Raw genomic sequence first — 225,445 nt, forward strand, 5'->3', positions numbered from 1 at the left:
CCCCCCCCCCCCACCCACCCACACACACACACACACACACACACACACACACACGCCTCAGACTCCCTACTCTCAATCTGGCTACTAGGCTGATAGAGGAAACCCAGTCTATTTCACTGCCCAAGAGCCCTGCACCACTAGTTAAGGAGAATGGGGCCAGTCTGGTGGGGCCAGCTTTGTGTGGATAATTCCCCTTTCCTGGATCCAGCGACTCTACTCAAGTCTATGCCCGTTGTTATCTTTCAAGCAGTGGATGAGCCAGCAGCAGGGGCTTCTAACTTCAGCTTTTGTGGTTCTCCTAACGGTCAGATCTAATCCCATGTTCTCCTTTTCTGTGGAGATGCAAACAGGCAAGTCCAGCTTTACCGACGAACATTTAATTCAGCACCTATTGGTGTTCAACACTGTAAATGAGACATTATACATTGCTTCTTCCCTCAAGGAGTCACAGCCTAGTTAGAGATAAGACTGAGAGAATTAGGGGACACAGAGTCTACTCCTGAATGTTGAAGACCCAGAAACAGAGGTCTCTGATGGATTCACTGTCCGAGTCCCCTAGGGTGGTGTAGCCTCTTCCAGGTGTACAAACCTTGGTTTGGACACTCCAAGCAGAGGCCCCCTGCCTGCCTTTCCATACTTTTCTTCTGCAACTCATTTTATATTCCACAAACATGTACTGAATACTTCCTATGTGCCAGGCACCGTGCTGGCCACTGCAGGTGATCCCACATGGTGGGAGGATAGAGTGTGGGTGGGGAAGGTGGTGAGAGATGAGGCAGGGTCCAGATCATGAAAGTCATCATAAGCAGAGCCACGAACTTTGGGCTTTTTCCTGGTGGAAATGGAGAGCCACTCCCCAGCTTGCACTTGAAGCTACAGCTTAGTGTTTCCCACATGCACAGAACTTCCCCATTTCCATGTCTGGGATTATGCTGCTGCCACTACCTGGATGCCAACTTCTCCCACTTCTCCCCCTTTTTTTCACTTAATTCCACTGATTTTCAGAGGCATTGTCCATGTGTCACAGGATGCCACGTACCTACAGCACCTGTGATAACCCCTTTGGTGACACTCATTGCCTGTAGGGAAATGAGCTGACCATGTTTCTTTTTTTAAAAAATTGAAGTAGGGGCTGCCCTGGTGGCGCAGTGGTTGAGAGTCCGCCTGCTGATGCAGGGGACACGGGTTCATGCCCCGGTCCAGGAAGATCCCACATGCCGCAGAGTGGCTGGGCCCGTGAGCCACGGCCACTGAGCCTGCGCGTCCGGAGCCTGTGCTCCACAACGGAAGAGGCCACAACAGTGAGAGGCCCGCGTATCGCAAAAAAAAAAAAAAAAAATTGAAGTAGAATTGATTTACAATGTATTATTTCTGGCGTACAGCAGAGTGATATATATATTCAGTTATATATACATACATATATTCTTTTTCAGGTTCTTTTCCGTTATAGGTTATTACAAGATATTGAATATAGTTCCCTGTGCTATACAGTAGGACGTTGTTGTTTATCTATTTTAAAAATAGTGGTTCATATCTGCTAATCCCAAGCTCCTAATTTATCCCTCCCCTCCTCTTTCCCCTTTGGTTACCATAAGTTTGTTTTCTATGTCTGTGAGTCTGTTTCTGTTTTGTAAATAAGTTCATTTGTGTCACTTTTTAGATTCCACATATAAGAGATATGATATTCGTCTGACTTCACTTAGTATGGTAATCTCTAGGTCCATCCATGTTGCTGCAAATGGCATTATTTCATTCTTTTTATGGCTGAGTAATATTCCATTGTATATATGTACCACATCTTCTTTATCCATTCATCTGTCAGTGGACATTTAGGCTACTCCATGTCTTGGCTACTGTAAATAGTGCTGCAATGAACATTGGGGTGCATGTATCTTTTTGAATTATGGTTTTCTCCAGATATATGTCCAGCAGTGGGATTGCTGGATCACATGGTAACTCTAGTTTTAGTTTTTTAAGGAACCTCCATACTATTTTCCATAGTGGCTGCACCAATTTACATTCCCACCAACAGTGTAGGAAGGTTCCCTTTTCTCCACACCCTCTCCTTTATCATTTGTAAACTTTTTAATGATGGCCATTCTGACCAGTGTGAGGTGATACCCCATTGTAGTTTTGATTTGCATTTCTCTAATAATTAGTGATTTTGAGCAACGTTTCACGTGCCTATTGGCCATCTGTATGTCTTGTTTGGAGAAATGTCTATTTAGGTCTTCTGCCATTTTTTGATTTTTAAATTTTTTTTGAGTTCTATGAGCTGATTGTATATCTTGGATATTAAGCCCTTGTTGATTGCATCATTTGCAAATACTTTCTCCCAGTCCCTAGGTTGTCTTTTTGTTTTGTTTATGGTTTCCTTTGCTGTGCAAAAGCTTATAAGTTTGAGTAAGTCCCATTTATTTTTGCTTTTATTTCTATTGCCTTGGGAGAGTGACGTAAGAAAACACTGCTACGATTTATGTCAGAGAATGTTTTGCCTATGTTCTCTTCTAGTTTCATGGTGTCATGTCTTATATTTAAGTATTTAAGCCATTTTGTGTTCTTTTTGTGCATATGGTGAGGGTGTGTTCTATCTTTGTTGATTTGCGTGTAGCTAGCTGTCCAGCTTTCCCAACACCATTTGCTGAAGAGACTACCCTTTCTCCTTTCTCCATTGTATTCTTGCCTCCTTTGTTGAAGATTAATTGACCATAGGTGTGTGGGTTTATTTCTGGGCTCTCTACTCTGTTCCATTGATCCATATGTCTGTTTTTGTGCCAATACCATGCTGTTTTGATTGCTGTAGCTTTGTAGTATTGTCTGAAGTTTGGAAGGGTTATGTCTCCAGCTTTGTTCTTTTTTCTTAGGATTGCTATGGCAATTCTCGGTCTGCTGACCACGTATCTTGTCTCCAATCAGATGCTTAGCTCCATGTCTAATAAATGTCTATATCCCCTGCTCTTTCAACATATGGACCTGGTGCAAAACAGTTGCTTGATTAAAAAAAAAAAGTTACTGAACTATTGAATTAATAATGGTGGACAGACCCAGCAATACCCTAAAGCTATAGAAGCATCAGGGAGAAGAGACTGGAAATTGAGAGGGAAGACTAAATCAGGGACAGCTCCAGAGGACACGTGAAGCTGTTCTCACTTAATCTACAGAGGTACAGTCTGGTCTCTCAGCTCTGCCCGAGTCACCCATTGCTCCTGATCCATGTAAAACACTTTGAACAGGGACAGGCACACACCATGCAACCGATAGATGTTAGTTCTTCTTATTAGCAGAGGTCTTCAATCCTGTCACCAACTCTTTTCCCAGTTCTAGAAATAAATTAAGAGTTGTATTCTGTTTCTGGACCCTGATTCAAAAGCTTGACTGCTTAAGAATGTGAGTTCTAGCCTGGAAAGTGAGGAGTTTGCCCTATGAGAGCATTTAATACAAATATTTGAGGAAAAGTTTGTCCTTCTGTTTTTTGCTTTGGTGGATTTCTTTCATTCTGTCTTACAAGTCACTAACTCTCTCTTCAGCTGTGTCTAGTCTGTTTAACCTATCCATTGAGATTTTTATTTCGATAATATTTTTCACTTGTAGGAGTCCTATGTGGTTCTTTTTCACCATATCTACCTGCTCGTGTTTCTTTCTTTTTTTGGCTGCCTTGGGTCTTCGTTGTTGTGCGTGGGCTTTCTTTAGTTGCAGCGAGTGGGGGCTACTCTTTGTTGTGGTGCGTGGGCTTCTCATTGCAGTGGCTTCTCTTGTTGTGGAGCACGGGCTCTAGGCATGCAGGCTTCAGTAGTTGCAGCACGCGGGCTCAGTAGTTGCAGCATGCAGGCCCTAGAGCATGCGGGCTTCAGTAGTTGTGTCTCGAGTACAGGCTCAATAGTTGGGGCACACGGGCTTAGTTGCTCAGCGGCATGTGGGATCTTCCTGGACCAGGGATTGAACCCGTGTCCCCTGCATTGGCAGGTGGATTCTTAACCACTGTGGCCCCAGGGAAGTCCCTAACCTGCTCATGTTCCATAATCTCTGTTATGTGGATGATAGTCTTTTAACTACTTGAACATTTTCAGCATTCTTACTTTTCAAATTGCTCTATTATTTCTTGTACATTAGGAATGAATTCTGTTGTTGGGCATGTGAACTCTTTGACCCCATAACACTGGAATTCCCCAGTTCTGTCTTTAAATCTGTGCTCTTGTCTATATTCTCTCATGTCCTTAGTGATCTCATCCAGTCTCATGGGTTCAAATACTATCCCCATGCCTGTGACATCCAAATTTGTATCTCCAGCATAGATATCCTCTGTTAACCCTAATTTATCCAACTGTCTACCCAATATCTTCACATAGTCTGTACAAAACTGAATTCCTTAATCTTCCCCACAAAACTCTTGTCTAACTTTGGTCTTCCCATCTGAGTTAATAGCAACTCCCTCCTTCTAACTGCTAAGGTCAAAAAATCCTAGAGTAATCCTGACTCCTGTTAAAACAGGTCAGATCATGTTATTTCTCTGCTTAAAACCAGTGACTTGCAGTGACATATAAAGCCCCACAACAAAAATAAACAAAACAAACACCCAAAAAGCTACACAATCTGGTTCACCTCTCTGGCTTCATCTCCTATTATTCTTCCTCTTGCTTACACCTCTTCAGCCAAAGTGGCCTCCTGTGTTTTGAAACTTTCAGTATGCTTCTGCCTTAGGGCATCTACCTTTGCTGTTCCATAATGCCATGTAAATAAAACCATATAGTACATAGCCTTTGGAGTCTGACTTCTTTCATTTACCATATGGAGGAAAAGGAAAAACTATAGAAAGAACAGATCAGAGGTGGCCAAGTGTTAAGGATGGTGGGTTTTTTTTTGCAGTACGCGGGCCTCTCACCGCTGCGGCCTCTCCCGCCGCGGAGCACAGGCTCCGGACGCGCAGGCCCAGCGGCCATGGCCCACGTGCCCAGCCGCTCCGCGGCATGTGGGATCCTCCCGGACCGGGGCACGAACCCACGTCCCCTGCATCGGCAGGCAGACTCCCAACCACTGCGCCACCAGGGAAGCCCTAAGGGTGGTGTTTGACTACAAAGGAGCAGAGTGAGGGAGTCTTTTGGGGGTGATGAAAGTTTTTTACCTTGATTGTTGTGGTGGCTGTATGACTCTATGCATTTGTCAACATTCACAGAACTGTACACTGAAGAATGAATTTCACTGTATGTAAATTTTTAAAAAAGCAAAACAAAATCACAGAAAACGGTTGCAAGTTTCAGGAAAAACTAAATGCAACATTGTGGAGGGGTGGGGAAGCAGGAAATACAATCAGACACACACAAGGATTCTCAGTGAAAAGAGGTTCACTTTATCCAGCAATGAATGAGCTGCTTCTCAAAATACATCTGATATAAAACTGTTTGAAATTAGCTGGACTCTAGCTGCATAAAAGACAGAAGGAGAGCTGACAGGCATGTCTGACTGCTCACCTGCTTCTAAGAAATTACAGTCTCTGCTAGAACCAAATGCTCCAGGTTTAGTGACCCAGTATTTGAGATGACTGGTGTCTGATAATGTTCTAGGAAACCCTGTGTTCAGTGAAGTCCTGTCCCAAAGGGAATGCTCAGTTTCACACTGGTACAACTCTCACCAAAGCTCCACGAAGCTTACTTCGACGAACTTTAGGATCAGTGCTCACCGGAGGGCTGACTTTGTGGTTTAGATTATTCTTCCTTTCCCAGGAAGGTCAATTATCAACTCTGAACATCTGCTGACTGCATCTTTCCTGGTCAAATGTATTGTGTTAAAGAAGTTCATCAACCATAAAACCTAGTGATGGATTGTTTCTCCCCACACCTTGCTGTGGTGGAAAGAAAGAAAGAAAGACAAAGACAACCTAGGACTTGAGAAGATCTGACCCAGACTTATAGTTAGGCCTCAGAGCTGTCCAAATGAGCCTGGTTCTATAAAGAACCACACCACAGACCTATTCTCATAAACAACTTTTATTTTTGTCCTCAGTATGTGCCCTTGAAGACTCCCAAATGCCTGGAGTTTCTGACTCTCCTTGGACCAGAGGCGTAAGCATTGTACGGAACACTCCACCTTGGCTCTTCACTCTCCTGAGGGGCTAAGTCTGAAGGCCTCAGAGAGAGGGAGCTGACACTCATGCCTCATCCCAAGATGGGTAACACAGTGAACAAAGAATTAGTAAAACATAGACTCAGTCTGTAGAGGGCTTCAAATATACATATTCTATATATATAAACCTGTTATATAGGATTTCAACTTATTGGTTTCCTTGTAATTTGTAATTAAAGTACAAATGATATCGATGTTGTACACTGCTGATTTCCCCTTCTCAGCCCCCCTCCCTCCCCAACATAAATAACGTCACAAAGGTCTGGTGATCCTAAGAGTTTTTGTTGTAAATATTTTGTTTTTAAAATCATTTCCCCTTCCTCCCCCGCAAACTACCTGTGAGAGTTTGGATCGGAGCAGCATGGAACGGACAAGGCTGGGGGCAGCATGGAGATCTAGTGGGGAGAGCGCGGAACATTGCTTCTCACTGAGTGGCACCAGATGGGCTTCTGCATTTCCACTGACAACAGAGGCTACGACGGGAAGCAGAGAATGTGCGATGCGGTTTCGCCCTCCTCCGAATTGGAGGAGGCTGGCTGGACCACTGAGAAAAGCCCTAAAGGCATCGAGGTTTTGGAGACAGAGCACAGCTCCAGAAATGTCTTGGCTCAGTATTTACACAATATCTTTAGGCTGCATTTTCCTTTTAAGAAATTTATGTTTCTGAGGTTGGCTGGGGGAAAGAAGGAACTTAAAAACCAAAACAAACCAATTCCCACATACGTAAAAGTCCTGTTATATGTCTTACTCAGTTATTGTCATAAACATCATTAAAAGGAGATACTGACAATGATTGGTTTCTTATTCCTTTTCTGAAGAGCATGAGAAAAGAGAGACAGGAGAGAAGGGAGGAGTGAGCTAAGGAGAGCGCCGGCCCTTCTTCAGAATTAAGTGACACTGGATGGTCTGGATTCGGTTCTTGGCCGGGACAAACTCGGGCTGCAGCTTCAGTGTAGATTCGTACCACACCAGTGCTTTTTCAAACTCTTCCTGTGAGGGGCAGAGGGACAAAAGTCAGAGGGGTACTACCACCAGACTAAATATATATGGTGACTTCTTTTTCTGTGAAAAGCACATCTGTGGTAGTGACGATCCTGCAGTATTTTCTCAGTGGATCTAAATCTCTGAGGAAAACTCTAAGGTCTGGAGGAAACAACTACCTCCATCCCCAAGGTATGAAATAATAACAAAGAAAATTATGGCAGAGCCCAAGAACCAGAGGGAAAGGGGAGATCAAGTTTATAGAGGTTTGGCCCAACAACAGGAGTAACTGTGGTGGCAACAGTAAGAACCAACATTACTGAGTACCTGCTGCGTGCCAGGCACAGTGCTAGGTGCTTTATGGAATCCCTTCCTTTAATCCTCACAGAAACCTCTAGAACTATGTCTGGCAAAAGCTTACTATGCATCTGCCTGAACGTTCTACTGTTAACTGGAAAGATGGAAGTCATGTCAGGCATCTCAACTAGACTTGGAAATCCTGAAACAGTTTCTCATTCTCCCCAACACTTGAAAATACGAACATGGTTTGGAAATGATCACTGCCATAGTGAGGGCGTTAATCTTTTACTTAGACTAATACTCTCAAAGAAGAGCCCAAATCTACTGCTTAAATGGCTCCTTCTGGCCAAATGAGAGCAGAATTCCTCATTCACAGCAGCACATTTTGCATTTACTGGGGATGAAAATAGATTCTTCAATTTTAAGAAGCAGAGAGGGAAATCTGCACATGCAGCCAGACCTACCTGTGGCCAAGATGATATTTCCTGCCTTGGCGGTCATGGGTAACACATAAAACTTGCAGCCTGAAGCTGCTCATCCTATTACCCTTTACTGAGGGTACCATGGGAAGAGCCCCATGTGGGACCCCAAGCTTTGGACGTTAAGTGCATGGCACAATTCTTGTTAAATTCGGCTATGACAGCTTCTGGGGGACCCCTGGGACTTTAAGTTCTGAAATTGGTCCTTGTTCTGAACAAGATGGCTTTGCCATTTTATCTGTAAATGGCATCCCATGAAACTAGTGGCATTCCATCATTCATCAAAGCTTTGGTGAGCACCTACTATGTGCCAAACCCTGTGAAGTGCTAGGAACAGGGAGATGAAGAGGAGTCTCTTTCTAAGGAGCTCCTGGTCTAGGGGGAGAGACTAATACTTGAAACAGAAATTATAAAACAAGGTGAAAGTACAAGAGAAATCTGCACAGGGCATCGTGAGTGCAACCATAGGGACCTAGCCCAACCTTACAGTAAGAAAGCACGAGAGTGTGTCCATCCATGTGGAGGGTTAGGTAAGGTTTTCTGGAACAGGTGACGTCTCTAGAAAACTGCAGGTAAATCTGACTCTATTACTGTTAAAAACTTAAGGTACAGAACTACATAGTTGCAAATACGTGGATGAATTTCCTGTATTATTTTAAAAACCCACAAACCCCTTACCTATAAAATATACCTTTGGTGGGGAGCTAACAATTTTAGATGCAAAACTTACAGGAAACTGGAGGACACTGACACAGTCAAAGAGGGTTTGAAATCAAAGAAGATGTGCCCGAGAGAAGGTGGCAGAGCTGGTGTGCTCCGCTCACAGGCCAACCTCACCATCGCCACGTAGACGTTGCCCAGTGTGAAGTGGTTCACAGCAAAGTGTGGCGCGATTTCCACTGCCATGGTGGCCACGATGACGGCGTCGTTCCAGAGCTTGGCGTTGTGCAGGATGTTGGCTAGGCTAATGAGGGGTACGTCCTGGGGGAGGAAGGAGAAGGCGAGAAGGGAAGAGCTTTCATTCTCGGCTCTGGTGATCGTAAGTAATGTGGTCAGCGTTTCCTGGTGAATGGCAGAGCCGTGCAACTCAGCGCGGGAGGCTGCCGTTTGCTACGGGTCTGTGATAGGGAAGGAGCGCGTACCAGCCTACCCATGCAGTACTTCTTTCATTGAGTGAGACTTGCCTCCAAAAACAAACAAACACGTCAGCTGCGTAAAAACCTGCTGAGTGCGGTTGTTGGCTTCCATCCTGGTGCAAGCTCCTGGTTGCGCTGCAGCTTGGTAAGGGAAGTCGGTGGCCCGATGCTCTGCACAGCCCACACTCTGGGGCATGCCGTCACAGAGCCAAGGGGTTTTCTGCCAGGACCGCTGCACTGCCTGAGGCAGGGGCTGGCAAGCTGTGGCCCACAGGCCAGTCCAGCCTGCTGCCTGCTTTCGTAACTTTTTATTGGACCACACCATTCCCATTCCCTTAGGTATTTCTGTGGCTGTTTTCACGCTATCATGGCAGAACTGAGTGGCTGCAACAGAGCCTGTCTGGCCTCAGACCCTAAATTTGTACCACCTGGCCCTTTACAGAAAAAGTTCCCTGACCCCTGATCCAGAGTCTTCGCCCTTCCCTATCACCTAGCAGTACAGAGCACAGAATGATGGGTTGATCAAGTAAAAGTATTATTATCACAAATATTTATTAATATCACAAATATTTATTCCCTTTAAATGTGTTACCTGAGCAACTGCTATCTATATTGCATTGTTCTAACATCACTGGGTTCTTCTATAGGAGATACAGAAGAAACAGAAAAAATGACCCATCTTTGTCCTTGCTGGACACCCACAGAGTGCATGTCATTAATAGGGTCACAGAGGTTTAAGAATTTGCCTAAGATCACAAACCTAGTGAGAGGCAGAGCTGCATTTAGAACTCGGCAATGCCTGCGCCTGATATAATGTTTTACAGTGATCTTGAAGCCCTTCCTTGATGTTCCATCTTGTTGAGGTAGGGAAGGCACAATAGTGGGTGTAATTCACAGGCTTGTGGTGGCACAAGTGGGGTCATAAGTTTTTCCGCCCTATCTTAGCCTTTTGCCATTTTCTTATAGGCTGAGCATGAGGAAGGTTGTTGAAACCTCAGAATAAACCACTGGGCAAAGGAAAGGACTGAGAGATGGAAATTCCCACCTCTGAGTTCCACTCACCTTCATTTGGTGTGGAGCATAGTGCAGGGCTTGGCGTAGGCAGTCAATCGCCTTCTTTCCTTGGCCTTTCACTCTCCAGTAGAGGGCTGCCATGCTGGAAAGGACCCAGGACGTCTGGTTCTACAAAGGAATGGTCAGCTAAGGCTGATGCTGCTTAAATAACACACTAATTTACCACCAACATTAAGAACAGTAACACAAGTGACACAAGTTAATGACCATTTAACTGAGCACTTACCTGGTCCTGGCGGTCTGCTATACACTCATGTTCATCCTCTTATTAATCCTAACAGCAACCCCATAAGCTTGATTCTACTATTACAGTCTTTTTATAGATAAGAAAACTGTGATCCAAAGAGGTTAAATATCTTGTCCAAATGCACTCAATTACTAAGTAGCAGAACTATATTTCATGCCCATGTTCTTTTATATTTAAATTCACTTAGCTTTTTGAACAGGTAATTCATTCACGTTTCAAAAACCAGAAATTATATAAAGTTATACAATGAAAAACCTCCCTGCCATCCTTGTCACTATTATATACAAGTAAACACTATTTTTAGTTTCTTAGGTAACCTTCTAGGATTTCTTTATGCTTTATCTAAGCAAATACGAATACAGACTTATCTCTCCTGCTTTATAAGCCTATTACTTATATAAAAGCTAACATTCATCTGCACTTTGCTTTTTTCACTGAACAGTACACCTTAGAGCTCTTTCTACATCAGTGTGTAGAAAGCCTCTTCATTCCTTTGTTATCAGCTGCATAGTATTTCATTGTTTGGAAGTACTATTATTTATTCAACTAGGTCCTTATTAATGAATATTCCTCTCTCCTCCAATTCTTCACTATTAAAAACAATGCTACAAACATGACTTTGTATAGGTGTACTTTTGTGTCTGTGCAGCGCATCTGTAGGATACATTTCCAGTGTGGACATGCTATATCAAGGGGATACACATGTTAGTTTGATAGAAATTACCACACTGCCTTCCACAGGACCCTAGCAATTTAATATCCCACCAGAAATATACACATGTCCCTGTTTCTTTATTGCCTCACCAAGGAGTCTTATTAAACTCTGGGATCTTTGATAGGTGAAAATGCGGTTTAAATCTACATTTCCCTTCTTATGAATGGAGCTGACCATCCTTTCATGTTTGACAGCCTTTTGTATTTCTTTTCTGTGAACGACCTGTTCTTATATTGTTAATTTTTCTGTGAGGTCTTTGGCTTATCTATATGAGAAAGCTCTTTAGGTATAAGGGAGATTAGTCCCTTGCCTGTATATGAATTACAGATACATTCCCCCAGGCTTCTCAAGTCTGCCTTTGGACTTATGGTGCTTTGTGTGATATAAAGGTTTTAATTTCTGCATAGTTCAGTTCATTAATCTATTTCTGATGGCTTCTGGATTTTCAGTTAGGAAGGTCTTGTTTACTCCAAGGTTATTAAGAATTTTTACCATGTTTTTTTCCCCAGAACATCTGTAGTTTCATTGTTCACATTTTAACCTTTGATCCACTTAAAATTTAACTTGCTGTAAAGTAAAAGATATGGCTCCAATTTAATTTTTTTTCCCAGATGGCTACTAAGTTGTCTCAATAATAGTTAATGAGTAATTCCTCTCTCCCCCACTGTGATGCTACCTTTATCATATACAAAACTTTAGTACTTAATTTAGGTCGAATATTGGGTTAATTTAGGTTTAATTTTGCATTTTCCTGTCTATTTCATTCTGATGGGTGGTCTCTAACTCCCAGCCATTACAGATGAGGCAATCAGAAAACTTACCCTGCTTCCTATCTTCTTTCTGTCTTCCAATCTATTTTTTTGGTAATTTTATCATTTTTCATTGTCAGGGCACATAGCATTTATATTCTGTTCTATCACCCAATTTCCTGCCTTTGTTGTTGTATTGGTTCTACAGTTAAATATAGTCCTTGATCACTGACATTACTTTTGTGCAGCTTCCCTAGTCATCTCCTGGTTGGCTGAAGTTTATCTTCTAGTAGTTTTCTTAAGAAGGGCTGATGGGAAAATTATTCTCTGAGATTGTTGTTATGGGCTGAACTATGTCCCCCCAAATTCATATGTTGAAGTCTCAAATCTCTAGTTCCTCAGAATGTAACTATTTAGAAATAAAGTATTTAAAGGGCTGATTAAGTTAAAATGAGGCCATTATTGTGGGGCCCTAATCTAATATAACTGGATTTATGTGAAGGATTTATAGAAGAGGAAGAGATATATCAGGGTCGTGTGTGCAGAGGGATGAAGGCGAGAGGTGCCAACAGGGTGGCCAACTGCAAACCTAGGAGCGAGGCCTCAGAGGAAAACAACCCTGCTGGCACCTGGATCCCCGACTTGTAGCCTCCAGAACTGTGAGAAAATAAATTTCTATTGTTTAAGCCACGCCGTCTATAGTATTTTGTTATGGCACCCCTAGCAAACAAATACAATCATATAAGTTCAGAACTTTCTGTCTCTAGCCTTTATGCCTGAAGCATAGCTGGCTGGATATAAAACCATGGCTCATTCTTTCTTTCCTTGAACAATTTGCTGGTATTGCTCCATTGCCTCTTGGTTTGAATGGGGGCTGCACAGAAATCTGAAGCTAGCCTGATGTGTTCCTCCTTCTTTATGACTTGATTCTTCTGACTGGCTTCCCAAAAGGATCCTTTTTGTAAGAAAATAAAATTACCTTTCTTTAATGCCAACATCTGACACATACTGAAGAACATATTTATATATATACACATACAACAAATATGTAATTATATAAAATATACATGTATGCTGTAAAGCATAAAATAATGAATATTCCAGAAACCGCTACCCTACTAAAGAATGAACCTGCTTCTCCTGTATGTTCTTAACACTATGCCATCCTCTTGTCTTTTCTCCAGAGGCACACGCTATCCCAAGTGTTGTGTTTATTATTCCATTGCCTTTTTTTTTTTTTTTTTTGCGGTACGCGGGCCTCTCACTGCTGTGGCCTCTCCCGTTGCGGAGCACAGGCTCCAGATGCGCAGGCCCAGCGGCCATGGCTCACGGGCCCAGCCGCTCCGCGGCATGTGGGATCTTCCCGGACAGGGGCACGAACCCGCGTCCCCTGCATCGGCAGGCGGACTCTCAACCACTGCGCCACCAGGGAAGCCCTCCATTGCTCTTTTTAAACACCGTTCTATCACTTACACACACATATTTGCTCCAACAATACAATACTTGTTTACTTCTTCCTGTGCATTATAAACATGGTGTAATCAGTCTTCTGGGACTTGGTGTTTTTATTCGGCCCTCTAAGATTCATCCATGTTGCTGTATGTAGTTTCAGTTCATTAAATTTCCTTGCTGCACAATTAAATGTCCATTAAGTGAATATACTATAACGTATTTATACATTTTCTGTAAATGGGAGGGTTTGAGTTATTCCCTGTTTTTTTTTTTTTTTAAACATCTATTTAGCTTTATTATTATTATTTTTTTTTTGGCAGTACGCGGGCCTCTCACTATTGTGGCCTCTCCCGTTGCAGAGCACAGGCTCTGGACGCGCAGGCTCAGCGGCCATGGCTCACAGGCCCAGCTGCTCCACGGCATGTGGGATCTTCCCGGACTGGGGCACGAACCCGTGTCCTCTGCATTGGCAGGCAGACTCTCAACCAATGCGCCACCAGGGAAGCCCCGAGTTATTCCCTGTTTTTAAGTTAGCTTCCCGTTGCCAATAGATGTACAAAGAGGTTCGCTAGTCTAGATACCTAGGAGTGGAACTGCTGGGTCAGAGGATGCGCAAATGTCCAACATAACAAGAGAAAGCCAAATTGCTTCCTAAAGGTGTTATGACAAGTTTCAGTGCTATCAGAAATGTTTAAAAGTGCCTCTTGCTCTATATCCTTTCTAACTCTTGGTATTATTAGTAGGGATAAAACAGCATCTTACTGTAGCCTTTATTTGCATTTCCTGATTATTAGTGAGATTGAGAATTGTTTCTTGTGTTTATTGGTCATACATATCTTTTTTCTGTGAAATGTCTTTTAATATCTTTTATACATTTTTCTATTTTATTATCTATTTTCTCATCACTTTATTTACATGCTCTGCATATTAATCCTTGTAGGTTAAATGTGTTAAATGGATTTTCTCTCACTCTGGCTACTTTAATTTAAAAAATGTCTTTAATTAAAAACTTTTAACCTTTAATATACTTGAACTTAATAACGTTCTCTTCTCTAGCTTATGCTTGTATATCTTCTTTACGAAATCTTTTTGTACTTCAAGGCCAGAGAGATCATCACCCACAGTTTATTTTAATTTTTAAAGTTTTGTTTTTGATACTTGAGTCCTTAATTCACATGGAGTTCATTTTTTGTGTATGATGTGAGGTGAGGATTGAAATTAACTAATTGCCCCAGCAAGCTTTCTGAATAGTCCCCCGTCTCCCCATTGATCTTCCACAGCTCTGTGTACACTAGAGACTTTCTGGGCTTCCTATTTAGTCCCCCTCATTACTTTTGCTTATTCCTTGAGCAAATGGCATAATGTCTTGTAATTTTTCATAAAAGTAAGGCAATTCTCACAAACTATTCTTCTTTTCAAGAGTGTTATGTCTGTTCTTTACCCTTCCATATTAATGTAAAGATCTGCTTTTTAAGTGCCATAAAAAAAACCCTGTTGTTATTTTGATTACAATAGGATTGACTCTATAAATCTAATTGGGGAAAACTGACATGTTTATGGTGTGTGTCTTCTTATCCATGAACATTACATATCTTTGTTTATTTAGGTCTTTTAAAATGTCTTTCAATAAAGTTTTATCACTTTCTGCACCTAAGTCTCACGACTTTTTTGTTAGATTTAGTTCTGGGAACTTTATATTTTTGTAACAAAGTAAATACATGTTAAAAATTATGTTTTCTAATATTTATTGCTGCTGTATAGAAATGCAACTTATATTTATTTATTGACTTTACAGGCAGCCACCTCGATAGAAACATTGTTATTTCTAAATATTTGTAGATTCTTTTAGGTTTGCTATGTAGATAAGCACATCATTTCTGAATAACATCTTTTTTCTTCCTAATACTTATGCCATTACTTTCTTTTTCTTGGTTTACTATACTTGTTAGGACTTTTAGTACAATGCTGAAAAGAAGTGGTGGTGGTGGGCATTCTTCTTCCTGATTTCAAAGAATTATTTTAAATATTTCCCCCATTAACAATTATCTTTGATGACGATGTTTTGTTGATTCTTCTCATCAGATTAAGGAAATACTTTTCTATTCTCAATTTGCATTAGGTTTATATCATGAATGTACTGAATTTTATCAGATGCAATCTACTAAAATGATTTCATAATTTTTCTCCTTTAATTTGGCTGATGAAATTTAAGATTTTCCTAAAGTTAGACTGTTTACATTTGTATTTCTGGGATAAACCCAACTGGTCAAGGTCCATCTTATATATATATATATACATATATATATATATAAAATAAGATATAAAAAATTCAAAATTACAGCTGTAGATTTCAACATACCTCTCAATAATTGATAGAAGTAGACAAAAAAATCGGTAAATATAAAGAATATATAGAGAGTATTATCAACCAACTTGACTTAAATGACATTTCTAGAACAGTCTAACAACAGCAGAAGATGCATTCTTTTCTGGTGCTTATGGAACATTTATCAAGACAGATCATATTCTGGGGCATAAAACAAGTCTGAATAAGTTTAAAATAATTCAAATCATACAAAGTATACTGATTTACCACAGTGTACTTAAATTAGAAATCAAGTAAAGCAAGACATCTGGAAAAATACCCAATAGTTTGAAACCACATAACACACTTCTAAATAATTTATGGGTCAAAGAGGAGATTAGAAGGAAAATGATAAATCATTTTAAACTGAATGAAAATGAAAATATGACAAATAAAACATGTGATATGCAGCTGACACAGAATTTAGAGGGAACTTTTAGCACTAAACCCCTACATTAGAAAAGCAAGGGATCAAATTAGTAACCTAAACTTCCATACTGAGAAACTAAAAAAACAAACAAAAAACGTGTCAAATTAAATCCTAAGCAAGCAGAATACAGGAGGTAACAAAGATAAGAGCAGATACCAATGAAAGAGAAAACAGAAAAACAATAGAGGAAAATCCATGGATCCAAAAACTCATTCTTTGGGAAGCTCAATAAAAACTGATAAACTTTTATTAGTCATTGTGACCGGGGGGGAAAAAAAGAGAAAAGATACAAAGTCCCAAGATAAGAATTGAGAAGGTACATTACTACAAATCCTACAGATATTAATGGAATGATAAGGAACTATTATGAACAACTTTATGCCAATAAATTCAATGACTTAGGTAAAGTAGACAAATTAAAGACACAAGTAACAAAGCTCACTCAAGAAGAAAGGGCTTCCCTGGTGGTGCAGTGGTTCAGCATTCGCCTGCCGATGCAGGGGACACGGGTTTGTGCCCCGGTCTGGAAAGATCCCACATGCCACGGAGCGGCTGGGCCCGTGAGCCATGGCCGCTGAGCCTGCGCGTCCGGAGCCTGTGCTCCGCAACGGGAGAGGCCACAACAGTGAGAGGCCCGTGTACCACAAAAAAAAAAAAAAAAAAAAAAAAAAGGAAGAAAGACAATTTGAATACTCTCATTAAAGAAATTGAGTTTATAGTTAAAAATCTCTCACAAAGAAAACTCCCTGTTCAGATGGCCTCAAAGGTGAATTTTCTATCAAACATTTAAGGAAGATATAATACCAATCCTCTACAATCTTTTCCAGAAAAATAAGGGTAGGGAACACTTCCCAACACATTACACACAGTCATTATTATCCTGATACCAAAACTAGACAAAATATTACAAGAAAATCACAGACTAATATACTTATGAATATAAATTCAGACAGACTGAATGGCTTATCAGCGGTAGAGAAAGGTGTGTGTGTTGGTTTGTCAATTTCTCATTAAATCAATCATTTTCTGCTTTATATATTTTGAGGTTATTTTTATTGCATATGTGTAAGGTTAGAAGCAGTATATATTGTTTTTCTGGTGAATTAAAGCTTTATCATTATGTGCTCATTCTCTCTGACCCTAATAATTTTTTCTGCTTTGAAATATATATTTCCAGGTAATTAATACAACTATAGCTACTTCCTTTTGATAGTATAGTCCTTTTTGATTAGTATTTTCCCATTAACATTTCTACTATGCTTTAGGTATGACTTAAAAACATGTAGCTCCTTTAAAAAGTTTCCAATTTGACATTATTGTGACTGTTATATTACAGATTTGTTTAAAGACTGTTTATCATATTTCTTGGTTTCTTTTTATCCTGATTCTTGAATACATTTTTTCCTCTTTTTTTTTTTTTTTCCCTTTTTTTGGTTTTTTTTTTTTTTTTTTTTTTGGTCCTCCTGTTCTTACTTCATTATTTTACCCTCAGAGGTTTGGGAATTGCACATTTTTTTTAAAGGTTACCCTTAAATCTCTACTTAATGTTTAACTTAACAAAGTCCAAGTAATATATTAACTCACTCCTCCTGAACACTAAAAGGGCATTTGAATACCTTAACTATCATCATCCCACTCTCAAATGTACATTTCTCCAGTATTTTGGTTTAGCCACTCCTGAGACTGAACCAGAAAAAGATAGAAAACATAAACAGACCAATCACAAGCACTGAAATTAAGACTGTGATTAAAACTCTTCCAACAAACAAAAGCCTAGGACCAGATGTCTTCAAAGGCAAATTCTATCAAACACTTAGAGAAGAGCTAACAACTATCCTTCTCAAACTCTTCCAAAATATAGCAGAGGGAGGAACACTCCCAAACTCATTCTAGGAGGCCACCATCACCCTGATACCAAAAGCAGACAAAGATATCACAAAGAAAGAAAACTACAGGCCAATATCACTGATGAACACAGATGCAAAAATCCTCAACAAAATACTAGCAAACAGAATCCAGCAGCACATTAAAAGGATCACACACCATGATCAAGTGGGGTTTACCCCAGAAATGCAAGGATTCTTCAATGTACGCAAATCAATCAATGTGATACACCATATTAACAAATTGAAATATAAAAACCATATGATCATCTCAATAGATGCAGAAAAAGCTTTTGACAAAATTCAACACCGATTTATGATAAAAACTCTCCAGAAAGTAGACATAGAGGGAACTTACCTCAACATAATAAAGGCCATATATGACAAACCAACAGCCAACAAGGTTCTCAATGGTGAAAAACGGAAACCATTTCCTCTAAGATCAGGAAAAACAAAAGGTTGTCCACTCTCACCACTATTATTCAACACAGTTTTGGAAGTTTTAACCACAGCAATGAGAGAAGAAAAAGAAATAAAAGGAATCCAAATTGGAAAAGAAGTAAAAGTGTCACTGTTTGCAGATGACATGATACTATACATAGAGAATCCTAAAGATGCTACCAGAAAACTACTAGAGCTAATCGATGAATTTGGTAAAGTAGCAGGATACAAAATTAATGCACAGAAATCTCTGGCATTCCTATACTCTAATGATGAAAAACCTAAGTGTCCATCAACAGATGAATGGATAAAGAAGATGTGGCACATATATACAATGGAATATAACTCAGGCATAAAAGGAAACGAAATTGAGTTATTTGTAGTGAGGTGGATGGACCTAGAGTCTGTCATACAGAGTGAAGTAAGTCAGAAAGAGAAAAACAAATACCATATGCTAACACATATATATAGAATCTAAAAAAAAAAAAGGTTCTGAAGAACCTAGGGACAGGACAGGAATAAAGCCACAGACGTATAGAATGGACTGGAGGACACGGGGAGGGGGAAGGGTAAGCTGGGACAAAGTGAGAAAGTGGCATGGACATATACACACTACCAAATGTAAAATAGACAGCTAGTGGGAAGCAGCCACATAGCACAGGGAGATCAGCTCGGTGCTTTGTGACCACCTAGCAGGGTGGGATAGGGAAGGTGGGAGGGAGACACAAGACGGGGGAGATATGGGAATATATGTATATGTATAGCTGATACACTTTGTTATAAAGCAGAAACTAACACACCATTGTAAAGCAATTATACTCCAATAAAGATGTTAAAAAAATAAAACATTAACAATAAATAAGTTTTAAAAACACACAAATTGTTTTCTACAGACAGTGTTTGTTTGGGTTTGTATACCTGTATACTTTTATTTGCTTAGTGAATCTTCCTTTGTCTCAGACAATCCTTCTCTAGCTATCATATAGAAAAGTTCCTTTAGGATGGGGCTCTTGGTAAACTTTTTCCAGTTCTTTATCTTTAAGTGCCTTTATTCTTCCCTCCTTTTAGGGTGCAGAATTCTAGCAGGCCCAGTATACTTCCAAAACTGTCATCTGGCTTAGATAGCTGCTATGAAAAACAGGCTGTCATTTGAGTCATCTCTTCTCTATAGGTGGATCTGTCCTTTCTGTCCCCATGAGGGCAGAGATCTAGGTCTAAAGTTTTCTTCACTGATTGATGCCAAGCACCTGAAAAGTATTTGGCACAATACTTTGCTACATATTTGTTGAAAGAATGAATAAATGAATGAAAGGCTGCTGTCATATTTCTTAAGCTATTTTCTCTCAGATGCAAATCCAAAATTCTATAATCTGCTTTGTGATACTGTGGCTGGAACTCTGCAAACCACATTTCTCCTTTGCTAGCTGGCTTCTTGTTAGGTTCTGCAAACATATGTGCTAGGGGATTGGAAGGTAAGAGGGAAAGGGACTTTTTCTGCCCGTTTGCATGCTGCTCCTGTCACTGTCATTGTGGCAACAGCACTTTGTGGGCAGCACTCTGGTCTCCAGCTTCTTCCAGCACTCCCAGACCCAGCAGCCAGCCCATGTTCCCTCCTCAGAAGCAGGAAGTCTAGCTCGCTCAGAGCTCTCTCCTGTGGACTCTAGATTTTGAAAATCTCAAATGCTTACCTTCTCATTCCCTACAATTAATATCTCTGGTTTACCTGTTTCCTTTTTTCTTTTTCAGCCCTCCACCACAAGGTACTGTCATGCCTCAGAGATACTGCGGGTTCAGTTACAAACTACCACAATAAAGGGAATATTGCAATAAAGTGAGTCACACCAACTTTTTGGTTTCCCAGTGCATATAAAAGTTATGTTTACACTATACTGTAGTCTGTCAAGTGTGCAATAATAGCATTATGTCTAAAAAACAATGTACATATCTTTATTAAAAATACTTTCTTGCTAAAAAATGCTAACAATCACCTGAGTCTTCAGTGAGTGGCAGTAGTAACGTCAAAGATCACTGGCTACAGAATCACCATAACACAAATGATAATAATGAAAAAGTTCGAAATATTGTGAGAATTACCAAAATGTGACACAAAGAGACGAAGTGAGCAAATACTACTGGAAAAATGGCGCCAACAGACGTGCTCAAGACAGGGTTGCTGCAAACCTTCAATTTGCAAACAATGCAGCATCTGCCAAACGCAATAAAGTGAAGTACAATAAAACTAGGTATGCCTGTAATCGATTCTCTAAATTCAATGTGCTCTTCTGAAATACCTAGTGTTGTTTCTGTTTTCCTGACAGTACCCTGACTGAAACAGATGCTTTTAAGATATCTTTGTCTTTGTTATAATGTATCTTGGCGTGGATTTCTTTTTATTTACCCAGCTTGGGATACATGGTACTTCCTGAATCTGTTGATTCCTTTACCTCCTTGTCTCTATAATACTCCAGGTAATTTTTTACACAAAGCTTGCAATTCACTAATTATTTAACTGTGTCTGAATCTATCTAACTCATCCACGGGGTATCTGACTTAATTACTTAAAGAAATATATTTTTAGTTTAAGACATATCAATTAAAAAAATTTACCTACTCATTTTCTATGTCATTTCTTTGCTCACTTTTGTGGTTACATCTCTAAGGTATTTTATAATGAAAAATTTCAAATACATATACAAATAAAGGGAACAGTATAATGAACCCCATGTGCTCATCACCTAGATTCAACATTTATCAACAACTCATGGCCAATCCTATTTCATCTAAACCCTCATCCATGCTGATCTGAAGCAAATCCCAGACTCTCTATAATTTCACAAGTAAGTTTTTCAGTGTTACCTCTAAAAGATACAACCTCATGTTTAAAAGATAAACTTGAAAAACTTTGGCCTAAAATATTGAAAATCATTCTTTAATACCATCAAGTATTCGTCTGGTGTGCCTATTTCCCCCAACTGTCTTATAAAACTTTGCTTTGCTTTTACAGTTTTAATCATAATCTAACTAAAGTTCATACATTGCAAATGGCTAATGTATTCCTTAAGTCTCTTTTGATCTCTAGAGTCCACCACCTAATTTTTAAAATTTATTTCTGTACTAGAAATACAGGGTATTTATCCTGTAGTTTCACACTGACTGGACTCTGCTTACTGCATCCTCAGGAACCATCTGACATGTTCCTCTGTCCCCTGTATTTCCCGCAAGTTGGTAGTTAGGGGCTTGACTGGATTCAGGATTGACTTTTTTGGGGAGGAGTGGGGGCAAAACTATTTCATAGGTGGTAGTGAGAACTTCCAAGAGTACACACATACTGTCTCTCTATTTGTGATGGTAGCAGCCAGTGGTAATCACTGCCATAACTTAATTAGGGGCTGCAATGATCATTCCTAGTTTATTAGTTGGAATACTCCTATAAAGAGACTTTTCTCATCAATTATTTATCCTGACGTACTGTCCATTTAGAAAGGAAGGATACATGTTTATTACCATCTTCGTCTTTCCTAGAAGGTCATTTTTAAAAATTGTAGTATAGAGGTCAACCCTTCAACCCTTTACTCTGTGGTAAACTGCACAAAGGTTTTGGCAAGGATATATGAGATCAAGATCCATTCCATATGGGAACAGAGTCAAGGAAGGACACTCGAATTAAATAAATAAATCAAGCCTAAAGCCTGGAAAGGAGGCAGAGTCAAGACGGCGGACTAGGAGGATGAGGAATTTGTGTCTCCGCACAACTAGGGCACCTACCAGGCACTGGTGGGGGACCATGGACACCTAAAGGGACGGGAGGAACCCCCAGCGACCGGGTAGAAAGTGGGGTGTGGGGGAGGGAGGGGGGAGAAGAACTGGAGGCGGGACAGGACTGGCACCCCTGAAGGGTGGCTGGGGGAGGGGAAGTGATCCTACACCCGAAGGGGCAAACTGGGGGACAACTGGGAGGACAGAGAACCAGAAGGGAGAGTGGCCAGGTTTCCCCTGCCCACGTGGGCGCCCGGGAGCCTGCTGAGATCCGGGCCTGATCCTCTGCCCACCGAGGCCCCCTCCAGCCATGCGGGTCCTGAGGGAGTGGGAGGGAGGGAAGGGGGAGCAAAAGTAAAGGCTGGATCTATGGGACCGGCCTCCCTGAGGGGCGGCTGGGGTAGGGGAGGACTTCCTACACCCAGCGGGACCCACCCACGGTTAGGGGTCCAGTGGGGATGGGGGAGACCCTGGGGGAGACGGCGGGGGGCGGGGCACAGAGGAATGGAGAGGAACGCAGCCAGCACTTTTCCCTGTCCGCTTAAGCACCAGAGAGCCTATTGGGCTCTGGGGCCTAATCCTCTGCCCTTGGAGTCTCCCTCCTGCCACGCAGAGCCCAAGCCCCACCCCTACACCCAGGGCCCTACCTTTATAGTGGGAGACCACCTCCAACCGTGCTGGGCGAAAACCCCACCCATACACCCTCACCCAGGGAGTTACCTCCAAACTCTGGAACTCCATACTCCAGAGGCACCCCTTTGGACGTGCTGCCTCTGCTTCTGGGCAGGTCCTAAGCAGAGGTTCCGCCCCACACTTGAATGTCGACTCCCCCCACCCCCACACACTTAGGGCCTGCCCCCGAGGCCTTTTCTGCCTGCGAGGGTCCTGAACCAGGTGTGGGTCCTGGACCAGGCCTTGTCCCATGCTCAAACATCACCTGCACCCCCACCCCCCTGCATAGGTGTCGCCCCACCCTAAACCTGGCCCCTGCGTAAGTTCCACCTCCACCTAAACTCTCGCCACCACAGACAAGGCTTTTCTGTTTTCCTCTTGGGTTTCTGTTTTACCTTGTTGTTGAGTGGCAGGACAAATTTAAAATGATGAAAGGGAAAAAGCTACAATCAAGATTACTCTACGCTACAAGGATCTCATTCAGATTCGATGGAGAAATCAAAAGCTTTACAGACAAGCAAAAGCTACAAGAATTCAACACCACCAAACCAGCTCTACAACAAATGCAAAAGGAACTTCTCTAAGTGGGAAACACAAGAGAAGAAAAAGACCCATAAAAACAAACTCAATTAAGAAAATGATAATAGGAACATACATATCAATAATCACCTTGAAGGTAAATAGATTAAATGCTCCAACCAAAAAGACAAAGACTGGCTGAATGGACACAAAAACAAGACCCATATATATGCTGTCTATAAGAAACCCACTTCAGAACTAGGGACATATACAGACTGAAAGTGAGGGGATGGAAATAAATATTCCGCGCAAATGGCAATCACAAGAAAGCTGGAGTAGCAATTCTCATATTAGATAAAATGGACTTTAAAATAAAGACAGTTACAAAAGAAAAGGAAGGACACTACATAATGATCAAGGGATCAATCCAAGAAGAAAACATTAACTATCATAAATATTTATGCACCAACATGGGAGCACCTCAATACATAAGACAAATGCTAACAGCTATGAAAGGAGAAATCAACAGTAACACAATAATAGTGGGGGACTTTAACAGCCCACTTACACCAACAGATAATCCAGAGACAAAATAAATAAGGAAACATAAGCTTTAAATGACACAATAGACCAAATCAACTTAATTGATATTTTTAGGACATTCCACCCAAAGCAGAAGAATACACTTTCTTCTCAAGTGCACATGGAACATTCTCCAGAATAGATCACATCTTGGGTCACAAATCAAGTCTTGGAGGACTTCCCTGGTGGCACAGTGGTTAAGAATCTGCCTGCCAATGCAGGGGACACGGGTTCCAGCCCTGGTCCAGGAAGATCCCACATGCTGCAGAGCAACTAAGCCCGTGCACCACAACTACTGAGCCTGTGGTCTTGAGCCTGAGAGTCACAACTACTGAGCCTGCATGCCACAATTACTGAAGCCCACGTGCCTAGAGACCCATGCTCTGCAACAACAGAAGCCACTGCAGTGAGAAGCCCGCGCACCGCAACAAAGAGTAGCCCCCGCTCACTGCAACTAGAGAAAGCCCACACACAGCAACGAAGACCCAACGCAGCCAAAAATAAATATAAATAAAATAATAAATGTATATAAAAAAACAAATCAAGCCTTGGAAAATTTAAGAAAACTGAAATCGTTTCAAGCATCTTCCGACCACAATGCTATGAGATTAGAAATCAGTTACAGGAAAAAACAGTAAAAAACACAAACACATGGAGGCTAAACAGTGCACTGCTAAATAACCAAGAGATCACTGAAGAAATCAAAGAGGAAATAAAAAAATACCTAGAAACAAATGACAACGAAAATACCAGGATCCAAAACCTGTGGGATGCAGCAAATCAGTTCTAAGAGGGAAGTTTATAGCAATACAATCCTACCTCAAGAAACAAGACAAATCTCAAATAAACAATCTAAACTTACACTTAAACTAGAAAAAGAAGAAGAAAGAAAACCCAAAGTTAGTAGAAGGAAAGAAATCATAAAGATCAGAGCAGAAATAAATAGAAACAAAGAAAGATGTTAAAAAAAAGATGTTAAAAATCTTCCAAAAAATAAAAGTCCAGGACCAGATGGCTTCACAGGTGAATTCTATCAAACATTTAGCGAAGAGTTAACATCTATCCTTCTTAAACTCTTCCAAAATTGGAGAGGGAGGAACACACCCAAACTTGTTCTACAAGGCCACCATCACCCTGACACTAAACCAGACAAAGATATCACAAAAAAAGAAAATTATAGACCAATATCACTAATGAACATAGATGCAAAAAGAAAGAAATCATAAAGATCAGAGCAGAAATAAATAGAAACAAAGAAAGATGTTAAAAAAAAGATGTTAAAAATCTTCCAAAAAATAAAAGTCCAGGACCAGATGGCTTCACAGGTGAATTCTATCAAACATTTAGCGAAGAGTTAACATCTATCCTTCTTAAACTCTTCCAAAATTGGAGAGGGAGGAACACACCCAAACTTGTTCTACAAGGCCACCATCACCCTGACACTAAACCAGACAAAGATATCACAAAAAAAGAAAATTATAGACCAATATCACTAATGAACATAGATGCAAAAATCCTCAACAAAATACTAGCAAACAGAATCCAACAATGCATTAAAAGGATCATACACCATGATCAAGTGGGATTTATCCCAGGGATGCTAGGATTCTTCAATATACGTAAAACAATCAGTGTGACACACCATATTAACAAACTGAAAAATAAAAAACATATGATCATCTCAATAGGTGAGGAAAAAGCTTTTGACAAAATTCAACACCCATTTATGATAAAAACGCTCCAGAAAGTGGGCACCAAGGGAAACTACCTCAACATAATAAAAGCCATATATGACCAACCCACAGCAAACACCACTCTCAATGGTGAAAAACTGAATGCGTTTCCTCTAAGGTCAGGAACAAGATAAGGATGTCCACTCTCGTCACTATTACTCAACAGAGTATTGGAAGTCCTAGCCACATCAATCAGAGAAGAAAAAGAAATAAAAGGAATACAAATTGGGAAAGAAGAAGTAAAACTGTCACTCTTTGCAGATGACATGATACTATACATAGAGAATCCTAAAGATGCCACCAGAAAACTACTGGAACTAATCAACGAATTTGGTAAGGTTGCAGGATACAAAATTAATGCACTGAAATCCCTTGCATTCCTATACACTAACAACGAAAGATCAGAAAGAGAAATTAAGGAAACAATCCCATTTACCATCGCAACAAAAAGAATAAAACACCTAGGAATAAACCTACCTAAAGAGGCAAAAGACCTGTACTCAGAAAACTATAAAACACTGATGAAATAAATCAAAGATAACATAAACAGATGGAGAGATATACCATGCTCCTGGATTAGAAGAATCAATATTGTGTAAATGACTATACTACCCAAAGCAATCTACAGGTTCAATGCAATCCCTATCTAATTACCAATGGCATTTTTCACAGAACTAGAACAAGAAATTTTACAATTTGTATGGAGACGGAAAAGACCCCAAATAGCCAATCTTAGGAAATGAAAATAGAGCTGGAGGAATCATGCTCCCTGATTTCAGACTATACTACAAAGCTACAGTTATCAAGGCAGTATGGTACTGGCACAAAAATAGAAATATAGATCAATGGAACAGGATAGAAAGCCCAGAGATAAACCCACGCACATAGGGTCACCTTATCCTTAACAAAGGAGGCAAAAATATACAACAGAGAAAAGATAGTCTCTTCAATAAGTGGTGCTGGGAAAACTGGAGAGCTACATGTAAAAGAATGAAATTAGAACACACCCTACCACCATATCCAAAAATGAAGTAAATGGATTAAAGATCTAAATGTAAGGTCAGACACCATAAAACTCTTAGAGGAAAACACAGGGAGAACACTCTGTGACATACATTACATCAAGATCCTTTTTGACCCACCTCCTATAGTAAGGGAAATAAAAAACAAAAATAAACAAATGGGACTTAATGAAACTTAAAAGCATTCGGTGCTTTTTGATGAGCTAGAGGGATGGGATAGGGAGGGTGGGAGGGAGGCGATATAGGGATATATGTATACGTATAGCTGATTCACTCTGTTGTACAGTAGAAACTAACACAACTTTGTAAAGCATTTATACTCCAATAAAGATGTGAAAAAAAAAACACTACAGAAAAAAGCTGACAGTTTTTAATAGAGCTGTTATGGTCATATTCCATGGGTTTCCTCATGGTTCAACTTGCTGCAATGTAGTAAAAATCAGTTAAGACATAAAATTAAAGCATTATTTCCCAGAAAAAGAAAAAAAAAATTGAAGTACAGTTGATTTACAATGTTATATTAGTGTCAGATATACAACATAGTGATTAGATGTTTTTACAGATCACACTCTATTTAAAGTTATTGGGGGACTTCCCTGGTGGCGCAATGGTTAAGAATTCGCCTGCCAACGCAGGGGACATGGGTTTGAGCCCTGGTCCAGGAAGATCCCACATGCCACAGAGCAACTAAGCCCGTGCGCCACAACTACTGAGGCTGAGGTCCAGAGCCCACGAGCCACAACTACTGAGCTCGCGTGCCACAACTACCGAAGCCTGCGTGCCTAGAGCCTGTGCTCCGTAACGAGAAGCCACCACAGTGAGAAGCCTGCGCACCGCAATGAAGAGCAGCTCTCACTTGCCGCAACTAGAGAAAGCCCGCACAGCAACGAAGACCCAGCACAGCCATAAATAAATAAATAAATAAACATAAAAAGAAATATAGTTATTCAGTTGGCCAAAATGTGTGTTCAGTTTTTTCCGTAGATGGCTTTAGCAGCACTTAGTTGCCTTTAACCTCATTCGAAACAATTTTGTTAGACTGTGTTGTGACAGCTGTCATATCAGCGTGCATTTTTAAAAAAACTTATCAAAATTGGTGAATTTTTGTGTAGCCATTTTAATACTGAAGATGGAAGAAAAAAGCAACATTTCTGGCCTATTATGCTTTTTTAAAAATAAATTTATTTATTTATTACTTATTTATTTTTGTCTGCATTGGGTCTTTGTTGCTGCGTGTGGGCTTTTCTCTAGTTGTGGCAAGCGGGGGCTACTCTTCCTTGCGATGCGTGGGCTTCTCATTGCGGTGGCTTCTCTTGTTGTGGGGCACGGGCCCTAGTGTGCATGGGCTTCAGTAAGTTGTGGCACGCAGGCTCCGTAGTGGTGGCTCGCAGGCTCTAGAGCGCAGGCTCAGTAGTTGTGGCGCAGAGGCTTAGCTGCACCACGGCATGTGGGATCTTCCCAGACCAGGGTTCGAACCCGTGTCCCCTGCATTGGCAGGGGGATTCTTAACCACTGCAACACCAGGAAAGTCCCAATGATGCTTTATTATTTCCAGAAAGGTAAAAATGCAACTGAAATGCAAAAAAAGATTTGTGCAGTGTATGGAGAAGGTGCTGGGACTGACTGAACGTGTCAGAAGTGGTTTGCGAACTTTTGTGCTGGAGATTTTTCGCTGGACGATGCTCCACTGTTGTGTAGACCAGTTGAAGTTATAGCGATCAAATTGAGACATTAATTGAGAAAAATCAAAGTTATCATACAGGAGATAGCCGATAAACTCAAAATATCCAAATCAAGTGCTGAAAATCATTTGCACCAGCTTGGTTATTTAATCGCTTTGATGTTTGGGTTCCACGTAAGTTAAGCGCAAAAAACCTTCTTGACCATGCAATTCTCTACTTAAACGTAACAAAAACATTCTGTTTTTAAAACAAATTGTGACGGGTGATGAAAAGTGGATACTGTACAATAATGTGGAATGGAAGAGATCGTGGGGCAAATGAAATGTACCACCACCAACCACACCAAAGGCCGGTCTTCATCCAAAGAAGGTGATGTTGTGTATATGGTGGGATTGGAAGGGAGTCCTTTATTATGAGTTCCTTCCGAAAAACCATACGATTAATTCCAACAAGTACTGCTCCCAATTAGACCAACTGAAAGAAGCACCTGATGAAAAGCGACCAAAATTAGTCAACAGAAAATGCATAATCTCCCATCAGGATACCGCAAGACCGTATGTTTCCTTGATGACCAGGCAAAAACTGTTACAGCTTGGCTGGGAAGTTCTGATTCATCCGCTGTATTCACCAGACATTGCACATTCGGACTCCCATTTATTTTGGTCTTTACAAAATTCTCTTAGTGAAAAAAATTTCAATTCCCTGGAAGACTGTAAAAGGTACCTGGAACAGTTCTTTGCTCAAAAAGATAAACAGTTTTGGGAAGATGGAATTATGAAGTTGCCTGAAAAATGGCAGAAGGTAGTGGAACAAAAGGGTGAATATGTTGTTCAATAAAGTTCTTGGTGAAAATGAAAAATGTGTCTTTTATTTGTACTTAAAAAACGAAGGAACTTTTTGGCCAACCCAATATTATAAAATATTGGCTATATTCCTTGTGCTGTACATTAAAATGTCGTATCTTATTTATTTTATACCTAGTAGTCTGTACCTCTTAATCCCCTTCCTCGTGCTGCCCCTCTGCCCACCCCTCACCTCCCTGGTAACCACTAGTTGGTTCTTTGTATCTATGCAACTGCTTCTGTTTTGTTATATTCATTCACTTATTTTTTTAGATTCCACATATAAGTGAAAACATGCAGTATTTGTCTTTCTCTGATTTATGACACTAAGTATAATACCCTCCAAGTCCATCCATGTTGTTGCAAATGGCAAAATTTCATTCTTTTTTATGACCGAGTAATATTCCATCGTGTGTGTGTGTGTGTGTGTGTGTGTGTGTGTGTGTGTTTGTGTGTCTTCTTTAACCATTCATCTGTTGATAGACACTTAGGTTGCTTCCACATCTTGAATTAGTGTTTCCATTTTCTTTGGATATATACCCAGGAGTAGAATTGCTGGATCATATGGTAGTTCTATTTCTAATTTTTTGAGGAACCTCTATAATGTTTTCCATGACAGCTGTGCCAATTTACATTCCCACCAACAGTGAACTAGGGTTTCCCCTTTCTCCACATCCTTGCCAACACTTATTTGTTAACTTTTTGTAGATAGCCTGGTGTGAGGTGATAGCTCATTGTGGTTCTGATTTGTATTTCCCTGATGATTAATGATGTTGAGCATCTTTACATATGCCTGTTGGCCATTTGTATGTCTTCTTTGGAAAAATGCCTATTCAGATCTTCTGCCCATTTTTAAATAAGGTTATTTGTTTTTCTAATATTGAGTTGAATGAGCTTTTTATAAATTTTGGATATTAACCCCTTATCAGACATATCATTTGCAAATACATTTTCCCATTCAGTAGGTTGCCTTTTTGTTTTGTTGATGGTTTCCTTTGTTGTGCAAAAGTTTTAAAGTATATTTAGGCCTCATTTGTTTAGTTTTGCTTTTGTTTTCCTTGCCTGAGAAGACAGATCCAAAAATATATTGCTAAGAATTATGTCATAGACTATACTGCCTGTGTTTTCTTCTAGGAGTTTTATGGTTTCCAATTTTCCACTTAGATCTTTAATCAATTGAGTTATTTTTATATATGATGTGATAATATGTTCTAATTTCATTCTTTTCATGTAGCTGTCCAGTTTTCCCAACACCACTTACTGAAGAGACTGTCTTTTCCCCATTGTATATATCTGCCTCCTTTGTCATAAATTGACAATATGTGTGTGGGTTTATTTCCAGGCTCTCTATTCTATTCCATTGATCTATGTGTCTGTTTTTGTGCCAGTACCATACTGTTTTGATGACTATAGCTTTGTAGTGTAGTCTGAAGTCAGGGAACATGATACCTCCAGCTTTGCTCTTTTTTCTCAAGATTCCTTTGGCAATTTGGGGTCTTTTGTGGTTCCATACAAAATTTAGAACTATTTGTTCTAGGTCTGTGAAAAATGTCATGGATATTTTGATAAGGGTTACACTAAATCTCTAGATTGCTTTAAGTAGTATAGACATTTTAACAATATTAATTCTTCCAAACCATGAACATGGGATATCTTTCCATTTATTTGTATCATCTTCAATTTTGTTCATCAGCATCTTATAGTTTTCAGAGTATAGGTCTTTCATTTCCTTGGTTAAAATTATTATTTTATTATTTTTGATGCAACTGTTTCCTTGCTTCCTCTTTCTGATAGTTACTAGTGTATAGAAAAGCAACAGATTTCTGTATATTAATCTTGTATCCTGCAACTTTACTGAATTCATTCGTTAGTTCTAATAGTTTTTTGGTGGAGACTTCAGGGTTTTCTATATGTAGTATCATGTCATCTGCAGATAGTGACCATTTTACTTCATCCTTTCCAATTTGGATGCCTTTTCTGTCTCTTGTCTGATTGCTATGGCCAGGTCTCCTAATACTACGTTAAATAGAAATGGTGAGAGTGGACATCCTTGTCTTATTCCAATTTTAAATGAAAAGCTTTCAGTTTTTCACCACTGAGTATGATGTTAGCTGGGTTTGTCATAAATGGCCTTTATTATGTTGAGATCTGTTCCCTCTATACCAACTTTGTTGAGAATATTTATCATGAATGGGTGCTGAATTTTGTTAAATGCATTTTCTGCATCTATTGAGATGATTGTGTGATTTTTATCCTTTGTTTTGTTAATGTGGTGTATCACATTGATTGATTTGCAGATACTGAACGATTCTTACATCTCTGGAATAAATCTCACTTGATCACAGATAGTTTCTGGACTTGCTAATATTTCATTGAGGTTCTTTGCATTTGTATTCATCACAGATATTAGCCTGTAATTTTCTTTTTCTTTGTAGTATCTTTGTCTGATTTGGGTATCAGGATAATGATGGTCCCACAGAATGAATTTGGGAATACTGCCTTCTCTTCAAGTTTTTCTCATAGTTTGAGAGGGGTAAGTATTAACTTTTCTTTATATGTTTGGTAGAATTCCCCTGTGAAGCCATCCAGTCCTGGACTTCTGTTTGTTGGGCGTTTTTTGATTATTGATTTAATTTTAATAAAAGTATCTGGTCTGTTCAGATTATCTATTTCTTCCAGATTCAGTCTTAGAAGATTGTATGTTTCTGGAAATTTATCCATTTCTTATAGTTTGTCCAATTTGTTGGCATATAACTGTTCATAGTATTCTCTTATGACTGTATTTCTGTGATATGTTTCAATTTCTCCTCTTTCATTTCTTTAAAAAATATTTATTTATTTATTTGGCTGTGCCAGGTCTTTAGTTGTGGCATGTGGGATCTTTATTTACAGCATGCAGAATCTTTAGTTGCAGCATGCAAACTCTTAGTCACGGCATATGGGATCTAGTTCCCCGACCAGGGATCGCATCCAGGCCCCCTACACTGAGAGTGTGGAGTCTTAGCCACTGGACCACCAGAGAGGTCCCTTTCCTCTTTCATTTCTTATTTTATTTGGGTCCTCTCTCTTTCATTCTTAATGAGCCTGACTAAAGTCTTATCAATTCTGTTTATCTTTTCAAAAAACCAGCTCTTGGTTTCACTGATCTTTTCTACTGTTTTGTTTTGTCTTGTTTGGTCTCTATTTTACTTCCTTTCATATCTTTACTATTTCCTAACTTCTTCTAAGTTTAAGCTTTATTTTTCTTTTTCTAATTCCTTTAGGGGGTAGGTTAGGTTATTTGAGATTTTTCTTGTTACTTAAGGTATGCCTGAATTGCTACCAACTTCCCTCTTAGAACTGTTTTTGCTGTGCCCTATAGATTTTGGAAAGTTTTTTGTTTTCATTAGTCTCAAGGTATTTTCTGATTTTGTCTTTGACTTTTTCATTGACGCATTGGTTTTTAAGCATCATGTTGTTTAGTCTCCACGTGTTTGTGTTCTTCCCATTTTTCTTTTGTAACTGATCTCTAGTTTCATACTGTTGTGGTCGGAAAAGATGCCTGATGTAATTTCTGTCCTCTTAAATTTATTGGGAGTTGTTTTGCGGCCTAGCATGTGATCTATCTGAAAAGAACGTGTATTCTGCTGTTTTTGGATGGAACGTCCTGTAGACATCTATTAAGGCCAAGTGGTCTAACATGTCATTTAAGACCACTGTTTCCTTATTGATTTTCTGTCTGGATGATTTGTCCACTGATGTAACTGGGGTATTAAAGTCCCCTACTATTATTGTATTACTGTCAACCTTTAGGTCTTTTAATATTTGCTTTATATATTTAAGTGCTCCTGTATTAGGTGCATATATGTTTATTAATGCTATATCCTCTTCTTGTGTTGATCCTTTTATCATTATATAATGCCCTTCTTTGTCTTTTATTACAGACTTTGTTTTAAAGTGGAAAACAGTATCTAAAGATCACAATCTGGGTACTAAGGGTACCTACTAATAGTGGGCTAGTCATAGATTCTAGTCTTTTCAGTAAAATAAAGCTAGGAGATGTGTAAATATATCAATAAAATAGTTCAAGAATTCTTACTAATACTTCCAATTCAAGACTAGAGATGTTTACTTATCATCATTCTCACATCTCTATGTCCTTTCACCCATACTCAAAATTCCAGTTTTCAACATCACCAACAAAATTACTCATTTATTTTGCAATACATACACCTACAATCTCAAAAGAATAACATCAATATTATTAATACAATAGTATTACTGAAAACAGTATAAGGTTTTCTTTTGTTCTTAGGGTAAATTCCATTAGGGATGTACAGCCAAATAACTGTGTTTTAAAGTCACTTGGAATTCTTCCTCTTGATGTGGTTATACTACCAATGGAGTGCAAAGTTAGGCTCATTTAATTTTACTTTTAATTAGGAATTCTCTTATTTAAAAATTCTTTGTAATTATGCAAAATATTTATTTGGTTCCAAAGTCAAACAACAACAACAAAAAAAACCAATGTAGATTCAAGGAAATCTAGCTTCATTCTGTGCCTTTTCTATCCTATTTCTGTCTTCCTTCCATGGGACACCATTTACATTTTTTTTTTCAAATTTAGTCTTTCATTTTAAAATATCTGTTTCTCTCTACATATAATTCCCCTCCCCACAAGTTGCTATTTTAAAGAGATAAAGAGTAACCTAAGACATAATATTTTTCTACTGTTCTTTTTTTTATTTGCTATATCCTGGAGATTACTCCATATAAGTTTATAGAGATGGTCCTCATTCATTTTGACAGCTTCAGAAGTCTCCATTGTGTGGATGTTCACACACAATGAGCAGCCACATGGGACTTTTTATTCAATCAACCCCCTACTACTGGGCGTTTGGATTGTTTTAGTTTACTATTACAAATCAGGCTATAATCAACAGCCTTATTCACAGGTATTTTTGTCAGGTAATTTTTTTTGCCATTGTATTTACAGGAAAGATTCCTAAAAGCAGGATTGCTGGCTGGATGGGTAAATGAATGTATAATTTTGCTAGATATTGTCAATTCTCTCTCCATAGAGATTATTCCATTTTGCATTTCTACCAGCAGTGTATGACACTGCCAGTTTTCCCATGGTCTCACCAAGGGTATCCTATCCTTTCAAACTTCTAAATTTTTGCCAATGATATGGGCAGGAAATATCTCAGTGTAATTTTGTTCTTTTTTTTAGCTTTTTGAGGTAGAAGCACAGATCACTACGTTTCAGTCATTTTTTTTTAAACTAACATACCCATTTAGGGCTATAAACTTCCCTCAAGCATTGCTTTAGTTGCATCCCATAAGTTTTGATATGCCAAATCTTTCCTGTCATTCATTTCAAAATATTTTCTAATTTTGCTTTCTTCACTGAACACTGAGTCATTCAGAGGTGTAGTATAATCTCATCAAAATCATTGGGAATTTTCTATCCTTTTTTTTCTTATTTTTTTTCTAGGTTAATTCCACCATCGTCAGAAAGTAAACTCTAAATTGCTTCAGTGGTTTAATATTTAATTGAGGTTTAATTTATGATTCAGCTTATGATCAATACAGTAAATGTTCCATATGCATTTTAAAAATAAGAATATCCTCACAGTTGAATGTGGCATTATATAAATATCAGTTATGTCAAGTTTATTAGTAAGATCTTCTATATCTTAATTTTTTGTCTGCTTAGTTCTATCACCTATTAAGAGGTATGTTAAAGTCTATTTTGGTTGTGGATTCATCTATTTCTCCTTTTACATGTCAATGTTTAATGCTTGTCTATATAATGTGAAACTATGGCATTGGTTCCATATAGATTTACAACTTTCAATATCCTGGTGGACTGACCACTTTATCATTATGAATTGTCTTTATCTGTAGTAATGCTTCTTGCCTTAAATTCCACATTGTCTGTTATTAGTATAGTTACACCAGGTTCTTTTGATTAATGTTTGTATGATATATCTTTTTTCCATCAGTTTAATTTCGACTGTTTTGTATCTTATATTAAGATGTGCTACTTTAAACAGCACATAATTGGGTTCAAGATTTTAACCTAGTCTGATAATGTTAGCACTCTAATTGGGGTACCTAGTCCTTTTATATTTATTGTGATTACTGATATATTGGGTTTATCACTATCATCTTACCATTTGTATTCTATTTCACCCACCTGTTTTATAATCCTTTGTCTTCCTTGCCTCCTTTATGAATTAATCAAATGTTTTTTATTATTCCATTTTCCCTTAATTATACTTTAACTGTTCTTTTAGTGGTTAGCCTAAAAGTATAACATGCATCTTTGAATTATTACAGACAAAAAATATAAATTATTACTTTAATTTTATTACTTTCCTGAAATGTTAAAGCCTAACACTTTGTCTATGTGTATTCCTGGGAAATTAATCTCATGTTAACTTTTCAGCTAAGTTGCCCTGGAAACATAATAAAGGTAGAATGTCACCCACATTACTAGGCAACATTGTTTATGGTAAAGATGATCTGACTGTAAACTGCTAGTGGACTGTGATGATCTGGTAGGAAGCCACAGCTCTGAGCTTTCCCCAGTGTGATGTTTCTTGTCCCTTGTTGGAACTCCTGGGCTCTAGGTCCATAGGACTGGTAAAGAGGCACTGGTTCTTACATGGAACTTGAGACTTCCAGGCCAGGGTGGTTCCCACACTCATCCATGTGGTCTTGAGCCCTTATCCCTGAGCTATCAACTGGGTGGTTGGAGCAGAGAACAGTCCCCAAGACTGCTGCCAGAGAGCTATGGGGACTCCTGGAGAAATACATGAAAAGCTTCCCTGCTGGCCTGCTGTATGTCCTGTTCTATATCCTCCTCAGTGAAGGCAAGAAAGGTGCCCTACTGAGGTGTGCAAGTATGAAATATCTATCGAGCTGGTCTTAAAACCACAAACAGTGGGCACTGCAGAGCAGCAGTAGCAATGAAACAGACTTTCATATCCTTGGTTCAATATGGCCAAGGCACCAGGACACAAAGGGAATGGAGAGGAAGATGCTGATTAGACTGAAGCCTCAGTGGGGGCCAACTTTCCCACAGTCTGATGGCAGAAGCTCGACACTGTGTGACAGGGGATAAAGCTTCCCCTTGTAGGAATGGATGAAAGCTGGAGACAAACTTATGCCGAGAGAAAATGCCCCACTGTCCATGAAATAGAGCTGACCAGAAACCTAGTTACAAATGGGCTGACTGGCAAGAATGATATTGCCTTGGTGTAGTTGATGCATTTGAGCCAAAGTAGGCACTGATGCCTGACAGGGGGCAGGGAGGAGACAAGCACATGAGCTTAAGACTCCATGTTTGTAACTAGGTCTGGATCAGAAAAGGAGGCGGAGCAGCTTGGTTCTGACCCAAGTTGGGTTGGCTGTAGGTCTAACCAGCACAAAGTAGTGCCCACAAGCCACCACCTGAAGACCTGGGGAGACAAAAATGGGAGAACTATTTCTGCACTAGCCCACAAGGTCACACAGGACAACATGGCAACCTGGCATACAAACCGGCTGCGGGGTCAATGGTGGCAGCATGGTGTCCATCTGGGGCCAGAGGTGAGACCTCTGCAGAGGCTACCACGTGTGGAGAGTAACCTCAGCTGCAACCTGGGCAGCTTACTGAGGGTTCTGATAGTGCATAATGATTTAACCCTAAAATGGAGCCTGACCAATGTCATCTGCTGACACTTACTGATAATTATGGTAATGCAAACTAAAAACTCCCTAAAGAGACAACTACAGATGGGCTCTTCAAGAAATAATAAAGGATAACGACTGAGTATTTTAAAAGTTGGAGCAGAGAGGATATGGAGATCCTTGTTCTTTTCTGAAAGGTAAATGGGAAAGGGGTGCTTCTGCTTTGTTATCACTGCCATTTTCTAAGTGTGGTCCTCAGATCAGAAGCATCACTCAGTATCAGCTGTGAACTTACTAGAAATGCAAATTCTCAAGCCCGGCCCTAGACCTACTAAATCTGTAAGTCCTGTCATAGAAGCCTAGCAATCTGTTTTAACAAGTCCTCCAGGTGATTGTGGTGTACCCTAAAGTCTGAGAACTACTGTACTAAAGTTAATAACTCAAGGTCATGGAGGTCAGTCTGTGAGCCTACAATGGAAACTGATGTTGGATTACCTTCTAGCCCTATTTCCCTGAAGACCTAATAAAGGGGGAATGTTAGCTGTCACTAGGCAAGACAACTTACAGTAAAAATGGCCTTGGATGGTAAACTGTATCTGGACTGATAAGACTGGGAAAAAACTATAAACACCAGGTAGGAAGCTTGGAGCCTCTAAGTGCCATGGTTCTTGTAGCTAGCCGTGTCCCTTTCTAGCACTCTATGCCCATGTGGCTATTACAAAAGATACTGGTTCTCATATGGAACTTGGAGCATCTAAGCCAGGGTAGTTCCCACACTTAATCATTTGATTTGTTCCCGAGCATGTGAACAGGCACTTGGCAGGAAAGAAGGGTGGGCAGAAAATGGTCCCTGGCCTAAGTGAGTGCTCATTCTGGAGGTATATGACTGATGCTGCTGTGGTGTCCTAGCCCCTTATCCTTCTGGGTGAAGCCCACTCTAAGTGAGGCCAATTACATGAGTGTGAAATGTCTAATTGGACCTGAGACCATCTACAGTGATCAGTGCAATTCCTTTCTGCCTTTTGTGTTGCTGTTGTCATGACCTGTAACCTCAGAAGACACTACTTATTATTTTGTACTGTCATACTCATTTACATATACTCTAATATTTTCTCTTTCTGTTGCTCTTCACTCTTTCTTGTATTTCTGAGTTTCTACCTGGAATAGTTTTCCTTCTGCCTGAAAAAATCCCTTTAGTCATTTTTAATGCAAGTCTGTTGATAACATATATCTTTCAGTTTCTTGTGGTCTAAAACCGTTATCTAAACTTCATTTAAAAAAAATCAAGGTATAATTTAAATAGAGAAACGCTCAGACCTTAGGTATAACATTCCGTTTTGACTATTGCTTAAAGACACAGAAAACTCCCAACACTCCAGAAAGTCCTTTCAAGTTGCTTCCCAGTCAACCGCTTCCCCCCACAAAGCAATCACTGTTCTGATTTCTAACACCATAGGTTAGTTTTGCCTGTTCTAGAATTTCATATAGTTGAGATCATGCACTATACACTTTTTTTGTGTCCAACGACTTTTATTAGCAATAATATTTTTGAGATTCATCAATATGGATATAGGGTCCTTCTTGCAGAATAGTATCCAGTGTATAAATATAACACTGTTTATCCCTTCTTCTACTGATGGGCATCTTACTGTTTCCAGATTTTTGGATGTTACGAATAAATCTGCTGTGAACATTTTTTAACAAGTATTTTGTGGACATAGTTTTCATGTCTCTTTGATAAATACCTAGCAGTAAAATTACTGGGTCATATATGCTTAACTTTTTAATAGACTACCAGACTGTCTTCCAAAATGACTGTACCATTTTATACTCTCACCAGCAATGTATCAGAGTTCTGGTTTCTCCATATCATCTTGAACATCTGTATCATCAATCTTTTTCATTTTAGCCCTTCTAACTCTCATAATATTTCTTGCTTCAAAGTTTTTTTTTTAAAAAGAGTGTAGCCATATCTGCCTTTTTTATTGTTTGCATGGTATATTATTTTCCATCTTTGTACTTTCAACCCTTCTGTATCCTAATATTTGAAGAATTTCTCTTATAAGCAGCATATAGTTGGATTTTTAAAAAATCCATTCTATACAAAATGCTTAAATTATAAATCTTTTTTGTAGTTAACTACTGATATACTTTATTTACTATTTTACTATTTGTGTTCTATTTTTATGTGACTCTACCTTTCTCGATTTTCTTTGGATTAATCAAATGTTTCACGTTACTCCATTTTCTTTCCACTGAATTATATTGTAAAACCATTTTTAGTAGTTAGCCTAGAGCTTAAAACATACATTCTTACTTATTACAGTCCAATGCAAATTATTTCTTTTACTACTTGGCTGATACCAATTAAACCTTAGAACTTTTAAACTCCATTTATTTCCCTCCCATCGTTTATGTTACTGTTACCATGAATTTTAGTTATATATAAAGGTGAAGCTCCTCAGGGCAGTACAGTTATCATTTTGTACAATTACTCTTCATTTATATTTTCTTTCCAGTGTTCTTCTTTCCCTCTGGCATGTCCATATTTCTAGCTGGGATTGTTTTTCTGAAGAACTCCCTTTAATTTTTATTTCAGTGCAGGCCTACTGATGCCTAAGTCTCTGAATTTTTTTTTTTTTTTTTTGTGGTACACGGGCCTCTCACTATTGGGGCCTCTCCCGTCGCGGAGTACAGGCTCCGGACGTGCAGGCTCAGCGGCCATGGCTCATGGGCCCAGCCGCTCCGCGGCATGTGGGACCTTCCCGGACCGGGGCACAAACCCGTGTCCCCTGCATCGGCAGGCGGACTCTCAACCACTGCGCCACCAGGGAAGCCCTAAGTCTCTGAATTTTATTGGTTTAAAAACATCTTTACTTCACCTTAATTTCTGAACAGTATTTTTGCTGTATAGAATTTTAGGCTTGCAGTTTTCTTCTTTAGTACTTTAAAGATATCATTACATTGGCTTCTAGTTTCCATCATTTCCACTGAGAAGCTGTCAGTTTTATTGTTGCTCCTTTTAAAGGCACCGCGGTAGATAAAAGATAGGCCGTGGTCTTTGCACTGCCAGCAGGCGGAGGATACTTCCCCTGTCCTGGGACTTTGCTTTGACAGATAGAAGGGGTGAAAGTGGTGCTGTTCCACCTCTGTGCATGGACTCTAAGCTTCTGCTTTCACCCTCTTGGAGCCCTGAGCCACCAGGTAAAAAGGTCCAGCTTCTCTGCTAGAGAGAATACTTGGAGAGAGACGATATCCAACTGTGTCCCAGCTATTCCAATTGCTCCAGCCTTCTTTGGCGGCCAGCCCCACTTAGGTCTCCACATGTCTATAGTTGCATGAATGATTCCAAGTCAGATCAGAAGACGGTCCAGCTCAGGTTGTAGAATCTTGAGCAAATAATAGTTTTGTTTTAAGCCAGTAAATCCTGGCATGATTTATTAGGCAAAAAGATAACTGGAAATAGTATTTGGCATCAGGAATGGAGTGTGGCCGCAACAGAAACTTAAAGCATGTGACATAAGTCTGGGGAACGGGTTGAGGACACTTGACGAAGGAGCAGCAACGAGACCATTAATGAAGGTTGGAAGAGCACTGGGGATACTGCTACTGGACCCTGGAGAAGCGGCATTATAATCTATTGGCAAAACAAATAGTGAGGCTGTATCTTGGAATATAGGAAAATACCTAACAAAGCTGTGGGTCTGGCCAGGAAGACCTCTAGGAAGAGCGCTAAAAGTGACAAATGGTTTTTAAAAAATCACCTATAATTTTTTTAGGTATTGAAAGAGAGAGGAGACCTAAACAAGGAACTATGCAGTTTTCAAGCAGAATTTAGAGAAAATGCTTCCAACCTGGGACTTGCAGGGTTAGAAAATGAAACTTTCTCAATTGTCAGCTTCTCTAGTCAGCACAAGATTTTGACAAAAAGTCAAATCCAGGTGCTACCAGTAAAACTATGGCCTCAGGATTAAGATCAAATCAAAAGCACGGCAGTAAGACACTTTGTTACTATCACCTCAGAAAGATCTGAGTCTAGATTTAAGCCTCAGAGACTCTCCGTTAGACCAAAGGTGTCTAAGAATCTTAAAGGTATTGCCCTGGACTCATGTTCAAAGGAGACAGGGGCCTTCTTGAAGAGATCTGTGGGTGTGGTTTTTGTCTGATGGGACGGCTTATAATTTGAAAGTCCACAAAGCTTTTCTAAGAAGTTGTGCCAAGGATAGAGACAGGCAGCAAGCTGAGTAAGCTATTCAGTTACAAATACAGGACACTCCTAAGGAAAAGGAAAGACAGCTCAGAGAGAAGAGCTGAAAGCTGAGAAACAGATTAGGAAACCAACCCCAAGGAACCAAAACAGGCCCTGTTCAAGGAATATATCCTTGGGCTTCTCTGGTGGCGCAGTGGTTAAGAATCTGCCTGCCAATGCAGGGGACACAGGTTAGAGCCCTGGTCTGGGAAGATCCCACATGCCGCGCAGCAACTAAGCCCGTGTGCCATAACTACTGAGCCTGCGCTCTAGAGCCCGCGAGTCACAACTACTGAAGCCTGCGTGCCTAGAGCCCGTGCTCTGCAACAAGAGAAGCCACCGCAGTGAGAAGCCCGCGCACCGCAATGAAGAGTAGCCCCCGCTTGCTGCAACTAGAGAAAACCTCTCACAGCAACGAAGACCCAGGGCAGCAATAAATAAATTAATTAATTAATTAAAAAGGAATATATCCTACCCTGGAATTGGGGGAACCGGTGACACGTGGCCAGATGAATTTCAGAATTCCCATGGAATAGTGATTGCTGAGCGCCTTCCACTTCCTCTCTTTTAAACTGATGCGATTATCCTATCCCTACCTACTAGAAGTGGAGTCGACCCTTTTAACCACTGTTTTATGTTACCTCGTCAATATCATTATAATAAGAAAGCGGAGAGATTCTTAACCATAAAATAATTGAATTAAAATTTAAAAACTTCCTCTTCACACATATCACACAGAGGCAGGTGAACAGTCTTAGAGACTCTCAATTGTATTTTCTGTATGAAAATATAGTTTTGCAAATATTTTTCATGATTTCAAAGAAAAAAAGATATTTCAAGATGTGATTCCCACCCACCATCCAAAATACCAAATATTCTTTATCACCGAAAAAGGAACACCTGACTTATTTCCCATACCTAGATTCCATAGTTCACAGTGCATCACCTGAATATATCCACGCTGGACTAAAAAAGAGAAAACTGACCATGTAAAGTTTAAGCACAGAAGGTCAACAAAGCAGCAAAAAAGAATACTAACCAATTGATGGAAAAAGTAATGGAAAAGTGATTGAAACATTTCACGTCATCCCTTCGGTACCAAGTATTAAGTAACTAACAGAACAGGTCAGAGCCACATAGTGGCAAACAATCGGGAAAAGTCAGAAAGTGGGCAATAGTTTAGAGCTTTCCTACAGAGTGACTTACCTTTTCCAAAACTTTGGCAATTCGGGTGCCAATTTGTTCAAGTGACTGTTGTGGATATTGGTCTTTGCCAAGATTTTGCAATACCTGGTACAGGGAAAAAGATGGTAGATTAGAGGAATGAAAATGAGGTGAGGTCTGGTGACACTGCTGACGCTGAGTTGGGCACTGTACCACAGGTGCAGACTGCTTCTCTGGGGTACCTGCTGTGGTCCTGTTGGTAAAGCATTTTGTGGAAGATACACTGAAGGCCATTTTACCATCCCCTCAGCCTTCTCTCACTTAACAAAAATTACGGACATGTAAAACACATTCATTATAGTACTACAGAATATAGAGTAAATAAAATAAAAAGCACTTGTAATCCTGTCACCCAGACACAACCACTGTTGATATCGCTTATGTATCTTTCAGATATTTTTCTATGTACACATATATTATTTCTCTCACAGACTGTATACCATGGGATCACATTGTAAACTATTACCTACATTTTCACATAATATATTCTAAAAGTTTCTTCATGCCAATACAAATATTTCTACTACATCTTTCTTAATGGCTCTTATTGTATACTATCTCACATCTATACCAAAACTTATTTAACAAATCCTCTACTTATTTAACATGCCTCTACTGTGGCATGTTTTCCAATCATTCTTCTACGTATATGCTGGGTCTGTCCTCTTTCCCTTCCTTCTTAAGACTGTCAATAGGAGGATTAACTGCCCCAAATATTTCTCACGAAGAGCCTCTGTCTGATGGCAAGCGGAATGCTCCCCACCTCAAGGAATAAATCAGAATTAAAATTTCCTGGTCATAAAAAGAAGCATAAGCTCAGTCACAGGGCCTGAAAGAAATTAGGCTTGGCCTAAGCCACCTAGATGACAGCCATCTGAAAATAGGCAAAAAAATATGGCCTGGCTGCTTGTGCTTTCTGCTAGCAGTTGCATCATGACTGTGGGGCTAAAAACTACAGAGAGGCTGAATAAAGCCAAGCACTCACCTCTGTTAACTGGCTCTCGCCCGTGTAATGTAGGCTGGCTCGGTTGGAAACCCCCTGCAAGTGGTCCAGGGTGTGCATGCTCGTGGGGAGATTGCCATTGCAAACAGGTTCCATCGCTGGCTGCTGTATTGGAGTGGCAAAGTCTATGTGTTCTGTGATGCTGAAAAATGGAGAGGACCACCTTAGCCATGGAAAAATTGAGTGGGTGGGGAGAAAGAGTATTAATAATCAGCTGACCATAACTTCAACATATTATTAGAAGTGTCTGGAACCACAGAATCTCACAATGGAAGAGACTTCAGAAGTTATTTAGTCTGAGCTCTCATTTTACAGGTACAAGGACTCCAGTGCCTGGTAATGACCATCTGTTGAATGTATGAATAGATATCGTACCCTGGGTCAAAGCAGCAGTGTTGGGATCTGAGCCTTGAACTCAGTATTTTCTCAGTCTCCTCAAGCTGCCTCCTTTCTATGCACCGTGACGTCTGATTTCCTTACTGCTGCTGGGCCACTTTTTCTCACTGGGGAGGTTTTAAACCAGGTGGGTTTTCTTCTAGGACTTCTTCTTCCAGGGTACAGATAGTGATAAATACCCACAGGTGGTTCCTATCTTTTACTTTCCCTCTATGCACAGAAGTACACTTGTCCCCACAGAAAAAGTTACCTAAAGTTTAGACAGTAAATATTATACAGATCCAGCTATTCACTGTATCTATGTATAAGATACAAGTACTTCCCTTCATGGTTCCAAAGGGGTCATTTTCCTGCTATAGACAGGCTAAACGTTATACCCTATCATATATATATATATCATATATACTGATGTGGCAAATTGGCACTGCCAAATTTTGTTATAGCTACTTAAAAAGTTGAACACATATTATGCAAACATTCATTCATTCACTATTTATTCACAGCCTATTACATGTCAGATATCAGGGTTATAATAATTAACAAAACATACCCAGTTCCCACAGTTATGATGCTCATAGTCCTGTGATAGTTGCTTATTACAGAAGTGATGAATTGTAAAAGATAAAAACACAGTGCGATGTCAGTTTACTACAGGAGGGTGTATATTTCCTCCATGCTGATGGAGGAAGGAGGTGGTTAATGAAGGACTTCCTGCGGAAGAGATTTATGTGGAGACCAGAAGGAGGAGTATGAATTAACCAGGAAGGGAGAAGGTGCTGAGAACACCGGCACAGGCAAAGGAGATACTACATGTGAAGGGAGGGAGGGGGGAGGGCAGAGCTGAAGATGGAAAGACACGCAGGGAGCAAATCATGAAGGGCTCTGTGGGCCACTGTGAACAGCGATATTTATAAGTTATTAGAGTATTTTAAGAATTATTTGACTTATATTTGAGGAATAATGCTGAGTACTGTGGACAGAATGGACTGAAGGGATGCAAGAATGAATAAACCAAAAGGACCAGCTAGGAGGCTACTGAATGAATCTAAGTGGAGATGACGGTACTCTGGTTTAAGGAGGCTGCAATGGGGATGAAGAAAAGCAGGTGGTTTTGAAAAATATTCAGAAGTTCTGGGAGTAGAGCAGTCTGACTAGGAGTGACTGTAAAATAAGAAGGTTTAGTGGTGAATCTTGGGGAACTCCAATGCTTAAAAGGTAGAAAAGGGGCCAAAAAAAGAGACTGAGCATCCAAGGAGGAAAAAGCAGCTATAAGACAGGCAACCTTGCTTGCCTGTGTCCCGGTAGGTGCTTGTAAATCTGGATTTGCTCTGGCTCCCTTTGTAAGCACACCATGTCAGGGAGGTTTTGTGCTTTGATTGAGAGAGATCCAGTCTTTAATTCAAACTAAGTAAGTTAGCTGTGACTTCTAGATAGCTTAGAAAGTATGGGTGAAGGCACTGAGAAGGGGGCACATCGACTGTTTCAGTACAATGGGCTGAGTCCAACTGTGATATCCTCTGAACCACCAACCCTAGAGAGGACGACTCTTCTAGTAGCTCTTGACAAAGAAGGGCAGCCATGAGGTCAGCGGGGGCCCAGTGGGATCACTGGTCACAAATGCCATGAAGGAGGGAGAGGTTTAAGATACTCACTCAATATTTTTTGAAGAAACTGCAAGCCAGGTACTCACGATGGCCGTCAGCTCTACCCAGCGGAGTTTGAGGCACTCGTCCGGGCTGGGCCATCCCAGACTCTGGTAGTCACGCTTTTTTCCTGGAAGGAAAGTATGTCATCAATCGACACGACTGCAGAGGAACAGAATGTATAGTGTCTTATGCCCTGGTGACTACTTCATACAGATTGGTGTATTAGAGGTGCCAGTCACTCTTCTAGTCTAGAATTTCTACCACCTAGAGAACTAACTAAAATCTTGTCATTCACAGCTATGGGAATAACAATCATCTTTGAGTAAAGCCTTGTTTTCAAAGACAGATGATGAAGTAAAAATAAATGTGCCCTTCACTGGATTTAAGACTGACATAAGGGTCAAAATACTGTTCAATGTTAGCATTTTACCAAACTTAATTTTTACCTTTCTATTACTTTCTATTCAAAATCAATACATTTTGATTTTATAGAGACAACTCTAAGTCAGGAGAAACATATATCTCTAAAGCAGCGTTTCTTAAGCTGGTACTACTGACATTGTGAGAGCTGTCCTGTGCACTGGAGGATGTTTGGCAGCATCCCTGGCCTCTACCCAACAGATGTCAGCAGCACCCTCCCTGACATATGACAACCCAAAATGCCTCCAGATACTGTCAAATGTTCCCTGGGAGGGCGACGTCACTCCTGGTAGAGAACCCCTGCTGTAAAGAAAAGCAGTAGGTTAGAGAATAATGATGATAATGAAAGGTTATCATTTATTTCCAGAGCACTTACCATTGTTCAGGTCCTGTGCTAAGGGCTTTATATCTGTAACCTCATGAGGCAGATTTTAATCCTCTTTTCTCAGATGAAAAAACAGAGGCTCAGAGAAATCAAGTGACTTGCCCAGGGTCACCTGCCTACTAGGTGGCAGAAATGGGATTCAGATCCAGGTCTGTTTGACTCTAACGTGCACATTCCCAGTCATGCTATTTAAGGCTTTACTGGGCTTTGAAAGCTCTGTTTATGGTACCCTTCAAAGGTACTACCTTTTGGGTGTAGGCCCTTTACTTAAATCAAGTCCCCAAGAAAAGAGCAGAATTAAGTCCTATCTAGGAAGGATTCTTCTGTAGAAATTCGACTGGAATGGACAGGAAGGAGAACTTTGGTTCTGTATAGCTCTTTTTATACTGTAGGAATTTACCAATGATAGAAAACTGTTTAAGACACAGGCAGGGCTTTAGATTTAGATTTTAATAGAATAGAAAAAAACAGTTTGGAAGAGTTTCAAATGAACCCTGTTTAAATGAATAAGTTAAAGAGTTGAACCATAGGTTTCACACTAAGGATTATTTTTCTTTTATGTTTAAGAAATTCACTTGAAAAATGTTTATTGAGCATCTGTTATAAGAGACTGGGAACTGTGTTAAGACACTAGGGATACAGAGAGGAATAATAAAAGGGCCTGCCCTTGAGCTCACAGTCTACTGAGGAAGGTAAACAAACAAATTATTAGAACACAATAGGGTTAAGTGCTAGAGTGAAGGTACAGAACAGCTGCATAGAGGAGACAGCAACTAATGCTGCCTGAAGGTACCAAGGAAGAGATGGCATTGGAGTTTGAAGTGTAAAGATGAGTGACATTTTAGCACCGTTGAGTGGCAGAAGGGCATTCCAGGCAGAGGGAACAGCATGTGCAAAGACAAGGAGGTAAAACAAGAGCAGGGTTGGTTCAGAGAATGGTACTGAAGGGGAGAGAAAGGCTGGGCTGTAAACAGTCTTGTGTACCACACTAGAAAGTTTGGCCTTTATGCTGCAGGCACTGGGGAGTCTTTGAGCGTACCACTCTCCACCTTGTTCACAAGGATATCATAAGACACTCTGTTAAATGCTTTGCTTTAATCTAGTTACATTATGTCTATGACACTTTCCTGGCCTTCCAGTCTACTAGCCCTCACCAAAGTAGGAAATGAAATTAGTTATGCATTATTAATTTTATTAATTCTTAGAAAATCTACAATGGCCCTTAATGATCCCTACTCTTCCCCCATGGGCTCACAAAGTACTGGTTTAATAATTTGCTTTAGAACTTTGTCAGAATTTATCACAAACTCCTTATCACTTGGTAGTGGACAGAATCCATACTTATTTGAAAATTGGGATACTGAACCTCTCCAGTCTTCTCTTGCTTCAGAACTTTTCACTTTAGTGACAGTGACGCTTTAGTTCCATGATCTCATTTGCAAGTATATTCAGTGCCCTACACAGGCCCACCTCCTTGAATCCATTTAAAATTGTCTACGTGCTCTCCTATCATCTCAATCACCCTGAGCTTTAATTTTCACTTTTACAAGAAATTTTTAGTTTTTGTTTGTTAAAGTAATATAGGCTTATTATAAAATATTTAGAAAACGGAAAAGAATGTAGAAGAAAACAGAAAATCACCTGCAGCCCTATGAGCACCCAGAGATGATAATTTATGACATTTTAGAGTATTCTCTCCTACACTCGTTTCTATGTGCTTGTTTATTTTAGCATATTTCATCAAATCTAAGATGTCATCAACTGTAAGGTACACATTATTTTACATGATTTAAGAAAGAAAAATGTTGCCAATTATTAGTTAAGATACTATCAATTGTAAGATGATCTCAATTTCAGAGATACTGAAATGTGAAAAAAAAAGTAGTCAAAATATAGTATATTTACTGTTTTACAAAAATTGAAGTATTCTCTATATATGCTATTCTATAAACTGCGTTTGTTCACCTACTAAAGTATAAACATCTTGGCTGCACAGTCATGGCAAGAACGTGCTGTCATTTATTTAGGCAACTATCATCATTTAGGTATTTTTCAAATTTTTATTATGATAAGCAGCACGATGATCAATCTCTGTACTTCTATCTTTCACACTTGTAAGATAATTTATTTAGGGTAAGTTACTAGAAGTAGAACTGCTGGCATTTAAAAAAATTTTCTGATACATCTAGTCAAACTATCCCAAAATTCACTTTATTAACTCTCACTGTGTATTACACAAATAATTTGACAAGCAAAACTGGCAGATCACATTTTATGTTTGCACTCCCTTGACTGCTAGTGAGGCTGAACATTTTATCACGTTTAGTGGCTGTGTGTGTGTGTGTGTGAGTGTGTGTGTGAGTGTGTGTATGTGGTGAATTGCCTATGTACTCTGTACATATTTTATTGAAATGCTGTATTTTTTTCTATCAATTTGTAGGTGTTCTTTAAATGATGTTGATATCCTTTGCTTATCATATATTCTGTAAATATATATAAACATTCTGCAAAAATACTGTTTCAGTCCTTTGTCTTTCTATTTTGTAGTGTTTTCTGATGCCAGAATTATTTTATTTTTCTTCTTCTCTCTGCTTTAGAAAGTCCTTTTTCACCTTAAAAGTATATAAATATCCATTTGCATTTTCCTCTTTTTATGTTTTTATTACATTTACTACTTAATCCATTGGAAGTTTCATTGCTATAATCATGTTTTATAGTTTGAGTATCTTTTTCCTTGCTACTGCAGACGGACCTACTAGAGGAAGTGTTGCTTTCTTTCCATAACATGTTAGCACATGCTCTTTTTCTTAAACAGTAAAGCTACTTCATACTTTCAACTCTAGTCATGACAAAGTATCCTTTTTGGTGTCCTTAGTACTTTTCTCAAATCACAGATCATTCTGGGATTTAGCCAAGTTGACCTCATTCTTTACATTTTATTATGTGTCCTTTGCTTTCAGCTTTGGTAAATACAACTTAAATAAGACACATTTTCATGAACTTACCTTGAATTTTTGAAGTCTAAGACAGTGAAAATATCCTTTTAAAAAAGGAGACTTCTTTTAAAAAAAGAAATTCTATCACCACTATTTCACTGTTGGAAAAGAAAGTCAACTGGACTCATGGCAATGGCCCGGAACCTGGAGTCCAAAGATAGACTTCGGGACAACTATGAACCCTGAAAGTACATGCCAAATTTTGATGTAAATGCATTTTTTTTTTCTGGGGAATAGTTCCAAAGCATTTATCCAATACTTAAAGAGACATCTGACAAACAAAATGTTACTAAATAGTTAATACTTATTGAGTCCTATGTGCCCAGTTCATTTAAAACACTTTACATGTATAAACTCATATAATACTCACAACCACCCTATAAGACAGATGCAATTATCGCCATTTTATAGATAAGGAAAATGAGGCACAGAGAACTAAATGGCAAAACTGGTGTGTGAAACCAGGGAGTCTGTCTCAAACTTACAGTTTTACATATTAAACTAGACTGTTAGGAATTAATAGGATATTTAAGTTCAAGATGGTAAGACTGTAAGTCAAATGGCCAATGGTAAAAAAAAACCAAGTATATATCAAACAAAACTTTATATCGATGACTGATTTCTTGCTCACTTGGTTCAATTACGTTCACATCTGATTTACTTCAAGCTGCAAACACACCCTTTGTGAGAACTAAGACAGTGAAATCTGAAAGAAGAAACTGGCATATTAAATATTCAAATTTACCTTGTGGCCCAGGAGATGCCACCTTTGGGCCAGTGATCTCCAGGTTTGCTTGGTTACGATGTACATTTTCTGCCTGATTCGATTCTACCTTTTTCCCAGGAGTTTTCTTATGATCTCCTTTGGGTTTCTTTACACGTTTGACTTGGAATGTGATCTGGGAAACGAAAACATGTTAGGGACAAATGAGACCAGTTATCACTTCTGTCCATGGCTGTGGGTATTGGTGGCTTTAAGAATAATCAGTCTTGTGCTAGGGTTAAGTTCTTTCCTTCAGTTTAATTCTTAAAGATCTAGATGAAAAATGTTTAGTGAAATAAATAAAATAACCTAGACTTGAAGGGTATAGAGGAAACTGAAAAGTAAGATGTCTGAACTGGGCTGTTCCCAAGTCTGCAGGCTTTGAGTGTGGTTTCACACCCATCCCACTTCCTTTGCCTCCTGGAAGAGCCAGCGATACCTAAGTAACATGAAATGCTTCTGGCAGTACAATTCCCATGTGAAGGCTGACTGGAACGTGGAGTAAAGTAGAGCCACTCACCCAATAGAAACCGTTACACTTTGCAAACTAGGAGCACCTCCCATACCCCCAAAGACCTGGGCTACAATTTGATAAGAATTGAGTTAGCAAACACTTACCCACTCTGTTGCTTCATCATCTTCACTTCTGCAGTCTCCATAGCAAGAGCTTCTGGCCACTCCATCCTGGGGGCCTTTCTTCAGTACTCGTATCCCCTGTAAGTCCAGACGCCGTCCTTTCATCTCTAGTGCTCCCCCAAAGCCTTCCAGAGGCCATGCCTGTTGAAATTCATCCACCAAAGCTAAAATCTCTTCTGACACTTTTGTTTCATCTGAATTCTCCATCTCATCAGAACCATTGCTTTCCTCAACCACTGTACCTGCAATTCAAGTGCCAGCATGTTATTAAAAATTACAATCATTCAAGTACTTGAGGGACTCCAACCATGCTGAGAAAAGTTCTGGCTCTGTTTAGAGGCACTTCTATAGTCCATCTTCATAAAAATACCATTCAACATCTTCAAAATTCATAATATAATATCATCTTTGTCATCTAGCTTTTGTAAAAAACCTGGCTGAGCACAATGGGCAGCAGCTAGATGGCAGGAGGTCATAGATTATGTCACTAGTGAGCATGAAGATGGCCATTTTATTTTTTAAATTATTTTTAAAATAAATTTATTTATTTATTTGGGCTGTGTTGGGTCTTCATTGCTGCACGCAGGCTTTCTCTAGTTGTAGCGAGCAGGGGCTACTCTCCGTTGTGGTGTGTGGGCTTCTTGTTGAGGTGGCTTTCCTTGTTGCAGAGCACAGGCTCTAGGTGCGCGGCCTTCAGTAGTTGTGGCACATGGGCTCAGTAGTTGTGGCTCGTGGGCTCTAGAGTGCAGGCTCAGTAGTTGTGGCGCATGGGCTTAGCTGCTCCGCAGCATGTGGGGTCTTCCCGGACCAGGGCTTGCACCCATGTCCCCTGCGTTGGCAGGCAGATTCTTAACCAATGCGCCACCAGGGAAGTCCTGAAGATGGCTATTTTATATGGGTATTTTTTAGGGAAAAAAACCCAACTTGCTCTAGACATGAGACAGAGATGGCAAAGATGAAGTTTATTATGAAATATTATTTACTTAATATATATACAGGATTCTTCAAGCTTTATTCAAATAGCATATGAAATATCATAGCTGTTCAGACCGTACAGTCTGCCTTAACTGAACAATGATTTGTTTAGTGGACAATTATCCTAATTCCACACGAAGGCTCCCATTTTCACTAATGGCTAATATAAGAAATAGCAATATACTAGTGTAATTTTTTTCTAAAATGGTTATCAAGATATTTATTACGTTGCTCATGTTTCTTATATAAAGACCCTCATGGATGTTTCTCAGTGCAATGGCCTAGTAAAAATTCTCTCTCGAGAAGTCAGTATGTTTCCATTATTATACACTGCAGGTTACACAACCTTACAAGTTCCTCTCTATGCTTACCTAGAAAGCTTAAGACAAAATTAGTCTAAGTTTCTTAATAGAATGCCTTCCTTTCTTAAAAAAATTCTTTACTATTTAACTTTTGCTATTTTGAATTAATGGCTCAATCTTATATTGTGTGTTCTGTGAAAGTTATCTTCAATCCTTTTTGGAAGTGTACAGGGTACAAAAATGAACAACAAAATGGAATGCCTCCTTTTGTAATATGTACCCACTGGACAACCTGAGAGCTTGGGGTTGATTGTTCACAAAATGCCAGTCTGCGTTATCTCAATAATCTTCAATTGGTAATTCTGGCTCGTTCAGTGATTTAGAACATGGCATTAATAAGGCCAACGTCAGGAATCTCATAACCATATCACCAGACCTATAGCCATAGTGAGTAACCCATTTTAGAAATGCATAGTTTTAGTTTCTGAGAAGGCTTGGGGTAAGAAAGATGGCTGATTACCATGGCTAAAAACAAAGCTTTGAGCCCCTCTCACAGAAGGTCTGCAGCGTCACCCTTAGCTCTCTGGTGGCATCTCTTATCTCCTATCCCACTTTCTATTCCAGAATGTGGGAAGGTCATTGCCAGGCTGAGAGTACTGCAAGAAATCTCTTGTCGTTCTTGAAAACGCTATAGGGCTCTTCCGTTTGTTAACAGGTGACTACAAAATGTACTGCTGCCCTTTCAAGTAAGTTTCTTTTAGGTTTTCTGAGCCAATCTGCTAGATTCTATTGCTTAACATTGTCATTAATGTTCTGAAACAAGAATAAAGTAAAACAGGGGTTTGTAAAGTCTTTTTCTTTAGGGTATTTGGATAAAAATGTTTGGTTACTTGCCAAAATTATGTGGCCAGTAGTATAAGTAGGCTGGACAAAGAGTTTTTATTTTTAGTTTGTATCTTGTTTGCTACTATATTCCAAATGTCCAACATTGCACCTGGCACACAGCAGGCACAAGTAGCTGTAGAATCAATTAATGGGAACTCAGGAATACTTTGCTTTGTGAGATCCTTGAGGATCTGCTGTTCCTCTTTCTGCCCTGTCCTGCTGGAAATTCAAGACTTTTTAAACTCTAAAAAGTGTCATCTGTTAAAGTACTGTCAACCCAGAGGAACAGTAAGCAAACAGAAAGGCAGGCACCATGTTTTCAGCATAGTGTCTGGCATACTACGTGACTTACAAACGTCTCAGTAGCTAATCCCGGAAAGCAGCTGAAAAGGATTGCTATAGGGATCCCAAAAAGGAACTTAATTAGAATTGCCTGGCAACAGAGCTACCTCTAAGTACTCCTCATGTTATTTTAGCTTCTTCTCCTTATTTCTCCTATGGCCATGGGGTTCCTTGCACCTGGTCCTGAGACAGAAGAGGATTTTTGATAGATTTGGCCATAGCCAAGAATACGGGTTTAAAGAAAAGTGGCTTTTGGTCAAAGGTGGACAGCCGGTAACTAATTCCCCAGTGTATAGTTAGAGCTGCATAGGGATACTGTTTGTGGAAGCCTTATTTCCATTCAGTAACTACTACTATCTAGAAAGCATTCATGTTTTTTAGTTGCAAAATGTTCTGCAAGCCCAGGTCCCAAAGGTTGATTGATACTTCCCCGTGCCCTTACCATATGGTAATAGATATCATTATCAAAAAGTTCTTAGAGAAGGGGCCTTTCATTGATGAAAATCAGTATTCAATTGAGAAACTATGGAACTTGCTGTGGTCTGCTGCGGCTGGCAGCCATTCGGCCTTTTCCAAGGCTGCTGGGGTTGGGGTGATAGCAATTCTTAGAGAACACCACCAAATAAAGGTGAGGAATGGGGATCTCATAAATGTGCTACGAGTGAGAAAACATAAACCAATCTTTATTTATTTAGACCCTATTACATGCCCATCTCCATGCTGGGAGCAAAAGGAATCTGGTCCCAAGGAATTAAAAATAATCAAGCTGGAGACACAAAAATATACATCAATACATTAAACAATGAGAGAACAATTACATTAAATTTTTTTTTTTCTAAAGGAAAAACACAATTGAATGTGGTCACAAAATGCTTCTTACAGGAGAGTAGACTACCTGAGGCAGGATTCAGACAGAATAGAGGTTCAGGGAGGGCACTCCCCGAGTGATGAAACTAAAAAAGGTATGTATATACTCACATACCCATATACACCCATATAGATACAGGCATAAGGAAGGTATATGTGAAGGCGCTACTAATTTTAAATTAACTAGAACAAAAAACATATACAGAGTATATCAGCCAGTAAGATATTTGGGGAAAGTGGGTGACACTGAGAGTATCTGGGAAAGTCAGGAAGAAGATTCATTGTAAAGGGAGCCTCTAGTATGTTAAGCAAAGAATAACAAGATGAGAGCCACAATATTTATAACGGTTAGATTAGTAAATCAGCTGGTGATTTAGGAGTTAGGGGGTGGAGGACAGAAGGAAGACAGAACATAGGACAATTATAAAGGTGCTTCAACAGTCTCTATAGGAGTTATATAAAGAGAAGGTGACAGGCTGGGGGTAAATGGGAGATTTTAGAAAGGGAGGGAAAGAGGCATGAAGAAATTTCAATGAAGAAAAATTAATAGAATTTGGTAATTATATGGATATAATGGCAAACAGAATAAATCCAAAGATGATGTCAAGATTTTTTTACTATGTGAAATTTTAGCATCGGTGAATATGAAAACATAATGTTATTTACAAAGATGATGGAACTGGTAGAGGACAATAGGATAGTGTTGGGATTTCAGAAGCTTATTCATTCATTAATTCATTTAAACACCTGTTGTTATGTGCTTAAGAATATGCTGAGGGCTCAGGATATAACAACCCATGGAGCTATGGTCTAGGCTAGAATGGATGGAGGAACATATCTCCAAACATTGTCCAATAAGCAGCTGGAAATACAGAAGTCAGGTCTGGAGAAAGGTCTGGACTAGAGAGGGATCTCAGAAGATTTTAAGTTATACTTGAAGTAGGAAGAAAAAGTAAATATTAGACTGCTGCTTGCGGGGCAGATGCTATGATGAAAACTGGAAACAGAGAGACTGAGACCCATATCTTTATTTTTTCTTTATCTTCTTCAACATGTACCATTTTCAAACTGGAAAAAGGAGAATAAATATTGTGAAGTGAAGAGACTGAGCACCCGCAGTGAGGCTTGTATGAGTTCATGTTTTTTCACTTTGATGAATCTTATCTCAGCGTACTGGGAAAACTCACAGCTGAGTCTGTGAGGTAATCTGGCAAGAATCACAGGGACAAGGAGAAGTGTTGAGAGATGGAGAGAAGCGTATGTAGTTCTGATTAGAAAAAGAAAAAAACAAACCAAAAACAGAGAGAAAAAAGAAAGAAAAAAAAAAAAAGGAAGAAAAAAAGAAGTCCAGGGCTTCCCTGGTGGCGCAGTGGTTGAGAGTCCGCCTGCCGATGCAGGGGACATGGGTTCGTGCCCTGGTCTGGGAAGATCCCACATGCCGTGGAGTGGCTGGGCCCGTGAGCCATGGCCGCTGAGCCTGCGCGCCCAGAGCCTGTGCTCCACAATAGGAGAGGCCACAACAGTGAGAGGCCCGCGTACCGCAAAAAAAAAAAGGAGTCCACTGTAACTTTGCAACATTCCAGACACACCTGGAAATTCATGGTCTGGGTACCACAGTTTAAGAGATTTTCAAAGTGGACCATATTCATAGAAAAGTGACTTGGTTAAAGTACTCAAAACCATGTTAAATGAAGAAGGACTGAAGAAATCAAGGGTGATCCCGTAGTAGGAAGAGTAGCTGATATACTGCACGCATGTGCGCGCGCACACACACACACACACACACACACACACACACACACAATCAGACTTGAAAAATATTTTGCTGGAAAGATTAAAAAAAAAATTCCAGAGTGAGTACTTCAAGGATGCTGAAGGGACTAAAAACTATAATAAAGAGAAATTATTGAAGAAAGTGCGGACATTTAGCTAAAAGAAACAAAAACATGGCGGGTGGGTAGACAGGAGCAACACTCATCTTCAAATGTCTAAGGAAATGTGACATTAGCGAGAGGCAAGACTTTGTTAGCCTCAGGGCGCAGGACTAGAAACGAGAAGTCACATTTTAGCTCAATATTAGGAAAGACTTATGAATGGTCAGAACTGGAATGGGCTACCCAGGGAGAGCCTGAGCTGCCCATGCCTGGAGGAGAAGCAGAAGCCAGACTATGCTGGGAACACTACTGAGAGGGAGAGGACCCTCAGAAGGTGATTTAAAAAGGTGACTGTGTTTGATAAGAAGCAGTATTAATAATCTCGGAAGAGAGGTTTCAAGAAGAGTTTTAGGGAGTAGAGTCTGAAAAGATAAGTGCTACGTTCAAAATGAAATAGATCGAGAATAAACAGAGGTAAAGGTCACACCTTCAAAGAAATGACCAGCAAGACAAAATCCTTCCTTCAAAGTTTGGACTCAAAACATCTCCTCCAGAAAGTCTTACATGATTAATATCCATTTACTATTAGACTGTGGTTTCTGAAGGCAAGCAGGCATATTCTACCTTTAAGGATATGTTCCTTTGTCTCACAAAATAGAAAGTATACTATGGAATTAGACGAAGTTGGTTTCAAATTAGGACTCCACCACCATAGGACCTTGGGCAATTCTGCCTGGAGTTCTAGTGCCTTCTCTGCAGCAACATGGATAGACGTGGAGGGCATTATGCTAAGTGAAATAAGTCAGACAGAAAAGGCAAATATTGTATGATATCAGTTATATATGGAATCTAAAAAATATAACAAATTAGTGAATATAACAAAAAAGAAGCAGACTCACAGATATAGAGAACATACCAGAGGTTACCAGTGGGGAGAGGGAAGGAGGGAGGGGCAATATAGGAGTAGGGGATTAAGAGGTACAAACTATTAAGTATAAAATAAGCTACAAGGATATATTGTACAACACGGAGAATGGCCAATATTTTATAACAACTATAAATGGAGGATAACCTTTAAGAATCACTATATCGTACATCTGTAACATGTAACATTGTACAGCAACTGCACTTCAATTAAAAAAAGGCAGTTGGGCTTCCCTGGTGGCGCAGTGGTTGAGAGTCCGCCTGCCGATGCAGGGGACATGGGTTCGTGCCCCGGTCTGGGAGGATCCCACATGCCGCGGAGCAGCTGGGCCTGTGAGCCGTGGCCGCTGAGCCTGCGCGTCCGGAGCCTGTGCTCCGCAATGGGAGAGGCCACAACAGTGAGAGGCCCGCGTACCGCAAAAAAAAAAAAAAAAAAGGCAGTTATCTCTTCTTTGAAGTCAGAGTATAAACCTGTGGACTGAAGACTTAATGCATAAACAATGGCATAAAATTTCAAGCCAGTAATCAGAAGGCACAAAAGGCTTAGATTAAATTACTCAGACTAAGGTAGGCAGGGAAATGATTCACTTCTGAGAAGAAAACAACAATCATGAGTTTTCATTTGCACCAGTGGTGCTCTTCCTTCTTTTATCTGGGTTAGGATAGTTAAGAGAAGACTGAGAATTTGGAGAAAATAACCTAGAAAAGCAAATAGGGAATTGTTCCTGTAATAACTCTTGAGCAAAGATGTCAGGGCCCCCTTTACTGACGTTCATTGAGCAGATACTGTGTGTATGTATTTGTGAGGACTTTAGCTCACAAGCAGCCTCTAGGTCGGGAAGCAGCAGAGTCACACCTGTGTTTGCATTGATAGAAATGAACATTTCCTGAGTTCCATCTGTGTGCTAGTCCATCTCTGTACTGGTAGAAATGTTTCCCTAAGTTATTTCATTTAAATATTCAAGAGCACTCTGAGGCTTTTTTTTTTTTTTGAGGTAAGGAAGGCTCAGCTTGCCCAAGATTTAACAACTAAGTAGGTGGTGGAGCCAGGACATGATAACAATATCTCTGACTACAAAACCTACGCTCCACAGATCAGGTTTCTGGGGCAGAAATTCTGGAGTATATGATGAGCTATTAAAGCAGTGGTTTTTAAAATGTTAATCAGCTACACGATTTTCACCAATCCTTAGCAAAGTGAGAAGCAAAACAAGAACATATATCTAAAATTATAATACACACACACAACTTATGTCCATCCAGATACACACTCGTTGGTGTAAAGTTGCCAACTGTCCATTTTTGAGAAAGACTGACCTTTATTCTAAGATTGCCTTTGTACTTTTTTGATATTAAAATGTTGTTTTATAAAATAATGGTAATAGCAGATGCTGGTTTTCTTTAAAAATGACCTTACAAATTAAAAAATAAAGTTCTAATCTATCAAACCCCTATTTCTTTTTTAAAAAATTTTACTTTATTTTTTTATACAGCAGGTTCTTATTAGTTATCCATTTTACACATATTAGTGTATTTATGTCAATCCCAATCGTCCAATTCATCACACCACCACCACCAACCCCCGCCAATTTCCCCTCTTAGTGTCCATACGTTTGTTCTCTACATCTGTGTCTCTATTTCTGCCTTGCAAACTGGTTCATCTGTACCATTTTTCTAGGTTCCACATATATATGTTAGATACGATATTTGTTTTTCTCTTTCTGACTTACTTCACTCTGTATGACAGTCTCTAGATCCATCCATATCTCTGCAAATGACCCAATTTCGTTCCTTTTTGTGGCTGAGTAATATTCCATTGTATATATGTACCACATCTTCTTTATCCATTCGTCTGTCGATGGGCATTCAGGTTGCTTCCATGACCTGGCTATTGAAAATGGTGCTGCAATGAACATTGCGGTGCATGTGTCTTTGTGAATTATGGTTTTCTCAGGGTATATGCCCAGTAGTGGGATTCCTGGGTCATATGGTAAATCTATTTTTAGTTTTTTAAGGGATCTCCATACTGTTCTACATAGTGGCTATATCAATTTACATTCCCACCAACAGTGCAAGTGGGTTCCCTTTTCTTCGCACCCTCTCCAGAATTTGCTGTTTGTAGATTTTCTGATGCCCATTCTAACTGGTGTGAGGTGATACCTCATTGTAGTTTTGATTTCTATTTCTCTAATAATTAGTGATGCTGAGCAGTTCTTCATGTGCTTCTTGGCCATCTGTATGTCTTCTTTGGAGAAACGTCTATTTACGTCTTCTGCCCATTTTTTGATTGGGTTGTTTGTTTTTTTAATATTGAGCTGCATGAGCTGTTTATATATTTTGGAGATTAATCCTTTGTCCGTTGCTTCATTTGCAAATATATTCTCCCATTCTGAGGGCTGTCTTTTTGTCTTGTTTGTAGTTTCCTTTGCTTTGCAAAAGCTTTTAAGTATCATTAGGTCCCATTTGTTTATTTTTATTTCCATTACTCTAGGGGGTGGATCAAAAAAGATCTTGCTGTGATTTATGTCAAAGCGTGTTCTTCCTATGTTTACCTCTAAGAGTTTTATAGTGTCTGGTCTTACATTTAGGTCTCTAATCCATTTTGAGTTTATTTTTGTGTATGGTGTTAGGGAGTGTTCTAATTTTATTCTTTTACATGTAGCTGTCCAGTTTTCCCAGAACCACTTATTGAGACTCTTTTCTCCACTGTATATCCTTGCCTCCTTTGTCATAGATTAGTTGATCATAGGTGCGTGGACTTATCTCTGGGCTTTCTATCCTGTTCCATTGATCTATATTTCTGTTTTTGTGCCAGTACCATATTGTCTTGATTACTTTAGCTTTGTAGTATATAGTCTGAAGTCAGGGAGTCTGATTCCTCCCGCCTCAGTGTTCTCCCTCAAGACTGCTTTGGCTATTCGGGGTCTTTTGTGTCTCCCTCTAGTTCTGTAAAAAATGCCATTGGTAATTTGACAGGGATTGCATTGAATCTGTAGCTTGCTTTGGGTAGTATAGTCATTTTCACAATATTGATTCTGCCAATCCAAGAACATGGTATATCTCTCCATCTGTTTGTATCATCTTTAATTTCTTTCATCAGTGTCTTATAGTTTTTTGCATACAGGTCTTTTGTCTCCCTAAGTAGGTTTATTCCTAGGTATTTTATACTTTGTGTTGCAATGGTAAATGGGAGTGTTTCCTTAATTTATCTTTCAGATTTTTCATCATTAGTGTATAGGAATGCAAGATATTTCTGTGCATTTTGTATCCTGCAACTTTACCAAATTCATTTATTAGCTCTAGTAGTTTTCTGGTGGCATCTTTCAGATTCTCTATGTATATAGTATCATGTCATCTGCAAACAGTGACAATTTATATTCCTCTTATTTCTGTTTCTTCTCTGAATGCCGTGGCTAGGACTTCCAAAACTATGCTGAAAAATAGTGGCGAGAGTGGACATCCTTGTCTTGTCCCTGATCCAGAGGAAATGGTTTCACTTTTTCACCAATGAGAATGATGTTTGCTGTGGGTTTGTCATATATGGCCTTTATTATCTTGAGGTAGGTTCCCTCTATGCCCACTTTCTGGCGAGTTTTTATCATAAATGGGTGTTGAATTTTGTCTAAAGCCTTTTCTGCATCTATTGAGATGGTCACATGGTTTTTATTCTTCAATTTGTTAATATGGTGTATCACACTGATTGATTTGCATATATTGAAGAATCCTTGCATCCCTGGAGTAAACCCCACCTGATCATGGTGTATGATCCTTTTAATGAGTTGTTGGATTTTGTTTGCTAGTATTTTGTTGGGTGATATTGGTCTGTAATTTTCTTTTTTGGTAGTATCTCTGTCTGATTTTGGTATCAGGGTGATGGTGGCCTCACAGAATGTGTTTGGGAGTGTTCCTTCCTCTGCAATTTTTTGGAACAGTTTGAGAAGGATGGGTGTTAGCTCTTCTCTAAATGTTTGATAGAATTCACCTGTGAAGCCATCTGGTCCTGGACTTTTGTTTGTTGGAAGATTTTTTAATCACAGTTTCAATTTCATTACTTGTGACTGGTCTCTTCATATTTTCTATTTCTTCCTGGTTCTGTCTTGGAAGGTTATATCTTTCTAAGAATTTTTCCATCTCTTCCAGGTTGTCAATTTTATTGGCATAGAGTTGCTTGTAGTAGTAGTCTCTTAGGATGGTTTGTATTTCTGTGGTGTCTGTTGTAACTTCTCCTTTTTCTTTTCTAATTTTATTGATTTGAGTCCTCTCCCTGTTTTTTGATGAGTCTGGCTAATGGCTTATCAATTCTGTTTATCTTCTCGAAGAACCAGCTTTTAGTTTTATTGATCTTTGCTATTGTTTTCTTTGTTTCTATTTCATTTATTTCTACTCTGATCTTTATGATTTCTTTCCTTCTACTAGGTTTTGGTTTTGTTTGTTCTTCTTTCTCTAGTTCCTTTAGGTGTAAGGTTAGATTGTTTATTTGAGATTTTTCTTGTTTCTTGAGGTAGGCTTATATTGCTATAAACTTCCCTCTTAGAACTGCTTTTGCTGCATCCCATAGGTCAAACCCCTATTTCTGAGAACCACAGGCAAATGACACACAGTGTATGGAAGCTGAAGGCCTGAGGATGAGTTTTAGTTATACATCACCTACTAAAGATGTTAGGCAAGGTACCTAACTACTCTGAGTCTCAATTTTCTCAGCTACAAGATGGGGTTAATATCTATTTCACAAGGTTAATACACATTCATAACTTTGTAAGGTATAAAGTACCACAAAAGGTAGTGATTATCATAATAATTTATGGTTACTGGAGCGGGCTTAACTATTTGTATTTCTTTAAAATTTCCTACAAAAATAGAGTTTTTAAAAATTCTTTAATGTCTGTGCTTGACTTTTATTATACCATACTCTTTATATTAAAAAACAGAGTCTTTCTGACTCCTAACCACATACCATGACTGTGGTCCCTGTGGACTTGTCAGTATCCCAGAATTTACACACAGGAAAAAAAAAAAAAAAAGTTAGTAGCTAAGAGTAAAACTAGTAAGAGTCATCATTATACTATAATTAAATTAGCAATGTGAAAAGGAATGCACCCTAAGAGACAATTTGCATAATGTTGAAGGGACTTGGCAAACACCTAGCCCTAGCCAGGGCAACCATTCAGTGTTCCCAGTATGGGGATGGAATGGAACTACGTGGGAAACATGAAACTAAAGAAACTTAAACACTAGGTTATCTGCCTCAAGCAATGATGTATTTGGAAAACGAAGAGACAAAGAATAAGATTTTGGTTGGGTTTTATTCTGAATTGTCGTAGGAAAAGACTCTAATTTGGTAGTCATGAGTATTCCACTCATTAAGGAGTTGTATTGGAATAGGAAGTTTCTGTAAACTGAAAAAAATACCCCAGGACTTCCCTGGTGGTCCAGTGGTTAAGACTCCATGCTTCCACTGCAGGGGCCATGGGTCTGATCCTTGGTCGAGGAGCTAAGATCCCGCATGCCCTGTGGCGTGGCCAAAAAAAAAAAAACCAAACCAAAAAACCCCAAAACCCCTTAACATTACTCAGTATCAACCTCCCTTATGATGTTCATTTGGTTGTATGGGTACCTGATGTCAGTAAGAGACATGAGGCTGCCAGGCACTAGAGAGGAGTAGACCCACTGTGAATGAACAAAGTGGCCACCTGGTTTAAAAGTCAATTTCTTTTGAGTTGGTAAATGGAAAATTAATTTCCTTAAAGCCCAATGATTTCTGGTAGAACTGATGAAACTAATTCCCTAAACCTGCAAAAGTGAAGGTCACAACTTCCTCCTTTGAGGTCTAGCTTGCTTCTCTTAGACATTGTTTTTCATACACAATACCACTTAGAAGGAAACACAAAATTCTGTAATTGCTAAATATGTTAATCCAATCTACACAGGAGGGCCAAGGACACATTTCATTACTCTAACAAATATTTACTATACACAGGAATATAACGTTATAAAGGACACAATATATAAGAAGCTCACAGTCTGATGCAACGTAAGACATACAAGCAATTAATATTGTATAAAATATGCCTTGACAAAAAGTAGGAACAAGATAGCAAATGGAGCAACTAAATGTTTGGAGACCTTTGTGAATGCTTCACAGAGGAGATGACATTTGAGCTGGATCTTGGAGATGCATGGGAGTTGTCTATAAAAAGCACAGAACATGCAGGGGTCCTTCTCAGCCTATGCAAAGACACGGAGGCTCAAAGCAGCATGGCACGTGAGGGAAATAGTGAAAGGTCTGTACTTCCTGCTATGCAGAGTACTAGTAGATGGTACAGTTCAGCTGGAGACAGAATCAAGGGCTAAACTGCCTCATATCCCACATTAAGACATTTGGACTCTTCCGATAGGTAACAGCTACTGAAAACTTTAAATGTAGGCAACTTACCAGATCAGGTCTGATTTCAGAAACAACTCTTTGGACACACAAGAAAGTGGTAACAGGGGTTGTTTCTGCTTTGTAAATTGTATACCAATTTCTATGTATTATCTCTCTTTTTCTCCCCTACACACATACACACCCCCTGCCTCTCTCGCACTCTCCATACATAGACTGAAGTAAAGGACTAGATATAGCGAAGCCAATCGTGAACCTACTACAACAGCCCTGGCAGAAATGAAGAAAGTCTAAATTCAGACAGTGCCACAAAGAACAGATTAGATGAAGAGATGATATATTTAACAGGTCTTAGGGATTGACTGGACACAGTGATGACTGGATGAGTTGTGCCATTAACAGGGAGCAGGAATATAGGAACTAGAAACAGTTCAGGAAGTAGGGCAAAATGAGGACAAGTTCAATTTTAGACATGTTAAGTTTGAAATGGCTGTGGCACGTCCAGATAAAGAGACCACTAAAAAGGTAGAAATAAGATCTGGAGTCACAAAGAATGTCTTAGCTGAAAATACAGATTTAGAGTCATTGGTATACTCCAAAGTATCTGAAACACCAAGAGATAACACATGCAGGACTAAGAAAAGAAGACCAAGGTTAAGATCCTGGGTAAAAAAAATAAAGGGCAAAGTAAAGAATAAGTGAATGAAATTGAAAAAAGATATTCTGAGGACAAGGAAAAAAACCAAGAACAAGTGATATCCCAGAAGCCAAGAGGAGAAGAAGGAGAAAGTTTCAAGCGAGGAGTCGTGCACAGTTCCAAAGGCAGAAAAGAGGTTAAGCAGGATGAGTACTTAAAAGAAGTCATTGGGCTTCCCTGGTGGCGCAGTGGTTGAGAGTCCGCCTGCCGATGCAGGGGACATGGGTTCGTGCCCCCATCCAGGAAGATCCCACATGCCGGCTAGGCCTGTGAGCCATGGCTGCTGAGCCTGCGCGTCTGGAGCCTGTGCTCCGCAATGGGAGAGGCCATGACAGTGAGAGGCCCGCGTACCGCAAAAAAACAAACAAAAGATAGAAGTCACTCATTTTGGCAATTATAAATTGATAATCTTAAAACTTTTTAGAACAGCATAGCTCAAAATGTGGTCATAAAATGGAATTTTAGGAAAGGGCCTGGTAGGCATGCCCGTTATTTCAAATCTTTAAATTTTATTGGGTTAGTATAAATACAACTTGCTTTTTTTTTCAATGACTTACTCAATAGACTAATGACATTAAGAAGAAAGACTCGTACATAAATCAAATTTGTTCTAGCAAATGAAGATGCTGAGGTGGAGAAAACAGAAAGAAGTGTGCAGAGCATTTTCACTTTATAGCTTGCCTTCTGCCTCCCAATCTTGAGGGTCACCTTCATGATCTACAATATAGTAAGTGACTGTTAAAAGAAAGAACAAACGCTTGAGAGTAGAGAAAGCCTAAGCTTCAAGTCTGAGAGTTGATTTTACTCCAGAAGCACAGCTCAGGTCAAATCAACTTACTTTCAAGTCTAAGGACATCTGAGTCCCTCCCTGAATTCTCAACAGAGAGCACAGGGTCTTCCTCTGTTCCTGTCTCAGAGGGCTCTTCTTCAGCAGCATCCAGTGACTGTGAGTTGTCAAAATATTTCTGTTTGTCATGGCTGTTGTCCAGGGTTTTCGCATGACAATTACCTCAATGACAAGAGACACAGATAGAGCACATTAGAAACCTCTCTTGTGTAGTCCCATAGCTCAAGGTCCCCAACTATCAAGAAGAGCAAAAAGGTGACTGTCGGTTTTTCTCCAGCAGAACATGCACAAATCAGTGAGGTGGAGTGCCCAAAGGCAGACCATAATTGTGATTCAAGATTTTGCACTGAAGTTCAAGTTTCACCTGTTAGGCTATTTTAAGTATTTGGGGAAAAAACTATAACAACAAAGATCAAGTCCCAAGATCTCCTTCCATTCATAATGAATGACTGTGAAACACTTCTCTGAAAGTCAGAAACATCATAAAAAAGTGGTTTTCCTTCTATTTGCCTTTTGAAGGTGAGAAATAACAGATTAGTACCTGAATAAGTCTGGAGATAGATGAATTATAGCTGAAAAATATACCATTCTTGCATCATAGTTTAAAATGAAAGATATACCAAAAGGTAAAGGATTATAAATTAAAAACCAAGGACTTAGAGGGGGATAGTGGTGGCAGAGAATCCACATTTAAGACTGTCAGATCACACAGGTGCCTATTTTTTTTTGAAAAACAAGTTCTGATCATGTAATAAAGATTTACCTAAGCATAAAATGTCACATCTTGAATGTAATCATAGCACTCTGTGATACCTTCTGATATGTATAGTGAGCATGACCTTTTGCTACAGTTTTGGCCAGGAGTCGAAGAGCTTCGACCTTATTAGGGATTGTATGTTAACAGGGGTAAAGAGCCACTATCCAGCTCCACCTGATGGACATTCTCTGGGTAGGAGAATGTGTTACTAGGCTGTTGTGTATGCTGTAGTGGGAATCTGGCTGGCTGAACAGGTCTCCTCATGTTCCATGTGCGTTGCTACTGAAAGTGCATGGTCAGTGGAAGCCTACATGCATATTATAGGACAATTCTCTGGGTAAGAGTGTAAAAGTAACTTTCCTCCTTTATCAGAACGTCCAAACATTCTCTACAAGTTTTTTTATTTTTTAAGAGAATGTTGCCCCAAAGAGATATATGTACCCAATCAGGCTGTCTCTGCGGCAATGGAAATACAAGAAGTCTCTTTCTGGATCTGATGACTCCCTTTCAGATTCCACAATTTTGGAAAGCATTTCTCGGGCCATTTTCCTTATTGTGCCAAGAAAACATAATGGACTCAAAACCTTTCCCAACTTCCTAGGTGAGAGAAAGGGGACTGCCTACTTAGGGATTCACTTCCCATTTTCCAGTTCTAGACTACCACACATCTGAGGCTACCATTTTCCAGTTCTACACTATCACACATCTGAGGCTACCATTTTCAACAAGGCTATGTCAGAAGCTTTAGCTCTCAAGAAGCTTACAAGACAATGAATGCAAGACAACAAACAATAATGAGGTAGTCTACTGTGCCAAGTAAGTGCTTCAGAGAATAAGCTTTGTGTAGGTAGAACTTGAATTTTGAAGAATACGTAGGATTTAAAAAAAAAGAACTTCAAAAGGGGGAATTACAAGGAAGGGAATCAATATTTATTGAGTACTTCTGTATTTTTTCTTCCACTTACTCCTCAAAAACACCTTGTGAAATATTATTAATTTCACAGATAAGGAAACTGATTATCAGTGAAACTAAGTAACTTGCCTATGGTCAAACAATAAGTAAGTGGTAGATCTGGGATTTGAATTAATTCTATTTTACCACAAAGCTTCTTGGCTTTCCCCTAGTCAATACTACCTCTTTAGCAGAGAAAGTAGAGAAGGTGGCATTCTCGGCAGGGAGGAATAATGTGTTGGGCAAAGCAATAGGAACAGGAATTCTCATTTGTGTTTGGGAGACAATGAGAAGTACGATTTGATAGAGACGGAAGGTGTGGAGTGTGTGGGCCCTGGAGGGCTAAGAAAAGAAGCCATGAGCCATGGTAGTTGCTTTCTTTCTCCAGATTCTCCTGAGAGGACAGACAGAGGTTGCAGATTTGCCTCTAATTCTGTCTTCACCACCTAGTACATGCCATTAAGTACGGGGAAACCAAGCATAAGAGCATTAAAATAAAACAGAGCAATGACAACAACTACTCTACACACCCGACTGACTAAAATTCACTATGAAGAACAGCATGCTTTTCAGAGGCAATTCTTAATTGGGAAATAAATAAGCATAACTCTTAAAAGCAGAGAGGAAAAAAAGATGACAATGATACTGTTAATTTTAAACATGTTTTCCTAGTGAATATTCTCTCTGCCTTCAGCTTTGGTGAATTTGCCTCTAAAGCATTTTTTATCTTGACACAGGTCAAGTAAAGCAAAAAGATAAACCTTTAACACTGGAACCCAGTGAAATTCTAGCTGTGTTTCCTGCAGTTGATTTCCTCCTCCAACCTTTGCCATCTCTTATTTTTCTCTCCCACCCTCTTTCTATATAAAAATTTAATTGGTTTCATCTTTTAAAATGTCTGCAATATTTTAAAACGCTTCATAGGTAATTTATAAGATATGATGTGCATAAGATCCGGAAGCTAAAATTAGTCCTCTTGCATGACCTCAAGCCCAGACACCCTCTTGAAGCAAGCCTTCTGCATTCTAAGAATGTCCTGCCCTCCAACTCAGGAAATTGGGGCCAATACCTCTGAGGGAGAGGGCAGGAAAGGGGATCAGGGAGAACTGGGGGAATTAAAGGAAGCATAAGAAGTTTATGTTAGGATATTCCTTGGAAATAGACAGGGTCAAAATGATCATGTAAAAACTACATGCTTTAAAATGAGAACTATTAATATGAATTTTCTTAGGCTGACAGTTAAAAAGAGACTGGTTTAGCATTCTGGTGTGATTTCCATGATTATCTAGGCTAATCATAGAAAGTCATACTGCCTAATTTTTGAATTACTCCTTCCAGTTGCCTGAGGGAGAACTGAAGAATTTCAGAAAAAATAAGTTTCTATTCTTTGGACTATAGTATAGGTCCAGGGCTTCCCTGGTGGCGCAGTGGTTGAGAGTCCGCCTGCCGATGCAGGGGACACGGGTTCGTGCCCCGGTCCGGGAAGATCCCACATGCCACGGAGCGGCTGGGCCCGTGAGCCATGGCCACTGAGCCTGCACGTCGGAGCCTGTGCTCCGCAACGGGAGAGGCCACAACAGTGAGAGGCCCGCGTACCGCAAAAAAAAAAAAAAAGCACGTATAGTATAGGTCTACTCTAGCTCAAAGGGGAACTAAAAAAAAAGTTGCCTATGTAGAAAAATATTGCTTGTCTTCCCAGCAAAGGCAGAGATGATGTTCTTATTAAAGAAACACAAGAAAATGGAGAAGGAAAAATGGAAAGACACCTAAAAAGTAAAAAGTCACCTTCCGTGCATAAGGGTATTATTTTTTGTTAATGCAAAAATGAGGAGATTCTATGGCTTGGACTAACCTTGAGAGGTATGTTTTTGTTGTTGTTATTGTTTTTGGAACTACAGGATTTAAATGAAATGCTTTAGACAACAAGGTTCCAGGTGAAAATGGAAACACTTTTCTCTGCTTAATGCTCTATACTTGCTTGCAAAGCATTTAGCAATTCAAATCCTGGCAGTCTGATTTTTCTTAGAAGTAAGAGAGTACAAGGCAAAACCAACTGAGCATGAAACTCCAAAGAGGGTATTTCTGATTCTGGAACTGCTATGAGATCTTAGACATATCAACATCCTTTTCTGTGGTTAGAGTATTGACTGCATAAGTTGGGTTATTAATATTAACCTCCCCTACAAGGGTGTTCTGGAAAACAACTAAATATTTAATATACCTTGTCAAAGCATAAGTCTCCTAAGGGAGAAAGGCACAATTATTCTGTGGCTAAACAGATTTTCAGAGTAAACTAAGTTCCCAGGAACTCCTACCATGACTAAGGTTAAAGAAATCTCCTATCTTCTCATATAAATCCTGTTTACAAAGGTCCTAGAAGAATATTTGTTTTCTAACTGGAGTTGGGTAACCACTTACTTGTTAAAAAGAATTATTCTCTTCTTTTTTTAAGAATTCTTCTCTTCTGAATCTCATAAGTTGGTAAGAAATTCCTGGTTGGGTTAGGAATCCTTTAGGGTTAGTTATAAGAAAGAAATGCCACAAAATTGAGAGGCCTCAGAGCTTTGTAAGAGCCAAGCAACTAATTTCATATTTATTTCTCTAGTAGGGTATGTATCTTTTAGGAAAAATAGCAATATAAATTGTGAAGTGAACAAAAGTGTATCTTTCAGTTGTGCACCATTGTTATGCAAGATTGCTTTAAATTATTACGAGGAAACTTTAACTGTGGGTGGCATGTGGGGCCTGGTACTACACAGAGAAATAGGTATACGTGAAGCAGTAAGAAACCTCACTGGGAACAGATTCCTTTATGATTTCCACCTCCACCGGCTGTGACAAAGTCTTGTAGACCTTGTTCTAAGAGGAGCATTCCATGGTATGAATTCAAATTCTGCCTTAGCTGCAGCCTTACCATATGAACCTTGGCAAATTAATTCCCTTCTCTGTGTCTAGGTTCTTTATCTGAAATGGAGAGAGAAGCTACTGTCCTACAGTAAGAGGAGCTGTAGGAAACACTACTGCTGAAACCACTGTGAACATAAGCATACAGAACTCCTTGAATCTAGGTGAACCTAGGTTGCTGATGGCTGCAACTGAGACAAGGGAAACTGCCTCACTTCCTCTGTCCTGTGCTGTCCTCCACTTAGACGAGAGAAATCATTTTGACGGAAGTAACGGCTCAGACTTGTTCTCATTCAGCAATTACTGCTGAATGGAATTCTTTGCAGGAGGTTTAAAAGTAATGGTTATGTACTGGCTGACCTTAAAAGTACGGCAATGCCAGATAGAAAACACCATATTAGAGACTTGAAATCAGCAACCTCAGGATTATACAGGTATTCCCTCATGGTGAGGTGAATGAGTCACAAGTGAGCTTAAAAAGGAAAAACTAAGAAAGAAAAGTGTGTGACCTCAAAAGAAAAGAGAGCGGGAGAGAGAGAGAGAGAGAGATTGATTCCCTTTTACTACATATTCTAGAGTTAAATTCTATCCTGGGTAACACTCTCTTCACACATGGTGGGGGAACGTGATTTGCCCAAGAGTTCAGAGGTGCATTGGTTTCTATAGACCTGTACTCCCTGCCTTCTTTTAGAGAAGAAAAAAGAGAACCGCCAATAAATCTGGCCTCTTTGTCTTGCCATGTGGCCATCACTTAAGTGACTAAAGCACAGGGAGCAAAGTCAGCACCAGTTGAGACACAGACACCATGACATGGAGACTGCGGAAGACATGACTCCAGTGATGGAATTCAAGCTCTCCACAGCTGTAACTTCCTCCAGAAATGTGAAAGATCAGGCTAGATGTCTAAACAAGAGAATTTAAACATTTACTGGAAGTTTACTAGGAAAGATTTTCCCATGTAGAAACAATATTGAGAAAGAAAGAAAATTAACTGCCATAGCTGCCGCCTTGAATATTTTGTTATTATTGTTATTATTAACTCTAAATCTCTGTCTTCAGCCTAGGGAAATTTGTTTCAAGCAAGAATGTTGGGGAAACAAATCCAACAGATGCTCACACTTACTGATTTACCCATAAATGTCAGTTTTTCAATGAGGGTCAACAAGGACATTTGTAACTTTCATTAAAAACAGTGCAGACAGGAGAAAATACAGGCTATCTATTAGATGTGTCATCTTCTAGTGGACACAACATGTGCCTTCAAATGAGATAATTCCTTTTCTATTCCCCCTCCTATTGTGCGGAAGCTGCAGACCTCAAAAGAAGGTCTATATCTATATATGTATGTTGAGTGGGGGTCTGGTATAAAGCATTCTGGATAAACAGTGGGTGGGTATGAATTAATTACCCTCTATTACTAGCTATTTTCAGTAGTTCAAACCTGAAATGCCATTAGCTAATTTGCAGTTTAAGTACATTCTATGGGCTAAATATTGGGAGGATGGTGTGGAATGCATAGTGGGCCACGGTATGAAGATGAAAACAAGGATTGGTCCCTGCTCTCAATGAGCTAGAGAAGTCCTGTAGGAGAGTAGTGTCTTGTACACAAGTAACTGTAATGGCAAGTCACAGGAGCTGAAGGAGAGGCACAGGTGGCATGACTGGCTATGCATTACTTATAATTAAGGGATCAGTAAGGCATATAGCAGAAGTGGGCCTTGAAGGATGGGCAAGATTAGAATTTTTATGTGGGGGGAGGGCAGGAGGCAGGGTTATGGGGAAGAGCTACTGAAAACAATATAAGCCGACACAAGGAACCAGGAAAGCAGGGTGTATGTGGTAAAGAAAACAAGTATTCCACAATAGCATCATCATATGTCATCATGGTTTGGTATAATTTCCATTGACTTTGCAAAAGACAGAATGATATGAAAGTCCTTATGTGGTCAGTGAGCTTAAATTAAGCATGTCTATTCGCATCAACCACATATTCTTGCAGTGAGTTGGCTTCATTCAATTCTTAATACCTAGAATAAGCCTATACACAGAGGGCTGGGATGAGGGAACAGGGGAGGGCTTAGATTTCCTAGCTACTCACCACCTCTGGAGTTTATATTTACCTCTCCTTTCTGTTGCTGCAAGTGACTGGTCACCTGCTGATGTCAAGGAAAAAAATCTGGTAGAAAAATCAATAGATTTAACTCTGCTCCCCCTCCTCAAGCTATAAATGGAGGCCCAGAGATATGCATAATGGGGAAGGGACCTTCCATCAGAAGCATTTACTGCCATTAGGCTTGCGCTTTTTCCAAAATGCAATTTCCTAATGCAAGGCCAAGGCTAATAAAACGTCAAAGGCTACTTGGTCTTTTTTACTCCTCAGACTAAGTGGATTATAGGAACAGTATCTTTAAATGAGAACACAAGAGCCTAGTTATTCCATGATTGTTAAGGACTTGAGCCCAGTAATATCTCATAGGACTTAGATATGAGGACAAAGAGGGTTAGGCGTTGTCCTTTACACTGGTTTGGGTAATAAGTATGATATTTAAACAAAGGTTAACAAAAAAGCCCACTGAAGTCCCTCTACCACAGAACGCTTTGAGCAAGGCCTTGTGGCTTTCAGTAAGAAAGTTCCCTAGCTGCCTGATATCAGACCCACTTTAGGGGTTTGGGATCAAGACAGGAACTTTGATTTGAGTATATCTACCTAAATCTAAGTACATATTATCAGTGCACTAAATCAAGTGAAAAGCATAGAAAAATAAATGATAGTATCATACTGTTTCCTTTTGCTTTATATGACCAAAGTTGCCTGGAGGCATTCACCTCAGCGGCCACTTTGCACGTAATAAATAACACGGTTTCTTGCTCTCTCCCAGTTTTTAACATTTATGGTACTTAGGCAGTGTACGGTGAGGGAGGTGGTGAATTGTTTTGTTCATGTTAGGTTTTCCTCTAGCTGTATTTCACATCATCAAGGGAAATTGGCTATATTACTACAGGTATACCAGGACTCAGAAGACTTGATCAACACCACATACCCTATCAGCTGCTACTGACCTCTAGTTCCTTCTCCTGAAATTTGATATGCTTGTTTTATTATTTTTTTAAATAATTATCATTTTAGATATTTGTGATTTGACTGGGTTATTAAGTAATGCCTGACAGCTAAAGCAGTTTAAACTGCTTTCAGAGTGGCAAATTTTGAGTGGCAAATTTAGATTTGTTGTTATATCAATAAAAATAAACTAAATGAGAAGAGAAATCCGAAGCTGTGTTCTGTTCAACAGCTATGAAATATGATTTAAATTTCTCCTGTATTTTCAAGATCCTAACTAAATAAACTTTGGTGGTTAAGAAAAAGTAACAGACTCCTGAGATTTTCTTGGTCAAAGATCACAATAGTTTAGTATGAAATAAATCCGACTATTGTAACAACCAACACTGAAAGAAAAAAGGGGGGGAAAACCCAAAACCAGCATATACACGGACACATAGATACATGCCAGGTATCCTCAGTCATATGTATTTTAAATCTCACCAATGCTCTTTTCTACTGATTATCAGGCTCAACTGCTTTATTTCCATCAGCCCATGGAACTGAGTTTAAAAAAAAAAATCATTCAATGATTAAATTTGTAAAGGGGTTGAAATACTTGGTGCTCACTGTTTTTTGTTTTTCTTTAATAAATTTATTTATTTTACTTATTTATTTTTGGCTAAGTTGGGTCTTCATTGCTGCGTGCGGGCTTTTAGTTGCGGCGAGCAGGGGCTACTCTTTCGTTGAGGTGCGTGGGCTTCTCATCGCGGTGGCTTCTCTTGTTGCAGAGCATGGGCTCTAAGGGTGTGGGCTTCAGTAGTTGTGGCACACGGGCTCAGTAGTTGTGGATCACTGACTCTAGAGCGCAGGCTCAGTAGTTGTGGTGCATAGGCTTATTTGCTCTGGGGCATGTGGGATCGTCCTGGACCTGGGATCAAACCCGTGTCCCCTGCATTGGCAGGCGGATTTTAACCACTGCACCACCAGGGAAGCCCCTATTTTTTTGGTTTGTTTTCTGTTTATTTTGGCCGCACCTTGCAGCTTGTGGGATTTTAGATCCCTGACCAGGGACTGAAGCTGGGCCCATGGCAGTGAAAGCACCGCGTCCTAACCACTGGACTGCCAGGGAACTGCCGGTACTCACTGTTTCAAACAAGAACTCCAAAACTGGGAATTCATTTCAACTAGTTGGTTTGCAGTGCACGTAAAGAATTTTCTGAGGCATAGGTCACTTAAAAAAGAGCCCACTCTAATGTAGCATGGATTTGTGTGTGTGTGTGTGTGTGTGTGTGTGTGTGTATGTGTGTGTGTGAGAGAGAGAGAGAGAGAGAGAAAGAGACCAAGAGAGAGGGAGAGAGAGAGGGAGGGAGGAGGGAGGAGGGAGGGAGGAAGAGAGAGTTCTGCCAATTAGAATAATCTTTCTGAATGGGGAGGAGTCATGCAAATGCTTGCTATATGAGATAGCAAAGCTTAACATCACAAACTGAAATATCTCCAAAAACATCTGCAACAATGAATGGAAACTGAAGATGTAAAAAGATAGCATCCAATGAACTTGCCTAACTTACTACACACAAAGTATTTATAACTAGAAGTTAGCCCCCTTCAGTTCCTATCAGGAGACATGTACTACTGCAGTGACAAACCATATTAAAAATATCTTGCTCAATAATTAGTGGGGGCTAGATAAAACAGACCCCATCTTGCTCATCCTTCATTTTTCTTGCTGGTGTGTACAATCACTGGGACCTCAGTGATGTGAATGCAGGAAACCACAGTAAGTTCCTGATGCAGAATGGCGCCTATACACAAAGAAAGATGTCTCAGTATAACTTTCCAACCCTATCTGTAGGTAAGGGTTCACAAAGTATGATTAACGATGCCTTCCAGTTGGTGTCCCCGCACTACATACAGAGCATAAAGGAAGCAGAACCATGATCTTAATTTACAAACTCAAAAGTATAACTCACTTCCTATTGGAGACTCAAGATAGTAACCCTAACACTGGCAAAGACCATTCACACACCTCAAGTGTTAAGCTCTGTAACTCAGATTATAAATTTGCAACTTCTTCTTTTTAAGGTAATGAACAAAAGAATTCCATAACTGAGTAACAAGCTGCAGTGCTAACCTCCTAGCTGACTTCAAGAAGTGCTACTCAAATATCTAGAGTGACTGCTTAGTTGCTGCCCTTGGACACAGTCCTCTTGGAGCATCACAACCAAGCTGAAGTGACTCAGTTCCAAGAGTCCCAGAGACAGAATAAAACCACTTGCTCTGTGTGTATTACATGCTGGGCCTAATAAATGCCTTACTTCTTCACTCAGCTGCCAAATTTTTCTACTATTTTATTCCAAACACAAATTACTTTTTCATGTTTCTAATAAGTGAATTTTTAAAAAATCTTCCTTATTTGTGTCCTATTATATATTATCTACAGAATGATTCCTGGTATCATTAACTATTTACTTTAAAGTTATTTTAGTTACACAGTGACAGGATGAAACAAAAGTTATATAGTTTAGAATCTATGCCAGTAACTCTAAAAGTAATTCAACTATACATAGAGAGCTCACTTTAATATTTCTATTTTCCTAAAATTTATTCTTGTTTTAGTATAGATATTTCCCCATCTTACAGAAAATACTTTTGATAAAATGAGGTCACCAAATGATTTTCTAAACTGTTAAACCCAGAGCTTCCCACACTATTCATTCGTCCACTACTGTCGTGATTTTCCCATAGGTACCAGTACCATTATTTATGCAATGTTCTTCTTTAAATGGAGTCACTGTTTAATCTTACATTAATTTATGTTAAAAGGGAAAATCAGTACCACTTTTCATGAATTACAGGTTTGATGTGCTCGTTATTTATTTCTTCTAATGCCCATTAGAATAAGCCACAAATACTAAAATCAAAAAATGTTACTCTAAGTACCACCTAAAAGCTCGTGTGCCTCTGGTGATATCTGTACCCTACTTTAGGAACCAATATAGGACACGCTACTGTTGATTTCTTTTTCCTTCTCAAACTCTCTGTTCTTCTGACCTTCAAGACCCAGCTCCCTCTTGGTTCTCCCAGTACCTCTCTTTACTCACTTTCACTGCCTCTGCTCCTTAAATGCTAGTATTTTCTAAGATTCCATTCTAGGACTTTTCTTCTCACCCTGAACAATCTGAGGGAACCAGTGGCATCTCTGTATGAACATGTCTATCACTGAACTTATTTTCCAGCCACACATGAAGGCATAGATAATTTCTTTTCCATATTCCTTCTCTAAATTAATGACATTGACATGATCCAGTTACCAAAATTAGAAACTTCTCTAGTCAATTCACCTTCTGAGTCCATTGTTTTCAGCCCTTCCTCTCTCATTGTATTTCTAACCTCCTCTGCCCCTCTTCACACTCATCTGACAACTGGCCTCTTACTTCACTGAGAAGTAATCAAAAGTCGCACCAACATACCTACATCTATACCTATAAATTGTACCTTCTCCTATTCAAGGACAACCTCTACACTACACTTGTGCCTTGGAGCCCATCCCCTTCTGTTTACTCAAGAGTTTTGCTTCTACAATTTTTTCTGCATCTTCAATTTCTTCCTCTTTACTGGATATTTCCTACAGGAACACACTGCAATACCTCTTATTTTTAGAACAATAAAGCCAAAACCAAATATCTTCAATCCCACATTCCCCCACAACTACAATCCCATTTTTCTGCTCCTCACTACAGCAAAACTCCTTGAAAGAGCTGCTGGCCATCTCCACTTCACCTACTTCACAAGCCATTTAATACAAACTTTTAGAGGACTGCCAACAATCTCCATGTTCAGAAATCCGATGCTTTATTCTCTGTCCTCATACAACTCAAGCTCTTAGGATATATCCACATAGCGTAAGAATAACGATATAACTGACCACTCCTTGGAACACTTTCTTCGCTTGGCTTCTGGAACAGAACACTTGCCTGGTTTCCCTACTGTCTTACTGGCTACTCCTGTAATGTTCTTCCTCTTCCCAATCACTAAATGTTGGCTGGAATGCCCTAGTAATTAATCGCTGACCTCTTTTCTTTTTATACTAATCACTGAGGTAAGTTCATCCAATTTTGTGATTTTAAAAGACATTCATATGTCCATGGTTCACAAATTTTCATCTCTAGCCTGGGGCTCTTCCTTGACCATAATGACATTCATATATACCCAACTGCCTACCCAATACCATCACTTAAACATTTAGAAGGCAACTGAAACTTGTTTAAAACCAAACTTGTTTTTCTCCCTAAATCTGTTCCTTCCTCAGACTTTATCTCATTAAATAGCACCACAGGTTATTAAAAATCTCATTAAATAGCACCTAGTTGATTAGGTCCCATATTTAGGAGTCACCCTGACCCCTGCTTCTTTCATTTCCCATACTTCCTCTGGTAGTGTCTTGCTGGTTCCACCTTCAAAAATATACCCCAAATATGATGATCACTTCTCCCCTTCTCCCCTCTCACCCCACTGGTCCAAGGCAACATCATCCGTCACCTACATTTTGTGTGTGTGTGTGTGTGTGTGTGTGTGTGTTATGCGGGCCTCTCACTGTTGTGGCCTCTCCCGTTGCGGAGCACAGGCTCCAGACGCGCAGGCTCAGCAGCCATGGCTCACGGGCCCAGCCGCTCCGCAGCATGTGGGATCTTCCCGGACCGGGGCACGAACCCGTGTCCCCTGCTTCGGCAGGGGACAACCACTGTGCCACCAGGGAAGCCCCACCTACATTTTTGCAACAGCATCCTAACTGGTCTTCCTGCTTGTGCCATTACCTGACTACAATCTATCTTCAACACAGCAGCCAGAAGAATCCTGTTAAAATGTAAATCAGATCATTTTCCTCTAATGCTCAAAACCTTCCAAATCATACATCTTTCTCTTAGAATAAAAGCCCAAATTATTAGAATGGTCTGCAAGGCAGTAAAGATGCGGTTCTACCCTCCTCCCGTTCGTCTCTGCTTTCATTTCCTCCAACACCACCAAACCACAGAAAAGCTCTCCTTGCATAAGCTTTTGCAACAACTATTTTCTCTGCCTGAAATGCTCTTATGCTGTATGTCTGCATGGTCCAACCCTTTACCTCCTTCAAATCTTTGCTCAAGTGTCACTTTCTCAATGGGGCCTCCCTTAACAATCCAATTTAAATATCACACCAACCCTCCTGCTCTATTTATTTTTCCCCAGAGCACTTATTTGCCAACATACTAAATAACTTTTTTCATATGTTTATCATCTGCTCTGTTTCTCTTTACTAGAATGGAGCTCCGTAAGACTTGGAGTTTTTTGCTTGCTTGTTTGGTTTCTAGTTCCTAGAATAGTAGACATTAGTTGAATAAATGAATGAATAAATAAGCCATACTCAGGTCCCTTTGCTTGAAAGAAAACAAATACTCTATTGCTTTAGAAGGTTATATCCACTCTCAAATTTCATTTTTCTTAAATATTATTTGGCCAGGTTAACAATCTATAATGACTGGAGGACAACTGTAGAAAGATCTTATGTAGGGGCCAACAGGCTCATTCCTCAAAAGAAAACAATTTTTTTTGCATGCTGGACAAAAAATTCATGTTAAAAACCAAGAAGTATTTATATACATATTAAATGTCTTTCGGAGGCTGAAGTATAAAACCACTGGTTAACAAAACCTGCCTAAATGTCTTAACTTCTTATGAAAACAAAAGGTAACCATTTTGCTCATGAAACCAAAATGCTGGGAATCCCAAAAGACAAATATTACCTACTGAGCGAATATTACAAGTATGGCTACCAGACCTTCTGTGTAAAATCCGATGCTTTACAGCACTCTAATGATGCAAAATACAGAAGAGATCAAAGTGACACGCTAAACTGAAAGGGACCATTTTAGGTGTGCTTTTAGGGTTTATTATGACTGTCCCCCATAATATAGTTCAGAGGCATGTTTTATAGAGGGATGTATGTATCTCTTTTGAGGGATGATATACGAAGTGCAGTGATTATACTACTTTCATAAAATGACTCAAGAATCTACAAATATGAATTCTTTCAGTCTTGGCAGTGGAATAGTTTATGGCTTGAGAATAAAAGAATTACGCATGAGAGCCACACTGGCCTTAGAAGACAGAGGACTCAGATTTCAGTCTCTGTGCTACCAATGACTGACTCTGTGACTTGAGTAAATCATAACTTTTGCTTCTAGATTCATAAAAAAGGCACTTTTCTTATCCCTTCTCTCACCGTCATATAGATGCTTATCAAAGGATTGTTTGTTAACCAAACAATTAAAGCCCTTTAAGTAAAGAAGTATAAAAATTTATACATATTACATATAGAGAGGTACATCTAGCTTTGTTGCAGGATGCACCTGCACCTACAGGATTCTGAGCCTGTAAAAAGTTAACCAGTTTTCATTCTTCCAACAAAAATAAATGGAGGTAAGCTAACTAGTAGCATATTAAAAATGCTATAAAAACTGTGTCTTTCAGACTGTATTTTCTTTCTTTCTTTTTGTTTTTGCGGTACATGGGCCTCTCACTACTGTGGCCTCTCCCACTGCGGAGCACAGGCTCTGGATGCACAGGCTCAGCGGCCATGGCTCACGGGCCCAGCCACTCCGCGGCACGTGGGATCCTCCCAGACCGGGGCACGAACCCGCGTCCCCTGCATTGGCAGGCGGACTCTCAACCACTGCGCCACCAGGGAAGCCCTCTTTCTTTTTTTGTAAAACAGATATCTTCACTAATTCTCATCAAGAATGTGATAAAGCAGGTCCTTAACTGCAGGTAGAATGTGTTGGATATTCCACAGGAGGGCAGCAAAATGCAGGATTTCTTTTCCTTCAAAATCTGAACTCCATGTAAAATTGCTTTAAGCTACAAGTTATAAATCTACAGAAATTTGGGTGGAAGAACACAGACTAAAACCACAGGCAAGAAACAAGTTATAAAACGAGATAAGATTTAGGTAAATAGTACGTAGATGCTATAAATACAGAAACATTATAAAGACAACACAGGGGCTTCCCTGGTGGCGCAGTGGTTGGGAGTCCGCCTGCCGATGCAGGGGACACGGGTTCATGCCCCGGTCCGGGAGGATCCCACTTGCCACGGAGCAGCTGGGCCCATGAGACATGGCCGCTGAGCCTGCGCATCTGGAGCCTGTGCTCCGCAGCGGGAGAGGCCACAGCAGTGAGAGGCCCGCGTACCGCAAACAACAACAACAAAAAAAAAAACAAAAAAAAGACAACACAGAATAATTCTTCTGCACATTGGAACATATTAAAGCTCATGTATGTGATTTGGAAATTCTATTTTTTTCTATGGTGGTGAAAGCTTTGAAATACACTTTATAGAGAAATGTATATAAAATTCTAACCATACCTAGTCATTAAAGTCTGAGTTCTGTATAACATTTATTCATAATTTCTAAAGATCTGGGCCAATAATTTTAAGTGGGTAGGTGTCTCAGCGGATTAAGAAAAGACCAATGTTCAGCGATTGTGGGGCTGATGCTTAATTATCCTCAGTTAATAACAATGCCATTGTTAGCAGCATACCTACACGCATGTAATGAAGTCTAACGAATATAACCTTCCGTTGGTCTTATGTTTTCTAATGTAAGAAAAGTAATACTGAGTGAAGAATACTAAAAGTAAAATTACGCACATCAGAGACATAATAATGGAACAATGTATATTGCTTAAGTAGTAGAAAGCATCTTTTTTAGATGTAACTTTTTAATTTTCAAATCAGTGAAACTGAAGAATGAAAGTATGTAGAAAATACTCTTAAGTAATAAACACTTGGAAAATCCACTATCATGAATATTACAGATTTAATATCCACGTTTTGCTTATTATAAATTATTTTCCATTTTTCATCATTAGAGAATATAATCATTATTGCTTCATGAAATTCCATTTTCTGTGACACCTTGTTATTTTCAATTTTAAAAAAGTCCTTTTTTAGCGTTGAGCACTCAAGAGACCTTACTTATACTCAAAAGCATTGTAAGTTTATTTAAAAGGTTCCATTTTACTTTAAAAAAGGCCAAGTATGTTGTTATTGAAAAATGAGTTTGTTCAAGTGGCCAATTCAGTTCTATTTAAGTTGAATTGTAAAATAACAAGTCAATAAATGTGGACAAAAAGTATGTATTTAAAAACTGCCAAAATAAAATGTTTAATCAAAACTGGAAGCACTAGCTTCTCTTTCACAGTCAACTTGAGAGCTGGCAATTAAAAAATCTATTATGTTTTCCTTCCCAGCATCCTTGAAACTGTAATGCTGATATAAAAATACCTATAAAAGAAAAGAATTTATTAAGTACTATTCAAAGGAGAGAGACAGATGATGATAAGCAGTTTCTGTAAGAACAAATGCAACTAATAAATGGCAGTAAATAAGAGGATTATCTAGATTAATCAAAGTTTGGGAAAACTGTCAGATAAATGATTCTGCACTAATTGACACATTTTTAGCTATAAAGTCTTTCAAGTAAGAAAAGTTTGTGAGCATAATGATTATGTACTTCTAAGCTGAATGAATCAGTATTCAAAGCTAAATACGTTACCTGTGCATATACTCCAAGAAACATAAACTAAAAATCTGTGTGAAAAATTTCCAAGATTATATATGAAAAGCAATACTTACTGATGTTAAAAGACTACTGATAATTTTGCTATTCAGTTCATACTACCCAAGACGTTATACTATATTACAGTTGCTATAAAAACAGTGTCTAATGTGGATCTTTAAAGAAAATAATTTAGGGAAGATTAACAATAGTGGTCAGAAAACTTGTTTTTAAAATGTTTTCCAAGAGTATTTAACTATTTTTGATCTTGAAAAGCTTACCTGAAAAGCTTTTAAATTGGTAGCTTTTCAAACAGGCTTTCATAAGAGAATTTTTTAGGTTGGAAAAAGGGTGTATAAGGGCAGCTTAAATCTTGTCCAAAAAAACCCAATTACAATATTAATTCCTTAAAATATCACTCAGCCATAAAAAAGGAACAAAATTGGGTCATTTGTAGAGATGTGGATGGACCTAGAGACTGTCATACAGAGTGAAGTAAGTCAGAAAGAGAAAAACAAATATCGCATATTAATGTATATATGGTGGAATCTGAAAAATTGGTATAGACAATCTTATTTACAAAGCAGAAATAGAGACACAGACATCGAGAACAAATGTATGGATACCAAGGGGGAAAGGGGGCACTGGGATGAACTGGGAGATTGGGACTGACATATATACACTATTGATACTGTGTATAAAATAGATAACTAATGAGAACCTACTGTATAGCATAGGGAACTCAACTCAATGCTCTGTGGTGACCTAAATGTGAAGGAAATCCAAAAAAGAGGGTACATATGTATATGTATAGCTCATTCACTTTGCTGTACAGCAGAAACTAACACAACACTGTAAAGCAACTATACTCCAATAAAAATTAAAAAAAAAAAAAAGACCCTCTGGACACCAAAGGCTGGGGTGTGCTCCCTTGGTTGGCAATACTCCACATGTACTGTCACACATCATAGCTGGGAGGACGTAATGTTGTCCATGACTCCATGGGAAGAGGACAACTGGAGGTTCTGTATTTGTACCCTTCAAGGACTCTGCCTTGGCTGATTTTAACTAGTATCTTTTCCCTGTAATAAACTGTAACTATGAGTATTACAAAAAAAATATGAATTCCTTGATTATTGGAAATAGAATCACAAGCCTTGCTTCTTGAAACCTTTCTAAAGTCATAATAAAAACTTTAGAAAGATATGTCAAACAAGATAACTTATGAAGCTTCTTTCAATATTGCAAAAATGAAAAAGTAAAGGGCAGAGAGAATCATCTGAAGGTACAGAAATGCTAATCATTACTCAGAGGTTTTGTCTCCTTTTTCATCAACCGTTTAGTAAAGCTCAGAGATAACTGGAGTAAATGCAACTGTTAGGTTTTAAAATGTAAGAAGTTCATGGTTTTGACAGAGGTGTCTGCTTCTTTCAAGTTTCAGCTTTTCAAAGCTCAAACTCAGCAAAACAACTGTCAATAAATAGGATTACTGTGGAAACAAGTAATGCAAAAACACTGTTAAAGAAAAATTTAATACTGAAATTAGTTCAGTATTATCAATGAGTTTTTAAACCTAGAAAATGCATATATTTCCATTAGGGGTAACTATTTATTTAGGAGTTAGCAGACGTTGGATTCTTTTCTAAACTAATTAATTACAATGTAAAAAGGGATAATGTTTTTTGTTTGTTTTTTTATACTGCAGGTTCTTATTAGTCATCAATTTTATACACATCAGTGTATACATGTCAATCCCAATCACCCAATTCAGCAAACCACCATCACCACCCCACCACACTTTTCCCCCCTTGGTGTCCATATGTTTGTTCTCTACATCTATGTCTCAACTTCTGCCCTGCAAACTGGCTCATCTGTACCATTTTTCTAGGTTCCACATACATGTGTTAATATACGATATTTGTTTTTCTCTTTCTGACTTACTTAACTCTGTATGACAGTCTTTAGATACATCCATGTCTCAGCAAATGACCCACTTCCATTCCTTTTTATGGCTGAGTAATAATATTCCATTGTATATATGTACCAAAATTTCTTTATCCATTTGTCTGTTGATGGGTATTTAGGTTGCTTCCATGACCTGGCTATTGTAAACAGTGCTGCAACGAACACTGGGGTGCATGTGTCTTTTTGAATTATGGTTTTCTCTGGGTATATGCCCAGTAGTGGGATTGCTGGATCATATGGTAAATCTATTTTTAGTTTTTGAAGGACCCTCCATACTGTTCTCCATAGTGGCTGTATTAATTTACATTCCCACCAACAGTGCAAGAGGGTTCCCTTTTCTCCACATCCTCTCCAGCATTTGTTGTAAGTAGATTTTCTGATGATGCCCATTCTAACTGGTGTGAGGTGATACCTCATTATAGTTGTGATTTGCATTTCTCTAATAATTAGTGATGTTGAAGAGCTTTTCATGTGCTTCTTGGCCATCTGTCTTCTTTGGAGAAATGTCTACTTAGGTCTTCTGCCCATTTTTGGATTGGGTTGTTTGTTTCTTTAATATTGAGCTGCATGACTGTTTATATATGCTGGAGATTAATCCTTTATCTGTTGATTTGTTTGCAAATGTTTTGTCCTATCCTGAGTGTTCTCTTTTCGTCTTGTTTAAAGTTTCCTTTGCTGTGCAAAAGCTCTGAAGTTTCATTAGGTCCCATTTGTTTATTTTTGTTTTTATTTCCATTACTCTAGGAGGTGGATCAAAAAGATCTTGCTGTGATTTATGTCAAGAGTGTTCTTCCTATGTTTCCTCTAAGAGTTTTATAGTGATGGACTTTTGTTTGTTGGAAGATTTTTAATCACAGTTTCAGTTTCAATGCTTGTGATTGGTCTGTTCATATTTTCTGTTTCTTCCTGGTTCAGTCTTGGAAGGTTGCGCTTTTCTAAGAATTTGTCCATTTCTTCCAGGTTGTCCATTTTATTGGCACAGAGTTGCTTGTATTAATCTCTCATGACTCTTTGTATTTCTGCAGTGTCAGCTGTTACTTCTCCTTTTTCATATCTAATTCTATTGATTTGAGTCTTCTCCCTTTTTTTCTTGATGAGTCTGGCTAATGGTTTATCAATTTTATCTTCTCAAAGAACCAGCTTTTAGTTTTATTGTTCTTTGTTATTGTTTTCTTTGTTTCTATTTCATTTATTTCTGCTCTGATCTTTATGATTTCTTTCCTTCTGCTAACCCTGGGTTTTGTTTGTTCTTCTTCCTCTAGTTGCTTTAGGTGTAATGTTAGATTGTTTACTTGAGATTTTTCTTGTTTCTTGAGGTAGGCTTGTATTGCTATAAACTTCCCTCTTAGAACTGCTTTTGCTGCATCCCATAGGTTTTGGATCGTCATGTTTTCATTGTCATTTGTCTCTAGGTATTTTTAAATTTCCTCTTTGATTTCTTTAGTGATCTCTTGGTTATTTAGTAACGTATTGTTTAGCTTCCATGTGTTTGTGTTTTTTACGTTTTTTTCCCTGTAATTCATTTCTAATCTCATAGCGTTATGGTCCGAAAAGATGCTTGATAAGATTTCAATATTCTTAAATTTACTGACGTTGGATTCTTTTCTAAACTAATTAATTACAATGTAAAAAGGGCTAATGTTTTTTCATTAAAAAAAGTTTTTTTAAATGAGCTCTCTGAAAGAACCAAATATGGTATTCCCTCTTCCCAAGTCAAATTATTTTCTTTTATAGTTATTGTATCAGATTCAATAATATTCTTGGGGACTTCCCTGGTGGCGCAGTGGTTATGAGTCTGCCTGCCAATGCTGGGGACATGGGTTCTAGCCCTTGTCCGGGAAGATCCCACATGCCACAGAGCAACTAAGCATGCAAGCCACAACTACTGAAGCCCGCGTGCCTAGAGCCCGTGCTGTGCAACAAGAGAAGCCACCGTAATGAGAAGCCCACACTCTGCAATGAAGAGTAGCCCCCACTCGCCGCAACTAGAGAAAGCCTGTGCGCAGCAATGAAGACCCAATGCGGCCAAAAAATTTTAAATTATTAAAAAAAAGAAGTGAGCAGAAAAAAAAACAGCAATTAAAAAAATATTCTTGGAATAACCTGGCCTATCAGATACTACAATTTTGAGAAAGATCTGTTTCAAGTTAATAGTTCCCTGGGCTAGTTGAGATTATGTTCCAGGGGAAAAAGAGCTTAAGACAACTGAATTTCCTCTCTCAACATCAGTGACATAAAATAACAATGAATTTCAAGAAACTAAAATACTAAGCAAAAGCATGTAAAACAAATACAAGAGAAAAGGCTTTTAGAAAAGGATCACTATATACATACAAAACCCTTCTTCCCAATAACAGAAAAGAGGAGAAGTGAGGGAGATGATAGTCAGTAAAGAAAATAAGAAATTCTATTAATATAAACAGCTCATTGAAAAAAAATGAAATCCTGTTTATAAGGCTGTCCTTAGATATAACCTACAAAACTTTAAAGACCACAACATATTTTCTAGTATTATGTAAGAAGATAAAGATCCTTAACCTTTAGAGTCATATTCTGTATTCATTATGAATTTCTAATGGCTTACTTTTACATAACACACGCCGCAACTAGAGAAAGCCTGTGCGCAGCAATGAAGACCCAATGCGGCCAAAAAATTTTAAATTATTAAAAAAAAGAAGTGAGCAGAAAAAAAAACAGCAATTAAAAAAATATTCTTGGAATAACCTGGCCTATCAGATACTACAATTTTGAGAAAGATCTGTTTCAAGTTAATAGTTCCCTGGGCTAGTTGAGATTATGTTCCAGGGGAAAAAGAGCTTAAGACAACTGAATTTCCTCTCTCAACATCAGTGACATAAAATAACAATGAATTTCAAGAAACTAAAATACTAAGCAAAAGCATGTAAAACAAATACAAGAGAAAAGGCTTTTAGAAAAGGATCACTATATACATACAAAACCCTTCTTCCCAATAACAGAAAAGAGGAGAAGTGAGGGAGATGATAGTCAGTAAAGAAAATAAGAAATTCTATTAATATAAACAGCTCATTGAAAAAAAATGAAATCCTGTTTATAAGGCTGTCCTTAGATATAACCTACAAAACTTTAAAGACCACAACATATTTTCTAGTATTATGTAAGAAGATAAAGATCCTTAACCTTTAGAGTCATATTCTGTATTCATTATGAATTTCTAATGGCTTACTTTTACATAACACCTACTCTGTGACAATAATCTCATTTAATCCTCCCAAAAAGTATATGAAATTTTACTGTCTTTCATTTTATAGATTAGGACACAAATTACTTTAATGGGAACAGAAAGACAGTAATGGCAAAGCCAGGACTCAAACATGAATCTGTATGACTCTAGAACTAGCCACCCCACTATACTGCCTTGCTAAAAAAACACTGTTAGGCCTTCAGCATTCATGTACGAATTCTAGTTTAGATGCTGCTCAACAAAGATCTACAACTGAGCTATAGAGTCTGAGAGATTTTTCGTTTCTTCACTAAAAAAAGGGCTCTGATATTTAAAATGACTTCCTGCCTTCCATTAAAATCCTAAGGCAGTCTGGTATAGTGAATCAGTTTGGGTGCCAAATCTAGTAATTACTGATGTCTTTTAGACAAGTCACTTAATGAAGTGTGTATCACTTTTTTTCTTCTTCTAAATACCTGAAGTGAAGGAGCTGAGCTAGTCCTCTGGTTGAATATTATAATCTAATTTGAACATTAAACACAGCATCTACTGTGTGCTCTACAAAAGCAAGGTACTGAGGATTCACATGTATATAAACTGAACCACTTATAATTCAAGTTAAACTCATTTTTTTTCTTCCAGTGAAGGTTAAATAATAATCAAATATCGTGGAACTACTATATTCAATATCCTATGATAAACCATAAATAAGAAAATATAAAAAAAGAATGTATTCCTTATATTCAATGTGCTCATACAATGTTTTCCTTTAAAAGCTAAAAATAAAATTACCATATGACCCAGCAATCCCACTACTGGGCATATACCCAGAGAAAACCATAATTCAAAAAGACACATGCACCCCAATGCTCACTGCAGCACTATTTACAATAGCCAGGTCATGGAAGCAACCTAAATGCCCACCAACAGACGAATGGATAAAGAAGATGTGGAACATATATAAAATGGAATATTACTCAGCCATAAAAAGGAACGAAATTGGGTCATTTGTAGAGACATGGATGGATCTAGAGACTGTCATACAGAGTGAAGTAAGCCAGAAAGAGAAAAACAAATATCGTATATTAACTCATATATGTGGCATCTAGAAAAATGGTATAGATGAACCAGTTTGCAGGGCAGAAATTGAGCCACAGATGTAGAGAACAAACGTATGGACACCAATGAGGGAAAGTGATGGGGGGTGGGGTGGGGGTGAGGATGTGATGAATTGGGTGATTGGGATTGACATGTATACACTGATGTGTATAAAATTGATGACTAACAAGAACCTGCTGTATAAAAAAATAAAAATTCAAAGAATGTATAAATATGTATAACTGAATCACTTTGCTGTACAGCAGAAATTAATACAACATTGTAAATCAACTATACGTCAATAAAAAAATATTGAAGAAAAAATATCATGGAACTCTTAGAAATTTACAATAGTTGAGACATTAACTCAAGTAGCTCTGACCCAGGTGGACACACTGCTGCACATGTGTGTATGTATACACATATGTACACATGCATGGTGCCTGTGGGAGGAAGCGGAAGAATGCAAAGTAGATAGCCGCTTCACGTTGGACGACTGCCTGAAAGGTGCGGTGAAGGTCCACACCACCTCCACTCAAAGACAAGGGGCTGTACTTCGGTGAATGAGGATAGAAACACTGCTTCAAATCTCATTACACCGTTTGAATTTGTGGCAGAAAAAAATATCTTTTACCATAAATATCAGTTGTTGTAGAACATCAGAGATTTGGGGGAGAGAAAAAAATCTCACAGCTTATCAATCCCAGTCGAATACACTTTGATCAGTCTTTCTCAAACTAGGGCTCTGGGAGAGAATTAAGCCTAATGCTCCAAGGCATGTACACCACAAGTTATTAATTAATTTCTTTCCTATGTATCTAGAATTACACTGGTTATGTAAAAACCTTTGAAAAATAAAATCATTTCCTGTGTTCTGTTGATCAAAACAGGAATCCTGATTGAACTCATTATTTTGCCAGCATTTAACAGCTGCTTACCACTGCAAACAGAAGAGGTGATGTTGTACAGAAAAGGATAAAACTGCATACAGCGAATCAACTTCAGGCTGTTTTCACACTCTGGGCATTTGGTAGTTAATTTCAAAGCCTGTCTAAAGGCCTCAAGTGCCCCACTGATATTCTTCAGAGCAAGGTAAGCATTTCCCAGGCTCAAAAAGGTCAGGGGCTGAAAAGAAAGAAAAAAAAAATCAGAAAATGTTAATGAATTAATATTTTCTGAGAGTTACAAAACCTTTACAGTATATGTCTTTTGGCTTTTTTTAGGTTACCTCATAAAAGTTACCCCAACTGTCCATTTTATTTACATCAGCTAAACTGTTTAATATAAATTTATTTTTTACCTTTTTACTAAGATAAAAAATACATAAAGTATGTAACATGCACTAGTCTTAAGCGTACAGCTCAATGAGTTTTTATGTATGTATATACCCCTGTAACCACCATTCATCTAAAGATACAAAACATTTGGAACATTTCTGGTGCCCCAAGAGGTTCCCCTGGGCAACCCAACCCCAACCCCAGAGGTAACCACTTGATGTGATGTTGTGACTATCACCATAGATCAGCTCTGCCTTGCCTGTTCTTGAACTCCATATAAATGGAATCAAACAGCATGTTCTCTTACGTGTATAATATGTACCCTTTTGTACCTGCTTTCACTCAACACAACATCTAATATTCAAGAAACCAGATGTTTTTTGTGTACTATTTGTTCATTCTTCTTAAAAAAAATTGATGTGTAATGTTTCATCATGTGAATACACCACAATTTATTCATCCATTCTCCTACTGATAGGGAGTTTTTGGATTGTTTGCAGTTTTGGGTTACTATAAATAAAGCTACTATGAACAGTCATGTAAATGTCTTTTGATAGACATATACACTCATTTTCCTTGGGTATACACTTAGTGGTGGTTCTTAAGGTAGGCATACATTTAGTTTTATGAGATACAACGAAACCATTTCCCATTGGACATACAGACTTGCACTCCTACCAACAACTGTGAGAATTCACTGACTTGTTATTGTCAGTTTTTTAAATTTAGCTGTTTTAGTGAGATGCTTAAGTGGCACCTCACTGTGATTTTAATGTGCATTTCCTTGATTAGTAATAATGTTGAATATTTTTTCATGTGCTTACTGGCCCTTTGGGTACCCTTATTGCTGAAGTGCTGTTGTTTTCCCCATTAAAAAAAAAATTGGGTTGCCTTTTTCTTATTGATTTGAAGGAGTTCTTTATATATATACTAGACATGAGACCTTTGCTGGAAATATTTATTGCAAATATCTTCTCCAAGTCTGTTGTCTGCCTTTTTATTCTCTTAATGGTATCTTCTTATAAACAGAAATTCTTAATTTTAATGAAGTTCAGTTATATATTTTTTTCTTTTATAGTTAGTGCTTTTTGAAATCTTTGCCAGCTATAAGGTAACAAAGACTTCCTCCTATATTTTTATCAAGAAGCTTTATTGTTTTATCTTTCACATTTTGGTACATGATCCACCTCAAATTAATCTTGTGTATGATATGGAGTAGGAGTCAGGGTTCATTTCTTTTTCCATAGGGGATATCCAAGTACTCCATTACTACCTACTGAAAAACCAAAAGCTCCCACACACACTGAACTAGTGTGCCTTTGTCATAAATCAGGTGACCATATATGCAGGGGCCTATTTTTAATTTCTCTATTGTGTTCCATTGATATATTTAAGTATCTTTGTGCCAGTACCATACTGATTTAATTACAGTTAAATCTTGAAATCTGGTAATATAAACCTTCCAACTCTGTTTTTTTCTTCCCCTCACACCCCAATTTTTGAGCTATTCTAGATCCATTTTTATGTAGATTTTTGACTCTCCTTATCAATTTACACACACATATACATGCAATTGCTGGGAGTTTGGGATCGAATTGAATCTATAAATCAATCTGAAGAGAACTTACATCTTAACAATATTGAATCTTTCAATCCATGGACATGATGTATATCACCATTTATTTAGGTTTTCTTTCTCTTAGCAATGTTTTGTAATCACGATAGAAATCTTGTGCATCTTCCTTTAGATTTACTTCTAGATATCTGATTTTTTGTATGCTATTGTAAATAGTCTTAAAATTCTATTTTCCAATTGTTTGTTGAAACTTTGTTTTTATACGCAGCCCAAAGTATTCAGTTTAGGTCATTTTAGCAGAAATATACCTATGCTTAGTATTTGCTGCATACAAACCATTTATTCTACAAACCATCTATTTACTTTATCATTAAAAATATTTTTAAAGATCTAAGAATGTTTTATTCTCAAATTGCACAGTATATCCCCGTGAAAAGCAATTATCCCCTATAATTTATCAGCTACTTGCTTTTGATTCAGGCTGTTAGGTCATCAGAAATATCTCACTATAACCAAACCAAGGTGTACAAAATATTCCAGATTAAAGAGGCCTAACCTAGGTAGTGCTCAGGTTACATTTAAAGCATTACTTAGTGGTTCACACTAAGATATACAATTAAATTCCATACATAGATTTCAAAAATGTCTTTATATTTTCCATAAGGAAACGAAGTATCATAATTATCCCTATGACTAGAATGATAGTTGTGCAAATATCTTGTATTGAGACGAACTGGTTAGCATTTTGGAAAAAAAGAATAATTTTCGTGAATTCATTCTGAAAATAATTACTGAGTGTTTACCATGTTTCAAATACTGGTTTTGACACTGGGGATAGAGCAGAAAATAAGAAAGATAAATCCTTGCCTTAGTGGATCTTATAGTCTCGTGTCACACAATTGTGAGTAAAATGTGATGGAGGACAGCAGGGAAGAGACATAAATAGTACTAAGCATAGGGAAGAGAGTGCCATTACAAACAGAGTAGTAAGGGAAAGACTCCCTGAGAAGTTAGTATTTGTAAAAGATTTTAAGGAGATGAGGAGCAAGCTATGAAGAATCTTAGTGGGATGAAGCATTCCAAGCAAAGAGAATAGAAAATGCAAAGGTCCTGAGGAGGGAGCACAGCTAGCATGTTCAAGGAACTGCAAGGCGGCAAGTGAGGCTAGAATAGAATGACCAAAGGAACGATCTCATGGAGATAAGGTGAGAAAAGTAACAAGGTCATGTAGGACCTTCTACATCATTATAAATTCTTGTTTCTTACTGTGAGTTACATGGAGAGTCACCGCAGAGATTTGAACAAATAACAACATCTGACATTAAAAAAAAAATTACTAACTTTGTTTCTTGTATTTTTTCAATGTAGAAGATAATTTTTCAACTCTGGCTATGGGATGGAGAGAATTTAGGTGAAAGGAGAGGGGAAGCGGCTCCCTTTAAGCAATACTCTACAGCTTCCTAAAGCTAAGGAACAGCATGTAAGTTTAGCATATGTTGAGCACTACTGAGATTCTATTTATTCATAATGCAATTTCTTTCTTTTTTTTTTTGGCTGCGCTGCGTGGCACGTGGGATCTTAGTTCCCTAACCAGGGATTGAACCCGTGCCCCTGCAATGGAAGTGTGGAGTCTTAACCACTGGACCAACAGGGAAGTCCCTGACAACATCTGACTTTTAATAAGAATTTCATTGACTGCTGTACTGTGAATAGAGTGTAGGGTGACAAAGGCAAAAGCCAAGAAGCTAGTTAGGAGGCTATTGAAATAATCTAGATAAAAGACAATGATGGTGCGGATAAGATAGCAGTGGAGATGATGGTAAATAGTGAAATGCTGGGTATATTTTAAAAACAGAATCAGCAAGATTACTTAACAGATTGAATCTGCCCTGAGAGAAGGAGACAGGTACGAAGGATGGCTCTAAGTTTTTGTCCTGAGATACTGGCTTTACTGTTTCCTGAAATGGGAAAGACTGAGAACAAATTAGAACAATGTTAAGGAGCTTAGTTTTGGCCTGTAGTTTTAGACCGTGTTTTAGACATTCAAGTGGAGGTGTCATGTTAGCTACTGGATAAAGGAGTCTGGAGTTCAGAGCAAAGGTGATAAGTGACTCAATAAGGAAAGTGTAGTCTTCTTGAGATATGGTCCTGGAACAATCAGATATCCGTTTGGATATGAACTTTGATGAATGAACTTTGATCCCTACCTCACATTGCAAAGAAAATTTAACTTGAAACGGATCATAGGCCTAAATGTGAAACCTGAAACTGTAAAACATCTAGAAGACAACATAGGAAAAGACCTTTGTATATCTGAGAGTCAACTATTTAAAGACAAACCAGAGAAAACAAAATAGAACTATTTTTTTTCAGACTTCTTATGAGGACACCTTAAATCTAACAATAGAAATCAAAAGGGAAAAGATGGAAAATTAAGGTAAGTTTTAAAAGCTAAGATAAAAAGGCAAAGAGAGAAAATATTTTTAACATATGATAGATGGAGTTAAAGACTTTATTGTATAAAGAGTTCATGTAAAATTAAAAAAAAAACAAATTCTAACAAAATGAGCAAAATGCCTACATAAACTTTTACTTTAAAAATACAATAAAATAGGGGACTTTCCTGGTGGCACAGTGGTTAAGAATCCACCTGCCAATGCAGGGGACATGGGTTTGAGCCCTGGACTGGGAAGATCCCACATGCCATGGAGCAACCAAGCCCGTGCGCCACAACTACTGAGCCTGCGCTCCAGAGCCTGCGAGCCAAAACTACTGAGCCCACACGCTGCAACTACTGAAGCCCATGTGCCTAGAGCCTGTGCTCCGCAACAAGAGAAGCCACTGCAGTGAGAAGCCCGCGCACAGCAACGAAGACCCAACGCAGCCAGAAACACAAACAAACAAACAATAAACAATAAAACAGGGACTTCCCTGGTGGTCCAGTGGTTAAGGCTTTGAGCTCCCAATGCAGAAAGCCCGGGTTCAATCCCTGGTCAGGGAACTAGATCCCACATGCCGCAACTAAGAGCCTGCATGCCGCAACTAAAGATCTCACATGCCCCACCTAAAAAGTAAAAAATAAAAAGATCCCGCATGCTGCAACTAAAAAAAAAATCCCACATGCTGCGAAGATCCTGTGTGCCGCAACTAAGACCTGGCGTAGCCAAATAAATAAATAAACATTTTTAAAAAATACAATATCCTTAAAATAAGATAAAGAAATTTATGTTACAACAGAGAAATGAAATTTTTTAAAGTAAACCTATTTTACAAATGTTAATACAGAAGCAGTGTGACTTGACTATAAAGGTGTGAACTCTAATGGTCACTCTCCCTGAGTTCAAATCCAAGCTCTATGACTTTCTGTAAATCCCTTTGGCATTCTTTTTCTATCAAATGGGTAAATCTTATCTCAGAGGGTTGTTTTGAGGATTAAATGAGTTATTACATGTAAAGTGCTTGGTATGATGCCTGGCTCTAGTAAACAATCAATAAAAGTTAGCAGATACTTCAACTGATTCTGGTGATAATACAAGCAAAATGAATATTTATAGATCTTGATTATGGCAATATATATTGGCCCAAATCTTTTTGTGGATTGTTTGGTATTTTGTATCAAAGCCATCAAAATATTCATTCTCTTACTGACTTAGTAATTTCACTGCTACTAGCAGTCTTTCCTAAGAAAATTATCTGGAAAACAGAAAAGGTCGCATCCAGAAAATCATTACTGATATTAGCAACCTAAACATCCAGCAACAGAGGAGTAAGTTCTAACATATCAATTCATCAAACCTTTATACAACCATTTAAATTGATGGCTATAAAAACTAGGTAGTAAAAATTTTTTTTAATGTAAGTTTTAAAGATCACCAGTACAGTAAAGTTGCAACACTATGAAATATTTACATAGAAGGAAAGCTTATAAGGAAATATTTCCAAATGTTGACAGCTGGGGGTAGGGTCTGATTAAGGTGTATTTTGGGGTATCTACCCTGATTCACTGATTTGTATTTTTATTCTTGTTGCAGTACTACAGTATTTAGCTAAAATTTTAGTATAATTTTCAAATATGAAAAGGCATGGCTTCCCCGGTGGCGCAGTGGTTGAGAGTCCGCCTGCCGATGCAGGGGACCTGGGTTCGTGCCCCGGTCCGGGAAGATCCCACATGCCACGGAGCAGCTAGGCCCGTGAGCCATGGCCATTGAGCCTGCGCATCTGGAGAGGCCACAACAGTGAGAGGCCCGTGTACCGCAAAAAAAAAAAAAGAAAAGGCAGCTAATCTCTAAAGGAGCTTTTTTTTTTTCTTTTCCAGAAGAAAACTGCCTAATTGCCTTGGCTGGTGGCAGAAAAAACTGAACCATGAGAAGTATCAAGGGAATACAGCTGTGCTGAACCTTCCATTTGGGTGTTCATTTTATCACATCTCATATAGACCATCTGTTCTACTATAGCCACACCTGGCACACAGTAAACATTTAATTAATATTTGATGTACTTCTCTAGCAACTTGGCCTGTTGTATAACAGTGATTATAAAGTTTTACTTAAAATCTAGTTGTGACTTGGTGTATTTCAAAGGAAACTCTTAACAGGCAACATTCTCTTCTAGTACTGAAAAAATCAGTTTTGGGACACCTCGAATAAACCTAGGCCATTCATGCACACTTCTAAAAGTTTCTTTGCATATAAAACTCAGAAACATTTAGATGCTAAGTATAAAAGCAATTTAACTGTACATTTATTATAACTGCATTCATCAAACCTAAGATGTCATCAATTATAACATGCATCCTTATTTCAGAGATGTTAAAATATGAAAAAAAAAAGTAAGTGGTACTTTAGAAACAATGAAATAAAGTATTTAACTACAAAGCAGTGACACAACTCCATGGATTGCATGTGGGAGGTTCAGGGCATGAATATCAACCTACTTATCTAATCAAAACAACCTTTAAACTGTGCTCTGGCTTGGTTGGTATAAAGGTATCTATAAATTAAAGCTATAAAACAGTATAACATTATGCAATGTGCATGCTGTAATGAGCAGGATAAAGTGAGAAGCAGATGTTTCAGACATAAAGATGTGGCAGTATATTTTTAGCAGCTATGTCATTCTTATGTAAATGTAAGTTTCTAAAAAAATAACTGTATAATTTATAAACTTCATTCATTTAAAATAGATGAACACATCAAAAATAAAACAAAGCCCTCTTACAATATGCAAATTCTACTAAAAAATAAAACGAGTTTTTTTATGCCCTCTCTATAAAAACACATATTATACTCTGAATTTGAGTTATCACTACTTAGTATATATTGCTACAAAGAAACATAAAACCTCACCTCAGAGCTATTGATGGCCAAAGCTTGAAGCAGCAGTTTAGTGGCATCAAGATGAAGGCCATAGTGAATCAAAAGGTTGGCCAAGTTCACAAGAGGAACATCCTGGTATTGAAGCGGAGCCAAATTCAAAGCCCTCTGAAGACAAGCAATAGCAAAGGTGCTATTTCCTACTGCTCTCCAGTAGAGTCCAGCTTCATTGAGTATCAGCCAGACAGGAGCATTTGGCTGAAAAACCCCAAATACTTCAGTTAATACAAGAATACAGCACTCATTCTAAAAAGGATTTTTTAATACATGCATTTTAACTTTTAATTACAATTACTAAGCATTTAAATTTCAGATATCTGAAGTAGGCAACTTACCTTGTTAATAGCATGAAATAAGAAAGACCCAATTTCTTCTTCTGGGATAGTATAGTTATTAATACGGGAAAGCAAAATCTGAAAACATCAAAAGGAAGATTGAATCAATTGAAAATAACAGGGAAGACATTTGAAAAGAATTTCTATAGACAACAGTCTTGAGCTCCTCAGGAACAGCTAACTTGAAGAGATATTTATAATTATATACATAACGTGCAGTCATTGACATTACAACAGGTGTGTTACCCTGCTCATGTATGCCTTAGTTTCCTTTAATTAAAGAAAGTTAAAAGACACATACACCACATACATATTAAAGTGATCTATCATTCCCCCATTCAAGTCAACCTAAGTGTCCAGAACCAAATGAGAAATTATTCAGAGAGCAAAGCATGCAACACCTGATGCAATGAAAATCTGCTACCATTCCTAACTGGAAAAGCACCAGATCCTCAATTAATCTACTTTATATTCTTGCAGCATTTATATAACTGTGAGCAACTCTAAGTTAGGGATCATGGTCTATTTTTCTTTGTATTCCTAGCACTCCAAACTGTGCCTGGAACATAATGTTTTTTGCCTCAATAAATGCTGAATGTAAGTAGTAACTGCTCATAGTTTTAAAATTAAGTTAAAAAAAGGTCATGGTGATGGTCTGTTTTCTCTGTAAAAAGTAAATTTTTTCATTTGTACCTATAGAATGGTAACTAATATAGGATTTATATTCAGTAATAAAACATTCCTAGTTATACATAGCTAATAGGAACTAAAGAAAACAGCGTAACAAAACATATTTATAATGTTTGCAAAGTAGTTATCGAATTCATACAAATTCCTAAGGACCTCATATGAGCACAAAGCAGGGTTGATAAGGCCAAGGAAAGAGAATCTTCAAGCTTTCAATTTATACAAACTTCTGGAAGCTTGGAGAATGTAAAGCTAAACTGCAGTGGTCAGAATGGCCTCCCCTAGGTAAACAGAGTTCTGTGTTACTCATCTTTGCAGCCCTCTTAGAGGAACACTGCTTGGGTGGTCTATGTATACAGCAACCCAGGGGAACACTTTACTGGCATTCCTTCAATAGCATGACTGACTTCTTAATTATTTCACCAAATCTTTAACTCCATCTTTCAGTTTTATAAACTTAAAGCTCAACAACTGCCTTCTATCAAATTTTTGCTCCACCTATGAGGCTTGTGAAGTCAACCAGAATGGACGGCAATAAACACCAGCCTAAGTGAGCCTTACTTTTCGTGCATGGTCATCTGGCATTTTGGCTTTCAGATCCATGCGGACCTCTAATTCTTTGACTAAGTAGGACAGAGTCTGGCTTTTTCTGATGTCAGTTATGGAACAGTCAGGGGTTTGGGCCTCTTCTTCTGAAGCATAATCATCACTGTTGAGTTCGTGGATCCTGGCACAAGAAAAAGGAACAAAATTCATATTTTCAAAGTTTGGGTGACTTCAAAATAAAGACTTAACCTTTCAAGTCCAAGGCTGGTGCTCTCAAAGAACCGCCAGATGATAATCATGCAGAATCAAGTGCTTTGCCAAATCCATCAGCACTTGCCTGAGTCCTTTGTTTTCCGGAGGCAGAAAATACGTTGGCAATTCCCCGCCAACAGGGACTCTAGGATAGCTTTCTGCACAATCTGCTCTTTTAGGCCACAGAATATGCTGTTTGTCCTAATAAAAAAGAAAGTTTCTCATAAATTTCTTCAGATTCAATGCTTCAATATGCTAAATGAACTTTTAAAAGAACATAAATATACTAGGATAACCGAAAAACAGTTTAGTATTATAAGATATAGATCTTGTGATAGACTCTATAATGTTCCTTCTACTGCAGATTATTAGTCTAAGTCAGTAATTCTACCTGCTTTACCACAGGCTCATTCAGGGTTGGGCCGGCCTAACTCAGCCGAGCCACTAAGACACAAGGAGAGGTCTGCCTGGGGCTTCCAAGAAAGAAAAGCCAGTCTTAGTCTCTTATGCCCCATAGGAGCAAAAACCATGTTGCTCCAGCTACTGCTGGCTGTCGTCTCAGTACCATGAGGAAGACAGGCTTTAGGATGGAACCAATACAGTGGATGGCAAATTAAAGAAAAGGAAAGAAATGGGTCACTGGGCCACTGAATCAACCAAAGCCAAAGTTTGCTCTATCTTTGGATTTCCCATAATATGAGGTGAATTTTCTTTCGTTTAAGTCAATTTGAGGTGGAGTTTGTGACTTTTACCTGGAAGCATACATGCACTTAAAAAATTGGCACAGAAAACTATTTTTCCCTTAACTAAGACTTTTCTTTGCCAATGCTGAAGTTTAACAATTATTATTTTATTTGTAAAATTTCATCTTTCTAAATATAAATAACACGTACCAGAGGTTTACTAAACTTATAGCCTGAAGCTTTCAAACTTGGGAATTTATATTAGACATAATTAAATAATAAGTCGCCGTATTAATTTTGTTAGAATAAAAACACAATTAAATTCTGAAAATTTAATGTTGAATAAAAAATACATGGTTTCTGTCTTCATATGTTGGTATCCCCATTGGCTAACACACAATTATTTCTTAGGTAGGTTAGAAATACATATTTATTTACTTGTTTATTATCTGTATCTTCTGCTAGAATGTGAGCTCCAGCAGAGCAAGGAACTTGTGTACTATATTCATAGTATCAGCCTGGTATACAGTTGGAAGCTCAATAAAAGAATGCTGATTAAATAAGTGAAGTACATACAAGCACACACTTAGGTCAAGTTTAGAAACTTGTGAGGGTTGGTGATTATACTCAGAGCTTTGAACGGAAATCAGGGTGTCCATCTGCCCCACCTGACTGCCAAGAACTCAAGACAGACCCTGTCTTACCACCTAACAGAATGCCTTCCATTTAATATAAGCTTAACAAATGCTTGCTGAACTAAGCTGAACAGTGACTGGGGCCATATTAATCAGTGGGGTTGAGGGCCACTGCTTTAAGAAATCTTGTCTGTTAGAGAAAACTCCTTAATCATCCTCTACTAACTTACCCTATATGCATCAGAGTCCCTGCCCCAGATCCAGAGAACAGAATGGGCTATGGGAGAAGACTTGACCAAATCACTGATATCACTCTGATTTGCTTGAACATCGAAGTTCACAGACATCATACTGGAGGTTGATGAATCCTCACCAAACTAGAGAATGAAAAGAAAAGTTCAATCAAATTGAAAGCAGAAAAGGAGTTGTAAATAAGATTTAACTCAACCCAAAAATGTTAATGGATACTCAAAATTAGAAGAAAATCACAAAGTAGGTCAGTTAAAAGGCAATCAGATCTTTAATTTTCAGAACTATGCCCCAACAGTATTCTCTCACAGATAATGCATAGCTAGCAACTTTCAATCAACTATGTCATTGATGTGTGAGAAAACCAGTGTGGGTTGTTTTCCTGTCCCACTACTTCCTTTCTATGATTTAGTCTCTTATAGGTTTAGTGATTAGCTGATTTAGATGTTTGATTCATTATTCCTCTCCCTTACCTAGACTAAAATGATCACTATTCTATAAAATTAGTGTGCTTAAGGGTTCTTAAGAGTTTAATATAGCTATCATTTAGGCATTAAAAACCACTGGACAGTCAATTTCAAATATGTATAGCCTTCAATGGTGAAAAATTAAAACAATTTCCTCTAAGATCAGGAACAAGACAAGGTTGCCCACTCTCACCACTCTTATTCAACATAGTTTTGGAAGTTTTAGCCACAGCAATCAGAGGAGAAAAAGAAATAAAAGGAATACAAATTGGAAAAGAAGTAAAACTGTCACTGTTTGCAGATGACATGATACTATACATACAGAATCCTAAAGATGCTACCAGAAAACTACTAGAGCTAATCAATGAATTTGGTAAAGTAGCAGAATACAAAATTAATTCACAGAAATCTCTTGCATTCCTATACACTAACAATGAAAAATCTGAAAGAGAAATTAAGGAGACACTCTCATTTACCATTACAACAAAAAAGAATAAAATACCTAGGAAAAAATCTACCTAAGGAGACAAAAGACCTGTATGCAGAAAACTATAAGACACTGATGAAAGAAATTAAAGACAATACAAACAGATGAAGAGGTATACCATGTTCTTGGATTGGAAGAATCAACACTGTGAAAATGACTATACTACCCAAAGCAATCTACAGATTCAATGCAATACCTATCCAACTACCAATGGCATTTTTCACAGAATTAGAACAGAAAATTTTACAATTTGTATGGAAACACAAAAGACCCAGAATAGCCAAAGAAATCTTAAGAAAGAAAAACGGAGCTGGAGGAATCAGGCTCCCTGACTAGACTATAATACAAAGCTACAGTAATCAAGATAGTATGGTACTGGCCCCAAAACAGAACTATAGGTCATGGAACAGGATAGAAAGCCCAGAGATAAACCACACACATATCGTCACCTTATCTTTGATAAAGGAGGCAAGAATATACGATGGAGAAAAGACAGCCTCTTCAGTAAATGGTGCTGGAAAAACTGGACAGCTACATGTAAAAGAATGAAATTAGAACACTTCCTAACACATACACAAAAATAAACTCAATATGGATTAAAGACCTAAATGTAAGGCCAGACACTATAAAACTCTTAGAGGAAAACATAGGTGGAACACTCTGTGACATAAATCCCAGCAAGATCCTTTTTGACCCACCTCCTAGAGAAACGGAAATAAAAATGAAAATAAACAAATGGGACCTAATGGAACTTAAAAAGTTTTTGCACAGCAAAGGAAACCATAAACAAAATGAAAAGGCAACCCTCAGAATGGGAGAAAATATTTGCAAATGACAAAGGATTAATCTCCGAAATATATAAGCAGCACATGCAGCTCAATATCAAAAAAACAAACAGCCCAATCCAAAAATGGGTGGAAGACCTAAATAGACATTTCTCCAAAGAAGACATACAGATTGCCAACAAACACGTGAAAGGATGCTCCACATCACTAATCATTACAGCAATGCAAATCAAAACCACAATGAGGTATCACTTCACACTAGTCAGAATGGCCATCATCAAAAATCTACAAACAATAAATGCTGGTCGCAAGAGGGAAAACATATGGGAACATATGTATATGTATAGCTGATTCACTTTGTTATAAAGCAGAAACTAACACACCATTGTAAAGCAATTATACCCCAATAAAGATGTTTTAAAAAAATAAATAATAATAATAATAAAAAAAGAATAAAAACAGAATAAAAAAGAGCAAAGAAAAAAAAAATGCTGGAGAGGGTATGGAGAAAAGGGAACCCTCTTGCACTGTTGGTGGGAATGTAAATTGGTACAGCCACTATGGAGAACAGTATGGAGGTTCCTTAGAAAACTACAAATAGAACTACCATATGACCCAGCAATCCCACTACTGGGCATATACCCTGAGAAAACCAAAATTCAAAAAGAACTATCTATAATAGCCAGGACATGGAAGCAACCTAAGTGTCCATCAACAGATGAACGGATAAAGAAGATGTGGCTCATATATTCAATGGAATATTACTCAGTCATAAAAAGAAATGAAATTGATTTATTTGTAGTGAGGTAAATGGATTTAGAGTCTGCCATACAGAGTGAAGTAAGTCAGAAAGATAAAAACAAATACTGTATGCTAACACATATATATGGAATCAAAAAAAAAAAGGTTCTGATGAACCTAGGGGCAGGACAGGAATAAAGACGTAAACAAAGAGAATGGACTTGAGGACACAGGGTGGGGGGAAGGGTAAGCTGGAACAAAGTGAGAGAGTGGCATGGACATATATACACTACCAAATGTAAAATAGATAGCTAGTGGGAAGCAGCTGCATTGCACAGGAAGATCAGCTCAGTGCTTTGTGACCACCTGCGGGGGGGATAGGCAGGGTGGGAGGGAGATGTAAGAGGGAGGGGATATGGGGACATATGTATACATATAGCTGATTCACTTTGTTATACAGCAGAAACACAACATTGTAAAGTAATTATACTCCAATAAAGATGTTAAAAAAAATATATGTATAGCCTACCTCCAAACCAAGGTACAACAATATTTGATATTCTCACAAGATACCATATAGTTCCTGTGTATTTCTGAAACCTTGTTAGATAAGAGAATGGGACTAGGATGGGATGGAGTAGGAAAGAGATGAGAAAAAGCAATGCATATGATGAATTTGTAGCTCTATGCCTTTAATAACAGGAACAGATTCTTTCACTATATAGCGGTGATGAAATTTATGGATATATAATGTTGGAAGCTACACTCGCACATGGCAGTCTTCCAAATGGTCTGTCTTGAGACCATTATGATATCTAAAATTTACACTGGGTTTCAGTATATTTCATTTCTAAATATTCCCTTTTTCCCCTTAAAATGCTTGGATTTAAGACAGGGAGCTAGAGTCCCAGAGAGTGTAAGTCTGTTCTTCCTTTACTACTCTTGAAAACCAAACATGGGATATTGCTAGGAGCTGGCTCACAAAAATCATAGGAAGCTTTTGGTCTCTAGTATTACTTCTCCTCCTAAATGGCCTCTTAATTTTTATTTCTTACTCTTTCCCAATGTAGTCTGGGTTTTTCTAAATTAAACAGTTCTAATTTTCCATGGTTTGTCTTCCTACAGAAGTTTTCCTGATCTCTTATTTTAACTGCTTATTGCTAGAAATTTCTGTATCTATGATTAAGGAACATGATGGGTTTTCTATGGGACAGGATAAATGTTATTTTATTTCCAGTATCCTTTTGGATGAAATACTGTGTTTGATTGTGTTTACTGTCTGTATCAGCATCAGTTACATGCTATCTGGTATCATTATATTTATGTATTATTTCTTCCCAACTAGATAGGCTAGGATTTTATGTATGTGTATGACTGTGTGTATATGTGTATGTACCTGTGTGGACATATACAGAGACAGAAAGAAAGAAAAAACATGCACACAGCAATGTGGTTAATAAACGTTTTTTTGTAGATGATCATTTTGATGACGTTTTTGGTTGAAGCAACATAACTGGACTGATGACTTCAGGAAAGAGCATGGCTACTCTTTCCCAAATTTTAAATTATAGGTCTTACTAAAGTAAGTTAAAAGGGGAGGTAAAGGCTTTAATTCTAGCTCTCTTGGTAAAGAAGAAAAGAATTAAACACATATGAAAAGAAAATACAGCCAGTACTTTGGGAAACAAAAATGTCATTCATGGAGTAACTGAGTACTCTCTATAAAATCTGACTTCATAAACATAACAGATACTCAACACCTTAAATGACGGTCACACATTTTAGAGATCAATTATATAAGGAATTAAGGGGGGGGAAGTGATATTACTCTTAGATATGTGCAAGTTTATAAGAACTAGAAGAGACTAAGAAAAAGACCTGAACATAGTCCACATTTTCAAAGATATCACCACGATGGTAGCGCACAGGTTGGTCCCACTGGCAATGTAAACTATGTTGCTGGTTGACCAGACGGCATATCTGATGATTTCCTGGAGTAAGAAAGGAAATTTAAATTGATGAAAAAGATCAGCAATGCCAACATGATTTTCTTAGTCTAAGTCATGTACTATCAACCCTGTACTCTTCAGAGCCTGGCAGACTACTTACAGAGGGGATACTTATCCAGGGGAAATCTCATTAACGGTTAATTAAATTAAATCATTCTAAAGAAGCCTGTTTCTCCACCTATAAAACAAATGGGCTCCATTAAATAATCACTGAGGTTCCTGCTGGCAATTGCATTCTATGATTGTAAAATCTATTGATTAAATTGTTTTAAGACTTTGCCCATCTCTCTGGAGAGAATTTGCTTTATATACTTCATGACTCTTTTTCAAATATATAAATATATATATATAAGCGCTCTGGTTGCACTTCAGTACAGATTGAGCAACAAATAATCCCAAGGACTGAACATACTCTTTACACTCAAAATAGCAAAGAAGGGCTTCCCTGGTGGCGCAGTGGTTGAGAGTCCACCTGCCGATGCAAGGGATATGGGTTCGTGCCCCAGTCCGGGAAGATCCCACATGCCGCGGAGCGGCTAGGCCCGTGACCCATGGCCACTGAGCCTGCGCGTCTGGAGCCTGTGCTCCGCAACGGGAGAGGCCACAAGAGTGAGAGGTCCGCGTACCGCAAAAAAAAAAAGCAAAGAAAACTTGTCAGGTGGATTGTAAAATGGACTGTAAACGTTCACAGCTAAGGGTCAAAGATCAAGAGGCTGTACAGACCAATATATTTACCAAGGGAGAAGGATGTAATATAAGGGATGCTATTCATTTATCCTTTGGTGTCAAGTTGTCATATCTGCTCCCACAGGGTTTAATCAGAAATGAAACATTCTGGATACAATCAAATCACTGATATCCTGTCAACCCAAGTTCCTTTAGACCAGTGGTTCTACTTTGGGGTCACAGACTGTAAAAGATTTAATAAGAGCTACATACCATTTTACCAGGGGAAAAAAATGTGCATATACACAATACTGTGTATAATTTTGGGGAGGATTTCAGAACCCCCGAAGTATTCCATTGATTACTTTCCTATCTGAGACAAAGTCTAGTCTAAAATCTTACTTCTAAAATAAAACATTTGTTTTTAATGGGGCAAAATAAAAGAGGAGAACATTTAGCCTTATTGCCACTGTTGGCTGAAAAGTGTGGATGTTTTGATTCTAGGGTGTGTCTAGCTTGCGTTAAATTGGTGTAGGGCCATGTTACAGTGTGTTTTCAGACTAGCAACAACAGGCATCAAATAGGAGCTTGTTAGAATAACAGAATCTCAGGCCCCAACCCAGACCTACTGAATCAGAATCTCCATTTTTTTTTTTTTTTTTTTTTGCGGTACGTGGGCCTCTCACTGCTGTGGCCTCTCCCGTTGCAGAGCACAGGCTCCGGACGCGCAGGCTCAGCGGCCATGGCTCACGGGCCCAGCCGCTCCGCGGCATGTGGGATCCTCCCAGACCGGGGCACGAACCCGCGTCCCCTGCATTGGCAGGCGGACTCTCAACCACTGTGCCACCAGGGAAGCCCCAGAATCTCCATTTTAACAAGAGATTGATATGCATACCAAAGTTAGAGAAGCATCAATGTAGGCCATAGAGGACAAACAAACTGTTAAGACTCTTAGGATACAAAAGATTTGGTTTTTACTTTAAAATTTGGTTTTTAGTTTAAAATTTTGGGATTTTTTTTTTTATTAAAAAAAAGTTAGAAGGATCAAACCAGCTCCTCAGGCCTGCTGGTATACCCGTAGTAACGATTTCATTTTAAGACTGAGAGAAGTCATAAGCACAATTTTATACTGCTTTATGGCTACATGGAAGTTATGAAAGTAAAGCACACTGGAAGTGAATTTCCTAACCTGTCTTCAATTACTTGGAATCAGTACTTACCTAATTGTGCCTCTTTTGCCATCTGTGTCTCATGGATGATATTTCTTAAGATTTGCTCTTCCTGAATCAGCTTATGTTTTTCTAGGATCTCCTGCTGTCTCAGGTAGTGGTCATGTTGCTTTTGATATTCTTTCAACTCATTCAGTGTTCGCTGGAGGGATCTTAACATTTTTTAATAACAGGAAAAGGTTACAGAGCTTTAAAATTATGGATTTTTAAACCCACTTAAATATATAGATTTTCTGGTTCTCAGCAAAAATTGCTAGATTTTGACTTTTAACATACAATCATTGTATCACAAGTTCAAGAACAATGGGGCTAAATAAATACTATTGTTTTATTAAAATTTGGGGGAAAAAAGATGGATGTGAAATTCTTCCCATAAACACAACAATTAATGACATTAAAAAGTGTATTAGACTCTTCAGGTGCCAGAAAAGATACATAGCAATAAATACTACTATAAAGCTTTATACATTTAACAAGTCTATTTCCCTCCACAAAGATTGTCAGTTCCATGGACATTCAAAGCCTTTCTAGAATCTTCCTTTTCACCTTTTCCTTTGATTCTACCTAAAGACAAGGTTAAGAGAAGAGGCCACGATGCCTTGCTCTTGCACTGTAGCTTCTTGGTTTACAGATTTTGGGAAAAAAACCCACAGAAACTGCTTATAAAGGAATATTCCCTACCACCTGGTATCAATAAATCAGCTGCTTGATTATATTTAGTCACAAAAATCTTATTGCCTATTATACTGTTAACATATGGAGGTTTAATAGCTGCATAGATTGTATAAGAAGAGCATAATATTGGAAGAAACTCAGCCAGGGCAAGTTCTGATCAGGTATAACAAAGCCAGGCATAAACAAGCTGTCACTCTTTCCTTTTTACTACATTAGGCTTTTAAACAGATTGGAAAATAGGCAAAAGTTTAATGAAATCCAAATCCTCACTTAATTCTATAATAATCAAAGTACACTCAAAACATTAAGGCTAATTCTGTAAGAGATGAACAATTCACTTCTGAGTTATGTCAAGTTCCTTTACTGGCCCTATTATTTACAGAATTAAATACAGGCTATTTTTTAAGTATACTACAAGGATCAAGTACAACAGAATTCCATTACTGTACAACTTACACAAATCTGATTAAAATGTGGGCCAAATAATCTCTCTCAACATCACTTAACCAACATAACAATAGCCCAACCTTAGAAGTCAAAGAAGAGAAAGCTCAAATGTAGCATGAGCAAGTGATTTTACTGACAGTGTATTCTATGGAAATAAAAATGTAATCAACAGAATTACTGAGCATCTGGCAGCACCCCCTCCTCCATCTGACTTCATACAAGTAACTGATTATCAATATTGTTAAGATTTAGATGACGGCATTTACTGTAAATATTCTCTAGTTCCTGGAATCCTTTATACAACCACTGACTTGTGCTAAACCTCCTGATTGGAGAAAAAGGACAGGACTAGCATTAGTGAAAAGGTGTTTTTCTTAATTCTAATGAACAAATTAACACTGATATCACCCTACACAAGTCTAACCTAAGGTTCTACAGTGTTGGTGCTTCAGTAATTTTTTCTCCTAGTTACCTATGTTGAGCTTCCAGTTTCTGCTCGAGTTTTTGCTGACACAGGACAGCATGCTTCCTCTTTATAGCTTGCTCAAACCCAGGTTTAGCCTGTAAAGCATGGTCATAACAGAGCACTGAGTGGTTATACTCCCCAAGCATCTGAAGAGACAAAAACAAACACACACACATACACAAACAAAGGGGGGGAAATGGTTAGCCTGGTTGTATCCGTCCAAATCCCCTTATGATTTAGGAGATCACACTAAATCTCATACAGTGAATATTATTTCGATCAGTAGTCAAATCTCCATAACATGAAGCAATGCTATACAGGACGGTTCAACTGGAAGTACTGCTATTTTAAGAAGAGTATGCTAAAGGAAAATAATATTCGTATCAATTTGATTATTTTCTTTTTTGTGAAGAGGCTAAAACACTTATGATTCATTATTGCTATGAAGTTTTTTTCCCTTAATTTCTTCCTTTCTATCCCCTTGTTTGGACCAAAAGAAGGGAAAAGGGTATTTTTTATTGGAAGAAAAGAAAGAAAGAAAGAAAACAGCAACTGGATTGGTTCATGTAAAAAAAAGTTGTATTTACTGCATATATATTTCCTAAAGTGTAATAGCTAGTGAAGAAGTCACTGTCGTCCAGAGCTGCGTGGACCACGACAGCAGCATCAGCAGAGAAGTGTGCTCTGTGCAGAACATTCGCCAAGTTGACCAGGGCAATGTCTTTATTGTGCCTAAAAGAGAAGGGAAGATGTAATTAGATGTCAGGAAAGAAGCATGTGCTCCACAATTGCCTATAACTACCTGACAAGGGCAAATTACATTCAAAGTTATTGAGCTTAGGAAAATAACTTTGAGTTTACTTACAGATGGGGAAAACAATTTAAGAAAATCCTAATGTTTAATTGTACATAATTGACGGTGCTTACTCAATCTGATAACTATAAATTTTGCCACAAAAATAAGGTCTGGCAGAGAGTTTATGCTTTTAAAATGTATTTAGGGCTTATATTTGCTTTAAGAATAATTTAATTTCTGATAGTTCCTCCAACCAATTTCCCTAGTTTCAAGTCTCAAGTGAATCAGAGGGCATCTACATTATATATTTTTCCTTAACAGAAATCAGAAGTATGTTATGCCATCATCACTTTGAACTCTTCGACATCTAACATTTTTGTGATGGGACTAATTGCAACAGGGAGGGAGGAGAATGCAAGTACAACACAATGCTTCCTCTTCTTGTTTTTTATGTATTTTAACAGTCCTGAGTTACATGGAAAATCAGGAGGTCCAGAAGAGGAGGAATCCTACCTGGATGAGAAGTGAAGGGCTCGCATGGCACATTCCACTACTTGATACGGCTCATTCTTTATTCTCCAGTAAAATGAAGCCATGTTATATAGTACCCACGAGGAAGAGTTCTAGAAATTAAACAAATAAAATGACAACCAAATATAACTCAAGATAGTTTCTTCAATTCAGAATGTTCAAAATGAGCACCTTTACACTCTGTCTGGTCTGAAACTGATGAAGAAAATCAAGACTTATTACAGTAGCGACAAAGCAGAGGACAAAGTACAAATAAACTATCCCTGTCAAGACAGCATTCTGATCATTAGTTGATCAGGTGTATTAAGGTGTGATCTAAACAGAGGGACTGTCCAACCCCAGGCTATCTTCCAAAGGGGAAGTAAAGCCAAAAAATCCCACCAAGTGGTCACAACTTGGGCCCTGTTTCAGGACTTTAGAAGTCAGGATCTAACCTACTTAGAAATGCTAGTTGTTCTAACATGAAATTCCTGAAATTAACATATTGCAAAGTTTCCTATTTATTTAACATCTGAATGAAGGTATGTATGTAAACAAATGAAAGGCTTATGCTTTTGTGAAAGGTAAACTTTTGTCATTTCCTCGTGTGTGTTCAGAAACTAATTCAGACCTTTACACTGCTAAAAGGTAAGTCTTTAGTATGTAGTAATAAGTGCATTATTTAGTCAAATTAAACAGAAGTTCAGATAGGTTTTCTTCTTTTGTGGCTTGGATTTTTTGTCCCCTAACATATACTAAATTTCAACCACATAGAGGTCATAAGACTAAACTGAATCATGTCAAAAACTCAATGTAAGTTTAAACCCAAGAAAGAAATATCAAATTCAGCATGGAAAAAAAGTCATAAAGTTTAAGATAAAATGGGAAAAACATATGACAGCCAACACTTAATGTGTAGCTACCTCATAAAAAATCTAAACAGAGAAACCAAAAGAACAAGGGCCAAAAACATGGACAATTCAAAAATATGAAACAATGACTACTTAGCAGGCGAAAAGATATAAAACTTAACAACAACAACAAAGGAAATAAAGCGCTACAAGTTTTCCTTTTAAAAATTGGCAAAGGTTAGAAAGAATGCCAGTATTCACTATTGGCTACAGTGTATACTAACTTCCGATACTAAGTGTAGAAATATTAGGTTAGTACAGCATCGCTGGGGGACAATTTGACAATATGTATTTGAAAAGCCTTAAAAATGTGATTATCCTTTCATCCAAAAATTTCACTAAAAAAAATTATCCTATGAGACTAAAGTTTTAACTATATAGATATGTAAAAATAAAACTCCAAAAATATATAAAACAGCAATTATCTCTGACTTTTTAAATTATAATTTTTAATTTCCTTTTACATTTTTATATAGTCTTTTTTTTTTTTTTACAAGGACCAATTATTTTATTTTAAAAAGTTATCTTTAAGACTAAAACTAGTATGGGATTCCCTGGTGGTGCAGCGGATAAGACACTGAGGTCCCAATGCAGGGGGTCTGGGTTCGATCCCTGGTCAGGGAACTAGATCCCACATGCATGCCGTAACTAAGACTTTGTATGCCACAATTAAGAAGCCCTGGAGTCACAACTAAGGAGCCCTGGGGCCGCAACTAAGGAGCCCACCTGCTGCAACTAAGACCTGGCACAACCAAATAAATAAATATTAAGAAAAAAGATTAAAACTAGTATAATTCTTTACTAATCATCCTTAAGTATTCTATCTTCAAGGAAAAAATATGATTCTTGAGTGCTGCAAAGAAAGATTTTAGCACTAAGTGTAGCTGGTTACGGAATACTGTATTCTTTCACACTTGACTTATGATTTAGGCTTCAGTCGCCTTTTTAGTAGCCTTTTGAGAAAGTTTTCCTTTAAATCAACAAATGATTTTTAATCTCTTATTTTTAAACCTTATATTGTGAATTGGGACAAAAAGATCAATTAAAAATTCTACATGATCCACCTGCCAATGCAGGGGGCACGGGTTCGACCCGTGGTCTGGGAAGATCCCACATGCTTCAGAGCAACTAAGCCCATGTGCCACAACAACTGAGCATGCACTCTAGAGCCTGCAAGCTACAACTACTGAAGCCTGCGTGCCTAGAGCCTGTGTTCCACAACAAAGAGAAGCCACTGCAATAAGAAGCCCAGGCGCTGCACTGAAGAGTAGCTCCCACTCGCCGCAACTAGAGAAAGCGCACACGCAGCAACGAAGACCCAACACAGCCAAAATAAATAAATAAATAAGTAATTTTATTTTTAAAAATACATATATAAAAATTAAAAATTCTACATGAACTACTAAAAGCATCATCATAAGCAGAATACTCTACTTATCATAGTATATTCAAAGAGAAAAATAAATCTTTAAATAAAAATCTATAAGATTTCTTGCCCCTGGACAAGGGATCAAACCTGTGTCCCCTGCCTTGGAAGGTGGATTCTTAAGTACTGCACCACCAGGGAAGTCCCTAGATTAATTTAAAGAGAGGGCAGACAGCAGAAGCAAGAAGAACTACAATTCTGTAGCCTGTGGAAGGAAAACCACATTCACAGAAGGATAGACAGAATGAAAAGACAGAGGACTTTGTACCATATGAAGGAACAAGATAAAACCATAGAAAAAAAACTAAATGAAGTGGAGATAGGCAACCTTCCAGAAAAAGAATTCAGAATAATGATAGTGAAAATGATCGAGGATCTCTAAAAAGAATGGAGGCAAAGATCGAGAAGATGCAAGAAATTTTTAACGAAGACTACAAGAATTAAAGAAGAAACACCTAGAAGAATTAAAGAACAAACAAACAGAAATGAACAATACAATAACTGAAATGAAAAATACACTAGAAGATATCAATAGCAGAATAACTGAGGCAGAAGAACGGAGGAGTGACCTGGAAGACAGAATGGTGGAATTCACTGCTGCGGAACAGAATAAAGAAAAAAGAATGAAAAGAAATGAAGAGAGCCTAAGAGATCTTGGGGACAACATTAAACGCAACAACTCGCATTATAGGGGTCTCAGAAGGAGAAGAGAGAAAGAACCGAGAAAATATCTGAAGAGATTATAGTTGAAAACTTCCCTAACATGGAAAAAGAAATAGACACCCAAGTCCAGGAAGCACAGAGAGCCCCAGACAGGTTAAACCCAAGGAAAAACACACCGGGACACACGGTAATCAAACTAACAAAATTTAAAGACAAAGAAAAATTATTGAAAGCCACAAGGGAGAAATGACAAATAACATACAAAGGAACTCCTGTAAGGTTAACAGCTGATTTCTCAGGAGAAACTCTACAAGCCAGAAGGGAGTGCCATTACTTATTTAAAGTGATGAAAGGGAAGAACCTAAAACCAAGGTTACTCTCGCCAGCAAGGATCTCATTCAGATTCAACGGAGAAATGAAAAGCTCTACAGACAAGGAGAAGCTACGAGAATTCAACACCAACAAACCAGCTCAACAACAAACACTAAAGGAACTTCTCTAAGTGGGAAACACAAGAGAAGAAAAGGACATACAAAAACAAACCCATAACAATTAAGAAAATGGTAACAGGAACAATCATATTGATAATTACCTTAAACGTGAATGGATTAAATGCTCCAATCAAAAGACACAGGCTCGCTTAACGGATACAAAAACAAGACCCATATATATGCTGTCTACAAGAGACCCATGTCAGACCTAGGGACACATACAGACTGAAAGTGAGGGGATAGAAAAAGATATTCCATGCAAATGGAAATCAAAAGAAAGCTGGAGTAGCAATACTCATATCAGGTAAAAGAGACTTTAAAAAAAAGATTGTCACAAGAGACAAGGAAGGACACTACATAAGATCAAGGGATCAATCCAAGAAGAAGATATAACAATTATAAATATATATGCACCCAACACGGTAGCACCTCAATACATAAGGCAACTGCTAACAGCTATAAAAAAGGAAATCGACAGTAACACAATAATAGTGGGGGATTTTAAAACCTCACTTACACCAATGGACAGATCAACCAGACAAAAAGTTAATAAGGAAACACAAGCTTTAAATGACACAATGGAACAGATATATTTAATTGATATTTACAGGACTTTCCATCCAAAAACAGCAGATTACACTTTCTTCTCAAGTGCACATGGAACATTCTCCAGGATAGATCACATCTTGGGTCACAAATCAAGCCTCGGTAAATTTAAGAAAATTGAAATCATATCAAGCATCTTTTCTGACAACAACGCTATGAGATTAGAAATCAGTTACAGGGGAAAAAAACGTAAAAAACACAAACAAATGGAAGCTAAACAATACGTTACTAAATAACCAAGAGATCACTGAAGAAATCAAAGAGGAAACCAAAAAATACCTAAAGACAAGTGACAATGAAAGCACGAAGATCCAAAATCTATGGGATGCAGCAAAAGCAGTTCTAAGAGGGAAGTTTATAGCTATACAAGCCTACCTCAAGAAACAAGAAAAATCTCAAACAAAAAATCTAACCTTACACCCAAAGGAACTAGAGAAAGAAGAACAAACAAAACCAAAAGCTAGTAGAAGGAAAGAAATCATAAAGATCAGAGCAGAAATAAATGAAATAGAAACAAAGGAAACAATAGCAAAGATCAATAAAACTAAAAGCTGGTTCTTTCAGAAGATAAACAAAATTGATAAGCCATTACCCAGACTCATTAAGAAAAATCGGGAGAGGACTCAAATCAATAAAATTAGAAACGATAAAAGAGAAGTTACAACAGACACCACAGAAATGCAAACCATCCTAAGAGACTACTACAAGCAACTCTATGCCAATAAAATGGACAACCTGGAAGAAATGGACAAATTCTTAGAAAGGTATAACCTTCCAAGACTGAACCAGGAAGAAACAGAAAATATGAAGAGACCAGTCACAAGTAATGAAATTGAAACTGTGATTAAAAATCTTCCAACAAACAAAAGACCAGGACCAGATGGCTTCACAGGTGAATTCTATGAAACATTTAGAGAAGACCTAACACCCATCCTTCTCAAACTCTTCCAAAAAATTGCAGAGGAAGGGACACTCCCAAACACATTCTATGAGGCCACCATCACCCTGATACCAAAATCAGACAGAGATACTACCAAAAAAGAAACTTACAGACCAATATCACTGATGAATATAGATGTAAAAATCCTCAACAAAATACTAGCAAACAGAATCCAACAACACATTAAAAGCATCATACACCATGATCAAGTGGGATTTATCCCAGGGATGCAAGGATTCTTCAATATATGCAAATCAATCAATGTGATACACTATATTAACAAATTGAAGAACAAGAACCATATGATCATATTAATAGATGCAGAAAAAGCTTATGACAAAATTCAGCACCCATTTATCATAAAAACTCTCCAGAAAGTGGGCACAAAGGGAACCTACCTCAACATAATAAAGGCCATATACGACAAACCCACAGCAAACATCATTCTCAATGGTGAAAAACTGAAAGCATTTCCTCTAAGCTCAGGAACAAGACATGGATGTCCACTCTCGCCACTATTATTCAACATAGTTTTGGAAGTCCTAGCCATGGCAATCAGAGAAGAAAAAGAAATAAATGGAATACAAATTGGGAATGAAGTAAAACTGTCATTGTTTGCAGATGACATGATACTATACATAGAGAATCCTAAAGATGCCACCAGAAAACTACTAGAGCTAATCAATGAACTTGGTAAATTTGCAGGATACATAATTAATGCACAGAAATCTCTTGCATTCCTATACACTAACAACAAAAGATCAGAAAGAGGAATTAAGGAAACAATTCCAATCACCACTGCAAGAAAAAGAATAAAATACCCAGGACTAAACCTACCTAAGGAGGTAAAAGAACTGTACTCAGAAAACTATAAGACACTGATGAAAGAAATCAACGATGACACAAACAGATGGAGAGATATACCATGGTCTTGAATTGGAAGACTCAATATTGTGAATATGACTATACTACCCAAAGCAACCTACAGATTCAATGCAATCCCTATCAAATTACCAGTGGTATTTTTTTACAGAACTAGAAAAAAAAACTCTTAAAATTTATATGGAGGAACAAAAGACCCTGAATAGCCAAAGCAGTCTTGAGGGAAAAAAATGGAGCTGGAGGAATCAGACTCTCTGACTAGAGACAATACTACAAGGCTACAGTAATCAAGATAATATGGTATTGGTACAAAATTAGAAATATAGATCAATGGAACAGGATAGAATGCCCAGAGATAAACCCATACACCTATGGTCAACTAATCATCCCTAGAGACGTGGATGGATCTAGAGACTATCATACAGAGTGAAGTAAGTCAGAAAGAGAAAAACAAATATCATATATTAACGCATATATGTGGAACCTAGAAAAATGGTACAGATGAACCGGTTTGCAGGGCAGAAACTGAAACACAGATGTGAAGAACAAACATATGGACACCCAGGGGGGAAAGCAGTGGCGGGGGTGGGGGTGTGATGAACTGGGTGATTGGGATTGACATGTATACACTGATGTGTATAAAATTGATGACTAATAAGGATCTGCTGTATAAAAAAATAAAATTAAGTTAAAAAAAAAAGAAAGATTGTAAAGGGCTTCAAGAGGTCATATTGTCCATCACCCTACCTCAGCTATGGTGTACATACTTTAACAGAATTAGAAATTTAAGATGACCTCCTTTATACCTGACCAATCTGTTAATTTTTTTTAACACACTGACTCCTATTTTCAATTGATGTTTGATTTGTATTATATTCACTACTTTTCAATTTTTCTCTCTTATTGGTTTAGATAACTTTAAAAAAATCTACACAAACACAGCCATTTTATTATGTTAAACGTCTTAATGTTTTGATTTCCAACTGTCATCAGCAAAGTTTTAATATATTTCACAGACAAAAAACTAAAAAACAAAAAGATACATGCACCCCAATGTTCACTGCAGCACTATTTACAGTAATCAGTTCACAGAAGCAACCTAAATGCCCATCAACAGATGAATGGATAAAGAAGATGTGGTACATATATACAATGGAATATTACTCAGCCATAAAATGAACGAAATTGGGTCATTTGTAGAGACGTGGATGGATCTAGAGACTGTCATATAGAGTGACGTAAGTCAGAAAGAGAAAAACAAGTATCATATATTAATTAACGCATATATGTGGCACCTAGAAAAATGGTACACGTGAACCGGTTTGCAGGGCTGAAACAGAGACACAGACGTAGAGAACAAACATATGTACACCAAGGGGGGAAAGTGGCGGTGGGGGTGGTGGTGTGATGAATTGGGAGATTGGGATTGACATGTATACACTAATACGTATAAAACAGATAACTAATAAGAACCTGCTGTATAAATAAAATAAAATTCAAAATAAAAAAAGATTTCTCATAAAATCTCCACTCTAATCTATAAATGTTCAAATGTCACTATTAATTATTCTCTCTCTTTTGAACACATTTTTTCCCTTGGCTCTTAGGATATCACATCCTTCTGGACATCCTTTGGATCTTTTCTGCTGGTCCTTCACCCTCTGCTTGATAGATAATGTAGGAGGACCCAGGACTTCTTCTCAAACTTTACTCTTCTCCAGATGACCATATGTAATCCCACGGCTACAAATACTCCCTACTTAACAATTATTCTCTATCTACATACCCAGCTCTGACCTCTACTGGAATTCCAGACTCATATAGGTATTTCAGATTTAACTTGACCAAAATAGAACTCTATCTCATCTTCTCTCACCCCAACCCTGCTCCTCCAAGTTGCTCAAGCCAAAAATTAAGGAATTACCCTTGATTCCTCTTTTTCTCTCATTCCCCATATCTAATTAATCAGCTTCTAAACTTCTAAACATTTCCTGAAATAGTTTAACTTCCTCCATTTCCACTACCAATCCTTCTAGTCCAAACCATCTTCATCTCTCTCTTGAGTTACTGCACTAGCCTTCTAATGGTCTATTTCGAATTTTGGCCTCCTTTAGTCCTTTCTCCATATAAGTTTGAGAGTGTACCTTAAAAAGTACTAATTAAATTATGTTACTCTTCTGCTCCAGCTTCTCAGCACACTTGTACTAAAATTCAAAGTCCTAACTTTGGCTTTCAGAGCCCCACATAGCCTGGCCCTGGCCTACTTCTTTGGCTTCATTCCCTATCATCCTCCCTTTTGCTCACCAAGCTCCAGCCATACTGACCTGAATTTAATTACATAACACTTGTTATATACTGAATGTGTCTCTTACCATTCATATATGGACGCCTTAACCCTCAATGTGACTATATGTGAAGATAGGGTGATAGGTGATAGGTGATATCACCTGAAGAGGTGATAAAGGTTAAAAATCCAATAGGAAAAAAAAAAAATCCAATAGGGCCAGTCCCCTTATAAGAGGAAGATTTATCTCTCTATCTCTCCCTCCCTCCCTCCCCATGTACACACTGAGAAGAAGCCATGTGAGGACACACTCACCAGGAACCAAATCAGCCAGCAACATGATCTTGGACTTTCCAGCCTCCAGACTGTGACAAATAGATTTCTGTTGTTTAAGTCACACAGTCTGTGGTATTTTGTGACGGCAGCCTGAGCTAACTAATATACTACCAAGCTCATTAAGGCTTCAGGGCCTTTGTTCATTCTTCAGCCTAGAATGTTCTTCCTTGATCTTTGACTTTCGGTTCCTTCTTGTCATTCAAGTATCAGCTTAAATTTCATCTTTCCAGAGAGGATAACCCCAACTGCTCAACCTAAAGAAGCCACTCAATTACCCTCTACTTTAATTTTCTATAGAGCATTTACCACGATGATCTACTTTCAACTAACAATTCTCTGAACGACATCTTAAATCCCAGGCCAGTTTTTCCTTATTACTTATCAATTCTGGGGATGCAATATTTTACATTACCTTCAGAAAAACAATATGAAGAAGGTAACTTAGCTACAAAAATAATCCTATAATATATAATGCATTTGAATAAACATATAAATATATATTTGAGTAAACTGTATATAAATGTTACAATTACACATTTTACTTAGTACCACTATAATAGTGCTTAGAAACTAGCCTGCATTTTACAAATCTCCTTAGGCACAGAGAAGAGCAAAAACTATTTTCTAAATTCCCATATGTTATCCTGAATGATACCTTTAAATTCTTGGGTCCTGTTATATAATTCCCCATTTCATTGTTTTAAAGTAGATGTTCCCTTAAAATTACATGAAGATTTTATTGTTAGTGGTGATTCTTTTACCTGTTCAGAGAACAGTGATAATCTATGTTATTTCCTGTGTGTAGACATATATCAAAGACACTAATGTTAATGTTCTTTCACACTCAAAATATATAATCTAGCTTATAAGCCCTGTTGCTTATATTAGTTTATAATTTGTTTTTTCGTGAATTAGTTTAAATAAAACTTTTCAGCATCTTGTCCTGGTAAAGGGGACTGGATTATCAATGCTTCTCTCTAACTTTGAACTATACAGTTTATATTACTGTAATCATGGTTTAAAATCACTCTCTAGACAAAAACAAGCTAGGTAGGTATTTTCTGAGAGAAAAATATCTTCTGTTCACACAGGGCCTCCGGGCTCTTTAAGTCATTTACGACTTACCTTCTGTAGGCCTTCATGAATGAGGTGACCTATGTCATCTATACTCCTTCCTAACCGTTTAGATAGATATGTGAAGATTGGATCTTCTTTAGGTAGTAGAGGTGCAGAAAGATTAACTCTCTCTTGTACACCCTGAAGAGAAGAAAAAATAGAAAAAAACAGAAAAAGGAGATTATAAGACAATAGAAATCACAAGTAATTTGGTATCTTATGGCATTTAATTTGAAGGAATTTTAAGAAATAGGAGATGTTTGTTAAATTATAAAGCTGTTTGGAAGAAGAGAAGAAAGAAAAAGAGTATGTATAAGCAAGAGATTAAAGAAAAAAATGAAAACAAACAAAACCCCCCAAATTTCTCTACTTACTCGCAAGTGCTGAAAAGCATGTATACTATATGGAAGTTCTAGAATTTTAGTACAATCAGGCTGCTCAGGGTCTGGAGGGACAGGAGATTCTGTGTCTATATAATCTTCAGGGCTAAAATATCAAGAGGCAAGAAGTAATGAATGAATGAAAAGTGAAGATATGTCCAATTTTTCCCTAATTAAATCATATTCTCAAAGCATCTCACTTTACAACCAATATTAGTCAACATGCATACTTTTTTCATAGAGCTATTGTTAGAGCAAAATTTTCTGAGAGCTCAACTTAAAGGAGTTATATCAAGAGTTAGGGAGGGCCCGGGGTTCGATCCCTGGTCAGGGAACAAGATCCCACATGCATGCCGCAACTAAAAGATCCTGCACGCTGGAACAAAGATCCCGTGTGCCACAACTAAGACCCAGAGCAGTCAAATAAATTAAAAAAAAAAAAAATGGTTAGGGAGAAAGTAGGTAAGTCACAAACCGTTAAGACTGTGGACTCTGGACTTCCCCGGTGGCACAGTGGTTAAGAATCTGCCTGCCAGTGCAGAGGACATGGGTTCGAGCCCTGGTCCAGGAAGATCCCACATGCCGTGGAGCAACTAAGCCTGTGCGCCACAACTACTGAGCCTGTGCTCTAGAACTTGTGAGCCACAACTACTGAAGCCCGCATGCCTAGAGCCTGTGCTCCGCAACAAGAAGCCCGCGCACTGCAATGAAGAGTAGCCCCCGCTCGCCGCAACTAGAGAAAGCCCACGCACAGCAATGAAGACCCAACGCAGCCAAAAACAAACAAATTAATTTTAGAAAAAGACTGTGGACTTTTCAAAAGCTAATATAACACTGCTTAACTCTTTCTAGAAATGTTAAACCAGTTTACACTTCTATATAGTCTTTCTACATTTTTACCAGTTATTGATTTTTAAACATTTTTTTCAATTTGAGAGAAGAAAAATATGTCTTAGTATGCACTTATCTGATCATTACTGAGAAATATTTTTTCCACGTGTTTATTGGCCATTTACATTTTTTATCATAAATTGTTCAATTTTCTACTGTGGTATTAAATACTTTTAATTGATTTGTAAGAATTCTGTACATACTACACATTTTGAACTTTCAAATTTCAATAAACAGTGATTGAAGCTTTTTCTCATTAAAGAAATAATTTCTAATTGATTCGAGTAAGGTCTGTTCAGGAAGACGTACTTTATTTTTAGAAAGAGAATTTCTTTACCTGATATCTTTGCTCTCCAAAGTTATGTATGTGCCATCATACAGATCTAGGTCCCCTAAGGGTACCTTGGCTTTGATGCAGTCTGGATCCTCTTTATTATGTCTCTGTTCCAGTCCTGTATCTCTGTCCTCATTCTCTTCTATATGAATTTTTTGAGCAACTAACTGCTTCTGTTGAGAAGAAAATAAGAACACAAAAGGATTTTTCTAATATTTCAACCTAGATACCATGTAAGAGAAAGAAGAATTTAATGTGTTGAACAAGTCAGAGAAATCAAAATATGCCCTGGGTTACGTTAGTTGACATAAATAAGCTTCTCGAAACAGGTGTCCATATACAGAAAGTAACAGAACATGACATTTATGATACTGGCACATGAGTGCCTTATGATATGGTCTCTGACTATTATAAAGCTACATCTATCAACTTAACTGGCACAGAATAGCTCAGCAATTAGAAGTACCTTGAATTATCCAAACACATCATATTTCAGTCCTTGAAGACAGCTAGCGCATTGACAGTGCTACCTAAAGTAACTAGTGTTCCAGGGGAATTCCTGCCACTGACATTTTTTTTCCAAACATACAGAGGAATTAAGTTAACAGCCATGTTTCCACCACCCTATCTATCTTAACATTTGGCCATACTCCAGATTTTTCTACAAGAAAAACAAAATAGTTGAAGCCCCTCTTAACTGCCTTTGAGATCCCTCTCTCACTTCCAAAAGTTACCACTATCCTGGGAATGCCCTCGTGGTCCAGTGGTTAGGACTTGGAGCTTTCACTTCCATGGCCTGGGTCCAATCCCTGGTTGGGGAACTAAGATACCACAAGCTGTGCGGTGCAGCCAAGAGAATAAATAAATAAATAAAAGAACAAAAGCTACCACTATCCTGAATGTTTTATGCATCATTTTCATGTATATTTTTATAAAATATTACTATATTGCCCTACTTTTCTTAAAATATTACTTTATATATATATTTACAGCTATATCTCCAAAATCAACATACAGCATTGCTTTGCAAATTTTGAAATTTTATATAAATACTATCATACTGTATGTATAATTCTACAACTTTCTTTTTTTTTTAACTTAATATTATGTTTTTGACATTTATTTACATTGGTCGGTAAAGCTCTAAATTTTTCATTCTACTGGATGTATAAAAATGTATTTATTTGGGGCTTCCCTGGGGGTGCAGTGGTTGAGAGTCCGCCTGCCGATGCAGGGGACACGGGTTCATGCCCCGGTACAGGAGGATCCCACATGCCGCGGAGCGGCTAGTCCGGTGAGCCATGGCTGCTGAGCCTGCACGTCCGGAGCCCGTGCTCCGCAACAGGAGAGGCCACAACAGTGAGAGGCCTGCATACCTCAAAGAAAAAAAAAAAAAAAAGTATTTATTTTCCTGTAAACCATTAGGTTGCTTCTTTTTAAATATTTTTTGGTATTAAATGTGCTATGGTATTCTTATAAAACTGTCATTGTGTAAGAGTTCCAGTAGGAGAAAAATACGGGGCTGTATGGGATACATTTTCAGTTTATTTAGTCACTGTCAATCTGCTCTTCAAAGTGGTTATAAAAACTAGAATTCTACCAACAGATTAGGATAATATCCATCTCCCCATGAACTTACCAACATTTGGTTTTGTCCTACTTTTTTAAAAAATATTTTTAATTTTTTTTAGACAGCAAGTTTTTTTTTTAACATCTTTATTGGTGTATAATTGCTTTACAATGGTGTGTTAGTTTCTGCTTTATAAAGGTTTTTATTTCCATTAATCAAGGAGGTGGATCAATAAAGATCTTGCTGTGATTTCTGTCAAAGAGTGTTCTTCCTATGTTTACCTCTAAGAGTTTTATAGTGTCTGGTCTTACACTTAGGTATCGAATGCATTTTGAGTTTATTTTTTTGTATGGTGTTAGGGATTGGGTAGTATAGTCATTTTCACAGTATTGATTCTTCCAATCCAAGAACATGATATATCTCTCCATCTGTTGGTATCATCTTTAATTTCTTTCATGAGTGTCTTACAGTTTTCTGCATAGAGGTCTTTTGTCTCCCTAGGTAGGTTTATTCATCGGTATTTTATTCTCTTTGTTGCAATGGTAAATGGGAGCATTTCCTTAATTTCTCTTTCAGATTTTTCATCATTAGTGTATAGGAATGCAAGAGATTTCTGTGCATTAATTTTGTATCCTGCAACTTTACCAAATTCATTGATTAGCTCTAGTAGCTTTCTGGTGGCATCTTTAGGATTCTCTATGTATAGTATCATGTCATCTGCAAACAGTGACACTTTTATTTATTCTTTTCCAATTTGTATTCCATTTATTTCTTTTTCTTGTCTGATTGCCGTGGCTAGGACTTCCATGACTATGCTGAATAATTGTGGTGAAAATGGACATCCTTGTCTTGTTCCTGATCTTAGAGGAAATGCTTTCAGTTTTTCACCATTGAGAATGATGTTTCCTGTGGGTTTGTCATCTATGGCCTTCATTATGTTGAAGTAGGTTCCCTCTGTGTCCACTTTCTGGAGAGTTTTTATCATAAATGGGTGTTGAATTTTGTCAAAAGCTTTTTCTGTGTCTACTGAGATGATCATATGGTTCTTATTCTTCAATTTGTTAATATGGTATATCACATTGATTGATTTGCATATATTGAGAGTTGCCTGATGTATTGAGGTGGTCCTATGTTGGGTGCATATATATTTATAATTGTAATATGTTCTTAGATTGATCCCTTGATCATTATGTAGTATCCTTCCTTATCTCTTGTAACATTATTTTAAAGTCTACTTTACCTGATATGAGTATTGCTACTCCAGCTTTCTTTTGATTTCCATGTGCATAGAATATCTTTTTCCATCCACTCACTTTCAGTCTGTATGTGTCCCTAGGTCTGAAGTGGGTCTCTTATAGACAGCATATATACGGGTCTTATTTTGTATCCATTCAGCAAGCCTGTGTCTTTTGGTTGGAGCATTTAATCCTTTCACGTTTAAGGTAATTATCAATATGTCTGTTCCTATGACCATTTTCTTAATTGTTTCCGTTTTTTTGGAGGTCCTTTTCTTCTCTTGTGTTTCCCACTTAGAGAAGTTCCTTTAGCATTTGTTGTAGAGCTGGTTTGGTGGTGCTGAACTGTCTTAGCTTTTGCTTGTCTGTAAAGCTTCTGATTTCTCCATCGAATATGAATGAGATCCTCGCTAGGTAATCTTGGTTGTAGTTTCTTCCCTTTCATCACTTTAAGTATATTGTGCCACTCCCTTCTGGCTTGTAGACTTTCTGCTGAGAAATCAGCTGTTAATCTTATGGGAGTTCCCTTGTATGTTATTTGTCGTTTTTGCCTTGCTGCTTTCAATAATTTTTCTTTGTCTTTAATTTTTGCCAATTTGATTACTATGTGTCTCAGCGTGTTTCTCCTTGGGTTTATCCTGTATGGAATTCGCTGCGCTTCCTGCACTTGGGTGGCTATTTCCTTTCCCATGTTAGGGAAGTTTTCGACTGTAATCTCTTCAAATATTTTCTCTGGTCCTTTCTCCCTCTCTTCTCCTTCTGGCACCACTATAATGTGAATGTTGTTGCGTTTAATGTTGTCCCAGAGGTCTCTTAGGCTGTCTGCTTTTCTTTTCATTCTTTTTTCTTTATTCTGTTCCACAGCAGTGAATTCCACCATTTTGTCTTCCAGGTCACTTATCTGTTCTTCTGCCTCAGTTATTCTGCTATTGATTCTTCTAATGTAGTATTCGTTTCAGTTATTGTATTTTTCATCTATGTCTGTTTGTTCTTTAATTTTTCTAGGTCTTTGTTAAACATTTCTTGCATCTTCTCGCTTTGCCTCCATTCTTTTCCCAAGGTCCTGGGTCATCTTTACTATCATTATTCTGAATTCTTTTTCTAGAAGTTTGCCTATCTCCACCTCTTTTAGTTGTTTTTCTGGGGTTTTATCTTGTTCCTTCATCTGGTACACAGCCCTCAGCCTTTTCATCTTGTCCATCTTTTTGTGAATGTGGTTTTTGTTCCACAGGCTGCAGGACTGTAATTCTTCTTGCTTCTGCTGTCTGCCCTCTGTGTCCTACTTTTAAATTTATGTCAATCTCATGGGTATGAAATGTTATCCTGTTATAATTATTGGGGTAGACTGTATTACTATTTAACAAATTTGTGCCCCTCCTTACAAGAGAATTCTACATCACTGTTCTGCTAGACTCCAATGTGACCAATATGACTTCCTTTGGTCAATGTAACATGAGAAGCATCATCTGAGCCTTCCAGAGGGAAGCATTTTTAGAGCCACTGTATGCTTCACCATGTTCTTTCTTTTCCCTCAGGTACTAAGAATGGCAATATCCAGGCTGTTGTAGGTATATTTCTCATATGTACTATACAGCTAAACTAAATAAGAAATCCAATCTGATATTCCACGTTTTGATCAGTTTGTTTAATCTGTTTATATTTATTGTGATGGCTGATCTTATGGATTTATTTTCACCATATTATTTTGCACTTTCTGTTTATCTTACTTTTTCTTTGCTGCTTTTTTCTCATTTCCTGCCTGATACACTTTTTTTTTTTTTGCGGTATGCGGGCCTCTCACCGTTGTGGCCTCTCCCGTTGCGGAGCACAGGCTCCAGACACACAGGCTCAGTGGCCATGGCTCATGGGCCTAGCCGCTCCGCGGCATGTGGGATCTTCCCAGACCAGGGCACGAACCCGTGTCCCCTGCATCGGCAGGTGGACTCTCAACAACTGTGCCACCAGGGAAGCCCCGATACAGTTTTGATATACTTTCTACATTCCCTCCCCTCCTCCTGTATCTTCTCTTTGTTTGTAGGTTTGAAAACTATAGATTGCATTTCCATTATTTTGGTTACTGTCCTTACTCTTTTTTTGGTTAAGTTTTTCATCAGTAAATATTTCAGTATGATTCTGAAAGATTCTCTTTTTAAAAAAATAATACCACAACACCATTATCACACGCAAAAAATAGTAATTCCTTAATATTACATATACAGTCTGTGTTCATTCCCAACTGTTTCTTCCCTCTTTATTTTAAAATACAATTTGTTTGAGTCAAAATTCAGTAAGGTACACACACACTGCAATTGGTTGATTTGTCTTTTAAGTCTCTTTTAATCTTCCGGTTACCCCTCTATTTCATTTTTTTAATCCCTGTAATTTATTTGAGAAAGAAATTGGGTCACTTATCCTGTAGAGTTTATTACTCTATAAGATTTTACTGACCGCATCCCACAGGTTTAACATGTTCCTCTGTCCTCTGTATTTCCTGAATACTGACACCAGGATCCAGGGGTTCTTAACTTTTTCATGTCATGGACTTCTTTGGCAGTCTGATGAAGCCTACAAACCCTTTCTTAGAATAATCTTTTAAATACACAGAATATATAAAATGACAAAAAAGACCAATTATAGTGAAAAGCAAATTATACTGTGGTTTGATTAGATTTATATTTATTTTGGCAAGACTTCTGAAAGGTGGCGATATTCTTAAATTTTCAATATGTATACCTATACATTTTCCAACAGGATTTTAATTTATTCAGTTATTTTTGCCTCCTGAACATAACAAAAGAGTTAATATGCTTTAAGTAATCATTGAGCATGCCCTAACCCACCTACAGACTGGTAATTTTATTTAGTTTTACCTTTTAAACACAGAAAATAAATAAATAAATTTAGCAACTTTTTCATCAATGTTTTTACTCACCATTACACATCCTATGCACTTCCACTGGATTTACTTTTCTTCTTGCAGAAGTACATCTTTAATTTTTTTCTTTTTAAGTAAGGGTCTGTGGTTAGTAAACTGTCTGTGTATGTCAGAAAACTGCTTTGTCCTCACTCTTGAATGATGGTTTAAGAGAATATAAAATATTATATTTAAAAGAATACAAAATTCTAGACTTAACACTTTGATGCTATTCCTCCACTGTCTTCTGGTATCTAAGAAGTCATCCAGTTGTCACTACTTTGTAGACAAACTGTATTACCTAGTCTCATGGCTTTATGTCTATGTCAAGGCATAACAAATTTATCTCTCTAGCTCAGACCTTTACCCAGGAGTCCACACTAGAAGAACCAACTCCTCACTCAGTGTCTCCACTTAGATGCCTAATAGGTATCTCAAACTTAATATACCAAAGCTAAACTCCTCCCCAGTCTACACCTCCTTCAGTCTTCTATATCTCAGCTAACACCAACTCCATCCAACATCAGTCGCTCAGGTCAAAAATCCTGGAATCAACCTTCACCCCTTCTCCCTATCTGTCTGTCTCTTCCCAGCTACTCCATGATCATCTCCTGTGTCTAACAGTTTTGTAGTTGCTTCCAGGTTCTATCCAGATCCCAAGCCCAAAATCACATCACATAATTTTAGTTTAGTTTCTACTCCAAAGTAATATTCTATCCTGAAATGGTGTTCAGTAAATTGAAGATGCAATTATTGAACCACTGGATGGTTTGGTTTGTTTTTTGGTCATTAGGTTTTGTTTTTTCTTCCTGCTTTTTTTTTTTTTTCCACCAGACTCTTTTCAAGCTCCATCCTAGTCTTCGAGCAGTAGTGAATTTGGTTATCTTCCTTTATCTTGCACAAAATATTGTCATTTCCTTTATTCCATAGAAATGAACAACCAGACACCAGAGCCTGTTCCTGGCCTTAGAGACCAGCAGGTTTACAGTTTCAGCTACATTCTCAACTTAGTGTTTTGTTCTGTTTCTGGTCTATGGAGATATTTATGTTGTGTTTAGGCCTGACTATATTTTATTTTGATTTCTGTTTTGTTTTTTATCTGTCATTGCTATGTATATGAAGCAGAAGTAAAAACTAAGTACTAAGTATAGACTCATTACACTACCTTAACCAAAAATTGGTGGAGTCAATATTTTTCATTTGCATTTTCAATGACTTGGTAAATGGCATTTTCCCCCTACACATACTCTAATTTAAGTCTCCTTTCTTTATATTAAATAATACTGCCGCTTAGAGAGATAACAATAAACATATATAATGGTGTCTATGCATCTGAAAATAAAAACTACTTTCTGCACCACTGCATCTTTCTGAACACTGTGTTTAAGCTTCCAAGCATGAAGCCCAATAAATATATCTATTGTCTTTTTCCTAGTATTCATAAAAATCAACATTTCCAAATTTATAAGTGACAAAACTGGTAGGAACAAGGTGAGATACTATTTAAAAAATGGTGAGTTGTTCAAGTTTTATAAATATTCCTAAAGTGCTACTACCTATACACAGCTGGTTAGTATGTGCTAAAAGCTCCTCCTTCTTAATTTACAGAAATTTTAAAAATATACAATTATAACTACTGCTGTTGATAGATGTACCAGTTTGAATTTATGTAAGTGAAATTCAGAACTTTTACATTAACTAGAAAATGAATGGCTACCTGGTTTTTTTACCTTTGGTTTAAGCCAAGAGATAAGGCATTTGCCTCTGGTTCTGCCATAACTTGTTTTGTGAAAATCAGGCAATTCACTGTCTTTAGGTCTAATTGTTTCCTTGCTTCTAAAATGAAGATGACCTTTATTTATTTATTTTTTTTTTTTGAAGATGACCTTTATGATTCCTTCTAGCGCTCAAAGACTCTGACTTTTATTATTCCCAATAATTATCTAAATCTTATTTTGCAAATTGGGTTACTTTTTCTGCAACTTAAAGTTTCCTTAAAATTTGGATTCAATTTACACTGTAACTTTTAAGAACAGGTTTTATGAGAGAAAAAAGAAACTATTTTTTAAATAGTTAATACTCTTCGCTACTATGAAAAATCAGTTTATGAAAATCAATGATAGAAACAAAAAGGTCAGGTTTTATTAGCACTAATAAATATCAAGTTTTCAAGGTGTGAGAAACGAATTTGAAAAAGAACAGCTATATGTATATGTATAACTGAATCACTGTGCTGTACACCTGAAACTAACACAACATTGTTAATCAACTATACTCCAATATAAAATAAAAATGAAAAAAAAGTTTTCAAGATGCAAATTGATGAATGCTCTTCACCTCAATCATAAGAACACAAAATACTAAGACACTAGTTTTTTACTACCTGGGAATTAACAAAATTATATTTTTATGAGGTATTCAAACCATTCTTCCTTTTGATATTTTACCCAAATTCTCCTTCCAAGAATATCCTGAGATAATGCCTTTTCATACTTGATGGTAAAATTTATACATGGAAACTTTGTTCAAGGATATAGTGAGTCAAGAACGAGGCATAAAAGAGAAAAACAAATATCATATATTAACACATACATGTGGAATCTAGAAAAATGGTTCAGTTGAACCGGTTTACAAGGAAGAAATAGAGACAGATGTAGAGAACAAACGTATGGACACCAAGGGGGGAAGTGGGGCGGAGGGGGGTTGGTGGTGGTGGGATGAATTGGGCGATTGGGATTGACATGTATACGTTCATATGTATAAAATAGATAACTAATAAGAACCTGCTGTATTAAAAAAATAAACAAAAGGTAATCATAAAAAAATAAAACAAAAACGAGACATAAAAACCAGGCTCTGGTAGTCTGTTTCTCTTACTATTGCTCAAATGGCATTCTGATTTAAAAAAAAAAAAGGACAACCTAAAAGTTGAATATTCCTGTAAAAGTCAGAAGATTTAAGAAATAGCATGCTTTACTTGTTCTTTGAACACAACAGCTCCTGTGAAATGCAACAAGTATCAGCTGCATATGACATGTCCAGTTGCCTCACCTCCAGTTCTTTGAGGTAGTTAACTGTTGTTTCTTGTCTCATTAATATGACTAAGTCATGGGGATGCTTCAAGTTCATCGGTGAATCCACCTGCAAGCAAGCAAACAATAGATAAATAAAGCTCAGATTTCATTAATGTTTGTTTGGATATGCCTTAAATTATTGTTCGATCACCATTATAATCAGTGTTAGGTACTAAGTAAACTCAAGGGGTATTTCAAAAGTGATGACATGTAAATTTCGGCAAAGAGAATGAGAGGTTCAATAGCTGTCCCTTGAACTCCAACTTGAAAGAGCAAGCTTTCAAAGTGAATATTCTGATTTGACTAGTCATGTAAGAAATATTCAAGAAGAGAAGTATTTGGAAATGAATGATAAAGTAAATTCCTTAAAATATATTTTATACCTATACTAATAAAAATAGATTGCTTTGTCTTGATAGCACATTCCATATCTGAACAGGTCTGGCGGCAATAAAAAGAAAAATACGAAAAGCATCTATTTTGCAGGCTATTTGCAGAAGCCGTAAATCAGAGATAATATAAAATAAGCTTGAGACTTACAGTTTACAATTCTTGTTTCTGAATCATAAACAAGCAACTATGTTGTTGAATATGTAGGAAAAATGAACCCTCATATGCTGGTAGCAGGCTTATAAACTTACTATTTGGAGGGTTCTTTGACAACATATATCAAAATTTTAAAAGTACATACCCTTTGACCTAGGAATATAAATTCTAGGAAACTATCCTATGGGCATTCTTTAAATGGGCAAAGATATATACAAGGCTGCTCACTATATTACCTTTAGCTGCAAAAAACAAATAAACAAAAGACCCAACAAACCAAAGTCCAGCAATGAGGGAACAGAGAAAGCCACTGTCCAGTGGAATGGGATACAGAAAAATGAGATCTACTATCATGGAAAGATGTTCACAATGTATAATTTACTAAAAGTAATGAAGAATAATATGTATGCTATACTTTTTTTAAGAAATTACATTTTTATAGATATAGACGTATACATGTCTGTATATGCACAAAACTAAGTTGGTTTACAGTGATTTCTTTGGGGAAGTGGGATTAAGAAGAGAGGTACATTCGTATCTTTTACTTTATACACTTGTATTTATTTATTTATTTATTTATTTATTTTGTGGTACGCAGGCCTCTCACTTTTGTGGCCTCTCGCATTGTGGAGCACAGGCTCCGGACGCGCAGGCTCAGCGGCCAAGGCCCACAGGCCCAGCCGCTCTGCGGCACGTGGGATCCTCCCGGACCGGGGCACGAACCCATGTCCCCTGCACTGGCAGGCGGACTCTCAACCACTGCGCCACCAGGGAAGCCCTATACACTTGTATATTTTTAAATTGTCTATAATACACACATAATATGTTTATAATAAGGAAAAAACAACACATAGACACACACGGGGTTTTTTGAATTTCAAGAAAATCTAAGACAGTGGCCTTGGAGTCTAAGAGATGAAATGAAGATCCTGCTATCCCTTAGTGTTAGACTGTCAAATTATAAACTAGCTCTTCAAGAAGTTCTACTTTGAGAAGAAACTACTGGGTTGGCCAAAAAGTTCATTCGGGGTTTTCCATAACATCTCTAAGAATCTTTCTATAATCTCTAAGAACTTGACATCAGCTCAATTAATTTTAGAACTAGCTTTTTAAGTGCAAAAGATAGCCTTGCTTAGACCTTGGTGAATGCAAGCCTATTTAAAAAACAAAAATTTAAAAAGAGGGAATGGGAATTCCCTGGTGGTCCAGTGGGTAGGACTTGGTGCTTTCACTTCCAGGGTGAGGGTTCAATCCCTGGTTGGGGAACTAAGATCCCACAAGCTGTGCGGCATGGCCAAGAGAATAAGTAAATAAATATTTAAAAAGAGGGAATAAAAACAACATGAAATAAGTTCAATGGTTGCTTTAATAATATGCACAATAACACTGGGCGATGTTGGGTGACTGCATATAAAACTCATCTGTCTTTCCTCATTCTATCATCTCAGAGATGCCACAAGAAAAAGAGATGCTAGTCTGGACTAACTTCCACTCATACTTTCATTGCAATTGTCTGAACTACATAATCATCATTATGCAGTTATGGATAATTACAATCTCCCGTGGTCTCTCTTTAATGACAAAATCCCTTCAGTGCTTCCCCTGGCCTTCCTGCTATACTGGAATTAACATTAAAACTGCAGTCTGAACTTAAAAGGCACTAAAAATATAATAGCAAGGCCTATACTTGACCACTTGAGCTGTGAATCTCCTCTATCAAACAGTCAAACCTGGCAAAGGCCTACAAGCAAAACGCTAGGTGTTTCTCAATGAGATGTGGAAGCTTTTGCTTCTCTTTTCATTGTATCTCAGACATCGAGAGGTAGTGATTTAATACATCTCTCTTTATTTATTTATTTATTTATTAATTATTATTTTTTGCGGTACGCGGGCCTCTCACCATTGTGGCCTCTCCCGTTGCAGAGCACAGGCTCCTAGCTGCTGCGCAGCATGTGGGATGTTCGCGGACCAGGGCACGAACCCGTGTCCCCTGCATCGGCAGGCAGACTCTCAACCACTGCGCCACCAGGGAAGCCCCATCTCTCTATACTTAAATGAAGCTTTTAGAAAAAAATTGGGGGAGGGAGAAGGAATGTGGGAGTATGACATTGCCATTCCAAAATACCCAACCAGTCTGATTACCTAACATTTGGAGAACTGCAAGAGGAATGACAGAATGAGACAAATGAAGATTTACACTAGATAAATACTTAATCTTAGCTTTAGATTAAAAAGATACTACATAACCAGCATGGGTCTGGCCCATATTCAGTTGTGAGGAAGTACTTTTCATTTCCTTGAAGCATTTAGTTCAACAAAGATACAGTAGCTAGAGAAGGTATAAAGATAAAATTATTAGCAGAAGGAAGGGATTCCACTGACAGTTTAACAGCTGTGTTTCTCTTTTTGACTTGGCAGCAAATGGCATAGATCTCTGCCAGATTAGGGTTGGTTGCAGAAGATTTATAGCCTGACACATATTTTTATTGAGATATTTTCAAGTTCTTAAATTGCAAGACTTTATGCTAATTATCTTTGGCAAACGCCAATCAGCTTGAATTTCTCTCCTTTCAAATACCTCTCCTCCTTAGAAGATTACGAAAGATGTCTGACATGTCTGCTAAGATGTTTGACAACTCTGTAAATACTACAACATCCATTCAACTAATAAAAATTTATTAAGTCTCTATGAACCAGGCGCACTAGGAGTCCATATCTGGAGTGTATGTACTCCTATTTTATATACAATGTGAGAAGGAATGGTAATATCCCTTCAAAACCTTTAGCATTAAGAAGTGGCTGCTGTAAGTCCAAGGGCAAAGAGTGATAGAAATTACAGAGAGGTAGGTTAAAAATGATATAATGCATATACAAGATCTCAAAGCACTTTATGGCTTTTTCACAAAGGACAAACAAACTTCCATTGCTGTACAGCACAATAAATGGTGCTTATAATGATCTGAATAAAAAAGAAAAAGTGAAATTATTTTCAATTTCCTGTACTTAAGGAGAGAAAGCATGAAATACATTTTAGAGCAAAATTTAAACTGCAGGGGAAAACTGATCATGTATTTGGAAATTAGCTATAATGGAATTCAACTATTCAAAATGATTCATTTTCTTAAGACTCCCAGGTAAACAAAGTTTCACTGTTATCATAGCAATTTATTTTAATAAAGAAAATGGCAAATTATGTAAGACAATTCAATTTTATTTTCCTTTTAATATATTATATAAGCACATGTACCCAATTGTATATAACAGTAAATATCTTACTCATATCAAGTTCATTTTCATATGCTGTCATCTCTAACCAAGATATTGGTAGTTCCTGCACTTCTAATCTGGAGTTCTACCTCTGTGAATTCAGTAAAATCACATGGTAATGGATGGAAATGTCACTATATAAAGGTAATGACTTCCCTGCCAAGTTAAACAAAGGCTGAACAAATTAAATTTAAAAAGCCAAACTAGGGAATTCCCTGGCAGTCCAGAGGTTAAGACTCTGAGCTTTCATTGCCGAGGGCATGGGTTCAATCCCTGGTCGGGGAACTAACATCCCACGAGACACACGGTGCGGCCAAAAAACCCACACCAAATATAAAATAATCAATCTAACGAAATACATATTTTTTGAGTTCTACAAAATCAATCACTTTCCACTGGTCCTTCATAGTAAGAAACTGAACTTTTCTATTGTAACATTAGTTCTACCCTTCATTTGCAACTTATTCTTCACATATGATGAATATTTTTATCTGTTATTTTAAAAAAATGGTATCCAAATGAGTACATGAAAGCACTGTTAAGGGGGAACTCACTCTATTCCCATCAGCAATTTGAAACTGATTAATGAAATGTTATATTATGCCATAATCATTAAAAAAGAATTTCCCTTAGCTTGAAAATGTGATGGAATATTTAAATCTTTTATTCAGAGTTTTAGTTTATTTAAATATTGAGACAATACGATGGAAAACATAAATAAAAATATTCAAAGCAACCAAGGTTTCACCTCTACCTTAAACGACCCCACTTAGTATTTACAGTTTTTCCTATCCAGTACCTGCAATCTCCTTCTTGTGGCAAAATACCTGCTTTGCTTGGCTGGAAGCAACCTTCCCCACATGGGAAGCCTGATCAGTGGATTGCTTCCCCTTGGTATCTTGGTGATTGTTTCTGAGAAGGGACATTAACCAAGTAGCTTATACTAAAGAGTCCCTAATCGAGAACTTTTGTTTGAGCGACTGGGGAATAGCCATCCTGTACCCACAGTGGGCCTGAGAATGGGGTAAAAGAAGTAAACAAATGAAGACAGAGAAAAACCTATCCTGGTTATACTGTTTGAGCCCTGTATCAAGCTGTATCTGTAGCACTTAGAATTTGTCCAGAGGGGAGGAGCAGTGCCTGGACCCTGCGCTCACTGAGCGCCCTCCAAGGAAACCTACACAATCCACTGGACCAACCTTAGCCACTGGGGAAAGACACCAAAAACAACGGGAACTACGAACCTGCAGTCTGTAAAAAGGAGACCCCCAAAAAAGTAAGATAAGCAAAATGAAAAGACAGAAAAGCACACAGCAGATGAAGGAGCAAGGTAAAAACCCAAACTCCAGGATAGAACATATCTTGGGTCACAAATCTAGCCTTGGTAAATTTAAGAAAATTGAAATCGTATCAAGTATCTTTTCTGACCAGAAGGCTATGAGACTAGCTAGATATCAATTACAGGAAAAGATCTGTAAAAAATACAAACACATGGAGGCTAAACAATACACTACTTAATAACGAAGTGATCACTGAAGAAACCAAAGAGGAAAGCAAAAAATACCCAGAAACAAATGACAATGGAGACACGACAACCCAAAACCTATGGGATGCAGCAAAAGCAGTTCTAAGAGGGAAGTTTATAGAAATACAATCCTACCTTAAGAAACAGGAAACATCTCAAATAAACAACCTAACCTGCACCTAAAGCAATTAGAGAAAGAAGAACAAAAAAAACACCCAAAGTTAGCAGAAGGAAAAAAATCGTAATGATCAGATCAGAAATAAATGAAAAAGAAATGAAGGAAACGATAGCAAAGATCAATAAAACTAAAAGATGGTTGTTTGAGAAGATAAACAAAATTGACAAACCATTAGCCAGACTCATCAAGAAAAAACGGGAGAAGACTCAAATCAATAGTATTAGAAATGAAAAAGAAGAAGTAACAAATGACACTGCAGAAATACAAAGGATCATGAGAGATTAATACAAGCAACTCTATGCCAATAAAATGGACAACCTGGAAGAAATGGACAAATTCTTAGAAATGCACAATCGGCCAAGACTGAACCAGGAAGAAACAGAAAATACGAATATACCAATCACAAGCACTGAAATTGAAACTGTGATTAAAAATCTTCCAACAAACAAAAGCCCAGGACCAGATGGCTCCACAAGCGAATTCTATCAAACCTTTAAAGAGCTAACACCTATGCTTCTCAAACTCTTCCAAAATATAGCAGAGGGAGGAACACTCCCAAACTCATTCTACGAGGCCACCATTACTGTGATATCAAAACCAGACAAAGATGTCACAAACAAAGAAATCTACAGGCCAATATCACTGATGAACATAGATGCTCCTATGGGCACCTTATCTTTGATAAAGGAGGCAAGAATATCCAGCGGAGAAAAGACAGCTTCTTCAATAAGTGGTGCTGGGAAAACTGGACAGCTACATGTAAAAGTATGAAATTAGAACACTCCCTAACACCATACACAAAAATAAACTCAAAATGGATTAAAGACCTAAATGTAAGGCCAGAAACTATCAAACTCTTAGAGGAAAACATAGGCAGAACACTCTATGACATAAATCACAGCAAGATCCTTTTTGACCCACCTCCTAGAGAAATGGAAATAAAAATAAAAATAAACAAATGAGACCTAATGAAACTTCAAAGCTTTTGCACAGCAAAGGAAACCATAAACAAGACCAAAAGACAACACTCAGAATGGGAGAAAATAATTGCAAATGAAGCAACTGACAAAGGATTAATCTCCAAAATTTAAAGCAGCTCAATAACAAAGAACCCATTCCAAAAATGGACAGAAGACCTAAACAGACATTTCTCCAAAGAAGATATACAGATTGCCAACAAACACATGAAAGAATGCTCAACATCATTAATCATCAGAGAAATGCAAATCAAAACTACAATGAGATATCATCCTCACACCAGTCAGAATGGCCATCACCAAAACATCTAGAAACAATAAATGCTGGAGAAGGTGTGGCGAAAAGGGAACACTCTTGCAGTGTTGGTGGGAATGTAAATTGATACAGCCACTATGGAGAACAGTATGGAGGTTCCTTAAAAAACTACAAACAGAACTACCATACGACCCAGCAATCCCACTACTGGGCATATACCCTGAGAAAACCATAATTCAAAAAGAGTCATGTACCAAAACGTTCGTTGCAGCTCTATTTACAATAGCCAGGACATGGAAGCAACCTAAGTGTCCATCAACAGATGAACGGATAAAGATGTAGCACATGTATACAATGGAATATTACTCAGCCGTAAAAAGAAACAAAATTGAGTTTTTTGTAGTTATTTGTAGTGAGTCTGTCATACAGAGTGAAGTAAGTCAGAAAGAGAAAAACAAATACCGTATGCTAACACATCTATATGGAATCTAAAATAATAATAAAAAAAAAGGTCATAAAGAACCTAGGGGTAAGATGGGAATAAAGACACAGACCTACTAGAGCATGGAACTGAGGATATGGGGAGGGGGAAGAGTAAGCTGTGACAAAGTGACAGAGTGGCATGGACATATGTACAGTACCAAACATAAAATAGATAGCTAGTGAGAAGTAGCCGCATAGCACAGGGAGATCAGCTAGGTGGTTTGTGACCACCTAGAGGGGTGGGATAGGGAGGGTGGGAGGGAGGGAGACACAAGAGGGCAGAGATATGGGAACATATGTATATGTATAACTGATTCACTTTGTTATAAAGCAGAAACAAACACACCGTTGTAAAGCAATTATACTCCAATAAAGATGTTAAAAAAAAAAAAAGAATTTGTCCAAACATTCCAATGAAAATTTTCAAAACTGAAAGTCTTAATGCTATTGATAAACCACTGCCTAATTTTCTTGAGGTCTCCTGTCTAGGGTATCTTCTTTTTTTTAATTAATTCATTAATTGAATAATTTATTTTTTGGCTGTGTCGGGTCTTAGTTGTGGCACGCAGGCTCCAGAGCGTGTGGACTCTGTAGTTGCAGCTCGTGGGCTTAGTTGCCCCATGGCATTATGGGATCTTAGTTCCCTGACAAGGATCGAACTGGCATCCCCTGCATTGCAAGATGGATTTTTAACCACTGGACCACCAGGGAAGTCCCTGCTTAGGGTATCTTCTTATGCTTTTGGCTCTTTTATGAGCCTCTGTACCTTTGCACATGCTAATTCTTCTACTTGGAATGCATTTCTCTTCTTATGCTTTTGATGAAAGCCAAATGACTTGGCTCAAATGACATTTCTTTTCTGAAACCATCCTTCTCTTGAGCTCCCATAGTATTTTATACATATTTCAGTATTAGCATTTATTACAGTGTTTAATTATTGTATGGCTATCTTTCCAAAAAAAAAATTGGGGGCTTCCCTGGTGGTGCAGATGTTGAGAGTCCGCCTGCCGATGCAGGGGACACGGGTTCGTGCCCCGGTCTGGGACGATCCCACATGCCGCGGAGCAGCTGGGCCCGTGAGCCATGGTTGCTGAGCCTGCACGTCCAGAGCCTGTGCTCCGCAATGGGAGAGGCCACAACAGTGAGAGTCCCATGTACCGGAAAAAAAAAAAAATTTTTTTTTTTTTTGTATTCTTCTTTCTACCCTCAGTACTTAATGTGCTTTCAGGTACACAAAACATTGATGATTGTTTGATGAAAGTGTCTGATATCACATTGTTAGATTCTCTATCTCCTAAGGCATTATGGCTCACTAGTGACTATCTGGAAAGGAGGTAAAGAGGTTAAGCCACCAGGAATCAGGAAAAAATAAGTCCTTGACAGGACTATGACCAGCTGTGTGACCTTAAGCAAATCACCTTCCCTGTCAGGGCTTCTGTTTCCTCATCTATAAACTGAGGGCACCCAACCCAAGGACTTCTAAAAATTCCTTATACTTTTCAAATCCTACCTCTATAAAAGATTTAACACTATTATAAAAGTATCACTTTTAACCAGCCTAACCTATGACACTGAAGTAATGTGATATTCAAATGAATGAATTTATCACTCTTTCAATTTGCCCATATAAACCTGTACTCACTTTAGGCAAGGGACTATTTCCAAAGCTACAGTTAAAAGCTTCTTTTAAACAATCTGTCAAATTAAACCAAGGCTCCAATTAGCAGTGGCTACTTATTTCTGAGAGTTAAATTGTTCATTGTATCATAGACAAAGTTAGCCCTCTCTGTCCTTTCATTGCTTAATTCTAAGAAAGTTCAACTTAAAAATAAGCTTTTCTGATTTACAAGCTAAATATATGTTACTATAAAAACAAACACATTATAGACAATATAAAGAAGAAAGTTAAATTACTTGAAATCTCACTTTCAGATATATCTGCTGTCATATACATATATCATGTTAGGATAACTTCTCTGTATTTATCAATATATACGTATATAGCTATGTAGATAAATATTTTTATAAAAATCAGATAATATATCTACTGTGTTGTATCCTTCCCCTCTCCATTCTTCCCTAAATTTTATCAGCCTTATTTCCCAGTAAATACAGATTTACATGATCATATTTAGTAGGTAATATTATATTAAAGTCATTTACCCAGGTCCCTACTAAAATTTATGCTCTTTTTAACAATATTGTGATGAATATCCTTACACTTAATTTTTTTGACAGCTGTCAAATTATTTCCTTCCCAGAACAAGAACTGTTAGGTTAAAGGGACTGCGCTTTTTTAAATTTATATTTTTTACTAGCTTTTCTCCAGAATAGTTGAATCAACTGAAATTCCTAACAACAATCACTGAGTTTCTATACAGTCTTAGGAACACAGAAAAGCGTGAATATATTTTAATCTCTTTGTTGGTCATATATATTTCTTCTTTTGTGTACTTTTTTTTTTTTTTTTTTTTTTTTTTTGCGGAATGCGGGGCCTCTCACTGTTGTGGCCTCTCCCGTTGCGGAGCACAGGCTCCGGACGCGCAGGCTCAGCGGCCATGGCTCACGGGCCCAGCTGCTCCGCGGCATGTGGGATCTTCCCGGACCGGGGCACGAACCCGTGTCCCCTGCATCGGCAGGCGGACTCTCAACCACTGCGCCACCAGGGAAGACCTCTTTTGTGTACTTATAAGAAAATCTTTCTCTTTTTAAATCCATCTGACAGTTTATACATCATATTTTATGAATGGTGGTTTCTAGTTGGTGGGACTCCAGATGATTATTCTCTTCTGGTTTGTGTTTTCTGACTTCTTCTGCAGCGAACGTACACTTAAATTTACAAAGTATTTTTTTTTAAGTGCTATGAACAGGTCACCTTGTTAAAATGAAACTTTAGAGTGCTATGCAACATGCTTTATTGTATTTAAAAACAAATAAACAAACTGACAAGTATAAGCTCAGATCTGAGAAACAATCCTGCAGCTTTTCCTTATATACTCATAGAGAAAAAAATTCCTCTCACAGATACGGGTCCAGGCAAACACTCAAAAAGGCAACATCTATTGTATTTCCTTGTTCCTTTCTCACCTCAAATTTTTACCCTTATCGCAAATCTAGTTCACTGCCATTTTCAAATGATTGTCTAAGGAGCCCTTACCTTTGTGACCCCTGTCAGCCTAATACAGTGGCAAGCAAGATGAGTTTTACAGGGACAGAATGAGAGGGGCAGAAAAGTCTGTGGCCTTGACTTCGCATGCAACTCTCTTCAGGATTCAAGTCTAACTATCATGGACTTGCACCTTCTTCCAGGTTTAGAGAAGTGTTAAGTTCACAAAATACCAGTTGAGCCTCAGCTCTTACGAGGAACTTAGGTTGCTGGCTGTAATAACTGCCAAAACTTTAATATGTAACATAAACAGACCTTTTACTAGAAAAATTTAATTGTATCAGATCAATAAAACACTATTGTTATGAACTGTCAAGATTTGGAAATATTTTTATTAAAGATGACTTTTTCACTCTTAGAGCACTTGTATAGTATTTTAGTGAAAAGTTAAAAACCAGTCTCAATTTTATAGAATACCAAGTTACCAAACTAAAATTAAACTTTAAATAAACAAAAATGTTGAATCCTGACCATCACATGAATTTTTAATGTCCTTATATATTTTCTAAAGTTACCCTCAATTAGATTTTACTTTCTCATTTTCAGTTCTTGGAAGACGTAGTTGTAAATACTTAAACTCACATAAAATAATCCAGGAATCTGAAGTGTATTATATAGCTATAATCTAGATTTGAACACATACAGTGTTGCAGCCAATTTTATTAGAACATTCATGTCAAATAATCACCATTTCCCCAACTGATTAGCAAATAAGTAACCATTTTCAACATGAATAACTAAGGAACAAGTTCTTATAAAAGTGTTATCAGTCTACATTTTATGATTTATGTTGCCAAGAAATATACAAATAACATAATGAATAAAGCAAACAGTTTACAACTTTACAAGGAAAGAAAATGAAACAGGACACCAGAGTCATGAATATTTCTCATTTGTGTACTTATGATATTCTTGTAAACATACACAGAAAAAATGTAGCTGTACAGTTAGAGTGGATTTATATGTAACTCAGAAGTAATTCTCATTCCAGCAGCAAATACTGAACACAGAACAATGGCCCGACAAAGATGTCTATGTCCTAAACTCCAGAACATGTGAATATGTTAGGTTACATGGCAAAAGGGAATTAGGTAGCTAGAGACTGGACCTTTGGGAAGTAAACAGATTTAGATGAGGTCATGAGGTTGGGGCCCTCCTGATGGGATTGGTGCTCCTGTAAGATACCAGAAGATACCAGAGAGCTTGCTTTCTCTTTTTCTCTACCATGTGAGGACACAGCAAGATGCAGTTGTCTGCAAGCCAAAAAGAGAGCCCTCACTAGAACCCGACCATGCTGGCTGGCACTCTGATCTTGTATTTCCAGCCTCCAGAACTGTGAGAAAATAAACATCGGTTCTTTAAATCACCAGTTTACGGCATTTTGTTACGGCAGCCCAAGCTAAGACAGATTTGTCAATCAAATGTTGGAAAAGGAACACTAAAATCAGTGCCAGGAACTAAACCTTAGTAACTTTATCATTATTCAGATGATGGCAAACTCAACAGCCAGTAAATTACTCTGCTATTTCATACTGGAAATCGCTGCTCTACAAGAGACAACTGAATAAAGTTCAACTTGATTAGTCATCAAAACACTGGTAGTATCAACTGTGGGGGAAAAGAAATCAGCTTGACTAATCTCTTTTATTGCAGTCCCAACAAGTGTGAAATAAATGTTAATGACCAAGGTTTAATTTTTTCTATGAAGATAAAAAAACTTAACTGAAGGTTCCTTTCTGTTCATATTTCTACTGATGATCACAACACTGTTTAGCTAAGGGCAATGGATGGAATAGAGGTCTTTTACTAGAATTGGATTATGAAAAATTTTTTGCACATTCCAAGCAATGCTGAGCATTTTCAAACACTCCTGATGCAGTCCTTTAGGAGAACAATTTAGTAAATCTAAGAAAATTAAATATATGCATTTTTAGAAACAGGAAATTCCAATTCAAAGAATTCATCTTACAGATACACTCAATATAGGCATAGAAGCATGCAAAGATGAATGTATTAGCTCGTTTACTCTCTGCAACAATGTTTGCGACAGCAAAAACAGAGAAACAATCTAAATGTCTGCCACTAGGGAACTGGTTAAATAAACTACAGAACACCCATACAACCCAATACTATGCAATCTTAAGGGAGAAGAGGGTAGCTTTCTTATTTCTGATATGGACAGATGTCTAAGTTTTATGAAGTGGATAGAAGATAATGGTGAGACAAAATGTTTCCAGTTGTGCGTTTAAAAATAAAGAACTATGGAGGCTTCCCTGGTGGCGCAGTGGCTGAGAGTCCGCCTGCCGATGCAGGGGACACGGGTTCGTGCCCCGGTCCGGGAAGATCCCACATGCCGCGGAGCGGCTGGGCCCGTGAGCCATGGTCGCTGAGCCTGCGCGTCCGGAGCTTGTGCTCCACAACGCGAGAGGCCACAACAGTAAGAGGCTTGCGTACCGCAAAAAAAAATAAAATAAAGAACTATGTATTTACAAATGCATAGAAACTTTTGGGAAGAATACACAAATAATTCTAGTTGTTTCCAGGAAGAAGGACTGTGGGTAGTTATGAAACTTTCACTTTTCATTTTATAGCATACTAAATAGTGTGAAAATTTTTTTCAACAATTATCATATAGTTTATAGTCTAATTCAATTTTAAAATTAAAAAAACATTTTTAAAAGAAAAAGTTTAATTTTTGATGAGTATTTGTTTTACAAATAAAACTACAGAAATATTTTTCTTTATGTAAGTAGCAATGCTTAGCACTGCAGAGAAGAGAACAGGGTTCAGAATCAGACCTGAGCTTGAGTTCACACTCTGCCACTTCCTACTTGCATGGCTTGGGCAAGGAGTTTAACTACATTCTGCCCAAATTTATTTGATAGAAGATCAATACCCACATCTTACTGAGTCTGTATGATGACCAAATGAGATAATGAACATGAAAACACTGGATAAAGTGTTCAGTGAATTACAGACATTAAATTGTTTTTATTACAATAAAAGTTACCTGTTGATATCCTAAATTAGAGTCACTTCCAAGTATGACTGTATAAAACACAAACTCTACTAAGGCAGGGACTATATCTCCCTCACAGCTGTATTTCAAGTACCTAACACAGAAAGCATCCAAGTATGTACTGAATGAGTGAGCTAAGCTTACCCAATGCAGTAATAGGCACACAAAAAGCACTCAGCAAATACTTGCTCTAATAAAAACGTTCCTGACTCCATTTGACCACTTTTGTCATGTGTTGATACTATCCTCTTGGGTTCTACTAAAGATTAATTAACCATCTCAACTCCCCACCAAGCAATTAGACTGAAGGTGGAAAGGCCTGACCTTTGGAGGCAGGACCTCTTGCCAGTCACCTGATTTCAATTGAAATAACGAAGTTCCTCAGAGGGAAAATGAAGACTGAAAACGTTAGTTAAAAATACATAAATGAGTTCTTTTCAAAAGTTAGACTCATGGGACTTCCCTGGTGGCACAGTGGTTAAGAATCTGCCTGCCAGCTCTATTTACAATAGCCCAGAGATGGAAACAACCTAAGTGCCCATCATCGGATGAATGGATAAAGAAGATGTAGCACATATATACAATGGAATATTACTCAGCCTTAAAAAGAAACGAAATCGAGCTGTTCGTAATGAGATGGATAGACCTAGAGTCTGTCATACAGAGTGAAGTAAGTCAGAAAGAAAAAGACAAATACCGTATGCTGACACATATATATGGAATTTAAGAAAAAAAAAATGTCATGAAGAACCTAGGGAACGCACCACAACGAAGAGTAGCCCCCGCACGCAGCAACGAAGACCCAACGCAGCCAAAAATAAAATAAATAAAATAAATTTATTTAAAAAAAAGTTAGACTCATTACTAACTGACTTTACTACTGACTAAAAAAATATGGGAAGCACAACAGTGTGAATTCCTAATAGTATGTCTTGAAAGCAAAATATAAAGTGACAACCTAAATTTGTACAATATTCAATTAATTTAAATAAGGTCACAATCTCAAATATGAGTTCTTTGAACATACCATAAAAGGTACGCTGTAGAGGTAAAATATCCAAAATAGCCTTTAGGAAAGTAGATTATCTTAGGCACCATTTCACAACTCTGGTTAGAGACACCATGTTCTTAGAGAAGTCTTAGGCTGTGTAGACCTTTTATTGGTAACAGGGAGAATGAATGAATTAGCTTGCCCCCTTTAAAGTAAATGCACCTCCCTCCTGCAGACTATTAAAACAATGGTGGGGGCTTCCCTGGTGGCACAGTGGTTAAGAATCCACCTGCCAATGCAGAAGACACAGGTTCGAGCCCTGGTCCAGGAAGATCCCACATGCTGCGGAGCAACTAAGCCCGTGCGCCACAACTACTGAGCCTGCACTCTAGAGCCTGCAAGCCACAACTACTGAGCTCACGTGCCACAACTACTGAAGCACCCGCGCCCTAGAGCCCGTGCTCTGCAATAAGAGAAGCGACTGCAATGAGAAGCCTGTGCACCGCAATGAAGAGTAGGCCCTGCTCACCGCAACTAGAGAAAGCCCCTGTGCAGCAACGAAGACCCAACGCAGCCAAAAATAAATAAGTTAATTTTAAAAAACAAAGACAAAAACAAAAAAACAACGGTGGCCCTTCAGTATGCTGATATGAGATACAAGAGCGAATACAGGAGTAATTACTGCTTGCACACACAGACATTCATATACTCTCTCACTTATTCAGTATTTACTGAGTGTACATCATGTGTCAGGCACTGTTTTAGGCACTAGGGTTACTTCACTGAACAAAACAAAGTTGTTGCCTTCATAAGCTTATGTTCTTGTAGAAAGACAGGCAATAAAGTATACCTTACAATACAGTGCCAGTAATAAATAATATGAAGAAAAATAGAGTGAGAAGACAGAGTGATGGAAAGAGATGCTGTTTTAGACAGCTTGGTCAGAAAATGGGTGACATGAGAACAGAGGCCTGAAAGAAGAGAAGGGCTGAGCCATGCTGATGTCTGCAAAAAAGTGCTTCAGGCAGACGAAGGAGCAAAAGCAAAGGTCTTGGTGAACCAAAAACAAGTGAACTTGGTGCTTTAAAAACCACCCAAAGGCGAGTATGGCTGAAACACAGCACACAAGAAGGAAAGTAGTATCAGCGCAGAGAGGTGGCCAGGAGCCAGGTCCCAGATCCTGCAGGGCCTTACAGGCCATGGTGAAAACTAGGTTTTATTATTTAAGTGTGATGGGAAACCACTGAAGGTTTTCTGATACTCTTTGCTTCCCTTCCCCCAAGACCCCTCAAGGAGTGGCATGACCAAAACTTATGTTTTTTAAAAGACTGCTTTGGCTAATCTGGGGAGAACAGACCCTATGGAGCAAACGTAAAAGCAAAGAGACCAGTTAGGGGGCTACTGCATAGGTTCAGGACAGAGATGAAGATAGTCTGGACCAGGGTTGTAATAGTACAGGCGGAAAGACATGGCGGGATTCAGAATACATTTTGGAAATTAAGTTGACAGGTTGCTGAGAGACTGGGTATGAGATGTGAGAGAAGGAAGAGTCAAGGAAGATACCAAGATTTGGGGCCTGAAAAACTTGGTAACAGGTGTGGTGGAGTGGGAAATCAAGAGTCAGTTTAGCACATGATGTATTCGTGGTGTCTATTAGGCAGATAGGTGGAGAGGCTGAGTAGGCAGTTGGATATATGAATCTAGAGTTCAGGGAGAGACTGCAGATTTATATATTTTATGCCATGAAACTGCATAAGATTGTCTGGTGTACAGAGGGAAGAAAAGGGGCACACCAATATTTAAGACTCACGAATCAAAAAGGAATTCAGCAGAAGAGAATGAGAGGCAGGGGATTTAGAAGGAAAACCAGGAGTATATGTTCAGGAAGTCATGTAAAAAAATAGTTCAATAGAGTATGAAGACAAATGCTGGGCTGCTAAGAGGTTAAGTAAGATGACTGAGAACTGAGCATTGAATGCAGCAATGTGGAAGGCCCAGGGTATCTTGACAAGAGTTGTGGGGATGCAGGACTGATTGCAATGGGTTTAAAATAGACCTATATGAAGAGAGGAAGGAGAGTCTGTGAGCACAGACAACTCTGCTGAGGTGTCTGGCTATAAAAGAGCCATAGGGTAGAGGAATTCCTTTCACTCTTGCCATCATGGAGCACAGCTGAGATGCAGGCACTGCTCACACCCAGCTCCCTACATTTCTGAGTGCAAAGCTGTTCTAATTTTTGACCCGACCTGCTGGCAAGCCCTCTTATTCCTGACTGTCAGAGCGCCTTCTGTTCACTTCCACCAGAGCTGCTTCTAAACTGCAACAACTGCTGAAGCCCACAGCTGATCCTAATCCCTCCTCAACAGTGCAGCTGCCAGCTCCCACCTACCTTGCCTCAGCCCTTTCCGATCCTTTTTCTGTTTTTCTTGTTTATCATTTTCCTGTCTCTTCTCCATACATTTGATGTCTGAGCAAGAGCTGACCTTTAGATATATAATGTCAGCAGCGACAGGATGACTTCCCTGGCAGGCACAACCTGATCACAACAGAGAGGCAAGAGTAATCTCTGAAATTATGGCTGTCCCCTGTGTACAGCATGGTTTCTGAAGGCCTCAGGGCTGACTCACTGATGGCTTACTCGGAGATTGAAAGATCTCCTGGAAGGTCTGAGGGTTCCTTTAGGCTAGTCCCTGATGACAACCACACTGGTGAGTATCGTAAGGCTTCATTCAGACAATGGTAAATTCCTAAAAGGTATCAATAGGAATCATTTCTCATACTTCCTTATATCATCCATTCAACAGATATTACTGTAGCCTATGTGATTAAGCAATGTGAGAGATGTTGGAGTTGCAGAGAAGATGGACACAGCTGCTCCCTTCATAGAGCATAAAGTAGTCTAGTAGGGTATTTACATAAGTAAACAGACACAACATGGTATGGCAAATGTTTTCATAAGGGAATGCAGGATGCTCTGAAGGCACATTGAAAGAACAGCTTATTCAAATCTGTGCATCACAGAAGCTTCCCTGAGAAAGTGATGTTTAAGTTATGAAGAGTATGAGTTAGCCAGATTAAGATGTTTGGGGGGAAGAACATGTACAAAGGCCCAGAAATAAGTGCGAACAGAGCATATTTGGTGACACTGACAAAAGTTAAATATGACTAAGTATATTACGTGTGTACATTCTGAGGTGAGAGTGGGGCACTCAAGAATGAGCAGAGACAGACTAGAGAGAAGGAAGGGCCAGATCTCAAGACATGTTAATGAATTTGGACTATATTCTGGGATCTGTACCAATCTGTTAAAGGTAGTTTTTCCTGGGGAGTAAGAATGGGTAGAGGTAGGAGGACCTCATTTTATTACTTCAAATACTACCATAGTGTTAGGTATTTATTTTTACAGTGCCACGCATCACTTTTGTAATTCAAATTTTTTAATTAAACAAAAAAACACAGAAGGTTTTAAAAGATTACTCTGCACTGTGGAAAAAATGGACTAGAAGTAGGACAAGACTAGAAGCAGGGAGTGCAGTTAAGAAGCTACGGCAATTAATTAGGTGGTTGGAATTATGAGTAATGGTAGTGGCTACGGAAAGAAGCAAGATATAATTAGAAAGTAAAACTGAAAGCTGTTGGTAAGGAACAGGGAGAAATTAAAAAGGACAACCAGATTTCTGATGTGGACCAACAGGCAGACGATGCATAGTGGTGTCTTTAAGTTTGGGAAAACAGGGCATGACATAGGTATAGGTGTAAAACTGAGTTTAGATTTGGTCATATTAAGCTTGAAGTACCTAGAGGACATTCACATGGAGTTAAAAGTTAACACGGAAGTCTTGAATTTTTAACTCTGGAGAAAAAAAACTGAGTTGTAGAAAGAAATGTAGATATTCCCAGCATACATATGGTAACTTAAGTTTTGGGAAAGGATGACATTTCCCAGGTATACAAAGAGAGTAAAAAGAGAAGCCTGCAACAAAGGCTGGAGGAAGAGCAAGATCTAAAACTGAATTTCTCATAATGATCTGTGACCCATCTGCATCACACTCTCCTGAGGAGTTTGATAAAAATGTGGAAACCTTGGATCCACCATCAACCTACTGAATCACTCTCAGTGACCTGGGAATCTGAATTTTAAGCAGGCACCCCAGATTATTTTTGTGCAAAGTTTGAGAACCACTGATCTAGAAGATAAGCGGAGGTGGAAGAGCCAAAACAAAAAACAAAAAGACCCAGAAGGTTAAGAAGGAGCTGTGCTCTGCTCACCCCTAAAGAAAAATGAGAATTCTGTGTCACAGTAGCCAGTGGAAAAGAACATACCCTTCAAAGCACTGTGGGTTGGTGAAAAGGAAGCCATCAATAGATATCTGTTCAATAAATAATTGGGAAAAGTATTTAAAGTTATAATTTATCTCTGTATATTTCCAAACTCCTATTACTACTCTACCATATAAACAAACTTAATACCTGGGTAATTTATAAGAAGAAAAATAATAGTGGGAAATATCTTAAAAAATGGGTTGAATGAGAATCACTTTTGATGTCAACGTCTAGTATAAACTGCAGGTGCCTAGCTACTGAATAACCAATATGACCTCCAGGTCCAAGCAAATCCCTTAAGTGTATAAACATAGAAACATGCTCTATGTCAAAAGATGGGTTCAGTTTTGAAAAGCACCAAAATGAAGCTGTCAGCTTCACAGTACAATATGGATGCTCTCTCCCAGATTAACCAAATCACTTAACATGAGACCAAAATTAAACCACTCCTTCACTTGTAAGCTGTTAAAAATCAACAAATAAAGATTTAGCCAGTTTGTCCAACTAAATATGATAGCTGTTCCCTAGGTCATAGTTGCTGAAATGGTTGCTTAGCAAACAGTTTTTGCCAAGTTTGCTAAGCTTCAGAACATTAGTTTTGTGAGAAATCTCATTTGTTCTGAGCAGTTAAACGGATCTGTACTCCGAAGACATCTGCTTGACAGGAGGCAAAATGATTAAGTGACCCCCAAATTAATTCATACCTATTTGGGACCCTCCCCCATCCACCCACCTCCAATTTAAAGTTATCACAAAACATTCTGCAAAGGTAAAGCAAACTGGAAAAGAGAAGACATCTACTTCATTTGGTTTTGTTTTTCTTTCTGTTCCTTCCTTTGTAGGTGTTATGCAGATAAAAAAAAAGCACTTCAACCTTAGTATAAAGTGCTGGCTTACACATTACTGCAGATAAATACATTTTTACTTATTGTTACCACTAAATGCCATTCATTAGTTGTGTCTTTGGGTGACCTTCTCTCCTATGAGTCGCACCATATATTCTTTAAGAATTTTTTCCAAATCTAAGATGCCATGGTTCTAAGATTGGAGGAGAGGGAAACAGCAGCAAAGAAAATAAATAATATAATGTTATGAGAGAGTTGATAATCTAAATTTTCAAGATTTAGACCTAACTAACATTTCAAGAGTTCATCTGTTAGCTGGTAAGCTGTAACATGAAGCGTACATTTTTCCAAAGAAATGATGTGACAGATAGGTTCTTAGGCTAATTCACAAAAGTTTATTTAACCTTCAGTGCAAGAGAACTGCTAGGCACTTGTGATTAAAATAGAAAACAGGTGTTGCCACAAGAGTAGTTAAGCAAAAACAATGTCAAAATGAAACAAACAAAAATTTATCTTGAAGTCAAACAAAAGATCTAGTTACTGTAGATCTTCCTAGCAACTAGATTATAAAAGCTCATACCTCAAGTCCATGGACTCCAAGTTAAGGACTCTTGCTTAAATAAGGTGAGAGGATCTTACTAGTTTTCAGGTACAGGGACATTAGGGGTTCAGAAGTATGCCAAAGCCCAAAGCTGGGAGACCGGCACAGAGCTGGAGAGGAGAAAGAGAGGAGGGGCTTTTCTTAGACGTCCTCTGACTGCAGTGGGAAATGAACTTAGTGACTGGAGCATTCTCTTCACATCCCAGCTCCAGTATTCCCTGTACAACACTCCTGGGAGTTCAGTGGCAGCTCAGTAAAACACAGAGCTTAAAAACACGGATGGCATGCTTCCTGGACAGAGTGGGGACTGTGGAAAGGAACAAGTCCCTGAGTCGCCATGCCAAGTATTGGACATCTACTACTGCCAGAAGCAGCTCAGCTTGGACTGCGAGGAGGCTGCCTGGAGCAATGTCTACTTCCCTGCTCTGACTGAAAGGCCCATTTCAACCCCCCAAAGATCTACGGCTTCCAATATACATGCATGTTCACAAGTCTGCAGTCTGTAACTTGTGGGTGCCTATCTTTATCATCTGCTAAGGCTTGAAATAGAAAAGCCAAACGAATGTTCTCTTCTTCTGGGAAGGATTGCTTACTGTACTTAAAACTTTAACTATTATGAGGGAAAATGTCCCTATCTAAGTCTGTATTTTGGGCAATTCAGATTCTTAATTCATAAGTACTTACCCACATTCACTCTGGAAAACAATGATCTATTACACTTAATTTGGATAGGTTTAAATATCAAGTGAAGGACGTCCCTGGTGGCGTAGTGGTTAAGAATCCGCCTGCCAATGCAGGGAACATGGGTTCGAGCCCTGGTCCAGGAAGATCCCACATACCATAGAGCAACTAGTCTGTGTGCCGTAACTACTGGGCCTACGCTCTAGAGCCCATGAGCCACAACCACTGACCCCACGCGCCACAACTACCGAAGCCCAAGTGCCTGGAGTCCGTGCTCCATAACGAGCAGCCACCACAATAAGAAGCCCATGCACCACAACAAAGAGCAGCCCCCGCTCACCACACTAAAGAAAGCCCCCACGCAGCAACGAAGACCCAGCGCAGCCAAAAATAAATTAATTAATTAAGATAAAAGTTAAAAAAACTAAATTAAAATAGAGTTTCAAAAGGTATTTTCTAAGACCTGCTATTTCAGTTTGCCCTTAACCCTTTCCCTAATATTAGGCAACTTTAAAAATGAAATTGGGGGATTTCCCTAGTGGCGCAGTGGTTAAGAATCTGCCTGCCATTGTAGGCGACACGGGTTTGAGCCCTGGTCTGGGAAGATCCCACATGCCGCGGAGCAACCAAGCCCGTGCGCCACAACTACTGAAGCCCGCGTGTGTAGAGCCCATGCTCTGCAACAAGAGAAGCCACTGCAATGAGAAGCCCACACACCCCAACGAAGAGTAGCCCCTGCTCAACACAACTAGAGAAAGCCCGCGCGCAGCAACGAAGACCCAATTAGCCAAAAATAAATAAATAAACGTATAAAATAAAAAAAAATTTTAAAGATGAAATCAGGGAGCTCCCTGGTGGCCTAGTGATTACGATTCCGGGCTCTCACTGCCATGGCCCAGGTTCAATCCCTGGTCAGGGAACTGAGATCCTGCAAGCCATGCAGCACAGACAAAAAAATGAAATACTTCTGTTCTCACTCAGATGTTAAAACTAAACACAAGGAGCAAGGGATTTGGTACGCCTGGTAAGACACAGTACATATACTAAATTTTACTTTATTTTTTTGATGTGGACCATTTTTTAAGTCTTTATTGAATTTGTTACAATATTGCTTCTGTTTTATGTTTTGGTTTTTTGGCGGTGAGGCATGTGGAATCTTAGCTCCCTGACCAGGGATAGAACCCGCTCCCCATGCATTGGACAGCAAAGGTCTAACCACTGGACCCCCAGGGAAGTTCCTATACTAAATTTGAATTAGTTATGTTTCTGAAAGTATGAATAGATCTGCAGTACACCCAAATCCACATACTAAAGAGACCTTTCAATTCTTTAATAAGTATATCCAAATGTGATAATTAAGCACAATGTAAATTGAGGTTTGGATTCTGCCTGCAGTCAAATTACTGCCAGGAAGGGCTGCATGGGTAATGTATGCAGAGCTATCAGAGTGGAACTCAGAAGCTGACTGTGAGGTCCAACTCTCTTACTTTATTTACATGTGCTTTTCCCCTCGGATTAAATCCAACTTCCCTCCCCTGGACTCTTGTTACACTGTGGTCACCAACTTTATTTCTTCTGGTATAAAATTTTGTAGTTGCCTGGACTTTACACTGTAAATGTTATGTAGCAAAGTACTGGAAAATTCACCAAAGAGGATCACTAAAAAGGCATGTAGTAAAGAAATCTTGCTTTCCTAACTCTAAGCCTAACTACCTACTGTAGGAGTGACTTGGAAGAGATCCAGAAGATTCTATAGATTTCTCCCTTTCTCTAGCAAGTTTTTAGTAACCCCTACCTTTCCCCCACCAAAACATATGTACGCAATGTGCAACAAGAAGGAATGTGTTAAAAAACAAAAACCAAATCAGATTCTACCTTCCCTTTGCAATGTTCAGCATATAAATACATTTCTACCAGCTTTCTACCACTTTTCAGATGGGCTACTTTCTCAGCTGAGTAGCTGGACATCAAAATGAGAAGAAGTCAATGTCAGGGAATATAAATAGCTGTGACCCAAAACAATACTGCAAAAGAGCCAATAGAAGAAGGGCTCCCCAAAATGCAGCAGGACTTAACGCCACATCTCCCTTCATAAGGGCCTCAGGGAAAACCATCATCTGGAGAGAGAAGGACAGAAGCAACTAGGATTCACACAAGATTTCCAATCTTCTGTTAGAGGTGAATTTGTAAGTGTTGTCTAGGGTTTCTGAAACACACATGCATATTTTAAATCTCAGCTGGTATGGCCATGAAAAGGAAATTTTTTTCTAATATAACTTAGGTATAGAGAAATGCCACCCCACAGAGTCAGTCTTTTCTCAGATATACACTGAAAACCACTCACCAAAACCAACGCTGACTTTTAAATTGCTTTACTCATTCATTATATTTAAGACAAAATTTGCCATCACATGGTGAATCTAAATGTGAACCTCACTTTACACAAAGGTAAGCCTAGCATTGTGTTCCTATCACCATTCATTACATACAACCCAGCACTTTCACAGAACAATGGTTAATACATTTCAGATCGGTGGGCTAAATTAAATTGCATGGGGCACACAGATCACTTTCTAAATGTTTGCTGGACTTTATAGGCTTGTTCTCAGGTGTTGGAAGTCATTAAGTTTATCAAGTTTCTGTAGCAGAATACACACTCACGCATTCTTTAGGCATCAGCAGCATTCACAAAATACAGGCCATCAGAAAGTTATGTAAGAAAAGCAGCCTCTCCTCTGAGGAATTAATTCAACCTGACAAGAATCCGGGAAATCGCATATCCTCCCTGAGGGGCTGGGTCACAGGAACTAGGTAAAGAAACAATGCAAAGAACACTGGGATACTAGGGCGGTTGACTGCTGAAAAGATGCAGGCAACGCCACCAGAGGCATCCTCAAGCATTCCTTCGCAAAGAGAGTGTGCGTGTTGTGTCTAATGAGCCCCTGCTGACCTGGGTAACGGTACCAGCTGAAACCACCACAGCTTGACACGAACGCAAGCATGTGGGACAGGAGACTGGGGGAAGTAGCATTAGGTGACACACTGCCTAGGGGTGCCGAAGCTGTCACCTCCCTAGGACTCGCGCACACCCGGGCGCTGCCACCTGCTTTCTACTTCCTCGGGGAGGGCTGGTGACGCGTGGGCCAGAGAGGCACCAGAGGAGGGATAATGAATCCGGATTTTAAAGCTAGGGAACCAGATCATGTCCCCAGGACCCGAACTCCCGGGGAGAGTCGCCCGGCCCCAGGCATGGAAGCCTGAGAACTTGCAGGCAGCCGAGCCCAGGTCCAGGACACAAGTGGGAAGGGGACCGGTCCGAGGGCGGTGTCGCCCACACCGCGACACCGGGACCGTGGGACTGCAGGCTGGGGGCGGGGCCGCGCGGAGCCAAACAGCCAGGGGCCGGGCCGGGCCGGGGAATCCCCCCCCGGGCGAGGGCGGGCGCGGGCGGAAAGGGACACCCTGGCCGCTACCTGCTGCTGGATCTTCCCGTCCTCCGTGACGACCCAGTGCGTGGTGGCGAAGGCCCCTCGAGCTGCCACACTCAGCAAGGCGGAAAGGCTGAGGAACCAGCCTGGACTGGAGCACGGCGGCAGCTCGCACCGTCCGCGAACCCCTACTGCCGCCGCCATCTTGCCCCCCCTAGCCCGGGCGCTCACACCGGAAGCGGAAATGGACCCCCGCCGTTCGCCATCTTGGGGAGGTCGACGCTGGAGGAGGAGGAGGAGCCGAGGGGGCGCTGCCCGCTGACTACCGGCTTCCTCGGCCTCGGGCTCGGTTTAGGCGGCGGGGAAGCGCGGCCTCTGACGCTGGCCCAATTTGGCTTCAGGTCGGAGACCGCTTTCTTACTATTGTTTTCCTGTGCGCGATACGATCTCGGAGCGTGGGAACCAGAGGGAGAGAAAAGTAGTGTTCCAGTTGGAGCCTAAGCCAAAATGAGAGGGCTCAGAGTATATACATATAACTCTTCGGTTTAAAAAAATTTTTTTATTTCTGATTGTGTCAAGTGGTTGGAAAATAAAAGGTGTGCTTTCGAAACATCTAAGGGAAGGGATAGGTTCTCTTTTATTCTTAAAACCTCACAATAGGGGGAGCTTCAGAATTGGAAGTGTTGTTAGTCTAGGGCAGCGCCGTCCAGTAGAAACGTAACGCGAGCCGTGAACCACAATTTAAAAAAAAAATGAAATAACATCTTATTTAACCCATTATATACAGTATATTATTAGTTCAGTGTGAAATCTATTAGATTATTATTAACATATCTAATTATTATTAGAAATTACTGAGATATTTATTTTTGTACCAAGTTTTCGAAATCCGTATGCATTTTACGCTTATAGCTCATCTAAATTCGGACTAGCCAGATTTCAGGGGCTAAATAGCCACGTGTGGCTAGTGGCTACCTTACTGAACATCATAGGTCTAAATCTGGAGACCAGAAGCATTGGCATCACCTGGGAGCTTATTAAAAAAGCACATTCTTGGGCTTCCCTGGTGGCGCAGTGGTTGAGAATCCGCCTGCCGCCGCTGCAGGGGACACGGGTTCGCGCCCCGGTCCGGGAGGATCCTACATGCTGCGGAGCGGCTGGGCCCATGAGCCACGGCCGCTGGGCCTGCGTGTCCCGAGCCTGTGCTCCGCAGCGGGAGAGGCCACAACAGTGAGAGGCCGGCGTACCGCAAAAAAAAAAAAAAGCACATTCTTGGCTCTTCTGTCTCTTCCCATCAGATTCTACCTTTTAACAAGAGCCCGGGTGACTGGTATGTACATTAAAGTTTGAGAAGCACTTCCTTCTAGTGCATCAACACGCAGGCCAAGCAGACTAGCCTGGCTTCTAGGTTCTAGCTAGCTATGTCGTTTTAGGTGTGTCAGGGCTGCCTTCTAGCTATATGTGTCATTTTATGTTTAGATTCATTATGCTTTGGGGTTTTTTCTTTGGGAAAAGGAAGATGAGAATTATGCCTGACCACTTCCCTACTCAGGTGTATTGCAAGAAAACAAATAATTGCCAAGTGTTTAAACATCACTTCACGCTATGGAAGCCGTTACCACAGTACTGGCTTTTTATGTCTTCTTAGAGCAGCTTTTCTTAGGAGTACTGAAGTGATGAGCATTACTTTCATTAAAAATGTATGGCTTACCTGCTTTTTTTCCCTGATACTCTGCTAGACCCTGGGTATGAAAATCTGACCACTGAGCAGTGTGCAGTCTGGTGGGATACTGGCAAGGTAACAATTTACATATAGGATATTGGGGGTGTGTAAGGGCTCATGTGTAGAAGAGACAGACCAACCAAGTGAAAGTCTTAGAGCAAAGGTGCTGTTTTAGGCAGAATAAGCGCTAAGCATGAAAAGGTGAAATTGGTGGCAAATTGTAAAGGTTTCTTGTATGTTCTCAGCGTCTTATTTTTAGGCATAGAAGTAAACCCTGCTTGTGTATAAAGCTACTAAATAATGACAGTCACCATCATCTAACATTGGTTGAGTGTTTAATACATACTGGGCACTGTACACACATAGTTCTAATTAATCTTCACTAACTTACCAGGCGTAGGCTAGTTAAGTAGTTTGGCCAAGATCATACAGCTAATAAGCAGCAGAACGCAGATCTGCATTCAGGTCTACCTAACTTTAGAGCCTGAGCATGGATGAAGGATGGTGAGGAGTTTGAAAGAAGCTCCAGCATCACCTCTCTTGGCCATCAGCAATTTCTTTGACATGCACAAGTTAACTTGCAAAGGGGCGGAATAGTGACTTCTATAGCTTTAACGTACCGCCCACCTTCATTTTCCTTAAGTGATAACCCTTGTCCTTTGGGATCCTGTGTTAGTTTTCTGTTGCTATGTAACAAATTACCACAAAATTTGGCAGCTTAACGTAGTTATGAGCTCAGTTTCCATGGGTCAAGAGTCTGGCATGGCGTGTGTGGGTTCTCTGCTCAGTGTCTCACATGGCTTATACCAAGGTTGCAATCTCACCTGAGGCTCAGGAGCTTTTCCCAAATGCTTTCAAGTTTTTACAGAGCTCAGTTCTTTGCCGTTATAGGACCGAGGTCCCAGTTTTCTTGCTGGCTACTGACTGTCCTCATTCTCAACTCCTAGGTCACCCACCATGCTTTGCCACGTGGCTTTCTCAGCATGGCAGTTGTTTCTTCAAGGCAAGCAGGGAAGTGTCTCCATCACTTATATCTCTGACTTCTTCCATCTCTGACCTCTAGGCCCAGATTTAAAGCATGCATGTGATTAGATAAGGTCTACCTGGATAACCTCTCTTGAGTAGCCCCATATGAACTGATGACTAACCTTAGTGACATCTGCAAAAATTCCCTTTGCCATATAACATAAAACTGAGGAATGATATCATATTCACGCATTTTCCCCACTTTCAAGGGAGAAGATTTTATGAGGGCAAGGATCATTGGGGGGTCATCTTAGAATCCTGCCTGCCACAGACCCTGACTGCCTAGTTCCACACTTCTAGTCTTACTGAACCATGTTGTAAGCATCACACAGTAACACTTAGAAGTGCTCTTGCTCATCCTGTTCCTTGCCTAAAATCCCTCTCTTGCTCTTTTAAAATATATTATTTAAGGTATAGCTTAAATCCCAGATTGTAAAAAAAATCTGTCAACTTCTATTTGCCTCCTCTGAATTCTGTAACACTAATATGACAATTAATACCATGTTGCTTTGTGATATTACTTTGTACATTTTGAACAGCTAAACTCCTGAGTAGCTCTTTGTTTAACTAGTTAGACTGTTAGCATCTGAGGGCAGGAAGCATTTCCTATACTAATGTATTTTTATCTTCCATAAAGCGTCCATACTTAAGTGGTTAGTTTGTTTAGTATTTTATACCCCCAAAAGGTAGCTTTCCCATTTTATGTGAATAAAACAATGAAAACTTCTAATCCAAATAAAATTGTTGCTACCAATTTTCTACATCCAAATAGATCACCTGTTACCCTTCTTTTATTCTATTGTTCTAAGACCTGATATTTTTTCCATTTTAAGTACATATTTTCTCTTCATGCTTACATAAAACCTGTAGAAATATAAGATGGTAGTTACCAAAATTGCTGATAATCTCTAAACTGTGACTCAATTCTTAGTTGAACAAATGATAGGAAAACCCATAACTGCATGTAATTTGGTCTTTCAGCATAAAGTATTTTAGCACATAGGTCCTTTAATTTATCACTATCATTACAAATTAGAGATTTTTTTTGAAGTTGGGAATTGGACAATGATAAAATGATCTTTCTGGATTATTAATTTCCTCTCTTGGGCCACTTTATCTGAATGTTGTGAAGGATCTCTACACTGTTTATTTATTAGAGAAAATACTTAAGATATAAATATTCCTGAGAGAGTTAACACCCTGGTTTAAATTCTGTTAAATGATTATCTTTTGCTTCATAGTAAACCAACGTAAATCTTTGTGGCTTAAATTTTAAGCTTTAAACCATGATTTATTATCTATTTTTTGGCTGGACTCGGCTGGTGGTTCTGCCCCTCCTGCTGTTAGCTGGGGTCACTCATAAGGCTTCATACAGCTGGGACCCTGGCTGGGTTTGGAATGTTCCCAAATGGCTTCACTCATGCCTAGTGATTACCTGGAGTGGCTGAAATGGCTAGGGGTGGCTGGGCCTCTCTCTCTCAGTCCCAGTAGGTAGTTACAGAGGTTTCTTACCTGGTGGCTCAGGGCTCCAAAAGAGTGAAAGTAGAAGCCGTCAGGCTCCTTGAGGGCCAGGCCCAGAAAAGTGTCACTTCTGCATTCTGTTGACCAAAGAAAGTAACAAGCCTGGCCCAGATTTAAGGGGAAATGGAAACACTCATCTTGATAAGTGAAGCAGCGTGTTTGATTGGGAATAGAAGGAATTATTGGCAGCCTGCTACATCTAGTTAATTCCTTCAGTGATTTTGAACTGGTGGAGGTTGAAAGGGTGGATAGGGAGGGAGGCTGGTTATGGCAGGAGGGGCTATCCAGGTGTATCTCCCCAGCAGCCATACACAAAGTGAAGAGGGTTTTCAAAGAAGAGACAGGGGATACCTAAATAGTAATTTCATTAGAAATTATGAAACGTAGTAATTTCATTTAGAAATAGTTCGCCAGCAGTTTGGCAGTCTGAAGCATGAGGACTACTTTGGAGGAGACCAAGTGTCAAATCAGCCCAGGATTCTAACTCACAGTGACACTAGGGCTGCTCTGAGGATAACATGATGGTCAGCCTCAAAAGACTTTTCCTGATACAGACTTACCAGCCATTAATTTATCCAAATCTTTGCAGCTGTTAATACATTTGGGGGCAACAGTTTCTATGGAGTAATTGTATTGTGACTGTTCAGTCTCTAAGTAGCTACAGGTCATACCCGCCCCACCCCTAGCTTTTACTCCCTCACATACACCCAACTTTCAGTATCCTGATTTTATGATTAAATCCAAGTTCATTCTATTCAAACCTTTTAGTGCGTTTGTGCTTTTTGATCTTATCCATCACTTTATAGCATACCAAGTTTTAGTTTTTCCTTCTAGAAATACCATTCCTTCATCTTTTATTTGCTCTTCTTGTTTCCTATTCTTACGTATTTCTTGAAGAATACAAACTGGAACTGTATGTAGTCGTCTGTCTAGGCTTTGTCTCAGATCTTGTTTCTCTTATCAACTCTTGATGATGACCAGAATTTTACTTGATTTTCTTATTGGTGGCTATATTTAGTTTTAAACGTACAACTTCTAGGAATAAATCTACAGTTTCTTAGGATTTTGATAAATTAGATTTCATTTGTTTTAGTTTCCATCACACTTGCTAGAATTAAATCCCACTTGCTGTTTTCTACCCATCAGAACTGATTTGAGTTCCTCCTATGGTTTCCAAAATGGGGAGGAAGGATAGTGAGCTGAAGGAGCATCCTGTACATGGTCCTGCGCCCAGCATGGGCGGAAAGGCTTCCCAGGGAGAGTGAAATCTAGTTTGACCTGAAGAAGGAATGTTAGTCTGATGAATGGGAGAGGGAGAGTCAGGGAACAAAGATTTTCCAGACAGAGGAAACATGCCCCAGGATCAGAAAGTGCATGTGCCCTTTGAGTTACTGAAAGTAGTTCCTCGAAGGTGAGTTCAGGAGTTCTGGGGTCGAGATTAGGAACCTAAGCACTTTGAGAACTCGTTCTTTAGCACAGCCTGGTATTAAAGCCAAGGGTTCTGCACGTTTTGTTGCCTCCATTTCAAATGCCTTTCCTTGAGATCTTCACTAGGCTGGCTCCAAATCATCATCCAGGACTCAGCTCAAATGAATTCCTCAGAGACTTTTTCTAACCATTCTATGTGAGCTCTTACAAATTATCACCTTAGAATGCTTCAGTGTCCTCCTGACACTACTCTCTGAAATCAGCTTATTACGTAGCCTCTGCATAATAGAATGTAAACTCCATGGGAGTTTGCCTGTCTTGTTTACCACTATATCCTCAGCATAAAACACTGCCTTCTACTTATTATTTATTGAAAGCTTACTATGTACTAAGCATTGTTTTAGATGTATGGGATTATCAATGAATAAAATGCAAAAATCCTTACCTTTGTGGCATTTTAGCCATGTTACACTCTACCAGGGGGAGACACTAAAAATATGGTAAATTATTGGGTTGGCCAAAAGGCTCGTCCATTTTTTCCCATAAGATGGCTCTAGTAGCACTTAGTTGTCTTTAACTTCATTCGAAACAATTTTGTTAGATTGTATGTGACAGCTGTCATGTCAGCATTTAAAAAAAGACTTATCAAAATTGGTGAATTTTTGTGTAGCCATTTTAATATTGAAGTTGGAAGAAAAAAAGCAACATTTTTGGCGTATCATGCTTTATTATGTCAATAAAGGAAAAAATGCAACCGAAACGCAAACAAAGATTCGTGCAGTGTATGGAGAAGGTGCTGTGACTGATCGAACGTGTCACAAGTGGTTTCCGACGTTTCTTGCTGGAGATTTCTCGCTGGACGGTGCTCCGTGGTCAGGTAGACCAGTTACAGTTGATAGCGATCAAATCGAGACATTAATTGAGAACAATTAACGTTAAACCATGCAGGAGATAGCTGACATACTCAAAAAATCCAAATCAAGTGTTGAAAATCATTTGCACCAGCTTGGTTACGTAAATCGCTTTGATGTTTGGATTCCACATAAGCAAAACCTTCTGGACCGTATTTCCGCATGTGATTCTCTACTGAAACGTAATGAAAATGTTCCGTTTTTAAAACAAACTGTGATGGGCAATGATAAGTGGATACTGTACAATAATGTGGAACGAAAGAGATCGTGGGGCAAGCGAAATAAACCACCACCAACCACACCAAAGGCCGGTCTTCATCCAAAGGTGATGTTGTGTATATGGTGGGATTGGGAGTCCTCTATTATGAGCTCCTTCTGGAAAACCAAGTGATTAATTCCAACAAGTACTGCTCCCAATTAGACCAACTGAAAGCAGCACCTGACAAAAAGCATCCAGAGCTAGTCAACAGAAAACGCATAAACTTCCATCAGGATAACGTAAGTCTGCATGTTTCTTTGATGACCAGGCAAAAACTGTTACAGCTTGGCTGGGAAGTTCTGATTCGTCCACTGTATTCACCAGACATTGCACGTTCGGCTTTCCACTTATTTCGGTCTTTACAAAATTCTCTTAATGGAAAAAATTTCAATTCCCTGGAAGGCTGTATAAGGCACCTGGAACAATTCTTTGTTTCAAAAAGATAAGTTTGGGAAAGATGGAATTATGAAGTTGCCTGAAAAATGGCAGAAGGTAGTGGAATAAAAGGGTGAATACGTAGTTCAATAAAGTTCTTGGTGAAAATGAAAAATGCCTTTTATTTTTACTTAAAAACTGAAAGCAATTTTTGGCTAACCCAATATACAGTATAATTAGGATAGTATGTTAGAAGTTGGCAAATGCTCCAGAGAACATTGAGTAGGTTAAGTGGGTTCTGGAGTCTTGGCAGGGTAGAAAGGGGCATTGCGGTATTAAACAGGATTCCTTGAGAAAGTGATCTGTGAGGAATCGAAGGGGTGGAGTCAGACAGGCAGATATGTGGCTAGAAGGAACAGCCAGTGCAGATTCTAAGGTAGGAGTGTGTCTTTGCCTAGCTGCATGAAGCTGACTGACTGGGGCAGAGCAGCAGCTGAGGTCAGAAATTTTTAAGCCATGGCAGTGTTTTTGATTTTTATTCTAAAACGAGGAGTCATTGAACAGCTTTAAGTAGAAGAGTGTATGTTTCTTTGCTGCTGTGTTTAGAACAGGCTATAGTCAAGTGTAATAGCTGGGAGATCAATCAGGAGGCTATTATGAAACTCCAGGCAGGAAAGGATGGACATAGACATTTGGCAGTCCTCAGCATGTAGATGATATTACAGACATAGGACTGGATGTGATCACCAAGAGAATTTAGGTAACTTTTTCTGATCCATCCTTGGTACTACTTCAGGAAAACAAATAAAGGCTGGGAGTCAAAATAAGAAGTTGCTTTACATAATAACTTGAGGGAAGAAATTATTTCATAATGATTTGGCAAGTATCTGATGTTTTGCTTTGACAGAAAGAACCAAATCCTTTCTTCAGAAGCGTATTAGCTTCTAAAAATAAATCCAAAAGGTTGAAAATGAAAGATAACTTGTAATACTGAACCCTTGAAAGCAGAGCAGTATTTTTTCCATCTTTATATTTTCATGGTCTAACACACTGTTTGGTACATGAGAAGCAATGAATAGATGTTTAATGAATATCCAAGAATCTGAAGTTATAATCGTAACACAAGACACAAAACAAAATTACAAAAGGAAATTTATTTCAAAAGCATAAGGGAACATTTACATTTGAACAAGGGGATATACAGGTGTCTTGCAAAAGAAAAAAAAATTCGTGGCATGAAGTTTTTCGTTCAAAGTTTTGAAGCAGAAATAACCTAAGTTGTGCACTATTGCCTTAGGAAAGGGAAGGGGAACAATGAGGTGGTAAAGGAAGAAACACAGTCAACTTAATATCAAACTTTAGAAAGTAAAGTCACTTCTGCTCAGCTTTGAGTTTACAAACATTAAAAAGAAAAAGAGGAAAAATTACACTTAATGTTCAAATTTATATAACTGTCCCAAAACAGCATCTATACTTGAAATGGCTTTAGGCCACTGGCTGATCTGCCGTTGAGGTCCAGGCTACCTGGTCACAGTTTTCAAATGGAAATTCCATGTTCCTGTGTCTGCTCAGATTCCAAGGGAGCTTAGGTTCAGCTCACTGTCTTTTGGAATGTTTAGAGATTATTGCCACCACTCCATAGTCAAGCTGACCAACTTCCTTTGCTCACTTGTATCATTCTAGTCTTCAAAAAATATTTTCCCCATACACATGTGCAGTAATTCTAACAAAGGGGTTTTGCCTATACCCCCAGTATAGAGGTAACAGTAATGAAGACACCTGTATTGGAATCACAAACTATGCCTCAAAAAAAATGTCAAACTACTAGAAAATGTCACTCAGGCATTGGATTTGAATAGCAAACTTGGGGAGGGAAGATTAACTGTGGAACAAAAATATATGAAACATTCAAATGCAGAGCAAAGGGCCTATGCTACTAAAAATGCCCATGACATTAAACACTCCACAAACCCCCCATCTGTTGTTTTAACCTAAAGACTCTATTGACTAACTTATACAATAATTTTGATTAATAACCTGAGAAGTTAAAATCTTGAAAGTGGCAAAAGCAAACTGAGAGAGCATCCCTTACTTACTGGTATACCATGTTACCAAGTCACTTTTTCTGGGCTGCCCTGGTTATCAAATCCCCAAATTCTAAATTATTCTATCTCATCCTGTAGAAACCTATATGTACATCAGATTCAATATTCTGGCTGTATTTCTCCAACAGGGATCTCCAAATTTATCTTTGAAAATGCAGCCTTTGTTTATTTTTAGTTTTAAATAACAATAATCATGTAAGTGCAACTGACTCAAAAGCCCTCACTACTGGAAGGAAAACCTAGATAACAAGTTAATAATGGATTCAGCCTCAAAAGGATAATCACCGTGTCAAAGACTACCCGTTCCTGGAATTTTAAAAAATGACTTATGTTGTGTAGTCAACTTTCGCAGCATGCATATATATATATATATACACACACACACACACACATACACAGATATATGCTCATGTATGTATGTATATTATACATACACATTTCTATGCAAATAGTAAGATCCCATATTCAAAAACTTATATCACAACATATGGAGAAGAGTTAAGTAAGCAGTGCAAAGCAACTTACTTCCTCCTAAAAATGTAATGTCATTTCTACATTTTAAGAAAGCTGGTAAGTATTTTGCTTTACTGACAGAAGCCAGGAATGCTGCACCATTGCCTAGCGGCTTTATTAAATAACAATGAAAATAAAATGTTAAGACTGACCATTACTCTTCTCCATATGTTGGCTGGGGGCAAGACAGAGAGGACAGGAAAGTCAGTAACCTTTCAGAACTGATGATCTTTACCAGTTATCAGAACTAGACTGAATTTTATTACATTTTAGATTTGAATAGCTCTCAATAACAAATTATCAAGATGTTTAAAAGATTCACAATATCAAGTCTGAATAATGGTGATATTGCAAAAACAAGTCAAGATTGCAGACAAAGCATCCAAAAATATCGCTGTGGTTTTACCTTGGACACAACCATGGTGTGTTACAAAAGTAGATCATACATACAAAGGTATAAAGAACATTAAGTTTTTAGCTGAAGGCAGCAGTCTTTTTAAAGGGACATCCCCGGCAATCCAATGAGTAGAGTAGTAGAATTTAAGTATATTAAGCTCAAGACAATGCTGAAGACTGTGACTTCTCATTCAGTAGAGTCTTCCCCGACTACGATTTCCTCGTGCTCCCCAACCTCGGCCACCTCTACTTCCCCTGAAGGCTCCTCTCTGCTCTACGAAAAAGCGAACAAGGGTTTAGGTCTTGTTCAGGACTTCACGGGACAGCACACACAGAAGTAATGTAGCTCGCAGCTCTGAATGTAGCAGTAGGCTCTATACAAACAGCATCGGTATTCTGCTAGTCCATCTACAAATTCAATCTTCACATAAAACCAGGGCATCATATACGCCAAAGCACATATCACAAGGTGCCTACATTCACAGTAGGTACTCAATTAAATGTATCCCATTAATAAAGATATTTCAAGGTGACAATGTTATAACTACATTGTTAGTTCTTTATTTTGGGGTCTATCACTACCAAAGATAATTAACAAAACTAGAATAATTTCTATACTTAATACGGAATTAAAGCCACTGGCCTTCAAAAGTTAGTGCCATATATGTAAAATATCTTAGATTATCAATGATCAATTCTGAAAAATCAGGCTAGAATGAAAAATGTACCTTTCAAATGCAACAAACAGGCAATTTGTTTTGCTCACCATATTTCAAAATAATGTTGATACAAATTCCGACGGCTTTCCTCACTGCTTTTTCAGCTATGTATGAGCTGCTCAGAGTGCTGCCAAAAAGGTGTTATGTATATATTACAGTGTTTGGGTTACTGATGTAAATTAAGGGTATCTTTTGCTGAAAAATCAAGTTACTTGTGTCATATGGTAGATTGAGTCCTTGATTTATTGGTCAGTCTGTTTTACAGCTCCAGAGAAATATTCCTCAAAGGAGTCTTTCCAGGGAAGAAAACTGATTGAAGTTATCAGCAAGGCAGGACTTTTCATCATGTATGTTAGTCTCAAACTTCTAATTCTGGAGATAGAATCTCCTCATTGGAACTTTTCAAACTTCCTCATTGCAGCAATCTTGTTAGGAGCAATAAAAAGAATCTGGTGTTGCCATTTTTGATCCATAATACTGGAGGCTTGAAAAATTCCTATCAAGTCAGTGTTGCAATCCATTTTTTGCCATTATGGCTAGAAATATAGTTACTGTATTTGGGTGATGTTTTGATTTCTTCCTTTTTTTTTTCCCTCCAGAAACTCTTGAGTTAGAAAACTAACTAGACCTTTCCCCAGCTTAGCCAACATTTACCTGTGTAACAGAACAGAATCTGATTCAAAGTCACCTCTCATGTCATGACACATTTTTCTAAGTTGATTGGTATGCAAACTGTTTAAACGAAACCATCGTGAGCCAACGCGTTCAGAAAATCAGAGGTCGTCTGTGGGTAAGATACTCCCAGTGATAGATGCAATGACTGTGGTGCATTCTGGGAGCATAGCAACCTTAATACAGCAACTTCTTGATGCTGTAACTCCTGCATTTTTGACTGTTTAAGACTTGGCTTTACCCGTGCAGATGTCTGCATATTTTCCCCCTATCATACTCATTATATAACCTTCATTTCTCAGTTTACATCGACACACTTAACAAATCAACACCCCCTATAAGCTAACAGACTACTAAAATCTACCCTTTCAATTGTTTTTCAATCAATTTTAATATGAAGAACTCAGTTACCCTCAATTGTTCAGTATATCTAATAATTATGTTAAATACATAGTATGAAGGTATTATTTGCTGTGATTATCTTTTCTACATTGGCTATTTCTTTCTGATCTGCAACCGAGGCAGCCATTTCTACAGTACAGGGAGTCACCAAACTTTCTTTTTTCTTCATCCTGAGGGACTATTCTGCACTTTAATGATCTTTTCAATGGTTTCAAGCTTACTAGCACTGCTTACAGTTAAAATTATACTTTAAAAATTATTTTTATATTCTAAAAAGGTAAAAGTTGAAGGATACAAGTCACAAAATGTAGAATTAGTACTTGTGGGTTACCAGGGAACTCTGTTCTGCATGAAGGAAAACTAAACATAGGTATATGTTTGCAAATAATTTGACTGAAAACGCACCAGGAAGCTGAACTAAGTTACGGCAACAAACGCCATTTGATAAAGCAAATAACAGAGACATTGGTTAGTAAAGTGATAAACTTGGATAAGGAAAAAAGTCTAAGTATGCCTACATGGACTCAAAGAACAATCACAAACTCTGGCTCCTTCTCTGCAGTGAACAAGTTCAGACCCATGACACTGGCACAATCTATTTTCTTTGCAGTAGACTTGTTCACTGTAATAAGAGCGATATTAGTATTATCTGGTTCCCTATAACACAAGAGGAGTAAATTTCCCAACCCTTCAGTGTGTATGACTCTTCAAAAACAAAACAAAAAAACCCCCCATGCAACCAAGTCTTCCTTGGAAAAATAAAATTGAGCTTGGCTGATATAGAAAAGTGGAATTATGATGTTTTAGCCAAATGTGGGTAATAAAATCTATGTATTAAAGACTCAAGAACACAAAACATTTTTTCCCTCCAACTTTGAGACAACTCTGACATCCCAGGAAAAAAAGTCCAACAGTTTCTCCTTCTTCCTGACCCACTGTCAGTTCCCTAAGGAAAGGACATAAAAAAGGTAGAAAAAATTTGAGGTAGATTGGTCCACCAATTCTCATCTATAGTACCAAGAACGGTTTTCAACCGAATGGGTGAGAGAAATCCAGGGAAACTCTCTGAATTGTTACTATGAGAATACTTACAATCTGACACATTCAACTCCCCAAAATAAAAGTACTAGCAGAAATTTTGTTCCTACTTTCCAATAAGAACAATCATAGTTTAGTTTGCTTTGTAATTCAATTTATGACAAGCACTCCAATTACAAGGTTCACCCCTATAGGAATATTAAAGTACAAGAATACCAGACACAAAAGACAACAGTTTTGTCTGTCTTGCCATTCTGTTACTTTGAGGACTACGGAACAACTCAAGTTGTGACTCCTGGATTTTTTTTTTCTTGGCTGCACTGTGCAGCTTGTGGGATCTTAGTTCCCTGACCAGGGATCGAACCCCCCGGCAGTGAAAGTGTGGAATCCTAACCACTGGACTGCCAGGGAATTCCCTGGATATTTGTCCTGAGTAAAACTGCTTATTTTTTTTCACATTGATAATTTTTAAAAAATCACATACAACCTAAGGCTTTGCATTTTCCACATCTCTTTTCCACATGCATCACATCATCTGATTCTCCCTATCAGGCAGGTAATGAATTTCACAGGGCAGAATGCTTACGGAAATTCAGAGTAACTGACTTGCCTAAGTGAAAATAAATACAATTTAATTCCCTATGTATTGCCATACCTCTTGATTACTTTCATCTATATCCAATGAAGATAGTATCTGAGAGAATAGTTGATTTTAAGAATGGTTTTGATAAACACCACATTAAATCATACAAATGACAGAGGACAATATTTCGTGCAATGAAGTAACAGAATCGTTTCCATTTAAAAAATGCTTTTGCAAATATTTTTTGAAGTTTTTAAGCTCTATGCTATCCCTTTATTTCAGGTAGGAAAAGAAGCTAAGAGATGCACATTTACTTATTATTATATAAGTAAAAGAGTTCAGTGATCTTTTCTACACTAAAGTTGCCTCAAAGAGCCTGAATGGAGTAGAAGGGTTCATTTCACAATCTAAAATTGCCTTTCTATAATCTGTTTGCTCAGATATTAGAAGAATTTAGCTATCATAGGAGGAATTTACTTAACGTCACAATCATCTCACCCTGGAAACAATTATAGAGAGCATATTCTTCAGAATGTACTTTTTTGGGAATAATTACTGCAGAATCAATTCTGCTTGGTAACCAAGACCAATCACAAGCATGTTTGGTTTTGAATATTAAACTTGGTCTTCTTAAGCAAGATTAAGGATCTGAGTCAGTGAAATTTTTGTCCATTTTTCTTTATAAGCCAGTGAGACAAATTCACTTCTGATTCAACAGTCCTGGGAGAGACTGGACTAGTGGGAAGCTCTCCTTGCACTAATGTCTAAAGTTGAAAGGAGGACTGCACTCTGGGCAGTGGGGGAGACTGCAACAGGACACATCTTCTTTGCTAGATGATGCTTTAACATCTCACTCTACCTTCTAGAACTTCTCCTTTTGAAGTAGTGCAGAAGACGGGAGGACAAGCAGTAGGCTGACGAGGGCCAAGAAGGATCATTAATACCACATCTGCCAAGAATGGAAGCTATATACATTCTTGAGGGAGAATGCACAAAATGCCTTGCCTTGAAGCTAAAACAGGGAAAACCAGGAATAGATGGTTCATGCCATCTTCCTTCCTTTTTTTTTCTGTTGGCTCCTCTGAATACAAGAGGCACATTTTTCAGGTTCTCAGTGTTACATGCTCAATTCAGTGAGCCCACAAGGGAGGAGTCAGAAAGGAATGGGTTAAGTTGTTTCCCCAACAGTTCAGGTTCCCCAAACTAACTCGAAAAGTCACCTGAAAGAACTATGATAGTCTATTTAATTAGTAATTAAAATCAAGTACAACACAATTTCTGCCTAATCTCTCATATTGCTTGTACCCAAACGGAAACGCTCACCATAATTAAAGTTGCCCAAATTGCTGCTATATTTCCCACTAGGAGGATTATAAATCTGCCTGGCATCCCTTTTTGGTCCTGCTGAAGATTTCTTGGGTGGTGAGCCTGAAGTTGTATCTTCATTGGCTCTCTTTTGCCTATAATGGTAGGAAGAACAGCAATTAAAAAAAATTCTTTTATACCAGAGGCTATCAATATATTTATTATATCTGTTATAAAAGACATCCAAAAGATGACAGTCACATCAGAAAAAAGGAAATAACATTCTGATGTCATCAAATTAACTGTGCTTTAGTTATGCAGACATTGTCAGAGGGGCATTTACAAGGCTTTACAACAATCTGAAATATGTAGCTTCACAGATTATACACAAGTGACTCATTTTATAAAACTTGTCAGGAAAGTCTTATTAAGTTACAGCAATACGGACAAAGGCTTGAAAATTCCAGAGTTGTATTCTACCAGTTTATTTTATAAATACTAGATTAGATTTTATATTTTAAGTCATGCTTTTAATAATCATAGTTTAACATCTTATTAAGAAACATTTAACTAATAACATACCATTTTGTACAGGAAATGTAAAATCTGAATTCAGATTTTTTCATATTTGTAAATCAAATATTAGAACACTTTAATCCCTTTAAATATGTTTCTTACCCAATTTCAACCTTCTGTACAGGTTTCCAGGATAATGTTACTGTGCTCTTATAAGAAGGAGGAATGTGGAAGAGATCCTGAAGAGACAAAATCAGAGATTTCTAATGTGTTTGGTGGTGTGGGGAGTGGTGGTAAGGGTAGGAAACAGGGAGACACATTTTAATTTTAGGACGGGAAACTAATTTATCCTTCTTGCTTTTGTGCTGATGACTAAAATAATAACCTAAAAAATAAACTGCAAGAGAAAAGTAAACAAGGACAATTTTGTTTACAAATTACATCTACTACTTCAATGTTATTTTGCACACATCACTTAAGAAACTGCAGCTAACTTTTTTCAAATGTCATTTCAAGTTATAGGACAAAAATATCAATATTTATCAACTTTAATCAAATCCACAAGTAGCTTCTTTGGCACAGGAGCAGTCACTGACGTGCTTTAAGGAAGGCACAATGGTGCACTCTGCGTGTGCTTCTGCAGGTTTTTAAGTGGTTCAAAACTAGAACAAAACTAAAGGTCTGGCTAATCATGTTTTTCTTCCCCTCAAATATCTATATATTACCAATAAGGAAAAAACCCACAAGATTTAAGTACTAAATTATTAATATAAGGTAATGCAAATATTTGCTGAATTTAAATGTTAACATAATCTAGAACTGAAATAATCTAACCTCATAATACCCTCAAAACTATGAATGAATTTCTAAATATATTTATTCTTGGTATTTTACCTAAATACCAGTTTTACTCTAATTTTTATATACAGGCAGTTTTATATACAGGCAAAATCTGATAAAAGCAAACTAAGTTTCTTTCACAGTTAAAATGAATATGTGAATAAAAATCACCTCCTACTATATAAAACTTAAGTCCAGGGTACCAGATAAATGCAGGGAATTAGCCAATATAAAGTCCTTTGAAACAAAAATGCTTGAGGTTTCTAGCTGGAGTGATTTAGCATATAATAATGTTATTTATTAAGAAAGTGTCAACAGGAAGAAGAAGGGGGAAGTCTTCAATTTTAAACATGTTAAATCTCAGGTGACAATGGGAAACTGGAATATAGTTTGTGGATTCACTGAAATAGAAGTGAAGGTAAGTTTTGGAATTAGATGCGTCTGGTTTGGTGGGAACTAAAGATTGCAAGCAGATGCCATGGATGGACCAAAGCACACCAGTTTTTCTTGTGATTTCTCTAAAACAAAGAATTATGTCATATTAAAAAATATTTCAGAATTTTTTGGTCAGGTACCCTACACATTGGTTGCTGACCCTATTCATCATTCTTCCCCATGCAACTTCCTAGTGCAGTCATCTTTAAATCACTATGGTTTCCTGAACAGGAAACTGTCTCATCTCCATGTGTTGGGTCATAGTATTTGCTAAGTTTAAAATGCTCTTAACATCATAGTATATCTTCAACTTTGACTTATAGCATCAGTTCAAATCTCACATTTTAATGTATTAATCCACCATTTGAAATTATTTATATTTAAGATTTGAAATAAATGGTGGCTATGATAAAACTTTTCTTTGAGATGTGAGTCAGTATTCTTACCTCTTCTGTTTTTAATGCCTTTTCACTTTTCCTGTTGGCAATGATACTCATCCCTCAATGTCTCACTGTTTTCTCTGAAAAGCTTCCCTTTCTCTTCTGACAAAAAGTAAGTATTCCATGGGATTTTTACCAGATTAGTTTTAAGGCATATCACTAGCCCTGATTTTGTTGCTGTTAAGCTTTGTGCTATAAGTGTTACAAATATTTCTTTCTCCCATCTGGCTACAATACTATCAACTTATAACAGTACTGTTAACTTACAGTATCAAATGATGGCTACTTTGTTGTGATTCCTTTTTTGTTCTCTCAGGTTATTAGTTTTTTGTTTAGGCTAACAGATACTTGGGGAGGGTAAACAGAACCGAAGAATATTTATGGCTTAATGGTAAGTATAGAAAACTCTCAATTTATTACATAGACAAGTTAACAGAAAAGACCGCAGGACAACATTTCATGTGCCACATAAGACTGTTCATTCTTAGTGTAAGCAAAGCAGGGTTTTATTGGTCATTCAAAAGGACCCGACAGTATTAAGACTACAAGAACTTAAGTCAGTGAAATTTCTGAGTCTAAATGTATCTGCTCCAATGCTCTGGGTCAGAAAAACTCTGCATGCCTCCCTTTGTTTGCAGTATCTTCTGCAATAACTTTTAAATAAATAAAACAATGTATTATTCTATAATAGCTACAAAAACATCACTCGGTGTTATAAAAGGCATAAAGCTTTAAAAGGCCAAACGTCTGGAATGTAATGGCATCTCTCCTTAACCAGTACCATTGCAGACATAAAGACATACGGAAAACCTCTTGCACTAACTTTCTAGCTGGCTGGGATGACTTGATAAGAAAGGAAGACTTACCTTGATTAAAACATTGATATTATTTGTTATTTTCAATGCAACAACTTTAATCTTGTTCTGCAAAAGGAAAACAAAATTAAATTAAAATGCCAATAACTTTCATGATGTATATTTCATTCCCGTATAGAACTTGAATAATTCCACTTCTCTTTCAGAATCATTTCTACAGTTAGAGAATTCCTTGGTTTATATTTACTGATAATGCTCAGTCCTATTTCTTGACTCTAAAACAAGTGTAGAGATGGCAAAGAAAGCAAATAATCTTTATCTTCCCTTGACAGGTTAGAAGTGTTATATCTACAATTTACTTGAAAAACGAGTAGGGGACAGATCACGGGCACATAGCAGTTGTTTTAAAAAATATCAGTTTATGTTACAGGAAGACACAATGAAAACTTAAAATATTTCATTAGGACCAAGATGAAGATTGATCAAAATAGATGAGATCAGAGAAAACCAAAAATCCCAACATAAACACATATAGTTTGGTATAGAATTGGCAGTTTAATATTTTTTTCTAATGTAAACTAATATTTGGGCTTCAAAAAGGTGAAATTAAAAATATCACAATTGCTAATTAAATATTTAAACAAAATATGCTGCTAATGAGACCCTAGTGAAAGACTGGTATGCATCAACATTTGATAACATTGTTCACAAACATTGGAAACATTCAAGACATTTCAACAATGATAGTTTCCTATATAACTTAGCATATAACTAAATATGTAGTCTTCTAACATTGTATCTTCAACTTAGAGTTGTATCATCCTTCAAATAAAGTCGAATGTTACATTTCAATATATGAATTCAGTCTGAATTTGTAATAAATGGTGGCTATTATAAAAATTTCCCAACAAGATGTAACTGAGTATTCTTACCTCTTCTGTTTTTAAGGCCTCGCCTGTTTTACCCTGGAGAGCCAAGCGAAGTTGTCTGATATACACCTGCAGGCCCCGTGCAAAGTACTGCAGCCTAAATGAAGAAGGTATTTGCTAATTAAGAAATCATCACTTCAACTTTGCTTTTATACCTCAACTGTGTTTTTAAATTCAAAGAATACTACAGCTAAATGGCCTTTACCAATAAAGAGTAAATTTTGAGGGGGACTTTCTTTTAATTATCAACGTATGATCATAAGAGATACACAAATAAGTAAAATAAAAGCAGTTTTTCTTCGTCAAAAATTGGAATAGATCCACACTCAACCTGGCAAGGGAAACACTCCTGGCACTGTGCTAAGGAAGCTTGTTATGTTAACCTGCAAGGTATGTGTCTAAATTAGAAACAACCAGGAGCCAGGGACTAGAATCAGGTGGCCTGGGTTCTTCTCTTCCATTAGCCAAATGAAGGTCAAGTGACACAGACAAGTCACTTAATCTCTATGTTTACCTGCTAAGGAGGGACAGTGTTTGACCCATTTGCACCTAAGGGTCCAGTTTAAAACTAAAACAAAACTGCAGATTTTGCGAAGGATGTTGAGTAATCTCTTTTTCAAATTTGTTCCCAGGTAATATGTGAAGAAAGGTGGTACCGTAACTCCATCCTGCCGACTTCTAGGAACTCTACTTAACAACGTGGCATCACTGTTTTTTTCACTTTCAGAGTAATTTCCTAAGATGCCTGCTTCTGGTCAAACGTTTCACCAAGTATTAAACCTCTGCCTTACCAAAGCACAGAGGACAATAACAGATGATACAGTGGCCAAGCATCTCAAAACTTAAGGTGTGAATTTGTTCATGCAATGATTTAATACAAAGTATCTTCAGGAAAACGACTTATATTGATTTCTCCCGTGCTGCTCCCCCAGCTGCACTGTAAGATAGTAAGAGCAGATACAGTTTACTGAATACCCACTATGTGCCAGGCATTGTGCTTAAAGCTTTTCATCCATTGTCTCATTTAATTCTCACAACTCTATAAGGCAGGTACTATTATCAATAAATTTAACAGCTGAGGACAATTTGGGGTGTTAGAGAGGTTAGGGAACCTGCCCAAGATCATGAAGCAAGTAGGGAGAGCCAGAGTCCATTTTTGAAAAAGGTCATCTTCTCCCATGCATTTGCTATGCCACAATAGTTGTATGTTTATATACACTCCTGTTTTGTAGATCTTCCATTCTTTTGCACCACAGTAAGGCAGGGTAGGGAAAAAGCTCTTATAAAATGAAAACAAAATCTAGGGAGCTTCAAGATAGCTTTCACCTTTGTCAAAGACTGGCCACTTCAACCATACATCACCTTATTTTGAAATCTTTGAGCTTTTCTGCATTCAGCTTGGCTGTTAAGAAATCTGGAAGTTTTCGGCCCAACTGGTGAAAGCTATACAACAAACATTCCACATAACTGAACTGCAGCTTGGGCTCTTCATTACCAGCGTTCTCCCCGTTTTCCGCTTCTTCTGGAGGGAGAGGCATATACTCCTAAGAGATGAAAATAGAGAGATGTATGCAATCTGCTCTAGACACTCTAATTATAAGCATATACTCACGTAATTATAAGGCACGCTCTGAAGACATGAAGCATTAAAAACTGCCAAGATCACAAATTTAAGTAAGATATCCCTTTTACATATTGGATCAATAACCCAGCCTGTCAACATTCCATATTAACCTACAGTATAGCTGCTACTACTACTACCACTACTAATGACAGCGAACGTGACTAATATGTATTCGGTGCTAGGCAGATGAACAAACTGAAGTTCTGGGAGCTTAGGTAAGTTTCCCAAAGTTAATAAGCTGAAGAGGCAGGATTCAACCTGGGCTTGACATCAAAAGCTGATGTTCTTAAAACAGTATGGGGGTTCCTTAAAAAACTAAAAATAGAGTTACCATATGATCCAACAATCCCACTCCTGGGCATATATCCAGAGAAAAATCTAATTCAAAAAGATACATGCACCCCAATGTTCACAGCAGCACTATTTACAATAGCCAAGATATGGAAGCAACCTTAATGTCCATCAACAGATGAATGGGTAAAGATGTGGTATATATATATATGTACACACACACACACACACAAACACAATGGAATACGACTCAGCCATAAAAATGGATGCAATAATGCCATTTGCAGCAATATGGATGGACCTAGAGATAATCATACCACATGAAGTATGTCAGAAAGAAAAACAAATATCTTATGTCACTTATATGTGGAATCTAAAATATGATACAAATGAACTAGTTACAAAACAGAAACAGACTCACAGGCATAGAAAATAAACTTATGGTTACCAAAGGGGAAAGGAGGGGGAGGGATAAAAAGGAGTTTGGGATTAGCAGATACAAACTACTATATATAAAATTAAGATAAACAGCAAGATCCTACCATATAGCACAGGGAACTATATTCAATATCTTATAATAAACCATAATGGAAAAGAATATGAAAAAGAATATATATAACTGGATCACTCTGCTGTACACCAGAAACTAATACAACATTGTAAATCAACTATACTTAAAACAAAAAAAAAGTTGATGCTCCTAGGAAAAATACTCCTAAAAGTTATATGGAACCAGGAAAGACCCCAAATAGCCAAAGAAATCCTGAGAAAGAACAAAGCAACAGGCATCACACTTCCTGATTTCAAGCTAGGCTATAAAGTTACAGTCATCAAAACAGTATAGTACTGGCACAAAAAAAGAAAAAGAGACCAATGGAACAGAATCAAGAGCCCAGAAATACACCCAAGCATAGATGGTCAACAAATATTTGACAAGGGAGCCAAGAATATTCAATGGAGAAAAGACAGTCTCTTCAGTAGATGGTGCTGGGAAACTAGATATGTACATGTAAAAGAATGAAACTGGACCCATATCTTACACCACTCACAAAAATTAACTTGAAATGGATTAAAGACTTAAGTGTAAGACCTGAAACCATGAAATTCCTAGAAGAAAACATAGGAATAAAGCTCCTTGATGTGGGTCATGGTAATGATTTTTTGGATATGACACCTAAATCACAAGCCACAAAATAAAAAAAAAACAAATGGGACTACATCAAACTAAAAAGCTTCTATATAGCAAAGTGAAAAGATAACCTGTGAAATAGAAAAATATATTTGCAAACTATGTATCTGACAAAGGGTTAATATCCAAAATATATAAATACACATACAGCCCAACAGCAAAAAACCAAATAATCCAATCAAAAAATGGACAAAAGAACTTTAACAGACATTTCTCCAAAGAAGATATACGAAAGGCCAACAAGCACATGAAAAGATGCTCAACATCACTAGTCATTAGGGAAATGCAAATTAAAACCACAATGAGATATTGGCTCATACCTGTTAGCATGGCCATCATCAAAAAGACAAGAGATAGGGGCAGTTTTGGAAGTTTTAGCCAAGGCAATCAGAGAAGGAAAAGAAAAGGGATCCAAACCAGAAGAGAAAAAGTAAAACTTTCACTGTCTGCAGATGACATGATACTGTACAAAGAGAATCCTAAAGATGCTACCAGAAAACTACTAGATCTAATCAATGAATTTCATAAAGTAGCAGGATACAAAATTAATGCACAGAAATCTCTTGCATTCCAAACACTAAAAACAAAAAATCTGAAAAAGAAATTAAGGAAACATTCCCATTTACCACTGCAACAAAAAGAATAAAATACCTAGGAATGAATCTACCTAAGGAGACAAAAGGCCTGTATGCAGAAAACTATAAGACACTGATGAAAGAAATCAAAGATGATACAAACAGATGGAGAGATATACCATGTTCTTGGATTGGAAGAATCAACATTGTAAAAATGACTCTACTACCCAAAGCAATCTACAGGTTCAATGCAATCCCTGTCGAACTACCAATGGCATTGTTCACAGAACTAGAACAAAAACTTTTACAATTTGTATGGAAATGCAAAAGACACTGAATAGCCAAAGCAATCTTGAGAAAGAAAAATGGAGCTGGAGGAATCAGGCTCCCTGACTTCAGACTAAACTACAAAGCGACAGTAAACAAGACAGTACGGTACTGGCACAAAAACAGAAATATAGATCAATGGAACAGTACAGAAAGCCCAGAGATAAACCCAAACACATATGGTCCCCTTATCTTTGACAAAGGAGGCAAAAATATACAACACAGAAAAGACAGCCTCTTCAATAAGTGGTGCTGGGAAAACTGGACAGCTACATGTAAAACAATGAAATCAGAACACTTCCTAATACTATACACAAAAATAAATTCAAAATGGATTAAAGACCTAAATGTAAGGCCAGATACTATAAAACTTAGAGGAAAACACAGGCAGAACAGTCTATGACATAAATCACAGCAAGATCCTTTTTGACCTACCTCCTAGAGTAATGGAAATAAAAACGAAAATAAACAAATGGGACCTAATGAAACTTAAAAGCTTTTGCACAGCAAAGGAAAACATAAGCAAGATGAAAAGACACCCCTCAGAATGGAAGAAAATATTTGCAAACAAATCAAATGACAAAGGATTAATCTCCAAAATATACAAGCAGCTCATGCAGCTCAATATCAAAAAAACAAACAACCCATCCAAAAATGGGCAGAAGACCTAAACAGACATTTCTCCAAAGATATACAGATTGCCAACAAACACATGAAAGAATGCTCAACATCACTAATCATTAGAGAAATGTAAATCAAAACCACAATGAGGTATCACCTCACATCTGTCAGAATGGCCATCATCAAAAAAATCTACAAATAATAAATGCTGGAGAGGGTGTGGAGAAAAGGGAACTCTCTTGCACTGCTAGTGGGAATGTAAATTGATACAGCCACTATGGAGAACATTATGGAGGTTCCTTAAAAGACTAAAAATAGAACTACCATACCACCCAGCAATCCCACTACTGGGCATATACCCTGAGAAAACCATAATTCAAAAACAGTCATGTATCACAATGTTCACTGCAGCACTATTTACAACAGCCAGGACATGGAAGTAACCTAAGTGTCCATCAACAGATGAATGGATAAAGGTGTAGCACATATATACAATGGAATATTACTCAGCCATAAAAATAAACGAAATTGAGTTACTTGTAGTGAGGTGGATGGACCTAGATAGAGTCTGTCATACAAAGTGAAGTTAGCCAGAAAGAGAAAAACAAATATCACATACTAACGCATATATGTGGAATCCAGAAAAATGGTACAGATGAACCTATTTGTAGGGCAGGAATAGAGATGAAGAGGTAGAGAACGGACATGTGGACATGGTGGCTAAGGGAAGGGTGGAACGAATTGGGAGATTAGGTTTGACATAAATAACACTACCATGTGTAAAAGAGATAGCTAGTGGGAACCTGCTGTATAGCACAGGGAGCTCAGCTCAGTGCTCTGTGATGACTTAAACAGGTGGGATGGGGGGGCATTGGCAAGAAGGTCCAAGAGCGAGGGGTTTTATGTATACATATAGCTTATTCACTTCATTGTACAGTGGAAACGAACACAACATCGTAAAGCAATTATACTCCAATTAAAAACTAAAAAAGATGGCTTATTTTCTCCACAATTATGATTAATGACTTTATTTCCAGGTTGCTAAAGCCATTTGGCCTTGAGCAGCAACCTTGATGGTGATCTGGTGCAAACATTTAAAATATTTTGATAAAGGAATAGCAGAAAGACTTACTATATAAGTCCTGTATTATATTTTGTCTAAAGCATCAACAACAGAAGAAATGCCTAAGATTAAAACAGATTTTATTTTTAAAGTAGACAACGTGTGGTCTGAGCAGCTAACAACACTACAATTATTATCTAAATCATTTCAAAATCTGGTTCTCTATAATCTAGAAATTAATACTACACTATTAGACTTTGGGGCTTTATACTGACTATGCCATAAGCAAAGAAAAAAGTTCTTACCAATAACTTATCAAACAGTTTCCTTAAATTTGTTTCTAGCTTTTCCATGTCACCACAAAATGAACTCATTTCAGCCAACAGTTTCAATACCTAAAACACACAATTCACTGTTATTAGCATTCTTTTTGAATGAGCAAGGGTTATAAAATATTATTCTACATAACTATTTAATACTGCTTATTTTTCAGTTAGGCTTTTACAGAATCATAACATTTGAACTGGAAAAAAAATTTAGAGATGCAGCCCTATTTTACTGTTGAGGAAACTGAAGGTCAGAGAGATTATGTGACTTGGCAAAGTCACAACGTATGTGAGTGGCAGGGCAGACTCTAAAACCCAGATCTCATGACTCTCAATATATCTGTGAGAATTGGTAAGGAAAAGAATATACACTTTCTGCTACAGGTTAACAATGTATAAGAAAGAGACAATGAGCAAGAACTCTTAACAGCAAAGAATTATTTACTAACATTTAGGATGGGCCTCCTTTGCTATCAAACTTAGTCTCTGGATACTAATTCAAAGTATCAGTAATTGCCACTATTCTTTAGGTTCATCTCTGCTTTACTCAATTCCAGTCTGATAAGCCAAACCCAGGACATGTGAAGGAAACCACAGTGTAAGTGCACAGTGAGACTCTTCTCTATCCTAAAGACCCATGAAGGAAATGGCACATACATTTCCATATTTCAATTCAATAATCATTACTAGGTGCTTTTCAGAATTCTACATTAGATTCTGAGGATTCAGAGAGGAATAAGGTTAAATTGGGGAGAAAAATGTGAGTATTTTATATGCTGCAAAAAAATGTATATGTACATCACAGTTGAGATATAAAGGGGATAGAGAGTAGTCAATTCTATTGGAGAACGGATAAAGGACGTTTTGTGTTAATCAGTTAAATCTGGCTCTATCAGTCATAGAGATAAGGAACTGTCATAACTGAACAATGTATTTCAAAGTATTAAGGCTACAAAGGCAGAGACTTAGACTATAATGAAAACTATAGGCGGTGCTTTCCTACTGTAGCAAACTCTCAATGAATCCATAAAGCAGTCCTAAGTAATTAATCCTGGGAGAGGTTACTAGCTAGCCACCACCAGGCCTTAAATCTCTTAGAAATCAGATCAAAGTTAGTGGTTTACATTTATGTTGAAATACGGGAATGACTGTTCAGTGCTAAAAGCAGAAATTTTCTCTTACCTCCAACTGTATATCAAGACCCTCCACTGGGGTAGTCAAGGAACTGAGGTTAGGGAGAACTTGCTCACAGAAATAAGTCACAAACCTTGTGGAATGAACATTTTTCTGTAAAAATCCAAAGAACACTGAATTGTCAAAAAATATATATAGATATACATATATTATATTCTCCCAAACAGTAGAATGTCAATAGACAAATGCTCAGTACCAAAGCATCAAGTACTGTGGCTAAAATACAACAGAGTGCATACCCCAAAGCACCCCAGGAGTAACCTCAATAGACAATATATACTTTGTTGCAAAGTAATCTGGAGCATTGGGACTTTTATACGTCTTTCAACTCTTATTTGATTCTCAGGTCAAATTTCGGGGGAAACTTTAGTGTTGAATTTTAGACTGTACATTCTCCCTTTAGAAGGACAGCTCCTTTATTTAAAAAACATTTATTTATCTATTTGGCTGTGCCGGGTCTTAGTTGCGGCAGATGGGCTCCTTAGTTGCAGCTCACGGGCTCCTTGGTTGTGGTATGCACGTGGGATCTAGTTCCCTGACCAGGGAATGAACCCAGGCCCCCTGCCTAGGGAGTGCTGAGTCTTAACGACTGTACCACCAGGGAAGTACCAGGACAGCTCCTTTAAATTGTGTTTTTCAAACTGTGCTATGCACATCTCAGAAGATTCATGGCCAGAGGAAGCACAAAGCCAGAGATAAAGAGCAAATACACCTACAACAACAATCTAAAAAATTTAAGGAAAAAAAAAGTTAAATTACTAAACTAAGTGTTTTTAAAACTCAGTGAAACTATAAAGTATGATGCAAAATCTCAAGACTTTTAAAAAGTCCCTAAGCAAGACTATATAGAAATTTCTTGCTGCTTTGGGCTCTTCACCTAGGCCTCCATAAAATAAATAATAGCTCCATTGGGTTAATACTTTTATACAAAGGTTTGAGAAGAATGCTCAAGTGTATATCTATAGAATTTTAAGCTAATAGAGTATTCAAAATACCAGGTATACAAAACAAAGAGCTCACAGAGAAGAGGGGTACCGCCTGCCGAGTGCACTGTAAAAGCCTGTCCACACAGTCAGGATCCGAGGGGTTGAAGGTTTGTTCCAGATCAGCCTGTTCAGCCACCAACTCTACCAGTTGTTGCCTTCCACTCACTGTCTGTAAGCTTTTTAACCCAGATAGTATCTTCATAAACAGGACAAATTCCTCACCAGTCACGTCTTCTAGGACCTGGAAAGAGACGATTCAGAACCGTTATTAGTATCTTTATCATTTGAATGGGAAAGAAACATCAATACTGAAACAGCACAGCAAATTTGTTTTGCAAAGTTAGTTTGCTGCTAATGTTCCTGAAATACTGAAGAGAGGACAACTTCAAGCTTCAGTCAAGTTAGCTTCAGAATAAGCCATGTATTTTCAATGGTGCACTACACTGTTTCCAATGGAACAAAATTTGGTTCTTGGAAAATTTTACTCTTCTTTTACGTATAAAGCACAGATATACATACAGTACATAAACAGATATACAGTATATCTGTGGTATTAAAGTTTAATGGGATAGTGGCTAAGGGAAAAAATATCTAAAAAGGCTCTTCAGGGGGTGATAGCCAAAAAAAGATGGAGAAAATGTGGCAATAAACTGTTAAATCAGACTCAGTTCCCTATATTTAAAAGCAGCCTCATTCACATTAATATGGTAATTGTATACAAAACAGGAGACCATGCAAATTTTAAGTGCTCCATATCAGTAGGTCTAAGCCTTTCTGTTCACTGACCAAAGGAGCAAGCAATCATGACGTATCCCACCAGATAACTAGCTGGGGCATAGGTGAAATATGCTGCTCCTTTCTCTCTCACTAAAGAAATCTTATCAATAAGCAAGTGAGTGGTGCTATTAGAGAAAATTTTGAGTTTTCCTCAACACATAAAAATAAATTATTCCCAAACGTTGGCACTGTATGAATGAAAAGTTAATTGTGACACACCTTTCAAATCTTAGCAACTGTAACTATGCCAGCGCTGGGAGCACAAATAAGCATGGTCTCTAGAGCTTATAGTGTCATGGGATAGGATGAAACAACAGGTCATTTCAAGGTGACTTCAGTTTCATTCTGAAATGATCCAGAATACTATGGGAGAATATCCTAAAATCAGGGAGGAAGGGTGGGAATTAGGTAAAAATTCCTGAAGGAAATGATTCCTTCCTGATGAATGCATAAATTTTAAGGATAACACCACAAAGGATTTAATGTGATCAAACTCTTTAAATTAACACATTGATTCATTACAAGTGACCAAAGTGCAAAGCACAACATAAGAAAATCTTGAAGTTCTACGGTGGTTCTTATGGGATATATCACCTTATACACAAGCTACATACAGCACTGATGAATACGGCTAATTTCAAGTATGTTCTTGTGCATTAGAGAAGTTCAGTAAAAGCTTACCTTCTTGGATTCAGTTAGTATAAGTTCCTCTACTTCCTTTGTTAAGACTTCATCTGGTAAAGTCTTAAGTTTTGTAGAAAGGAATTTAATTGCTCTTTCTCTAACAATGTCCTCTCCTTGAAGAATTTGGCTGAACAAGCCACCTAAAGTCCCTGCAAAACAAAACAGTTGCATGTAGCAAGTCAATTCTATATAGGAATGAAAATTTTCAAGTTAATTTGAATTACAGTATTTCTTTTCAAGTGAATTAATAAACTTCCTGAATATCACTGATACTGGTTAAACTGTCTGAAATTTCTAAAGCCCCAAGCATAAAAGTGACCATATGCTTTGTTCACGGATTCAGAATCAGCTTGAGCAGGACTTTCCTTTTCTATCACTATTAATAATAAATAAACTCAGGTATTTTGGAAGAATTTCTTTAAAGTGGCAAAGGGAGTTTTTCCAACAGACTTCTAAGGGAAAAGTTTGATCTGTTTTTGCAATTATTTCTTCTGGTTTTTCAAGTCACAAACATCTTGAGCTAAGCTTTTTTTGGAGAGTACTTAGAATTTTTATGAAACAGACGTCTGGGTGAATCCCAGACTTTATCCTTAATGAGTACTGCCAAACTCCCTAATTTTTTAGGACATCAAACACAATTCAGAACAAGAAATGGCCTTACCTTTTGCATCCATCTTAAATATACTTAATAGGGCATTGTTCACTAAGTTAAATTCTGCAGAGTCATCTGGATAGAAAAAAAGTGGTACAATGTATAAAATAAATGAAAAATATCATCTGCTTCATTTTCAAACTTAAGACTCAACATAGTTTCTCACAGATTACATTGAGAGGAGACATATAACTAAGCATTTCTCTCAAGTACCAAGAAAATACATCTTTCTTGTAAGGGTAGAGAACCTGATCTAGTGTACCTGTAAAGCTCTTATGTTAAGATGGTACAATTGAGAAACTACAGGAAATTGGGGGGCGGGGGGGATGGTGGTGAATAAAAATTCCCCAAAGAATCCAGTCATTATACCTTTATAAACAGAATTCAAAACAAAACCAGAAATTAGATAATCACAAGTCAGTAAGCTTCAAACTACTGAATAAAAAAGAGAATTTAAATTTCTATCAGAGGTAGCACCTTCAGAAAAAAAAAAAAAAGCTAAGAAAAACAGAGTCATCATTTCAGAGAGAATTTATATTTAGATAAAAGGGTATTAATAAAATTCCTTACCTGTCTGCAAAAGTTGGGTTAGTATATCTGCCACTCGGGGAAGATTTTCTCCAGTGGCAAATTGAGGCAGCTCTTTAATTGCTTGCCGTCGAATCTGAACATAATTTCAAACAAAAAATTAACCAAATACTATCATAAATAAAAACAACCTCAACCTTTAAAGAAAACAAAAACCACAGACAAACCATATAGGGGCATATGAGTCACAAAAATATGAGATTTTTAGCAGTTTTAGAAATAATTTACTCCAATTTAATATTCAAAGCTTCGCAGAATACTAAAACAAAATGTGGTGGAAAGGGACATTAAATACAATTATCTGGAGTAGGCAGATTTGAGATTATAAACAACAGTTTATATGCTGATTATACACAACTGTTGGGTTTTTACTACCTGTGGGTACATAATACTGTATCCCTCAAGAATGGCTACAGTGTCAATGTCATATCTAATAACTATTTACTTTAGAATTTTCAGTATTGACTACTTAATACATTTGTGAATACATTCTGTGAACTTCATTCCAAATATGCGATCGTGGCTTATCTAGTTTAACATAAAAGTGCAAGGGAGCTAAATCTAACAAATTATGCATGAAATCATGACTCAATGATTTCATTTGAAAAGCCAGGGGCTAATAGTTGAAAATTCTTAGGAACCTGTATCACCAGCCAGAAATGCTAATGGTTAATTCTGTTCCAAGCAAAAACTATTTCTTTTTAGTCTAGTAATCACATACAATTTTTTCACAGGTCAATTATTTTTCTGCTATGCAAAATATTTAGGGGTGTTAAAACTCTATTTTATGCTGCAATACTATTATTATTTTAAATATCCAAGCGAGCATAAATTGACTACAAACTAACACTAGTCTGATTTCATATGCACAATGCGTAATAATGTGAGCCACAACCATTTTCAACAGTGGATAACAAATAAGCAAAACAAAGTATTATGTGATTCTACAGATTTTTCACAGTTGAAAGAACTAATATATTTTCTTACATGTAGGTTTAAGCCTTGGTATGTTGTCACACCAGGCCACACTGCAGTATTTTATTGTTCACTGATATGATTGGTACTTCAGTTATATTAGGTACACGCAGAAAATATCTGAAAATGGCAAAAGCAACATCTGAAAACTTGTTGAAAAGTGTCAAACATAAACTTACTGATACATCTTCATCCTCACAGAGGTCTAACTGTGCATTGATAGCAGAATCAGCCAATTCTGGAAAATGCTTAAAGAATTTTGGAATAAACTGAGCTGCTAATCTTTTTTCCTTGGTACCACCTTTGACACCATCCAATATCACTTGATAAGCATCTTTATGCTGAAAGAAAGAATGAAGTAGAAAAGAAACACAATTTTGAAGGATGGGAAGCTAAACAAACTTCTTTGAGTCTCCTTTAAATTAGTTAAATTTTACATAGGCTAAGAAATGGGCTTATTTTTGGAGTTTTACTGCTTAAATTTGACAGCTACCTTCCTACTACCTGCTCCCTGTCCCCCATGTTATTATCTGTGAGTTGGGAAAGGAGAAGAATGACTCTAATATTAAGTGGAAAAAGCAAGTAAGTTTGTTATGTACCAACACTTCTTTATTCTATTGATTACTGACCCTAGCCTTGTGATTGTATCATGCTTTAAAAATTTGTAATGAATATAATAGAATTCTCAAAGAATTGTGTTACATTTACTTAAATATATTTATCTGTTTCCAATTACCACCTTGCAGAAGGTAGAGAGAATACACTCTTGAAATTAAGCAATACGAGGAAGGTTAGGAAGCTTTATTTTGCCTCACATTTTAGGATATAAAAACGGTAATCCATTCTATATGGCCAACCAATTTCGATGAAGATAGATGCTAATATCACATATTTAACTTTTCATTAAAATAATACATTCAAAGCTCATTTGTTTCCTTTAAAAAAAAATTTCAGAAGTGCTCTCCCTCAGATACTCATAATGTGAAGAATCAACAAGTTCCCAATCCCCCCTACACACTTGCCTCCAAACCAGTCCTTTTATTAAATGGATCAAGCTGGCAAACAAAGTAATAAATATCACAGCTACACAATACTTTTAATTCCTGGAAAACCTTAAACATAATGCAAATACCAAATATGTATTTACTCTGTATAAAGAAATTCTCTAAATGCTTTAGATAAGTGAGCTTGCTTTATGCCATCAAGAGCGGAAAACTAAAGAACAGAAAATGGATTAGAGAATTACCACAAATTTAGTTTTGTGATAATTCTTCTCATGGACAATATACTGTGTTAAGTGAAAAAATATATAGCATGATGAAAAGTTATTTAGGTTCAGTGGGATCTCAATTAAGGACATTATTATTATTATCATTATTTTTGGCCACCCTACACGGCATGCAAGATCTTAGTTCCCCGACCAGGGATCGAACCCGTGCCCCCTGCAGTGGAAGCTCAAAGCCTTGACCACTGGACCATCAGGGAAGTCCCAAGGACATTATTTTAAAAAAATAATCAGAAATAAAGTGCTCCATGTATCAAAAGGCTATGATCACAATTAGATCTTCTAAAGGTACACATTTTAATATAACCTGCATAATTACTAGATTACTTGAAAAGTTCATATATTGCCAACCTATCTAAAAAAACAAATTCTAAAAATTATTTCTAATAAACAAATTCCATCAAACCGATTAATGACAACTCCTTCTACTATCTTAAACATTAATACCACCCCCTAAATAACAGAAATTTCTGTGAATAAGGTTAGCTTCCTCATGAAATGCAGACACAAAATCAGTCTTCAGGAGTTACTACTTCAAAAGTGTATTATACACTTTTGGGCTTCCCTGGTGGCGCATTGGTTAAGAATCCACCTGCCAATGCAGGGGACATGGGTTCAAGCCCTGGGTCGGGAAGATCCCACATGCCTCGGAGCAACTAAGCCTGTGCGCCACAACTACTTAGTCTGCGCCCTAGAGCCCACAAGCCACAACTACTGAGCCCACAAGCCACAACTACTGAGCCCACAAGCCACAACTACTGAAGCCCGTGCACGTAGAGCCCATGCTCTGCAACAAGAGAAGCCATGGCAATGAGAAGCCCACGCACCACAACGAAGAGTAGCCCCCATCTGCTGCAACTAGAGAAAGCCCACACACAGCAATGAAGACCCAACGCAGCCAAAAATAAATAAGTTTATATTTTAAAAAGTGTATTATACACTTTTTAGTGCAAAGGTTCAAAAAAATCATGGCTGACTTCTCTACCAACGTACACTCCTGTGGCTTGCTTCATAGCTTCTAGTAGACTTCATAAAATTGAAGTATTGAGCAGTCTGACATCCTTAGCTTTTGCAGAGTATCACAATCCAATTTTCTTTAACTCAAACTTCAGACTTTACTTATAAACCCCTTTGAATTGTCTAAAATTCACTGTCTAAAATTAAATGAAGGATCCCTGCTTAAAACAACCATCCCCCTACCAAGGGAAAAAAATGTGGAACAGAATAAAAAGGGATTATTAGTAACACTTACTGAAAGCCTACATGGAACTGTGGAATGCCTTCTGTACATGCCTCACAACAATCCTGAACTAGGTGTTACTATGCTTGTTTTTCAGATGAGAAAACCAAGTCTTAGAGAAGTGAAATAATTTGTCCAGAAACAAATATAGTTAGTTAAGTAGCAGATCCAGGACCTGAATGTGGTTCTGATAGCCTTTTAAGTCAAGATCTGTGCCTAATACCAAGCTTCTTTAACTGGAATCTTTCAAATTAGTGTCCTGAGATCTTAATTAACAAAGGAGGAGAGAAAGAAAAGCTTGCCAGATGGAGGATTGTCAAAGGTAAAATTTGAGTCCTAAATACAGTCTCCACGCAGGCATATAAATTGAAATGTAGTATATTAAACAGCAAGACCTTTGGAAAGTTAAGACATTTTTAACATAGTCATAATAGAAATCAAAGTTTTTATCATTAATAGGCATCAGTTCTATCAAATAATTTCACAGACATTCCAATAGACTTCAACTAATTATCCTTTATGAAATGCAAAATAAAATTATATTCTTCCTTGCCAGCTTTTTGAATTATGTCCTTTAACTGTAGTACAGGGACAGGACTTTTTAACAGAAATCTCCTTAAAGTAATTACTACTTCTGCTTTTCAAAGTAGGAAACAAGATATAAGTGATATTTGCAGTGATCATAGTGATTTAGTAACAAGTAGGAATGTAACCATAATAAAATGTTTCAAATACTACACAGCACTGTGTATCTTTGCTTTTCCAACAGTTGTATTTATATTTTAGCTGGATAAATTAATGATTCTAGTAAGAAGCTTTTTTTGTTGTTTTTCTTTTTTTGCGGTACGCGGGCCTCTCACTGTTGTGGCCTCTCCCATTGCGAGGCACAGGCTCCGGAGGCACAGGCTCAGCGGCCATGGCTCACGGGCCCAGCCGCTCCGCACGACGTGGGATCTTCCCAGACCGGGGCACGAGCCCATGTCGCCTGCATCAGCAGGCGGACTCTCAACCACTGCGCCACCAGGGAAGCCCAAGAAGCTTTAATTGTAAATACTTTTAATGGATTTCTAAAGCTGTGTATTTATGTGTGATTTTAATTTCTAATTAAAGGAGAAAACTCTAAAGCAATCTCTAAGATATTTTCAAGTAAAAATGTCAGTTACAATTTGATCCACATTCAGCAGACACATTCTAAAAGAAAAACCTTGCAATTATGATTGTCAAATCACAACTGATATGCATAAGTGGTCACTGACGTGCCAGGTAAGTGACGTTTGGGTCCAGGATGCAGCCTTCATGAAATAAAGCAGAAGAAGAGAGGATGAGAAGAAAGAGAAGACAGGATGTAGTTTCAATTTCTCAAGTATGACATAAAAAGAAAATGGATAAGCTAAGCTATACTACTTCCTTCCTCAGACTCAATTAATAAACTTAGTTTGAATTTAATGTAAGTGTTAAACTGTTAACACTTCTACATTATTTTTGAGTGATTATGAACTTGGTTGGTCTGTGATTTTAGCTTAAGCATACCAAAAAAAAGTACCAAAAGAATGCTATTTCATGAAATATAAGTCAGTAAAGCTTACACTCTTCCACACTTAGGAGCCAATATACTCCTGTATAAGAGAACACAAGAGGAAGGAGGAGCTTCAAGATGGCAGAAGAGTAAGACGTGGAGAACCCCTTCCTCCCCATAACTACATCAGAAATACATCTACATGTGGAACAACTCCTACAGAACACCTACTGAATGCTGGCAGAAGACCTCAGACCTCCAAAAGGCAAGAAACTCCCCACGTACCCGGGTAGGGCAAAAGAAAAAAGGAAAAACAGACCCAAAAGAATAGGGACGGGACCTGCACCAGTGGGAGGGAGCTGTGAAGGAGGAAAGGTTTCCACACACTAGGAGCCCCTTCGCGGTCGGAGACTGCGGGTGGCGGAGTGGGGGAGCTTCAGAGCCGCGGAGGAGAGCGCAGCCACAGGCGTGTGGAAGGCAAAGCGGAGAGATTCCCGCACAGGGGATCGGTGCCGACCAGCACTCACCAGCCCGAGAGGCTTGTCTGCTCACCCGCCGGGGCGGGCGCGACTGCGAGCTGAGGCTCGGGCTTCGGTCGGATGCAGGGAGAGGACTGGGGTTGGCGGCGTGATCACAGCCTGAAGGGGGCTAATGCACCACGGCTAGCTAGGAGGGAGTTCAGGGAAAAGTCTGGACCTGCCGAAGAGGTAAGAGACTTTTTCTTGCCTCTTTGTTTCCTGGTGTGCGAGGTGAGGGGATTAAGAGCACAGCTGAACGGAGCTCCAGAGATGGGCGCGTGAGCCACGGCTAACAGCGTGGACCCCAGAGACGGGCATGAGACGCTAAGGCTGCTGCTGCTGCCACCAAGAAGCCTGTGTGTGAGCACAGGTCACTATCCACACCCCGCTTCCGGGAGCCTGTGCAGCCTGCCACTGCCAGGGGTCCCGTGATCCAGGGAACTTCCCTGGGAGAACACATGGTGAACCTAAGGCTGATGCAACACACTGGCCTCTGCCGCCGCAGGCTCACCCCGAACTCCGTACCCCTCCCTCCTCCCAGCCCGAGTGAGCCAGAGCCCCCGAATCAGCTGCTCCTTTAACCCCATCCTGTCTGGGCGGGAACAGACGCCCTCAGGTGACCTACACGCAGAGGCGGGGCAAATTCAAAGCTGATCCCAGGAGCTGTGAAAACAAAGAAGAGAAAGGGAAATGTCTCCCAGCAGCCTCAGGAGCAGCGGATTAAATTTCCACAGTCAACTTGATGTACCCTACATCTGTGGAATACCTGAATAGACAACGAATCATCCCAAATTGAGGAAGTGGACTTTGGGAGCAACAATATATGTATTTTTTTCCCTTTTTCTTTTTTTGTGACTGTGTATGTGTATGCTTCTGTGTGTGATTTTGTCTGTATAGCTTTGCTTTTACCATTTATCCTAGGGTTCTGTCTGTCCATTTTTTGTGCTTTTTTTTTAGTATACTTTTTAGTGCTTATCATTGCTGAATTTGTTTTTTGGCTTGGTTGCTCTCTTCTTTCTTTTTTTTTAATTACTTAAAAAATCTTTTTAAATAATTATTTTATATTTTAATAACTTTATTTTATCTTATCTTCTTCTTTCTTTCTTTCTTTTTTCTCCCTTTTATTCTGAGCCGTGTGGATGACAGGCTCTTGATGCTCCAGCCAGGCGTTAGGGCTGTGCCTCTGAGGTGGGACAGCCAAGTTTAGGACATTGGTCCACAAGAGACCCCCCCAGCTCCACGTAATATCAAATGGCGAAAATCTCCCAGAGATCTCCATCTCAATGCCAAGACCCAGCTCCACTCAACGACCAGAAAGCTCCTGCTGGACACGCTATGCCAAACAACTAGCAAGACAGGAACACAACCCATCCATTAGCAGAGAGGCTGCCTAAAATAATAAGGCCACAGACAACCCAAAACACACACCAGACGTGGACCTGCCCACCAGAAAGACAAGATCCAGCCTCATGCACCAGAACACAGGCACGAATCCCCTCCACCAGAAAGCACACACAACCCACTGAACCAACCTTAGCCACTGGGGGCAGACACCAAAAACGACGGGAACTATGAACCTGCAGTCTGTGCAAAGGAGACCCCCAAACACAGAAAGTTAAGCAAGATGAGAAGAGAGAAACACACAGCAGATGAAGGAGCAAGGAAAAAACCCACCAGAACAAACAAATGAAGAGGAAATAGACAGTATGCCTGAAAAAGGATTCAGAATAATGATAGTAAAGGTGATCCAAAATCTTGGAAATAGAATGGGGAAAATACAAGAAATGTTTAACAGGGAACTAGAAGAACTAAAGAGCAAACAAACAGTGATGAACAACATAATAAATGAAATTAAAAATGCTCTAGAAGGGATCAATAGCAGAATAACTGAGGCAGAAGAACGGATAAGTGATCTGGAAGATAAAATAGTGGAAATAACCACTGCAGAGCAGAATAAAGAAAAAAAAAATGAAAAGAATTGAGGACAGTCTCAGAGAACTCTGGGAGAACATTAAACACACCAACACTCGAATTATAGGGGTCCCAGAAGAAGAAGAGATGAGCAAAGAAACTGAGAAAATATTTGGAGATTATAGTTGAAAACTTCCCTAATATAGGAAAGCAAATAGTTAATCAAGTCCAGGAAGCACAGAAAGTCCCATACAGGATAAATCCAAGGAGAAACACGCCAAGACACATACTAATCAAACTATCAAAAATTAAATACAAAGAAAAAATATTAAAAGCAGCAAGGGAAAAACAACAAATAACATACAAGGGAACGCCATAAGGTTAACAGCTGATCTTTCAGCATAAACTCTCCAAGCCAGAAGGAAGTGGCAGGACATATTTAAAGTGATGAAGGGGAAAAACCTACAACCAAGATTACTCTACCCAGCAAGGATCTCATTCAGATTTGACAGAGAAATTAAAACTTCTACAGACAACCAAAAGCTAAGAGAATTCAGCACCACCAAACCAGCTCTACAACAAATGCTAAAGGAATTTCTCTAGGCAAGAAACACAAGAGAAGGAAAAGACACAATAACAAACCCAAAACAATTAAGAATATGGTAATAGGAACATACATATTGATAATTACCTTAAATGTAAATGGATTAAATGCTCCAACCAAAAGATACAGACTACCTGAATGGATACAAAAACAAGACCTGTCTATATGCCGTCTACAAGAGACCCACTTCAGACCTAGGGACACACACAGACTGAAAGTCAGGGGATGGAAAAAGATATTCCATGCAAATGGAAATCAAAAGAAAGCTGGAGTAGCAATTCTCATATCAGACAAAAAAGACTTTAAAACAAAGACTATTACAAGAGACAAAGAAGGACACTATATAATGATCAAAGGATCAATCCAAGAAGAAGATATAACAGTTGTAAATATTTATGCACCCAACACAGGAGCACCTCAATACATAAGGCAAATACTAACAGCCATAAAAGGGGAAATCGACAGTAACACAACAATAGTAGGGGACTTTTACACCCCACTTTCAACAATGGACAGACCCAAAATGAAAATAAATAAGGAAACACAAGCTTCAAATGATACATTAAACAAGATGGACTTAATTGATATTTATAGGACATTCTATCCAAAAGGAACAGAATACACTTTCTTCTCAAGTGCTCATGGAACATTCTCCGGGATAGATCATATCTTGGGTCACAAATCAAGCCTTGGTAAATTTAAGAAAATTGAAATCGTATCAAGTATCTTTTCCGACTACAACACTATGAGACTAGATACAAATTACAGGAAAAAAATCTGTAAAAAAATACAAACAAATGGAGGCTAAGCAATACACTAGTTAATAACCAAGAGACCACTGAAGAAATCAAAGAGGAAATAAAAAATACCTAGAAACAAATGACAATGAAAACATGATGACCCAAAACCCATGGGATGCAGCAAAATCAGTTCTAGAAGGGAAGTTTAGAGCAATACAATCCTACCTCAAGAAACAACAAATATCTCAAATAAACAACTTAACCTTACACCTAAAGCAAGTAAAGAAAGAACAAAAAAGCCCCAAAGTTACCAGAAGAAAAGAAATCATAAAGATCAGATCAGAAATAAATGAAAAAGAAATGAAGGAAACGATAGCAAACATCAATAAAACTAAAAGCTGGTTCTTTGAGAAGATAAACAAAATTGATAAACCGTTGGCCAGACTCATCAAGAAAAAAAGGGAGAAGACTCAAATCAACAGAATTACAAATGAAAAAGGAGAAGTAACAACTGACACTGCAGAAATACAAAGGATCATGAGAGATTAACACAAGCAACTATATGCCAACAAAATGGACAACCTGGATGAAATGGACAAATTCTTAGAAATGCACAACCTTCCGAGACTGAACCAGGAAGAAACAGAAAATATGAACAGGCCAATCACAAGCACTAAAATTGAAACTGTGATTAAAAATCTTACAACAAACAAAAGCCCAGGACCAGATGGCTTCACAGGCAAATTCTATCAAACACTTAGAGAAGAACTAACACCTATCCTTCTCAAACACTTCCAAAATATAGCAGAGGGAGGAACACTCCCAAATTCACTCTACAAGGCCACTGTCACCCTGATACCAAAACCAGACAAAGGTGACATGAAGAAAGCAAACTACAGACCAATATCACGGATGAACATAGATGCAAAAATCATCAACAAAATACTGGCAAACAGAATTCAACAGCACATTAAAAGGTTCATACACCATGATCAAGTGGGGTTTATCCCAGGAATGCAAGGATTCTTCAATATATGCAGATCAATCAATGTGATACAGCATATTAAAAAATCGAAGGAGAAAAATCATATGATCAACTCAATAGATGCAGAGAAAGCTTTCAACAAAATTCAACACCCATTTATGATAAAAACCCTCAAGAAAGTAGGCATAGAGGGAACTTACCTCAACATAATAAAGGCCATATATGACAAACCCACAGCCAACATCGTCCTCAGTGGTGAAACACTGAAACCATCTCCACTAAGATCAGGAACAAGACAAGGTTGCCCACTCTCACCACTATTATTCAACATAGTTTTTGAAGTTTTAGCCACAGAAGTCAGAGAAGAAAAAGAAATAAAAAGAATCCAAATTGGAAAAGAAGAAGTAAAGCTGTCACTGTTTGCAGATGACATGATACTATACATTAGAGAATCCTAAAAATGCTACCAGAAAACTACTAGATCTAATCAATGAATTTGGTAAAGTTGCAGAATACAAAATTAATGCACAGAAATCTCTTGCATTCCTATACACTAATGATGAAAAAATCTGAAAGTGATATTAAGAAAACACTCCCATTTACCACTGCAACAAAAAGAATAAAATATCTAGAATAGACCTACTTAAGGAGACAAAAGACCTGTATGCAAAAAAAAAAAATTATAAGACACTGATGAAAGAAATTAAAGATGATACAAATAGATGGAGAGATATACCATGTTCTTGGATTGGAAGAATCAACATTGTGAAAATGACTCTACTACCCAAAGCAATCTACAGATTCAATGCAATCCGTATCAAACTACCACTGGCATTTTTCACAGAACTAGAACAAAACAATCTCAGAATCTGTATGGAAACACAAAGACCCCGAATAGCCAAATCAATCTTGAGAAAGAAAAACGGAGCTGGAGGAATCAGGCTCCCAGACTTCAGACTATACTACAAAGCTACAGTAATCAAGACAGTATGGTACTGGCACAAAAACAGAAATACAGATCAACGGAACAGGATAGAAAGCCCAGAGATAAACCCACACACATATTCTCGCCTTATCTTTGATAAAGGAGGCAAGAATATCCAGTGGAGAAAAGACAGCCTCTTCAATAAGTGTTGCTGGGAAAACTAGACAGCTACATGTAAAAATATGAAATTAGAACACTTCCTAACACCATACTCAAAAATAAACTCAAAATGGATTAAAGACCTAAATGTAAGGCCAGACACTATCAAACTCTTAGAGGAGGGCTTCCCTGGTGGCGCAGTGGTTGAGAGTCTGCCTGCCAATGCAGGGGACACGGGTTCGAGCCCTGGTCTGGGAAGATCCCACATGCCGCGGAGCAACTAGCCCCGTGAGCCACAATTACTGAGCCTGCGCGTCTGAGGTCGCATAGCACAGGGAGATCAGCTTGGGGCTTTGTGACTGCCTGGAGGGGGGGGATAGGGAGGGTGGGAGGGAGGGAGATACAAGAGGAAAGAGATATGGGAACATATGTATAACTGATTCACTCTGTTATAAAGCAGAAACTAACACACCATTTTAAAGCAATTATACTCCAATAAAAATGTAAAAAAAATGTTCTTCAATAGGCTATATAAAAAAGCAAGCAGATATTCCTAATTAAAAAAATAAAATAAAATAAAAGGAGTACTGACAGTAGCAGAGAGGGCACTCCCTTCAGTGGTGGCTCTGTGAGCACCTCTTTTAAAAAGGGTGAAAATCAAAATAAAGTTAGAAGTAAGTTCTAGACTAAGAAAGTCAAATATGGTTTCAGAAGTGTCCAGATAGGTACCCGCCAGGAAATTTAAAGTCTTGACTGTAAATCTTACAAGGTGACATGAAAATCTGGCTGTGCTACACTATGAATGTAAATATTTTTTTCTCTCCTTAAAAAACGTGAATCGTGTCCCTTCCGTTAAGTTGGCTCTTGCTTTTGTTAATTAAATTCACATGCAGTATCTTGAAGCTCAATACACCTTTTTGGGTGAGCAGTTTTAGGAATTTTCTCTAAAAGGCAAGAAGTACTACACAATAGAGCAGAATTAGTTGGCATTACGGTTTGGTCTAGCTTCAGTTCTCCCAGAATTCACTGTTTGAGGCTGAGCAAATCACAACCTTTCATCACCCAAAGATTTTTTTTCCTTATTTAGTTGCTTGACAATTGTCATTACAGTGTCATGAAGGTACTGATCTCCCATCACCTAAGGGAACTGTGCTAAAATTTTACTGCCCAGCACAGTCTGGTACATGGTAGGCACTCAAGAAAATATACTGAATAAATGAAATTGTGGGTCCTCATGAAAGTCTGCATAAAAGGGTCCCTCCTGTTTTTCACAAAATTCTGTCTCCTAAGCACTCTTCCTAAATTAAAAGCAGATTTTTGCCTTGAGAAACACTACTGACCTCTTGAGAGAGAACTCTGAATCTAAACTGGTATTTATAATTAAAGACAATATAAGAGGGAAATGAGAGCAACTCTCCATTATTCACAGAATATAAAAACTCCCATTTGGCTTCTATTTACTCTAACAAACTGTAAGTAGGTGGCTGTCAACCTTTATCCTACTCCAGCAAACAATGAGAGTGGGGTTATGGGACAGCACTCTGCATACAGTTTCAAAGTTTCCCTAGAAGATTCCTGAATCACCTCTTTGGGAGAGCACCATATACAAACTGACTTGAGAATCACGGTTGTACCTTTTATTCCATCCCCTCTGCTGATGTGCAACGAAGTCAATTTTAGGGAGAACAATTGGCTACAATCTCCCCCAACTCAGTCATAATGAATGAAACTATCTTCACTACTAGTTCTCTATAGGAACAAGGACAACAAACTCAAACTGAGTGACCATAAGTTCTTCTCACCTTGCCTTAATCGGCAGAAAATGTCTCCTTCACAGCCAACTTAACACACACACCCTACATACATCTACAACAGACTGGCTGTCAGTATATATTTCTCATTGATGATGTCAAAATTTCCTACTGAAATGAAAACGTGCAGGGAAGGAAAACCAACTGATACCTGAAAATGGTATATTCACAATTCTAGATTAAGCTAAAATAAGGTCCCAACATCAAAATTTTTTTTTGTTCGGCTCAGAAAGGTTCTACCTGAATGTCTGGAAAAGGGGATGGGAGAGGTAAAGCCACAGCTTTATTCATGTTATCAGACTCTAGGATCTGCCACTCACTACTCCAAGAGATGGGTAAGCAGAAGAATCACATGACGTTCTAGGCACTGAAAAGATACAGCATGGGATTTCCAACAACAATGGTCAAGATTACCGCGGGGAAAGCCTGGTTCTTTTCCCAAGAAAACACACAACCACTTGTCAACTCCTCAACTTCAAAGGACTCCAGTACTTGAAAACTCACAAAGAAGCAATGGCTCGTACAGCCAATTCAACACTTGCCAGACAACTCTATTTAAAACTACACTCTCCCCCAACCCCCCCTACGGCCCTGTTATATTTTCTTCACGACACTCTTCATTGGGGGAAGGGGGGGAAGCATCTCTCTTCCTTATTTATCACTAGTCTCCCTCACTAAAGGTGCTTTCTGGGAGCCCATGTGTTTTTCTGTCTCGTACCTCCAGCGCCCGGCGCAGAGCCTGGTCCATGACAGGCGCTCAAAATATGTACTGAATAATGAAATCATAAGCCCTCGTTAAAGTCTGGACGAAAGGGCCTTTCTGTATTTCACAAACTTCTGTCTCCCAAATTCTCTTCGTAAATTAATTGCAGATTTTTGCCTCGAGAAAGACATTTTTGACCTCTCGAGGACTCTCAATCTAATCTTCCAAGGGACTGAGCGCCACCGAAAAGGAGAAAAACTTCAGTGGAATCTGGAGGACAAGGCTTGGAAAGAGACTGAACGGGGCGGGGACGGGGGGGCTGAAGAGGCTGAGTTGGGAAACGCCACGGTGAGAAAAGGCCAATCAAGGGAGGCAGAGGAGCCTGGAACCCGGGGACCGTGCTCTCCCTGGTGAAGCCCGAGTCTGCACTCCCGTCGAGGGGCCCACCCCGACGGAAGAGCCGGGGCGGCTGGGAGCCCGCGGGAGGGCGAAGCAGTAGCCCCCGCCGGGCCGGGGAGCGCTTTCGAAAGGCCGCAGAGCGCCGGGCCCCGCAGGCCGCTAGGGAACTCACTTGGCCCACTTGCTCCGTGGCATCGGCTAAGATGCCATAGTTGCGGTAAAGCTCCTCTACGGTCGGCATGGTGAACGACAAGCCCAGGGCCTGCTACTGCTGTCTTCGTCGTCGCTGGTGCCACCGCCGCCTGTGAAGTTCTCCTAGCCTGCGACCCGCACTATTACGGCTCCAGCTGCCGCCAGTGCCGCCGCCAGTCACCGCGCACGGGACAGCTCCTCCCCCAACGTCCACGTAAAGACGTGCGCGTCGAGAGCGGCCTTCATTGACTGCCAATGCGCCACCAGCTGTTTTATTGCCCTCTAGCGGTGGGAGGTGCAAAAAGCGGCAAGGACGATTGAACTAGCTCATGCCTTTTTTTTTTTTTTGGAAGGACTGTGCCTGGCTAGGAGATCTTGGTGCGGGTTGGAGGAAAATACAAAGCTAATTGCGTTTCTGCCCTTAAAAGACCTCACATTGGCCAGGAAAGTGATTTTATGGGGAGAAAAACAGAATGAGGAGTGAGAGTGCAAGCTGTATGGGAAGTCATAAACTCTATTTACAACTGACTCAAGGAAGGTAACACAAATCTGTGGCAATTGGTTCAGTGTTGCTTTTATTATTTTTTATTTTGGGTTTTGTGGTTTTTTTGAGCAAAAATCACTCAGTTGTCATTAAACAAACAAACAAACAAAACTCAACGTCCAAACAAAACAGGAAAACTCAAAAAACAAAAAAAACTTCTGTCCACCAGGCTAAACAGGTCTAGGAGTGAAATTTGCCCTACTGGAAAAGTTTATCTTTGCTGGCTGCCAGAGTAGAGTTTGGGCCACCTGATTGTGTCTAATAACCAAGAGGGTAATAAATAACTGAAACCATATATACTTACTGATAAGAGTCTGCAAGATACAAGTTTAGATGAAAAAAATGGAAGTTGCAAAACAGGTATAAAAAGATTACATTTTTATTATAAAAAACCCCAAAGCGTACAAAACAAAGTTATGTGCATGTGTGTTCATATTGAAATGTCAAGATTGAAACATCAGCTGTAATAGATGGTAAATTTCAAAGCCAGATTCACTCGTGCAGAATATATGCAGGCAATGGTTACAAACCAGTTCCTTGGGTCTTGTACTGCTTGTTTAGATTAAGGGTATTAAAAAAATTAGGTAGTAGAAGGAGAGGGATTGGTGAGGGTGTTTTTGGAGAGAGATCTTGTGCTTGTGAGCAGCTTGGGGCAACTGTGACCTCGTTCCCTCAAGCCTGGGACCATACTGAGGAGCCTGAAATGTAAGCCCTGTAGTTGGAAGACACGAAGGGCTGGTGCCTGACGTATGCCTGAAAAAGCTTGACTTACCTGTGGCAGCAGAGTGGAGGTGGCCATGTTGGGATCTACCTGCCATCCCAGATTTTTCCTGGAAACAAGGGCGTCAGAGGGATTCCCTTGTACCAAAGATAGGCTTGTAAAAGAGAGAGAGAGGGAGAGATTCTGGATCCATTCCGAGTCCTGCTTCAGGGGGCATCTGTCTGAGCATGAAAAATCCCCCACGACAAGAATCAGTGGCAACAGAAACTGCGCGACGTTTGAGGGCAGCACATGAGCACCTCATGGGGGTCACAGTTGGGGGTCACCTCTGAAGGTCCCACAGAGTGGCCTATGGAAAAGACCTAGTCTCTACCAACCTGAGAAGGCATGTAGTACTGCACATGTACTAACGTATCCTCTCTTCTCACATCCCGCTCTCAAAGCATATGCCCAGGAGGGCTTAGAAACTGCTTACCAGGTGGGGTGGGGAATAAAGAGCAGAAAGGCAGGGTGGGAAGCAGGTCCCAGATGGAGCAGAGAAGATATGATTGTAACTCAAGTTTAGAGTTTGCGTTCACATGTGAGAATGGACATTTTAATTTCTGAATTGAGGACTATTTTTTAACTTAGAACAAGCAGAAAAGTTATGGACCTGCCAGAATTTCTCTCTAGGATCCAAATGAGATTCCTCTACTTCAGTAAATTTTAAAGAGATAGTGAAAGACAAATAACAAAGGCAAAGACAAATAACAAAGGTGTATTTGGATCACATCCGCTAAGTTAGGTATTCAATGAAGTGTTTGGTGTATGTGTAAAAATGGGGAAGTGGGGCTTCCCTGGTGGTGCAGTGGTTGAGAATCTGCCTGCTAATGCAGGGGACACGGGTTCGAGCCCTGGTCTGGGAGGATCCCACATGTCGCGGAGCAACTAGGCCCGTGAGCCACAGCTACTGAGCCTGTGCGTCTGGAGCCTGTGCTCTGCAACGAGAGGCCGCGATAGTGAGAGGCCCGCGCACCGCGATGAAGAGTGGCCCCTGCTTGCCACATCTAGAGAAAGCCCTCGCACAGAAACGAAGACCCAACACAGCCATAAATAAATAAATAAATAAATTTTTTTAAAAATGGGGAAGTGATCTGGGGCAGGAAGTGAGGCTCTAGATTTCTTAACTAACTAGGGAGTTTGTAAGACTGAAAGAAATAATTGAGAATGCCTCCCTAAACTAAAGAAAGTCTGTTTCATCTGAAGTATGGCACCTCCTGCAAAAAGCTTTGTATGCACTCTATACAGTGCAAAAATGTTTCATAAATACAGTCCACCCTTAATCATCAGGACGTTTGAGAGTTTGTGAATAACAGTGATAAAGGTGCAGTGGAGGCTGAAGCTGGTCCCACCTTCCCAGCTTGGATTGATTGCCAACCCTTTAGGGTTTCCGTGGGTGGAGAGCCCAGGAGGGAGGGAGGGAGGGAGAGAGCAGCTGAGATGATGTAGCAGTCACGGCTGACGATAATGGCAATGACAGCCACAAAAGTGAAAGCTAGCATATTGAGCACTTTCTCTCTGCTTTTCCTTGTGGGATCTCCCTCTCTCCCTTCTGGCTTGTGAAGAAAAGGTTTAATTCTGTGTCACATCAGAGAGGTCAGGAGGTTACATAAATTTCCCAGAGTTGCTCAGCTAGATTGGTAACAGAAGTGGGATTTGAACCCAGATCCATCTGACTTCAAAACCTGAGCTCTTGGACTCTCCCACAGCTTTATATATCTTTCCCACCATCTTCCATTGCAGCAACCAGCTGAAGCCCGTGAAGAAAAGTCTTCCCTCCATTAGCTTTCCCTTCACGGACAATGAACAGATTCTGTGCTTCTTTATTCCCTCCATGTTCCCCATTCATTAATCAAAACAGGTAGAAATGACTACTGTGTGCAAAGTGAAACAGTTGGTATTGGCTTAATTTTGTCCAGAGAAGGAGAACCAGTGGAAGAGAATGACCCCAGAATTCATTCACAACCTCAAAGGCAAAGAGATGTTAAAAAAAAGTACCAATGGTTTTTATGTTTATTTTTTATTACAAATGTAATAGATGTTCACTGAAGAAAATGGGAACTGCAAAAAAAAGCACAAAGAAGGAAATAAAATTCTCCTACTAGCCTGCCCTGAGAGACAAACTCTGTTAACATTTTGGTATGTTTGCTGAAAAAGAATTTTTTTTCTTATTTATAGGTAAATATACAAATTCTAGTTTATATAAAACACTGAATTTTTTGCTATGTGAAAAGAAAAAAAATAATCATCCTAATTTTTTTAATGTCATTTAATCAGGTCGTTTGTGACTGGCGGCTGAAAGCGTTCTGATTTCCCACCTAACAGATCCAACCACTGTTACCTCAGTTCATGCTCCTCAACATGCTGGTTCATTCATGGCTGCACTAGGCACTGGGGGTGGGGGGGATATAAAACAGTAAACACGGCAAGCGCTGCTCCTGTGGTCCTGGAGCTGACGATCACATAAACCGAGGAAAACAGTACAAAAATTAAAAGTATTAGCAACTTGCCATGGATTGTGATAGGTGCTGTGATCTAGCATGACAGAGGTGGATAACAGTGCCTGGGGAGAGTCTCTGTGAGGACAAAATATTTGCGTTAAGAGCTGAAGGAGAGGGAACCGGTCATTGGAAGAGGGGTCCACAAGGGGGAGCTGTTTGCATGGCCAACTTAACTCCTCGATGTCTCAGTTCATTCATCTGTAAGATGAAAATAAGAGTACAGAATTTAAAGGTAATATTATGAGGATTTAACGCACTCATTGTGTAAAGTGCTATATGGTGGTTACTTTGGAAGTGTCAGCTGCTGTTGCAGTGGGGCTGAGGCTGGGGCTGGTGAGGCCTACAAATTCCCAGTGGCTTGCAGTTCTCCTTTATGGCGCTCTCTGCCCGCCCCCATCCTTGCCTGCGGTGGCACGAGCTGTCTCTACTCCTCCCAGTGTCAACCCGTGTCTTGCAATTCAGCCTCTTAAGACCCAGCTTCCACCGAAACAAACAAAATTTTTAAAAAGCCACAAAACCCACAGCAAACAAGTGAACAAGAAACAAAAGCATATTCATAAATGATCAAAACAATTCCGTTCTCACTAAGCACTCCTAAACGTTTGAAGTCCACTTTACTGAAGACTTGTAGAGGACGCAGGAGGAGGAGTCACATTAGCATATACACATCCCCAGCATCCTGTGGGTTCCCCCTTCCCTTTCTTTTCTGTATCTCTCTCTCTGGAGTTTCTTTCCCCATCGGACACGTAGATGTTTAGCTTATCTTTTGTTGCTTGAGCGCGTCAGAAAGGCTCCTTCTTTGCACTGAGAGCATGTCAGAGTACTTTACCCAAACAGATGCGGTGCTGTTTCTAAGAAATCTGGTTTTGTTAGGCTGGGTTTTGTTATGCTGCAGTAACAAACATCTCCATAATCTCAGTGGCTTAAAACAAGAAAGCTTGATTTCTTGCCCATACCAAGTTTTTTGTAGGTTTGGGTGACTTTTTAGGGCAGCCATCCTGCATGCGATGGCTCAGGTTGCACTTTTTATCTACATGTGCTGTCAAAAGTGAAGAGTGAGGGCTTCCCTGGGGGCGCAGTGGTTGAGAGTCCGCCTGCCGATGCAGGGGACACGGCTTCGTGCCCCGGTCCGGGAAGATCCCACATGCCGCGGAGCAGCTGGGCCCGTGAGCCATGGCCGCTGAGCCTGCGCGTCCGGAGCCTGTGCTCCGCAACGGGAGAGGCCACAACAGTGAGAGGCCCGCGGACCGCAAAAAAACCCCAAAAAGGTAAACGTGAAGAGTGAGGAGTGGTGTTGAGCACCTGGTCATACTTCCACCTGGTCTCTTCTACTCATAGTTCATTGGCCAGAGCGAGTTATACGGCTACACTTAACTACAAGTGGCAGAGAAGTACAAACTTTCCTTGTGCCCCAAAAGAGAGGGAAACAGGATGTTAGCAAAACGTGTGAATAGTGAAAAATTGATCTTGACCTCAGTACATTGACACAAAGTGAGGTACTGGTAGAGCCAGGATGAGAATCTAGAACTCTGGCCCTTGAGTCCAGGACCCTTCCCTCTGGAGGTGGCACTACTATAAGGACAACTAAATGCCTATTAAGAGCTTGAGGTCTGAAGCAAGACTGAAATCAACACCACCCACGCTACACATCTGTTAGGAGGATTGAAATGGAAGTGGTCTTGTTTAGGCTTCAGAGGCAATATTAGACCTCTAACTGATTCGTGACCTTGCCTGGACTGTGTGCCTGCTTGTGAGCTGCCGCCAGCAAGACCGGCAGCACTTAAGATGAAGAAGGGAGTGGACTGTGGAATTTCTTGAGCCTCGGGGACCTGGCCAGTTCCCGGGGGTCTAGAAATTCTTATGATACACAAAATGAGATAAATAGCATTGTTGAAGAAACCCAGAGCTGCATATTTGCACGCAAACGGATGGTATCAGTTTGCAGCCTGGTATTATAAGCAGGACTCCCCTAAACTGCAATTTGAAGTCTCACCCGCAGAGTGTACGCACTGCCCAGGACCTTTCCCAACTGGGACTCCAGATTGCTGTTTTTGGGACTTCTCAGCGCTAAGTCTGGCTGTAGGTGTTGGCCCAATCTGAGGGTGTACATGCTTTTACTTTTCTTTCCCTTTTCATTTCTGTTTCTTTCTTTTTAATGATTTTCTATTAAAGTTAAGTTGAAATTGTCTACTTGTGTGATGGGTGGTGTCTTTTTGTTAACGAGTCCTTCGAACCTGTAACGAAAGTAAAACTTTCGGCAAAACAGCATCGTGGTAACAAATGGAGAAGCTCCCACTTCTCTCACGTGTGTTTTCATTTCATAAACTGGACACAATAAAGATACAATTACTTCGGGTTCCTTTTTGGGAGGCATGTCATTCGCATTGAAATGAATGTTCTTAGAATACATTAAAATGTTTACATACTAGGTAAAGCATCAAAGCGCAATATGTCTTCACTGCCAGAGAATCTATACAAATTTAGCTTTTGTGAAAAATATGTCACCGACTCACTTTCAGATAAATCGTTGGACCAATGCAATCGTTCAGATCAGGCCTGGTGTAGGGTAGGGGCTCATTAAATCTTTGCTGAATGAGTGAATGAATAAACACTACTCTTCAGCCAGACCTATTGCACTTATTTATTCAACCAAAAAATATTGAAAGCCAATGTGGTACATGGTGCCTTGGTGTCTCCTGATGACCCACCCCTTCCAGGGTTCATGATTGCAGTGTTCATACCCTTCCACTTTAACCCTGGGCTTCCTCAGGTGACTTGCTTTGCCCAGTGGAACATCAACAAGCATGATGCAGGCAGAGGCTTGATAAGCACTTGTGTGCTGGGGCTTGTGCCACCACCACGTGGGGGAACTTGGTCTGGTCTCCTTGAGGATGGAGACCCCCGGGAGACCGAGGCTCAGTGTTCCCAGCCCTCTCAGCTGAGCTCCTCTTCCAGCTATCCCTTCAACTGAATGTGGTTGCCCGAGTGAGATGGGAGAAACCAGCACAGACTGCATTATTGTGAGATATGAAAAATTGTCGTCAGGCCAGGGGTCATCCAACTTTTTTCTGGAAAAGGCCAGATAATAAATATTTTAGGCTTCTTGGGTCATACAGTTTCTATCACAATGACTCAATTCTGCCATTATCGTGTGAAAGCGGCCGTAGATGGCATAGAAACGAATAGGTGTGGCCGTCTTCCAAACAAACTTTATTTTCAAAAACAGGTGGCGAGCTGAATCGGTCCACGCGCTGAGGTTTCCTGGCCCTGTTTTAGGCCACTAAGTTTTGGGGACAGTTTGTTTTGTTGCAGTAAATAATGGAAACGACCTGCCATTGTCTCTTCCGAGTTCCAGGTGTCCTCATTCCCGAGACCATCCCACCGTGTGACTTCATTCCCGATGGCTCCCTGAGGTGGAATGCCCTCCTTTCTCAGATCTGGCCCTAGGAAAATTAGAAAGTCATCAGCGTGTGTTTTTAGCTTCTCATCAAAAGGTTCTAGAAGGGCCAGAAAGAAATGGTTGTGGAAGTGCTCCTTTCCCTGGGAGTGAAGGGTGCCTACTCCTAAGTTTCGGGTGAGTGGGGGCCACTCTCTCCTCCTGCCCTGGGACCCTGAGGCTCCGTGGAGGCTGAGCAGGACGGCTTCACACTGCGTAAGGGGCAGTGAAGCTGGTAAAACGGAAGACTCCTAGCCTGATAGTCTTATTATATCACAAGAAAGGCTCAGCTGTCCCCATGCAACAGTGGCTTCTGACCGACCCATCCACATATTATTGCCCAGAAGTCAGATTTCCTGGGATTTCGACCAGAATTCCTAGAACTCTTAAGTAATGGTCTTCAAAAATCAGAATGATTGCATAAGGGACTTCCCTGTTGGTGCAGTGGTTAAGAATCCGCCTGCCAACGCAGGTGGCCTGGGTTTGATCCCTGGTCCGGGAAGATCTCACGTGCCACGGAGCAACTAAGCCCGTGCGCCACAACTACTGAGCCTGCGCTCTAGAGCCTGCGAGCCACAACTACTGAGCTCACGCGCCACAACTACCGAAGCCTGCGTGCCTAAAGCCTGGGCTCTGCAACTAGAGAAAGCCTGCATGCAGCAATGCAGACCCAACACAGCCAAAAATAAATAAATAAATGAATCTATAGATAAGAAAAAAAGAATGATTGCATAATCATCAAGGAAATAGAGAGCCCTGCCCTGTTACGTGGTGGAGAAGGGTGCCGATTCTGGAATCAAGCTGCCGAGAAGCAAATCCTGCCTCCCATCCACTCCCATCCATTTGGATGATGCCCTTGGGCAAATCACTTAGTACTCTAAGCCCAAGTTTCCTCAATTATAAAAGGGTGATAATAATAGCACTCACCTTTATGATTTTTGTGACAAGCTATGATATGTTTAGTGGTTTCTATACTCCAGGTGGTTTACAAACTTTCATTCATGCCATTTTCTTAACAACTCATCAAGGTTGGAGTTATTTGTTGCATCTGGTGGAAGAGAAATCAGGAGTTCAGAAAAGCCAAATTGGTGCTCAAGACATGAACCCAGCTCTCTCACATGGGAGCTGGCGCTCCTCACACACTGGGCAGTACAGGCAAATTTCACTGATGGGGCAGTTGCAGTTTAATAAAGTTAAATGACTTCCATGAAGTTCAGAGCTACTGGAGGGCAGAGTTGGGGCTTGAACTCAGGTGTGAGACGATCTTTCTCAGGCACCAAGTTGTACACTGGGAGAGATGAGAAAGCCCATGATGTGGTGGGGAAGAAAACAGCTCAGATGAAGCTTAACTTCCCGAAGCTCCATTAACTGTGTCCCTAATGCTTCAAGGGCCTTCGAGACATTTCCTGATAGTAGCAGTTTATGGATTTTGAGCATTTTAGTAGGGCTGGCCGAGAAGGCTTTAGAAAACTACCTGTCTTTTTTCCTCCTCTTCTACTCCTATATCAGCCTCTAGAGCCTGGACATGAAGAAGTGGGCAGGAAGAGGCTAGAAGATCTTCTTTCTTGGGAATATTAAATTAGAAGTGAGGTCCTGGGCTTCCCTGTTGGCGCAGTGGTTAAGAACCCGCCGGCCAATGCAGGGCACACGGGTTCGAGCCCTGGCCTGGGAAGATCCCACATGCCGCAGGGCAACTAAGCCCGTGCGCCACGACTACTGAGCCTGCGTTCTAGAGCTCCTGTGCCACAACTACTGAAGCCCACGCGCCTAGAGCCTGAGAAGCCCGCGCACCGCAAAGAAGAGTAGCCCCTGCTCGCTGCAACCAGAGAAAGGCCTCACGCAGCAACGAAGACCCAACTCAGCCAAAAATAAAAGTTAAAAAAAAAAAAATTAAAAAAAAAAAAAAAAAGAAGTGAGGTCCTGTGCCTTTGGCTGTGCTGTTTGCTGTACTTGGCCTTCAGTTGGCGACCACTAGATGGCGCTCACCCTCCATTCCTGAAACTTCTGTCTGCCAGGGGCTTATCTTCCTCCCTTCCCTTTGCACTTTAGTAACCCTATTGATAGCTAACAGTGTTATTCACGTGCCCAATGCACAGCGAGGCCAAACGGACCGAAATGTCGGAGTCTGGAGCAGAGAAAGGACCGGACACGGAGAGCAGGTGGCTCATGCTCAAACGACACAAACTCTCCAATGGGTTTCAGGGAAGAAGATTTTATAGGCAAAACTTATGGGGAGGGCTGCAGGGCTTTTAACCCTCCTCTGACAGGTTGATGGTGATGTAACAGGGTTTTCCATGTCAGCCTTCTGGTTCCAGCCAGTCTGAGGTCTGGGTGCTTGGGCTCAGCCTGAACTTAGCCTCCTGCATCCGGGTGGGGGGCCTTAGTTCCTGTGGAAGAACTCAGAGATTAGTATCAAAATGTTAGGTGCAACCCCAGAGGAGGAACCAGGCCCAGGCCCCTGTAACTGTTTGAATCTGCCCTTTGGAACTCAGGGAAGGTCTAGGAGACTGAAAGCCTTCTTCCTGCAAACAAGAAACCAGGAACAGGGAAAGGCTTTTATGCCCTGGAGTTCCCCACAGGATCCTGCCTGGTTTTAACTGTTATCGAGAAGTTACTCTGTACCTAGCAAGTTACTATGCTAAGCGCTTTACAGAAATTGTCTCATTTAATCCTTACTAGGACTCTAAGGTAGGCGTTGTTATCCTTAACTTACAAATGAGGATACATAACTTGCCCAAGAAACGAAGCTAGTGCTGGCTGGGTCAAGGCAGGATTTAAACTAGGTCAGCTGACTTAGAGCTTTGACTTTGTCGGGGAGGAAAAAAAACTTCCTCTCCCCTTCTCGGTTCTTCTGGATGGCCTAAGAATTAAATTGACATGAGACAGATTAACAGGAGGGAAAATCAAATTTAATTACATACATACAGGAGTTCCGTAAGAATATGGGTCCTAAGAACAAGTTAGTCAATTGAAGCTGGTATGCCATCTGAGGGAAGGAAAGTGGGTAGAGGTTAGGACTGCAAAGAGAAGGAAGGCAATTTACAGGAAAATGAACAAGAGCAAATGTTTGCTGGGCCATGCAGAGACCATGAGGTGGAGAGGACTTTGGTGCAACAGGCCTTGCTAACTTTCCCCCGGATGACCACACCTTGTTCATATTATGCTTTAGTTACCCACGGTGATACTTCTTTTTCCTGAAACAGGCCCTTTATCTAAATTCTTCTGAACGGTTAAGGGGAGGAGGTAAAAGGGCTTGCTGAGCCTTTGTTTCTTAAAAACTATCAGTCTAAATTAATCCTCAAGCCAAAGAGGCACATTTTGGGGTGGCAGGTTTTGTTCCCTTCTAACCTCTGCCCATTCTACTGTCTCCCCAGCCATCCCATAATGATGACGACTGAGTGCTTACTATGGGTTAGACATTGTGGTAAGTGGTTCATAAAGTTTGCTTCATTTGAAACTCATAATGTTCTCACCAAAAAAAAGATAAATACATGAGGTGATGAATGTGAAGGAATCCACATTTCAATGGTGGGAATCCTTATGAAACAGGAGGGAAGGGGGCAGGGCACAACCTTTAAAAGAGTGACACAGCCATAGGACATGACAGAAACTGGTTAGAACCAACTAGGTCCAAGATGGTGGAAGATTAGACTTCCAGTGGACCTTGAGCCTCGTTATACGCTCATTGTAATACATTAGCATATGCTAAATGTCACACCCACAGGCACCACAACAGTTCTGAGGCTAACCATCAAAGGTCAAAAAGTGCGCGGTGGCCCAATCCCTGGAAATCTCCATCCCTTCCCCAAAATAGTTGGAATAATCCTCCCACTGGTTAGCCTTCAAAATTACCCAGCCCATAAAAACTAACCACGCCATACTTTGGGGCCTCTCACCTTTTTTTTTTTTTGCGGTACACGGGCCTCTCACTGTTGTGGCCTCTCCCGTTGCGGAGCACAGGCTCCGGACGCGCAGGCTCAGCAGCCATGGCTCACGGGCCCAGCCGCTCTGTGGCATGTGAGATCTTCCCAGACCGGGGTACGAACCCATGTCCCCTGAATCGGCAGGCGGACTCGCAACCACTGCGCCACCAGGGAAGCCCCCTCTCACCTTTCGAGATGGCCCACACTGTGTCTGTGGAGTGTGTTTCTCCCAGGGCCGTTCTTACCTTTTGAGACGGACCCCGCATTCTGTCTATGGAATGTGTATCTCTCTAAATAAATCCACTTCTTACCTATCACTTTGTCTCTCCCTGAATTCCTTCTGCGATGAGACATAAAGAACCTGAGCTTCATTAAGTCCTGAGACCAGGTGTGTGATCTCAGTTAAAGGACTGTGGGTTTGGCACAGTGGTTAAGAATCCGCTTGTCAATGCAGGCTATACGGGTTCAAGCCCTGGCCCAGGAAGATCTCACATGCCTCAGAGTAACTAAGCCTGTGAGCCACAACTACTGAACCTGCACTCTAGAGCCCGTGTGCCACAACTACTGAAGCCCACGCGCCTAGAGCCCATGCTCCACAACAAGAGAAGCCACCATAATGAGAAGCCCGCGCACTGCAACGAAGAGTAGCCCCCGCTTGCTGCAACTAGAGAAAAGCCCATGAGCAGCAACAAAGACCCAACGCAGCCAAAAATAAGTTAAAATTAAATTAAAAAAAGACTGTAGGTTCAAGTCCCAAATCTGAGCTATGTGGTTTCACTTTCACACTATATATGTATACAAATCATAACACAGTACACTTTAAATATCTTACCGTTTTATTTGTCAATTATCCCTATAAAAAAAACAACCTCTTAAGACCCTAGGAGGTAAGTACGATTATTCTCCCTCACTTTAAAAGTGAGAAGATTGAGGGACAGAAAGGCTAAATTATTGCCAAGTTGCAGCTAATAAATAGTGGGAGTCAGACTAGAATGCAGATTTCCTAGGCTATGAATCCCAAGAAGGCTTACCTTCTGAGGGATGATGAAAAATGAGAATATTGCTCCACTCGGATTCAGTGGGGCCCTAGGATTCAGGAGCCACCTGAAGATTCTCTCTGTCATCACCTTCTGCCTCTTGGAAGAGAGCTCTTCTCAGTGGGCTTACACTGCTGGGAGGCAGCCCAGGCTTTGAGTCAAATCCAGCCTCAACTCCTGGCTCTGTGTGACGTCAACTTCCCTTCGGCATAACTTCTTCCCGCTTCTGCTCCCTCAGCTGTAAAAGTGCAGGTATCACAGTTCCAGTCCTGAAGTGTTGCTCTGAATCCAGAGCCCAGGCGGGAAAGGGGCTTTCAAGAAATGGTGTCCCCTTCCCCTCCCTCTCAGAGCCCCCATGCGTAAGGAGGCCCAGGAGGAGAATTGGGCACGACTTTTCCTAAGTGGGTCAGGGTTAGAGGCCCTTTAAGATTGACACCACCCTTTCTGGAGATGCTGAGAGAAGCAATTCTTGAATCCATCTATTTGTGGATTTGCTCACTGCCTCTCTCTCCTAGACCAGCATCCTCCAATAGAACATTCTGCAATAATGGCAATGTGCTATACCTGCACTGCCCAATGCAGTGGCCAAGAGTCACAAGTGTCTTTTGAGTACTTGGCTTGTGGCTAGTTAAAGTGAGGAAATACATTTTAACTTTTATTTGGTTTCAGTTACTTTACATAGAAATAGCCACATGTAGTTAGTGGCTACCTGATAGGACAGCAAAGCTCTAGAGAGTGCAGGGTTCACTGCTGCACTGCCCAGAGGCTGGCATGGCATGTGCCCTTAGAAAATATTGGATAAATATCTTTCAAATGAATGAATGTGGATAATTCACTTTGAATCTTCCTAAACTACACCAGTAGGAAGAAATTCCTGTGCATGTAGGAAGGCTTGGTGTCTGTGATAGCCAGAGGACTGGTGAACACCATTTTCAGGAAAGAGAGAGAAGAAGAGGAGACCATCAGATCTGCAGGCATTGGACTTCCCTGGTAACACAGTGGTTAAGAATCCGCCTGCCAATGCAGGGGACACAGGATTGAGCCCTGATCCAGGAAGATCCCACATGCCGCGGAGCAACTAAGCCCATGTGCCACAACTACTGAGCCTGCGTGCCACAACTACTGAAGCCCGAGCGCCTAGAGCCCGTGCTCCGCAACAAGAGAAGCCACCACTATGAGAAGCCTGCACACATGAAGAGTAGCTCCCGCTCGCTGCAACTAGAGAAAGCCCGCGTGCAGCAACGAAGACCCAACACAGCCAAAAATAAATAAATTTATTTAAAAAACCCAAGATTTTCAGGCATCCTCTAAGGGAGAGAGTCTGAAACAACAGACTGTGGTCTATGTCTGGAGGAAGTTGAGGAACACTTATCTCCTCTCCAGTTTGTTGTATTTTACTTCTCCTTCAGAGATTAGGAATCAAGCCCTGAAAGTGGAAAGGAAACTGTGGGCTTGATGGCAGAGACCCCAAGGAAGGAAGGAAGGAACTGGAGAGACTGTATCACTCATCACAGCAACCCTGAGGGAAAGAGACCCCAGGAGGTAGACCAGAAGGCAGGAAAACGACAGGGCCCTTGGGCTTGTGCAGGAAGGAAGGGAACAGAGCTGTCACCCTGGGGAGTTAACAGTCTGGAGACTCATCCAACTCAGTTACCATCATAATCCCTACTTTGAAGTTAAAATCGGAGAACCGAGAATACTGACTCTGTATTTTCCTGCCTATGGAGTCTCTCTGGCCTCAGGCTCCAGCTGTTTCTCTCTTTCTCTTACAGGGCTAGTGTCAATTCATCATCATCAGTATTTAGTGAGCAGGTACTGAGACCTATGGTCCCAATGGATTCCATCAGTTAATCCTTCAACAGAGCTCTGAGAGAGATGATCTTAGGTAACATTAGGTAACACTTATTGGCCATTTATTATGTGCCAAGCCCTGCTCTAACTCTTCAAATGTTCACAGCCGCCCTGCTCCCCATGGGTAGGCGTAATTATCATCATCATCATTCCTCAATTTACAAATTCGGATCCTGTGACCTAGGAGTGTGGAGTAGCTTGCCCGAGACTGTAAAGCTAGTAAGCAACACAGCTGGGACTCAAACCCCAGGCAACTGGGCTTTAGAAATGACATCATACTGCCAGGTTCTGAGAGTTACCTTCTATGTATTAACTCTTTTAATCTTCACAGTAAGCCTATGAGATGGACATAATTATTATCATACCTGTTTTATAGGTGAGGAAACTGATGTTTAACAAAGTTAGGTAGCTTGTCCCAAATTATACAGTTGGTTAGGGCTGGGGCCAGGATTTGAACCTAGGTAGTTGGACTTCAGTGGTCACTCTCAGCGCCACTAGGGTGGATCTACTGGGTTGAATGATACCCCCCTGCCCCACATCCCCATTCAAGTCCTTCCCAGAACCTCAGAATGTAACCTTATTTAGAAACAGAGTTGTTGCAGATGTAATTGGTTAAGATGAGGTTATACTGGAGTGGGAGGGGGGCTTAATCCAATGTGACTGGTAATCTTAGAAGAAGAGAAGAGACACACAGACACCCAGGGGAGACAGTCATGTGATGATGGAGGCAGACATTGGAGTGATGCATCTACTGGGTTGGCCAAAAAGTTCATTCGGGTTGTCCATGGTACTAAAACCCGAACGAACTTTTTGGCCAACCCAATACAAACCAAGGAATGACAAGGATTTCTGGCAAACACTGGAAGCTAGGACAAGGCAAGGAAGCATCCTCCCCTAGAGCCTTCATAGGGAGTATGGCCCTGCCGATGCCTTGATTTCATACTTCTAGCCTCCAGAACTCTGACAGAATAAAGTTCTAAGTCACTCAGTTTGTGGTACTTTGTTACAGCAGCCCTAGAAAACTAGTGCAGTGGGATATACATTCCAGGATGGAGAAGGTACTATTCTGTTGCTTGCTGACTAAAGAAGCCTCAACTAACTAAGGTTAAGGATATAATTTGGTGATGATGGGGGAAAAGGTAAGAGAATAAAAGGGGGATCCTGACTCCACACTTTAGTGACTGTGCTTTCCCCACACAACCAGGAAGGCAGAGAGCCGGTTGGTCTGTGCCTGCCCTTAGTTATCTGTTAGGTTCAGACTTTGGAGCAAATACCTAATGCCTGGTGAACTTAAATTTTTTAACTTCTCTAAGCCTCTGTTTCCTTCTCTGCAAAGGTGGTGATAACAGTATTCTTTAACTTGAGAGGTGCTATGAGGATTAAATGAGATAATACAAATTATGTCCCCGGGTACCCATAGTAAGCCCTCAGTGAATTATAGCTGTTATTCTTCCCAGAATTGGCAAAAAGACTGAGGAAAGAGATGGCATCAGGCCTAGGTGGTTTATGTTCTGGGATGAACTCAATGATTGGAGGGTTGAACCTGCAGTCTCCAAGGTCTTTTCTGGTTTTATAATTCCCCTCCTTTTCCTGGCCCTTCTCAGATTCAAGAGCTGGGATCCGTGAAATATTTTACTCTACATACCCTTACTCTTCTTTCCTCATCCAGTAGGTGGCGATAAGTCTCCATCATTTTTCTTCATCCAGCATTTACTCTTCAGCCCTGACACGGGCTGTACTGTTCGATGGGACCATTGAGAGTGGTGGAAACAATTGAGATTGAGGGGGCTCCCTTGGGAAAAATTCAGCACCCCTCAGGGCACAAATAGGCCTTCATTTCCAGCGGGACTTCTCTAGAGCTCTTCTGAAAGTGTTTATCCCCAACACAGTAAGCACAGATACAAATTTTATAACAAAACGCCTTCTATTTTGTTCCCAGAACGAGGATACATGATCTCCCTAAATTCCAGAAGGGATGCAGTCCTAAGGGTCAAGATGTGAACCCCATCTGACTGGTAAATCTCATGTCTCAGTGCATTTTGGACCCACAGTGTGGGCATCAGTTGGGAGCTTCTTAGAAATGCAGAACGTCAGGCTTCCTCCCAGACCCGTTGAACCAGACTGCAGTTTAACCAGCAACCTAGGTGACACATATACTCCTTAAAATTTGAGAAGTTCTGGCCTATAGATCTCAGAAGGAAACGATTCCTCCTGCCAGCCCCATAGTTAGTTCTGTTTAATTCAGTGGAGAGTGAAAAGCTCTCATCGTTATCATGTGTCATATTTACAAAGAGCGTTATTATTCCTAGAGTATATTTATACACATACATTGTCCTGTTTGATTGCAGCAATACTTTAGCTCAATCCCACTGATAGCTGAGGAAAGGAGGCTCAGAGGTGCAAGGCTACCCGCGGGTAGAAATGAGAAGTGAGCTCAGGTTTTCCTAAGTCCATAGTGATTGGATTTCAAAGCAGTAATAGAAATAATAGCTCACCTTTAGCACTCACTATGTACCAGGCTGTATGCTAAATGCTAAGTGCATTACTTCATATAATCCTCCTGGCAATTCTAAGGAGAGGGTACTATTATTATCACCATTTCACGAATGAAAAAACTGAAGAGTAGAGAGGTCAATACACTGGCCCAAGGCCACACAGCTGCTAAAGAAAGAACTGATTTAGAAGCCAGTATGACTCCAAGCCCCAGAGCTTAAACATGCAGTTTATAATCTCCCTGAGGGTTCTGTGAATTCCTTGTATATATGTCATTTTGAAACACTTGCCTATTATTACTATTATTATTAAAGGTACATTATTATAATGTACCTTTGAGTAAATCATTATTTTGAGCTTAAAATTAATAACTATACCAGAACAGTTTCTTCCCCAATATTTAGTTCCTTCTTTTAGCACCTGTATTAGTTTCCTAGGGCAGCCGTAACAAAGTGCCATGAACTGGATGGCTTAAAACAACAGAGATGTATTCTCTCTCAGTTCTGGGGGCTAGAAGTATGCAATCAAGACATCTGCAGCGCCATGCTCCCTCTGAAATCTGTAGGGGAGGATCCTTCCTCGCGTCTTCCTAGCCTCCAGTGATTTGCCGGTAGTCCTTGGAGTTCTGTGGCTTGCTACAGCATAACGCTAATCTCTGCCTCTGTCTTCACATGGTGTTTTTTCCTCATGTGTCTTCTTTTAAGGACATCAGTCATGTTGGATTAAGAGAACTTCCTACTCTACAATGACCTCATTTTAACTCATTATATCTACAATGACCCTATACCCAAGTAACGTCACTTTTTGAGGTACTGGGGGTTAGGACTTCAAAATCTTTTTTGGAGGGGACACGATTCAACCTCTAAAGTATATTGTAAAGTAGAACAGTGGCCAGGTGTGTGGGTTCCAGAAGCAGAGTGCCAGGGTTCATAACCTGGCTCTGTCACATAAGCTGGGTGATTGAGAGTAAGTTACTTAGACTATCTGAGCTTCATTTTTCCCCTCTGTAAATCAGGAGAATCTCATGGGATTGTCATGAATTAATACACCTAAAGCACCTGCCTAGGAAGGTGTTGTAGTATAAACCATTGGTGCCCCTCCCAGATCCTTTACTAGGTTGTGCACCCATTCTGATCCATGGCTAACAACTCCAACCTGTGAACTTCTGTGGAGAATTGTCTTTGGCTGACAGGAACCACCTTGTTGGAGATGCCTGGGAGGTTGACCTCTCTCCCTTCCCCGCTTCCCAGTTTACTGACCAAGCCTAGACTTCATCTGAGACCACATCCTTGCTCAGCTTTTTCCTATTGCCTCACTCCCATACAGGTCCTTCCTGAGCACATGGCCTCAACAAGTCACATGCATCTGAGTCCCTGCCTCAGGCTCTGCTTCTAGGGAACCCAACTTGACCCAAGTACCCAGGATAAAAGCATTAGATTGATGTTGTTATTATCATTTTCAAGGAGCCAGGACTTCACCTCCCAGTCTTCCTGCCTTTTCCATGATTTCGTACTGCGATTGTGTCTTATTATTCCTGCCATTTGTCTTGTAATGCCGAGGATGGCAAAACTTTCCACGCACACTGACTGATTTCTGGGCTGAGATCGTCCCAGCTACACGCAGGGGAGGCTGCTTCTTCACGGCTCCTGGCCACCTCTGAGAGTGGAGTGCTTCTCTTCACTTTATCTCAATGCTGGATTGTTACAGGCTCTTCTTGACTTCACTATGACAGCCTATTCCTTAGTGCTCACTCCTCCGACATTTGTATAGAGAACAAAGCCTGTTTTGTAGTGGGATCAGGATTAGTAACTGTTGTGGGTTCAGGCTAACACTGTTCTACCTGTCTGTCCCCAGGTTGGCTGGGTACACGTTAGCCCTGCCCACATTATCATCATCATTTTAATCACAGCTACCACTTAGAGAATGACTGTGCCAGTCAGGATATAGTATACAGTAAGCCCCCTACATACGGACATTCAAGTTGCAAACTTTCAAAGATGTGAACGTGGAGCTTACTAATCAGGACCTGATGGAATTGGAGGCCCAGAGAAAGGACGAAGAGAGACAAGAGGAAGAAGAAGTAACCGAAGAACCGAAAAGATTCACAACACAGGAAATAACAAGGGGATTTTTCTTTATTTGAGGAGGCACTGATAGTTTTTGAGGCACAGGAACCGAATGTAGAATGGTACACGAACGTTGCAGCTGCTGTTCAGAATGCAATCCAGGGCTACCGTGTCATCTATGATGAGAAAAAAAGAGCTACTACCCAGCTATCACTGGATCGTTTTTTCAAGATGGTAGAACTGAATCCAGCAAGGAACCAGAACCTGTGCCATCAACGTCAGGCGTGAGTGAAATTGCAGCCTGCCCTCCGTCTCCTATTACTGACGATCCTTCAGCTCTACCATCTCCCACCCCGTCTCTTTTCCTCCAGTCAGTAACTCTTCTTGCCTGTTCACTGATGCCAGCCCCTGTATGCCAGCTGTTGTACTGGACTACTGTACTTTTCAAGGTACTCTGCTGTAAGATTAAAAATGGTTTTTTTTGGTTCGTTTGTATTTTATGTATTATTTGTGTGCAAAGTATTATAAACCTATTACAGTACGGTACTATATAGCTGACTGTGTTAGTTGGGTACCTAGGCTAACTTTGTTGGACTCACGAACAAATTGGACTTACATACGCACTCTTGGAACAGAACTCTTCGTATGTAGGGGACTTATTTGTGTATCACAATAACATGGATACTAGTTCTAACCCTCAAAATCTCTTTGGAGAGTGACATCTCGTTTTATTAATGAGGAGCAGAAGGTCAGAGAAGTTAGGTCACTTACCTGTGGTCACACAACGGTTGAGTCAGACTTTGAAGCACAATCACGTGAGGGAACCAAGTGCAACTCCCAAGTTCCTTGTTGAAACTACATTCGCTGTAAGCCCTCAAGCCACGAACCCGCTGCTTTTGTCGCTGTGAATTGTACCTGTTTTTGTTTCTTTTTTTTATTCAGATATAGTTGAATTGCACTTTTTTTTTTTTTTTTGCGGTACGCGGGCCTCTCACTGTTGTGGCCTCTCCCGTTGCGGAGCACAGGCTCCGGATGCGCAGGCTCAGCGGCCATGGCTCACGGGCCCAGCCGCTCCGCGGTATGTGGGATCTTCCCGGACCGGGGCACGAACCCGCGTCCCCTGCGTCGGCAGGCGGACTCTCAACCACTGCGCCACCAGGGAAGCCCTGAATTGCACTTTTAGTAGCTGGTGTCCTAGTCCCTTTCCAGCAAGGTGAATTGATATTTTAACTCCTTGGATCTTTCTCTTCCTTTCCTCTCCAGCCTGATCTTGGAGTTTCCTCCAATCTTTTTACTTCTACCTCTGCCATCTGACGCTTCTTTAAGCTTATGCACCACCACCGCTGCTCCCCCTCCCATTCCTCAAGCCCCAGGAAAATTCACACATATTATTTACCCATTTCCTATTGTCTCCAAGATTTCAGTTTCTCTAGCATTCCACTTATGTCACTCAAGTTCCATTAATCATAAAATCTGCATTTCAGACCTACATTTCAGTCAAAGCACATGAGGTTCTTGCTTGTCATGGACATTGAAAAGGGGGTTACAGTGGCCATGTCATTTATCATAGTTTATTTATAATGATGCTTTGGGAAGGCTTCATTAATTAAGTTCCCAAACAAAGCCTCCTTCCTTCTCCTTCCTGGTAGCCCAACCATTCATTAGAATTAGATTATTTTGAAATCACCCCTTAGTAACAACCTGTGGTGGATATCTGAGTTACTTAACAAATCACAGGAATCCTATGAAATCGCACAGGAAAGGTTTTGCAAATGAAAATACTCACTAATGAACCCGTCAATTACAACGGTTCCCATCAGACAGCCTTTCCAGATCCGCTCTGGTCTCCTTCCTCTTGTATTACCCAGTGTCTTTGTGGGTGGGTGTCAGGCTCTTGATGTTTTATGAAGGGTGAATATCTGATAACTGCAAAGCAAATTCAATGTAAGTCGATTGCAAAATGAAACTGGAAATACCATAAAAGGTGTAGGATATGGGCTTCCCTGGTGGCGCAGTGGTTGAGAGTCCGCCTGCCGATGCAGGGGACGCGGGTTCGTGCCCCGGTCCGGGAAGATCCCACATGCCGCGGAGCGGCTGGGCCTGTGAGCCATGGCCGCTGAGCCTGCACGTCCGGAGCCTGTGCCCCGCAACGGGAGAGGCCACAACAGTGAGAGGCCCGTGTACTGCAAAAAAAAAAAAAAAGTGTAGGATTTGATGAAGTCAGTGGAATTGAGGTTGGAAGGACATCTGAGCTGCATATATGCTGTTTGGCAAAACAACACTGGGAAGAACCCTTAAAAATTAAAGCAGTCGACAAGGATAAGGACATCTGAGCTTCTTCAGTAGACAGTGATTAGAATATCCAGTGCTTAAGAGAGTCCCTCGGGAAAAATGAGGAAGACTTTAAATATTTTTCAAAAATGATTCTCTCATTTGCTCTTGCTGTGAAAGTTAAATACGAAATCCAGAATGCCCTACTGTGCAGTCATACGATTGTGTGGAAAAAATCATGCCAGAGGAATGAGCACATGATCTATTCTTGGTTCTGGAATAATAATGACCTAAATTGTATCAAATATAAGCCAAAATAAATCAATTTTTATAACTTTCGATTTCAGTTTTTAATACAGAGCCTCCGATAAACCTGTTTTTCACTATTTACTATGACATTTTGTTCTCCTTTAAGTAGATCCATTCCCTGGAGACAGTTACCCTAGGATATCAAGGGCCGTCTAGGTACCAGAGTCCCTGCCCACAGGGAGCTTATGGTCTAATTGGCAAGGCTTCCCTAACACACTGGGGACAGAGCGGTGATGAGTGAGAGGGTTCCCTTTGCCAGGTTGCAACAACAGTTTAACTGGGGACCGAGGGGGTGCAAAAAGGAAGGAGGAAATGTCTTCCACTTCCAGTCGAGATCTGCAGAATCTTTAGCCTTGTCCCGACCCCACCTGCTGCTGTCAGGGCCATGTTGACAAGGCTCTTTTGTCTGCTTCCTGAGGGAGCTTGTGAAAAGCACATTGGGAATTCAACAAAACACCGGGGCTCTCACTGTTCCTGAATGAGACAGAATTAGAAAATGGCTTCAAACTGAAAACTTAATTTTCAATTAGTGTACATTGGGAAAGGAGCGGGAGGGATTAAGGGATGGCAGCTTATTTGGTTAACACGCTTTTTAGAAGACATGCTTGCGAGCTATTAGTGGGCTTCCTCTTTCCCTCCCCCCCGCCGCTCTCGTGCTGCTCCCTCTGTCATTTGGCAGTCCCTGTGGCTGGCCTGCTGCACCTCCGTCCCCGACTGACTCAGATGCAGATGGTAGCAGCAGCAGCCACAGGAAATGGGATGCAGCCTGTCACCTCTGAGGCTGGCTCGTGTGTGTCATCCTCGCTGTGGACCCTGTGAGGCCACAGGTGAGCTTGTCACTTCTAAAGATGGATGGGCTCCTGATGGCTTTAAAAAACACATTCAGGGGAAAAAAATTTGTTTTCTCTCTCTCCAACATGTTGGATCCTGGTATGAGGCTCACCATGGGGCAAATCTACTCAGTGTGGCTTCAAACTGTGTGATGTGGGATGAGAGAGAGAGGCTGAAGGTGGGAAGGGTGAAGTCTGCAAGAGTGGGTGTGAAAAGGGTAGGAGGAGGCATGGGACGAATTGGGAGATTGGGATTGACATATAGACACTACCATGTATAAACTAGATAACTATAGACACTACTATGTATAAACTAGATAACTATAGACACTACTGTGTATAAACTAGATAACTATAGACACTACTATGTATAAACTAGATAATATAGACACTACCATGTATAAACTAGATAATATAGACACTACCATGTATAAACTAGATAATATAGACACTACCATGTATAAACTAGATAACTATAGATGCTACCATGTATAAACTAGATAACTATAGACACTACTATGTATAAACTAGATAACTAATGAGAACCTGCTGTAGAGCACAGGGAACTCCACTCAGTACTCTGTGAGGACCTAAATGGGAAGGAAATCTAAAAAAGAGTGGATATATGTGTATATATATAGCTGAGTCACTTTGCTGTACAGCAGAAACTCACACAACATTGTAAATCAACTATATGCCAATTTAAAAAAAAAAGAGTGGGTAGGAAGTTGGGTGGAGGAGATGGCAGAAGCTGCCCATCAAGGACAGGAGTGGCTTTATCTGTCCTCTGGTGCCTTCCTTCCCATCTTTAGATACAGTTCTCATCCCCTTCTCTCCCTTTCCCCCTTTTCCTAATGGGAAGCACTCTTCCAGACTCAGTGTTATGGCACCCACAGCTGGTTCCCCTTGGTTAGCCCTTTCTCTTCCCAACACTTAGCTACCTGTGATGAGTTAGCCGTGGGGTCAGGGTCTCCACAATGTGGCCTCCGTTAACCTGTGAACACGTAGCGCAGTGCGTTTACCAGCACCCTACCTGCAAATCATTAATTCAGCCAGCAGAGCAATAATTTCATTAGGGACTTCCTTCTGTCATTAGGAGGCTAGAGAAAGTGCGCTGCAGTGATTAAACATGCCATTTCCGATGTCGCAGGCAAGGCTATGATCTGCTTGGCAGGCGCCGTTCACCTTTTCATCTTCGTTCCCAGATACTGCGAAGCTGGCTGCAAGTGTTGGAAGCAAGTGGTTCATTTTTATAAGGGACGTGGCCACTGGCTCTGCAGATCTGTCACTAGGGTTTTCCTGACTTCTTCCTCGACCTTGGCTCACATCCTGGCCTCAAGCTCCTGGTGACATCTGCTCCCCACAGATGGGCCTGAACAAATTCCAAATGCCTTTCCTTAAAGCCCTCTGCCTCGCTGAGTGTAACCCTGGGCTAATTTCTGCAACCCTCTCTCAACTGTACCAGCATCCTCAACCAGCACAGGTGAAATCCTTCCGAAGGTTAAACTCCTCTCCAGAGAGGCGACCACCACACACTGTTTCTTCATTAGCCTTATTTCGCCAATGAGCTGTTCTTGTTAATCCTCTTTCTCCGTCATCCAAGCTGTAGCCTTCCAGCCAGTTTCCAAGAAGTGCTGGATTTAACTGAAGAAAGGATGAGCGAGAAAATTAGTGCTCAAATGCTAACACAAGCTTCCAGACTAACCAAAGGAGAATGGGAAGCAGTTTTGAAAAACAACTTCTGCTAGACAGACACCTGTGAATCCTGATACCCCAGAAGCAGTTGACTTAGAGAAATGAAACTGAAAGTTAGGAGCTTGAAGGAGTCTTAGAAGTCTTGTAATCTAATCCTTTTATTTTATAAATGCGGAAACCCTAACTTAAATAGGCTAAAGGGCCTGCCCATGTTACTAGCTGGAGAACGGTGGAGGTATTACTAGCTAGAGAACGGTGGAGGTAGTTCTCCAGCCCAAGGCCTGACACTCTTCCTCTTTCCTGCTTTATTCACCGAACCACACAGCCCGTCTCTTCTTTCCCTCGGTGAAAGCAATTGAGAAAGTTTTTGGTGAAGGTGTCAAAACTCACCTACATATGATTTTTAAAGATGACATTATGCTTCTTCTCAGGATTTAGGAGCAATCTAAAGAGAGCTCTTTTGGTTGCAAGAGATGGAAATAAAACTTATCACAAAGGAGAATTGATTAGCCCATGAAATCTAAAGGAGGCTGGTTAATCCAATCCTAGAAGTATGGGGAATAGAAAAGACTAGAACAAGGGCTGGAGCATCACTAGTCCTCTCTTTGTCACTGTGTCACCTGCATTCTTTCTCACTAGAAACTGCTTCTTTTTCTTTTGTTTCTTTTTTCTTTTTCTTTTTTTACAAAGGGAAGGGAAGCATTGCTGCCAGTGGTTCTAAGTTTTATGTCTTACAGCTCCTACCGCTGGAAACAACTTAATCACACAATCTATGGCTCAGTCCTTGGAAAGCGCCTGATTGGCTGGGGGTGATAGGAGGAGTCAGGTGGCTTCCCCTGAGCCAATCAATTGCAGCCAGGTGGTTAGGATATCATCATGCCCCTGTTTGAGTCTGGGGCCCAATCTAAGGCTAATCATTAGTGGTCTTAGGGTTGTGATCTGTAAGAATGTGGCTACTCCTATATAAGCCTCATGGTTAGAGTTTGTATGTGGGGAGGGTGGGCAGGGAATGACATTCCCACCAGAAAGCAAAAGCTGGGTAGACAAAATGATGGCCATTCCACTGTAAAGCACAACCCTGTCCCCTCTCATTTAATGAATTCTGTTTCACCTTGATGTTCATCTCTATGGAGATTCTGAGATGTCACAATTTAAGACACAAATTTCTGTGTTTTTAGTGTTGCCAACCACCTTTCCAAATATAAGATAATAGAAGTTGGCAAAAATATAAGGCAAGCAAAATACTCGTTGAAAGCGTTAGTACCACCACGAGGTGGGTGGTATAATCTCCATTTTAGTGAGGAAAAGAAGACTTAGCTAGGTTACATGATTGCCAAAGTCACAGGGAAATCAAGTGGGCAAGTCAGGATTTGAATCAGGCCTGCCCCACTCTCAGCACAGTGAATGAATAAATAAGATGAATCTGTCAGATGCTTGCTGGTTGTTACCACAGGTTTAATAGGGAAGGAAGGTGGAAAGTCCACGACACTGGGTCCTTGCAGAGATCAAAGTGGGATCCCTTGAAAAATCTGAGGAGATTGGTGTATGAAGTACGAGAAGGGCAGATGTGAAAGGCTGTCCTAGAAAGTTCCAGTTCCCTCATTTTGCTGCCCAGAGAGAAGGGAAATAATTACTTAGCTAATATTTTTGGAAGGCTCTGGCAACTAAGGTGTTAATATTCCGTGTAGTCACAATTCTGCTGTAACTATCAATTATGGGAAAACTCATCATTTTACTGTAATGTAATTACAGTAAACAGCACCAGTCATGTCACTGCAAAGACTGGGGCAGCCACTAATTATCTGCTGCGTCCAGACACCTCTGCCTGGATTAGAATAATTGGTGTGATGCCGTTTTGCATTTCAGGGTTGGCCCCAGTTTTCCTCAGGGAAGGGTTTCTTGCTTGATCTTCCCTTGTGTGTGCAGTTCAGCTGTGTTTGTGACCTGGAAGCAGATGAGATGTTAACATCCCCAATCTAGGTGTGACTCAGTATTTCCCTAAACAAGAAAGGATTTGGGAGGAACGTTTCTCTTCATGAGCACTTTGAGGATCAGAAGTGTGTTTATTTGTCTCTCCTGTCACCGTTTCTCGGGACAGAGAATGAGAATAGATAACAAACATTGAGGGTCTCCCATATGCCAGGACTGTGCTAAATATTTTACATATGTTTTGTTATTAATTCCCAAAACAACTCTGTAAAGGTGATATTAAGATCCTCACTTAATAGAAAACTATGGATCAGAGAGGTGAAGCAACTTGCCCAAAGCCATAGAAGTAGCGAGTCATAGAGCCCAGGTTCATTCTTTTTCCAAAGCCTGTGCTCTTTCCAGGCCTCCCCACTCCTTCCCAGTAGGTGACTAATAAAAATTTATTGAATGAAGTTGGAGGAGGCTACACATTTTTGCATGTGAAGATGATCTTTTACTTTCTAGTCTTTTTCACCAACTTCTTCAGAATTAGATCCCTAGTTTGGTTAATTTCTAAAAAAAAATCCTTCTCTCCTTCCTACATGATAATCCAATACCAATTCTTTCCAGTATTTGGAGAGTGCCTTCCAGGGGCACGTGTGTGTGTGATGAATACATTTTTTTAAAAAGTCAGTCAGTTGTGAAGTTGATCTGAGTGAATATCCTTAGGGAAGACCCAGGTCTTAGAAGGAAAAACCGAGCTGCTGTGGGGTGCAGAGGCCCAAAGCTATGAGAAAGCTCAAAAAGATCTTATTTTCTTCTTTCTTTGATGTTTGGATTTGGCAGTGATCTGATTTAAAAATCAGGGGAGTGCAGCAGATGGTATGATTTATAGTCACATATAAAATGCTTTCCCCAAGTGATTTGGAGGCCCTGGTGGGTTTTTAAGTTATAAGAGCTGCGATTATTTTATTGTATTTTATAGACACTTATGTAGTGTTTTGGTCATCCCTGACTGATTTCTTCCCCCCAAAGAAGCAGCAGAGGCAAGAATAATAGGCACCTCTATTTAAGAGATGGGGAAACTAGAATGGAAAAAACAGATTCACGGACTTCCCTGGTGACGCAGTGGATAAGAATCTGCCTGCCAATGAAGGGGACACGGGTTTGAGCCCTGGTCCGGGAAGATCCCACATGCCGCGGAGCAACTAAGCCCGTGTGCCACAACTACTGAACCTGCGCTCTAGAGCCTGCAAGCCAAAACTACTGAGCCTGCGTGCCACAACTACTGAAGCCTGTGCGCCTAGAGCCCGTGCTCTGAAACAAGAGAAGCCACGGCAATGAGAAGCCTGTGCACTGCAACGAAGAGTAGCCCCCGCTCGCCGCAACTAGAGAAAGCCCGCGTGCAGCAATGAAGGCCTAACACAGCCGAAAGAAAGAAAGGAAGACAGAAAGGAAGAAAGAAAGAAACAAAGAGTACCCAAGCTGTTTTAAACTAACAAACAAAAGAACAGATTCCCCTCGGGAGGCATCAGCACAGGTCACCGCATCGTGAACTGGGGCCCTGAGAGCCCAGCGTGATGGAATTTAGTTCCTTCTCCACAGAAACAGATATTATTACAGTGGAGGTAAGCACCCGGCATGCACCTGCTGCAGGATTGGGAGCTTCCTGCTGACTGATGGGCTTCACCTTTTCAAATGAATTTTCTTTGCTTATATGAAGCCTCCTCAGAGAGGCATTTTATTGGCCTCTGTGGAGTCAGAGAAGTTAGACTTTTCTGTTTGGACCTTAGGATAGTAAGTGAAGTGGCAACAGGACTCCTTAATTAATATCTAGAAGAGGGTATTGTTACTTTGGAAAATCCCTCAAGCAATTTCATGGAGAGGGTAAATTAGGTAAATGAGGATGCTGTGAAGTACCTACCCTTCTACCAGGAGAGGCTGAGGAGGACGGGCTGAGCCAGAGGGTGGAGGAGAGAGCATTTCAGGAAAATCCAAAGCGTAAAGACGACCCCAATGGGAATGCTCTCGGCACTGCTGCGGACCCCGGACTAACCAGACATCTAGATAACAATGTGAAATTTTCAGAGTTAACAAAATTTTCTCTATATTTTGATCTTAATTCAAAAATTCTTATCTACTTTTTATTCTAACAATAATCAATACTTATGATAAAATTCAAACAGTCACAGGGGATGTAAAATAAAAGTGAAAGACTCCCTTCTTACCCTTTGTTCTTCCTTCACACCCTTTAGGACTAACACCTGTAAATAGTTTCTTGTGTTATCCATCTAAGATCATTAAAAAAAAGCATATATTTATGAGTGTATAAATCATACTCACATATTTCCACAGCTTGTTATTTTTAGCTTAACGCTATATCTTGGGCATTGTTCTATATCATTAACTATAGATTTACCTTGTTCATTAAAAGATTATTACAAATGATTACTGTGCATGGATGTACCTTGATTTACTTCCATTCCTTATCAAAGGGCATTTGGGTGATGGCTAGGGTTATTTTTTTTAAATCATTTTTAAAAATAGTTGTTGTCATTGCAAACAATGTTAGCCTGCATGCTTTTTTGTACCAGTCCATTTTAGAAAGAAAAAGAGGAAGAGGTCACGTCCATGAGGAGTCTTCAGCGCGTTATGTAGGAGCATCATTTCCCCATGTTTAGAAGCCTTCTTCTGTTTGGACTTCATTTTCTCCTAAATGTATTTTTCTGTGCTATAACTTTATTTTGAGTGCATTTTGATGGAGCCAGTGGTGCAGAAAGGAGAATTCACCTTTCCCCGACTGGGCTGCCACTCACCTCCTTTCACCCATCGCCTGCCACCTGCTCTTCATCCCGTGTGACACGTAATAAATCTCGATTGCACCATGTTTCATGTACTGACTGCATTTACTTTCAAATTATTGTTTATTACTTGTAGAAACTTGCCTTCACTGTTCAACTGATGTATCATTCTATCTGTGCAAATTGGTTATCATTGGTTAGGATGCCGTATGTTCTAATTTTTTCCATTAAAATTAATGAAAATATTGTTTTATTTAATGGTTTTTCACATAGAGGCAGGATTTTCAGGAGTAAATGAGAGTTATTATGCAGGGGATGAGTGTACTGGATCATGGCCTGTTGAGCATGTCAGGGAACATGACTTTCCGTTTTAATATCAGTGGCCCTGTGTGCTAGCATGTAGTAGGCCTTCGGTAAATGTTTGTAGAATGAATAAACACATTCTCTTCACAAAACTGCGGGGAAATATTTTCAAATATACATTGCAGAGATTGTATGGCACCATCTCTCATTTTCAAAATGGATATGGCTTTGGGCATTTCCTTATTTGAATTGGCCAGAAGCAATGGAGCAATATTATTAAAAATGAACGTTAGAAATGCACATATTGGGGCTTCCCTGGTGGCGCAGTGGTTAAGAGTCCGCCTGCCGCTGCAGGGGACACGGGTTCGTGCCCCGGTCTGGGAAGATCCCACATGCCGCGGAGCGGCTGGGCCCGTGAGCCATGGCCGCTGAGCCTGCGCGTCCGGAGCCTGTGCTCCACGACGGGAGAGGTCACAACAGTGAGAGGCTCGCGTAATGCAAAAAAAAAAAAAAA

General features: G+C 39.2%; 2 protein-coding genes across 5 annotated transcripts; both read right to left on the reverse strand.

The window, feature by feature from the left end:
- Positions 1–5,963: 5,963 nt before the first annotated feature.
- TTC17 (tetratricopeptide repeat domain 17) lies at positions 5,964–152,627 on the reverse strand. Of its 3 annotated transcripts, none has more exons than XM_024749051.1 (25): positions 152,438–152,627; positions 128,084–128,173; positions 119,317–119,486; positions 118,083–118,194; positions 117,718–117,849; positions 108,057–108,166; positions 107,335–107,479; positions 106,754–106,842; positions 105,151–105,311; positions 103,134–103,246; positions 98,757–98,903; positions 97,294–97,409; positions 96,972–97,137; positions 95,724–95,801; positions 95,362–95,586; positions 88,102–88,288; positions 64,641–64,811; positions 50,537–50,796; positions 49,901–50,054; positions 45,361–45,481; positions 43,295–43,454; positions 42,292–42,375; positions 10,076–10,195; positions 8,715–8,858; positions 5,964–7,107 (listed from the first exon to the last, which is right to left on the reverse strand). In XM_024749051.1, exons 1-25 carry the CDS (start codon positions 152,594–152,596, stop codon positions 6,976–6,978), a joined length of 3,546 nt encoding a protein of 1,181 aa, XP_024604819.1. In that variant the 5' UTR covers positions 152,597–152,627; the 3' UTR covers positions 5,964–6,975. The 3 variants fall into 3 exon arrangements, with proteins under 3 accessions (XP_024604819.1, XP_024604818.1, XP_024604820.1); XM_024749050.1 differs by having other exon boundaries at positions 106,754–106,893; XM_024749052.1 differs by lacking the exon at positions 64,641–64,811 and having other exon boundaries at positions 106,754–106,893.
- An 8,142-nt stretch (positions 152,628–160,769) lies between these two features.
- API5 (apoptosis inhibitor 5) lies at positions 160,770–196,380 on the reverse strand. 2 transcript variants are annotated; one of them, XM_024749104.1, is made up of 14 exons: positions 196,184–196,380; positions 183,395–183,556; positions 182,223–182,316; positions 181,662–181,727; positions 180,998–181,149; positions 179,574–179,780; positions 178,542–178,646; positions 177,339–177,428; positions 172,706–172,887; positions 171,347–171,440; positions 170,466–170,522; positions 168,047–168,123; positions 167,387–167,523; positions 160,770–162,918 (listed from the first exon to the last, which is right to left on the reverse strand). In XM_024749104.1, the coding sequence occupies exons 1-14, from the start codon at positions 196,250–196,252 to the stop codon at positions 162,896–162,898; spliced, it is 1,515 nt and encodes a 504-aa protein (XP_024604872.1). In that variant the 5' UTR covers positions 196,253–196,380; the 3' UTR covers positions 160,770–162,895. The 2 variants fall into 2 exon arrangements, with proteins under 2 accessions (XP_024604872.1, XP_024604871.1); XM_024749103.1 differs by having other exon boundaries at positions 160,770–162,923.
- Between the last annotated feature and the right edge of the window lie 29,065 nt (positions 196,381–225,445).

The sequence above is a fragment of the Neophocaena asiaeorientalis genome, unplaced genomic scaffold, assembly GCF_003031525.2.
Source record: "Neophocaena asiaeorientalis asiaeorientalis breed wild unplaced genomic scaffold, Neophocaena_asiaeorientalis_V1.1 scaffold43, whole genome shotgun sequence".
Classification (NCBI taxonomy): domain Eukaryota; kingdom Metazoa; phylum Chordata; class Mammalia; order Artiodactyla; family Phocoenidae; genus Neophocaena; species Neophocaena asiaeorientalis.

Bases quoted from the DNA above. Each gene is read 5' to 3' on its own strand.
- TTC17 (XM_024749050.1), bottom strand. From the start codon at position 152,596: ATGGCGGCGGCAGTAGGGGTTCGCGGACGGTGCGAGCTGCCGCCGTGC. The intron at 88,289-95,361 runs GTGAGGTTTTAT...CTTTCTTTTCAG, and splicing joins TGGCCATCAATAGCTCTGAG to CCCCTGACCTTTTTGAGCCT. The intron at 8,859-10,075 runs GTGAGTGGAACT...TTCCTCCCCCAG, and splicing joins ATGCTCCACACCAAATGAAG to GACGTACCCCTCATTAGCCT.
- API5 (XM_024749103.1), bottom strand. From the start codon at position 196,252: ATGCCGACCGTAGAGGAGCTTTACCGCAACTATGGCATCTTAGCCGAT. The intron at 177,429-178,541 runs GTAAGAGAAAAT...TGTGTGTTTTAG, and splicing joins GTCTTGATATACAGTTGGAG to GTATTGAAACTGTTGGCTGA. The intron at 170,523-171,346 runs GTAAGAATACTC...TTCCTTTTGCAG, and splicing joins AGGCCTTAAAAACAGAAGAG to AACAAGATTAAAGTTGTTGC.